Source organism: Centropristis striata, chromosome 19 (assembly GCF_030273125.1).
Source record: "Centropristis striata isolate RG_2023a ecotype Rhode Island chromosome 19, C.striata_1.0, whole genome shotgun sequence".
In the NCBI taxonomy this organism is placed as follows: Eukaryota; Metazoa; Chordata; class Actinopteri; order Perciformes; family Serranidae; genus Centropristis; species Centropristis striata.
In genome coordinates, this window is record NC_081535.1 from 28,754,183 (window position 1) to 29,042,540 (window position 288,358).

A 288,358-nucleotide genomic window follows, 5' to 3' on the forward strand; every position below is an offset into this window, starting at 1 on the left:
TGACTGACTGGTGACAGACACTCAAACTTACGCCACTACATCAAGAAGTAGGAATGTTGCCAATATCATGATATGCATTTTTTTTAACCATAAAAAATTATACAGATATTATCGTGAACGCTACAATATGGCACACCCCTAATGTAGTGGTATGATACATCTATTTCAATATATGCAGGTGGTATATGACATACACTACTGGTCAAAAGTTTTAGAACACACCAACTTTTCCAATTTTTAATTGAAAATTATGCAGTTTAATGTCTCAGTGTACTCTGAAATGAATGCACATTTGCAACATTTAAAATTCTTTATTGAGCATGATAGTGTTTTGAAAGTAAAAAAAAGATTCAAAATCACATTTTATGTTGGACTAAAGGACTAAAAAAAAGACACAAAATGACCAAAAAAAGACACAAAATGACAAAAAAAGACACAAAATGACTAAAAAAGAAACAAAATGACCAAAAAAAGACACAAAATGACTTACAAAGACATGAAAAGAATTCAAAATTGGACAAAATAGCCCAAGACTCCATAGAGGTAAGTTGTTAACCCATTACTTGTTCCCTGAAAAAGGCCTACTTGTATAATTCTGAAATGTACATTATTTTTCAGTTTTGGTTAAGCTTACCTTTTTTTATTTACCTCTGGCAGTTCACCACTTACCTTTGTACCCTTTCAAGCTGTTCATTTGACTTGAACTGCTTGAATTTCAATAAAAAACGGGAAAAATTGGGGTGTTCTAAAACTTTTGACCGGTAGTGTATATAATATTTGTTTTGTACAGCTTCTTCTGTGCCTTAAAAACCTATTTTTCTCCATCCAGGCCACCTGACAGATGACCACCTGGTGGATTTCCTGCAGCGTTGCCAGAAAGCTCTGCGGCCCAACGGCCTCATCATCATCAAGGACAATGTGTCGTATGAGGGCGTGGTCCCAGATGAGGTGGACAGCAGCGTCTGCCGCGACCTGGATATAGTTCACCGTCTGGTGGGCAGAGCTGGCCTCCGCATCGTCCACGAGGAGCAACAAATGAACTTCCCAAAGGAGATCTACCAAGTCCACACACTGGCTCTCAGATAGGACTAAGGAGTGTGAGAGGGGACAGCCTCAAATGCACAATATTACTAATGTGGAAATTATGTTTTTCTAGTGAGCAATCCATTTATTATTATCTGTTTGAAAAAATAATCTGCAGTGCCATGTGTTTGTTGCTTACTCCATGCATCGGTCTTCTGCTTTTTTTGCTCCGTCTCCCGTTCAAGAAGGAACATTTCTCGTGTCATATTGGCCAGTAGAAACCAATGCACAGTGTCTGGAAGTCATTAATCTAGACTACAAACTACAGCAACACTCTTAGCAACAGTTTTTAGTTGTGTATAGTTCTAATGATCACTCAAGATTTCTTTTTTTACCCACGTTGGAACTATGATAGTGCAGGGCAGCTTCACTGAACAGAAGACTGATGTGACTGATCACTGGACTCAGCATGTGATAACAAAGATTTTGTGGCTGTGTTTTACTAGCAGGGATGTGTTGATGAACATTTTTTGGCCCCAGAATTCTTTAATAATAATGGGCACTTCCAACACTGAGTCTGATCTCATACTGATATGATATATATTTACATAAATGTTGATTAAATGTATCTGACCAGTTGGAATAATGCTAAGTTGGTACCTGAATGTTTTGTACTCTGTATACTGTCTACTCCATCAGAACTGCATGCCACATGGTTTCTCTATTTATTTATTTTTAAGTGTAACACAGGAGTGATCCAGTAGAACCTGTTTTTACTAGAGGTGTGAATCAGCAGAGGCCCCACAATACGATTTTATCCCAATACTTGAGTCACGATATATTATTGCGATTCTAAGAATTGTGCGATATGGTGAGTATTGCAATACAATATATTGCGATTTAACTGTTTAAATGAATTTTGTGTCCACAAAATTAAATTCAATCGAGAATTTTTTTGTCCAATAAGAGAAAATTCTCAGTGTATTCATCTCAGTTCAGTCTTTTTATTTCTCCACAATGAGAGTCAAACCCACAGACTGACCAACAAAGTATTCAGTCAAACTGAACTGAACTGATATCAAACATGTTTGGACAACAACAACTGCAGCATTTTATCAAACTTTCAAAAACAACAAGCCTCACTGCTCTCAATGTTTTTGAATGAAACATAAGAAAAGGTCAACTTGCAGCATTATTTCGACAAGATATCCTGATGCACATGGTGCCTAAAGATTCCTTAGATCTTCTAGTTTCATATGATACCAGTATCTCCATTATATTCCAACAGCGAAAATACTGCTGGCTGTCAAAACGCTAAATTTCGTAACTTTGAGGCCATGAATTGATATAATATGGCCACACAAAATATCGCAATGCTGTAAAAATCACTATGCTGTATCTACTTTTCCCCACCCTCTAGTTATTACAATTGGTACATTTTACAATTATTGTCTCTCTCTGACTGCAGGTTTTTCACTCCACAAAGCCACCTTCCAGTGTGGAACAACATTTTTTAATTTCCAGCTGGTCCAGCAGATCGATTATAGATATGATCAGAATTTGAACGATTTTAGTAAATACCCATCCATTAAAAATGTTTGGGATCTGAGGACTGGCCAGGACACCTCTAGTTTTAGTTCCTATAATACTGCACACAGGATTCATCAGCATGTATTTTGATAGAAAATTGTTTGAGTAAATAGTGAGGATGAACTGCTTGTCTGTTTTATATCATTCTAAACTGAAATGTGTAAACTGTTGGTGGGACAAAAGAAGACATTTGGGTCTGGAAAACTGTGATGGTGAATTTTATTTATTTTCTGACGTTTATTTTTGACAATGAAAAGGAATCATTAGTTTCAGTCTCAAAATCACAGCACTTCTCCTCTTTCACTCACTTTGGGGGAAGAAGTGAAGTGAATGAGTAAAAAAAAGAAGGCAATAATACATTTATGTCAATTGACATTAAAATAGTAATTTCTATACATTCAAAAGTGATCCTTAAGACCCAGCAGGTGAAGATACTAGAGCAGGAAAAAAGAGCTCCTCATTATGAGCTATAAGGTAAATAAATTGTTTATATTGTATTATAACTAGAACATTTCATTGTATTAAATTTCTTGTTGCTTTGCAACAAGTACTCATGCCCCTGGATTTCTTGTTGAGACACAGTTACCTCAGGGTTTAATTCTCCTAAACAAACAGGAAACAGTGACTTTATGAGTTTTTTTATAGACTAAACTATTACATCTATTTGCTTTGTGGGGCTTCTATTTTGAAAAGCAGCCTTGTCCTGGGTTTCCTGTTAAGCTGCAGTGACCTCTCATGCCTTTATTCTACTAAACTGTGAAGATATCTTCTTAATGGGGCTTTTATTCTGAAAAGCAGCCTTGTCCTGGGTTTCCTGTTGGGCTGCAGTGACCTCTCATGCTTTTAATCTACTAAACTGTGAAGATATCTACTTTATGAGGCTTTTATTCTGAAAAGCAGCCTTGTCCTGGGTTTCCTGTTAGGCTGCAGTGACCTCATGCTTTTATTCTGTAAACTGTGAAGATATCTACTTTATGGGGCTTTTATTTTGAAGGCCTGGGTCATCATGACCTCTCCCTCATGCTGGCTGGTTGCCATGGTGATAAGTTCAGCATTACGTAAACAATTCCTTGAATTCTGATGTGTGATGTCGTGTGTGATGTCATGATGTTATAGAATGTCCTGGAATGCTTTGATCCTTTGATGTTGATCTCATGGAATCCTGTGATGTCAGAATGATGTCATCGATGTCATATATCCAGCTTACTAATGATCTGGAATCCCTTCAGATATCTGATTTATTTCTGTTCTTCCAGCCCAAACTAGAGTCTCACAAAAGTTCTGCTAGCTTAACTACCAGATCTGTGAAAACTTACCAAGGACTTCTCAAGACACAAGTCATAATCAAACACTTGCTATGGCTCAACAAGGTACATCGCAGACAGAGGAAATGTCTGGGGTTACAGTGGCAACAGTCCGCCCTCTGATTGAATCCTTTTTTGAAAGGATGACATTAGAGCAGTGTGGGAATTTGAAATTAGGCATTCCTGACGATGTGACTAAAATCATGTTGGCAGAGTTGCTTGTCGAATTAGTAACAGTCATGTCACAAGCTGTGTTGAAAGCCCTTAGACGCAGTGGTGTTGTGACGATTGAGAAGTCTGTCAAGTCTAGTATGAGCCAGACACTTTGTCAGACGTTTTCGGAGGTTCTTAGCATTAAGGACCAAGTCGACAGTGTCAGCTCAAAAGACTTCACAAGCTCTGTGGTTAAAGAGGTTGAAGGAAGCGTAAACTCTGCCCTCTCCTCCTCTATGCGCAATTCAGAGCCAGAAGAAATTCGGTACGTAATCCCACCTCGTAGACTGAATTTGATTGTGATTCACGCCTGTAAAATGTTGAGGACATTTATAGGGAAGATAAAAAACTTCTGCTCAGCGCAAGCACGTAAGCGCAAGGAGAGAAAAAGTCCAACCGCCTCCGAGAGGACAGTTGTGACGCCGTTCACAGAAAGTGATGAGCCCTCCTGCATATCGCTTCCAATCATGAGTCAGTATGACTCAGTCAGTCAGTATGACTCATCAGACTTGGAGGAGAAGACCCCATCAACATCAGCTGTGAATGAGACTTTCCAAGGAATAATCCAGAAGGAGGTGTATGAGATCCTTGACCCTCTTCTTGATGAAGTGTCGGACCAGTATGATCTGCTGCAGGCTGAACACTCAAAGGAGATTGTAAGTGTTGCCGGGGAAATCACTCAGTTAATTTCTGAAGAACTGAAAAGTTTAGAGGAGGTAACTGCAGCTGGCTCCAGTCCGGAATTGGAGGAGAAAAGCAGAGCGGAGTCAAAGAAAGGAGTAAGGAGAAAATTGAAGGCCTTTTTTGCAAAGCGGTTTGCCAAAGTGATGATATATCGCATAGTCAATCACTTGAAGGCCAAATTTCACAAGGACTACCCTTTTGAAGACAAGAATGCAGTGGAGTCACTTGTCGAAAGTGTTGAGTCTTTGTTACTAAAAGTGGATTCTGAAAAACCACTGAGTGGAAGTGAGGTGTTACAGAGGTTGGAGAATGTTTCCAGTGGCAAAGACCTGACATTTACACAGGAACTCAGCGACACCCTCTACAAACACATCAGCAGTGGCATGTTACACCTTGAGGATCCCATGGACTTGGAGACGGACATGAGAGACGAGCAACCAGAGCCATTAAGAAGAAGGCAAGCTTGGACAACAGTAGACGTTCCTGAGTCACGTACTCACATGTACGCTTACATCAGGAACAAAGTCTGGAACTTCCTGGGGCTAATGGGCTGGTGGATGAACACACAGGTCGACATGCACAGTCAAAGGGTATCTGAAAACATGATGGATCATGGCCCTACATGCTCACCTGTTAGAGTCATCACGAGTCTTGCATCAACTGAACTTGTTTGTGAGGAGGCACAGGATGAACAAGAACAGGAATGGGAAGAAGAAAGGAGAAGAAGACGGGAAGAAAGAAACATTATCTACATTAGGATTTTCATGGAGAAGCTGGTTTCACAGATTTTCAAGAAATTGAACATTATATGGCCTTTTGCAGACACAAAGGACATGATTGAGCGTCTGCTAGAAAGGACATTGGTCGAAATCGAGGGTTTAGACTTTGAAGCCACCGCAAAGACTTTAAAAAACCTTGAAAAGACCATGTTCAAGGACCTATGTAAGAAGTGGGGCGATGCAGAAAATGTTCTGGTGTCCTTAGATTCAGAAGATCCAGCCATTGATCAGTTCATTGCCTGCTGTGTCCGAGATCACCTGATGGGCGGATCCAGAAAGCGCAACGTCATTGTCAGGTTTTTTTCTGCTGTGGGCAGAGTCTTCTGCTGCAGACGTAGGGAGAGGTTTGCTGTCGTGTAAGTGAAACGTGGCATGTTTTTGACGTGGGGTTTTCGCCAGGTGCTCAGGTTTGCCCGCATTTAGTGAAGGAACAACTGATTCACTAACATGAAAAAAAATCTTAAGGTTGTAACATCTGCAGAGAAGGTATAGGGTTGGTGTTGTCAAGTGACGTGGGGTTTTCTCCTGGTGCTAAGGTTTCCCCGCTTTTGGTGAAGTAATAACTTATTCACTAAAATAATATTTAAAAAAAAAAACCTAAGGAGGCAACATCTGCAGAGAAGAAATAGGGTTGGTGGTATTAAGTGAGGTGTGGTTTTCGCCTGGTGCTCAGGTTCGCCCGCATTTGGTGAAGTAACATTCGCTCATTGAAAAAAAAATCTTTAAGTTGTAACATCATCAGAGAAGAAATAGGGTTGGTTTTCTTAAGGTTTTATGGGGTTTGTGCATTTAAAATTATTTCAGCATTTAATTTTGTTGAAAAGTAGTGATATTTGACATGTTTGTATTCAACCATTTTCCAATTGTGGGCCGATGCTTGAAAATCTTGTTTTTTCCCCATTTATATTATGTAGCTTTGTGACTATTAGGGGATGTGATGTGATGTGTGTGTCTGTGTGTGACCAGCAGGTGCTGCTCTATGTGACCTGGTACTATCTGCAAGTTGCAATGCACAGGCCTAAAAAAGAGGTCTCTCCCACCTGCAAGTGTAACGGGTGCATTCGTAGAGAGCACCAGGTCACATGGTGCAGGACCTGCTGCACACACAAACACAAACACACACTCACGCACACACACATTCCACGCCCTGAAGGTGATCAATAGCAGCACCTTCAGTCAGAGACTAAGGGCGCTTTCACACCTATCTCGTTTGGTCCGGACTTTCGGACTTTTCAGTTTGATCCGAACCTAAATTCCTGGTGTGAAAGGTGCCGCGGACCACGGTCCGGACCAAAGGAACAAAGTTTGGTCCGACCAAAAGAGGTGGTCTCGGTCCGGACCAAACGAACCAAGGTCCGAACCTTTTGCAGTGTGAACACAACTTTTTTTATAGTTCGGACCTTCGTATCAATGGCAGGAAGTGTTTTTCTTCTTCTGCTCTCGAATTATGGTAAAAAGAGTTATTTCACACTAATCAGCCGTTACAGCAAAACTCAATCAGCCGTTACAGCAGATAAAACAAAAAATATATATGACAAAATGAGCCGCGGCAGTACATGGGGAGATGAGGAGATTGGATGCCTCATTGAAATCTGGTCGGACGACTTTATAAAGAGCCAACTCGAGAAAACACACAAAAACAACGACACTTTCAATTTGTTTTCTGAGAGGATGAGAGAGCGACACACAGGTAAAAGGCGACTCGGATTCATTTTGTGTAAACACGGATGTCAGATGCCGGCCGGCCCAACAACGCAGCGTAAAAGCGAGCCGCGGAAGTCCACAGGGAGATGACGTGTCCAGTAGAATTGTCTTGTAAAGTCCGTTCTTCTTTTTGCAGTGTGAAACCAAAACCAACCGGACCAAATGTATACAATGTAACAGAACACGGACCTTGGTCCGGACCTTGGTCCGGACTTTCAGGTGTGAAAGCGCCCTAATTGCACCAATGTGTAAATCAGAGAGATACAGGAGGTCTTTTATAGCAACAGCTATAAGGTTTTATAATGCACAAAAATAACTTTACACTACAAATTACATTGTAAACCTTATAGCAGTTGGAATAGAAGATCTCTCTGATTTGCACCTCGGTACCTGACTGAAGGTGCTGCTATTGAGGAGTCAAGTGTGTGTGGGTGTGTGTGTGTGTGTGCAGCAGGTCCTGCACCATGTGACCTGGTGCTCTCTACGAATGCACCTGTTACACTTGGTGGGAGAGACCTGTTTTTTTAGGCCTGTGCACTGCAACTTGCAGAGAGCACCAGGTCACATAGTGCAGCACCTGCTGGTCACACACACACACACACACACACACACACAAACACACACCACATCCCCTGGTAGTCACAAAGCTCCATAATATAAATGGGGGAAAAAACAAGAATTTCATGCATCGGCCTACAATTGGAAAATGGTTGAATTTCTTCACTACTTTTCTTCAAAATGAAATGCTGACATCACAAAATGCATGGTTTTATAGCATAATAGATGGATAGATGATAGGTATAGCGGGACACACACACACACACACACACACACACACACACACACACACAATACAGGGCCACCTCTATCAGATCGTCATGCTTGGTTAAATCAGTTTCTGTAGTGTAGTGGTTATCACGTTCGCCTCACACGCGAAAGGTCCCCGGTTCGACCCCGGGCGGAAACTCATTACTTTGTGCGTGACCTAGAGGTAGCCGAATCAGGCTTGTAACCAGAAGGTCACCAGTTCAAATCTCAGGATTCAATCATAGACTGTATATAAATAATGGACGTAGTCACCGTGACGTCACCCATTGGTTTGTGGACTGCCCGTTGGAAGCCTCGAGTTCAGCGTTACACTCATCGCCATCTTGATTCCGATACGCGGAGCAGACCATAATTGGACTGTCGCGGAGCGCGAGTGATCTGACGACACTGACTACAGCCTCTCTACACCGGCAACCCGACTGAGAGAAGCCGCTGCTAATTCATGTTAGCATTAATTGGAGCATTAACTGGGATGTTACTTTTGGCTAGCAAAAACACAAAAACAAAATGTATCTTTCTTACCTCAGAAAACTGAGCAGCGACTCCTTGGAGTGTCTGTTAGTCCAACCAAACACTGAACAAGACATTTTTACTGAACAAAACGTTCAAATAAACTGTCATTAAGTGAAAATACAGTGTGAAAGGGTCAAAGTTATGAGACCAAACAGCTAAACGTCCGCTTTTCTATCTATATAACGTTATATATAACTTTATTGACACATTGCCGTGGATACGCATTGCTCTGCTTCTCCCCTGGTGACGGCTCGCCTTGTCAGTGACCTGTCAATCAAAGGTAGCCCCGCCCCAAATCATATGATTCTTTATCTTCTATTTTCTTCTAAATGGGGCCATTATTAGAACTATTGACATCAAATTGTCTTGAAGAAGACTTTTTACTAGCGATTGAGACCATAATAATGTCCCTGAAAATTTTTTCTGAGGTAATAAATCAAGTGAGAAGTTTTCAAATTTATCACTGAAATGAATGGGCAGATTTCTTTTGCGGCCAAACTTAGCACCCCCTACTGGAATTTTCGGTGAATTGCAGGCTTTATGCACTTCCTGGTGGCCTCCATGCTCAGGCACGGAGATTGCTGCCTGGATTCAATCAACGAATTAAGTGACCTAACCCCCTAGGCAGCTCCCCGGGTGCACCGAAATGCTGCTCCCCACTGCTCTTTGCATGGCATTTACTTGTCTGTAAAACATGGATGGGTTTTCAGTGCGTGTCACATTGGCTCCCAGGTATATGTCACATCTTCCATGGGGCCTCCGGAGCGCATCAGGCCGCCCTCCACCAGACATATTCTCGTAATTTTCCTTTTGAAAGTAGAGATTACTGTTCTGTGTAAATCCTTTGTGTGTCGTGAAAAAAGAATATTGTTTAAAAAAAAAAGGGGGAGAAGAAAAGGAATGAACATTTAAGAAGTTAAAGACACTCATAATGCACAAAAATAACTTTGCACTTATGTCTGTCTTGAAGCTGCAATCTAGATACATAGATAATTTACAGGAAAATACATTATAAACCCTATAGCAGTTGCTATAAAAGACCTCCTGTGTAGGGCGTAGTATAGGTAGGCAACGAATCGCGAGGTAGAGCTCATAATTCAGTGCTGTGTTCCGATACCCATACTTCCCGTACTTACTATACTTTTTGAGTTTGAGTGCGCAGGGTGTTCCGATTCTGATCGCGGCAAAAAGAAGTGAACCTAAAGGACCCGGATGGTGCCCTCATAAGTGTGCAATGATGTACACTTTACGCCCTCAACGGCCGCCATCTTGTCTACGTAGCGGAAGAGGCGGAACCAGTCAGAGCCGCTCAGCTCGAAAAAAAATGTTTTAATGGTGGCGGAAATTACATCACCTTCAGCTCCTGAATCCTACAAATGTAAGTTTTGTCGTACATTTTCATGTTTACATTTTACAATTGCCTCTGAATAGTTTCTTTCATGTATTGACATGTAACACTGCTCTTGTGGTTACAGTTGTTATTGTCCGATATAGTCCGGTTTAGCATGCTTCAGCTAGTTATCCGTTAGGAGCAAGCTCGAAATATAGCAAACAAGTTGCGATTTGCCTAGGTATTTATCTTGTCGATGCGTTATGTTTTTGTAAATGTTTTGATAGTAATTGCATATGCGACTTTAAATGAAAGTCAATACGTTATTGCACTTGAACAGTAGTAACGCTAGTGGTTTTGAAGACATGTCACCGCGCCAGGTGTGTTTTTGTGATCACGTTAGCACTAGCTACCCTGCGGTATGGAAACGTGAAACTTAAGTTTGGAGTTCCTTAGATGACAAACCATTTTCTTATTGCCGTCGGTCTTGTTCTTCAATATAGAGACTGATGAGGACACGGTCACGTGATATTTAGTGGTGGGAGAACCACGAACGCGGCTGGATACAAGTAAGTGCAAACGAGTGTATCCATACCTATTGATCGTCGAGCAATATATTTACCAAATGTAAATTGCTTGTTGTCTGCTCAATCTGTAGACCGATGTGTTGTACTAATACTATTGTGTTTATGTGCCTCTATAACATGTTAACCAGAGTGTTCCTAGAAGACCAGACGAATGGAGAATGAGCAACAGGTCTGCTTCGCTGATTTCTGTCTTATAATTTCAGTTTAGTTACTCATTTTTTATATGACTACAAATGTTGAAAAACTAATATGAATCCCTGGTGATATGTGGTTTGTAAGCTAAATGAATGTTAAGTATGTAAATATTAAAGTGTCACGGTTACTTGTAGATGAGAAATATTGCCAACACCGTAGCCAACTGTTACTTTGTTTCCTTGTTTCTTTCGGCTCCTGGGCGTTTGTGGGTTATGGCTGTATGTATAAAAATATATTGTCGGTGTCTGGGACTTTGTGGGTTATGGCTTTATCTATTTTATACAATCTATGGGCTGAATGTGTGAAAATCCGTTGTTGGTTTGATACAATGTTAAAAATGTTTAAGCTAATGCTAATGTACAGTTAAAAAAGAGTTACAGTTAAAAATCAGTTGAAATCAGTTACAATGGCAGTTTGGTTTTTGTGTAATACTAAGTTTATTTTCTTGGAAATATGTGAAATTGAACATTCATGTGAATGTTATGCAAATCTGCTTATAACCAGTGCTTCAATGCAGACAAATAACAGAAATAATTCATGCTTGCAGTGAAAAGGTTAAAATTGAATATGTAAAAAAAAATAATCCAGACAAACAGAGAATGAGCAACAGGTCTGCTTCGCTGATTTCTGTCTTATAATTTCAGAAACTCCAATCAGAGGATTATCCTTATATCTGTCAGCGGAGACCAAGCCAGGACCCGATACATGTGCTTCATCAATGATGATATTTACCTGCTGTATGAAATTTTAGACTCAACAATTAGACTGTGGTTTGTTACAATTGTTTTTTTAAAATCAAAGTCGGTCAAATAAGTGCTGATAATACCTTTTGATTCCTATCGCAGTTGTATTTATTTCATATGCATCATCCCTAAATCCTGTTACCTTGTTATTAAATGAATGTAACTCATACTATCAGTCGAAAATGGCTCAATAAATATGTTGAAATGAAGTTACAATGTGGATGCAATATGCAGAGGTGGAACTATATTTTGTTACCTGCCGAGATCTGCATCGTTCCTTTCTCAGACCAGGTAGGTATTAAATGTATGAACTGTCCACTCAAAACAGTCTAAAATATGAACTGGTAAAAGCATTTCACTCCTAGATATCCAGAGACAAAGTTATGGTGCATGCATTATTTGGCAAGACTCAAATCTGGCAAGACTCAAATACCTGCCGAGATCTGCATCCCCCAGTTATTTCAGTCATAGATGATAATAGTGATATAATTATAATAATAACAAAAATAATATAATATTGATATAATAATAATAATCGCAATAGCAACAATGATAATAAAATAACAATTATAATGATAAGAATAGTAATAGCAAATACAATATATTATGTGTGTGTATGTATATATATATATCTTTTCGTTCTATCTCTGTCTGTCTGTCATGTCTGACGTTTGACAAACAAACGTGAAAATAGACAACTGACGATTTATTATCACTTTTATTGTTAGAAACACCATTCCTCCATAGACGGTCCTCCTTTCGGTCCTGTTTCAAGATGGCCGCCGTTCCAGTGGGCGGCAGCAGTCAATGGCGTCTATGGCTGTATCCCAAAATCAAGGATCCTTCCTTGGTAGGCTCCTTCCTTCTGAGTCGGGTCCTTCTGAGTCAGGTCCTCCAGAGACGAGGCAAGAGTCCTTCCTTTCACTGTAATAACGCACAAATGGAACAGCCTTCAGAGTGCAGCTGTGCGTCATTGTGTAATTGAATGTCCTGCTTTAATTCAGTGCCGCAATTTCAAAATCAGTTCACAAGATGGATGTGGCTTTGACATCAGCACTCTGACACATATTTGTGAAAATGGAAGAAGATGCTTTAACCCTTAATAGGGCACTCATTGAAATACTTGCAAATTTCAACCCTAGAGAATATTGGAGGATATTACATACAGCCAGAATGTTGACTGTGGAATGTGTAAAAAAACATACAGACCCAGGGGAGGGGGGTAATATTTTGAGAAAAAAGTTTACGGAATCAACATGGCCAATATACGAGAAAAAAATGCGCGGATTTATGAGATTTAAAGTGGTGAATCTGCGAGAAAAAAGTTCCTTTTTTTCATAAATTTGCGACTTTTAGAGCAGATTTGCCACTTTAAATCTCTTAAATCTGTGACTTTTTTTTTTGTAGATTTGCCACTTTAGTAAATTTGCAACTTTTTTCTCTAAATATTATTATTAATATTATTTTCGTTCATACTTGGCCCAGGTCAAGGTCAATAAAGTTAATATTATTATATTGTTGTCATACTGATTGGTCAGATGTCATGGTGTCACTGTCTGTGACGTAGCCTGATCTTTGCTGATTAGCTGGAAGAAATCCATGTGGTTCTACGACCAAACAGAGAGACAAGGGGACCTCATTTAGATATCCACTGAAGTTACCAAATATAGTTATTCGCCTGATAAAGGGTTAAGGTTGAAGCTCCACGATTTAGCAAGTAAAAGCCACAAAGTGGATTAAATCTGAATATTTCATTGATCTTGGCTGAATTGCCGCTACTTAGTTTCATAAAAGCAGCGGCGCATAATTCACCATGGGAATGTGTTCTGTGATTTTTTATTTTACAGTACAGTAAAATAACAGTTATTTATAAATAACAATAACGGATAATAGTGGACTTTCGCTCCCTGTAAACACAATAAAGAAATGTATAACTTTCTGAAAGGCATAGCAGCGTATTAACTTTGCACATAGTATATCATCATCTGATGCATATGAATTAACAATTAATAACTTTGGCGACTGAGACAGCAATTTAATTCATTATCTTTTAGCTAAATATTCTGGCATTTGTGTATGGATATGGTTTGCATGGCTTTGAACACAAGTTTTGTAAGTTATGTGATAACCAATATTCAGTGTAAACTGAAAATACTTACATATTTAAATTCATATTGTGCCGCAGCCTTTGTTTGGTTCAGTTGGTTTTGTTTTGTTTGTTACTTGAGTCACGATATGATATTTTTGCGATTTTAAGCATTTTGCAATATGGTGAGTATTGTGATACAATATATTGCGATTTAACTGTTTACCTGCATTTTGTGTTCACAAAATTAAATTAAATCAAGAATTGTTTTGTCCAATAAGAGAAAATTCTCAGTCTGTTCATCTCACTTCAGTCTTTTTATTTCTCCACAATGAGAGTCAAACCCACAGACTGACCAACAAAGTATTCAGTCAAACTGAACTGAACTGATATCAAACATGTTGGACGACAACAACTGCAGCATTTTATCAAACTTTCACAAACAACAAGCCTCACTGCTCTCAATGGCCCTCATTTATCAAACGAGCGCAGATCTGAGCGTATATTTCGTCTTACGACAGGGTCCACGTGTGATTTATCAAACAATCTTATCTCTCCAATCACAGCGTAAAAATGATCGGCTGTTGATAAATGTGGCGGCTCGAAACAAGCATCATTTAAATGTCACGCCCTAATATATACCCGATTCAGATGACTCGCCTTCAGAGTTTACGACACTGAAGGGCGCAATACGGCCAAAAAGAGGATTTTTTTTCTCCCCCTAAAGTCAACTTTATTAGCAAAGTGCACCGTTACAAATGACAATAGGGGAAATATAGACATATTAAAGAAATACGCAGCGATGGAGGTTGATGAATTAAGTACTTATAGTTATAAACTCAAACAAGTTCACTGAATATTTTACATTTGGAGCACAGACTTAAAAGTTTTCACAGCTTTTTGGTTGAAAGAGGTAAACAATGTTTTAAATAAGTTTTAATTCAAAAAGAAGAGGAATTTCTCAGAGGCAGAAAGTGAAACGATGATGTCCAACAGCTGCAACACAACAAACTGGTTTTGTTTGGCAGCATAAAAAGTGAAAAGGAAGGAAATCAGTGGTGCTGTCAGCAGAGTAGCGGACCATTAAACTCCCGGCGAGGTTTGAGTAATTACATCGTGATATATAAAGCCTAATAATCTATATAATATCCGAATATTGCTATTATTATGATGGACATATATTATTCACCTCTTCAAAACACCACAGAGTTTGATCAGCTCCAGGCATCGATACAATAGTCTCAGATCAATTCTCCGTCTCAGACGTGTGGACTTCACGCTGACTCAAATTTGCGTACACGAGCTGAGAGCAGATGTGAGATCTGATCGTACCCTCCGCTCACGTCCAAATTGATAAATGCCGAGGCTTGTGTAGAAATTATCTTACGCCCTCTTTACGCTCACTTTCTGACGTACGCTCGTTTGATAAATGAGGGCCAATGTTTTTGAATGAAACATAAAAAAAACTCAACTTTGCAGCATTATTTTGACAAGATTTCCAGATGCACGTGGTGCCTAAAGATTCCTTAGATCTTCTAGTTCCATATGATACCAGTATCTCCAGTATATTCCTAACAGTGAACCCGCTACGGCCTCCGGAAAACAGCGAAAATACTGCTGGCTGTCAGAACGCTAAATTTCGTTAAAACTAAACGCTAAAACTTTGAGGCCATGAATAAATATAATATGGCCACACAAAATATCACGATACTATGCTGTATCTATTTTTCCCCCACCTCTAGTTATTACAATGGGTACAGAATTATTGTGTCTCTCTCTGACTGCAGGTTTTTCACTCTACAGAACCATCTTCCAGTGTGGAACAACATTTTTAATTTCCAGCTGGTCCAGCAGATTATAGATACAATCAGAATTTGAACAATTTCAGTAAATACCCATTCATTAAAAATGTTTGGGATCTGAGGACTGGCCAGGACACCTCTAGTTTTAGTTCCTGCACACTGAATACTGCACACAGGATTCATCAGCATGTATTTTTGATAGAAAATTGTTTGAGTAAATAGTGAGGATGATCTGCTTGTCTGTTTCATATCATTCTAAACTGAAATTTGTAAACTGTTGGTTGGACAAAAGAGGACATTTGGCTCTGGAAAACTGTGATGGTGAATTTTATCTATTTTCTGACATTTTATAATCAGAATTGCGGGTACATTTGAAGTTTAGACAAAGTAAGAATTTTATTTTATTTTTTTCCATAAAACCTTTTTCATTCCCATAGAGAATACTTTAAATTTAACACTTCCAGCATTTGCCTTAAACATGTAAGATTTAAAATATTTAATCTGAAAATCATCGTAGTAACAGTAAAGTCAGTCAACTCTGTTGCAGACAAATTAGGGTAAATATTTATAGTACTCAAATGTAATACATTTTAAAACCATGTCTTTCCTAAGAGAACTTTTGTCTTTACATCCACTAATTCAACTTTAAATTTTCTAAGATAAAGATTATTTTTTCAGGAGTAAAAACATTGACACATTTAATTGGAAAGTTGCCAAGACAGTTTGGATTTTCTCTAAATATAGATCCAAAAATGAATGAAATGCTTTGATATTTCATGTATAGTGAGAATGTTAGTTATGACGCAGCTTCTGGTTAATTTGTCAACAATAAAACATATTTAATTAGAATTTGTTTAAACAAAACTGTGTGAAACAGAGTTGACGGCTATGTGAACAGAGTTGACATGAATAACAGAGTTGACAAACTATGTGTGAAAGGCCAAAAACAGTAACTCTGTTATCATTAAAATTTTGACACATGTAACAGAGTTGACGATAACAGAGTTGACATTTTCCACCATTTTGTGCTTTAACTCCACATGCTAGCTTAAAATCAGATACCACATGTCTAAAACCATAATTTTATGAATTTTCAGATTCACTAGAATATCATAGTAACAGATTTGACATATAATTAATCTACTGTTGGTGTATTCTCAACATTTTGTACAAATTATTGAGACAGAAAGTTTTCCATTCCATAGTTCCCTCCAAATCTTTTCTGCAAGAGGAAGTGACATCACTGGGTGCAGGTCACATGTTTTTATTTGAATGCTGTAGGTTTTTTTTTATGTGATTTTATAACAGAGATAGCAGAGTTGACCGGATCATAGGGACAGATAAAAAATATATATTTTTAATGTTGAAATCTCATGTATTACAGAAAATAAATACTCTGTGCAACTGTAAGTATAAGTATTTATAGAATTAGCACACAAAAAAACTGCTAATTTTAATGAATTATTTTATGTTAATTCAATATGAACATGTGAATCACAAGCTGAAGACAGCCAATAATTGGTGGTAGGAATCATTAATGAATATTTTACATATAAATTGTGCCCAAAATACACAGCAAACATTATTATTGGTGAACATTCAATATATTTAGCAATATTATTCAAAACAGATCCAGTAAATACTTTTTTAGGGGGAAATAATCAAAGGTTTTTCTGGGAGCACGAAATGTACCCGCAATTCTGAAATGACCCCTAAACAAATTGTCCAATCTTTATTTTTGAGATTGAAAAGGAATCATTAGTTTCAGTCTCGGAATCACAGCACTTCTCCTGTTTCACCCACTTTGGGGAAAGAAGTGAAGAAAATGAATTTTAAAAATGACTATGAGTTTTGTTATTCAATGTTTAAGGAAGGCATCACTCAATAACACATTTATTTCAATTGACATTGAAATAGACATTTCTATACATTCAAAAGTGATCCTTACGACCCAGCAGGTGAAGATACCAGAGCAGGAAAGACATCTCCCCATATGAGCTATGACCTAAATTAATTGTTTTTATTCTATTATAACTAGAAAATTTCATTGTATTAAATTTGTCGTTTACAAGTACTCATGCCCCTGGATTTCTTGTTAAGACACAGTTACCTCAGGGTTTAATTCTCCTAAACTACCAGGATACAGTGACTTTGTGAGGTTTAGATCTACTTGCTTTGTGGGGCTTTTATTTTGAAAAGCAGCCTTTTCCTTGGTTTCCTGTTAAGCTGCAGTGACCTCTCATGCCTTTGTTCTATTACACTGTGAAGATATCTACTTTATGGGGCTTTTTTACTGAAAAGCAGCCTTGTCCTGGGTTTCCTGTTAAGCTGCAGTTACCTCTCATGCTTTTATTCTCGTAAACTGTGGAGATATCTACTTTATGGGGCTTTTATTTTGAAGGCCTGGGTCATCATGACCTCTCCCTCATGCTGGCTGGTTGCCATGGTGATAAGGTCAGCATTACGTAAACAATTCCTTGAATTCTGATGTGTGATGTCATGTGTGATGTCATGGTGTTATAGAATGTCTTGGCATGCTTTGATCCTTTGATGTTGATCTCATGGAATCCTGTGATGTCAGAATGATGTCATCGATGTCATATATCCAGCTTACCAATGATCTGGAATCCCTTCAGATATCTGATTTATTTCTGTTCTTCCAGACCAAACTAGAGTCTCACAAAAGTTCTGCTAGCTTAACTACCAGATCTGTGAAAACTTACCAAGGACTTCTCAAGACACAAGTCATAATCAAACACTTGCTATGGCTCAACAAGGTACATCGCAGACAGAGGAAATGTCTGGGGTTACAGTGGCAACAGTCCGCCCTCTGATTGAATCCTTTTTTGAAAGGATGACATTAGAACAGTGTGGGAAGTTGAAATCCGGCATTCCTGACGATGTGACTAAAATCATGTTGGCAGAGTTGCTTGTCGAATTAGTAACAGTCATGTCACAAGCTGTGTTGAAAGCCCTTAGACGCAGTGGTGTTGTGACGATTGAGAAGTCTGTCAAGTCTAGTATGAGCCAGACACTTTGTCAGACGTTTTCGGAGGTTCTTAGCATTAAGGACCAAGTCGACAGTGTCAGCTCAAAAGACTTCACAAGCTCTGTGGTTAAAGAGGTTGAAGGAAGCGTAAACTCTGCCCTCTCCTCCTCTATGCGCAATTCAGAGCCAGAAGAAATTCGGTACGTAATCCCACCTCGTAGACTGAATTTGATTGTGATTCACGCCTGTAAAATGTTGAGGACATTTATAGGTAAGATAAAAAACTTCTGCTCAGCGCAGGCACGTAAGCGCAAGGAGAGTCCAACCGCCTCCGAGAAGACAGTTGTGACGCCGTTCACAGAAAGTGATGAGCCCTCCTGCATATCGCTTCCAATCATGAGTCAGTATGACTCAGTCAGTCAGTATGACTCATCAGACTTGGAGGAGAAGACCCCATCAACATCAGCTGTGAATGAGACTTTCCAAGGAATAATCCAGAAGGAGGTGTATGAGATCCTTGACCCTCTTCTTGATGAAGTGTCGGACCAGTATGATCTGCTGCAGGCTGAACACTCAAAGGAGATTGTAAGTGTTGCCGGGGAAATCACTCAGTTAATTTCTGAAGAACTGAAAAGTTTAGAGGAGGTAACTGCAGCTGGCTCCAGTCCGGAATTGGAGGAGAAAAGCAGAGCGGAGTCAAAGAAAGGAGTAAGGAGAAAATTGAAGGCCTTTTTTGCAAAGCGGTTTGCCAAAGTGATGATATATCGCATAGTCAATCACTTGAAGGCCAAATTTCACAAGGACTACCCTTTTGAAGACAAGAATGCAGTGGAGTCACTTGTCGAAAGTGTTGAGTCTTTGTTACTAAAAGTGGATTCTGAAAAACCACTGAGTGGAAGTGAGGTGTTACAGAGGTTGGAGAATGTTTCCAGTGGCAAAGACCTGACATTTACACAGGAACTCAGCGACACCCTCTACAAACACATCAGCAGTGGCATGTTACACCTTGAGGATCCCATGGACTTGGAGACGGACATGAGAGACGAGCAACCAGAGCCAGTAAGAAGAAGGCAAGCTTGGACAACAGTGGACGTTCCTGAGTCACGTACTCACATGTACGCTTACATCAGGAACAAAGTCTGGAACTTCCTGGGGCTAATGGGCTGGTGGATGAACACACAGGTCGACATGCACAGTCAAAGGGTATCTGAAAACATGATAGATCATGGCCCTACATGCTCACCTGTTAGAGTCATCACGAGTCTTGCATCAACTGAACTTGTTTGTGAGGAGGCACAGGATGAACAAGAACAGGAATGGGAAGAAGAAAGGAGAAGAAGACGGGAAGAAAGAAACATTATCTACATTAGGATTTTCATGGAGAAGCTGGTTTCACAGATTTTCAAGAAATTGAACATTATATGGCCTTTTGCAGACACAAAGGACATGATCGAGCGTCTGCTAGAAAGGACATTGGTGGAAATCGAGGGTTTAGACTTTGAAGCCACCGCAAAGACTTTAAAAAACCTTGAAAAGACCATGTTCAAGGACCTATGTAAGAAGTGGGGCGATGCAGAAAATGTTCTGGTGTCCTTAGATTCAGAAGATCCAGCCATTGATCAGTTCATCGCCTGCTGTGTCCGAGATCATCTGATGGGCGGATCCAGAAAGCGCAACGTCTTTGTCAGGTTTTTTTCTGCTGTGGGCAGAGTCTTCTGCTGCAGACGTAGGGAGAGGTTTGCTGTCGTGTAAGTGAAACGTGGCATGTTTTTGACGTGGGGTTTTCGCCAGGTGCTCAGGTTCGCCCGCATTTAGTGAAGGAACAACTGATTCACTAACATGAAAAAAAATCTTAAGGTTGTAACATCTGCAGAGAAGGTATAGGGTTGGTGTTGTCAAGTGACGTGGGGTTTTCTCCTGGTGCTAAGGTTTCCCCGCTTTTGGTGAAGTAATAACTTATTCACTAAAATAATATTTAAAAAAAAAAACCTAAGGAGGCAACATCTGCAGAGAATAAATAGGGTTGGTGGTATTAAGTGAGGTGTGGTTTTCGCCTGGTGCTCAGGTTCGCCCGCATTTGGTGAAGTAACATTCGCTCATTGAAAAAAAAAATCTTTAAGTTGTAACATCATCAGAGAAGAAATAGGTTTGGTTTTCTTAAGGTTTTATGGGGTTTGTGCATTTAAAATTATTTCAGCATTTAATTTTGTTGAAAAGTAGTGATATTTGACATGTTTGTATTCAACCATTTTCCAATTGTGGGCCGATGCTTGAAAATCTTGTTTTTTCCCCATTTATATTATGTAGCTTTGTGACTATTAGGTGATGTGATGTGATGTGTGTGTCTGTGTGTGACCAGCAGGTGCTGCTCTATGTGACCTGGTACTATCTGCAAGTTGCAATGCACAGGCCTAAAAAAGAGGTCTCTCCCACCTGCAAGTGTAACAGGTGCATTCGTAGAGAGCACCAGGTCACATGGTGCAGGACCTGCTGCACACACAAACACAAACACACACTCACGCACACACACATTCCACGCCCTGAAGGTGATCAATAGCAGCACCTTCAGTCAGAGACTAATTGCACCAATGTGTAAATCAGAGAGATACAGGAGGTCTTTTATAGCAACAGCTATAAGGTTTTATAATGCACAAAAATAACTTTACACTACAAATTACATTGTAAACCTTATAGCAGTTGGAATAGAAGATCTCTCTGATTTGCACCTCGGTACCTGACTGAAGGTGCTGCTATTGAGGAGTCAAGTGTGTGTGGGTGTGTGTGTGTGTGTGCAGCAGGTCCTGCACCATGTGACCTGGTGCTCTCTACGAATGCACCTGTTACACTTGGTGGGAGAGACCTGTTTTTTTAGGCCTGTGCACTGCAACTTGCAGAGAGCACCAGGTCACATAGTGCAGCACCTGCTGGTCACACACACACACACACACACACACACACACACACACCACATCCCCTGGTAGTCACAAAGCTCCATAATATAAATGGGGGAAAAAACAAGAATTTCATGCATCGGCCTACAATTGGAAAATGGTTGAATTTCTTCACTTCTTTTCTTCAAAATGAAATGCTGACATCACAAAATGCATGGTTTTATAGCATAATAGATGGATAGATGATAGGTATAGCGGGACACACACACACACACACACACACACACACACACACACACACACACACAATACAGGGCCACCTCTATCAGATCGTCATGCTTGGTTAAATCAGTTTCTGTAGTGTAGTGGTTATCACGTTCGCCTCACACGCGAAAGGTCCCCGGTTCGACCCCGGGCGGAAACTCATTACTTTGTCCGTGACCTAGAGGTAGCCGAATCAGGCTTGTAACCAGAAGGTCACCAGTTCAAATCCCAGGATTCAATCATAGACTGTATATAAATAATGGACGTAGTCACCGTGACGTCACCCATTGGTTTGTGGACTGCCCGTTGGAAGCCTCGAGTTCATCGTTACACTCATCGCCATCTTGTTTCCGATACGCGGAGCAGACCATAATTGGACTGTCGCGGAGCGCGAGTGATCTGACGACACTGACTACAGCCTCTCTACACCGGCAACCCGACTGAGAGAAGCCGCTGCTAATTCATGTTAGCATTAATTGGAGCATTAACTGGGATGTTACTTTTGGCTAGCAAAAAAACAAAAACAAAATGTATCTTTCTTACCTCAGGAAACTGAACAGCGACTCCTTGGAGTGTCTGTTAGTCCAACCAAACACTGAACAAGACATTTTTACTGAACAAAACGTTCAAATAAACTGTCATTAAGTGAAAATACAGTGTGAAAGGGTCAAAGTTATGAGACCAAAAAGCTAAACGTCCGCTTTTCTATCTATATAACGTTATATATAACTTTATTGACACATTGCCGTGGATACGCATTGCTCTGCTTCTCCCCTGGTGACGGCTCGCCTTGTCAGTGACCTGTCAATCAAAGGTAGCCCCGCCCCAAATCATATGATTCTTTATCTTCTATTTTCTTCTAAATGGGGCCATTATTAGAACTATTGACATCAAATTGTCTTGAAGAAGACTTTTTACTAGCGATTGAGACCATAATAATGTCCCTGAAAATTTTTTCTGAGGTAATAAATCAAGTGAGAAGTTTTCAAATTTATCACTGAAATGAATGGGCAGATTTCTTTTGCAGCCAAACTTAGCATCCCCTTTTGGAATTTTCGGTGAATTGCAGGCTTTATGCACTTCCTGGTGGCCTCCATGCTCAGGCACGGAGATTGCTGCCTGGATTCAATCAACGAATTAAGTGACCTAACCCCCTAGGCAGCTCCCCGGGTGCACCGAAATGCTGCTCCCCACTGCTCCTTGCATGGCATTGACTTGTCTGTAAAACATGGATGGGTTTTCAGTGCGTGTCACATTGGCTCCCAGGTATATGTCACATCTTCCATGGGGCCTCCGGAGCGCATCAGGCCGCCCTCCACCAGACATATTCTCGTAATTTTCCTTTTGAAAGTAGAGATTACTGTTCTGTGTAAATCCTTTGTGTGTCGTGAAAAAAGAATATTGTTTAAAAAAAAAAGGGGGAGAAGAAAAGGAATGAACATTTAAGAAGTTAAAGACACTCATAATGCACAAAAATAACTTTGCACTTATGTCTGTCTTTAAGCTGCAATCTAGATACATAGATAATTTACAGGAAAATACATTATAAACCCTATAGCAGTTGCTATAAAAGACCTCCTGTGTAGGGCGCAGTATAGGTAGGCAACGAATCGCGAGGTAGAGCTCATAATTCAGTGCTGTGTTCCGATACCCATACTTCCCGTACTTACTATACTTTTTGAGTTTGAGTGCGCAGGGTGTTCCGATTCTGATCGCGGCAAAAAGAAGTGAACCTAAAGGACCCGGATGGTGCCCTCATAAGTGTGCAATGATGTACACTTTACGCCCTCAACGGCCGCCATCTTGTCTACGTAGCGGAAGAGGCGGAACCAGGCAGAGCCGCTCAGCTCGAAAAAAAATGTTTTAATGGTGGCGGAAATTACATCACCTTCAGCTCCTGAATCCTACAGATGTAAGTTTTGTCGTACATTTTCATGTTTACATTTTACAATTGCCTCTGAATAGTTTCTTTCATGTATTGACATAACACTGCTCTTGTGGTTACAGTTGTTATTGTCCGATATAGTCCGGTTTAGCATGCTTCAGCTAGTTATCCGTTAGGAGCTAGCTCGAAATATAGCAAACAAGTTGCGATTTGCCTAGGTATTTATCTTGTCGATGCGTTATGTTTTTGTAAATGTTTTGATAGTAATTGCATATGCGACTTTAAATGAAAGTCAATACGTTATTGCACTTGAACAGTAGTAACGCTAGTGGTCTTGAAGACATGTCACCGCGCCAGGTGTGTTTTTGTGTTCACGTTAGCACTAGCTACCCTGCGGTATGGAAACGTGAAACTTAAGTTTGGAGTTCCTTAGATGACAAACCATTTTCTTATTGCCGTCGGTCTTGTTCTTCAATATAGAGACTGATGAGGACACGGTCACGTGATATTTAGTGGTGGGAGAACCACGAACGCGGCTGGATACAAGTAAGTGCAAACGAGTGTATCCATACCTATTGATCGTCGAGCAATATATTTACCAAATGTAAATTGCTTGTTGTCTGCTCAATCTGTAGACCGATGTGTTGTACTAATACTATTGTGTTTATGTGCCTCTATAACATGTTAACCAGAGTGTTCCTAGAAGACCAGACGAATGGAGAATGAGCAACAGGTCTGCTTCGCTGATTTCTGTCTTATAATTTCAGTTTAGTTACTCATTTTTTTATATGACTACAAATGTTGAAAAACTAATATGAATCCCTGGTGATATGTGGTTTGTAAGCTAAATGAATGTTAAGTATGTAAATATTAAAGTGTCACGGTTACTTGTAGATGAGAAATATTGCCAACACCGTAGCCAACTGTTACTTTGTTTCCTTGTTTCTTTCGGCTCCTGGGCGTTTGTGGGTTATGGCTGTATGTATAAAAATATATTGTCGGTGTCTGGGACTTTGTGGGTTATGGCTTTATCTATTTTATACAATCTATGGGCTGAATGTGTGAAAATCCGTTGTTGGTTTGATACAATGTTAAAAATGTTTAAGCTAATGCTAATGTACAGTTAAAAAAGAGTTACAGTTAAAAATCAGTTGAAATCAGTTACAATGGCAGTTTGGTTTTTGTGTAATACTAAGTTTATTTTCTTGGAAATATGTGAAATTGAACATTCATGTGAATGTTATGCAAATCTGCTTAGAACCAGTGCTTCAATGCAGACAAATAACAGAAATAATTCATGCTTGCAGTGAAAAGGTTAAAATTGAATATGTAAAAAAAAATAATCCAGACAAACAGAGAATGAGCAACAGGTCTGCTTCGCTGATTTCTGTCTTATAATTTCAGAAACTCCAATCAGAGGATTATCCTTATATCTGTCAGCGGAGACCAAGCCAGGACCCGATACATGTGCTTCATCAATGATGATATTTACCTGCTGTATGAAATTTTAGACTCAACAATTAGACTGTGGTTTGTTACAATTGTTTTTTTAAAATCAAAGTCGGTCAAATAAGTGCTGATAATACCTTTTGATTCCTATCGCAGTTGTATTTATTTCATATGCATCATCCCTAAATCCTGTTACCTTGTTATTAAATGAATGTAACTCATACTATCAGTCGAAAATGGCTCAATAAATATGTTGAAATGAAGTTACAATGTGGATGCAATATGCAGAGGTGGAACTATATTTTGTTACCTGCCGAGATCTGCATCGTTCCTTTCTCAGACCAGGTAGGTATTAAATGTATGAACTGTCCACTCAAAACAGTCTAAAATATGAACTGGTAAAAGCATTTCACTCCTAGATATCCAGAGACAAAGTTATGGTGCATGCATTATTTGGCAAGACTCAAATCTGGCAAGACTCAAATACCTGCCGAGATCTGCATCCCCCAGTTATTTCAGTCATAGATGATAATAGTGATATAATTATAATAATAACAAAAATAATATAATATTGATATAATAATAATAATCGCAATAGCAACAATGATAATAAAATAACAATTATAATGATAAGAATAGTAATAGCAAATACAATATATTATGTGTGTGTATGTATATATATATATATATCTTTTCGTTCTATCTCTGTCTGTCTGTCATGTCTGACGTTTGACAAACAAACGTGAAAATAGACAACTGACGATTTATTATCACTTTTATTGTTAGAAACACCATTCCTCCATAGACGGTCCTCCTTTCGGTCCTGTTTCAAGATGGCCGCCCTGTATGGCACGCCGTTCCAGTGGGCGGCAGCAGTCAATGGCGTCTATGGCTGTATCCCAAAATCAAGGATCCTTCCTTGGTAGGCTCCTTCCTTCTGAGTCGGGTCCTTCTGAGTCGGGTCCTCCAGAGACGAGGCAAGAGTCCTTCCTTTCACTGTAATAACGCACAAATGGAACAGCCTTCAGAGTGCAGCTGTGCGTCATTGTGTAATTGAATGTCCTGCTTTAATTCAGTGCCGCAATTTCAAAATCAGTTCACAAGATGGATGTGGCTTTGACATCAGCACTCTGACACATATTTGTGAAAATGGAAGAAGATGCTTTAACCCTTAATAGGGCACTCATTGAAATACTTGCAAATTTCAACCCTAGAGAATATTGGAGGATATTACATACAGCCAGAATGTTGACTGTGGAATGTGTAAAAAAAACATACAGACCCAGGGGAGGGGGGTAATATTTTGAGAAAAAAGTTTACGGGATCAACATGGCCAATATACGAGAAAAAAATGCGCGGATTTATGAGATTTAAAGTGGTGAATCTGCGAGAAAAAAGTTCCTTTTTTTCATAAATTTGCGACTTTTAGAGCAGATTTGCCACTTTAAATCTCTTAAATCTGTGACTTTTTTTTTTTGTAGATTTGCCACTTTAGTAAATTTGCAACTTTTTTCTCTAAATATTATTATTAATATTATTTTCGTTCATACTTGGCCCAGGTCAAGGTCAATAAAGTTAATATTATTATATTGTTGTCATACTGATTGGTCAGATGTCATGGTGTCACTGTCTGTGATGTAGCCTGATCTTTGCTGATTAGCTGGAAGAAATCCATGTGGTTCTACAACCAAACAGAGAGACAAGGGGACCTCATTTAGATATCCACTGAAGTTACCAAATATAGTTATTCGCCTGATAAAGGGTTAAGGTTGAAGCTCCACGATTTAGCAAGTAAAAGCCACAAAGTGGATTAAATCTGAATATTTCATTGATCTTGGCTGAATTGCCGCTACTTAGTTTCATAAAAGCAGCGGCGCATAATTCACCATGGGAATGTGTTCTGTGATTTTTTATTTTACAGTACAGTAAAATAACAGTTATTTATAAATAACAATAACGGATAATAGTGGACTTTCGCTCCCTGTAAACACAATAAAGAAATGTATAACTTTCTGAAAGGCATAGCAGCGTATTAACTTTGCACATAGTATATCATCATCTGATGCATATGAATTAACAATTAATAACTTTGGCGACTGAGACAGCAATTTAATTCATTATCTTTTAGCTAAATATTCTGGCATTTGTGTATGGATATGGTTTGCATGACTTTGAACACAAGTTTTGTAAGTTATGTGATAACCAATATTCAGTGTAAACTGAAAATACTTACATATTTAAATTCATATTGTGCCGCAGCCTTTGTTTGGTTCAGTTGGTTTTGTTTTGTTTGTTACTTGAGTCACGATATGATATTTTTGCGATTTTAAGCATTTTGCAATATGGTGAGTATTGTGATACAATATATTGCGATTTAACTGTTTACCTGCATTTTGTGTTCACAAAATTAAATTCAATCAAGAATTGTTTTGTCCAATAAGAGAAAATTCTCAGTCTGTTCATCTCACTTCAGTCTTTTTATTTCTCCACAATGAGAGTCAAACCCACAGACTGACCAACAAAGTATTCAGTCAAACTGAACTGAACTGATATCAAACATGTATGGACGACAAAAACTGCAGCATTTTATCAAACTTTCACAAACAACAAGCCTCACTGCTCTCAATGGCCCTCATTTATCAAACGAGCGCAGATCTGAGCGTATATTTCGTCTTATGACAGGGTCCACGTGTGATTTATCAAACAATCTTATCTCTCCAATCACAGCGTAAAAATGATCGGCTGTTGATAAATGTGGCGGCTCGAAACAAGCATCATTTAAATGTCACGCCCTAATATATACCTGATTCAGATGACTCGCCTTCAGAGTTTACGACACCGAAGGGCGCAATACGGCCAAAAAGAGGATTTTTTTTCTCCCCCTAAAGTCAACTTTATTAGCAAAGTGCACCGTTACAAATGACAATAGGGGAAATATAGACATATTAAAGAAATACGCAGCGATGGAGGTTGATGAAATAAGTACTTATAGTTATAAACTCAAACAAGTTCACTGAATATTTTACATTTGGAGCACAGACTTAAAAGTTTTCACAGCTTTTTGGTTGAAAGAGGTAAACAAAGTTTTAATTCAAAAAGAAGAGGAATTTCTCAGAGGCAGAAAGTGAAACGCTGATGTCCAACAGCTTCAACACAACAAACTGGTTTTGTTTGGCAGCATAAAAAGTGAAAAGGAAGGAAATCAGTGGTGCTGTCAGCAGAGTAGCGGACCATTAAACTCCCGGCGAGGTTTGAGTAATTACATCGTGATATATAAAGCCTAATAATCTATATAATATCCGAATATTGCTATTATTATGATGGAGATATATTATTCACCTCTTCAAAACACCACAGAGTTTGATCAGCTCCAGGCATCGATACAATAGTCTCAGATCAATTCTCCGACTCAGACGTGTGGACTTCACGCTGACTCAAATTTGCGTACACGAGCTGAGAGCAGATGTGAGATCTGATCGTACCCTCCGCTCACGTCCAAATTGATAAATGCCGAGGCTTGTGTAGAAATTATCTTACGCCCTCTTTACGCTCACTTTCTGACGTACGCTCGTTTGATAAATGAGGGCCAATGTTTTTGAATGAAACATAAAAAAAACTAAACTTTGCAGCATTATTTTGACAAGATTTCCAGATGCACGTGGTGCCTAAAGATTCCTTAGATCTTCTAGTTCCATATGATACCAGTATCTCCAGTATATTCCTAACAGTGAACCCGATACGGCCTCCGGAAAACAGCGAAAATACTGCTGGCTGTCAGAACGCTAAATTTCGTAACTTTGAGGCCATGAATAAATATAATATGGCCACACAAAATATCACGATACTATGCTGTATCTATTTTTCCCCCACCTCTAGTTATTACAATGGGTACAGAATTATTGTGTCTCTCTCTGACTGCAGGTTTTTCACTCTACAGAACCACCTTCCAGTGTGGAACAACATTTTTAATTTCCAGCTGGTCCAGCAGATTATAGATACAATCAGAATTTGAACAATTTCAGTAAATACCCATTCATTAAAAATGTTTGGGATCTGAGGACTGGCCAGGACATCTCTAGTTTTAGTTCCTGCACACTGAATACTGCACACAGGATTCATCAGCATGTATTTTTGATAGAAAATTGTTTGAGTAAATAGTGAGGATGATCTGCTTGTCTGTTTCATATCATTCTAAACTGAAATTTGTAAACTGTTGGTTGGACAAAAGAGGACATTTGGCTCTGGAAAACTGTGATGGTGAATTTTATTTATTTTCTGACATTTTATAATCAGAATTGCGGGTACATTTGAAGTTTAGACAAAGTAAGAATTTTATTTTATTTTTTTCCATAAAACTTTTTTCATTCCCATAGAGAATACTTTAAATTTAACACTTCCAGCATTTGCCTTAAACATGTAAGATTTAAAATATTTAATCTGAAAATCATGGTAGTAACAGTAAAGTCAGTCAACTCTGTTGCAGACAAATTAGGGTAAATATTTATAGTACTCAAATGTAATACATTTTAAAACCATGTCTTTCCTAAGAGAACTTTTGTCTTTACATCCACTAATTCAACTTTAAATTTTCTAAGATAAAGATTCTTTTTTCAGGAGTAAAAACATTGACACATTTAATTGGAAAGTTGCCAAGACAGTTTGGATTTTCTCTAAATATAGATCCAAAAATGAATGAAATGCTTTGAAAATTCATGTATAGTGAGAATGTTAGTTATGACGCAGCTTCTGGTTAATTTGTCAACAATAAAACATATTTAATTAGAATTTGTTTAAACAAAACTGTGTGAAACAGAGTTGACGGCTATGTGAACAGAGTTGACATGAATAACAGAGTTGACAAACTATGTGTGAAAGGCCAAAAACAGTAACTCTGTTATCATTAAAATTTTGACACATGTAACAGAGTTGACGATAACAGAGTTGACATTTTCCACCATTTTGTGCTTTAACTCCACATGCTAGCTTCAAATCAGATACCACATGTCTAAAACCATAATTTTATGAATTTTCAGATTCACTAGAATATCATAGTAACAGATTTGACATATAATTAATCTACTGTTGGTGTATTCTCAACATTTTGTACAAATTATTGAGACAGAAAGTTTTCGATTCCATAGTTCCCTCCAAATCTTTTCTGCAAGAGGAAGTGACATCACTGGGTGCAGGTCACATGTTTTTATTTGAATGCTGTAGGTTTTTTTTATGTGATTTTATAACAGAGATAGCAGAGTTGACCGGATCATAGGGACAGATAAAAAATATATATTTTAATGTTGAAATCTCATGTATTACAGAAAATAAATACTCTGTGCAACTGTAAGTATAAGTATTTATAGAATTAGCACACAAAAAAACTGCTAATTTTAATGAATTATTTTATGTTAATTCAATATGAACATGTGAATCACAAGCTGAAGACAGCCAATAATTGGTGGTAGGAATCATTAATGAATATTTTACATATAAATTGTGCCCAAAATACACAGCAAACATTATTATTGGTGAACATTCAATATAATTAGCAATATTATTCAAAACAGATCCAGTAAATACTTTTTTAGGGGGAAATAATCAAAGGTTTTTCTGGGAGCACGAAATGTACCCGCAATTCTGAAATCACCCCTAAACAAATTGTCCAATCTTTATTTTTGAGATTGAAAAGGAATCATTAGTTTCAGTCTCGGAATCACAGCACTTCTCCTGTTTCACCCACTTTGGGGAAAGAAGTGAAGAAAATGAATTTTAAAAATGACTACGAGTTTTGTTATTCAATGTTTAAGGAAGGCATCACTCAATAACACATTTATTTCAATTGACATTGAAATAGACATTTCTATACATTCAAAAGTGATCCTTACGACCCAGCAGGTGAAGATACCAGAGCAGGAAAGACATCTCCCCATATGAGCTATGACCTAAATTAATTGTTTTTATTCTATTATAACTAGAAAATTTCATTGTATTAAATTTGTCGTTTACAAGTACTCATGCCCCTGGATTTCTTGTTAAGACACAGTTACCTCAGGGTTTAATTCTCCTAAACTACCAGGATACAGTGACTTTGTGAGGTTTAGATCTACTTGCTTTGTGGGGCTTTTATTTTGAAAAACAGCCTTTTCCTTGGTTTCCTGTTAAGCTGCAGTGACCTCTCATGCCTTTGTTCTACTACACTGTGAAGATATCTACTTTATGGGGCTTTTTTTCTGAAAAGCAGCCTTGTCCTGGGTTTCCTGTTAAGCTGCAGCTACCTCTCATGCTTTTATTCTCGTAAACTGTGGAGATATCTACTTTATGGGGCTTTTATTTTGAAGGCCTGGGTCATCATGACCTCTCCCTCATGCTGGCTGGTTGCCATGGTGATAAGGTCAGCATTACGTAAACAATTCCTTGAATTCTGATGTGTGATGTCATGTGTGATGTCATGGTGTTATAGAATGTCTTGGCATGCTTTGATCCTTTGATGTTGATCTCATGGAATCCTGTGATGTCAGAATGATGTCATCGATGTCATATATCCAGCTTACCAATGATCTGGAATCCCTTCAGATATCTGATTTATTTCTGTTCTTCCAGCCCAAACTAGAGTCTCACAAAAGTTCTGCTAGCTTAACTACCAGATCTGTGAAAACTTACCAAGGACTTCTCAAGACACAAGTCATAATCAAACACTTGCTATGGCTCAACAAGGTACATCGCAGACAGAGGAAATGTCTGGGGTTACAGTGGCAACAGTCCGCCCTCTGATTGAATCCTTTTTTGAAAGGATGACATTAGAACAGTGGGGGAAGTTGAAATCCGGCATTCCTGACGATGTGACTAAAATCATGTTGGCAGAGTTGCTTGTCGAATTAGTAACAGCCATGTCACAAGCTGTGTTGAAAGCCCTTAGACGCAGTGGTGTTGTGACGATTGAGAAGTCTGTCAAGTCTAGTATGAGCCAGACACTTTGTCAGACGTTTTCAGAGGTTCTTAGTATTAAGGACCAAGTCGACAGTGTCAGCTCAAAAGACTTCACAAGCTCTGTGGTTAAAGAGGTTGAAGGAAGCGTAAACTCTGCCCTCTCCTCCTCTATGCGCAATTCAGAGCCAGAAGAAATTCGGTACGTAATCCCACCTCGTAGACTGAATTTGATTGTGATTCACGCCTGTAAAATGTTGAGGACATTTATAGGGAAGATAAAAAACTTCTGCTCAGCGCAGGCACGTAAGCACAAGGAGAGAAAAAGTCCAACCGCCTCCGAGAGGACAGTTGTGACTCCGTTCACAGAAAGTGATGAGCCCTCCTGCATATCGCTTCCAATCATGAGTCAGTATGACTCAGTCAGTCAGTATGACTCATCAGACTTGGAGGAGAAGACCCCATCAACATCAGCTGTGAATGAGACTTTCCAAGGAATAATCCAGAAGGAGGTGTATGAGATCCTTGACCCTCTTCTTGATGAAGTGTCGGACCAGTATGATCTGCTGCAGGCTGAACACTCAAAGGAGATTGTAAGTGTTGCCGGGGAAATCACTCAGTTAATTTCTGAAGAACTGAAAAGTTTAGAGGAGGTAACTGCAGCTGGCTCCAGTCTGGAATTGGAGGAGAAAAGCAGAGCGGAGTCCAAGAAAGGAGTAAGGAGAAAAATGAAGGCCTTTTTTGCAAAGCGGTTTGCCAAAGTGATGATATATCGCATAGTCGATCACTTGAAGGCCAAATTTCACAAGGACTACCCTTTTGAAGACAAGAATGCAGTGGAGTCACTTGTCGAAAGTGTTGAGTCTTTGTTACTAAAAGTGGATTCTGAAAAACCACTGAGTGGAAGTGAGGTGTTACAGAGGTTGGAGAATGTTTCCAGTGGCAAAGACCTGACATTTACACAGGAACTCAGCGACACCCTCTACAAACACATCAGCAGTGGCATGTTACACCTTGAGGATCCCATGGACTTGGAGACGGACATGAGAGACGAGCAACCAGAGCCATTAAGAAGAAGGCAAGCTTGGACAACAGTGGACGTTCCTGAGTCACGTACTCACATGTACGCTTACATCAGGAACAAAGTCTGGAACTTCCTGGGGCTAATGGGCTGGTGGATGAACACACAGGTCGACATGCACAGTCAAAGGGTATCTGAAAACATGATGGATCATGGCCCTACATGCTCACCTGTTAGAGTCATCACGAGTCTTGCATCAACTGAACTTGTTTGTGAGGAGGCACAGAATGAACAAGAACAGGAATGGGAAGAAGAAAGGAGAAGAAGACGGGAAGAAAGAAACATTATCTACATTAGGATTTTCATGGAGAAGCTGGTTTCACAGATTTTCAAGAAATTGAACATTATATGGCCTTTTGCAGACACAAAGGACATGATCGAGCGTCTGCTAGAAAGGACATTGGTCGAAATCGAGGGTTTAGACTTTGAAGCCACCGCAAAGACTTTAAAAAACCTTGAAAAGACCATGTTCAAGGACCTATGTAAGAAGTGGGGCGATGCAGAAAATGTTCTGGTGTCCTTAGATTCAGAAGATCCAGCCATTGATCAGTTCGTTGCCTGCTGTGTCCGAGATCATCTGATGGGCGGATCCAGAAAGCGTAACGTCTTTGTCAGGTTTTTTTCTGCTGTGGGCAGAGTCTTCTGCTGCAGACGTAGGGAGAGGTTTGCTGTCGTGTAAGTGAAACGTGGCATGTTTTTGACGTGGGGTTTTCGCCAGGTGCTCAGGTTCACCCGCATTTAGTGAAGGAACAACTGATTCACTAACATGAAAAAAAATCTTAAGGTTGTAACATCTGCAGAGAAGGTATAGGGTTGGTGTTGTCAAGTGACGTGGGGTTTTCTCCTGGTGCTAAGGTTTCCCCGCTTTTGGTGAAGTAATAACTTATTCACTAAAATAATATTTTAAAAAAAAAACCTAAGGAGGCAACATCTGCAGAGAAGAAATAGGGTTGCTGGTATTAAGTGAGGTGTGGTTTTCGCCTGGTGCTCAGGTTCGCCCGCATTTGGCGAAGTAACATTCGCTCATTGAAAAAAAAATCTTTAAGTTGTAACATCATCAGAGAAGAAATAGGGTTGGTTTTCTTAAGGTTTTATGGGGTTTGTGCATTTAAAATTATTTCAGCATTTAATTTTGTTTGTATTCAACCATTTTCCAATTGTGGGCAGATGCATGAAATTCTTGTTTTTTCCCATTTATATTATGTAGCTTTGTGACTATTAGGGGATGTTATGTGTGTGTGTGTGTGTGTGTGTGTGTGTGTGTGTGTGTGTGTGTGACCAGCAGGTCCTGCACTATGTGACCTGGTGCTCTCTGCAAGTTGCAGTGCACAGGTCTAAAAAAGAGGTCTCTCCCACCTGCAAGTGTAACAGGTGCATTCATAGAGAGCACCAGGTCACATGGTACAGGACCTGCTACGCACACACACACACACACACACACACACACACACACATTCCACGCACTGAAGGTGAGCAATAGCAGCACCTTCAGTCAGAGACTAATTGCACCGAGGTGCAAATCAGAGAGATACAGGAGGTCTTTTATAGCAACTGCTATAAGGTTTTATAATGCACAAAAATAACTTTACACTATAAATTACATTGTAAACCTTATAGCAGTTGGTATAAAAGACCTCCTGTATCTCTCTGATTTGCACCTCGGTGCAATTAGTCTCTGACTGAAGGTGCTGCTATTGATCAACTTCATGGCATGGAATGTGTGTGTGTGTGTGTGTGCAGCAGGTCCTGCACCATGTGACCTGGTGCTCTCTACGAATGCACCTGTTACACTTGCAGGTGGGAGAGACCTCTTTTTTAGGCCTGTGCACTGCAACTTGCAGAGAGCACCAGGTCACATAGTGCAGGACCTGCTGGTCACACACACACACACACACACACACACACACACACACACACACAAACACACATCACATCCCCTAATAGTCACAAAGCTCCATAATATAAATGGTGGAAAAAACAAGAATTTCATGCATCGGCCTAAAATTTTGGAAAATGGTTGAATTTCTATCACTACATTTCTTCTAAATGATATGCTGACATCACACAATGCATGGTTTTATAGCATAATAGATGGATAGATGATAGGTAGAGCGGGAGGGGGTGGGATCAGGAATTCCCAGGTGATCGGCCAGCGTCTCTGTGCGTGGCCCCTGAACAGGAAACCTTTGAGAGGCTGGGACTCTCTCAGGATTTGGTGCACACCTCTACCAGATCGTCATGCATGGCAAAATCAGTTTCTGTAGTGTAGTGGTTATCACGTTCGCCTCACACGCGAAAGGTCCCCGGTTCGACCCCGGGCGGAAACTCATTACTTTGTGCAGTGCATGACCTAGAGGTAAGGAATCAGGCTTGTAACCAGAAGGTCACCAGTTCAAATCCCAGGATTCAATCAATGAATGAAGTGACCTAACCCCCCAGGCAGCCTGGGTGCACTGAAATGCTGCTCCTCCTTGCATGGTGTGTTGACTTGTGTGTAAAACAGGATGGGTTAAAGGCAGAGTTTGAATTTCCCCATAAAGTAATTAATTAACCTAAATGGATGGCTTTTCAGTGTTGGTGCGTGTCACATTGGCTCCCAGGTATATGTCACATCTTGCATGGAGCCGCTGGAGCGCATCAGGCCGCCCTCCACCAGAGTCATTTCTATGTTCATATAAACATATGGACCGAAACAAACAACATATTCTCGTAATTTTCCTTTTGAAAGTAGAGATTACTGTTCTGTGTAAATCCTTTGTGTGTCATGAAAAAAGAATATTGTAAAAAAAGAAGAAGAAGAAGAAAAGGAATGAACATTTAAGAAGTTAAAGACACTCACATAAATAATGCACAAAAATAACTTTGCACTTATGTCTGTCTTGAAGCTGCTATCTCGATAGATAGGTAATTTACAGGAAATTACATTATAAACCCTATAGCTAGTAATGTAATCAGAGTAGTAATCAGTGAAGCTACATGAACCATTTTCATTATTTTCTGAGCCCACTAAATGGAGCTATTGGTTTAAAGAAAAAGCCTAAGCAATGGTAATTGAATGTGCTTTCAGCGGCTGTTGATCAGAGAGCGCCATCTAGTGGGCACAGAAAATAATGACAATGGTTCATGAGGCTTCACTGGCACATCACTACCTACAGCAGTTGGTATAAATGACCTCCTGTATCTCTTTGAATTAGTCTCTGACTGAAGGTGCTGCTATTGATCACCTTCAGGGTGTGCGTGTGTGTGTGTGTGTGTGTGTGTGTGCAGCAGGTCCTGCACCATGTGACCTGGTGCTCTCTACGAATGCAACTGTTACACTTGCAGGTGGGAGAGACCTCTTTTTTAGACCTGTGCACTGCAATTCAAAGAGAGCACCAGGTCACATAGAGCAGGACCTGCTGGACACACACACACACACACACACACACACATCACACACACACACACACACAATCCCCTGGTCGTCACAAAGCTAAATGGAAAAAAAACTTCATGCATCGGCCTTCAATGGAAAATAGTTGAATTTATATCACAACTTTTCTTAAAGTGAAATGCTGACCTCACAGAATGCATGGTTTTATACCATCAGACTTCTGACGATAAACTCAGAATTCTGAATAAAGTCAGAACTAAATTTTTTTTTTCATTTGTGGCCCTAATCCTCTCTACTCTTCATTCACAGCTTTAAAAAACACTTTTTATTTATTGTTTTGTTTCACCATTACTGCTGCCTGCTGACTCCTCACCCCTCCAGCTGGTAGGAGCCACACGTGGTCTTATTTACACAGCAAGGGCATTTCAGGCTGAAACAAACTTTACCTTGTCTGTTGCAGGCCACATCATCAGGTCTGTTTGCAAGACGACAAGCAAACAACTTTTAAAATGTATGTTTTGTGACAAACAGGGCAATGCTGACCGCTTCTACTGCAGCAGTATGCACCCAAAATACACATTTCTTCTGTGATTTAAATGTATTTTTATTTATGATCCATAAATGCATCAGGATGCTGGTGTGTACAAAGTCAGAATTAATGCTTTGTCAGATGTGTTCACAAGATGACAAGCAAACATTTAAAATGCTTGTTTTTTGAAGGGAGTTCGGATCTATCACAGCAACGCTACACCGGCAGGATTTCATTTCCCTCTGAATGATCTTGTACTACATACTTGTGGAGAGTGTGTTTTATATTTTTTCAGGACCCACAAAGGCTTCCCTTTTCTTATGAGGATCTTGGGACTTCTACTGTCTATAGACATACTTATTGATGATACGGTGGCTGTGTCCCCTCTGTTTCTGCCCAAGTTGAGGGCCATAACTCCATATTTCTTGTACAGCATTAACATATTTAGGGGTGACTTTAAACCAATAAACTAATAAGGCATATGCTTAAGTGCTTAAGCTCATAGACCTCCATTTTGGGAAATAAAACTTCTAACATTTAACTGTGTAGGAGCTATTTCATTAGTTTGATTATCATATTATTATTGTTTATTTTGTACTTATTTTTGTGTACACTAGGGGCACTAAGCACCAGACCAAGCAGGTATTGGGCATTGATAAAGGTAGCTGGTGGTCTTGACAAGTAGGGCTGGGCGATATATCAATATAAAAAAATATATGTCGATATATTTTTAAATGTGATATGGAATTAGATCATATCATATATTAATATAGTTACATTTTTTGTCTTTCTTTATATATAAATGCTGCCCTTACTAGGGTTTGTCATATATGTAGTTTGTTTGTAATGTTCATTATTCTTTTCTTTTAATATATATTTTTTATTTAAATGGAAACTTTATGGAGCCTTGATTTTTGAAGTGAACGTATGTTCACTTAAATAAACAGTTTCAGTAAAATTACTTGTGACATGTCATATTTGACTTTGACTTTGACTGAACATTTGCTCTCACTTTACGGGGTATATATCGTATATCGATATTCAGCCTAAATATATCGGGATATGACATTTTGTCCATATTGCCCAGCCTTAGTGACAGGTAATGCACCAGAAGGTAAACCATTTTTTTACCAGAGCAAAGAGAGGCAGCATGAAATGTTTGTTTGCTTTGAACTGGAAATTAAATTAACCAAATTGTGAATTCTGCCTGGACAATTGACTTCTTTTAGTACATCCTAATCAAACTGTGATATAAGTGGCCTTTTGTGCAAGTTTTAAAAGTGAAAGAACTATCTTACAAATAGCCACTAAAAACTGCATGAGTACAATTAAAGAAATCAATAGAATAACTTGTGGAATCAGTACCTTTAAAGTCCTGGTTCGAGCATTGAGAGCCGCCTCCATCCTCTAGGACCCCAAACACCCCAAACACAGACTGCTCACACTTCTACCCTCAGGCCGGAGGTACAGAAGTGTTAAATGCAGGTCCACCAGACTCAAGAACTCCTTCTTTCCGATTGCCATCAGGCTCCTTAACAACGCATAGGAGATTATATTCATGGACTACCTCATATAACTGAACCCGACGGTTACATTTTCAGGTTGCACATACAGAATTGCACTGCACAGTTTTATTATGATTATTGTTGCTTTTTTATTGTCACATGCTGCCTTGAATTTTCTTGTAGATTTACTTCGTACAGGTGCATCTCAATACATTAGAATATCATAGAAAAGTCCGTTTCCAGTAGTTCAAGTCAAATAGCCCCAACCAAGTATTGAGTCATATAGATGCTTTTCAGAGGCCAACATTTCCATATTAAACATACTTTTTAAAATTGGTCTTTTGTAATATTAACATTTTTTTTTGAGACACTTAATTGTAGATCTTCATTAAATGTAAGTCATAATCATTAACATTAGAAGAAATTAAATAAAGTAAGACATGAAATGTTTCATTTTGTGTGTAATGGATCTATATAATGTGTTATTTACAATTTTTGAATTGAATTACTGACATAAATACACTTTTCAATGATATTCTATTTTTTGAGATGCACCTGTATATTGTACATCTTTTAGCTTTTACATTGGTTGGACAGCAAAGCAAGAATTTCATTGTACAGGGAAAGGTGTTTTCTACTGTTCATATGATAATACACACTTTGATTGATTTGATTGATAAATTAACTGTATTTTAGGTAGTATTTTTTCCAGTTTTTCATGTGTTTGTGAACGCCTCACGATCCCGCACAGCCGGAGAGCTGCAGTTTCAGGCCCCTCATTCTTTCGAGACAGCGCCCCCTACTATACTATACTATACTATACTATACTATAATACAGTCGTGGAAAAAAAATATTGGACCATTGTTTCCTCTCATATCTTGTTCATTTTAATGCCTGGTACAACTAAAGGTACATTTGTTTAGACAAATATAATGATAAGAACAAACATAGCTGAGTTTAAGAGTTTAATTTAAGAGTTGATATCTAGACATTTTTCATGCTTTTCTTGGTAATATACCTAAATCATTATGCCTGATCCACCTTAAGTTGGACCAAAAAAAATTAACAAGATATTAGAGGAAACAAGTCATTTTTTCCAATAAAAATATATGGATATAAATATGGATATATGGGGCTTGAAACCGCAGCTCTGTTTTCCATGTGTCCGTGAACGCCTCTCGATCACAAGGTGCAGCAGCCCAAACAAAGCGTTACGGCTGCGCAGCCAATCAGAGCCAACTCTGCGTAACGTACGCAGGACGTCATTACGTACATGGTACGTGCAGTGCAGCCAGTGTTCCCTGGTGTTGTCGTTTATTCTTCACCTTCCTTCCCATGTGTTGGCTTCACCCTGTGGGCTTAACTCGAGTTTAAAAGCGTTTTGAAGCGGAGGACTGCGGCTCAGTTTAGTTTTTTAATCGGTGAGAGTAAACCCACACACAGGACCTCTCTCTGACGTGTTGTGAGTAAACTGCTAGCTACTTTTAGCTGGTAACATAATGCAACCTTGCCTAATAGGGCTAGTAGGGTAACTAAGGTTGGTTAAATGGCGAGCTGAGTGCAGCTCTGGAGCAAAACTCTCACAGGAAAGCCATATATTTAGAGTTTAAACTGGACTTTTAGAGCTTGGTGACCTTCCCTGACAGCTGGGCGTGTGTCTTACTTCTGTCAACGGACCAGAGATGAGACAGCCTGTCAGCTACTTACTAACAGCAGAGACCTCATCCAGCAGCACACAGTTGAGTTTATGTTCCAGTGTGCACTAAGTAAGGATGACTCTGCGCTCCGTGGTGAACCTGGTGTGCTTTGGGAACCGAGCTGCCAGCCTGCTGTTCGGACACTCACGTCGCCCCCTCCATACTTCACTCTGCAACGCCTCATCGCAGCCCAAAGCGGGATTCAAACCGGAAAAAGTAGCAGTGGTCACTAAAACCACAAGATATGAGTTTGAACAGCAGCGCTATCGCTACGCAGGACTGTCTGAAGAGGACTTGAAACAGCTGGTAAGAGTGGCTTTCACTTTTCCAGCCTTCCATGTAGGGCTGGGCGATATGGACCAAAAGTCATATCCTGATATACAGTCATGGAAAAAATGATTGGACCATTGTTATCTTCAATTTATTGTTCATTAATGCCTGATACAAGTAAAGGTGCATTTATTTGGACACATATAATAATAAGAACAAAAATAGCTCATAAGAGTTTAATTTAAGAGTGGAAGTCTAGCCATTTCTCATGGTTTTCTGGATAACAACCAAAAATCATTATCAAGAAAAAAAACGTGGAAAATGGCTAAATATCAGCTCTTAGATTAAACTCTTGTGAGTTACTTTTGTCCAAACAAATTAAAGGCTTAAATCAAAATTAAAATGAACAATAAACTGAAGAAAACAAGGGTGGTCTAATAATTTTTTTCCATGACTGTATTTAGGCTGAATATCGCTATAAGATATATATCCCGATATTTTTTAACACAAAGTGAGAGCAAATGTTTCAATCAAAGCCAAATATGACATGTCACCAGTAGTTTTATTGAAACCGTTTATTTAAATGAACATAAATACTGTATAACAACAGGAGTACCTTTTTAAAAAAAATCATAGCTGCATAAAGTGCACATTTAAATAAAAAAATTAAAATAAAAAAATATCTTAAAGTACTCTATGAAATAAAATAGGCCAATCTTTTTCTGAAATAAATATATTTATATGAGAAAAAAATAACAAACATTACAAAAGACCTAAATATGATAAACCCTAGTAAGGGTAGCATTTTAAAAATTTGAATTATATCGATATATGCGATATGGTCTAATTCCATATCACATTTGAAAATATATCTATATATCTTTTATATCAATATATCACCCAGCCCTACTTCCACGCAAAGCAAACACTCAGATCTGACATGTTTGTGTGTGTGTGTGTGTGTGTGTGTGTGTGTGTGTGTGTGTTTTGCAGCTTGCTATGAAGGGCTCCAGCTACAGCGGTCTCCTGGAAAGACACAACATCCACACAAACAATGTGGATCACATTGTGAAGAGCCTGAGGTGAGCTCTCACACAGTGGTGGAATATAAATAAGTACATTTACTCAAGTACTCAACTTTGAGTTACTTGAGTATTTCCATGTAGCTTTATACTTCTACTTCACTACATTTTTTAGGCAAAAATTGTACTTTTTTCCACTACATTTAGCTGACAGCTTTAGTTACTTTCCAGGCTGAGATTAAACATGAAAAACTTGAGAAATTTAAAGAGATTAGTCTTTTTTACATAAATAATTCAACCTCATTGACAGTATATGCAGTGGTGGAATGTAGCTAAGTACATTCACTCAAGTATTGTACTTAAGTACACCTTCTAGTCACTTGAGTATTTCCATGTATCTGTAGCTTTATACTTCTACTTCACTACATTTTGAGGTCAATATTGTACTTTTACTCACATTTAGCTGACAGCTTTAGTTACTTTTCAGGTCGAGATTTGCCCCAAAAAACGTGATTCATTTAAAGAGATTAGACTTTTTTATATATAGATAATTAAACCTCAATAACAGTATATTCAGAGGTGTAAAGTAAACAAAGCAGTGTTTCCCCTACCATTATATTAGGGCCCCGCCCCCCCTTGACAAAGTTAATTTAATTTTCTATAGAGCGCCAAATCACAGCAGAAGTCATTTCAGGTTCCCTTTCCTATGGAACAGCTCTATATCTTGTCCTTTTGTTAAACAAACTAAATAGCCTTATGTTATTTATTTTATTTACACAACGGCATGTCATTTCTGTCTCTACATGGTTGGCCTGTACAACTTTCGTCTGCTCTCTGTATTGCGCGCAGCTGAGTTCGACCCCGATGCGCACACACACATGCAGTTTCCCATTAATTACCTAAACTGTGGCGGCCCACTAGAGTCTAATTTGTCGTGCTAAAGTCACATTTCAAGCTACTTCAGGCTCACGATATAAAGTTCTACTGCTCAGCAGAGTGTCTGTGACCCGCCAGTCACTCACTCCCCCACCCCCCCCACCTCTCCATCCTCCTCAGACACATGCGCGGGCATTCACACACTTACACACACACACTGAATATATATCGCGCTGGTTTACCAAGGTCCAAAAACCCTGCTGCATACGCTGTTTGGTAGCCGCAAGCTAACATTAGCTTACAATTAATGTTGCTTTAATCACAAAAAGCTTAACTGTGAATAACGATCTGAATTATTTCCTGTCGCTAAACACATGCAGCTTTCAGAATAAGAGCACAGTGTGTTAACAGAATCCACCACAGAATTGACAAGAAGACTGTCAAAATAAGATGCCTTAAATAAAACATAGAAGAACCCTTATTGTCTTTACAATAATTAATAAAATATGCAATGATTAAGATCAGTGTATATGATGGAATAGTGGCATTAGAATGTGTGAGAGGCACCAAATTTGGGCTTTTTATTGAAAAAACGAATTCTCTGGGGGGCATAAAGACTCTATGTCACTGTATCTCCCCCTAAACCTAAGGGAAATGCTGCTAGTACAATTTCCACAAGTACTGTGTTTAAGTACCACTTTGGGTTACTTGAGTATTTCAATTTTATGTTACTTTATACTTTTTCCTCCAGCTGACAGCTTTAGTTACTTTTCAAGTTGAGATTTAACATAAAAGTATATTAGGATTTAGATTAAGATTTCCTTTACTGGTCCCACAACGGGGACTTTTCAAGAGTTACAGCAGCAAAGTGCATAGCAAAAAACAAAAAATAGTAAACAGCAGTATAAACTAGAAATATAAGCAAATTAACAAGTAAAAATATAATAAAGTATTAAGAATGTGCAATATAAACAAGTAGAAATATAAAAAAGTATTAACAATCAAAACAAAAATAAGATAAAAAAAAACCCTATATATGATCACTTTAAAATTAATACTTTAAAAAAAAAAAATGAATCTCATACCAGTATATTAAAAAGTTAAAATGAGCCTCGGGGATAAATAAAGTAATTTTTAATTTTTGATTGATTTCTTGAGACAATTAAATTGCTGCTTACATATTGCATTAATTATAATAATAATCCATTAATATATTTAGAATATATAAATGACAATCTGATTGGGTCCATTCTGCATAATAAGTACTTTTACTTTTGATACTTTAAGTACATTTTGATGCTGATACTTTTGTACTTTTACTTCAGTAACTTTTGAATGCAGGACTTTTACTTGTAGTGGAGTAATTTCACAGTGTGGTATCAGTAATTACAAAAGGATCTGAAAACTGCTGTCACATAGCCACATTCCCAAGAACCAGAAGCTGACAGAGCAGGTTCTTCTTCTCCTAAAAGCTGCTTGTATAATTGTTTGTTTACAGGAGGGAAGGCATTGAAGTAAGAGTTGTGAAAAGAGGAGAATATGATGAAGCAGTAGTCCGATGGGCAGATGCCATCATCTCCGCTGGAGGTAGGAATCTTAGATCATTTGGATTTATTTTGGAATTTTCAACAGTGGGATGTTGTCTTAAATGTAAATAAAGCAGAATGTGATAGTTTGCTAATCCTTTTTGTCATACCTTCAAGTGAAAACTGTACAAAGATTTATTTTCAAACTGATAAATGTTGTAAATATACACACACATTTTATTTAATTATGATTTCTACAAACATCCAAACTTAGTTTTAGGATCGTGGTTGTATGCAGTGAATGCCATTCATTCCAGGAATGTCAATATTGTTAAATTTCTGCTTATTATCTTCTCTAATCTCTCTTGAACACCAACTTTTGTGCCCCAGGTCACGTACAGAATAGGCAGAACTTTTAACTAATTTAACCCAGGGGGCAAAAAGTCACTCAAACAAAGGTTTCAGACAAACATGCTAATAGACAATACAAGTTCTCTAACTGCAGTTTGTTTTGTTAGGTGACGGGACAATGCTACTTGTTGCCAGTAAGGTTTTAAGCAAGGACAAACCAGTTGTTGGAGTTAACACAGACCCTGAGAGGTAAAACACTGAAAGGCTTGGATTGTTACATCAGACCTGTTCAATGAGCCACCTAATAATCTCATGTCATCACTTCAAGTTGTTATTATTTCACAGTTCCACAGTTTATTACGTTTCTGTCTTTCATTTGCAGGTCAGAAGGTCACCTGTGCCTGCCTGTGCGGTACACTCGTGCCTTCCCAGAGGCACTCGAGAAACTCTGTCGTGGTGAGTTCAGGTGCGTATTTACCCACAAATAACCTGAGTGCTGTTCTAATGTTACTGTCTTCAAGTGAACACTAGACGTGTGAATCAGCAGAGACCCCATGATATGATTTTATCCTGATATTTGAGTCATGATACGATATTATTGCAATTTTAAGCTTTTTTTCCCCAATATGGTGAGTATTGAGATACAACATATTGCGATTTAACTGTTTAACTGCATTTTGGGTCCACAAAATTAAATTCAATCAAGAATTGTTTTGTCAAATAAGAGAAAATTCTCAGTCTGTTCATGTCACTTCAGTCTTTTTATTTCTCCACAATGAGAGTCAAACCCACAGACTGACCAACAAAGTATTCAGTCAAACTGAACTGAACTGATATCAAACATGTATGGACGACAACAACTGCAGCATTTTATCAAACTTTCAAAAACTTTAAGCTTCACTGCTCTCAAATTTTTTGAATGAAACATAAAAAAGCCGAACTTTGCAGCGTTATGTTGACAACTTCCTGACACGACACACATCCTGACACACAATTTAGACATTTTTTCCTGGTAATTCTAAATTTTTCTTGTGATTTTGACTTTTTTTTTTGTCATTTCTACTATTTTTCTGGTAAATTTGACTTTTTTTTTCTTGTAATTTTGACTTTTTTCTGGTAATTCTACTTTTTTTATGAAGGCAGATTTTTCTCACAGTAAAACTTGAGATTTAAAATAGGAATTAATGAAAAAAAAAATCATTCAAAAAATCCCCAAACTTTAGCAGCGTTATTTCGACAAGTTCCTGACATGATATATCCTGTTGCATATTCTAGTTTCATATGATACCAGTATCTCCAGTAATATCGATTCTTGGCGGCCATGAATCGATAAAATATTAGCACGCAAAATATTGCGATACTATGCTGTATCGATTTTTTTCCCCCCACCTTTAGTATACGGGATGATTCGCTTATTGGGAGATTGTTGGCATCAAGTGTGTGAACCATGAATGAACTCTTGTGATGTCATGTATTTCTGAGAGCAGTCCTTACAACAGATAATGACACCTTTCACCTGGATGATACTTATGCTAGTTAAGCTTATTAATCTGTGGCTCATCGGGGAATCGCAAACGATTAAGGCTAAGACGTGTCTCCCCCTCACTCTGTATCTATTAAAGAAAAAAAAAGGCTTTATAATCTGCTTTATAATGCTTTATGATTAAAAATTGGCTGAAATGGATATTTTTGATCAGTTTTACTAAACTCTGTAACCGTCCGTTAAGTAAAATAAATGAAATAAAAAATCCCGAGCAGCTGGTTTGAAATAAATCTCAGACACAGTGACCTCACAGTAACTGGATTTAAGCGATCCCACAGAGTCTGAAGACACAGACGCAGTGGGATTTTAGAAAACCATGTGACTTCTTTCCAGACAACACAGGTTTAAACTTCTCTTGAACTCCAAAGCTCATAATAACAGAGCAATGGGAAGTTGTTTACCAACTGACAGCGAAGAGGTTCACTAGATGTGGGGGAAAAAAATCAATACAGCATCAATACGATATTTTGCGTGGCAATATTATAACAATTCATGGCCGCCAAGTATTGATATTTCATGTTCCAACGGCCAGCGGGCCGGCAGTATTTTCAGTATTTTAGGAATATACTGAAGATACTGGTATCATTAGGCGTGTTTCCACCGAGTACTTTCTGAGTGTAAACCTGTATAAACCTGTTTATTGTAAAAGGTAAAAAAGTGCTTTCAGGTGTTATTAACCCATTGAAGCCTGGAAAGCAGATACGTCGTTTTGTAGTATTTGTATAAGCTCTCAAATACTTTTAGAATTTCATTTCTATCTGCTACAGAGGCTGAAAAATCTATTATTTAGTAGAAGCGTTGACACTTCTGTTGAATTTCCAGAAAAACTTCAGGTTTTAGGGGCTTATTTTAAAATCGCCCAGAGGTTTTACAGCCGTTTTAGGCGTCAATGGGTTAATACATCTTAAACTTGACCGTTCCTTTGAGAGAAATCTATAAGATTCAATTAAAGTCTTGTCACAAAGTTGCACTGCATTCACTTTAGTCTTAAGAATGATGTCGTCCCCTCACCTCTCCTCTCCTGGTCTGTGTTCAGGTGGTTGTGGCGTCAGAGGATCCGTCTGTACTTGGAGGGCACGGGAATCAATCCCACCCCTGTGGACCTGCACGAACAGCAGCTGAGCCTGGAGCAGCACAGCCAAGCTCACCGCATCACCACCAGGGACAGCCAGCAGAGTACGAGTGCACATCCTGTCCTGTGAAATTGACCTAGATTGACCATAATGGGCTGATATTGTCTCTAATTGAGTGTGCTTGTAAGAGCACACTATTAACTATCCACCAAACTTCTTCCTTTTCTTCCACGTTTTTTTTCGATCGACTACTCATACCAGAGTTTTGGTCGCACATACACCAAAAAGGTGTCAAATCGGCCGGTTCAGCCATGACAAATATGCTAAGACCTTTCTAAGTTTTCGGCAAGTGGTTTTCAAATTATTCGGCAAAACACGGCAAAAAAAATCACCCCAATGTTACCCTACAGAGCGGGTACAGTGGATGACATCATCAGTAGAATGGAGAGGGAGAGAAAAATTTGTCAAAAAATAAATTTGGAAACCTTGAGGCCGCAAATACCACCCGAAAGAATTAATTTATACATAGAGAAGGAGAAAGGGAAAGGCACCTAGTTCTGTCAAGACCTCAGGGTTTGTGGGGACAGTCCACCCATTAATTAATGTGTAATTCACTCAAGTGGACATGTATTCTTGGGCGTTTGACTTGCTCATCAATAGTTTATTGAAAGCAATGTGATTTGTAGTGTAAAACTCCAAACATACAGTATTTACCTCAAATATTAACTTTTTAAGGGTGATCCGTTTGGGCAGTTACTTTTATTAATTACTGTCCCTTTAAGTTTACAGAGGGGTCATGGCGCCTCCATGAATCAGATCGTTCCAGGTTTGAGTTTGGCCAGAGACATTTGCTGCAATCCCCATGCCTCTCATTCCTGATTTCCTGTCATCTTTCTGCTCTCAAACATTTCACCACACAGCAGCTTTTAGACATTTTTAGACATTTTTCTGTTGTTTGCAGAAACCTTCATTCAATACAAAGTTAACGGAGAGCTCAGTGTTGCCACCTCTTCAGTAAGGAAAGTTTCTAAGGAAGATTGTTGTTGTTTTCTTTAAATGTAACAATTCCAACCCTCCTCTTTTATCCGGGCTTGGGACCGGCAAAAGTGACTCACAAGGAGCACTTTGGCAGAGTTACTTAGGTTTTGTTTTCATTATTATTATTATTATTATTTTTGTTTTTGTTTTTATGGTCTACTGAGGAGCCTACAACAAGTAAAACAGGATTTTTTAAACCATAAAATTGAAAAAATGTATACACTGTATACATTTACATGTATACACAACAATGATAAGTAAAATAAATAAAATGGCGGAGCAGAAAAATACATACCTTCGCTCTCAGAGTCCCAAAACACAGAGAGCGAACACAACCTGGGAAAATAACTTCCGTCCACAATGGGAGAATCCATTTATTTAACTTTTTACCAGGGCAAAATACTAACTAAAACTTACATGTAATTGCCTCTGTGTATATCCAAATGATACAGAAAATATTTTGTCCACACATGAACATCACAATCCCTTGTAAAAATGAAATATAAAAACAGGAAGTTACCCCTTACAAATGGAAAATCAAATATTCTCAGATTACACCTTCAAAATAAAAGTTTTCCGCATTATCCTAAAAACATCAAAATAAAAGTTCATAATCTAGTGTAATAACATCTCTGCTACACAAGGACATTCAATTTCTGAGTTTTCTTCTTACCAAACTCATCTAGTTGAACACTCTCTCGACTTCAGCATTAGAGTGTGGCAAGTGTGCCTACTCAATATCAATCAATATGCAGCAATAGCTTCTGCCACGTCCAGCGCAACTCATGAAACGTTGCCTATTTCTTGCCTCAAATGTTTTGCAAAACACATTGTAGTGACTAAAAGACGCAGCTTAGTGTCAGAAAAGAAAGACACACATAAACTCAAAAGGCTCAGGATTAGTTATTGAATCCCTTGCCTTCCAGCTGTGGGGTCACAGTTTGAGCACTGAGATGGCCCTAAATCCTGCCCAACATCTTAGAAACCATCTGCTCCAATGGTCTCTGTCTCTGACATGTTGGAGGGCAGAGGACAGTGGAGGAGACAATAACCTGAATGTAAGGCAGGACTGGAGCATTTAAAGACATTTTAGCAAATATGGTGTTAGCTGACCAAACGTGCAAACCCCACAAAAACCCACACTAAACACACCAACACTTAATAACACTAACCCTATTTCTTCTCTGGCGATGTTACAACTTAAACGATTTTTTTTCATGTTAGCAAATCAGTTGTTCATTCACTAAATGCGGGTGAACCTGAGCACCTGGCGAAAACCCCACGTCACTTGATAAAACCAACCTAATTTCTTATCTGCAGATGTCACAACTTTTAAGGTTTTTTCATGTTAGTGAATAAGTTGTTCCTTCACTAAATGCGGGCAAACCTGAGCACCTGGCGAAAACCCAACCTAAAAAAACATGCCACGTTTCACTTACACGAAAGTAGCCCTGTTCCTGTGTCTGCAGCAGAAGGCTCTGCCCACAAACGAAAAGAACCTGACGATGACATTGCGCTTTCTGGATCCGCCCATCAGGTGATCTCTGACACAGCAGGCAATGTACTTATCAAAGGCTGGTTCTTCTGTAGCCAAGGAGACCAGAACATTTTCTACACAGCCCCACTTTTTACACAGGTCCTTGAACATGGTCTTTTCAAGGTCCTTGAAAGTCTTTGAGGTGGCTTCAAAGTCTACACACTCTATTTCGACCAATGTCCTTTCCAGCAGACGCTCACAGATTGCCTTTGGGTCTGCGAAATTCCAGATCGGGTTAATTTTGTTGAACACCTGTGAAATCAGCCTTTCCAAGAAAATCCTAAGGTGCTCTTTGTTTTTTTCTTCCCGTCTTTTTTTCTCTTCTTCTTCCTGTTCCTGTTCGGTCTCATCCTGGGTCTCCTCCAAAACTAGCTCAGGTGATTGTACCCTCACACTGGTGCGAAAGGGTGAGCGTGTTGGGCCACTGTGACTCTCAACAGTTGAATGTACGCTCACTCTGGTGCCAGATGGTGAGCGTGATGGGACATCTTCTGCAAGAGTTTCAGCTACTCTTTCACTGTGGCTCTTAACAGTTGAATGTACACTCACTCTGGTGCCAGATGGTGAGCGTGATGGGACATCTTCTGCCAGAGTTTCAGCTACTCTTAAACTGTGGCTCTTAACAGTTGAATGTACACTCACTCTGGTGCCAGATGGTGAGCGTGATGGGACATCTTCTGCCAGAGTTTCAGCTACTCTTTCACTGTGGCTGTCAACAGCTGAATGTCTGCTCACTCTGGTGCCAGATGATGAGCGTGATGGGACATTTTCTATGAGAGCTTCAGCAACCCTTTCACTGTGGCTGCTGACCTGAGTGTTTACCCACCAGCCCATTAGCCCCAGGAAGTTGAACACCTTGTTCCTGATGTAAGCACACATGTTAGTAGGTGACACAGGAACGTCCACTGGTTCTGGTTTCTCATCTCTTATCTCTCTCTCCAAGTCTTGGATGCCACCATCATGGTCTATCATGCCACTGCTGATATGAGAGTAGAGGGTGTCACTGAGTTCCTGTGTAAATTTCTGGTCTTCACCACTGGAAACCTTTTTGAAGCTCTGTAGCACCTCATTCCCACTCTCTGGTTTTTCAGAGTCCACTTTATGTATCAAGGAGTCAACACTAGCTATGAGTGACTGCACTGAATGCCTGTCTTCACATACGTTGTCCTTGTGATATTTGGCCTTCAAGTGCTTCACCATACGATAGATGGACACCTTGGCAAACCGCTTTGCAAAAAAGATCTTCATTTTGCTCTTTGCTCCTTTCTTTGACTCTGTTTTGATTTTCTCTTCCAATTCTGGACTGGGGTCAGCAAGAGTCATCTCCTCTAAGCTCTTAGTTTCTTTAGAAATGAGCTTAGCTATGTCTCCTGCAACACTGACAATCTCCTTTGAGTGTTCAGCTTGCAGAAGATCATACTGGTCTGCCACTTCATCAAGAAGAGGTTCAAGGATCTCGTTTACCTCCGTGCTGATTACTTCTTGGTAAGTCTCAATCACCGATTCTTGTGATGAGACCTCGTCCTCGTCGTATGATGCGCCTTCACACTGACTGAGAAATGAAATCGATATGCAAGAGGGTCCATCCATATCTGTGACCTCGATAACTTCTGTCTTCTGGGAGGCTGTTGGACTTTTTCTCTCCTTCTGCTTACGTGGTCGGACAGAGCAGAAGGCATTCATCTTACCTGCAAATGTCTTGAACATTTTGCAGGCACGAGTCACGATCAAATTCAGTCTGCGAGGTGGAATGACATACTGAATTTCTACTGGATCTGTACTGCCCAAAGTAGTGGAGAGGGCAGAGTTTACGCTCTCCAAAACCTCTTCAGCAACGGAGCTTGTCAACCGTTCTAAGCTTTTGACTGGGTTCTCAATGCAAAGAACCTCCGAAAACACCTGAGAAAGTGTCTCGCTCAGACTGGACTTGACACGCTCCTCAATCGACACTACACCACTGCCTCTAAGAGCAGTCAACAAGGCTTGTGACATAGCTGTTATTAATTCCAAGAACAGCTCTGCCAACATGATTTTGGTCGCATTGTCAGGAGAGCCGGATTGTAACATCCCCCATTGTTCCAAAGTCATCCTTTCAAAAAAGGAATCAATTGGTTGTCGGAGTGTTGCCACTGTAACCCCGGACATCTTCTCTGTTTGCGATGTTCCTTGTTTAGCCATAACAAATGTTGTATCGTTTTGAGAGATGTACGTTTTGTGTGTTGTGAAGTTCTTGGTTAGTTTTCACTGATCTGGTAGTTAAGCTAGCAGAAATTAGACTGGGCTGGAAGAACAGAATGAATCAGATGTCTGCATATATACAAGATAATTGGAACCAACATATGATATCATCATCATACATCATCAGAAGATCAAAGCATTTAAAGACATTCTAGAAGATGACATCACCAATGATGTCACACACCAAATGAATTGTTTAAAGGCCCACCCACAAACAGCAACTTTAGCTGAGCATCCGTTGCTAGGCAACTGGAAACCTATGGAGTTAGATTTGTGCCAAAAAGTTCTAACAACATTTTTTCAAATTCAAACAAAAAATATTAATCAAACCTTGTGCCCCTGTCAGCCAGCCACTATAGAAGCCTTTTTGATACTTTATATCAACTTTATATGAATTAGGACGCACTCGTTATTATTTACCGCTCGTTTTTCATTTAACCGTTCCACCTGTTATTTCCTGTCACTACCTTTCAAAATTAAAGCACCCGTTTCACACTGGACGGCACCTTTTCAAAATAAAAGCATCACAACATAAATGGAAAAGTGATATAGTGATTGGAGTATTTACTACTTTTTACTGCTATATGTGATTTACTCCACATTAACAGTCTTATCATAACATGTATTCTTATCAGTAGCAGCTCAAAACCAGATAATTTACTGTATTTTATAAAATGATTAAATTAATATTGAGCAGAATTTAGTTCAGAGTTTTGATCCGCCCCCCGCAACCTTCGTGGTATTGGTCATGTGGCCCCTTGGGAAAATTAATTGCACACCCCTGGTCTTGTCACACATTCGTCTAGTAAAGCTGTCAGAGTTATAGTTTGAGCGTAGGACCCACAGGTGTTCCACAAACACGCACCCACAGCCTCATAGACCATCATGTTAAAAAGGCGGGAACATTTCTGGAGGAAAGCAGAGGTACCAATTTCTTCTGATTGCTTTGAAAAACAATTTCTTCGTTTTTCTTCACAAAACACATATGTAGACATCCAGGAAGAACTCAGGAAGTGTAATTGGTTCAATGATAGGAGCTACGGTTGGGCCAAAAATGCTTTCTGTTCAAGGGGCACTTTTAGCTGTTTTTCTCTCTCAGTGGCGTCAAAATGTCGCAGGAGCAGCTGCGGTTGATTGCTCTGCTCTGATTGGTGGCAGCCACCTGGCCCTGGTTGCTTGGCTACCAAAGCCTTGATCTGTCACATACCTCAGCAACAGTAGAGATAATTTACTGTAAACTACTCGGCAGTGTCAATAATGTATGAGTGAGAGTCACGAGCCAGAGTCAAGCACACTCAAACTTTCTTTAGAAATTTCTAGTTGTTTTTGTTCTCTTGCTATTTTCCTACTAATTTATTAACATTTTTCAGGGACGGGAACACTCCACGATAGTTTCTCCAAGCCTTGTCTACTTCCAATCAGAAGCCTGAATGAAATCTTCATCGGAGAGTCTCTGTCTTCCAGGTACCTGTCGTCTTAGCTGATGGCAGCTCCATCTAAACCTGTGGTGTACCCATGTCTGTCTGTCTGCATGCATTCATGTTGTAATGCTCATTAATTCTAAGCCCCTCCACCATCATCCTGCACTCATCAGGGGAATTTCTATCCATCACAGGGTGAAGTTAACCTCCTTCACACCCCATGTTAAACTCTTGCTCCATAGGGCTTCCTACTATGAGATCTCTGTGGACGACGGCCCGTGGGAGAAGCAGAAGAGCTCAGGACTCAGCATTTGTACAGGAACAGGATCCAAAGCCTGGTAAATTGAACTACACACAACTTTCAACTTAACATTTCATCCTCATCCGTTCTGTTAGTGGAGGTAGAGCTTAGTTTGAAGTAGGGATCATGGTTAACTTTAGTACCTTGAGAGACTTGACCCAAAGAGTTCCAGCTAATTAAGAGAAAGACGAAGCCTAACTATGGACCCATACAGGCTGAAATGGCTCAACAATATAGAGCAACATACCATTTTTACCATTCTTGGAGCCTGACAAATTCACTGTTTGTCTGTAACTACTTCACAATAAAAGCATCCTGGTTTTCTGGAAAGGTTTGGAATGCATCATGGATAACTTTTTTTCGATGAGGTCTATTGGTTATTTTACAGTTATGGAAAGAAAGAAAGACAGAATTCAAAAGTTTTTCGTCCATCTTTTGTCCAAGCATTGGTCAACAGCTATTCACTCCTGAATAGTTTACACAGGAATTGGGGGTAGTTCAACCTGACTGGAATGAAGCTGGAATTACTAAACTTGTAGTAGAAAGTGATCCCATTTTATCCTTTATTATCCTTGGTGTTTGTTCTCTGTCAGGTCATATAACATCAACAAACTGGCTGAACAAGCTGTGGAGGAGCTTTTAAAGATTGGTACGTATGTGTGGAACTTTTGATGATAATATCAAATATACAGTAAACCAGGTCAGACTCAGCAGACCTACTGACAATTCATATTTTTCTTCAGCGAAGTCTCAAACAGGTCTCGATATCCCACTTAATCGTGACCTCATTGAAAAGGGTGAGTTGATCGTCTTTATTTCTTTATGATTATTTGTGTACATTTGTTGACACTTGACATGATGATGTTAGAGGTGTGAATCCCCAGAGTCGTCACAATACGATATTATTGAGATTTTAAGCATTTTGCAATATCGTGAGTATTCTGATACAATATATTGAGATTTAACTGTTTGGACAACTTCCTGGCATTTTTTCAAACTTTCCTCAACATTAAGCTTCACTGGTCTGAATTTTTTTTAAATAAAACATTAAAATCAAACTTTGCAGTGTTCCTGATGCACATTGTGTCTATAGATTCCTTAGATCTTCTAGTTTCATATGATCCCATTATCCCCAGTTTATTCCGAAAAATGAGCCCACTACGAACTACGAAAACAAATAGTGAAAATACTGACGACCATCTGAACGCTAAATATCGATACTTGGCGGCCATGAATTGATATAATATCACCACTCAAAATATCGTGAGACTATGCTGTATCATTTTTTTTCCTCACCTCTAACATTTTATCTTCAAACTGGTAAACTTTTCATTCATGCATTCTGTTTTTTTTATTTACTTTTTACACATTTTCCAAACTTTTTTGGAATTGTGATGCTCATTCAAAACTAGTTTGTACGCCATGTTTGTGACCACAAAAGGAATCAACAGTGTTTATAGGTGATCCAAACTGTAACTTTTCTCAACTTTAAGCTTCACTGCTCTGAATATTTTTGAATGAATCATAAAAAAAGCCGAACTTTGGAGCGTTATTTCAACAATTTCCCGACATGATATCCTGACACACGGGGCCTATAGATTCCTTAGATCTTCTAGTTTCATGTGATATCAGTATCTCCAGTAATCTCGGCCATGAATCGATGTATTATTGCCACGCAAAATATCGCAACACTATGCTGTCTCGATGTTTTCCCCTACATCTAGTGAACTTCCCTTTTAATTGCTAAACAGCTTTCCGTTGCTCTGTTATTATGAGCTTTAGAGTTCAAGAGAACTTTAAACCTGTGTTGTCTGGAAAGAAGAAAATGAAAAAAATGAGCCCGCTACGGCCTCCGAAAAAAAAAAGGGGAACATACTAATCACAATAATATTGCCACGCAAAACATCGCAACACTATGCTGTATGAATTTTTCCCAACCTCTGGTTTCTGGTTTCTGTCTCCTGTCTCTTCAGTTACTGATGCATACAACGAGTCTCTGATCTTCAGTCCGGACGACAGGCGTTTGTTCTACAGCATCAGGGAGCCCATCGTCAACAGAGTCTTCTCCAACAGTCGGCAGAGAGGCTTCGCCAACAAGTCAGTGAATGTTCCTCAGTCTCAGAAACAAAAAGCTGAATAATGCTACCTATACACCAGAAGACTTTGAAAAGATTTGGAAAGACTCCTGCAAGACTATCAGCTCACACCTGCTCACATCTAAAGACAAGTGTTGAGAGTTTTTAGTCTCACACTGAGATTCTACAAATATTGTGAATCTTGCAGGGTCACTATTTACAATACTACAACTAGATTTCCTTTAGCATTTTTTACCTACCATGCAATTTTTGTGTGTGCAGTGGTTTGTGTTGAAAAAAAAAAAAAGAATAGGAGAAGACGCCACAAAATGCCCCCTCACAAAGCTGAAAAAGGGTTTCTGTTTTTCTGACATGAAAAGTTGACTATTTTACAGTAAAAATAGATATAAGGAAGAGGGAAATGAACATTTGACAGAACAAATGAATTCATGATATACATGTATGTCCTATTTAATTATAATTTGTTTAATTGAATAATTATCCTTATCACCTCTATCAACTTTCATTTAGTAAATCATACATTAATCATCCATTATTTATTAGTTATTTATGTAGGCTATACATTTATTTATACATTTTAACTGGGTCTCCTTACTGTTCTCTTTACTAAGAAACAGCGCCCAAAATCCCGTTTGTGGCCGTAAATATATGACATCACTATATTTGTATTTGGGACTGAGCTTACTAACATTATTGTGAAGTTCCTTTTTCCTGTGGAAGTGGTTTTACTGGGCGGTCTGGAACCGGGGACCTTTCCCCCGCTCATCTATTGGTTGGTGATTGTGTTACATCACTGAGACTTGAGATAATATCAAACACATTTGATATGATCTAAACCCAAGACTAGGAAAAGACTGATATGGAACAAAGCAGATTACTACCTTAAACTTAACCATGGAGATGACGGGAGCGCTGTGACTCCAGTAAAACTCCTAGATTTACTACAGACTTTCAGTTTTTAGTCTGGGACTGGGGAAATCGTTTGGTGTAAGACCAGCATAAGAGTTTTTACGCTGTAGAAAAGCTGTGAAGCTGTTTTAAATGTTCTTCTGCTTCTGGTGTTCAGGGTTTCTGTCCGCTCTCGGTGTTGGGACGCCTGCATGGTGGTCGACGGAGGAACTTCCTTCGAGTTCAACGACGGCGCCATCGCGACAATCAGCATGAGTGAGGAGGATCAGCTCCGGACGGTCGTTCTTGAGAACTGAGGAGAATCCAGTGCACGTAAAAAACTCTACTGGTTTCTTCCAAGCCAACTGTTCAAAGGGAAGTACCACCTTTTAGAGTTCAGCAGCCTCAAGTATTGGAATATTTTTATACCTGGAATTTAAGACCTGTCACAATAATTACATCGACTTATCAAGAGCTAATCATCTCATGTCCATAAACTGTACAACTGTACATGCCTGTTTGTTTAGGTAAGAATGTTCAGCCAACATGATGCCATAGCTTTCCCTTGCATTATTATCCTGTTATATTATCATTTTATCAGTGGTGTTAAATGACAATAATATTGGTTAATGCAATGATTTCTGGGGCAATGCATAGTTCAGCACAATGTGGTTATTGTGACAGCTCTGCCTGAGAGAAAGGTATCATTGTCACTTTTGTTTGATTAAATGTGTGCATTTTTACAAATTAATTATTTCCAAATCAGATTTTTTTTTCCTTTTTTATTTTCTATTATCACCAGGATAGAACAGGTTATAACATTAATCTCTCACTTCATTAAATCAACCAAGCAGAGGAAGAGATGAGGGATCTGGGATGAATAGAATTAAAATTTATATCTATTTCAGATTACATTTTCAGAGCATTGGTTACCTACTTTTTAAAGAATGATGAAGTTTATTCTCTATTTTCTTCATTGTCAACATATCCCAATCAATCAGGGTCTCACTTCTTTCTGAGACATGCATATTTAAAAGATTTAATTTCAAGAAAAGTAGTGATGTGCCAGTGAAGCCTCATGAACCATTGTCATTTATTTTCTGAGCCCACTAGATGGTGCTCTCTGTTCAACAAAGAGCTGAAAGCATACTCTATTACCATTGCTTCAGCCTTTTTCTTTAAATTTTCTTTTAATAATGAAAATGGTTCATGAGGCTTCATTGGCACACCACTAAAGAAAAATACAACAAACTCAAATTAGAGTTAATAATCCATTTGTCAGGAACTATTTTCAGTGGCGGATTAATACACATTATATGTCAGAATAAATAAAGTGTGTGTTTATGGAAATGAAAGAACATGTGCACCAGTGTGGCTCATTGAAGTGTTTTAATAGTTTTTGGAGCTCTATGGCACAAAGGAATAACATACATTTACAGTCATGGAAAAAATATTATTAGACCACCTTTCTCCAATTAATTGTTCATTATAATGCCTGGTACAACTAAAGGTACAACTAAATAGTAGTGATGTGCCAATGAAGCCCCATGAACCGTTTTAATTGTTTCTGAGCCCACTATGGAGCTATTGGTTTAAAGAAAAAGGCTGAAGCAATGGTAACTGAGTGTGCTTTCAGCTCTTTGTTGAACAGAGAGCACCATCTAGTGGGCTCAGAAAATAATGACAATGGTTCATGAATCTTCATTGGCACATCACTACTAAATAGCTCATAAGAATTTGATTTAAGAGCTGATATTTAGCCATTTTCCATGGTTTTCTTGATAATGATTTTGGTTATTATCTAGAAAACCATGGAAAATGGCTAAATATCAGCTCTTAAATTAAACCAGTGATGTGCCAGCGAAGCTTCATGAACGACTTTCATTATTTTCTGAGCAGAACCAATAGCTCCATCTAGCAGGCTCAGAAAATAATGAAAATGGTTCATGAAGCTTCATTGGCACATCACTACATTAAACTGCTACTCATTATATTTGATATGATTATTATATTTGTCCAAACAAATATACCTTTAGTCAGTCATCAAAATGGACAAGAAGTTGAAGATAAATGGTGGTCTAATATTTTTTTCCATGACTATATCAGGCTTTAATACACACACAGTACTTATTAGTCGATGGATTGATTGTTGACAATGGAAAAAAATATAGAATATTAGACTTTCAAAAGATGAATTTGTGCTTGTGTAAAGATTTATATAAAGGTTGGAATAAAAGCACAGTGGCTGTTACAGCTCCTTTGTTGACAAAAAGATATTTTTGGAACATAGCTTTATATTTTTTTCAAGCCGTTTTCAGGCTTATAGAGGAAAGAAGTGCACTCACCATGCTCAAAGGGGCATTTTGCTTCATGCTTTAGGTCAAAAGTATGCTTTGTTTTCTAATCACACGACCTTAAATCACAGCAGCATGTGCCAGAGGCCGACAAGACACTACACAGTATAAACCTTTATCTGACATAAAGTGATGGTGATACAACAAACAATGAGAAAGAGGACACAGTTTGACCAACGTGGTGGTATAGCTGTAATGATATACAAAACTTTTGTCTCTTGTATACACTTGTAACTCCATTCTTGTAATTCCTTATCAGTAAAGTGGTGGCGCACCTTTAAACACACCTCCCTGCCTGTCTGGACTCTCAACCACGAGGTGTTTTTGTTGAGGACTCGTTTACAAAAACCTTCAGAAAATTGTAACCTGCAGCGTGCCAAAGGCCCCATGAGTGTAATGTGTCGGTGTGTTAGGATGTGTTGTGTTTTTGAACCTGATAAAGTGGTATAAAAGAAAATGCATGTGTGTGCTTATTTATTGAACTCATCAGCGTCTCTCAGTCGTCTACAGCAGATTTACAACCGATTCAGAAGTAGTTGGGACGCTGTGTAACATGTAAAAAAAAAAATCAGAATGCATCGAGTCCAGAATTACTTTTTGGGCAAAAATCATCATACTATAGTATTACTTTTATTTGATTAGGTCATTTTTTGACATCCCATAATATGGTGTTTTTCTGTCATTTCTGGTAATATTATGCTCTAATATGTATCAACAGACTATAATTGACCCATTTGGAGCATTTTTAGGCATTTTAAAAAGTGATTTTTATTTGACAAAGACCTATATACTATAGTATGACTTTTCGAAGGAGTAATTTTTGGACATCCCATAGTACGGTGTTTTTTTTCAGTATTTTTGCACAAACTATACTACCACATGTATCAACAGACTATAATTCACCATAATAAAATTTCACAATTTTTGACAAAAATCGACATGCTATAGTATGACTTTTTTTTGAGCGGGTCATTTTTGGACATGTTTTTTCACAAACTATTCTACCACATGTATCAACAAACTATAATTGACCTATGCCTTTTTTGGCATTTTAAAATGTCACAATTTTTGATAAAAATGGACACTATACAAAAATGTGTAGTATATATTCCCATATGGTCTAGCGGGTAGGATTCCTGGTTTTCACCCAGGCGGCCCGGGTTCGACTCCCGGTATGGGAACTACTCCTTTGGCAGATTAGGAATCAGGCCAGAGCATCTGTTTAAATCGAAGGACTGAAATGCCTTTGAGTATGCACCTAACCACTGAGCGCAGCAATGTGTAGCAGGGTGCCCGGGACTTTGGCCTTGATGCCCTGTGCCAAGATGGCCTTTGCGCCCCTGTCAAAGTTCCAGTATAAACACAAAGCTATTGACGCGTGTTGGGCTTATGGAATTATACAGCCATCCTAGTGGTCAAACCCGACCCACTCCCCGTCCTTCAGACATGCCCATCAACACATGGCTAATTTGAATATTCAAATGAGCAGTCAACAAATGGCTAATTTGAATATTCAAATGAGCCATGTGTTGATGCGCAGCACAGGTAAGCTAGCGGGACAAGCTGTTTTGATATGTTGTAACTGAACTATGTGGTAGTATTTGACAGGACTTAACATTTACGTTTTTATAGAAAGTATTATTGATAGGTAATTACCATTGTATTTGCCTATTTAAAGTCAGCTCTTTAACATTAAATTTTTGCTTCATGAAAACTAGCAATAGCTAGCTGGTTGGGATAGCGCTAACTTCTCCCCTACCTCAGGGACAAAGGCTCGACATTTAGCTGATGTCAATTTCACCTCAGGTTCCTTTTTATGGCAGGGAGGAGGCATGCCTCGTTCCTTACTCTTAGATGAACTCAGGCAGAAGATTCATTTTGCCATCTTTTCAAAACAGGTTCATTTGTCATTTTCCAAAAATGATATGTTCTTTGACTATGTTCTTTCCAATATATTTAATATATTGTGCACAGCACTGTGTCAGGAGAAAGTGTATCACTGATACTTCTGTGTTTAGGTCACAGTGGTGGCTATTGTCTTTCTGTAGCAGTATTTGTCTGAACCTTCTCACTTCTATGGCCAGACTTTGTACACTGTTTCAGTCTCTCTCTCTCTGTATTAATCTGAAAGGTAAAACCAGCGGAATTTAACCAAACGGCCTTTGTGCCCTTAAAAAAATGTGAACGGGAAGGCCAAATGGCCTTGCCCCTAAAATGACGAAATTCCAAGCCTGATGTGTAGTGATGTGCCAGTGAAGCCTCGATAACTATTTTCATTATTTTCTGAGCCCACTAGATGGTGCTATTGAAAAAGGCTTAAGCAATGGTGACTGAGTGTGCTTTCAGCTTTGTTGAACAGAGAGCGCCATCTAGTGGGCTCAGAAAATAATGAAAATGGTTCATGAGGCTTCACTGGCACAGTACTTTACAGTACTTTAGTAAACATACTTATTCAGATCCCACCAGTGTACATTCACTTATTAATGAATCCATTCCAAACTAAACAAAGTTTAAGTGTCATTTTATTACATGTTCAGTGTTTTACATCCATAATGCACATAAACCATCATGTAAATCTCTATTATTTTTAAATGCACAAGAAGAAAAAAAGCAAAGATAAACAAATCATGATGAATAATACTGATGCCTAGTACAAGTTCAGAATGGGTTTATGCATCTATTATTATGAACACATTTTGGTTGTTTCTTTGCAGCTATGCGTCGTCACTACAGGAAGGTTCTCGGTGCTCTGCAGAAATCTGACTTCAGAGCTGAGAGTTTCAGGTCGGGGAGCTGTATCATACATGTGGCATTAACAAGTGTAAAAGAGCACTTTCTGTAAATGAATTTAAATCGAGACATCAGCCAGATTCTGTGTTATTATCAGTATGCAACACTTTGCACCTTCCTTCTGTGTGTGTGTTTGGCTGTGTGTGTCTACAGGACGGTCTCTGCACACGAGTCACCGAAGTGAGCGTGCAGTTTCTGCTCAAAGTCTCTGTGTATTCCAGGTGGAGGCCGCCAGTCCTGAGGCGGGTAGAGGCGGCGCTGCCACTGCTGCTGCTGTTGTCTGGAGGAGAAGCTCGTCTCCTCGCAGTCCGAGTCCACCTGGATGCTGACCTGGGGCACGGGCGGGCGGGGCGATGGCGGGGGCAGGGGTGACAGGCTGGAGGTCTGGGAGAGAGCAGGTGAGTCGGGGCAGGAGATCTTCAGGTGCAGAGTGATGCTGTGGGACCAGCCAGGTTACACTTTTATTCTCCAGCTCACACACAAACACACAGCGCTGAAGATTTGAGTTACATTCACTGAAGGTGCAGCGTGTTACATGAGTTTAAAGACTGTAGAGGGCGCTGTTCACCAAGCAGAGCGACAACTGGAGCTTTCAGTTTCTCACAAGGAAGGAGAGAGAGAGAGATTTTATTTTTTATTTTTTTTTTTCTTCTTTTTTTTGCTGGGACAGTTAGATTGTATAAATTATATGTTGACTGTAATTCAATGATTGTAAATATTGCTTTCTTTTATTGTTATTAGTTTTTCTTTTCTTTTAAAATGAATAACAGAATTATAATAATTTATTGTAAATATTGCTTTCTTATCTTGTTATCTTTTTTCCTGATGCTTGCTTTGGCAATATATACATTGTTACGTCATGCCAATAAAGCCAATTGAATTGAATTGAATTGAATTGAGAGAGAGAGAGAGAAAGAGAGAGAGACAGAGAGAGAGAGAGAGAGAGATAGATAGATAGATAGATAGATAGATAGATAGATAGATAGATAGATAGATAGATAGATAGAGAGAGAGAGAGAGAGAGAGAGAGATAGCAGGTTGTACTAGGAATCGAAAAGGTTTGGAAAGAGGATATAATGTTAAAAAACAGCTAATTTTAACACTCAGATTGCTTTTTCATCCCTTCGTAAGTACTTTATGTTTAAAATAAGGCTAACTAATAATTTTCAGCGACATTGTTAATAGACTTATTTTTTTAATAAAACTGCATTTATTTGATGATAGATCGTTTTAGATATTTTTTTAGCAATGAAAAAGCCAAATATGAATTTCTCCAATATGTGGACTTTTTAAAGTGGTTGTCTAGCATAAAAGTAAACTGAATATATCTTGTTTTGGACTAATTGATCAGGCAAAACTAGTAATATGAGCTCAGTCATTTTACTAACAAACAGAATAATTAAACTGGCTTAAAGTCGAGACATTGTAACTGTTTTTTTTATATATATACTAATTTTGACTTTTTAAACTGTCTTTGAGTACCTTTTTTAAAGGGCTTCACAAATAAAATGTATTAAATTATCATTATAAATCGTCAGACGAGTGACAATAAATATTAGTTGCAGCCCGAAAACAAAAAAACAAAAAAATCTAGTATTCACAAATAATTTTTGACAAGTTAGTAGTGATTAATAAACCAATTAATGTGCTTATTATACAGGTAAACAAGATGAAAAGGGTTTGTGGGAAATGGGATATTTTCATCCCTTTATATGTACTTTATGTTTAATATAAGGCTGATTATGTTCAGCGACATTGTTAATAGACTTATCTTTTATAACACTGCAACTATTTCAATGTCAGATATTTTTTAGCAATAAAAAAGCCAAATATTAGAAAATAAATCTAGTATTCCTAAAATATATTAGAACAAAACGAATAATTTTGGTCAAGTTAGTAGTGATTAAACCAACTAATGTGCTTATTATAAAGGTAAACAAGACGAGAGTCATGCAGAAACACAACACAAGTTTAAAAGGATGAAATACAGGAAAGTCAGGAGAAGAAATGTAAAAATGTATCTTCACATTTGAGCTACTGTTCAAAAGAAACAACCAAAATCTGATCATGATGAATCCATTTGAACATAAATCTTTTTCAAATTCTGCACAGAGTAAAACGGTTTCACTGCAGAGGTGAATCATCATGGCTCTCTGTAAAAGCATCTTTAAAAAATGTGATTTAAGGGCAACATTGATGTCATTTTAGTATAAATCCACCAAAGTATTTTCCACAGTTCAAAGCTCTGACTGTCGGTCTCACTGCAGGTCTCACCGGCTCTTAATGTTTAAAAAAAAGAGGTATTTCTCTTGTGGATTACAGTAAAGAGACAGTAAATACCTCCAGGTGACTTCTACTGAGATATCTCAGTAAAACTGCAGTAAAACTGACAGTCGTACTTTTGAGTGTCAGATCAGACGAGTCGGGCTGTTACTGGAATTATAATGATGAAAAATGTGCTAAAATTTAAAACTGCAAAGACCTCTATGTTATCTTTACCACAGCATTGAAAAGAAATAATTACAGGCCTTCAATGACAAAATATTTACAATCACAGTTATATCTTTCATTCTAAGGGCTTTCTTTTCTCTCTATCCAACGATAATGATTTAATGTTTTCACAGACATTTTGTAGCATAGAAAAGTGAGTTTAATTTAATAATCTATAATTTAACGTTAGACTTAGAGCAGAGGATTTCAAAGGGACAAGAATCGGTGTGAAGTTAGTTATTGTAGTTTGGCCTGACGATTTAAAACCCTTAGAGCCTGACTCACAACACAAAAGTATGTTACATTCAGTGTAACATACTTTTTCTGAGGATATTAGTAAGTCCGATGTCCGCAAATCTGCTTTGAATTCCAAGAAAACACTTTCTCTGTAACTGCAGAACTTGCCTGAGAATCTTCACGTTTTAAACTTTTCTCCAGTATCAAAGTAATCCAGGGATATTTCTCTGTACATGCTGCAAACAGGAGCTGCTAATAGACAATTCTGCATATGTGTGATAGTGACGATTTGCAAATATAGGTTAAAAGGTCTCTGGCTGTTACTAAAAAGCAGGATTACAACAATTTAGCATTGTACTTCCATAAATCTAAAGACTGAAAAGACAGATTCAAGTTCTTGCAAATTAACATCCATAAACCATCTTATAAATCACAGGAAAAATATCCTCCCCATGAGTGCAGAACTTGTTTTCTTCCGTATCAAAGTAATTCACTGATAGTTTTCTGTACATTCATGTTTACTCTGCAAACAGGAGCTGCTAACAGACAATTCTGCATGCTTTACATGGAGACAATTTGTTAAAATTTAAACATAGTATTTGCTAAAAACATACAGCTAAAGCATTACTCACTGAATCCTTTTTACCTCTCCATATGCATCACCTTTGAAAACCCCTGATCTGTATGTATGTACAAGTGCATGAGCCCTGAATTATCTCCTGTTCAATTCAAATAAAATGCCTAGAATCACTCTCCAACATGTGTGTGTGTGTATATATATATATATATATATATATATATATATATATAAATCCAGCTGAGAGACAGTGTGTCTCTATGTGTCGGCTGAGTGAATGAGATCACTGAGGGGCACGTGAAGTTTCAGCACACAGTACCTGCGGTCTAATTCAGTCTGATCGGACGACACTGTGGAGTACGGGTTCATCTCCTGCAACAAAACACACAAAGAGAGAGAGACACAAAGAGAACAACATACACAAACATACACAGGCATGTAAACAAACACAGACACACAGAGATAAATAATAAAGATGAACAAAAACATCAGAGAAAGACATTCTTAGACTGTTAAACATGATAACAAGCAGTTAAACTTTAGATGTTGATCTGGACCTGCAGGTAACAGAATATAATAATAATAATAATAATAACAATATTAATAATAATAATAATAGACATTATCAGGGATAGCATGACTTTTTGGGGGGAATTTTGAACAGCATACTATCACTTTTTATTATGATTTTGGACAACATGCATTACTACGACATACTTTAAAATGTTTTTAAAAATGAAATTAAAAAAAGGCATAGTTTTTTCAGTTTTGGACCGCATACACCACTATGACCTTTTTTTTTTTTTTTTTTACTAAATTTGGACGACATACCATAGTATGACCTTTTTTTTTTTTTTTTTTTAATTTGGACAACATACTATAGTATGACCTTTTTTTGTTTTTTGTTTTTTTACTAAATTTGGACGACATACCATAGTATGACCTTTTTTTTAAAAATTTGGACAACATACTATAGTATGACCTTTTTTTGTTTTGTTTTTTAACTAAATTTGGACGACATACTATACTATGACCTTTTTTTGTTTTTTTTACTAAATTTGGACGACATACTATACTATGACCTTTTTTTTTTTACTAAATTTGGACGACATACTATACTATGACTTTTTTTCACTAAATTTTGACGACACATTTATACTATGACTTTTTTATGCGATTTTTGACATCATACTTTACTATGTCTTTTTTTTATGATTTTGGACGACATACTATACTTTGACTTTTTTCACTAAATTTGGACGAATAGGACCCATGGACCCATAGGACCTATTTTCATTCAGATATCTTGAGGTCAGAGGTCAAGGGACCCCTTTGAAAATGGTCATGTCATTTCTTCCCTTGCTAAAAATTTGCAGCATTACTTAGATAGCATGACATTCCAAGTGTGCTTGTAAAAGTAGCCAATGTAAGTTATCCATGGTCCAGAGCAACATCTATGAAAAGCTCTACTACCACTCTACCTGTCATTCATAAACGGCACCAAACATTTATACAACAAGAGGTGGAGGAGAGGGTGGGTGTACTCACAGTCAGAGGTTTGGTTTTGGGTGGGAGGGTTAACATGGACGGGCTCTATGGCCTCCATGGGAATCTTCACTGGAGGGGGGGCGGAGCTGGTGGGCTGAGGGACAGAGACAATCGGTCGACATGCAGGACAAACTGGGATTTTAGAGGATAAGGCTTGATATGTTCTATATTTTTGTCATGTGTGCTCTTGCTTTGTTGTCCAAAAACGATTAGCCATGGACATGTTCCTTCATTACCAAGAGCACACACACTATAGTTTACTTTGACTCAATCCCACTGCCACAAATAGTCAGAGCACCGCTCACTGTTCCTTGTTTGTCTGATAAATCTACAGTGATTAGATGCCGATTCTATGAAGCGAGTTCAACAAATAAGCCAGGTCTATTTCAGTAAGTTTGACTCCTTTTATTTGGTTCCATTGAACAACCTTGACATCGTTTCAAATGGCAACTTGTGCTGGGAACTGAGCTTAAACTGTGTTAAATTTGCACTAACTGATTCGGGGAAATTACTGAGATTTGTTTGGAGTATCAGAGCTGTACATTTATGAGCAATTTTGAAAGAGTTTGGAGTTTTAAAGGGTTAGTTCGGATTCACCACAGTCACACAACAACACAAAATAAGCTTACTGATTGATGCAGCAGTAGACCAGCAACTCATTTGTTCTAAAATTATTGTTTTTGTCAATATTTTTGTTAAAAACAACTCTCTGATGGCAAGGTAAAATATTCAACATATAGCATAAACTTAAACTGAAATTGTTTTTTGGCTATCTAAATTATGTTTAGCTGCTTCTCCAAGCTCATGGTGTGCCAATCGCCATCTACTGTACTGAAGAAAGTATCGAATACAACCACACTTCAAAACATGGCTCATTTTGGTCTTTTCATTGGGATTTCTTGACAAAAATATAGAATAGCACGAGTCTTATCCTTTACTTAGAATCATCAGTAAACATTAAGGGCACAAAGATGCTGACAGAGCTAACAACAGTGGGAGAGGCAGACAGACAAAAAGACTGTAGTAAGTGTTGTACAGTGCCTTTTCAGCAACACTGTGGGACAGAGAGGAGAAACGTTCAGTATTAGTCAGAGAAAACAAACCCAGGAGCGACACACCCACAACAGATGGAGTGACACACATTTAAATACACAGTTAATACAGAGAAAATGAAGGCACTCCCGCCAGCTTTGGCAGTTAGAGAAGCTGTATGTTTGGCAGGCAGACATGGTATCAGTGTGTGTGCTGAGTAATCTTTTTAATTTCACGTTTGTCAACATTTCCCCTCACCTCCTCGTCGCTCTCTGGCTCGGCCCCTTTCTTCTCCTTCTTCTTCTTCTTGTTGTCGTCCTCCTTCTTCTTCTTGTCTTTGTCTGGCAGGATGTCGTCCAGCCAGGCCAAGTCGTGCTGCGAGAACATCAGATCCAGCAGCTTCCTCACGACCATCAGACCCAGAATCTGCACAGTGGAAAGACTATTAATATCATATAACATTATATACGTTTAACACCACAGATGGCTGATTGGCTGGAATCAGGACCCTGAGGCAGGGAGGAGAGTCTGTGGCTTTCCACTTCTACTCTGGTCACAAACTTTCTGAGTCACGGCAGGAGGCTGCGATTCCTTTCTGACTGCAGCTGTCCTCATCAACAAGGCCGGGGACCCTCACTGACACTGATTCTTTCCCCAATATAGACACTATATGCAGTCATGGAGAAAATTATTAGACCTTTGTTTTCTTCATTTTTTTTGTTCATTTTAATGCCTGGTACAACTAAAGGTACACTTGTTTGGAAAATTATAATGATGAGAACAAAAATAGCTCACAAGAGATTAATTTAAGAGCTAATATCTAGACATTTTCCATGGTAACGAAAACCAGAATATAAAATAAATAAATAACCAAATAATAAATAAATAGCCAAAATCATCAAGAAAACCATGGAAAATGTCTAGATATCAGCTCTTAAATGAAACTATTATGAGCTATTTTTGTTCTTATCATTACGTTTGTCCAAACAAAAGTACCTTTAGTTGTACCAGGCATTACAACTGAACAAATGAACAAGAAATTGAAGAAAACAAGGTGGTCAAATCATTTTTTTATATGCACATCTTTTGGACCTTATACCTCTGTTTATTGCTCATATTCAATTAATAATTCATACTACGAACTTTTGCACATCCCCTGATTAATATTTGTGCACATCCTGCACCAACACATACAGCTTTCACATTTTTTATTATTTTGAACACAATAGTGTTTTTTCTTATTTTTAATGTTATTTTTCTATCCTGAAAAACATCTATTGCTGAGAAAGCTTTCCTGGATCTTATTACCGGATTAGTCTAAATTTCTTGCAAACTTCATCACTTTTAAATCCTGGTTAATTCAGCAACAAACCTGTGTTTGCGTAATGTTTTTAATGGTTTGTATTAATCTTTTCCCCTCTTTTTTAAATTACTGTTCTAATCACTTGTTTCATAAAAGCCCTTCAGGGACGGGTGTTGCAAATTACTATCCACTATGAGTCTATGTATATTCTGATGTCCCTATCAAATTAATCATAAATAAACAATATTTACGTTTATTGACTTTATTTATATATCAAAACCTGATTCTCATCCTCAACACTGTGGATTCTTAAAGTTTTGTCTATCACATGTCCTCTGTAGCATCTTCAACTAGCTGAACATTGCACCTCTGCAGAATCTCTCATTTAAAACTAAGATTACCGTTAAATATGATAAATTAAATAATTTATGTGATGCCTCCATGAATACCATGAACAGAAGGTACAGAGTAAGACACTCACCATTACTGGGAAGATGATGGCCAGGAAGGTGGACTTCAGGATCCAGAGGACGGCCAAACAGATGATCTGGACGAGCGTGAAGAGATGGACACGTCTCAGAGGAACGTGGCGCAGGAAGGAGAAGTCCGGCTGGTGTTTGGGCGGCATCAGGTACAGTTTGATACGCTCCCAGAACTGGAAAAGAGACAGAACATGTTGTCAGGTGAGCTCAGTCTTTACAAGTTGAATTACTTAGAGCACTAAAGCTTTTAAACTGTTTCTCTTTGTTTTGCTCTGACCAAACCACTGTCACTATTAACAGAATATCTTTAGATTTCTGGACATTTTGGCCTGTTTTGATGATCAATGACAACTTCATTTTTTCACTGTAGAAATGTCATAATTCTTTAATCACCAAATTTCAGTTATTGTGTATGTTTTAGGGAAAATAATACAGTAATCAACACATTTAAAACTTAAACATATCAAAGGGAAACTTCACAAATTTACCACTGTATTAATTCCTTTTTTTGGTTTACTTTCTTTTTAACCCTCCTGTTATGTTGCAGGTCAAATTGACCCATTTCAAAGTTTAAAAATCTAATTTTAATAAATTGTTAAAAGTTTTTTTTTTAATAAAAAGAACAAAATTAAAAAAGTAAAATAAAATTTAAAAAAATCAATGTAATGTAAAACCATTGTATTTTATATGTAGGTCTTTCCAACGTACATAAAAAAGAGTTTTAACATGCATTTTTTTAAATGAAAAAAGAGTGAAATATCCTCATTGAACCAGGATATTTGCAAGGTAAAGAACACCACTGCACTAAACATTGATTGAGATGGTTAGTAATGGAGTTATTAATGAAATATAAAGAATGTTTATTGGTATTTTTTAGTTCCTGACACTTTTGGATAATTAAACATTCACCTAGTTTTTGCTATTACTGAAAAAACGAACATAACAGGAGGGTTAAAGAAGTAAATTAACAGAAATATCAACAAATATAAACATGCTCTTCTTTCTACCTGGATGCCGCTCAGCGAGGCCACTCCCATGTAGAGGAACACTCCATACAGGACGGGCATCGGGATGTACTGAATCAGAAAAAAAAAAACAGCAGTCAAATTACAACATTATAGGGTAAGTGGACAGTGAAAGCAACTGATGAATGAAAAAAGGAAACATTATCTTGACTTTACCTTGAGAACGGGAGCGAGGAAAACTGAGAGTCCGGTCAGAACGAACACCAGGATACCCGTCAACCTCTGCTCCCTGGAAAAAGAAAGAATCATACAGTATTAAATGTATGCAGAGAAAAAGGTAAACTCACACACCTCAGGACAGAGATAATACCTGACTCCGAGGAACTGCGGCTGCTCTCCGGGCGCGCTGGACTCGCTCTCCATCTTCAGAGAGTCGATGTGTGCGATGGAGATGACGGTAGCAGCCACGTACCAGGGCAGACCCATGAAGGAGCACACGGCCATCAGGATCCCCACCCAGAACAGGTCCAGGTGGTAGCCACAGCCCTTCTGTGATTGGGCAAAAGAAAGAAAGAGGAGAAGAGTCACAATTTGAGAAAAATGCATCACAATTTTTCTGACAAACGCTCCAGTTAATTCTCATATAGTGGCCTTTCTTTGCCTCCACTCCAGAGGGCCTTATGGTGTGTGCACAGCAAACGCAAAGCAATTTTTTTTGTGTTGCACAATTACAAACAAAGTCAATGGATAGATGCAAATAGACGCAGTATTCATTTGCATGACAACATCAGCATTCTCTTGCATACTATAGTCCTGATCAATCCTGATCAATTGAGCAAAACTAGCTTACTCTATCAAACCTTGCTAGCATGAATTACTGAGTTTAATTTGATCCAAGACTTATTTAAACACAAAACACATTTAAATATTAAGATTACTGTGAAAACAAAATAAAAGCGTCCTTTTTCAAAACAGGATTTTGCACAGTACTGTATATATATCTTTGATTTTGCCCATGTATGCATGTTTTAATACATACTGGAGTATGTATAAAAACATAGCGAATCGAATAATTGATCATTAACGTTATAGATAATCGTGTTTGCAGGTTTCTTCCAAATGCCAAATCTCTCATTTTAACAGTTGTTTGCCTGTAGTCTTGCGCACAGACCTGACCAAGCATAAATCCAGACTTATTCACATCAATACCTGCAGGTGAGTGGGAATACCAATGAACAATACTCTTTCTACAGATGTGTTTCAGCTAGAAGCCATCATAAAATAAAATACTTAAAATACTGAGTGCTGGAGTATTGTTCCTTTGATTTTTTTGTCATGCACCCATTTTGTAAGGGCCTTTAGAGGGGGTTTTGTACTGATGTCCCAGGTCTGTATTTGTGGTTGACATAATCAAATTCATACACAAACAATATAACAAACTTCTACATTAATAGAATGAGATGAAATACTGCAGTTGGTTGGTGTAGAAAACTTCTGACTGCGCTTTTCACAACAAGACTTTACTCCTCGTTTGGACAGATGTATAAGCATTCATTGACTAATCAGCAATAGAAAAGTTAAAGGAAACTGCAGATTTCCAACCTGCTCATTGTCACTGCAGCATAGAAGTACATGCAGAAGAATGGTGCCCTGGCTGCTTACGTGCCAAGACACAAAGTCAGTTGTAAATCGGTAAAATTTTATATAGAAAATTGGCTAATTTAGGTCAGATTTTTAAAAAATATTCTCATTAAATTCAGAGACTCAAATGTTAAATTATATTTACTGTTAATGAGAAATAAATGACAAGGAAAGTCCTAATATGATCATATTTTAATATCGGCTTTTGTTGAATTTAAAATGGGTTTACTGTAAAAAAAAAATAAAAAAAAATAAAAAGTAAAATATAATCAAGTAAAATAAGCTTGTGATAACGACATTGGGTTTATTTACTTTCAGTTTGTTTTCCTTCCGGTTGACGATGACGGCGCTGATCTGCTGGTCCATGAAGATGAGGATGGTGACGAGGAGAGCGGGAACGAAGCTGGCCACATACCACCACCAGGGGTTCTTACCGAACGGCACCATCAACCAGCCGCGATCAGAACGCGTGGGCTGATATCACACACACGCATAGTAATAATGAAAAATAAATATATAATTCAGATGAAAAGGTGACAGCACACATCCATCTCCATCATCTAGCAGCAGATACACATGCAGAAGAGCAGCCTTATGTTATAACCACACACATATTCAAACAAACAGTGAGAAATCAAATACCTTGAACTCAGTTGGAACGATTAGTTTGGGTGTGTCTAACCCCATCAACATATCCAGACCCACAAAGGACATGATTGACATGAAGATGGCAAAATCACTGATTAGCTTCCTCAGCTAGGACAAAAGGGAAGGAGACGCAGGTGTGTGGTGTGACGGAAAAGAGAGACGTGAAAAAGTACAAGAAAAAGGTGCAAACACGAGGAGATGAAGACAGGAAAAAAGAGAAGTTATAGTCTGTAAGAGAATCATTTCATTGATGAATCCACATAAAATCAAACAGCTGTTTAGAAATGCATAAAAACTTAATCATCAGGGAAAGAACGTCTAGAAAAGAGAAATATTTAGGGAAGAGTGGACCTTGATCTGAGTGGGAACGTGCAGTTTGGGGGTGTCCAGCTCCATCAGGCAATCCAACCCACAGAAGAGCAGGATGGAGATGATGATGGCGAAATCACTGACCAGGGAGCGGAGCTGGAGCACATGCAGGAGGAGCAGAGGGGAAACATGGGAGAGGACATTCAGGGGCAGATATACGGAGGTGTGAGGGTGAAGGGAGCGTCGGAGCTGGCTGCAAAGGCCTGTCACGATAACTGTACTTATTGTAATTTAAAGACCAGTTTATGCTTCTGATATAATGATAATACAATCGGATTATAATGCAAGTACACCCTTTCAAAGAGCAATTTATTTTTAAGTGAAAACATGTTTAGGCACTGGGCCCAGGTCTTATAATATTAAAACCTGCTGCTAATAAGTAAACAAACCCGCATGGAAACACAACAAGAGATAGTCAGACATAATTATCCTGCTCATGTCCAGATATCATGCAATAAGTCCATATTGTAATTATCATTATTGAAGGACAAAGCTGGTTCACAGGTTTATGTTTTTTCCCTGCAGAACATTGTAGACATTGATAAAAAAATAAGCCAGTCAAAAAATAAAAACTTTTGCCCAAACGACCAATAGATTGCAGCTGTTTTTATGTTTTTGGACCTAAAGGTCATAATTCTGTCAACACAATAAAATTGATATTGATCCTTTTGGTCTTGCAATATTCTGTACTGTCCTCTGACAAACAAAATAAAGATTATACAGACAACGAACACACAATATGTGACAATAATCTACTTTTTTTGGCACCACCAACAGGAAATATGTTCCAGATTGTAACTTTAACCCCTAACTTCACTTTGGGTTTATGAGGTTTTGGTGGGTGGTTCTTTAGCTGTTTCCCCTTGTTTGCAGTCTTTATGCTAAGCTACGCTAACACATACTGATTTCAACTTAATGCAAAGACATGAGATTAATATCCATCATCTCATCTCACTCTACCAAATGGTAAAAGCTTTAAAGCATAGTAACTAACTGTGTAGAGTTGAGTGTGGTTTTATTATAGTAAAAACAACAAAAACGACGACTGCATGATGCTGCAAAACTTTCATTTTTAGTGGAATACACTGAACGTGAATCGTGTTGGACGTGATGTGAAAAGATTGAATATTTTTGTTTAGCTTTTTTGTTTTGTCCCCAGGTGTGAAAAAGCCTTCATCCTTTAAGTTAAACTGCTTTCATGCTTTGATAAATATTACAAATGACAAGAATCCAGCTTTTTTTACATGCAGGGTGGGAGAATGTGTAACGGTATGAAAGTCATGGTGGACAAACACTTGAGATTGTCTTACCTTTGTCGGGAAGTAGCGGCTGAACTTGAACTTCTTGAGCGAAACGGTCATGGAGTAGGTGCCGAAGAACAGGATGAAGGACATGAGGGCCAGGTCGGGGACATACTTACAGGAGTTCCCCACCAGCATACCACCGTACTTCACACACTCTTTCTTACTCAGCTGACTCCAGTCCAGGTCTGTCAAGTTAAACTACAAAAACAGGACGAGGGTGGAGGAGAAAAAGTGGACGAAAAAGGGCGAAGAGGAGTTGAAGACAAGGGATGGGGGGGTGGAGTTGGGTAGGGCCCCGAGGTCCAGGAGTGGAGAAGAAATAGACACGAAAGAGAAAAAACAAGCGATAATAGAAGAAAAGAGAATGCAGAATATAGGATCTGGAGCCACAGAGCTCTGGAATGATCGACTTCTGGGCTCATATTTAACAAACATCTCAGAATCAAACCTAGAAATGGCATTCACTATGATTCTCTGCAGGAAGTTACTCCAAAAAGAGAGCTTCAAGTTGCAGTTTTATGACATTCGGAGAGGTCCTTCTTGGGTAACTGTACTTCCGTTCAAGGTTTTGTAGTGTCTTTCCTTAAATGTTTTACTACTCCTATTCAAGAAGAGACACTAGGTCTGTAATCTGTAAGGTCTTGAAGTCTGTGTGGGATCATATTGGCCAGTTAGGAGTGATTTCCTCCCCTGAGATGTTTATGATAAATATGGGCCTGATTTCTGTGTCAGCCATTGCTCAGTAATCCCAAACAACTGGAGGTGTAACTTAGTTGCCTTAGTGCAATTTAGGCTTCATATAGATGAATAGAAAAGATTAACGTGAGCGATGTTTTCTGTCTTCTGTCACTTACCAGCAGAGTCATGTTATCATCTGCGAGTGGAGCTGAAACATTCAAGCCCAGAGCAGATGCTGGAGAGCAGAAACACAAAGAGGGAAACAGAGAAAAAACTAATGAATGATGGGTAACATGACAGGTAACATACAGGGTAGTGTTTGGTAGGAACTAACCAGAATTAAATTAAAGACTATATCAGGGGTGAAAAAGCCGTAGGACATTACTGAATGAGCCATAATATGGTCACAGCAGCAATAAATCTACGTTGATGTATGAATATGTATGTTGATAAACTATTTTGGCTGTTAAAGGAATATTTCACGAAATCTTTGGTGTATCAAATATTCCCTGCAGGCTTGAAACGTGGATCTGTTTAGTTTGCTGCTCCATTGTGGAGGTTTGAATTGAAAGCAGTTAGTACAGCCACAATTCAAGCCTACAAGGAGCGAGTGCTTTAGTTTTTTCATGGAGTATTCCATCCATAAAGTCACATTAAAAACACTGAACACCAGGGTTTCACATGTGCATACTTACTTTGTCAGACAGCATCCAAAAATGAGGCAGAAATACAAAGATACACAAATCATCACAAAGTAGAACCAAATATTTCCATCTAATCACATTGAAATGTCACATTAATTAAACACACAGAACTAATGTTTTCCTGATAATATCTTAAAAGTAAAATTTCCCAAAATGTTAAACTATTCCTTCAAGTAGAAAAGCTAACAAATGCCATATTCCAGAGGCCATTTATGAACATTTTAAGTAAGAAAACTCAGACGACAGATCGTGTTGAGAACAGAAAGACTTTGACTCACCCTGGTCCGGTGCGATGCATTCACACTTGTAGGCAGTGATGTAGTCGGGTTTGAAGCCACGGTTAATTGGGTAATACTTCCAGGTTCCTACCTGTGAAAAACAAACCACTTTTACTCAACTCAAGTTTATTTATAGAGCGCCTTCCACACCATCATGCAGAAAAGGGCTTAACGATTTTAGGAAAAGATCTAATTGCGATTTTTCTGGCAGATATTGCGATTTCGATTCGACTCATGATTTTCTTCAAATCCAGCTTCAGTGCAATATTCCCAATGTGTACAATGTGCAGTGATTCCTCTAGGATTTTTTTGTAGGGGGGGGTAAAGGGTTATTTATTTCCGGATGTTGTGCATGTGTAAATATAAATCAGGAATGTAGAGAGGATAAAAAAGACACTGGGCTGCAAAACAGACTTTAGAACCAGTGTTTCCCACAGGATTTTATGAGACAATGAGGAATTAACTAGGGAGGTCCGGGGCTCCCCGGCAGAATTTTTTTCATGAAAAAGCCTAAATTTTGTGGCCTCTTACACATTCTAATGCCACTATTCCATCATATAAACTAATCTTAATCACTGCATATTTTATTCATATTGCGGTGGATTTTGTTAACACAGCCATGTGCTCTTATTTTGAAAGATACATGTGTTTAGCGACAGAAAGTAATTCATATATTAGTAATTAATACTAACAGTGCACAGTTTAGCTTTTTTGTGATTAACACAAGTTTTTACTGACACTCCACAAGTAATATTGAAAAATGTATAAAAAACCACATGATTAAGACAAGAAAACTAAAGCAGCAAATAACGAGACACCTTAAGTAAAGGCCTGGCTAAAAAGATATGTCCGAAGATTTGCTGCTACGGGCGCCAAATGCTGACTCAAAGTCAAATTAATCACAATTAGAATTTCTTTCAAAATCATGCAGCCCTAGAATCCAAGATTACCCCAAGATTTTTGACAGAAAGTTGCTCTCTCTGGGCTTTTGTCCCAAATATTATGATCCCTGTCTTTTCCTGATTCAACTGTAGGAGGTTAAGTGATATCCATACATAATATTTAATATATATAATATTAACATTAACAAACCTATTACTGTGGCTGAGATCATCTGGGGATACAGAAATGTACAGTTGGCTGTCATCTGCATATTGTTAACTCTGAGGATAAATCAGCCATGGAAGCATCTTATCTTGTGTTAAAGTGAACGTTTGTTGCCTACCATCTTCTTGATGGCGTCAGAGATGAATATGAAGGAGATGAGGCTGGAGAAGCCCTCCTCGGTGAAGCGTGTCATGTACTTGATAATGTAGCTGGCGTCTGTGATCACCAGCAGGAAACACTGGAAACACGAGTGAAGGCCGATCCATAGACGCAGCTCCATGTAGTCGACTCCATTGCTCCTGTTGAAAGAGAAAGTGTTGGAAGTGACAAGCGCTCACACCACCTTGCACCTTGGGTCGGGTACCAATATTCGGCAAATTTAAGAGTTCAGATCGCATAACGTTGGTACTAGTACAAGCACAAATTCATGAAACTATGCTGAAAGTTCTCTACCATGTTTGTTTTCTCTGTCCTGTCCAGTGTAGGAGTGTGTAGAATAAAGAATTCAAAACATTGAATAAAGATGTTGAAGTTAAGAAGTTTGGATTTCATTACATTACAGTACATGTTTGTTATTACAGAGAGAGTAAAGTACAGAAAAAAGGTACCTTTTGTTTCCGGACTGTGACCAGTGGTGGGAAAAGTATTAAGATATTTTACTTCAGTAAAAGTACTAATACCACACTGTGAAATTACTCTACTACAAGTAAAAGTCCTGCATTCAAAGCATTCTTGAGTAAAAGTACAAAAGTATCAGCATCAAAATGTACTTAAAGTATCAAAAGTAAAAGTACTGGTTATGCAGAAGGGACCTACTCAGACTGTTATATATATTCTAAATATATTAGTGGATTATTATTATGGATCCATTTATGTAAGCAGCATTTTAATTTTCTCAAGATAGTTTTAACTACTTAATATACTGTCAGGGGATTATATTTAATTAAAAAAATGTCTAATCATTTTTAATGAATAATGTTTTTCATGTCAAATCTCGACCTGAAAGTAACTAAAGCTGTCAGCTAAATGTAGTGGAGTAAAAGGTCCAATATTAACATCTAAATGTAGTGGAGTAAAAAGTACAATACACCTCAAGTAAAGCACAAGAACCTCAAAATTGTACTTAAGTACAGTGCTTGAGTAAATGTACTTAGTTACATTCGACCATTGAATGTGACAGTAACAAACATACCTGGTGATTAACACTGTACACATCTGAGTGCTTTTGCTTACTTGCTGAATTCATAAAGTAGTTTCTCAAAGATAAGAATGGGTCCGGTTGAACTGAGGATGATGAGAGGCTGCCCACCAAAACAACAGAAGACGGTTCCTGCTAAAGCCGTGCCAAGGAAACTCTCCATCACTCCCTTTGAACAGAGAGAGAACAGAAGGACAGACCCATGAGGTGATGTCAGATTCGTCAGATATAACATAAGATTTGTTCATTGTGTTGCAGACCTGGTAATTGTCGGTAGCGTCCCCTAGCAACCCTCCAAAGGTGATGGCGTTGGTGATGCAGCCCAGGTAGATGAAGAGCACGGCAGAGATGGACTGGATATGGATGCCATCGTAGATGTCACTACAAATCCATGGGGCCTTCCGTTTGATGTCCAGCCATAGTCCGCCTCCGAGCCTGTCAGAAACAGGGTCGAGCACATTGTAATGATGACAGGACTAGGATAAAACTGTGACATATGATCAAGTCTTCTCATACCTCCCGGTGAACTTCAGCTCCTCTCCAAGCTCGTGTGGAGCTGGAAACTCTTCATCTTCTCCTCCGGCTGCCCCGCCGGCCGAGCCGTTCATCTGACCCAGCTCGTTCAGGTTCAGCACCGACTTCCTGCGGTAAACAAGGAGTCAGGGGCAGGACTTACTTAAAAAGGTATTTGTCAAGACACTGCAGCACAGCCACCATCTGAGTTTCCTTTAACTGAAAGGCTCTGAATTAATTGAGTTCCTTCTGGTACAGTTACACAGTGTTTATTGACGCGTTTCCATAAGGTACTTTTCCCTCTAGTGAGCGGCTATGGGTGTGGCTTGGGGGAGAGGATCCGCCCAAGATCCGCCCAACTTCATATGCTAGCGGCTCAGAAAGTACCTGCCTTGGGTAGGAACTTTCTGACGTGCTACTGAAGCGGCGATTTCGCACATGCGTGATTCATTTGCAGACTGGTGCAGACTAGATGCTGAGGGGTTAACATCTCCTGCTCTGACTGCAGCTGGGAGAGACTGCTGTGGGAGGACTGGGCCGATTGTGAGTGCTTTGGGACGGCGCCTGCTACCCGTTAAGAAAAGTAAGAATGAGTCTTCAAAAGTCTCCAATAACACCAGAAAAAGGAAAAAGTCGCTAGATTTGCACTAGTCGCTTTTTTGAAAAAGAGTCGCTAGAGGTGTCTGGATAGTCGCTAAGTTGGCAACACTGCTTAGTGCGTCGGTCTGTTGTCACATTTGAACTCCGTTGGTTAGCCGCTACAAAAGTACCTGTATGGAAACAGACTAACTAAGACAGACAGAACTAACGAGTGGGCGGAGCTTACACTCGTTAGTAACACTGAGCCGCTTTCCAAAAAGTACTCAGTGGAAATACACCTTATGTCTCAGGCTTTTATGGTGAAAGGTAAGAATGGAAGAAACCAAACCACTTTAAAGTGGCTAAAACTAATATTCTTTATAAAAAACAATGTATGAAAGAAAAATCACAAAAAAAAATCACAAAAAATCACATCTCTATTAACTGTGGTTAAATGTGCATGCCTCATTTCTGCCGATGGAACCTTCTTCGGGGGTTCGATGCGTATTTTTGGGTCCCATTCTCCTGGAGGGAGGACGATCACCTCATCCAGAAACTCATCCACACCTGCAATCAGGTCTTCACGGTCCCTGGCTTTATAGGCCACATCACTGAACAGCTGACAGGCAATAAAAAGAACTAAAAATCAGATTTCATTTAAGTACGAGTGTAGTTTATCATAGTGGGACAGTGCCTGCCACTTACATCGTCCACCATGAGCGTAGCGATCGCTCTGCCGATCTCATTGTAGGATTTGGTTTTGCCGTGAGGACCAAGCAAGATGAAGAGAAACCTGTCGGAACAGAAGGTGAAGAAGTGAACAAATGTAACAGACACCGAGAGACAAAAAAGGAGACATAACAGACACCCACCTGGTTGGCACAGGGACCTCGGTGAGGCCTCCCAGAGTCGTGGCCTGAGCCAAACGTACAAAGGAGACGAAGGGTTTGTCCAGAAAGTCCACCTCGCCCACCAGGACGTTGGAAGCTTCGGCATCACGAGGAATCTTCTTCATGAACTTGTTCTTCAGCTGGTAGCAGAGAGAGGAACAGAAAGAGGGAGAGCATGAGCACAAATCACATGTTTGAGGCGTGTTGCACTGCAGGTGACCTTTCCCAGCTGACTACGTGTGCCATGATCACTGTGTTGGTGGCTGGTCAGATCATGTGGTTCGTTACAGCAGCAGCCACAATCAAAGCTAGATCCTCCATAAACCTGGACAGCAATGCTTTCATTTAAATATTATTTCTTTCCTCCTAAATTTTTAGCAGGAACCTCAGTAAAACTTTTTCGGGAAACAAATATGACAAATATTTGATGGATTTGTGATGAAATCTGGTACAAATATTCAATGCCCCCAGAGGATGAATCCTAATAACTTTGGTAATCCCCTTTTTATCTTTTCATCTAGAACATTTCCTATTATCCTGTGAAATATCTCAACAGCAAGATGGATTTGGACAAACTTTGGTGCAGAAAGTTATGTTTTCCAGGAGGATGTTTCCTACTGAATGGTGATCCTGACAGTTTTGATTTAGATTAATTTGTCGCAAAAACTATTGGATGTACTGCCATGAAATTTGGTACAAATATTTATATCTTCATCCCGTTTCCCACTGGATGGGATAGTGTATTCATTGTGATGTATATCCAATCCAACATTTCTTTACATAGTGGTAAACTTAAAGCTGCTTTAAGACAAAGTAGAGTAAATAAAAGAAGAAAAAAAAGGGTCACACTCCAGTTGAACCTGGCTCAAGTTTTCCTTGAAAACAATGCAACGTCATCTAGCATTTTGCCAAACAAAAACTGTAAACACTGTTTTTACTGCCAATTTCTATACTTCCTACATCACACCTATAATGTGGGTCAAAAACTAACTTTACACCTCAACTTTTATCCATCTTTCAATTTGGTTTTCAGCCTCACAGAGCTGTCAGATTAGCTGTATGTTCTTTAACTGTTTTTACACAGGGGCATAAACACCTCCTATTCAATGTATGAAGGCAAACAACACAGCTCTTTTAGTGTCCTCCTCCTCCTCCTCCTCCTCCTCCTCCTTCTTCTCCTTCTCCTCCTCCTTCTACTCCTCCTCCTCACCAATGAAGCACGTGGCAGTGGAGTGGTGGGTGCTTAGATTAAAATCTCTTCATAATCTGTTAATGCTGCTTTCAGAGTCAATTCAACAACTGGTCCACTTTCACTCTCGCCCAACTTCTTGGGTCCTTACAGACCATAAACAAGACATTTCAATCTCTCATACTATCAACTAATTTTTAGTGAAATCCATTTTAGTTGCCACCTGCAGCTTTACTGCAGTTCTATCCTCCTTTAGCAGCATAACCTTTACATGTTATGTCTTGTAAATTTACTGTATGAGCGTGCATATTGGTCAGATCAAAGTAAGATGGAGGGGCCGTGCCAGCTTCTGTGAGCAAATTACTAAAGCAGCCTCAGGGGTCACATGCATGAGTTCATTTCTGCTTTGAAGTTCTTGTTAAGATATTTACCCCAATGACAAATTACTGCTGCTGGTTAACAACAAAAGGAAAAACAAGTGACTGAAACAGTATTGTTGCACTTTTTTGGAGGAGAGATTCAAATAATTAAGCCCAGAGAAACAACAGAAGCTTAGAAATTTGCACAAAATCACACAATCATAAGTACAAACACACATGCAGGTACACGCACAAACACTGTTTAACAGCTACCAGGCTGTGTGGATTAGAGGGATTAAGTAGTTCTGAAGACTAAAAACTCAAGGCTCAAGTTTTCTTACGACACGAAAACAAAAGCAACATGCAAAAAGCTAAACACAGACAGAAACACACAGACAGACACACACATTTAGAAACGAGAGTGTGTAACTTAGTGCCATCTGTGCATCAAACTGAAATTGTAGTTCTTCTAAACCTTTAACATCTGTGAAAATCTAAGAAAATAATGCTGTAGCAACAAAGGCCATCATTTCCTGACAATGTAATCGAAACATGTGTGAATAAATGCAACCGCAAAAGTTAAAGTTTACAGAATCGCTTTCTACACACAGAAGTCAAAGTACATTTTCAATATTTAATGCTTGCTAATTCCCAGGGTGAAAGATAAACAGAGGACTAAATTCGCTATGAATCACCAAAGAACACAAGTAAACAACATTCATTTTTCAAACAAACATGCTAACAGGATTGTTGTATAAAAAACGATTACATAAGTGATTGTGAAGATGAGGACCAACTTATGTGGAAAAATAAGCATTTTTGAAGGACTATATTCAAATTCAAGCATATTCCTAACCATATAAACAAAAATGTGAAAATTAAGCATTGTCAAAACTTTGTTTGAAGCCGGTTACTGTCAATAAAGGCCATGAAAAGATGCCCACACACTCACTACAGCGCCAAAAGTGGGTTAATCTGCTGCTAAAAATAGGCACTATTTACTCATGTTTGTCTGATAAACTACACTACACTTTCGGTGCCCAGCTGTTTTTACTGAGCCCTTTTTCAAAATGCTGAAACTGCTACTAAGGTGCGCAACATGGACAATATTTTTTATCCTGATATATGTCATTTCATATCTGGAAAACAACATATATAATGATATAGCGTGTTTTTGGTAATTCAATAAATAAAAAGGCATTTTTTTTGTATAGACCAATGTACTGTTGGTGGTTTTGTGAGTGAAGTCTGTCTGCTGGCAGAAGGTTACAACTAGCTGCTGGTCCCAGCACTGCGAGCAGTACAGTTGTCACATTATAAGAATCGTCCAGATGTTTCTCCTAATTATTTTAATTGTTTTTTGTCAGCAAATGACAGATTATTTTACACGAGTAAACTAACCCTTACTCGACCCGTATTCACTGTCGGGATAGCAACCGAAAATATCTTAAACGGCCGAAGTTAGAGTGGCTGAACATCAAGATTGGTTTTAAGATTTTTGTGTGTTATGGACAGACGTACTGCTACTTTGTTTGTTACTTTAAGTCGGCAGAAGCTCAGAGGGAAACAACTACTATTAACGACTAATGAAAACAATAAGAAAACAGGGGTGAACAGAAGAGTTCCAGGAGTAAAGCCTGATTTCCACCGGGCGCGTTACTGCAGCGTCACGTCAGCGTTGCGTACGCCGTTGCAAATAGGTAACACTCTAATCAATGAGAGCATTTCCACCGGGCGCGTAGCGTAACGTTACAGCAGCGTCCCAGCAGCGTCTCTACGCGAGCATTAGGTAGGACTTCTATTTCTCCGCGAGACGCTGCCAAATCGCGTGAATCTCAACAGAGCAGATCGCACCAGACAGGAAGTCCGACTCAGAATCAGCGTAAAACACTTCCACCCCTTTCAAAATAAAACACAATACGCAGTGCATGCAGCCTAAAACTACTTCACATCAACATTATGTTATGACCGGGGCACCAGATCAGCAATCAATCAATCAAAGGGTCTCAGAGGATCGACGACACGGACGACAAGAGACTGATTGTTGAAGTGGAACATCATACAATCATTTATGACATAACATATTGTTTTTATAAGGATAGATGGTCAGATCAACAGATCTTTCACGTCAGAGAAGCAAAGTAAGTTGGTTGTTGTTGTTGTTGTTTACTTTATACACACAGTTTATCCATAGACTGTATAAAGAGTTGAGAGTTTATCACGGGATCTTGCGGTCTCCCGTATGGTCAGGATTATCGCGTGATCTCGTTATCTCGCGTGTATACGACCGGCTCGCTAAGCTGTCGTGCTGATGCTGTAACGCGCCCGGTGGAAATCCCCAGTAACAATGTCTTGCTGTGTCGCTCGATGTCAGAACAAGAATAGTAAGAAAAACATTCTTATCGATTGCCTTCTTCAAAGGCGCCGTTTGAAGCTGGATGGAGATGTTTGGGGTTGCAAGACAATGTCTGCACACAAACTGCCAGTGACGTACACTCCAAACTGGTCTATATCCTGTGTTAACTCAATACTTGACAGGTAAAAAGTAGTAATTATCTTCTCAGGGTTCAGAAGATAATTCTTTCTCCATGTGATGTAAATATTGCTGTAACACAGTTCGGCTGCTCTTTCTTCAACATGGCGATAGAAAAACCAAATAGAAAACTATATACAATACATATCTTTTTGCAATATACGTATATACAGTCATATTATCCAGCCCTACTTGGTACAAGGTATATTTTTGTGAATCCTGGATGGGGTGGATGTAAAGTTCGTTCAAGCCGAAACCACAAACACACACACACACACACACACACACACACACTCTCTCTCTCTCACACACACACACACACACACACACACACACACACACTAGATATAGAAGGTAACAGTTACCTGGTCTGTGCTCGGTGTGTCTGAAATATCATTCATGCTTCGGCTCTGGGCATGATCTGTAAACAAACACACTTTAAATTTGTGTTTACAAACTAAAACAAAATTTGTGTCTCAGTGGGATTTTTGTTCTGTAACAGTTCAGTTAAGATGTAAATTTCAAGCCAATTAAAGGGTTATAAGAGCAACAGAGAGGGCATTCAAGTATGTCCACAAAGTGTGCCAGAACTTCACCAGGTCCAGTTGTTTCTGTGGGGGATTATATTTTAATGACTCATTTCCCTTTTTTCCCCCCTTCAAAGCAGATTTGGGAACAAATTGAACAAAGAGAGAATAAGAACATACCACACAGAGCCCCCAAAAAATCCTTTTATAATCCTTTTCACCCAGATAGATTCACAAAATAAATTAGCAGAGGTGCACACAATAGGAGCAAATCTCTCAAATAAACACACACTATTTACGACATATTGTATTCATGGTGAGTATATACACATTGTGGAAATCATGCAGCAGCGGGAAGTTAGTAGGGATCAGTTATTTTAGTTTATTAGAAATATATAGTGAAGCAGAAAGTGGTATTATTAGTCAAGAGCTGCAAATAATGACTGTGCTTTAGTGGTGGAGAACGTACTTTACTTAAGTAAAATTACAGCTACAACAATGTTAAAATGACCCTCTAAAAGTAAAGTCCTGCATTCAAAATACTACTGAAAAGTGCCATATGAAGTAAAGTTACTTTTACTGTTCCTCACAGTATATTGTGAGGATTCTTTAGATCTTGACTGCATTTCCTTCCTCATAAAACAATTTTTCTGTATACTTCTTCACTGCCTTTGTTGAGTTTTACACAAGTAAAAGTACTACAAGGATTATAGGCAAAGTGTATCAGCAGTAAAAGTGCATAAACTAGCTTGCAGCGGTGTATGAGGTAATTCAGATCATTACTATGTGAAAATACCAATATAACGATGTAAAAAAAGACTCAATTACAACTAAAAGTCCCCTATTCAAGATAGTAAAAGTACAGAAGTATTACCAACTAAAAGTACTTGAAGTATCTGCAGTAGAGAAGTACTCATTGTGCAGTAAAATCTCTGTGTGCGGCATCAGTGTTAGAGAAGCATGTTACTGAAACTTTGAGCTACTTTATATACAGTTTACTGCAGTGGTTCCCAACCTGAGGGGTCGGGGCCCTCCAAAGGGTCACCAGATAAATCTGGGGGGTCTCCACATGATTAATGAAGTTTAGAGGGTAAATCTAAAACTGGGTTCACTATTTTAGTAGCGAGTGCAAAAAAAAAACATACATATAGCGAGGTGAAGTGGACAAGGCTTGTTTCAAAATGAGAGTGAATCTTGTGTTTGCTTTCGCTGCTGTTCAGCTGGAGACAAAGAACCATTTTAAATGTGTTTACAAACAGTAAGCGACAATTTCTGCATTTAATGTCTTAACAATGTGTTGTATATTTAAAGATTGTTATATTTTGTTTATGTATAATCTGAAAACTAACTAAAAACTAAATCTATCAAATACAGTAAATGTTGTAAAATTGAGGTATAAGGTGGCATAAAATGGAGATACGTAAAGTCGAGATAAAATGAAAGATGCCTTAAAATCCCTTTTAGATCACAAGTAACAGAAGTTATCAAATAAAATCTCAAAATAAAAAAAATCTAATTATTAAGTGTTTTTGCATGAAAAATGACCAAAACGTTACGTTTATTTACGTTTATTTTGTGTAAATCAACTTATTATGATCATATCCCAGTTAATTTTGAGAACCTATTAAAGAATATTTGCCAAACAGATGACAAAATAACAATTTCTTTGTAAGTTTATATCAAAATTCCTGTAAAACAGAATTTTTCAATTTCAATTTCAACCGATTATATCACAACTTCGACCTTTGAAATGCAAAGGATTTGATTTACTGCTCTAAAATTCAGTTTCACTGGGGAATATGTCACAGTACAGAAGCTGAAGACGCTCTCGCTTCCTTTTCACTGGGAATTTAAGTAAAAAATACCTTGAGTAAATGTATTTTCAATCACTGATGTGCAGGTGAAAATAGGAGGGGTCTTGCGGTGCAGGAATGTGTGTGTGGTGTGTTTCGACTCACGCAGGCGGCTAAGGCTGCTCGACTGCCGAGAGCGTAGGTCTTCTGTGGAGCGGTGGATCCCAGAAGCTGAACTAGGACTATGACTCAGATTAACCTGAGGACTACGGTCTGACAGAGCAGCAGCAGCAGATGTGAAAGCACAGAAGAGGTGATTTTACCAGGGAAGGTGAAAAAAAGGTGGTGAGGCAGAAAACAAAGAGGAAGCATTAGGAAGCGATTAGAAGGTTAGAAAACTTTGCTGATTGTCAGTTGAGAAAGAAAACAAACGGAGCACAAACTCACTGGAAGGTGCGTTGGAGGACTTTCCTATGTCTGCCAGCGAGCGGTGGATGGGTTTCTTGGTCTGGTGACGGTGCTTCCTGAGCAGCACGAAGCTGATCTTCTCCTTCAGATCCGGAGGAATGAGACCGTCAGCTATCTGCCGATCCACAATCTCGTCTGGAGGAAAAAAAGTTTACAGCTCTATTAAATGGAGATAAACAATAAAAACCCTTTTGTGTGCATTTAAAACTATTTAACTAACTAACTAACTAATTTACTACAATTCAAACAGCTGCATTTTATTATTTATGTTGAAATCAATGTAAAAACAAACAGACACTTGAAACTTGCTTGATTTCTTTCTTTTAAAACAATAGTTGCATGTAGGAAAAGTTTTGAATTCTTCATTTTTTCCTTGTGACAAAGTTTTTTTTGGAATACGCTCAAAAAGGACAGTATGCAGACTATCTTAACACTTCTTGGTGTGCTGGTGATGTACACTCTTATCCCATAATGCAATTCAGCAAATAAAGAGGTGTGCTACAGCTAGGTCTGTCACAATAATTGCAATATAGACTTATCGTATGATATATGTACATGAACAGGATAATTGTGTCTGACTTCAATATCTCCTGTTGTGTTTTCAAGTGGGTTTGTTTACTTAATAACATCAGCAACACTTCAGCCAACACAATGTTTGACACTCACAGCAAACAGAAATAAAACATATTTTCTGCTTTGTTCTTTTATTTATTGGGTATATTTTAAGGGTTTTTTTTACATTTATAAAAGTTCATTGCTCTTTGAAATTATGTAAAAGCATTCAATTGTAAGCATTATATCAGTGGCATAAATTGGTCTTAAAATAACAATAATATTGTTCATTGCAATTATTTCTGGGATATATTGCCCAACAGAAATAGTTATCATGACAAGCCTAATTACAGCTTCAAAAATGTAAAGTGAACTGCAGATGGTTGTGATTCAGCTCCAGAAACATCTTTGAATGTATTTATTTTTTAACTTTTAACTTTTTCTATTTTCATTGAGTTGGTGGAGACCAAAAACAGAGCTAAAAGGGAGTAAATATAGGACACATTGTCATAAAAATACCAAAAATAAAATAACAAATAAATGCTGATGTTGTTCTGTGTTTGCTTGATGTTGAAATAGAAACTAAAATTACAAGTTGGGTGACAATCTGTTCATGTTTTCAGCTCATTCAGCTGTGCACAAGTGGGGCAAAAAGTCAATCAATGCTTAAAGTTTAATTGGGAGTGACAATGACACTGTGAGTTGCTATAACTGCATGCATTGCATAATTAGTTAAAGCAGTGCATTGATTTATTTGTGGAACAACAGGGTTCTGTGACATTTTGTACATAGAACATGATGTATTCTGTACAGTATGAGGAGGTGGGGCGAAGCTCGTACTTGTACATTTAATTATAGCAGAAGTGGAAGAAGTATTAAGATCTTTCACGTGAGTAAAAGTAGCATTACCACAGAATAAAATACTCCACAAGCAAAAGTCCTGAATTCAAAATGTTAATGTTATGTCATCAAAATATCATTGAAGTACCAAAAGTGAAAGTATTCAATTCAGAATAATGTATATTATAATATGTAATCATATTTATTGATGGTGTAGGCTAATTTGAATTACTTCATGTATGACTGAGTAGCTTAATCTATAATAATTTATCAATATTTATCAATGTATGATTTATTATATGAGTTACCTATTGCAAAAGTAACAAAAGTATGTCAAAATAAACATAAATTCAAATTATTTAAGGGAAAAGCAGCAAATTTTCAGCTTAGGAAGCTGCTATAATAAAATGTTTTTGCATGAAAAATTACCAAAACTAATAATGACTTGTCAGTTTATTTTGTTTAAATCGACTAATTGACTTTGTATACAAAAATCTTACTATGCATACTTTGCAAATAACTAGTGACTGATGTCTGGAAGGCAGAAATTCCATCTCCTGGTCAAATTTGTGTTTATTATTTTCCAAGCAGGATTGATTTGTTCAGTTGTGATTAATGAAAACATTAGTGGGGAATTTCTGTCACACTCACCAACGATCTGTGGCAGTGAGTAGCCCTCCAGGTCGAGCAGGATGCTCCCTGTCTGCAGACAGGTCCTGAGCTCAAACAGGCTGTGGAGGGTCAGCGTGGACACGTGAGGCTTGCTCCATCTCTCTCCTCCCTCCTCCACCTTCTCCTCAAACTTCACCCACCTACAGACAAGGGGGGAAAATGTGATTTAGCTCTGGAATTCAGTCAATGAAGCTGTGTTATTTGACCAGAATGATTGATTTGTTTGAGGTCAGGAGTGCCACCCAGCTGGATACAGTTATGTAATCTAAACTGTAGTTTTAATCACATGTAGTGTTAAAAGTCGTGTCACCATGATGTCTCCACCTCTAAATCCCATCAAAAGTGACCCCAAATCCTAAACTAATGAAAGCTCCTGACCCTGTGACGCCTGCATGTTTGTGTGTACCTTGCAGACTCTTTCCACTCTAGCTCGCCCCCCTCGTGCTGCAGCGTGTCCATCTCAGTGAACAGCGTGGGTGTCGGGGTGCTGTCATCCTCCCCCAGTATGTGGCGCAGCCGCTCCGCTGCAGGAGAAACTGCAAAACAAGGACAAAGTCAGTTTCAGAACATATATAAATCATTATGTTCTCCTCAGTATGAATTATAATAAACTTTGGTGATCCTCTGACCTTTCCTCGATCTTCACCTCCAGGTCAATAAGGTCATTTTGTCCAATAGTTTGGTTTTTGACCAAATAAACAGACCAAATAACAGCCTCAGAGGCTAACGATGATGGTGAACATGCACTGAAAAAAGAACCAACTTAATTGAATTGTTTCATTTGGTAACACCTAAATTAATTAAGTTCTTTCAAATTAATTTAATAAGTTAGATTAACACAATTGAATTTAATTGACAGAAATTAATTTGAAAGAACTTAATTCATTTAGGTGTTACCAAATGAAACAATTCAATTAAGTTGGTTCTTTTTTCAGTGTGGTAAACATTACCCAAATATAAAACACATATAAAGTATATTTTCTAAAAGCACATCTGATTTACTTTAGTTGATTTTTATTGATGTAATCAGCACATTTAAAGAGGTGTTTTTTACTTATTGTATTTAAAGAGGTGTTTTTTACTTATGTAAGTCGCTTTGGACAAAAGCATCAGCTAAATGACATGTAATGTAAAGGTGTTTAATTGAAAGACGTACTTAGTTTAAATAATTGGCTGTTCCAAAACAACACTTAATGAGATAAGCATATATTTTCCATTACTTGTGCATACTTTTATTTACTTATATTAATTTTAAAATATGCTATGAGTATCAGATGCATCTTTTTGTATTTTTGTAGCAAAACTACACGTTTTTGCATATTTGCAACATATTGTAAATACTGAAAAATATTACGCTGAAGTATACTTTCTGATGGAATTTAAAAAAACGTAACACTTTTTATGTACTTAAAGTAAGTACACTTGGGTTATACCCTTGTATACTTACAGTATTCCAAAGTACACTAAAATTATACTTCTGAAAGCTTCACTTCTTAACATTTTCTTCTGGTATCAAAAAAAAATCATACCAAAAACTATTTTAAGACATGTACATACACGTAGACAAAGAAAAAACTGAGAAATTAACAAAGACTGTATGAAAGAAGTGGACATGACGTCACCTGAAGGTTTGAGGAGTGCTGTGAAAGAATATGGCATTCTAATAAATAAATAAATATATAAATAATCTTATCTGTCTATCTTATTTTTTTTTTAGCTAGAAGAAACCATATTTGGTTGATACACTAAGGACTGCTTTCTGGTCTATTTGACTCTAAATAGGACCATGATTTACTAAATGAATATCGTGCAGTATTGAGGAAGACTTGCAACAAACGATTGAGACAATAAACTCATTATGAGAATGTTTACTGAGTTTAGAAATCAAGCGAAAAGTAGGGACATTTTCACATACACTTCTATGTAATCTGATGGAGGTTTGTTCTTGGAAATGAATCAACAAATCTGTTTTAGTGCATCCAATTATGCATTTTTCCTTACAAATCATTTTAAATTGTCAGGTGATAGCGCTTAAAAAAACTGAAAACTTCTTTCTTCAAGACTTAAACTCTTGTTAACAGTAACAACATCATCAGTATCAGTTTTATTCTTGTGTGGAATAAACACTGCTGCTTCTGGGAGCCACAAGAGGACTTTGGTCTTTTATTTTCCTACTACTCTAGTGATTTTGCCTTAATTACACAGTTTACTGTGTGGAGCAAAAACAAAATCCAGGCTTTACATGTAACAAAAGTCCTTTGTTGTCTGAAATCCCACATTACAAATTAGACAGAATGTATTTTAACTGGCCAGACGTAAGAAACATCTACCTCTAATCTAAATAATCCCCACTGCTCTTCTTTAGTGAGCAAACAAGAGAGTCAGTTCTTCTAATGACTATCTGATCAGCCAGAACCTTTTTCTAATTTCACTCTGAGTGGATCAATCCCCATTAACATCCGAGCCTGGAGGCTCTGTTCACTGTTCACACCCCACCACTATCTGTGTGAGTCTATCAGCATGAGAATGTGTGTGTCACTGGTCTCCCCACTTCCTGTTGCTCAGTTTGTAACTTTCTTGAAACCCAAAAGCCAATACACATGAACTTGTCGATCTGAATTCCGGTTTTAACCGTTTAAAGTGTCACGAGCATCATGTGACAGTGACGCTCACAATGTCAATCAACACCTCAATGGAACTATTATGTAATCTATGTTAACTATAACTATAATACAATACAATTTTCCACAAACACTTTCCATTACTATTTCAGCTCTGTCATTTCAGTTCAGGTCACAATCTGAGGTCTGTTTATGTCCCCAGTTGGTGTACTTATGTGTTTCTCCAACTCGAGCTGATCATGACCTACTATGTTTGCATCTTTAACTTCTTAGATTCCTATGCATATAACATAAAACTTAACCACAGAGCTTTTCAGTGTACTTCATGACTCCTTCTGGTTTTCCTGCTAGAATATTCTGCTCTTATAAATCTTAAAAATTGGCTGTTTAATTATAAATTCTGTCAGGCTCTACATGATCATACTTTGCTCATCAGTTTGATAAATGTTTAGAGTTAATTTGTGTTTAATGGCTGTTTAATAAATTCTGTCAGACTTTACATAATCATGCTTTGCTTTTACAGTTCGATAAATGTTTACAGTTTATATTGTGACAGCTGATAGAGGGGCAGAATGATGGTTTGGATTTGTGGTATTTCAAGACTCTAAATTAAAACTAATGTTTGTGTGTTTGCCGGCTGTGTAAATGGAAATATAACTTCATGAGGTGGTAACATTGTTCCACCATGTTCCACCATCCCCAATAGCTAAAAAAATGCTATTTATATTGCTTTAAATAACAAAAAATAGATTTTAACCACATAGATGAGAGCAGCACAGGGTACTTAACCCTTGAGTTATGAAAAAGCACTCCCTCAAATTTGATGGTTATTGCCATTTTAATACCATACAATAAAAATATCGCATTGCTTGTCAGTCATAGCAACCAGAAATGCTGTGGCAAATCATGTTATGTCTGCACCATTATACAGGGGGTTGATGGGGGTCCTTTCACAAACTACCCACACAATTCGATCTCCTATAGTTCTTTTATCATTAATGCAAATTTTAGACACACTTTGAACTTGGATTACTTCAGGGAACAAGCAGATGAAGCCGTTTTACGTTTTACTACCCAAAAAGACTTTTCCCCCCAAGACTTACATTGCAAGAGACATCTGTAAATCAGTGGATACGTTTCTTGGAGTGTCACAGTGCCCACAAGATAACTCGCTTCATTATCAGGATTTGGTTTGGTTGTGTCCCAGTTAGCCAATTTTTATCCTTTCTGCAGACACCCTGAAGACACAGATCTCTTGTTTTATAGTACGTAGCTCTTCAAAGAAGTCTTCAATTTGTTTTTTTAATTGTTGATTTGTAAATGATGGCGCAGCAGATTTTAAGCATACTGCCACGAGTGTTCCAATGTTTGCATCGGAACTTCTAATGCATTTGTTTTTACCTGTGACGTATGCCTGCTCTCCTCATAGAGTCACAATCAAGGACTTTCCAAGGGGTCTCTTGGGCAACATAGCCATTTAAAATGCAAATACTACATTAATTATATGCCAGTATAAAATATTTATACAATAAATCTATACAGAAAGTAGGTTATGTCCTTTACTAATTGATAAACTGTGTTAATTGTTACTTCTATTCCTAACAAAGCAAATACAATGATGCTGCAGTTTAACCTAATTTCCTTGAAGGCTTTTCTCCTCTTCCTTGGTGCCATCTTTACCTATTTGGGAGCCAGGTAGAGTCCAGCGGGAGGCCATAACTGAAGGAAAAGACAAGCTGGAGCCCTGCATGTTCACAGGATCCTCTGACCAGAGACAGTGAGACCCAAACGTAAAAGGAGACGGATCCTCAGGTTGGTTTGGGGCCAAGAAAGAAAAGAAGTCCTCTCGTTGAGGCTGAGTGTCCTCAGCTCTCCACCATGAGTGTGGAGAAGCAACACACTCACACTCCTTCTCACGTTCGTCCTTCCTGCTCGTTTCTCCGCTTTGCTGCTTCAACTTGTTTGAGTTTTACTCCACAGCCAGTTGTGTTATTTCAATTAGCCATGTATGATTTAGCGTGAAGTCGGTCTAAGTGGTCAGACCTGAACCATTAGATCAGTCGGAAAAAAAGGTCTTCTCTAAGCTGCGGCAGAAATCCACTGAAATCTCCAAAGCAGCAAAGAGCCAGAGGCTTTAAGAGGGTTGACACACACCACAGGGCCCTTTAGTACTCTCCTCCCAGAAGTCCATGCGCACACACACATACTCAGACAAAAACACACACAAGCAAGAAAAGCAAAGACATCCTCAACAACATAACTTCTACTCTCTTGCTCTCATGACCCTGACAGTCCTGCATCAGTGCCTCTCACTCTTCACCTGAGGCCTGGTGTACAGTGTGCATACTTGGCATGAATCCTGACCGGAATCGGCAAAAATACAAAGCATACCAAACACAAAACACTCACCGTCACCCCAAATAACACACGCACACACACACACACGCACACATGCCCACACAGCTCTGAGTTCCTCAGCTCTAATCAGCTTACAGGCTTCAGACTTCATGGCCCCCTGGGAACAGGGACCATGCTGCAAAATATTCATCACATACATGCATGCACTAGCAACTTCTACCTCAACACACATAGATCACGCCTGGTCATATGCCTCTCACTGCTGTGTGTGCAGTACATTGGGCCTTGGTTTAAAAACAAGTTTAATGTGCTTGTTTTTTTTCTACTTAAAATAGCAGTAGACAGGTTGTTTTTGCTTTGACCCAACATTGTTGAAAACCAATTTCAAACCAGAAACGGTCAACAGGACATGACATGACCCCTGCTCTATCCATTTGGCTACACTGGCGTCAATCATTGCACAACTCAAACAGGAAGAGGACAGCACTTGGGTTTTCCATAGAAATGTCATCGCTATAGAGCCTTGTTGACGGAGCAGGGAAAGACACCTATAAAAACCGAGGTAAAACAAGAAAGAACCTTGGACAGGTGTTCCCTCTGCGGAAAGAGCTTTGGGACTTGAGAGGGTTACAAACTGCAAACTAAGAATCTGCAGCCATGTTTGCAGCTGTCTGAGGCTGCACAGAAATGTTAAGTACAGTATTGGACAGATTAAGATTTTGACCTGATTATGTCACCACATTAAAGTTATAGCAATTCATCCTCATGATGAATTAATCATTAATGTCTGAAACATATTTCACAATTGTGAAGCTCATGGTTGTGCTAAAGGAAAAGTCAGAGGATTATCAAAGTCAGGAGGATTCATTGTCTGGGAATCATGAATATTTGCATAAACTTTCATGGCAATCCATCCAACTGATGTTGATATATTTCAGTTTAGGTTGTGGTGAGCCAACAAACTCCTTGAAAGCCCAAAGTAGTCGTAGTAGCTCACTGAATTTAGTTGGTATTTGGAGTATAGACGCCTGCTACAGACATTCATTACGTCCAAGAAGTACTCACAAAAACCCAAAATCAAGTCCTGTAACCAGTCAAACAAACCCGACAGTAAAGCTACTTTACCCTTAAATCAGCTCGGCTTTTGTAAATGTTATTTTATGTTATTTTCCACCATTCTACTCATTAATTTTGTTTTGTTTTTCCATTTTTAACCTTGTTTTTATACTGTGTTATGTATTTGTTGTTGTTTGTTTTGTGTTTTTTTGTTTGCATTGTGTGTTCTTTTCCTTGTAATGCCTTGCCATGTCTCTACACTGTCAATCAATATGTGCTGTGTGTGAGTCTGAGTGTGTTTGTGTGCGTGCATGACTAAATGCGTGTGTGCATGTTTGTGTACGTATACTTACAGATGTGTATGTGGGGGAGGGAGGGGTGGGTTTTGTCATTTTATTGTTTGTTTTTATTCTTATTTTTTTGTAAAGCACTTTGTGTTGCATTTTTATGTATGAAAAGCGCTATATAAATAAAGTTTGATTTGATTTGATTTGATTTGATTTGATTTGATTTGATTTGATTTGATTTGATTTGATTTGATTTGATTTAATACATTGTATTGAGTTCAGTATTGTACACAATCACATATCGGAACATGCGTCTTATACAGCCAGGTAGCGTCTGACCTGAGGGGTCGGCGTGCTCTTGGCGCTCTGCACTGCCCTCGTCATCGCCGTAATTCTCCTCTCTGTCGTGGGAATATCCGCGGTGCGAGTGTTCACGGTGTGTGTGGTGATCGTAGTGTGAGTGCCGTGTGTCACGGTCAGGGTCGCTGGCATAGGAATGATGTCTGCGCCTTTTCCGTCTGTGGGAAACTGGAACACCGATGTAGACCGGCTGGGCCTCTGAGAGAGAGAGAGACAGAGAGGGAACATGTAAGTGCTGGATCAATACAGCAACAGCTTGTGGAAAGATATGAGAGCAGAGTCCTCATTAGTAAGCAAGTGTAACAGAGATGGGAAACACACAGATACATAGGAATTTCATGCTTTGCTTTGACAAAGTGTCCATCTTATATTTATGCCAATAAATCTTTCAAAACTCAGGTTATTTTAAGTGAATTGAACAAAATTTGTCCTGAAGTTAAAGGGAATTTGGGTAATAATTTCTTACCAAGAGCTTTATAATAAGAATCAACAGCACTCTATGTCTGTACAGTAAGCTTGGCTTAAGTAAGCTCAGCACAAAGACTGGAAATTGGCAATTTCCAAATAATACCAAGCTATTCCTACAAGCCTGTCTCCAAGAAAGTTGGGACACTGGGTAAAATGTAAAAAACAGTTTGAATATCAAATATCAAGAGGCTATTTAGCAAATTATCACATTTGTTTTATTTACACTAGACAGTGTCCAAACTTTTGTGGACTCTGGGTCGTACATTTTCCTGATTACACATTCCACACTTATGCTCATGTTTTTTTAAACAACAGTCATACATTGTTTGGGTTTTACAGCCATTATGTTACTGTTTCAGCTCAAACAACAAAGCTAGAGATTAGCTGGTGAGGAAAGAGTGAATAGAGAGTGAATATTGGACTTACATCAGGCCTGCGATATGTGTAGATCAGCAATTGTTTGCTGACATGTTCAAACTTCAACTTTATAAGTTGACAATATGGTATTTTTACGATGTTCCAAATTTTCTCCAAACAAAGTGACAGCTAATCGCATCAGTGTACAACAAACCAGCCACCACATAGTTAACCCAGGGCTCTCAGGTGCTTCTGGGCCCACTTCACAGATGGTTCTCTGACTCACAGACTGTTTGTATAAGCCTGCCATCCGCCAGCTACTTCAGATAGAATTCCCCTCCCCTTTCCACTATCTATGTGTTACACTTTTCAAATTCCCTGATGCTATGTGACACAACAGCCACCATCCCAGAGCTAGCAGCCTACACGCTGAAAATGTTCTGGAGCATGTAAGAAAGCAGGCATGTTTGGTCATTTAGTTAGTTGTTGTGAAGACACACTGTAACAGATTGCTGTAAGAAAACAGCCATATTGTGACAGTAACATACTGTTTTCCATTAAAAAGGTATTATACTGTAGAAAACAATGCATTCTGGGCAATATTTGTAGGTAGCTTGTCGTTTCCCATAAAATATAAGTCTCTTCTTGTCCACATGTTTAATGGCTGTATTTTACTCACTAAGTCATTCAGTATATGGTATATTAAAATGACTAAGGTTACAGTGAAGACAGCGCTTAATTCATAGTAATTGGCTTTCAGACAGTAATATGCTCTATTTACAAAAAATGACTGCATTGTATACTGCAACAATATTTCAACTAGCTTCAGCATTATACTGTGTTTTAGTCTACTGTAAAAATCAAGGAGATACAGGATTGTACTGTAGTTCAGTATGTGGTTTTATCACAGTAACATACTGTAAAGTAAATAACAGAGGAACTGTAAAATTAACAGTAGAATGCTGGCAACCCTGCTGCCAGTATTTTACTGGTAATTTACAAGACAATTGTTTACAGTGCAAACAAAGAATATGTTTAGAAGCTTTGCTGTCTCACAGATTTTCTTGCACATCTGTGGTTTTAACGAGTCCACTGATATCCTTCAGAGCTAAGGTATAAGCAGGCTTCACATGTAGGGTGCAGATGATCAAATTATGCATGTCTTTCTTAATCAGAAGTCAAAAGTCTTTTCACATGGTCGACATAAAAGCTTTCATGTTTTCTGTGGCCACCCAAGACGACTGTGATTGGTTTAAAGCAATACAAACAACCCAGAGCATTTCTCCCTTTGTGATGGCTTCAGCCAGATCTTTTTCCAGCACTGGCACAGTGCTGAAATGAAGTGTGGAGATTATTCTGACATGTGAGGCAACTCAGTTTTTAATCCAGCCTTTCTTGCTGTTTTCTCACCTTCTTCATCATCGTAGCGCCTGTGACCTCGACTTCTCCCTCGCTGCCAGTCATGATGATCCATCCTGAAACAGACAAGAGTAAGAGGTTCACTCAGAAAATACAAACACCAGCCACGTTCTCGCTTTAATTCTTCATCTTTAAAAACATGGCATAAACCATAACACCACACATTTTAAAGTACATTGTTTGTAAAGGTGAGGGGAATCCTCCTGGCCTGACAGTGACTCGTACTGCACCATGTGAACTGCTTGGCCACATGGTAACACATGTGCTGTGGAAAACCTCAACAGATCAATGGATGACAAGAGGAAAACTCAATGGAAAACCCCAGCAGCCCTTCAGGACCAGACTGCTGCTCAAACCAAGCTGAAGACCAAAAGGAAACAGCTAGGAATTCCCAGCATTCCCTAGGCTTTTCCTAGTAATTTAGTCAAAATAATCCAATATTTTAACATTAAAACCAATGGTATGTATGATAAATGACATATTTGCACACCAAAGTACCTCTCAATCATAAAGAAAATAAAAATAAATCAAAGCACATTTGTAAATTACAGTAACACCCAGACGTATATTTATAAAAGTTATTCGTACATAGTGAACTGATCACTGAGAATTAGATTTGGGGGAGTTTTCTAGGCTGATCAATAGATGTCATTTCTGATTGCTTACTAGTCCCTGAAGCCTGATCACTGACTGTGAAGGACAGTCACATGAGTGCAGTCATGCACACACACTCACAGGCACGACCACATACACACACACACACACACACACACACACACACACACACACACACACACACACACACACACAAACAGACAGAGTAATGAGAGGCGTTTTATTTTGAACATTTTCAAAACTGTTAACTGCATTTTTTGCATGTACCACGTCTTACAGGCCCACTCTGCCCCCTCAAAATGATATTTATAAACAGCTCATTAGTGTTGCTGGCAATAACCTTTTGGGAAAAAAATGCAATTATGAAGGAGACAAGATTGGTCAGATAATTTCCCCCACCATCTATTCCAACTCATGACTAGATGGTAATGAACTGACTGTACCAAAAGTAGCCATAGATCAAATGGTGCAAGGCCAAAAAATTTTTGACAAATTAAGTTTTCTGACTGTGGGGTAAAAAGTTTGACTAACAAATCAACTTCACAGACTAATGTGCCCACTGATTCAATTGACAAAGATTCATCATTAAGCTGATGTACAACTGCATAATGTCTCAATTACGCAAAATATAAGATTACTTAAAAATGGCAATAATATTTTCATGGTCTGGTGCAGGGGTTGGCGACCTTTACTAACAAAAGAGCCATTGTTGGCGAAAAAAATAGGAAAAATGTCGGAACGGAGACAAACTTTCAATTTAATTTAATTTAGATATAACAGTCTACTTAGACTAAACTAGCCAGCCCGGCTCACAAAATACACAAGAGAGACTAGTTTAGACTACAATAAAGGGCCTTGGACATAATCATATTTAACCTTATTAATTTTTGGGATTGCTGTTTTTAAATGTTGTTGTTTTATAACAATGTATATAAGTTACACATTTCACAATTGAAGAATACAAATTGCTTTAGGCCTACACCATTGATCAGTGAAAAATGAAAAAGAAAAAACCTTTTCATTTTGAATCATTTTTTGTTTTTTTGACCAGCTCAGCTTCGATACTTTCGGGTCATTTCTTTCAGTCAGGAAGCTCCAGAAGAAAGAAAGACTATTCTACCACAGACAGAGTTTTCCTCTCGATAACCACCCAGCTGCATGAAGGAAAGTCTTATATTACTGGACAAACTCAAACAACTGTGTATTGACCATGCCCCAAGGTTACGCGTCCAGGCAACGGCACTCATCAACAAAGGGGAACAAGCAATCAGTGAGTCTAGCCCCTGGCTCAGGGTTTTGGCTGGGAAAGGGGCCAGCGTCCTCTTGTCAATAAAATGTTCAGGGATGCATACTTCCAGCAAAATGAGACAAAAATTGTCTGGTTTTGCAGTTTTTGGTGACAAACAACTCAGTGCCAACATTCACATCATTATAGGATAACGCGCCATCAATTTATATGTCGACTCTAGCAAATAAATAAATAAATACGATTATAACAAATTATTTTAACCTAATCTCAAAATCCTTTTCTTCTAATAAAATGACTACGGCCTAATCTAAAGAGTAACAGTATAGCCGTAGTATTAATTTTTATTTTTAAAATATTTTTTTATCCTTTGTGTGTATTTTATTTTATTCTACTGACTTTTGGTTATTGATTTTTTACATTTTATTGTTTTGTGTCATTTTTAGTCTTCCAACATTATATTAATTGTTGTTGATTTTTGTTTTGATTTTTTTTTTTCTAGCTGTGTTATTAGAATTATATATTATATTTGGATACTGGGTGAAATGATCTCAGACCACTGACAGTTTTTCTATCTATTGAAGACAAAATAAATAAAATTCAACTAAACGACCCGCACAAAAATATATTACATGCTGCATCTACTAAAAGTTTGCCACTTTAATCGAGTTTTATTAAGTTGGAGACTAGGAGGACAAATATGCTACTAAATCAAACTGGACCGCTTTCTATTACATGATAATATTTAGTCTCAAAAATATTTCTAACCTCAAATCATTCCCATTTCATAGTATAGCTGATTCAGTTGAGCAAAATACTAAATGTGAAGGAAAATACATTCTCATACACGACAATATCCATCAGCCAGATTAAACAGGAAGCTCCAAATCAATACCAGAACAAGCATAAAACAGACTAATGTTTATGTCTTACCTGACGTGGAAGATGAAGTTGAAGAAACCCCAAAACACGAAGTCACTGAAGAATTTTTATGATGTCAAAGTACCCTAACAAAGAACAAAATATTCCAAATAATGTAGATTTCAACAATGTTCTGTCTGTAATCTATGCAGCTGCAGTGCTCTCAGTGACCGGATAGACAATCTGATAATTTGAATATTGGGTGATGGAGTGTCACTTGTCTGTGTGTGTTTGTGTGTGTGTGTGTGTGTGTGTGTTGGGGGGTTGGATGTGTGTGAGGTAACAGTGTGCATTGTGAGATCAATTCATTCTGTGGCCCATCAATTCTAGTGGTGAAAGTAAACTCAGTACTTTTACTACAGAACTGTAATAAAGTTCATTTTTGAGAAACTTTAACTTTTTTTTAGTATTTCTGTACAGTATTTTATGCTGCTTCACAGTTCTACTCCAAGTTTCCTTACAGATTGATTACACGCACAAAGAGTTTCACAATTTAACGAATAGTATTTTCTATTATGATTTTGGTTTTTATTATGAAAATTATTATTGTGCCTGTTTTGCAGTGAAGCTCATGTTTTGTCTTGTGTTTTAAATCCAGCGCACACCTTTTCCTTTACAGTGGGGCGTTATTGCTGAGTTACTCACCAGAATACGTTGAATATAATTTCAAAAATGTTGAATATATGTTTAGTTTTCAGTAGGTTTTGTTGAAGTGCACTAACGTTAGAATATAGTTGATCTTGTTTTTTTAAATACATTTTCTATAATGTAATTAATTGTATATATGTTCATATAATATGTGGTTTATTTTAATTAGTTATCCTTTTTTCTTTTCATTATTTTTGCTTAATTTAAATCAATGAAATTTAATTATATTTAAAGTTAAAAAACATTCAGTTAAATAGTTTTTATTTAAGTAAAAAACAACAAAAAAAACATTGTTTCTAAAAGTGAATGTTAATTAATCATGACAATATGAAAATAATTGAGACTATGATTTTTGTCATTATTGGGCAGCCCTGAAGAAATGTCACAAATAGTGCAAAATACTCATCATGTTGTCCAAAGTGTTTTTATTTTATTTTTATGTTATTTTCCAACTAACTTTGATGTGTTTTTAACAACGATTGAGCTCTGTGGCACAGAGGAAGAACACTCATTACTGTTGGTTTTGGTCTTTTTATCTGATTAATTAGCACATTTTTACTGGACCATCTAAACCACTTTTTATCACATTCAATGAGGAAACAAATTCGCCCACATGCACACTATGACCACATGGTGGAGCCGTGCTATACATGGTGACATGAACCAGGCAAACACTTGACCACCAGACTTGAACTGAGGAAGCACGTGTCACCACTAGATGGCTCTGAAAACTGTTTTCCTTTCTAAGTAGATGGAGCAGTGGATGATTACTGGGGATGCTGCCCACCCAGTGAAAACCCTGCTTAGATGTTGTTAGTAATCCTCTTACTTTTTCTAGACAGCAGAATAAATTAGATGCATGAATCACTTTGTGTGATCTGCTGCACAAAGATGATCTGAGTGAAAACAATCTAAAGGAAGCTAAAGACTGAAGCAACCTGCAACATGTAGCAGGACCTATGCAGCTGGGTTTGAGATAATTAAATGTTATCTATTTATATTTTGATATGAGATAAGATATAATTGATCCCTAAGGGGGAATTCACAAGCTACAGTAGAAAGAGAAATAATAAGAGGTAAAGAAAAACAGACTATAATAGTTAACTACAGAGTGTACATATACTGGTATGAATAATTAATACAATAATAATAATAATAATAATAATAATAAATGTGCAGTATAGACTATGCAATAGGGTTTCCCACAGAATAGATCAACTTCCATTTTATTAAATATATCAATCAAGACCCACATTTTTTGATGCTTGAAATTTGTTTTTGCCACAAGGTGGTTGCATCTAATCCTTCTAGAAAACCTAGAAAGGGAAAACCCTGCGCAATATATACACACTTGGAAGAGAAGCCAATTAAATAGTTTTTTTATTAGGCCCTGTAAAAATGATAACGAAAACACAACTAATGCTTGATAAAAAAAAAAGAAATGTATTCAACAAGTTCTCACAATTTTTTTCCTTTAAGTAAATATGTGAAATCCCCTGTCAGGATTTCAATGAGCTCTGTTTAATAACAGTAAATAAAGGAACAGTCCTTCCAAAGATTGTTTTCTAATCTTTGTTGACTTCCATATCCGATAGGGAGATGTGTTTTCCTTTAAGATCTTTTAGCTCAGTTCAGTCATGTGTTTTGTTTCATCTTATCTGGAATCAAGTTGAAGAATCCAGTGCATCCAAATGCATGATGGCAGCTCCTTGGCTCCTCCAGGTGCCCTCTTTCAGTTTTCGACCATGAAAAACCTGCATACATACATAACAAATGGAACACTTAATGGATTTATGCCAGTCTAATGAACTGGGGTTTATACTGTTACCTACAGATCTGCCACTTCTTTATTTAAGAACTAACCCTTAATCTGCTGAGCGCTCTATAATAAATCACATACTTCTTGATGGGAATTATAGGCAAATACTGTATATAGGGGCTTCACTTCAATTGATAAAAATTCAACCAGTAAAAGGCAACACTGAGGAAGCTAGAAGAAACATAGCTACATGGACAGTAAACCTGTCTACTTCCACTAGCTCCTTGTTTTGGAGAGACTTCCACTGAATTTTTTTTTTTTACCCATTTCTTTATTATTCCAAACCATAAATCTAAATTAGCTTTGTCTCAGCATTCCTGCAGAAGGGAGTGTGGATACCATCCTATAAATAGTGTTTGGGCACATGGGATTACTGTTATTGCAAGGGACTTAATTATATTTTAAGAAATAACATATACCCAAAGACTATACATAGTATGGCAAGAAAATGGCTGTATCTCAGAAACTAAAATGCATGTATGGACTCATTACAAGTTAAACATCAAAGATATCCACATACAGTTATTAGACCACCCTTTTTCTTCAATTTCTTGATCATTTTAATGCCTGGTACAACTATGGGAACATTTGCTTGAACAAATATAATGATAACAATAAAACTAGCTCATAAGAGTTTAATTTAAGAGCTGATATCTAGACATTTTTTCTTGTTTTCTTGATAATGATTTTGGTTATATCAAGAAAACCATGGAAAATGGCTAGACATCAGCTATCATTATATTTGTCCAAACAAATGTACCTTTAGTTGTACTAGGCATTACAATGAACAAGAAATTGAAGAAAACAAGGGTGGTTTATTTCTTTCCATGACTGTATACAGTGTGGAAGACATAGTTCATATAGCAAACATCTAATAATAATCAAAACTCCTGACAATTGGACGTTGATAAGCGCGATTTTTTTTTAAATAAATCAAAATATTTCAAAGTTGTATTGTTAAGACAGTGGTTCCCAAAGTTTCAAGTCCATAGTATGTCTGGACCACATTTCAAGACTTTTTGGCAACAAGAAAAATGTTGTGTAACTTTTTTCCGTTAAATTAAATTACCCGTTTCCATCTTTGAGCACAAACGGTCAACTTGTAACGGAACCCAAACAAACATGGCCGCCGTAGACCTGCATAGAAAACTGTTAATGCGGTGAACGACAATATGCTGATAGTCTTCTATACAAAAGTCTTAACATAATTAAATATTTACATATACATATCCCCAATTACTAGAGTAACACAAGTATTCTGTGTGTGTGTGTGTGTGTGTGTGTGTGTGTGTGTGTGTATTTGTAATACACAGTCATGACCGTGACCATGAGCTAACGTCTTTTAACGGTTAAGCTAAGCTAAGCTAAAGTTAGCAATGAAAATCAAAACTTTATCACCGGTAAGTAGTCATCAAAACATGTCAGGCCCCGTCCCTCCGTAATCTGGTAAACAATAACATCCCCGAGAGACGACAACTCCGCCCTGAAGAGCTTTAACATCAACTTTTAACTTATAAAACAGCTTTTTCTTCTTAATTTTTTAACTAGCCTTTGTCCGTTAGCCTGACTCAGCTTGTTTTCTTGTTCGCTCCCTCGCTCCTCCATGTTTTCCGCTGCTGATGTTCTTCAACTTATTTGCGCCACCTAGTGGACGTTTAGCAGAACTGCAACATTAACTTCATTTTAAATTTTAACTCTTTTATGTTTTTTTTTTTTTAATAAACGCATAGACAATATGGGAAAAAATAACACAAGAAAAAAATATATATAATTAAATGTATAAAAAATAATATAAAAACATAAAAATATTCAAAAATATGTGACTGTTTAAATTAATCAATAATGCCCCCCAAAAATTAAGTAAAATTGTTTTCCATGAAGAAGCAGCAGGTCACTTAACACAGCTATTTGACTAGAAATTTATACAAAAAAATGGACTAAAATATACTTTGTGTGGGTTATTTCAATTTCTTTAGATTTTCAGTGATGGAATTCTATAATCCAAATGATACAGACAGCTACAAAATGTCTGAATTATTAAGTATAAATAAAAACATCAAAAGTTCTCAAATCTGTAAATCCCAAATCCGTAAATTAATAACAAAAAAACAAACATCTAAACTAATTCTAATAATAAAACTTCAAAGTTGGCATACTCCAGAGAGTAATAAAACCTTTTTTTAATTATCATGAAGGAATTTTTTTCTAAATATCCATAAAAATTCATAAAATGACTTGTGCAATAGAGGGTTAAACTGGATCAAATCAAACCATTTGATGACCGTTAACCTCCAGAGTTCAAGGTTGCGGCTCCATCATGAGCTCATTGCCTCCGACACAGCAACAGCAGCAGCATGTTGTTTTATTTCAGCAGGATTTATAATCGTCCTGAGACAGTAAAACACGTTTTATCTGCTGGGTCTGAGAGGTCAGAGGTCGAGCTCAGAACCCTGCAGAGCGTGAAGCTAAACACACAGCGAGCCAGATGTCGAGTCCAGAAGAAAAGAAGCTTCAGAATATTTACTGAACATGAGAACTGTTCTGAGGTAGAAGATTTAAATGTAATGATACTTTACACTTCTACATCTAAGAGGAAAATATGTTATATTTTACTTTTCCAGTCCTCATTGTCTGTGAAAGCAACTAATTATGACTTGTTTGTTATTAGGCAGCGTCCGACCTCTAGTGGCCATAGTTATCACAACAGGAGTAAAAGAGGAAGTAAAGACACAGAATAGATACTGTAAGATTGTATACACTTTCTGTCTCTTAAGTGGCCATGGTTACCTTTCCCGCCACTTGGAAGAATTGTGAATGTCAAGAATAATTTATGTATATTACGAGTTTTTTCTCTTTGTAAATTGCATAAATGGAAGAACCCAAAATGCTTTAACAAACATATAAAAGAACGTTTTTCAATGTCTCACCACAAGAGAACTGGTATCACAAATATCTGACATTGAATGGCAGAAAACAGGCAAATCAAATTCTGTATTACTATCCATATTGGAGATGTTAAAATGTTGCACAATTTCTAACTTTATTTAGTTATTTATTTTATTTATTTACATTTTGCAATAATGAACCTGAAACTCTGACACATTTGTTTTATTGTTTACATTCTCTTCCGTTCTGCACAGATTTTGAAATATATATTCTAAGGAACACAGGTCACTCTATCCAAATAAATCTGAAAGATGTTATTGTTTATTTTGAATAAACAATATTAATTCACTGGATTTTATCATCAAATGTTACAATCCAGTTAAGTAAATTTCATACGCACAAATCTAAATTTGCTTAATAATCCCTCTGCTTACATTTTATTTCTGTTAAATGTTATTATGGATCTAAGTTGTCTAACTGTTTACTAGTGTAACCCTAAATTGTAAAAAAAAAAAAAAAAAAAAAAAAAAAAAAAGATAAAGTTTTAATTGAGAAACCTGCAGCAGCAGAAAATTACACAATATATATAAATTAACTTCTTTCATCACAGCAAGGAAATGTTAGATTAAAGATAATGTTTCTGTTATTGAATAATTCCTGTGTGAGAATAATGACTCTTTTTTATTAATTCCAAATTTCTTTCATTTTTAACCTATTGTATGTGGGTATGTGAGAATGTTTCAGATCTTCTCCTCTCCATCAGGAGCTCTCTCACATGTTCACGCTGCTTAATGAACCATTTACATATCAGATAGATTAGACTTCATCCTTTGTTTGAAGAGGCTTCTGGATGATAATTCAGTGTGACACACACACACACACACACACACACACACTCAAAGCTTCATATCTGATGTAATATGTGGAGAGCGAGGATCGATACCTTCGGGGCAGAAGAAGATTTGACTTGGTTTTCTTCTCTTTCAGTCCCTGCTGGCGCACACACACACACACACACACACACACACACACACACACACACTGCACAAGCATGTGAAATCACACACTTTTTACAGTAATAATACAGAATATATTAGAATAATATGTGTTCCAACAGGATTTGAAGATTATTTTAAAGTTTCTCTTAATCAAAACGAGGTAATTTTGTGTTTGTCATATTTTATTCAAACCCCAGCTGTTTCTGAACCACAGCTTGATGTAACAGCTCAGTAACTTTATCATCACATCTTCATTCCTTTATAATAAGCAGGATTACAGGAACTATGTCAAACAGGATGGAGCTGTTTACAGCTCAGTATGTTCTGTCATACTGGAACCTGTATGAGTTGATTTACATTTTATTCATTTTTTATTTTGTATCTACTGATTTATTGAACTTAATAAACTTTATTTGTTGATTTATTAAAATTAAACAATATAATTATTAATGGCGACAGCAATATAATACTAATGCCAGTGCTGACTCTGTGTAATTTTTTAAATGTATTTATTGGGTAATGTCGATGTATTTTACTTTCTTGAAAAGGTAACACACTTCTTACTAAAAATATTTTAGTAATGGCAACATCATGTGTATCTATTTATGAATTTTTTCCTTGTTTTACGGGTTTTATTGTAATTTTTGCTCCTGAATTCTTTGAAAAGCAATGAAAGGCAAATAAAATAAAATAGAAAATATGTATTAATGACAAAATGATAATAATGTCGATGCTGACCCTGTTATTTATTATGTTATTTATTTATGATAATAATGCCTATGCTTAGACTATATAATGTCACTTTTTTTATTGATTTTATTGTTATTGTTGTTTTTTATTCCTGCTGTCTTTACATGGTCTTACTTTCTTTGAAAAGCAATTAAAATAATAATAATAATAATAATAATAATAATAATAATACAAATATTTATTAATGGTAATCACAATATGATAATAATCCATTGTGATTATCTGTATACTCTGTATGGTGTTACCTTCTTTGAAAAGCAATAACAAGTAAATAAATATATAATAATTATTAATATTATTAATTAATGGCAATAGCAATATGATAATAAAGCCAATGCTTACCCTCTGAATTTTTTTATATCTATTTATTTATTTTTTCAGTTTTTTTATTTATTTTTTTGTTATTATTATAATATGATAATAATGCTAATGCTTATCCTATGAAATTTAATTTATTTATTTTTATTTTTTGAATCTATTTAATTGTGTCTTTTTTATGGTGTTACCTTCCAATAAAAGCAGTAAAAGTCAAATAAATAAATAAAAAAATCCTTAATTGCAGCTGCATTATTGTAGCAGAAGCTTCCAAATCCTTTGTGATAACTGAAAACTCTGCGTCATATATAATTTAAATCTTCCCTCCTCTCTTTTCTTTTCCATCTGCTGTGAGATTTAAACCACAGCCTCCCACCGTGGCAACGTGTTCTCGTTACCCAGTTCTCACTTTTTTAATTTGAGTTTGATCTAAAAACCAGGTGTTGATGCAAGACAAGAGATAAGTGAAGAGAAAGCCAGCTGTCACTCTGCGTCCCGTCACATCGTTTCCTCTCCACTTGTTCAGACCTGCAGCTTTCTCTACCTGCTGCAGCAGCTGCGGCCGGCCAGCCGGTGCAGGTGACAAATAAATTGAATTCCTGTTCCTTTTTTCTCCTCCAGTGGATTCTAATAAGAGGGATCTGATGCGACAGACAGACGGCGAGTCGTGGAGGAGCTGAGAGATAAATACGAGCCGTGTGAAGTGCCACAGATTTCATTTTCCATCACTTTGTTGAGCCGACGAGCAGGCCGCAATCCAGCGACCTTGTGACCTTTATAGTCACTGAGCTGGTAACTCACAGACACATGCTGGTTTAAACGGACAGAGTTTGTCTGAAATGCATCAAATGTTGAAGCATAAAATCAATAAACACGACGGAAGAGCACGAGCCGATTTCCAACCTGACACGACGACTGTGGAGGAGAATTTGTGCACAACTTTATTATTTTATAAGTTATCCTCTCTACAGTTTACTCTACTGACACTAATACAAATATTTAGAAGCACATAAACACTCAATAAATGCTTTCTAACACAATATTAATGTTGTTTTAGCAAAGGAAATGATTTTATCAACAATTTAGCCTGTTAAAACAAGAAACACACTAAAAAAAGTGTAATAAATGGAGCCGTTTTAAAGTCTTTTCAGCCCAAATGCAAATAATTCCTGCAAATAAGTTGCATTAAATTAAAAAAAACTTTGAACCCAACTGTCTCTATGAGCCAATCCACACTGATCAGAAACTTTTGCAATTCTTGGTGCATGATTTTTTTTCTGCAGTTGGTTTAATTTCAAAGAAAATGTTGTTATTTATACTGTCACACAACAACAGACATGATGCTGGATATTGATCCATCTGGTCCTGCAATAAGATTGCAGAACACAATAAAGATCATAAAGACATCAAATATAAAGAGAACAGCTGGGGCGGTAGAGCCGTTCAACTTGATTGTGATGTTGAGTAATCAACAAAAGGGCAATCATACTTTGATGTGAAATAACATGTTGAGAACTGGTTCTTCACCTTGAGGAGGGCTGCAAGATCATTTCTGAGGGTTGTAAGATGTGAATACAAAACATAAAATAACATAAAAAAAATACAATGAAATGTTTGCATAAGACATGCAGAAGGAGGTTCACTTCTTCTTTTTGCAACCAGTGAAGTCGCCTTAGATAGAATGCAAGTTTAAGGCAGTTTAAGGTCTGAAAGTTGCTGTTTTTACCTTAAAACCCCTAAAAACCATCTACAAGTATTCACCATAATTCACTATATTTCATATAATATAAAGAAAACATTAAATATCGCAGGTGTTTTTAGTTGGAAATCATTCATTATCTTTTTATTCAACACTTTAGTGTGCGTGCGTGTGTGTGTGTTTGTGTGTGTGTGTTTGTGTGTGTGTGTGTGTGTGTGTGTGTGTGTGTGTGTGTGTGTGTGTGTGTGTGTGTGTTACAACCTATTTATTATCTGTTCACCTGTTGTGGCCATTAAAATGCATCACATTATATAAGCCAATATGATCAGAGCGACCCGGAGCGATCAGGACTAATCCTGCAGAGGTCCAGATCAGTTATGTTGCATTTCAGCATCACACACACATTTCCAGTAAGACAGAGACTGATCAGAGTGTGTGTGTGTTTTGGGGAAGGGGTGTGAGTGTTAGAGGAGGGAGGGAGAGAAGGACGCTAATTTTCTTGTTGACTTACATACAAACTGACTTTTTTCCCCAGCCAGTGGAGTCGCCCCCTGCTGGACAGTAGAAATAATGCAGGTTTAAGTATGTTTAAGGTCTGAAAGTTGCTGTTTTTACCACAAAAACCTTCAATACTGCCTACGATTATTCACCATAATTCACAATATTTTAAAATAAACATGTAATTAACTAACAGAATATGGGAAATCATTCAATAATACAAGTGTTTAATGTTGGAAATTATTAATTCTCTTTTTATTTAACACTTTAATGTGAGATAATCTCTTTTTACAACCCTATGTGTATATGTGTGTGTTATAAACTAAAATTTCTTATCCGTTCACCTGTTATGGACATTAAAATGCATCACATTATATAAGCCAATATCATCAGAGCGACCCGGAGCGATCAGGACTAATCCCGCAGAGGTCCAGATCAGTTATGTTGCATTTTAGCGTCACACACACAATTCCAGTAAGACGGAGACTGATCAGAGTGTGTGTCTGTGCCTGGGGTAAGGGGTGTGTGTGTGTGTGTGTGTGCGTGTGTGTGGGTGTGTGTGTGTGTGTGAGAAAGGAGAGAGGGTGTGTGTGTGTGTGTGTGTGTGTGTGTGTGTTGGGGTGCTTAACGTCAGTGGTTGTGGTGCGTCTTGGAGCGCTGGTGTCCTCCGGAGCGCACGGTGCGTAAAAACAGCTCCAAAAATGCGCTTTTCTACATTTTCACACGCGCTGCTCCTTTTTCTCCTCGAGGGGAATCAGCTTCAGTAACAGGACACGAATCTATTTATAACCAGCCAGCAAACCCGGGATCATGGACCCGCTCTACAACAGCACCGAGTTTATTAACGGCTCCGGCGGGACGAACGGCTCCGTTAACGGCTCCAGCGACGGCTTCAACCAGTTCGTGCAGCCGGTGTGGCAGATCACCCTGTGGGCCGTGGCGTACTGCAGCATCGTGGCGGTGTCCGTGGTCGGGAACGTGGTGGTGATCTGGATTATTCTGGCGCATAAACGCATGAGGACCGTCACCAACTACTTTCTGGTGAGAAACTCTGCGTTTTAACTGAATCTGAGCTTCTTTTAAACTGTTTTATGGCCTTTAATTTCATTTAAATGTGGTTTTAATTTTTTTGCCAAACCACCATGAACTCCCGTTTGAAGCGCTTTAGTGAAATGAAGATGCTCCTCCAGGTGCGTCCATCACTCTCACTACAGAGAGGACTTTAAACTGAACACATTTTTCATTTAGATGCATTTTTATTAATTTATATACATGATAAATACATTTTGAGCTTCATGTCTGGGCTAATTAAGTGGAGTAAATGAATAATTCCAAGTATCTTGACTTTCACCGATTTTTTCTTTCTTTCCACTTTGGAGAGCACATATTATAGATAATTAATTGATATGAATTGACATTTACCTGCACTAGAGAACTAAAAAAACACTGTAGATCAACTTACAGAAAATGTCAACAACTGATCATGATGCAAAAACTTTATTATAGGTCCCCAATCCAAAATTATTTTATGAATTTATTTTAATTTTCAGACCTTTTTTGTGGTTTTTACATCTCAAGATAGATTGTTCTTAATATTATCAATTTGTTTACTTCTTATGTTTGATCATTACTATATTATTTGATATAAATGTATTCATTTATGATTTTATGATTTTCTTGTTTTTGCTCCTTGTATCTACTAATTGTATTGCCTTTGTTGTTGATTTGTTCCTTATGTAAAGCATTTTATGTTGTGAAAGGTGCTCTATAAATTAAGTTTATCATTTCATGATTAATAATTTAGTCTATAAAATGTTTAAAAAGCAGTTTCCTGTTATATCTTATTTTGTTCAACACGCTGTCTGAAGATATTCTGTTTGTTATCACATAAGACAAAGAAAAATATCCAAATCTCTAATTTTTTTTTTGCTTGAAATGTGACATAAACAATAAAATAGCCGAGATTAGAATTATGTTGATTTTACTCTCTGATTTTACTGTTTAAGTAAAAAAAACTATTGATGCTGTTCCATCACAATCAGCTTTAAATGTGCATATTTAGAACAATATTATGCATTTATAAGTCATTATTTTGAGAAAGTTTCTCATTATTTAGACAAACTAGGTCATATTTTGACTGTTTGTTAATATTTTGGGGAATTAAGACTTTATTTTAGGAGCAGAAAGTCATTTTTTAAAGAAAGTTTCACATTTTAATGACATACAGGCTCTGTTTCCACTGTTTCTTCAGCAAAAAATAGACCTTAAAAATGAATTTACAGGTGTTTCATGCATCTTTTCTTGTTTGCTGTATGTGGTCGCAGGCTGCAGAAAATGTTCTATGCCTTGAAATGAAACGTGTGACTGTTGTGAGGGCAGGCTGAGCTGCAGGAGGCTGTTCAGTCAGGACGGGACACTCCGTGTGATAATAGCATTGATTATCTGCTTTAATCCACTCTCTGCCACTAAAACCCCCGGAAGTCTGCTTTAACTCGACTCACCGAATCATTAGGAATTGTTGTAATTCACTGCTGAGTAATTTTCTCTCTCTCTCTCTGTCCTGCAGGTGAACTTGGCGTTCGCTGAGGCCGCCATGTCGGCGTTCAACACAGTCATCAACTTCGCCTACGCCGTCCACAACGAGTGGTACTTCGGTTTGGTTTACTGCCGCTTCCACAACTTCTTCCCCATCGCAGCGATATTCGCCAGCATCTACTCCATGACGGCCATCGCCCTCGACAGGTGTGTGTCACTTTACTGATAGAGCCGGTTTAAAAGAGTGTAACCAGCTTATAACCATCCAACCAGAGGGTTTAAAACATTTCTTTTCTTTAAAAGAATCACCAAAAATACTCTGTATATTGTAGAAAGAAACAGGCATTATCGTCAGAGTTTGAACAGTCCAACGGTCCTTGAACGGATCATAGGATCTGAAAGTTTCTGTTATTAAAAAAGTGATCAAAACGAAGCTTAAAATGTTGATATTTGTGTCAGAATCTCTTTCTTCTACATGTGTCATTTAAAACAATAAATTGTTTGCACTTACCGAATCCTGTTAAAAACATTAAATTCTGCTCCTCAGAGACACTGTGAAGACATGATTGATTCTGCTGAGACCAACGGTCACGAGACAAATATTCACTGAGAATCTGTTTACACAGAGCAGAGAGGAGAGGACAGGATTGGCTTGAAACATGAATACTTCAATATGTGGATAAAACTGTTTTTTCCCAGCATCCCAGCACTTGTGGGCACTTGGTAAAGTGTTTATATATAAATTCCATTTTATTAATTTTTTTCCCCCAATATCCATGATACTTATATATGCCTGCATATTGCAGTGAAATACAAGGACACAGTGAGTAAAATGTAAAAAGAGCAAAATAATTGCAGTTTTCCTATTCAACGTTCTTCTTCTAACAGACTTCTTGAGCAGAATAAATTAGACCAAAAAACCCCAAAAGGGACAAACAAAAGCCTCCTGCAGACAGCCCAAGCATGGGGGTGAGTGTGGACCTGTCCTCCAAACATCCCTGAGACTGGACCTTGTTATGTGGTCCGAGGAGGGAAGAAAGATCATCCTGGTGGAACTGACTGAAGGTTGCGATGACGCCCAGGAGAGTAAAAGCTGCCAAGTACCAGGACCTGGTCCACCAGTGCAGGGATAAATGGTGTCAGGCCTGGCTGTTCCCTGCTGAAGTCGGACGCAGAGACACTCGCAGCTCTGGGAATAGCTGCAAGAGAGAGCAAGACAGCTGCTCAGCAGCAGACAGCCTCGTGTTGGCTCTGGAGTCGGAGGGAGGAGTTCATTTGGAAGGTGACTGGAGGTTCAGGGGGAGAACGTGTGAGGAAGGTTGGTCGCTATCTGATGGCGTCTTCTCCTGGCTGAAAGAGTAGATGTATCTAACAAGTGTTATTCTGCACAAAGACATGTCTGAGTTGTTCCCACGTCTAGCCACAATTGTGCTGATTCCATAGAGCTGCAGGACTGATAGATTTTCTGTAGATTTGATGAATTGCAGAGAAAAACAAGAACACACTGAATAAAATGTAAAAAGAGCAAAAAATGGCAGTTTTCCTACTATTCAACTTTCCCCTTTTAACATATTTTATGAGCAGAATAAATTAGACTGAAGGGTCTGTCGTGGCAATTTTGACAACTGCACTAAGTTAATGGGTGAGCTGGCCAAACACACAGCACTCAATACTCAAGCAAGCAAGTTTTATTAGCACATTCGTGTTCCATACACCGCACAATCCCAAATGGCTCTTTCACAGTACAACAAAGTCCCGTACACCGCTCGACTTACATCTGTTGTAGTTCCCAACATTGATTCTTCAGCAAGTCTCAATGTGATCCTATCTTCCTGCCCTATACATCACATTAGGACAGACCCCACTGGTCAACACGGTCATGGTCTTAGAAGAGTTGAGTTCAAAGAGTAAGTTCCCAGAAGGCTTTGTGTCTTGAATACCAAGTAGGTTGCCGCCTACTTCAGGTCCCACCATGCAGGAGACACCAAATTTCCTTCACAGGTCCAAATATTTGCAAACTAACAAATCTCCTAACAGCCTCAGCTGCACTGAATGTGTAGTTTTAATTAAAATGCTATTCTTTAATGTAAACCTGCAAAAGTTACAGTATAAAACAACAGATTATGCAGCAAACAGACTGAGGACATCAAGATATAACAGTCACACTGCTCTGTCAGTCAAAAAGAGATTTAAATTGATAAAAGGTGATTTAATTTACAAGCTTCTGCACTTGTATGGGGCTGTTTTTGGCACTGACACACAAAATATATAAATAAATAAATAACAAATTTCAAGATTTCCTCAGAAAATGTCAATTATTTTTTATATTTTTCATTATTCAGCTGTTCAGTAGCAAAAGCCAGAGGCAAACAGTTTGTTATTAGTGTTTCTTTGTCAGTTTTTACTGACAAAAGTTAGAAATGATCGAGAGACTCCTGTTAATAAATTTTGAGGATGTTTTTTATTGAGGAATGTAAGTCATTATGATCTGAAAATTTCTCAAAATACTGACTTACTCATCTTAAAATGATGCCTTAGTACATCAAACTATAAGGAAACATTAAAAAATAATGACTCAATATTAATGAACTAATGACATTGTTTTAAAAAAAAAAAAGACTTTGAATGTTAAAATTATATCAGTTACAGATAAAAAAATAAGGTTCTATAAAGTCTGAATCACCACCAGAGAACCAGCAAGATCTCCTGCATATTCTAACCATCTCATATTAAATCTAAGATCCATGATAAACATGTAAAATGTCACACAGCTCAGAATTCTGTCACTTTCCTCCACAGGACTGAAGTCATAATGAGAGAATCTGCCCCGAGGCTCTGTGGAGGAGCCGTTAAACTGCTGCAATATGGAGTAAACATTATTATATATAAAGGCTTTTTCACTGGTTCTCTCATGTATTGTTCTGTAGAAGGATATGAAGAAAAACAAAAAGAGTCTGCAGACACGTGAAGCTGCTCACAGTAACAACACGAACATGTTTATCATGTTTAAGTTTAGCATGTTCGGAACAAAAATCATCACTGGAAACTGGCTCTGAAATATAATGCCCCAAAGAAGTGGAATAACCTGCAGAAGCTAGTAAAATTAATCACTTTTTTTTCAATTTAAATCCCTTTTGACTGACACAGAGCAGTGTGAATGTTATATCTTGATGCCCTCAGTCTGTTTGCTGTCAAATCTGTTGTTTTATACTATAACTTTTGCTTTAAATAAAGGTTATACATTAAATATAGCAGCTAATTAGAAATAAACTCAGTGCAGCTGAGGCTGATAGGAGAGTTGTTAGTTTGCAGGTATTTGGACCCTTCAGTCTCTTTTATTCTGCTCAAAAAATGTGTTAAAAGAAGAAAGTTGAATAGGAAGAATGCTGCAATTTTTTTTACTCTTTTTACATTTTACTCACCATGTCCTTGTATTTAACTAGCCTGGCTAACACCAGACTATTCTCAAATGAGGGCTAGTCTGGCAACGAGCAATGCTTTTCTCCGTAGAGGAGGCGTGGTTTACGATCCTCCGGAGCCGTTAATTGGGCGCTTAGAATGTCTATCAAAGCGTCTGTAGGTAGCTCTTAGCCAATCAGATCAGTTATACCAGATGACGTAGTAGAGCAACAGAGATGGATGTTTGTTGTGTGTGTGTCTGTGAGAGAGTGTTGCTTGCTGCTTTGCTTCTCCAGTTCTCGCTTTCTGCAAGATTATTTATTTTCACGCTATATTCCCCCTCATGTCATTCAGCCACACACATCCACTGATTTTATGGGCAATAAACAAGCTGCTGCGGGTCTCTGGGGGCTCCGCTGTCCCCCGGCTGGTAGCGAGATCACCGGCGTTACAATAGCGGGGCTAATAGCTACCGCTAACGCCGTAACGGTAGCGTAGCGCTACCGCTATTAGCCCCGGTACCGTGACGCCGGTGATCTCGCTACGAGCCGGGGGACAGCGGAGCCGCCGAGAGACCTTTCGCCTTTCAACTTTCGCTCTAAACTATTTAAAACACCATCTACAGCTAAAGAGAGTTTCGCGTCTGCTGCAGCCATGTTGGATCAGTAAGAAAACTACAAGCTTCCGTCTGCCGGGTAGTACGCGTCATTGTCTTGCCGTCCCTCCCCGCTCTGTGATTGGATCCCTAAAACAGGGCTAAGAAACTCGCCTAGTTTCCAGACTGCCTGGAGGTTCGAAATTAAATTCGAGCGTGCAAGGCAGTCTGGGTATACCCAGGCTAGTATTTAACAGCAATATATAAGCAAAATAATTAAAAGTGCCCACAAGTGTCACGAATGTTGTAAAAAATGCTTTCTCCACATATTGTACATATTAAAGTATTGTCATGTTTCCAGCCTCTCCTGTCCTCTCCTCTCTGCTCTGTGTAAACAGAATTTAATGTTTCTAACAGGATCTGGTTATTGCAAACGCTTTATTTTAAATGACACATGTAGAATAAAGAGATTCTAACACAGATATCAACATTTTAAGCAAGTTTCTGTGACTTTTTCTTACAGAAACTTTAGTAATCTATGATCTGTTCAAGGACCGTCAGAAAGTTCTAACTTTGATGATAATGCCTGTTTTTACATTTTTTTTCTATAATAAATGCTTTTTTGGCATTTAAAAAAAGAAAAAAAGTTATTTTACTCACTTCTCATGCAGGACTCATCGTGCCGTATTTGAAAAACTTTTTGCATAAAATACAGTTAGCCTCGAATGCTTTGCTTTCTACTAGTTTCAACTGAGAAATCTTGCATAAACAGCCAATTTTCATTGAATTTGCATTTCCGAAAAAAAAGACTTTACCAATTATTTTCAGATTTAACAATGCAAAGTCAGGAAAAACACATGTTCACATGTTTTAGCATTTTTTAAGACTTTCAAAAGATTGATTTCACTAATTTTAATATAATTTGAGGCCTTTTTTTAGATCTTAAAAAGTCTTTATGAAGTCTTTTTAGGGACTTTCAACAGGAACCTTATCTGAATGTCCTTGAATGCACCAAACATGGAGCATTTAAAGTGGAACTGAAGCACTTTGACAGAGTAACGTGGGGTGAAATAAATGCTGCATATCTCACGTCAAAATTCAAATGTGAATCAGTCTGGAAGCTCTCGGGCAATTTTTGGGCCGTTATCAACATCGAGCAGACTCGCCTGGTTCTGGAAGTGAGTTAAATACCTAAAGAGAATATTTCCCCTCCCCTGTGTGTGTGTGTGTGTGTGTGTGTGTGTGTGTGTCAGATACATGGCGATCATCCACCCTCTGCAGCAGCGGCTGTCGTCCACAGAGAGCCGGGTGGTGATGGCTGTGATCTGGATGCTGGCTCTGCTGCTCGCCTTCCCTCAGTATTACTTCTCGGCCACGACGCTGCTGCCGGGACGCACCGTCTGCTTCATCGACTGGCCCGAGTACTCCGTCGTGGACTACAAGAAGATGTGAGTACCTGAAGGGGGGCAGTCAAAGTCAAAGTCAGCTTTATTGCCAATTTCTTCACATGTAGCAGACATAGGGCTGGGCGATACACCGATATAAAAAATATATTGATTTATTTTTTAATGTGATATGGAATTAGACCATATCACATATATCGATATAGGGCGTTTTCACACCTGAAGGTCCGAACCAAGGTCCATGTTCTGTTACATTGTCTACATTTGATCCTGTTGGTTTTAGTTTCACACTGCAAAAGGAATAACGGACTTTACAAGACAATTCTACTGGACACGTCATCTCCCATTTTGTTTTGGTTACGCTGCGTTGTTAGGCCGGCCGGCATGTGACGTCAGAGTTACTTCCTTAACGTGTTTACACTAAATGAATCCAGCGAACCACCTTTTACCTGTGGTGATACTTTTGCTGGTCTTTTGCTACCAGCAGCACCAGCTTAATGAGCAATACGTGAGAGTGCTTGGTGTTCACAAGATGAGCCGCCTCATCATGAAAAACTGTATCACCGTCGACAGGAGAGGAGGAGAAAACGGCTCAACCTGGCCAGTTATGGCAAAGTAAAAAAAAACTTCCTGTCATTGATACGAAGGTCCGAACTATAAAAAAAAAGTTGTTTTCACACTGCAAAGGTTCGGACCTTGGTTCGTTTGGTCCGGACCGAGACTACCTCTTTTGGTCGGACCAAACTTTGGTCCTTTGGTGCGGCACCTTTCACACCTAGAATTTAGGTTCGGATCAAACTGAAAAGTCCTAAAGTCCGTACCAAACGAGATAGGTTTGAAAGCGCCCATAGTTAATAAAAATGTCTTTCTTTATATATAAATGCTGCCCTTACTACCTTTCACTCTCCCTCCTGACCTCCGCACCATTGACTCCTTGCCACTTTTCAAATCCAGACTCAAAACTCATCTGTTCAGACTAGCATATGCCACCTAGTCACTCACTCACCATGTCAATACAGTTTGATGTTGTATTTTATTGCCACTGTTTTTTAAATTATTTTATGTTTTGTTGTACAGTGACCTTGGGTGTTCTGAAAGGCGCTTATAAATAAAATGGATTATTATTATTATTATTTTGGTTTATTTGTGATGTTCGTTCTTATATAAATATATTTATTCCATAGGCTATTTTTAAATATGCACTTTATGGAGCTTTGATTTTTTACAAAAAGATACTCCTGTTACTGTTATACAAGCTTTATGTTCACTTAAATTAACAGTTTCAATAAAACTACTTGTGAGATGTTATATTTGCTTTGACTGAACATTTGCTCTCACTTGGCTATAAAAATATCGGGATATATATCGTATATCGATATTCAGCCTAAATATATCGGTATATGACTTTTGGTCCATATCGCCCAGCACTAAGCAGACATACAAAGGAATCGAAATTATGTTTCTAACTATCCCATGATGAACACAAGACAAGACATTTCTAACACTTAAAGTAAACAGTAAAGTCCACAGCACAAAAAATAGAGACAAACTCATCCTAGCATTAAAGTAGACAAGAAATAAAGTGCACAGTCGATGAAAACATTTAAAAATAAATAAATAAGAGAAGACAGAGCAGAAGTATGAGGCCTCTGAGAACCTGAAACCAACAGAAAATAAAGGGATTAATTCAACATTTTGACAGGGCGACTCATCTCACAACAGCTTTTGACCTTTTGTTTGTATAAGGATATTAATTAGTGCAGATTTAAGTATTTAGCTGGAGTTAGGATGTGATTAGCTGAGCTTAGCTTAGCTTAAAAATGTAAAAAAAGAATGTCAAAACTCTATACTAAACTAAACTCTAAACTATAATCTACATTTCTGAATGTGCAAATGCTTTGATATCTAACTTCATATTGATCTGATGTGCCATTGTGTTGTTCCATTATGAAGATCAGTAAGGGAGCTTTTATAATGATATATTACATGTATAACAACACTAACATATCAGAATAAAGTTAACTTTGTGCTTCTGATAAAAAGTTTCAAACTTTGCATTGTTGATTTTGGCACTAAAACACAAAATAACACAAAAAATCACAAGATTTCCTCAGAAAATGTTTTTATATTTTTTTAGTATTCAGTTGTTCGGTAGCAATGGCCAGAGGCAAACAGTTGATTATTAGTGTTTCTTTGTCAGTTTTTACTGACAAAAGTTAGAAAATATCTAGAGGCTCCTGTTAATTAATGTTGAGGCTTGTTTTTTTTATTGAGGAAACTATTACGATATGAAAATTCATTAGTTATCTTAAACTGATGCCTTAGTATACCAGTATGTAAGGAAAGCACTGCAAATAAACCACAACACAACAGAAGTGTTTCCAGAGGACACTTAAAAGTGACGCACACGTCTGGACATGCTTGTGATATCATCATGTTATTTCAAGATGATAATTTCACATTATAACGTTAGCACAATCATATCGTGCTAAAGTTAACGGCTTATCGATAGCATGTTAACATTAGCCGCGATCAATATGATAGCATGCTATGTTATAACGTTATAACGTGAAATTAACATTATCTTGAAATAACTTGATAATATCACAAGCGCGTCCAGACGTGTGCATCACTTTTAAGTGTCCTCTGGAAACACTTCTGTTGTGTTGTGATCTATATGCAGCGCGTTTTATAAATGCTGCGCTCCTGTTGTCAAATTGATGAAGATGTTTTTTCATTTGCTTGTGTTTTGTGTAGTTGCATGTGTTTTCTTCAGTTGCAGCGATATGAGCTTTCAGGGCCACCGTAGATCTACATGCTGAAAATATTTCTTGAGAAATAAAAGTCGGAACTCGGCAGATGGATCAACTTTCATAAAACACAGACAGTAACTCAAAAACCTTCAAACATCAGATGTGTGTTGTTAGGTGTATTTTTTAACCTTTCAGCAGAGTCAGGCTAACAGTTTCCCTTTGTTTCCAGTCATTATGCTAAGCTAAGCTAACCCCATCCCGACTCCAGGTCTGTACTTATCTTATACGTATCTTATCTCACTCTTGTAAAGAAGAACAATCATTTTATTTCCCCCCAAATATTGTACTATTTGTCTAAAGCTGCAATAATGAGCTTGTATGCAAATATACACAGAAATTATCCATCAATAGGTTCTTAATGAATTTGGCAAAACTATGAAACTGGTGCTGATTTTAAACATGCTCCATCAGAACTTTGCACTGTTTTAGAGAGTTTTCTGGCTCTTCTGCAGGTTAATTTATTTATTTAAATGTCAAACTACTTATTTCTGCAGCTGTTATAAAAAAATATTTGATATGCACTTTTATTCCATGCTTACCATATAAATCCTGAGGCTCTGAGGTTTTATCCGCTGTCATGTCGTGATGTACAGGAGACCTGCAGCAGAGCAATAATCATTCAACATACGGAGAAACAGAGCCTGCAGCTGAATGACTCACGCTCAGGTGATGAATCCTTCTGCGAGCTTCATCCTCCAGGTTCTTCTGGAAATATCTGCACAGCTAAAAGAGGCGAAATTAACTTCTTATTATCACTGCACCTCCTCGACCTCTCTGCAAATTAAAACATCTTTAATTCAGAGCTATGGCTTTCTTTGGGCTCTGCAGAAAAAAGGAGATGATGAGAAATCACGTCCACATGTTGGTGTGTGTGTGTTCATGAGTCTTTGATCTGAAAGAAGAAAATCCCTTACAGGCATCAACAGAGTGTGAAGAATTGATACAGCACAAGCATCAAACTAAAGATTAAAAAGTCAGACATGCTGATAATTTGTCGTTAATTATGCAGGAATTTAGACACAAACTTAAAAAAAAACTTATAGATATCACCATGAAACGTCTCCAGTTTGTTATTTAGATTACGACAATATTTTTTTGTATTACAAGTTTTCTGAAATTTTAGATATGCAAATGAGGTGTGAACTCATTAAAAAAGCTCACATTTGCATATATTTCTAATACATAAATCTGTTCATGGCATAAAGTAAATTTCAAAGTTATTTGATTGTGTTGATATATTAGATAAAAAGTTTTTTTACATAAGCAAATTGAGATATCTCCTTTAATCATTTAATAAATCAGAAAATACTGTTAAAAGTCACTAAAAATCTATTTTCGTCATGTTTTTGGGAACAAAATGTTCTTTAAACATAATTGATATTGTAATTGTAATTTATTTATTTCAAGACAGGGACAGCGCACAATAAGACATTAATCTTGTACAACAAGAGAATATGCATTGTGCCAGGTTCTAGCAGATTGATGTTTTCCACCTATAGTCCCTGGGCAGGTTGATGGAACAGTACATAGAAAATTAGTATAGAAAAACAAAATGATTAAGTAAAATTACAGAACAAGACAAAGACACAATATATAAAATAGATAAATAGAAACACTGAAGCAAGATTCAAAAGGACAGGACAGGCTGCCTGCCCTAAATAAGGGTATGAATGATTGTAAAAACCTTGAGAATATAGTATGGAATAAAACTGGTCAGTTTAGTGTCTGTAAGTGGATCTGAAGTTGAGATTTATGAGAAAAATCTAATTTTGAGAAAAATGAAATGAAAGGCTGATCGCCTTTAAAGGTTTTTATAACTTCTTGATGAAAATGACAATTTGAAGACAAAATATTAAACCTAATTCATAAAGAACATGTAAAGCAGGAGAGTGGAAGCTTTCTAATGAAAGTTTATACTATGATTGTGGTTCGACACACTGCAACAGAACTTTAGGAGAAATCTATTAAATCTAGCAAAATATACATAACAGTGTTATGTAAGAAGACATGTAATGGGAGAAAAACCTCCAAATTGACCAGTGCATGAAAACACTGAAAAACATTCTTGCCTGAATGGTGTCGCCAAAAACGTTGACCTGATGTGTGAAAAATGCAGGAATTTCATAGCAGTCCATTCTGTAGCTGCTGAGATATTAACTAACTATTAATAAATGAACTAGTATCTCTATCCGTTATTCCACTTTAACTGTCTTCAATCGCTGCAGCCTGGCAGCTGAACAGACTGACTGAACAAGTCTTCCTGGGTGTTTTGAAAATAGCTAATTCATTATTTGATTTTAAAACTAAATCTCAAAGATTTTTAATCTTAATAAATGTCTGTAAAGTCACTATGAAACACAGTCACACAATGGTGGTGTTTCTTCATCTTTTCGGTTCAGTTTTCAGCAGGATTGTGGAAAAACTTCTGGTCTGAGCTGAGGCAAAGGAACAACTGTGGGAATTTTTGAGTTATTTGTCAATATAGGGGATATATATATATATATATATATATATATATATATATATATATATATATACTGTTTATACTTGGCCTATCATCTTCAAACAAAAACTGGCATGGAGTTTGAAGCCCGTACTTTAGAAGGAAGCTGACGGCAGGAAACACGCTGCTGAAATGTCCAATAGTGTAGAACACTCCCTATCTTTTCTCTTCTCTGCAGGCAAATTAACAAGTAGTATTATATCAGGAAAAATAGCGCTGAGGAGCAGAATTTCATGCTTTTGACAGGATCTGGTTAGTGCAAATGCTTCATTTTAAATGACACATGGAGAATAAAGAGATTCTGACACAAATATCAACATTTTAAGCTTCTTTTTGGTCACTTTTTCGAATGGAAACTTTATTAACCGATGATCTATTCAAAGACCGTCGGAAAGTTCAAGCTCTGACGATAATGCCTGAACAGTTTCTTTCTAAGATAAATGTTGTATTTTGGGTGATTTTTTTCAAAGAAAACATATTTTACTAACAGGATCTGGTTATTCCAAAAGATTTAATCACATGCTGGCGTGATCGGTGACTCCTGAGGGGTTAAATGGCATAAAAATAGCTTCTTTTTTATAGCCTTTACAACAATTTTTCACACTGTTACAATTGAACATGAACTTCAATTGTAACATTAGGAAGCATCCACTTTTAGTTTACTTCCTAACAACTTGAATCCCAACTTTTAAGTGCTTTATAATAGCAGCATATGAAGGTTGTTTGCTTGAAAATGTTATATAAGTAGGTGGAAAAAAAGTTTACAACTGTGCGCTCAACGCTGTGGTCAGTTTTCTGGTTTTGTTTATTAATAAATTAATAAATATTCCCTCCTCCGTGTCTTATTTCTCAGATATTACGTGTGTGTGACGGTGCTGATCTACTTCCTGCCGCTCTGCATCATGGGGTGTGCGTACACCATCGTGGGAGTCACGCTGTGGGCGAGCGAGATCCCCGGAGAACTCTCCGAACACTACAAAGAGCAGCTGATCGCCAAACGCAAGGTGACATACACACACACACACACACACACACACACACACACACATACAAAACACACACACACACACACACACACACACACACACTTAACATTTAAAATTCTTCACTGAGCATGATTGTGGTCCAGGAAGTTAAAAAAAAAACCCCATCATTTTCTAAATCAGATTTTATGTTTGTTTTTTAATGTTTTTTGTGTTGATCCAGCAAATCACACACAATCACACACAAACACACAAAACAAACAGACACACACAAACAAACACAGACACACTCACACACACACACACACACACACACAAAACAAACAGACACACACACTAACACAGACACAGAGACACACAGAGACACACAGAGACACATACACATATACATAAACATACATACACACGACTGCAGACACATACAGGTAGGTGTCTCTCTCTCTCTCTCTCTCTCTCTCTCACACACACACACACACACATACACACACACACACACACACACACACACACACACACACACACAGACAGACAGACAGACACACACTCTCTCTCTCTTTTTCTGCCTTCCCGACCTGTGCACTATCACTAAACACTATCATTTAATTTAATGTTTTTTTAATCCCCCACATAAAAAACAAAGAAAGATTATTTTCCCCGGTGGTGTGGCAGGTGGTGAAGATGATGATCGTGGTGGTGTGTACGTTTGCGCTCTGCTGGCTGCCCTACCACGTCTACTTCCTGCTGCACCAGTTCTTCCCCGACCTGTTCGAGCAGCGCTACATCCAGCAGGTGTACCTGGCCGTCATGTGGCTCGCCATGAGCTCCACCATGTACAACCCCATCATCTACTACTGCCTCAACAGCCGGTAGGAACTTCATCTTTAGGACACTTTACATCATGTGGTAATCTGTGTTCGTGTCTGTAATCCTGCCTGTTTAATCCGTCCTCCGCAGGTTCAGAGCAGGTTTCCAGCAGGTGTTTTGCTGCTGCGCTCCCACCGTCGCCAAAGAGGCGCTGGAGCTCAAATCACCACGCTACCTGCAGACACAGGTGAGCACAGGAAGTGACCAGCTCGGTCTCCTGGAAGATTACAGTCTCACAACTGGTTTATCGTAGAAAGAAACTGTCAAAACAGGCATTATCGTCAGAGTTTGACCTTTCCGAGAGTCCTTGAACAGATCACAGGTTATGAAATTACACACACGCACACACACACTGACTGACACACACACACACACACACAAAGACACTCACACAGAGATTGGGGTTAAAAAAAGTAACAAAGTACCAAAAAAACATAAAAAAGTTTTTAAAAAACATCAACACATTTTTATGACTAGTATGAGTATGAGTATTAAGGTCACTTTCAGAAAAAAAAGAATTATGAGATTTGTGTTGTAAGTATTGAATTAATTACGAAAAAAAAAGTAAAAACTATTTAATTAATTGTGAGAATAAAGTCAAAAATATCAATCAAATCAAATTTACTTTATTCATCCTCGAGGGTAGAGAGATACATACGGTGGCCCTGAAGTGCAAATCACAACGGCAAATCAGAAAACACAACAAAAAAAATCAGAAAACACAACGGCAAATCATCGTCACTGATTGGACTGGTGGTTTGTTTTCTGATTTGTCGTTGTGTTTTCTGATTTGCCGTTGTGTTTTTTGATTTGCTGTTGTGTTTTCTGATTTGTCGTAGTGATTTGCACTTCAGGGCCACCGTAAAAAGGAGTCAAAAACAGTTAAAACAGTCCAAACCTCGCTGGTATGTTGGTGTTAAATTGGTGTTCTGTGTGTTTCCAGGTGAGCATCTACCGGGCGAGCCGGATGGAGACGGTGGTGTCCATCAGCGTGCATCCTGCAGCAGCTGAGCTGAAGAGCGGCGAGCTGCCGTCCTGCAGCCCCAACAGCCACGAGAACGTCACGTCCAACGGCTCAGAGACGTTCACCAAGAGCGCCACCGGCCCGCCTCAGTGACAGACGCCACTGGGTGGAGGACGTGTGGACGTGTGGACGTGTGGACGTGTGGACGTGTCCCGCCGCCAGCTCTCACCGTCCTGACGAGGCGGTGGAGCTCGTCGTTCTGGTCAAAGTGCATCATTAGCTGTGGCGTGTTGTTCTGAGCAGCGGGACGTTTAGTGCATTAAAACCACGAGGACGCCGTCAGAGGGACGGAGAACCAGCGGTGGAAGAACTTCTTCTTTACTCGCATATCTTCATTTTATGCTCATTTTTATTTCTACTCAACATTTCAGAGGGAAATATTGTACTTTTAAACTACATTAGTAAGTTTTTACATTAAAGCATAAAATAGTAATAGAATACAAAACCTGCTACAAAATTACAAAAAAACGTCAAGTTGCAGCTCATTGTCACATTACAGTTATCTGTGAGTTAAAAGGTACAGTTCTGGATTGTGGATGTTAAGTTGTATGAAATACTTGCCAGTAGTGTAGTGGATGCAAACCTGTTATCTAACTGTCCAGCTCTGGTGTAAGAGTTCTAGACGGTTCTGATTGCAAGCTGGCAGAGTCACAAACCTACAAGGCTTTACTCCACACAACTATGTGTACACTAAAAGGTCACACACTCCACCACATAACAATCAGAAACCTACTTCACTTGGCACTGTTTTCTTTTTTGAATAAGCCAGAAAATACAATGACAGCACTTCACGCTGAAGGGTCTCGGGAGCCTGCCAGCTTGCAGAAACTTTCTATTCTACACTGAAAAAAGAACCAACTTAATTGAATTGTTTCATTTGGTAACACCTAAATGAATTAAGTTCTTTCAAATTAATTTAATAAGTTAGATTAACACAATTGATTTTAAATTAATTTGAAAGAACTTAATTCATTTAGGTGTTACCAAATGAAACAATTAAGTTGGTTCAACTATTTTCTTTTTTCAGTGTACGATCAGAACCAGCCAGAACTCTGACAGCGGAGCTCGGAAAGTAAGCTAACAGCTTTGCATCCACTACACTGCTGTAGTGTAAAACTGTGTTTCATACAACTTAAGGTCTAAAATCCTGAACTTCACTTTAGGAGTTCAAATGCTCTAACACTGATTAACAATCTTATAATGTTACAAAGAAGAATACTTCAGTATTTTTTATTTAAATACACTTTTAAAGTTTTTTGCAGTGTTTTGCTTGAGTAAAGAGTTCTGAATATTTCTTCCACAGTTGTGTGTGAACTGTTGGACACAGACTGTATAAAAGAAGTTGACCTAGTCACAGTGACACCCCCGTTGTTTTATTTTGGTCGTCACCATCCTGGCTTTTTTGGATCCAGAAGTTGGAGCTAAGTTATCAGCTAGTACTAGCTCACTAGCTTTGCTAACTGTTAATATTAATTGGGATGCTAATTTTAGAAAACATATGAAAAAAATAATATCTGACCGTGACTGCTTCAATCATTGCAAGAAAATGCAACGCTTCATGCACCGTATTTTGTACGGAGCATCTGGCGTGCAATCCAATTCTGCCCCTCACTTTGCATTTTCCTAACGGCTTTTAAATGCATAAATAAAGGTAATTTTAAAAGTAATAAAAGTAAAAATATTCTCAACTTTTCTTAACTTTCACAAAGAAAAGGCAGGCTTAACTACTTAACTACATATAAAAAACAAAGGAAACGTATGATATGAGCCACATTTAATTAAGTGAGAGACATTTAGTTACCAAATGCGGAACAACAAGACATTTTTAGATGACTAAAATGTTAAAATTAACTTTGAAGAAGTGAAAACTCACTGTAAAGGGGCAAAGTTCAAAGACAAAAACACGGACAACACCCAAAAACAAGTTCACGACTCTTTAAATCTGAACAGTGGATACATATTACTGCGGCTCTATCCTAACTGGCTGTCAGCCCTATATGACTCTAAATGGACCATAATTTGCTAAAATGACATCATGCTGTGTTGAAGAAGACTTGAAGCTAAAGATTGAGACCCTAAACTCATTATGAGAATGTTTACTGAGGTCACAACTCAAGTTAGGAGTAGTTAGAAGTAGAGGCATTTCTCTGTTGACTTCGTATAGACAGACTCTTTTTGCAGCCTGTGCAGTCGCCCCCTGCTGGCCGTTAGACATAATGCAGGTTTAAAGCGTTAGTTTGACCTCAGAGACTTTTGAGGCTACGTCCACTTCTTTTTTTACAGTCTGTTGATAACGGAAACAGTAGAAACGCGTCAGTGGAGGTCTCGCTGCTCCGTTTCATCATCGTTCGGCTCTGACACTCGACCCCGCAGCAGCATTCTCCGGCTGCTTTTGGAAAAGCGTCACCTCTGCTTTCCTTGGCAACAGTGTCACACTGAGTTGGTGGAGGCTGCTGTGTTTGGTGGAAACAGAGAGGCAGATTCAGCGCTTGTGTATGTGTGTTTGCGTGTGTGTGTCTCGCACCTGTTGGCCGGGATTAGTCCGTGTTTTGACAATGTGTTGAGCAGGAGTCGGGTCTGCAGCAGCCAGGTCACAGGCCAGCCAAATATAGAAGACGGGACAAGGACACGGACACACACAGAGGGATCAATAGAGTCGGAGAGGAGAGAGAGAGAGGACGCCTCGCTCTCCATGGCCGCACAGCACGCCACCCGTGTGCTCAGATGAGTCTGTTTACCGGACGGGGAGCAGAGCAGTGGGACGTCACTGGTGGGGAATGAAGCTATTTCAGCCTCACAGACAACAGCTGCACACACAAAGTCACATAATGCAGCTTTTACCTGTTAGAGCGCTCTGTGTGCTGTAGAGTGAGAGCGTGTGGGGCGTGCAGAGTGTGTGAGGACCAAATATTATAAATACGATCATGTCAGGACATGTTTTTTAAGGTGCCCTTAAAATGAACTCTGTGCTGTTGATTTCAAAGCATTTCAGCATCAAAGAAATGTTGTTATAAACTTTGACAAACTTGAATATAGTGTTTGAGGAAAGTAATCAAATATTCAATTATTTAACGTCCATTTATACACAAAGATTGTATCAGTGTTGCTGTGTTGTTGTTGTTTACACTGAAGATGTATTCAGTGAGTGTGAGTGTAAATTAAGACTTTTTGTATCAGCTGATGGTCAGAAACGGAAAATAAAAAATATCAAAGAACATAAACACAGAATATAACGTCATATTAAGGAAATATGGACTTTCATTTTCAATCATCGGTGTAAAAAAAGGGTAAATATTCTGCTGTTAGCAAGAAAACTAGAGCCTGACTGATAATAAATTATTATATTATATTATATTATATTATATTATATTATATTATATTATATTATATTATATTATATATTATCACAGGCATATTGGCAGTTGTCCGATATATATAAACATTTTTTACAGAATATTTAATGCAGAAAACGAGCATGTGATGACTCAGAAAATGATTTCTGCTATTTATTTCATTTGCATTTGTTCTTTATTTAAATGGTCACTGGAAACTGAACATACATTGATTAGCTGTTTCTTTTTCTTTTATTTATTATTTTTTCCCTCACTTATCACTTCTAGAATCGGTTGGCAATGTATGTATAAAGTATAATAATGTTAAATATGCTTTGAAAGAGTTGTTTGGTAAAGAAAGCAGACTCCTGAGACCTACAGAGTCATATCGGTTTCATTCCAGATCAAATTTTTGTGTATTTTTCCCATCTAAAATTGGTATCAGATTTTAAAAAATCTCACATTGGTCGTTCTCTAAAGTTAATAAACTCTGTGTTCTCTCATTATTCAGACTCAATATATAATTACTCTGCAGCTAGGAGACTTTCAATGAAAACAGTAGCAAAAGGGGGGGTTTGGTTTTACCGTGTTGTAGTGTTGCATCATGGGAGTTGTAGTCATTTCAGTCAGTTTCTCCTGTCAGGATTCCTTCAGTGTTTGTGATTCAGCAGCAGAATCCTCCTCAGAGGTCTCCCGCTCTCCAACACAACCGGAGCTGCTGATTAAAACCAGTAAAAACACTGAAAAAGGTAGTTTCATGTTAAAAATCTGAGTTTTTTAAATGCAGTTCGGTGGACTCGGGACATCCTCCTGGCCTCTTCCTAACTACCAAGATTTTTTTTTATTTTTTAAAGTAGCTTAAAATGTGGCTTGAACAGGATAAAAAGTTAATTTATGACAACTTGTTGCAGACAAACACAACAACAAATGATACACAATGTTACCTTGAATGAAACGACACATTTCTCTGTATCTTCACTGTCAAATAAAGGTGAAAATGCACCTAAAAAAATAATCTAAAAAATATATATTATATAATATTATATAATATAATATTTTTTTAACCACCACCAAGTACTCAACAAAAACATATAACCTTTTTAAAACTATAATATTGTTTTCCTGCCATTTTGATGCAGAAAAGTTCAATTTCACAGTTATGTTTAATGTTTATGAATCACCCTGAATGCATTTTCCTGCTATTTGAGCACAAACATGTTATATATAGTAAACTGGAAAAAAATCATTTAGATGGTCTTGCAGTGAAGCTCCTCATTAAACAAACTGTTGTCAATAAATGCCTCATACAAAGTGTCTTTATAACAATAATAATAATAATAAAGATATGTTCAATAATCAGCTGAAATGTGTGTTAATATAAAGGTAATATTTGTTCTTTCTTCTTATCTTTTGTAATACAAAGTGTTCTTCCATCAGTATAATAAACATAATGTTCTTCCACAACAGAGGCTGCTGCTGATTATTTACCTCAGTGCAGCTTTTGTTTACACACATTTAATTTGTCAAATTATATTAAATAAGATGAAACTCCTTCAGTCCAGTCAGCACATTCATCTCTTACAATTTATCCAGATTATGAAGGAGAGTAAACTTTTCTTTGAGTTGTTTTATTAGACCGGGGGATGAAACAAGCGTCAGAATAATCTCAGCTGTGTGGAAGATCTGTGAGATATTTCCTCTGTGTTCTCCTGATGATTTTTTTAAATTATTTTTCTATAAAGAGAAACAATGCAGCAGCACCCTACGTGTCTCTGCAGCTCCACCTGGTGGTCAAATCCTGAACTGCCGACTACTTATCTGTCCAGAATGTTGTCTTATATCTGCCACATCTGTTCATACTTTTATATACAAACCTTTTGGATTTGCAAACAAATGATATATAAGAACAATGTATCTGAAAATGAGCGTTTAAAGCCTCTTTTATAGAAATCCTCCTGATATTAACAAAACAAAATTTTAGATTTGCAACAAAACTTTTAGATTTGCATCAAAACTTTTAGATTTGCAACAAAATTTTAGATTTGAACCAAAACTTTTAGATTTGCAAATAAAACTTCTGGATTCGCAAACAAATGATATATAGAACAATATACCTGAAAATGAGAGTTTAAAGCCTATTTTATAGAAATCCTCCTGATATTAACAAAACAAAATTTTAGATTTGCATCAAAATTTTTAGATTTGCAACAAATTTTTTTTAGATTTGAACCAAAACTTTTAGATTTGCAAATAAAACTTTTGGATTTGCGAACAAATGATATATAAGAACAATATATCTGAAAATGAGAGTTTAAAGCCTCTTTTATAGAAGTCCTCCTGATATTAACAAAACAAAATTTTAGATTTGCATCAAAACTTTTAGATTTGCATCAAAACTTTTAGATTTGCATCAAAACTACTAGATTTGCAACAAAATTTTAGATTTGAACCAAAACGTTTAGATTTGCAAATAAAACTTCTGGATTCGCAAACAAATGATATATAAGAACAATATACCTGAAAATGAGAGTTCAAGGCCTCTTTTATATAAATACTCCTGATGATATTGAACAAAACAAAATTCTAGATTTGCAACAAAACTTTTCCTTTTTTCACCAGACTTTGACCCTCAGAAGTCAGAAGATAAAAAAGTGCAGATAAACAGGTCAAACTCTACAAACTTGAACATGTCAAACACACACACGAGATGTAAAAACAGGGGAACTCTGTGTGGAAAACATATGATAACTCATAACACAATAAGAACAATACATCTGCAAATGAGAGCATTAAAAGCCTCTTTTGAGAATACTAAAGTGCTCACAGTGAGTCTGTGTTTCAGAGTGAAACACAGAGAGGCGAGCAGTCTCCATACTGTGATCTGTACAGTGAGTTCAGTATGTCATCGGACCTTATAGACGCAGATTATAAACATTGATGTAATCAGAAATGTATCACCAGAGGAAGGAGAAACACATGGATCCAGTTAATGAGACGTAATGTGGACCAACTGTTGTTACATCCAGAACTATGAATTCACAGAGCAGCAGAACAATCTGTACATCTCACTGTACAAACACTGTGAAGACACTCTTCTATAGTAAAAGTATCAATGTACTTAAGTAGTAGAAGTTCAGTGTGCAGTAAAATGTTCCCCGTCAGTGTTTTTCTATTAAATGAGATTTTTTTTGCTGCTTTTTTGTGCATGTTGGATTTTACTGCTACAGATGTTTAAGGTTGAACTCATTTTAAAGACATACTCTGCAGGAAACGTAGCTTATTGTTATTGTTATAGTTTGTTATAAGTTATTGATTAGTGAAGTTATTTTTAAGCGGAGACTGGTGGCTTTGGAGAGAACGAGAACTTTGGGAAAAAGAGTTGCAAACTAAGTTTTTAGATTTGCAACAAAACTTTTGGATTTGCAACAAAACTTTTGGTTTTTATATCTATCTATGGTAAACACAACTAAACAAACTCTGCCCTGCTCTTCCGCTCGACAAAAGTTACAACAAACCCAGATTTACTAACATTTTTGAGCAATTTTCCATTTTTGTAGCTTTATTTTGAAAGGCTGAGTTATTACGTCGTGAAAACCAGCAGTATGAAGTTTTATTTGAGATTTTAGTGGCTGTGCAGAGATGTCCGAATTCATGCAATCGCTGCATTTGGGCCATGCAGGTAACTAGTTCTAGCTCTGACTAGTTTTTTTGCACTTTTAATGGATTATCGTAGCCTGGCTAACACCAGACCAAATCTCATTGGAGATTAGGTCTGGACACCTTCAATGCATTTCTCCGTAGAGGAGGTGTGGTTTACGATCCTCCGGAGCCGTTTATTGGACGCTTAGAATGTCTATCAAAGCGTCTGTAGGTAGCTCTTAGCCAATCAGATCAGTTATACCAGATGACGTAGTAGAGCAACAGAGATGGATGTTTGTTGTGTGTGTGTCTGTGAGAGAGTGTTGCTGCTGCTTTGCTTCTCCAGTTCTCGCTTTCTGCAAGATTATTTATTTTCACGCTTTATTCCCCCTCATGTCATTCAGCCACACACATCCACTGATTTTATGGGCAACAAACAAGCTGCTGCGGGTCTCTGGGGGCTCCGCTGTCCCCCGATTCGGAGCGAGATCACCGGCGGTGACCGGCGGTCTCACCGGCTCGGCGCAACGAGCCGCAGAAACCGCCCGTGCGGCGCTAATAGTCCCGCTACCGGTGATCTGGCTACCAGCCGGGGGACAGCGGAGCTGCCGAGAGACCTTTCGCCTTTCAACTTTCGCTCTAAACTATTTAAAACACCATCTACGGCTAAAGAGAGTTTCGCGTCTGCAGCAGCCATGTTGGATCCGGAAAGCTTCCAAGTGCCGAGTAGTACGCGTCATCGTCTCACCGTCCCTCCCCGCTCTGTGATTGGATCCCTAAAACAGGGCTAGCGAAATCGCCTAGTTGCCAGACTGGCTGGAGGTTCGAAATCAAATTCGAGCGCGCAAGGTAGTCTGGGTATACCCAGGCTAGGATTATCGTGCAAAGTGACTTAACCCTCAGGGCAGGTTGAGCACATTTTACGTGCTTTTCATTCTTCATTTGTTAATAGTCTCGGCTGTGTTTGTGCATTTCGCATGAATTTTGACAAGATTGTGTATTTTTAGTTGCTGTGTACAAACAATAGTTACTCTTTAGGTTGAGCCATTGAAACCCATTCAAAATGCAATTTTTGATCTCACTTACGTTAAAGCATAATACAATCAAATCAAAATTACTTTATTTATCCCCGAGGGGAAATTCAGTTAGTCTGGTAGAATCTCTGGAAGAATACATGCATTTTATAAAATTTTGGTGTCAATCTGGGCGTTGGCCTTGGAATTTATTATTTTTACTACTTTCCACCAGATTGCGTCATTTTTACCATATTCAGCATATATTTAAACAGCTGTGGTTGCAGCCAGGTCTATAAAAATGGTGGCATCATGATAGAAACCTGGCATATAAAGGGTTAAAATATTCAAAAATCAATTAGTGTTTGATATCAATTATTAGGTCAGATCTAGGGGGAAAAATCAGTACAATGAAAGTAGAATATCATAATGTATAATTTTTTATAGGGCACATTTTATTTGCTAAGCAGTACAAATCAAAGACATTTGAGATAATAAAAGCTGAAATTGACCAACTGAGAATTATGATGCTACATCATTCTTTTTTTTTTTTTTTTTTTTTTACTCGTCATGAACAACTTTGGCTCAACAAAACTCCAGATTCTCTCTCGTTTTGGGACGAGCTTTGTCTGCTCGGCATGTCACCTCGCTATTTTTGTAGCTTTATGTTGAAAGGCTGGTGCCCAGAAACGTCCCAACACAGCGAAGTGAAAAGAGAAAACACAAAGTAGCATAGGAAGAATTTCACATCAAACTGGTCCTAAATTCAGTATTTAAATAAATGCACATATATTTCTGCACATTCTCCATTTATCGACAGAGTTCAAACTATCGACAGACAAACTACACTAACTACTGCAATAATAAAACAGTAATTAGAAGGCAGCTGGTCCTGACTGGGCCCCTTTCTGCAGCAGGACTGAGGTTGAACTGGACTAAAGTGTTTTTAGAGGAGTCACCCAGAGACCCACCGCGGTTTCTTTATGCCCCGAGTCTGTTTTTCTTCCTCTGGTGAACTTTAGTGCAGACAGCTGTTAATATCACACTAACCTCCTGCTGAACTTATAGGCAGTAACTGTAGTTATTGATCTCTGTGTGTCACGTTTATCAGTAAACACGAAGTACAGCTGAGGCTGATGGGTCCTTAGTTCGATTTGCAAACTTTTAGGTTTTCTACCCAAAACTTTTAGATTTGAAACAAAACTTTTAGACTTTTAGGGTTGCAAACTTACAAGTTTTATTTGCCAACAAAAGTTTTGAATTTGCAAACAAAATGATTTTGATTTGCAAACAAAACTTTACTAATTTCTGCAGTTTTGTTGGCTGCAAAAGCTGCACGACCCTTTTGTGAATTCAACTGTCAGACGTTCAGATGAGGACGGGGCTGCAGCGAAAGTATTTTAGTATCTTAAAACAAACAATAACGGTAATGGACATGTTTGTTGTAAAATTACTATTGGTAACACTTTACAATAACCATCATTTATAAAGGGTAAACAGATAGTTTATTAATGTTTAATCATCATTTATAAACCGTATATAGGCCATTTAGAATGGTAAATACATATTTTATTAATGTTTAACTAACTAAATAATTTATAAATGACAAATAGATGGTTTATTAATGTAAGTTTATAGTTACTTTACCATTAACAAACAATTACATTATAATTAATAGTTTATTAATTGTTTTAGTTGCACTCATTATAGCATTTTTCACACCATATTAAGTATGTTAATGATTTTGAAATAATTCATATACCTTTAAGAAATTGCTTGAAAACATTTAAAGATTAAACATGTATAGCACTTTGTAAATGGTTAATAATTGCTTAATAAACCTTCTATAAACATCATTTAGTTGGTTATTGTAAAGTGTTACCTTACTATTTTCTTCAGTGGAGTCCAATGGCTTTAGAAAGAATCAGAAAAACGTTTAAATCTGCAAACAAAACTTTTGAGGAAACTTTTTTGTTTTTTTTAACAGCAAAAGTATTTTAGCATCTTAAAGCGATATCAGTAAAAGTATTTTTACCTTGCTATCAAACAGCCTTTAACGGCGAGGAACCAGAGCTGTTGTCTCTGTACTTTTAAAGCCACCAGACTCCATTGACAAAAACAGCAGTTTTACCTTGCAGAACATGCAAACGTGTTCCGTTTGTTTGTGTTACTGTGTGACTTTTGGACCTGAACTCATTTTTAAAAACCTGGAAAAGAAGACGCAGCACTTTAAAAATGTTAAATATTATTTTCGTAAAAGTATTTAAGTATTTTTACAGTGTGGTATTAGTATCTGAATGTTCAATACCAAAAAAAAAAAATAGACATGTTTTTTTTTTTTAACAGGATTTTAAACATTTATTACCTCCACGTCTCTTTTCAGTCATTCACATTTTATAACACAGGAGGCATCGGACACCAAACAGGATCATTCTCGCCATTTCAAGAAATACATTCACACGTTTACAGAAGACAGTAGTATTATACAAATAGAAATGCATCTGCCCTGCTCGACTCACAGGAGTGCTTGATTCTTCCACTCTTGTGATCCTGAGTGAAATACAAAGGACCCGGAGGTAAGTTTGACAAAGTGTTCCCTCCTCCACTACGAAGGCACATTGGTAGTAAAATACAGTACTTTTCTGCCTGCAACTTCCCTTGTGATGCAGAAAGATTTGTTTAAAAAGGAGCTAAAAAAAATAGCCAGCACAGTCATGCTCCTCTCCGACCGATGAAGTGATAAAAGTGTGAGATGTTTCACATCATCAGAGCTAATAAACACAGTGGAAATACTGCGGGAGTTTCTGGAAGTTTCTTTGTACAAAAAGGAAGTGTTGAAGTGACAGAAAAGCTTCATGTTTTCTGTTTTAAAGAGACAAATCAGTCTCGACCGCAGCAGCAACACACACACACATGCAGAGTGAGCGAGTGTTGGAGTCTGAGGGCGTCATAAACTTTACAGGATAGTAAAATATCATCGTTCACTTTCTCATAGAAATATGCTGAGCAGAGCACCATGTGGTCAGTGTTTCAGTTCAAGATGCTGGATCAACACCAGCAGTGTGTGTGTGTGTGTGTGTGTGTGTGTGTGTGTCAGTCCATATCATCTTGTAGCAGTGCGTCTGTCTCTCCGGGTGAAGTGCTCTTGTTTCTGTCTGATGTGCTGCCGCCTTCACATCTACTTCTCTGTGCGAGGAGGAAATAAAGAGGGAGAGTTAGGAAACGTTCAGTGAAGCAGCTGAATATCACAGGTCAGTTCACAAAGAATGGAATGCGGCCGATGAAAGCACCGTGAACTGTGCATCGCTTGCAACTTCGTAGCATCTTTAGGTAGCAACATTATCAGGTTTCCAAAAACTTTTACATTTGCAAACAAAACTCATAGATTTGCAAACAACATTTTGGGATTTGAAACAAAACTTTTGGATTTGCAAACAAAACTTTTAAGATTTGCAATAACACTTTTAAATTTGCAAACAAAATTTGGGGATTTGAAACAAAACTTTTAGATTTGCAAACAAAACTTTTAGATTTGTAAACAAAAAAATTGGATTTTCAAACAAAACTTTTGAGTTTGCAACAAAACTTTTAGATTTGCATACAAAATTTTGTGATTTGCAAACAAAATTTTGTGATATTGCAAACAGTTTTTGGATTTAACAAGAAAACAAAAAACTTGTTTCATTTAAAAGCAAAACTTTGGATTTGCACATAAAACTTGTAAAAAGAACATCCTTGTGCACAATCCTTTTGTGAATTCACCCGTCAGACTTTAAACCAACAAAAACACAGCTGAGCAGTTTATAACTCACAGAAAACCTCTTTATTTCTTACCTGTTTTCCTTTCCCATTGAAAAACTCCCTTTTAAGAAAACACTTCTATCCTGATTTTATATACTTTTCACCAAATAAATGTGCATTTGTTTGTGTTACATGATAATTATATATATATAAACCATATATTCTTCCTGTAAGAGCTTGTTGAATTCTATTAAATCTGGAGTGTAGCACAACGTTATTGACCTGTGACCTTCCAATATACATGGAAATATCTTTCAGAGTCTCAAAGATTAAAAAAAAAAATCATAACATTCTTATTCATTCATCAAGTCTACAACATGACGTAAACTGGTGTGAAAATAACAAATTAAAGCTGCTTATTATGTCGTAAAAACAGCATCAAACACATTTTCATGTCTCGTCGTGTCGGCCACAGAGGAGTGAACATCTTTAATGTCTCGTCTGCATTATGAATATACATTATTTATTAATATGCAGCACAACATCTGATCGTGGGAGCTGGAAACAGAACATTTAAACGTGTGCAGCTCTCCGTGTGTGTGACCCACCTGAGTTATTTATGACACATTTCTCCTTTGTTTCATGGTCATGGTCATTTATCCGCTCTTTGTCGTCAGCCTAAAAGACGACCACATTGTCTCACACATCAACCAATAAAAAAATATTAATTATTACAGGTAGCTGTTGGGTTGACTCGAATTGTTATGTCGTGAAAACCGTCAGCGTGACATTTGATTTGAGCATTTAGTGGCTGTGCAGAGATCTGAGGGTTCATGCAAAGCTTCTTCTGTGGTTTAATCGCTGCAGTGTGACATGCAGCTCACTGAGACGACGTGTGATTGGTCAGTTCACTCTTTTTAAGGAAATCGTGCACAATTAAAGGTGAGGGCGTTCACTGTGTTTGCCCTTTGAATGGATTCATCATCATGCAAAAGAAAGTTAATGTGACAGAAATAAGAAGATAGGAAAGATCAGATTTGATGTCATCAGTTTTAAGCATATTTCAGCTTTTATAAACTGAGAACTGATTCATAATGATAATAAAGTTCCAAACAGCAGAACAAAAGATGTCTAGTTTAATATCAAAGAAAATACAAATATTCCCATTTTAGAATCTGACATCTGGGAATTTTATCATGGGTGGAAGGGCAAAAGCTATAAAAAAATAAAAAATAAAAATGAATACAAAATTATGCCATTAAATGTACCAAAGTTAAATATACATTTTTATCTTTTTTTATATTTATTTATTTATTTTTCCTTGTCTCTATTTCTGAAAATGTATTTATTTACAATTTTCTTTATTCATTTAATTAATAATCCTTATGCATTATCTGTTATTGGGTTGTCATTAAAAGTGTGTCATAAATAAATATATATATTTTTTAAATAAATACATATATTAAAACATGGGTAAAAAATAAATACAAGCAATAAATGCAAAAGTAAATAAATACATTAAAATGAATGAAACAAAAAAAATAAATTTGGAGAGAATATTAAACAAATAGAGGAATAGAAATAAAAAAAATTATTAATAAAGAATTAGCTTTCAGTACTGTTCTTGGTACATTTAATGGCATATTAATTCAGTTATTTATTTTTATTTGGCAGTTTAAGTTTTTTTTTTTAAAATAGCTGCCAAATATGTATCATTCTCTATAATCTGAGGGACACCAAGAATACATATTAAATTTAAATAAAAACAAAGAAATAAATTAAGATGTAATATACTGTGCAATTATAAGTAATTGGATGTTTTTTAATCTACTGGACACGAACTGAAAGCTGGAAATCTGATGTTTCTAAAATCAATTCTAATTTACAAGAAATTAAGCAAATATTCTTACTGCACTGATTGGTCTCAGAGAAAAACATTCAAATCAACTCTTAAAACGTATAAAATTAAGCTGAAAACGAAGGTAACAAATCAACCGAGGATCATTTGGATCGGGATGATTGAGATCAGAACGTTAACGAGGTTCTACAGACCACAGGGTTCTCGAATCCACCAGAAGGTATTGTCAGGTTTGTACGAGACCTCTGCAAACAAAAAACACCAAAAACTTTCAATCCTGAGGGTTTAATCTCACTCCGAGGCTGAAAATACAGTCGTAAACTTTAACGAACTGCTTTATGGCCTTATAAAAACATCAGGCGTCGCGTTTCACAACACTCACTGATGACAGGACGGACTGTACTTTCATTTTCTGAAGGAACAGTTTGACATTATGATATTTTTCTCCCGGCTTCAAATTCATCGAGAGTGGTATCGATCGAACGCTCAGCAAGAAACTGTTCCTTTAAAATCAGTTTCAGATTAAAATTTAATTTTCCCTGTGAAATGTTTAGATGTCTTCTTATCTTTTCTGTGTGTTAAAAACCATCCGTGTGCATCTGAAAGTCCAGAGGTTCAGTTAGGAAAGAGGTCAAACTTTTCCAAGGACACAACGAGTGCCAGGCTGACACAACATGAGGCCTCGCTGACCTGATGAGCTGTAACTGTGTGTGTGTGTGTGTGTGTGTGTGTGTGTGTGTGTGTGTGTTCTTGTACTTCCTACATAGTGAGGACCAGAACACGTTTTTAACCAACAGAGTGAGGACGTTTTTGCAAAGTGAGGACATTTTGGCCGGTCCTCACTTCTTTAAAGGCTTTTTTGAGATTTCAGATTTTGTTTTAAGGGTTAAAGGTTACATGATAATGAGAATTAACTGAAACTCTATTGTGTGGTTACAAAACTAACTAAAATTATAGTGAAAATGTCCTTCATTTTCGTCTTTGTCAACTTTTTTCATACATAATGTAGATGGATAAGGCAAAGGAAGTAAAGGCAAAATTTACTGTGACCTCTTTTAATCTCCCACCCAACAAATACCCCATTATAACAAACTAAAACTAATAAAAACTAAACTAAAACATTTCAAAAAAATAAATACTAAACTAAAAATAGCAAACTCACTCTAAAAACTCATTAAAACTAACTTAATTTGAAAACAAAAAATCACAACAAAATTAAAACTAAAACTAATGAAAAATCCAAAACTATTATAACCTTGCAAGGGAATTCACTATTACAATGAGGGCCCTCACAAAGATAGAAGTACAAGAATCTGTGTGTGTGTGTGTGTGTGTGTGTGTGTGTGTGTTTGTGTGTAGGGGTCAGACAGGTGAGGCGAGGAGGTCACACAATTAGTTTTACTCTCTTTTCCTTTATCCGGTCGGCCAAAGGTGGTTAAAATTGTTCAGGAAGATAACGTGTGTGTGTTGGAGAGTTATATAAAAACATGAGAGCAGAGGAGCAGGAGACAAGGTTTAAAATCTATTCTAGACCTCTTCAGAAGTTTTATTGTTTACTACGTCACTAGAGCACCAAATGTGGATTCATCCGCCACAGAAAATAGTAATAATAGTTAAAAAGAACTAAAACTATATACTTGTGAGCAGCTTTTAAAGATTTTGGGAGTTTTAAGAGACAGACTAACACTTGGTTAGCATAAATCGATTTAAATTATTTTTAAAAAAGTTATAATAGGGTGCAGCATCATGTAGGTTATACCCCATTGTCTCTTTAAACTAATTTCAGGTTATAAGTGTCACAAATGGCAGGAAAAAAAACATGATTACATGTCAATTAAAGGGGGAAAAAGCTGACAAACAGACGAAAACACCTTCTGTCTGTTGTTGTGTAAATGGATCAATTATCAGCGATTATTAACTGGAAGGTTTGCATTTAGTTACACTACCGCTCAAAAGTTTTGGGTCACTTAGAAATGTCCTAATTTTTGAATGAAAAGCAAACTTTGAAAGGACATTTCTGTTCTTTTACAACTTTTTGGCCATTATTCTTATCGGATATTATGTTTTTATTTATACCTAATTTATCCACTAATTCAAAATGTTTTAGTTTGCATTAAACAACGTGATTAGGGCAAAAGTGAGTATTTAAACTGCGTTATGCTTTAATAGCTTTGCTGTCTGAGCAGAAAATTATTCAACACGAGCTCTTTAAGAAAAAGGTATAACAACTATGAATATATTGGAGATAAATAATCAAATTTTCGCTCTTCTTTGTCTCTCCTGCTCCGTCTTCCATCTGTTTTTAGAGAGAACATTAGTAACTGTGCGCCATGCTGCATGCAGTTAATAATAGTTACACTGTCGCCTGCAGCGTTCTGTGCACTGTGGCGGCCTTACCTTCAGCTTGTGATGCATCACGGCGGCGATGACGATGGTGAGCAGGCCGAGGGCGATGAAGCCGTACTGCATGAACTCCATGACGGCCGGGAGGACCACCAGGTTGGTGTGGAACGTGTCGAGGATGGGGCCGTCGATGTAACCGCTCTGAGGAGGAAATGATGCAAATATTAAAATAAAAGATTGTGAGGAAATGCAGGATAATGCATCACTTTTCACAATAAAGGTTAACCATCTGAACCCCACAAACCAGCGGTGGGTTTCAACTGCAAGTTGTCATGAAAGTAAATAAAAACATTTTTAAAAAAGCCAAAATTAGAGCGTTTTTCACAGCCAAAAACTGTAAAAAAATAAATAAATAAATAAAAAACTGTCAGATTTTCATGCATGTTTTGGCCCGCTCCCTGCTCCAACATGCTGATTAGGACCTGATCACATAAACATCAAGGATTTCAACACACAGTCAGCCGACATCAGTCAAAGCAACGTTGCAGTAAAAACACCATTGAGCTGTAAAGATAAGATAAGAAAAGCTTACTTTACACATAATGTTAAGATATTAATTTGACCTTTGAAGTGTCTGATTTGATCACTTTTGCAACGGGAGTCAGTGGGTTTGAAAGGCATGTTTTTTTCTGCCTCTTACACCATTTATCACTGCCAGAAAATATAAAAAACAGACAGTCATGGGATTTCCAAATTTCAGACACGACGAACGCCTGAAGACTTAGTTTGATAATGGGACATTTTCTTCATAATCACTTTATTCTGCACGTATCATTTAGTCATTTATTGTACCACCAAAAACCTTACTAACCAAAAAATTAACAGTTCTCTATAATAAAATCATGTTAAAAACATTAAATTCTGCTCCTCAGAGACACTGTGAAGACATGATTGATTCTGCTGAGACCAACGGTCACGTGACAAATATTCACTGAAAATCTGTTTACACAGAGCAGAGAGGAGAGGACAGGAGAGGCTGTTTACACAGAGCAGAGAGGAGAGGACAGGAGAGGCTGTTTACACAGAACAGAGAGGAGAGGACAAGAGAGGCTGGAAACGTAACAATACTTCAGTACAATATGTGGACAAAACTTTTTACCCCCAATATTTTTGACACTTTTGGGCACTTGGAAAAATGTTGATATATAGAATCCATTTTTTCCAATTTTTGTAAAATAAATTATTAAACTTGTCTTTTTTTCCCTGATTTCTGTCATTCTCACTGTGTTATTCTACACAAAGACATGTTTGAGTTGTTCCCACTTTTAGCCATGATTGTGCTGATTCCACAGAGCTGCAGGTATTATAGATGTATATAGATTTTATAGATTGCAGTGCAACACAAGGACAGTGAGGAAATCGTAAAATGAGCCAAAAAATGCCCTGGTATTATCACAAGTTTTAATTTATTCTACTGGATGTATTTGTCCTAATTTTAACAGCATTAATGGGGACAAAACAAGTGAAAAAATATTTTTAAAAATACTTTAAAATAATTGCCTCACATATTTCAAATATATAGCTGTGGATGAGAGAATTGTATATCTACAAATAAATTGATATATACAGTTAATTTACTCAAGTACAATTTGGATTTATTTTACCTGAGTAATTCTATTTTATGTTACTTACTTTAAAATAAATAAGTCAACTAAAGTTTGACTTTGAAAAATAACTAAACAAATAAAAAGGAACTAAATAAATACATACATATATAAACTATCAGGGACATTTACTATGAGTACTGAGAATAAGTAAAAAAAGAACCAACAAAATTAAAACAATCAGATTTAAATTCTCCCATCAGTGCCTTACCTCCTCAAACCAGATCATCGGCATCACCACCTCAGAAATCTTGCCAGTTTCTCTACAAGGACAACAACAAGGAGACTTCCTCAGTGACAACAGAAGCAGGAAGCGTCCACACGCATGTCATGTTGAACGACAAATAGGCACAAACACAATACGTTGATGTCATGGCGGCCCTCAGGGAACGGCTTCCTTACGTTATTCCTGCCACTCTCTTGATGTAGAGGTTCAGCTGCAGACGGATGGACACGTTCAGAGGGACGCCCGTCAGCTGGAAGACACGCACACAGACACAGGGTTAAATCTCACATGGGGAATAAGGAAAGCCCTCAACGTTCGCTTTCTAAGAACTCCTATGTCGCCCAACTGGCACAGAGAGGTTCCCATGCAACCAAACATAGTAAACAAAAGAAGGAAATCCTCAAGTGTTACGTGATGGGCTGTTTCAGGGACCATCTTTTGAAGTTTTAAAGAGTTAATTATCAAATACTTCAGCCAAGGAGTGCCACCCAAACTGCAATGACCTGCAAAGGATCGTTTTTTATGTTCTGTGCACAAGAGAATTTGGTATGCATTCATGTGTATCTAAAATCTGCAGAAATGCATTTAAATTCAGTTTAGTTCATCACATCTATTTGTCATTTACAACATTAATCACACAGGTGAAGTGTTGCATTGGAGCAGATGAAGGTACGAGCTGATTTACATCTTTAATCCCTGTGCAGGTCGACACAAACACCAATAGGACTGATGTAATTATTACAAACGCAGGTTCAAAATGCATTAATACTAAAATGACTCATAGATCTGAATATGCATGCAGTAGTACGAGTAGATATGGGCTGATATACATCATTTCATATAGAAAATGAAATATATCGAATCCAATTTTTTTATAGGACGATTTTAGCAAACATAAGGTTTCCAAAGTGCTGCACAAAAAGATAAACACAATAAATAGATAACACAAAAAAAGATGAAGTAGACAATCGAACAATATAGAAACAATAAAATACAATAAAATAAAATGAAATACAATAAAATAAATGAAATGCACTGCCTGCACAAAATAAAATATACATGTATACACATAAAAGCAACACTCTACATGGAGTCAAAAGCCAAAGAGAAGAGGTGGGTTTTAAGAAGAGATTTAAAATGAGACAGTGAGATGTAATTTGTATGTCAAATTATTGCATATTTTCTGGTAATACAAACTGCATGATGATAATGGATTCTGACATTGTTGCAGCTGATTTTTCTTATGTTTCTGATATTTTCTGGAGTCCAGACGGAGACCAAAATATTTGTTTCTGCAACAGACGGCTTACATTTGAATTCTTGTGTTGTACGTCAGCTGTTCTCAATGCTGTATAATAATAATAATATAATCCTTTGAACAATAAAAACACTTTTTGTACGAATGTTAGCTCTCTTGCAGCCCTTCTTATATCACAGTGTTTCCTCATCATCTCACCCTTCAGCTACACAGAAACTGGCCTTTCATGTTTGGTAACATCTGCCCAGTGAGAGACGGAAATTAACTGTGTACTCCTTGAATGGCAGGAAATTAAATGTCCTCGGGCACCGGACAACATTTTCTACAGTTCAAAAAACTTGGTTTCAAGTTTACATCCCGGCAGAAGGTTCATCAGTTCAACAGAAACAACACTAAAATTATTCTGATCTTCAAAGTTGGCATTTCATTTGGATGGACATCAACTACTAATGTTGGTTTCTATAGCGGAAGACACCAAAATGGCTGCACAATAAAACGGTTTCCGAGTTAACAGTGATGCCAGCTTTGCAATTTTCTCACAAGATTTAGCAACTTTTACAGTTTCCTCTGGTGACTTTGTTTGAGAGAAGCGGCGCCTGGAGACACACCTAGACTCATTGCTCTCTGTATTTCTTGGGAATATCTAATGGGAATATTTATTGTCTTTTTCTTGCTTTATGAAACTGTCATGCATCTGAAGCTTTGGAAAAACCTGAAAGCTAGACGAAACCAACAAAGACCGGACAAACATTATGGTTCCTATCTTAACTGTCATTGCTAGTTTTAGACCGGCGCTGGCGTCATTCACACCAAGCGTCCATGTTCTCTGACCACCCATGGGTGTGCTGGTCTTAAAACGAGATGTGGTCAGGCGTTGCGGAAAATGATTGCAACAACAAAAACCTGAGCTACGTTCCAAATCTCATAACATTCCTTTCTACTTTAGTTCGTACTCCAACTGCTCTTACAAAATATGTACTGTTGCTAGTAGTATATATATATATAATCAGGACATACTGCTTCATAATAACATTGCTCATATATGCTGTGGCGAGTAAAACATGTTGGCCTGCATACTGAAAATTGCAACGGGATATAGCAAGACATCCTGGTATTTTTGCATACTCCTGCTATTCCCTGCACCAGCACTTTCCCTTCTTTCCAGTTAAACAGGTTATTTGCTCATATGCATTTAAAGAAAGGCAGAAACCCGCTTTCTTCTCCAGTTTTACGAATCTGCTAATTAAATTACACTTTTAAAGGAATGGGAGACTAAATACAACACCGTGTGCCCCAGATTATGCTCTATATGACTAAAAAAAGTGAAGTTGGACACGCCCTACATGCACTTACACCATGCACTTTAGACCGGGTGCTGTAGATAGTTTAGAGTGCTGGCTTGCAATCTACAAATTGCTACTGGATGTAGCAGGACATCCTGGTACTTTTGCATGCAACAACACTAAAATTATTCTGATCTGTAAAGTTGGCAGGTTTTTTCATTTGGATTGACATCAACTACTAATGTTTTTTTATAGCGGAAGACACCAAAATGGCTGCACAATAAACCGGTTTCCGAGTTGACAGTGATACCAGCTTTGCAGTTTTCTCACAAGATTTAGCAACTTTTACAGTTTCCTCTGGTGACTTTGTTTGAGAGAAGCGGCGCCTGGAGACACACCTAGACTCATTGCTCTCTGTATTTCTTGGGAATATCTAATGGGAATATTCATTGTCTTATTTATTGTCGTCATCTGAAGCTTTGGAAATACCTGAGAGCTAGACGAAACCAACAAAGACCGGACAAACGTTATGGTTCCTATCTTAACTGTCATTGCTAGTTTTAGACCGGCGCTGGCGTCATTCACACCAAGCGTCCACGTTGTCTGACCACCCATGGGTGTGCTGGTCTTAAAACGAGATGTGGTCAGGCGTTGCGGAAAATGATTGCAACAACAAAAACCTGAGCTGCGTTCCAAATCTCATACTTTTTACTTTAGTTCGTACTCCAGCTGCTCTTACAAAGTACGTACTGTTGCATGCAGTATGTATATAATCAGAACATACTGCTTCATCATAACATGGCTCATATTTGCTGTAGCGAGTAAAACATGCTGGCCTGCATACTGAAAATTGCAACTGGATATAGCAAGACATCCTGGTATTTTTGCATACTGTGTTTTATTATGTATTGGGACATACTACATATTTTTTTGACATACTTAATAGTATGATATTGGTCTTAAATCTGAGAGACTTAAAGTTAAGTGAAACGTGCAATAATTGGCACTTGTATCGCTCAAATATACACGAAAAAACATCCTGCTAAGTTAAAAAAAAAAGTAGATAAAACCACAGAAATTACCAATTTAATATCGTAATTTAACCTAGCTAGCTCGACAGAGCGCCGCCATTTTGGAGTGACGTCAATACCTACGTCACGGGGTTGGTTGGTTCTCTCGGCGCGGTTCAATCCACAGGTATTACCAGCTACACTACACTACACCTACGTCCCTAATTAATTTAAGAACAGAACCACAATAGATGAAGATGAAGTAGAAAGGCTGAGTGAACATCTTAACCCCATTGCCGATGCTTTTGAGCTAATACGGCTGAGACTGGAGCGGTGGTCCGGAGGTGTTGTGCCGTATTAAGCACCCCTGCCGTGAAAAGCACCCCCTCGTCATGGGGAGTTTACTTAGGAGTTTATATTCAATGATAAGTAGACCAAGAAAAAAAACAACACACTGACACTTCAATATACATATATATACATATATATATATATATATATATATATATATATATATATATATATATATATATATATATATATATACACTCACACAAACACATACTTAGGAGTTTATATTATATATATTTACAAATATTATGGAAGACAACACAGTAAGCAGGCTATTAATTAATGACATCAATAACCATTTACCCGATTTTTGTTATCTGTGACTGTGATTGTGGGAAAGTATGACTATTGTTGAATCCATGAGCGCATTTAAACATGAATCATTAACACAAAACTGGACGCTAAACAGAACGTGACATGGAATGAGAATATAATTTTTGTCATTGTGTGTACGTTGTCATTTGTAGTAAATTAAACATGAGCATTTAGTCCTTTTTGACATTTACTCGTGAATAAGAGATCTGTGGGTAATATATGTCCGTTTGGTAGTAGTTTATAGCGTCCTCTCCACATGCGCGACGAGGGGGTGCTTTTCACGGCAGGGGTGCTTAATACGGCACAACACCGGGAGGAGGACGTGCTGTCCCTTAAGGATGTCCCAGCAGGTAACTAGGTCAAGCTAACTAACGTCAGTAATCGCCGGTGGTTTAACGTAAAATATAATAAATAAACCCTATAGTGAGACAGGAATATGATGGAGAGGATGCGAACAACGTTTCCATTTTCAGTATCAGACAAAAACGTTTTAGTTTATGTCGCTCCACGCTAACGGTAATAGCTAATTACTAGCTAACATTAGAGTTAGCTAACAACGACATCAAATGGCCGACTAGGTTGCAATAACACGTTTTCTTGTGGACGAAAGAGTGTGATGCAAAACATGTCTGAAAAGTCCGGGGTGACAATATGATGACACATGATGCATTGTTTGGCTTGTTTGTTTAACTTGTATCGGCCAGCACGTTATGAGGAGGGGAGGGGGCAGGAGCATTTGTAGTAACAGCACCAGCTAACCTTAGGTACAGAGCCCCATATACAGGGACTGTCACCCTATAAATTAACCTTATATTAGCTTGTTGCACAACTACAAACAACTATTTCATTAATGTAATAATTTGAGACAGCATGACTAGCAGTTCTGGAGTTGATGTATGAATGGTAATACTAAATCTAACCAATACATATTTTTTATCAGTCTCTTTAGGTTGACTGCATCCAGGCAGTTAACCCTTTGGACCAGGGGGCATTTGGGGAAGAAGAACAGGATCCTGATTCCAGCCTGTGTCGTCCACTCCATCAGAGCTGTTTCCCCACCTAGTATATCATGGGTTTGAGTATGCTTATGAGGATTTATGAATGTTGCATGAAATTGATTGCCATTAAATATGATTTACTGTAATATTTTTTGCACTTTGTTGTCATTTTATGTATTACAATAACCATGCATAACAACTGTCCAATGTTTCCTCCATTTTGTTACAGTAGTGGGTACGGTAATTGTTGTTTTAGTTCAACCAGTGCTGGTTGAATCATTAAAATTACCTTTATTTGGTGTGTTGTCATCATATGATAAATGTGTGCTTCTGAGGGATGTTGAACATAATGATATTAATGTCACATTCTTTTAGAAGCCAGGGTATTATTCTTCTGTGACTATCAAAAGTATCAATATGCAGTTACTTCTAACATCTATGGACAATCATGCACCTTACTATATTAGCAAGTCACCTGACTTCACTTATGTACAGTGTATAACATATTAACATCATTGTGTACTGTATACAGCACATAGTGTAGCATAGTTATGGTTATATCCCTATATCTATTTAATTATTTTTCAAAACATTTTGCATTTGCATTAAGTACTGTATAATTTTTTATTAATGGTTTGTATTCTGCTCTTCACTTTGTTATTTTACTAGGTGATGTAAAAGTTGCTAGTAATGGTTATAGAAACCGATTATGATAGAATCTCAAATACAAAAGCTGGACTAGGCCCAAATACTGAAAATTCGCCATGTTGATTAATATGATATACTTGGTATACTGGCGCTACTATTGGTTCATGTTGTTGAGCTGTCAGAGTCCGAGCCAATCAGAGGCAGAATAGGGCGGGTCTTAACGGAACACGGGGTTCAAGGGTCAAAGGAACTCGTGATCTAAGGTCAGCCTCAAGTGGGTTTTTTTAGCTGGCGACTGGCAATATTTCTGTTGAGTAACATGTTTTTCCAAAAGTAAATGATTGTGCATTATGTTGGTTCCTGTTGGCAAAGCTTTTTATTTTTATTTTTTAAATCTGCCCTTACACACGGAGACGCATTTGAAGCAGTTAATCCAAGTAAAGATACAGCGCATGCTAAACTGCACGCGTCACAAGAATATAGCCTGCAAGATGTGGTGAGAGAGGTCGCGGAATGTAGGATAACCTGACTGACTGACGTGGAGTCACGGTAAGAAATAATACGTAAAACTAATCATTTCTTTGGAGGTTTGCATCAGCTGTGACTAAGGAATTAAATTGTGTTGATGTGGAATTATTTGGGTTTTAAGACAGGTTTTTTTTTTTTCCTTATTGTGGTCACTTTTTAATTTTTGACAGTCATTTCAGACCAATCCCGAGCTGCAGATATGTTCATGTTTAGGCTCAGAGTTGTGAGGGTATTTATGAGGGCTGCTGTTTGAGGTTAAAGGTGTGTTTAATAAGAGGCTCACAGAGGGACAGAGTCGAAGAGCTACGTTTCAATGATTGTGTTTGTGTATACGGTTTGTTTTGGAGTATGGATATAGTTGATGACTTAATACCTGCCGATTTAACTTTACCTGTCTCCCTGCCTGTCTGTTACTGCGGTGGATTGATGCCGCTGTACTGTCAGTGTTGAGCTCCGCTTATAACGGCGGTGAAATTAAAAACACTCCAGCGTCGGTAGTTAGCATTTTCTGGAGGAAGATTTCATAGAGCAGAAGAGTTTTGGCAAGCTAGTGGTCTCCTCGGCCTTAACTTTGTAAAACTCATTTTAGACCCCGGAACAATACAGTAGTGTCCTCCCTTATGTCCTCTCGTCTCCTTTGGCTCACCACTCTCCCTCTTCCCTCTGTTGTCTCTCCTGTTATCTCTCTCTGTGTGATGCGAACCGCGAAGCCAACCAACCCCATGACGTCACAGGATATCCTACCGCAAGATGGCGGCGCCCTTGCCACGAAATTTAAAACAGCACTCCGTTTTTCTTTTGTGTTTATATTTTTCACGTTGTATAAATATTGATAAGAATAGGACCCAATCTAGTAAATAATGGTAACTTGGTTGACTGCTTCATTTCCACTTTAATTTAACCCATTTGCCACTTGTGACTCACTTTGCGTCTAGATTATGTCCCGTTTAACTCGAAAAGTGAAATTGGACACGCTCCTAACTGCACTTACACCATGCACTTTAGACCATGTAGTACAGATGGTTTAAATAGAGCCCAAAGTTTCCACTAACTAGCACAGATTTTTTGGTATTTGACAAACAACAAACAGACCCACTGGTTAACAAACACTGGGGCTCAGACGCAGTCCAGCATCAGTCGTCACAGCTCAAACAACGTTAATAAATGTCTCATTAGTTCAACAGTCAGTTTATAAACCACTTGAGTCCTTCTTACTTCATGTCCAATAGATGTTTCTGCCACCTATGCTTCCTTATGACACCACTGACCTGCACTCATATAAATCATTCCACATTTAGTTTTGTTTTGAGCAAGCTGGAAACAATAAATCACTGTTTAGTTTTCTGACAACGCCCCGAAACTAAGCCTTTTATAAATCTGACAGGACTAAAAAATTGCCTCAGTCAGGCTGTAACGCTGGCACAGTTGCCTCACATTGAGGGAGTCATTTTGTAAAAGCTGTGTGCAGTTTGTGTGACAGCCTGTCATGAGAAGAGAAGAACATTTTGGACTGGAAAATGATATCTGAAGTAGAAAAATGTTAATGCAAACATGCATACGATGATCATCTTTCACTCCTTTTTCTTTACTTTGAGGGATTTTAGCTCAGCAGATTTTAAAGCTGTGCTCTTGACATGTGGCTCTGATAAAACGTTCATATGAGCTGCAGTTAGCAGACAGGACAAACTGTAAGAAGCCAGCTGGTGGAAATAACTGAAAGTGCTGACACATGACAGACATGCTTGGCTTTGCTTTATGGTACAACTTGTTCCGTTCTATACTCTAAAGCCTCTCGTCTCTTCTGAAATGAAACAATAGAAAAATCTTTGGTTGAAGACCTCTGTAACTTCAGCTGCAGCCACTGTGCTCACATGTGACAGTTAAATCACTTTCAGACATCGAATAGTTGCTGCTGTGTGATATCTGGTCAGGGACAGTAAACAAACACGTTATTAGTCAGCAAAACCTGCTTTTACCTTTGCTTTATGACTAATGATTCCCTCTATTTTAACCTTCTGGTGGTGAAGTCATGCTGTCAACACCATGAAAGGTATAAAAGGCAACTTTTCTGCAATAACCCTCCTGTTATGTTGTGGGTCAAATTAACCCATTTCAAAGTTTTTGAAAGCCATGTAGAACCATTGTATTTTATATGCAAGTCTTTCCAATGTATATAAAAAAAAGTTTCAACATGCATTTTATTATGAAAAACAAGTGAATTATCCTCATTGAACCTCATTGACCTGTAAGAGGTAAAGAACACCATGGCACTAAATATTGATTGAGATGTTTAGTGATGGAGTTATTCATGAAATATAAACAATGTTTATTGGGACTGTAGTTTTTGACACATTTGAATAACTAAACTAGCCCTAGGTCAAATTGACCCACAAACATTACTGCTGTTCCTGAGAAACGGACATAACAGGAGGTTTAAAATGTTATTAAATATTGTGCTTTTAAAGCTTTAGGGGATATAATAGTAAATGGTAAAATGCTGTGATTTTCAGATTATAATTTAAATTGAAAAATATGTAAATTAAATGTGCTTTGAAACGCACAGTGTGTCATTTTCTGCCACTAATGCAGTCTCTCAATCGAAACACTAATAAAGTCAGCGTCTCCTGGTTAGGATTCCTTCAGTGGGCCAAATTATCCTCAGAGATAATGTAGAGTAAATAATGTGGTGAGAGTTAAGCTAGTATCTCTTTATGAGGGTCTCTAGAGGTACTATGTAGCTATTTGTATGACAAAGTGTGATTAAATAATGTAACCCTGAGTGATCTATATGATGTTATATGTATAATCAATATGCTGCAGAGATTTAACTGAAAGGTGGAGAAGTACTGGAAGAGAGGAGAAGTACAATAAGGCCTAGATAAGAATGTTAAGTTTGTGCCAGAAAAACACCTGTGATCTTTCGCCAGAGATGTTGTTTTAAGTGCTGGTAAGAATAAGAGAGAAGCAAGAATAAGAATAAGAAGCAAGGTTACCCAGCTGGGCAAGAAGCAGCATTTACAAGGGCTAAATACAGTAGCATACTCTGAGTGAGAAATGAAAAATAGAAAAGGCTCTGTGTATAGCAGACAGATGAGTAAGAAGTAAGAATATGGAAAAACTCTGTGGGAACTAACGGATCATTTTAAATCATAGTAAATAAAGCATAGAAAGGCCCTATGAGAACCAATGCGGGATTTTAAATCATGGCAATAGTTTCAACCCCTAAACATATTGATGTCTCTCTGCCAGGGGATGAGGTAATGCCACCTGCACCTAGGGGGGGCGGATATTTATATATAAATAAATAGAAATAAATAGGTTAAAGAAGGAAAAATACACAATAGTACAGTAAGAAGGTATAAAATAACCCAAAATAGTGAAATAAGGAGGGGTAAGAGAATATATGGCCAAAGATCGAATGAGTAGTGAGAGTGAAGAGGAAAATTAACCCCTGAACATATTACTACTGAGGGAGACATTGAAACCCATGGTATCAGAACTCATTTGTTGTTGGAACGGTCATAAATTGACGTATACGGCATAGAGCACTGGCAGACAGAACAGAAGATCTGTCAAAAGTTGTGACACCTCACTCGAATTCTTAATTTAACCCAAACCAAAAAGGAATTTCCTGCAGTGTCGTGGGAAGGAATAATACGTAGAATCTGGGCCCCACCCTAGCCACAATATTAGAGAGTTTGTGCCAAAATCCCCTAATTAAAGGCACCCTCCCGTTGCGCCCGTGGCTGGGCATTCCTGACGATTTAACCATCGCAGGAGTATACAGGAAAGTTTGAATACATAGTGAAAACCCGAGCCAAGGACAGGACTGAGAATTTGCTTTACAACTCCCCTAATGGTGGAAAAAAAGTTGGGATAACTGTTAGCAAAATAATAGTTCATATCAGAACCAGAGAAGAGGGACAGCCGGAACTTACTAGGCAGGATACGGGAGCTAAACAAGAGATCATGGGCGCTAAAATGATAAAAAGCGGAGGATTGTTAACCCCAGTAGAACTAGTAATAAGACAACACCCGGATTATGCCAAACAGATCCAAAAGTGCATGAAGAGGTGGAACAGACGTACAAATGGCAGACTGTGCTGGCCCACTAACGGGACGTTCGAAGCAGCATGCTGTAGAGAGGTGGAGGCCAACATCAAGCACTTTAAGGCCAAAGACACAAGTAACAGCAGAGAAGGGAAACGGGCCAGAGAAAGAGAGGTGCTCAGCTGGTTCAGAGAAACAGCCAGACAACATGTGATGGACGTCAAACAGATGCCAGCCATGATGGATAAAGAGGAGACGGAACAACAGACCACGCCTGCAGCACAAGGGGATATGACTCAGCCTCCACCATATGCGCCCCCTACAGTTCAGCCCATGATCCCACCTGTAGCTCACACCACTGCTCAGCCTCCTACAGCGCCCCCTGCTGGCCCATCCGGGACAGGACAATATCCACTAAGGGCACAGGGAGATACCACTGAAGGACGACTGATGGAAACATTTACAATTAACTGGAACACACAACCAAATGAAGAAGTATCTGGAGAAGAGGATAAAAAGAGCATGACCTCCAGTGACATTGTCCGAGATAAGGTGAGAAGATCTGGCAACAAGGTACACCACACTGAAGCTGAGCCTGACACAGTGTGCTCCAGTGATGACTCTTCTGACACAGAAAGCAGCAGCTCAGAGGGAAGAAGAAATAAAAGAGAGTATCAGGCAAGCAAACAACAACATCAAGATTACAGAACCTGTTGGACAGACTTGCTGTGTCAAAAAGCTCCTGTGCACATAGCTTGTGAAAACATATACATTGGACCACAAGGAGCGGCGGCAGCCGTTAACCTGAATGTGTGTGGGCGTGACTTAAGAGACTGGTTTGCTGTGCCTAACTCTGCCCCACATGTTACACTCATGACAACCAAAGGCTATGAGTCACACGATCTGGGACCAATGGTGAAGGCAGCGCAGCAAATACAGGAATGGAAATTCACAACTGACACACATGTGCAGACATCCCTTAATGGACAGTTCATGAAGATATCTGTGCGCACCTATGAAGAAGTACAACCTGTTCAGGTGCTGCTCAGTGAAAGGCCGCCTACTCAAATGCCACTTTCAGAAAAACATAATGAACTGTTAGGTAACATACCATCCGGGTTGTGGTCAAAACATAAAACAGATGTAGGATTAGTAAAATCTGCACAACCAGTAAAAATAAAAATAAAACAGGATGTTACCCTACCGTACAGGAAACAATATCCTCTGAAACCACATCAAGTAACAGGGATAGAAACAACAATCAAGGGCCTGGTAGCAGCAGGTGTGTTAAAACCAACCAAAAGTCCCTGTAACACTCCTATCTTTCCTATAAAGAAACCAAGCTCAGATGACTACAGACTGGTGCATGATCTACGCGCCATCAATGCAGTAGTGGGTGCAGAGATACCTATAGTACCAGATCCACACACATTACTTTCAAATATCCCTCATGACGCCTGCTGGTACACAGTCATTGATCTATGCTCAGCATTTTTCAGCGTGCCATTACATCCCGCATCACAGTTTCTGTTTGCATTCACATTCAAAGGACAACAATACACATACACACGCCTCCCACAGGGATATGTCGAGAGCCCATCGATTTTTAACAAAGTATTGTCAGATGATTTACAACACGTAAATGTCACTAGCATCGTTTTGCAGTATGTTGATGACTTGTTAGTTTGTAGCACATCTCAGGCGCAGTGTGAGCATGACTCAGTCCTGGTCCTGCAGGCTTTAGCAAAGGGGGGACAAAAAGTAAGTAAAGACAAATTACAATTTTGTCAGCCACAGGTTGAATATCTAGGCAGGCAACTGTGTGGCAGCAAGCGTGCTATTGCACCCTCTCAGATCGAAGCAGTGACAAAAGCCCCTAAACCACAAACGGTGGGGCAAATGCTCTCCTTTCTGGGGATGGCGGGGTTCAGCCGCCTGTGGATCTGCGACTACGCTATTAAAACAGCCCCGTTAAGAGGTTTGATACGAGCCGCGGGTCAGACGGACGGCTCAGCTACGCTACAGTGGCACCCTGAGGCAGAGGGAGCTTTTGAAGCCCTCAAAGCAGACATGCGAACAGCGCCAGCACTAGGTAATCCTAACTATGCTAATGTGTTCCTTTTATATGTTGCAGAAACAGCAGGTTATGCGTGTGCGGTTCTGATGCAGGACACTCCCAGTGGTAAGCAACCATTAGCATATTATAGCACCAAGCTGGATAACATTGAAACAGGTCTTCCTCCATGTTATCAGGGATTGGCAGCGGCAGCTTTTGCCTTTCAGAAAGCGTCAAGCATCACAATGGGACACCCGACTATTTTGTATACATCACATCAATTACATGCACTAATCACAAGTCCCAGATTTGTTTTGACACAGGCTCGACGGACAGGCTATGAGGTAATCCTTGCTGCCCCAGAGCTTACAGTACAAAGATGCACCACAATCAATCCTGCCACCCGGATGGTGACTCCTGTAGACGGGACACCACATGACTGTCTCCAGACAACAAATGAGTTCATGAAACCACGTAAAGATCTAGATAATCAACCAATAACTGCTGAAATAACTCTGTTTGTGGATGGTTCCTGTTTTAGAGATGCAGCAGGAAACCACGCTGGTTACGCCATAATACAGTTGCAGTCTGACGGCTCTTTCTATGAGGTACAAGCCACTAAACTTAACCAGCCTTGTTCAGCGCAGCTCGCAGAAATCAAGGCTTTGACTGCAGCATGTCACTTGGCAGCGGGTAAGACCCTAAATGTATATACAGACTCACAATACGCCTATGGCGTGTGCCATGTTTATGGCGTCACGTGGAAGCAAAGAGGTTTTTTAAGGGCAGATGGCTCTCCAGTAACTCATGGGGAAGCTATTTCAGCTCTGCTAGAGGCCATACACCTCCCTAAAGCACTTGCTATTATCAAATGCCCGGCCCACCAAAAAACTGACTCCCTGATAGCCAAAGGCAACAATTTAGCAGATGAAGCAGCTAAACGTGTAGCTACGCCCACATACATGGGACCACTTTTAATGGCAGAGAATCTGGAACCTATAACAAACATAACATCTCTTAAAGAAGCACAGGAAAGAGCCGGTCCGTGGTCACATCAAATATGGATCAAAAGAGGCGCAATTAAAATCCAAAATAATCCAGACCCACATAAAAATGGCCTCTGGCTCAGTGCGCAGGGACAATTTGTCCTCCCACCGGCATTGGTACCAATTGCCATTCAGGAAGCGCATGGTCAAGACCATGTCGCTAGGGGGGAGATATTGAGACGACTGCAAGCAGTCTGGTGGTCACCAATGTTGGCACACAGAGTTGATAGATGGATAAATGCATGCACGGTATGTAACACGAATAATGTCAGGAGAGCGTTCACGACACCGTTAGCACATGTTCCGGTGCCTGAAGGGCCATTTCACCATCTGCAAATGGATTACATAGATATGATAGACAGAAAGAATGGTTACAGGTACATTCTTGTGGTTGTGGACAGGTTTACCAAGTGGGTGGAAGCAGTTCCAACAAAAGGTCCAGATGCGAGGTCAGCAGCTAAGTTTCTGTGTAAAGAAGTTTTTCCACGGTTTGGAATACCAGATGTAATGAGCTCTGACAATGGTCCGCATTTTACAGCTAATGTGATGAAAATTGCCATGAAAATGCTAGGAATTAAGCAGAAATATGGCTGTGTGTATCACCCTCAGTCACAGGGACAAGTAGAACGAGCTAATGGAGTTTTGAAGAACAAAATCACAAAAATTATGGCTGACAGTGACCATAAGCTAAGCTGGGTGGAGGCATTGCCACTTGCTTTGATGAGCATGAGAACACAGTGTAACAGACTAACCCACCTAACACTGCATGAAGCACTAACAGGGAGACCGATGCCGGTCCCCTTTTACAGAGGACCCTATGAGGGGCCTCCGCTTGAACAATATCAACATGAATTCACCTATTATCTGAAACATCTAACGCAAATATACAAGGCTATCTTCCAACAGGTCAAAACTGTAATAGAGGCTAAGGCCACACAGTTCCCACCACTTCCCTCAGCAGGCGTGGCTCCCAGGTGACCCTTCTGAGCAATGGATGTCTCGGAGGCACGACCCGTCTCCTGCGCAGGGACCGAGCATGCTGCAGGTGCTGTTGGAACAACCCGCACCACCAAAACCAGGGCCAGGGAATCAACAGGTGAGACCATCCAAGTCTACTGCCAAAACTCCCCGGCACATGCAGCAGCCAGTGGCCCAGAAGTCTCTACAGCGCCAGTGGGAGGAGCAGATGATGATTGGAGAAGGATGGCCGGCGACTGAGGATATTGACGAATCCTCCTCATCGGACGAGGAGGAGAAGGAGGCCAACTACGTCCTACTGCAGCCAGGGGGAGGAGCAGAGGCATTGGCAAAAATGACCATGGCGGCATTCTCCAGGTACCTGAAGGGCCGTACCCCTGAAGAGGTTGCCAACCTCCGGAAGGAAAGGGCCAGAATCAAGGCCCGGATCAACTGGGCAGCAAAGCGTGACCGCCTCGAAGCGGCTGCAGCACAGAAGAGAGTGTGGGCTAGCACCAGGAAGACGCTGGAGAGAGCATGGGCTGTTGAAAGAGAGGCAATGAAACAGGAGTGGGCCAGCGAGCGGGAGAGATTGCTGGCCAGATGGAGGCACGAGATGGAAATCCGGGTTGACAAACAAAACCTGGTGAGGCGCCTCCTACGTGAGCTGGAAATCTACAGACGCCACACTCGGGAACTCTCCCCTAATGCGCCATGTCGTGTGGCACTAACTCGGGCATTGGCTGATATGATCGCCGACGAAGACAACCTGCCCACTCACCGCAGCCCAGCACCCTCTCCTCGAAGCCCATCACCCTCATATTCACCCACCACTCCTATCCGCTTACCAAGCCCTGATGAGGGACCCGGGGTCCCTATCCTCTACATCTGAGGCCTTCCTGGACCTGAGGAACGCTGAGAACCCCATCACCAGGCATCACATGTAACCTCTCCCTGGTGGTGGCATTCCACTGTGCGTCTGGCACATGGAGCAAAAGATCTTCATCTCAGCAGATTTAATTTCTTTTTACCATGGTATAATCATGTTTACTTTATATGACTCAAAATGTGTGATGTATTGTAGCTCCCTTTTGGAGATTTCATAGTAAAGGTTTAATTGTCACACTACATTTGATAAAGTTAGTCAAACACTAGTAAAGGTTTAATTGTCACACTACATTTGATAAAGTTAGTCAAACACTAGTAAAGGTTTAATTGTCACACTACATTTGATAAAGTTAGTCAAACACTGGTAAAGGTTTTGATTGTCACATTACATTTATCTACTGTATCACCGCACTAAGATTTGTGTGAATATATACTGGACCAGTGTGCTGGAATTATATATCCTGTGTGACCTCATATATATATACTACTGTAACGCTAAAACGCTTGGGAAACGAGTTTAAGGCTTGCACCTAGTCCTTGTGAGAGCTGGCATAACTCCCACTTAAGCTGTAAAAATGGATCCTTGTCAATAGTGATAAAGTGAACCTAGTAGGGTGGCTACGGCCATCTTTAGACGGCGACATTACTGAGATGTGACTAATTAAGTCACATAGGGGGGATAATGTAGAGTAAATAATGTGGTGAGAGTTAAGCTAGTATCTCTTTATGAGGGTCTCTAGAGGTACTATGTAGCTATTTGTATGACAAAGTGTGATTAAATAATGTAACCCTGAGTGATCTATATGATGTTATATGTATAATCAATATGCTGCAGAGATTTAACTGAAAGGTGGAGAAGTACTGGAAGAGAGGAGAAGTACAATAAGGCCTAGATAAGAATGTTAAGTTTGTGCCAGAAAAACACCTGTGATCTTTCGCCAGAGATGTTGTTTTAAGTGCTGGTAAGAATAAGAGAGAAGCAAGAATAAGAATAAGAAGCAAGGTTACCCAGCTGGGCAAGAAGCAGCATTTACAAGGGCTAAATACAGTAGCATACTCTGAGTGAGAAATGAAAAATAGAAAAGGCTCTGTGTATAGCAGACAGATGAGTAAGAAGTAAGAATATGGAAAAACTCTGTGGGAACTAACGGATCATTTTAAATCATAGTAAATAAAGCATAGAAAGGCCCTATGAGAACCAATGCAGGATTTTAAATCATGGCAATAGTTTCAACCCCTAAACATATTGATGTCTCTCTGCCAGGGGATGAGGTAATGCCACCTGCACCTAGGGGGGGCGGATTTGGAGCAGCCCCTAGGAGGAGAAATCTAAAGAATTAACAAATTTTATTGGAGGAAAGGTCATAATAAATATTAATGATGGGATGGACAGATGTGTGTGATTTCTCTATAATAACTCATGTAAGTGTCATTCGAGTTAGAGAGCTCATGGACTGCACCTTGTGTGTATCATATTTGTTCTCTCCACTTTTTATCGATAATAAAGTGTGTCACAAGATCTTGGACTCCTGCTTGAAGATTTTTGAGACTTGTTAGAGAGTTTTTTGGAGCTGTTTTCCAACGGGGCTTTTGATTTATTGTTAAAGATAAGAGAAGTAATTTTTTCCAATTGGACTCCTTTAAAAACTAATTTATGAGCTATTTGACCTACAACTTGGACCAATAAATTACACAACAGTCTCCTCCTTTCCAATACAAACAGATCCGCTAATTAAATCTGTTAAGTCAGGCACAGGACGTCCTGGAGGGGCTGCAAGCCTCAATTTGCTCCTCTCGTTTCTCTGATAACTATAACCAGATTGTCTGATGACAAATATCTCTCATTTGGTTAAAGCTGCATCATAAAAATGTGACTTAAAACTGGATGAAAAGTTTTATTTATGACAAATTGTGGCAGAGGACAGGCTAACACCTGTGACACACAAGTGTCTCCACTGACAGGTGACCAGATGAAACGTTACCTTGATTAAAATGACAGATTTTAGCTGCAGCTCACGTTTGATCAGCTTGTTTCTCTGATACCTTCAGATTCAGACGTCTGAGAACTGAAATAAAAAGTTAAAAACCACCAAGATCTCTTCTCCTCTAAAGTGAACTGTTTTTTGTGGTTTAAAAAAACTCTGATATATAATTGCAAGATTAAATTCTTTGTATTTTTCACGGCTTCAGAAATTTGGATGTCGGGCAGCGACACATTAGGAATGTGTATTTGTATTTCTTGCTTTTATCAAAATGAAAATATAACCTAAGTGTTAAAAAAACCCCACCAAGATCTAAAAAATGTATCATCATAAAGAAAAAGTCTAAATTTATGACAGCTTTGGGCTGATAACTTGGTGGGGATATGAAGCTTCTCACAGGATTGATTAAAATGACAGATTTCCCTGGTTTAAATAGTAATGTTAAATGGTAAAATAATGTGGAAAATTAGGTCGGCTGAGTCATTGATTTCCTTAAGTCTCTTCTTAAAACATACTTTTATCGGAGAGCCTTTCCTGATTCTAACTGAACTTGACCTTCCCTTAACTGTCTTTTAATTGCACACATTGATGTCATTTTCTGAAAAATGCTCTAAAATTAAAGATTTCTATTATTGTTATAAGTTTCTTATAGGTCACTTTAAATCACCCTACTTTGGCAGGCATGACCAAACTCTTGTGTAAAGCGCCGTGTGGCTGCAGGTAGGCCCGTCACAACTTTTTGTGCATTTTTATGTTTAAAGTAATGCTGCAAATGTTTGAAAGGCAGCACGAATTGCCAAAAAACCCCAACTATATTTCCCAAGCAGCCATTCCAGCTGTTTATACGTTATCTTAATAATATAATACATAATGATTATCTCATTACAATGTTTTGTTAACAGAGCCTGAAAGTCTACTTTATTTGTTTTGGTTGTAGCTTATTTATTTATGTTTTATTTTCCAGGATATTTTAATATTTCTTTTCCATATTTCAATTACAATGTTGAATATTCTCCAGATTTAAAAATGCATTGCTGTGGAAAAGTATTTACTTATTATGCTCTAATATCGTCATAAAACTAAAACAACATCGATACAACAATACTATCATTTATCGTGATAGTTTCTGGGAAAATACATTTTCCAAAAAAATGTGTTATTGTGACAGGCCTAGCTGCCGGTTTTTGACCTGATTTGACTAATGAACACTTTGAACTGAGATCAGGTGATTAAATGACTCCTGTTAGATAATATAACTGCAGTCACAGTCAGAGTTTGGACATGTCTGCACTTATTTAGACATATAAAGGACTGGGCATGACATCTTCATACTACGGATTCTTTATGACTCCAAGAAATAGCTTCATAAAATCCCACGCCAAGTGATTTCCCTTAATTATTAACATGATATCAATGCAGACTTCCTGGATTCGTAGCCTGCTCTCCTTGGAACCAGGTTATACGAGCTTCGATCTGCACGGCGTCAAACCGTTTTGTTATCGAACCTGATTTTTTTATTGGAGCCATAGAACTTTTTCTAACGACCCTTAATTCACAAACAACTGCAATTACGGAGAAATAGCCCAATTTCCAATTAGCTTATCATAACGCAGGTTACAGCCAAAAGCTCTGCAGGTGAGTTTACACAGAGTTGTGTAAGGAGCTGAATCACAGCAGTGTTACATCAGTGACACGACTGTAATGTAAGTATCATCAGTGACCTTTTACTGTTATTGCACAGCAGTAAAGTCAGATATCATCGAGTTCATTCAGGTACTTCTCAGGGACAGTTCACCACTGTAATCAGCAGGAGGTCAAAATCAACAAATATGATGATAATTATAATCACCTTGACTTACATGACTGCATGATGATAACCAGCTTTGGTACAAAGAATCTAGAGTGACTTCCTCTAAACTGGCCAGTTTATTTCTTGCTGAACTCTCAACACAGATAGATAAAATACATAATAATTTATTGGTATACACACACAAGATGATACTGGTTTAATATTAAACTAAAAAACCAAGAGCTGTGTTATGATATCTTGACGGGATAGGGGTGAAATAATGTTTCAGAGTTATCGATGGAAAAACTGACGAGTCTCTCTTTTACAGACATGCCCACTTTATGCTGATAACATGCAGTTTCGGGCAGTAAAATGTGTTGTTCTGTCCTTCTGCATGTGACCATTTGTGCATCCTGGGGTCCCTAAACAGTCTGTGAGCTGCATAAATCGGGTCTGAGACTTGAGAATTCAATGAGCCCAATTTTATTCAATCTCTATATCTTGTCGGGAAATCACAAAGGAAAAACAGGCATGCCCACTTTATGCCCGTTAATTCCATTTAGTATAAATGTGTTTAAACAGTCTGTGAGCTGCATAAATTGGGAGACAACAAGACAAAACTCTATGTGGGACCCCTGTCTGCTTTTCTCTTTTGAATATAATACTTTATTAAAACTATTTGGACTGTTTTAGATGTAACATGCCCACTTTATGCACTTTATCAGATGCTGTTTGGGGCAGAAACATCTGCCCTGTGTTTCTCCTGCAGTAAAATGTGTTATTTTGTCCTCTTGTATGTGAGTATTTGTGCATCCTGGGGTCCCTAAACAGTCTGTGAGCTGTGAAACTTGAGCTCAGTGTATAAAATTATCTTCTATGGCCTCTAGAATAATCATAGCCTCATGAAACTTTACAAGCACAAACTAGAGAGCTAGAGCATTCAGCAGATGGATGATGAATTTAACCCTCCTGTTATGTTGTGGGTCAAATTAACCCATTTCCCATATATATTTTAAAAAATATATATTTTTCAAAGCCATGTAGAACCATTGTATTTTATATGTAGGTCTTTCCAATGTATATAAAAACAGGTTAACATGCATTTATTATGAAAAACAAGTGAATTATCCTCATTGATCTGTAAGAGGTAAAGAACACCATGGCACTCAATATTGATTGGTATGGTTAGTGATGGAGTTATTAATGAAATATAAACAATGCTTATTGGAACTTTTTAGTTTTTGACACATTTGGATAATTAAAGTAGCCCCAGGTCAAATGGACCCACAAACATTACTGCTGTCTTAATGTGGGATTCTGTAGGCCCCCCCGAGAATAGGTATGGACTTTATATACTTCCATCAAAATGTTTTAGGCCCTTATACACTCTCTCGGCATTTCAACAGGTGCATTTACACACAGTTGGAAGTTATAAAAAACAGATGTGACTCTTCACCTACTGTCTACCTGAGACTCTTCTGTCTACAAGAAGATAACAACTTGCACTCAATGATGCAGAAAACATTTCAAGTGTGTGATATGTAATCAGTCCACCTCTGATGAATGCAGGTCTCAGGGACAACAGCCGCACTAAAACAGTCTGATGTAACGCAATGACATACCACTGAAAAAGTTTGGAAAAAGGTCTAACTTGTGTTTACAGAAATCATGTCCCTGCAGCCACGGCTGGGGAGCCATGAAGCAATTCTAAGTACAGTTAATCCTCCAAACCTCACAACCAACATCTGCGATATAACACAGTTATCAGATGTGACAGGAGCAAAAAACGCCCTGAAATGGTTTGTTGAGGTTGTTGTTATGAATTGTTTCATTATGAATAATAAAGATATGTGTCTGAAGTTATGCAATAGATGAGATAGATAGAAATATTTGTTTATTGGGCTTTTTGCCGCACTAAATGTTAGCTTAAATGGAACTGATCAGCCTGAGAGAGCTGCATCTGCAAATTATTTTCATGCAATTTATTTGATTGAAGTCTGTGTGTGTGTGTGTGTGTGTGTGTGTGTGTGTGTGTGTGTGTGTGTGCTCACAGGGTGGATGTCTATGAAGAGACCGTGCTCTTCCTCGGTTGGATCCAGGCCGCTCACGTAGTCCCGCAGCACCGGATCGGCGTTAAAGAAGTGAGGATGAGAGATGAAGACTGGAGAGTCTGAAGCACAAGAAACAAAATGGTTAAGTTATTATGCAGGACCACAAATCTCTTCACAGCTAAAAGGGAAAAAATGTTAAAATGAAGCACGATCATCAAGGTTCTGCATGAAGGGGTTAACTCACGTTTGGCCAAATCTCAGGTGTCTAAACCAGAAATTAAAGTTTCGCTACATAAAATTAGATTCACATTTTTAGACTTTTATCTTTGCTCGTGAATTACTACATTATTTAACTTCTTCAGGCTCCTAAAAAGTAAGTAACGTAGCAAGTAAAACCAAAAACATTTAGTATATTTTATACCTTCCTCACCAAACAAAGGTTGAGAACCACTGGACGAAAGACTTCAGATGTCAGACTGACGAGTAAATGCATAAAGAATAGATAGTAGCCGCAAACAAGTCCATATATATGTTAGAGCTGTGAATCCCCAGAGGCCCCATGGTATGATTTTATCCTGATACTTGAGTCACGATACGATATTATTGAGATTTTAAGCATTTTGTGATATGGTGAGTATTTTGATACAATATATTGTGATTTAACTGTTTAACTGCATTTTGTGTCCACAAAATTAAATTAAATCAAGAATTGTTTTGTCTAATAGTAGAAAATTCTCAGTCTATTCATCTCACTTCAGTCTTTTTATTTCTCCACAATGAGAGTCAAACCCACAGACTGACCAACAAAGTATTCAGTCAAACTGAACTGAACTGATATCAAACATGTATGGACGACAACAACTGCAGCATTTTATTAAACTTTCACAAACAACAAGCTTCACTGCTCTCAATGTTTTTAAATGAAACATAGAAGAAGCCGAACTTTGCAGCGTTATTTCGACAACTCCCAGACACGATATCCTGACCGACATGGTGCCTATAGATTTCTTAGATCTAGTTTCATATGATACCAGTATCTCCAGTATATTCACAAAAGTGAGCCCACTACGGCCTCCGGAAAGAAAAAAAAAAAAACGGTGAAAATACTGACAGCCCACAGTGCTAAATACCAATACGGTCATGAAACGATATAATATTGCCACGCAAAAACACTGCGATACTACACTTTATCGATTTTTCCCCCACCTCATATATATGTGGTAACATATAAATGCATTAGTTGTAAGTGATGAAGCCCTGAATATAATCCCCAGAGGACACATGCAAGAGGTCTGCACACTTGATTAAATGAATTGCAACAGAGTCAGGGATACCTTTCTCCCTGTGAGGGAATTATTATTTATCTTTGGTTTGTGCAGATTTAGCAGCTGATTTAGCGATTGTTTTGTGAATTCGCCACAGAGTGAATATTTATTCCACTTTTTTCAGTTCAGTTCAGTTCAGCTTTTATTTCGAACATGTGCGAGTAACACAACAAAGTAAACACAAAAACAAATACATCCAATGACAATAATCAAAAAAAATAAAAAAATAGCAATAGTCAAAACAAAAGCTGTAATGTGAACGCAACATGTCCGAAAAGGAGTAGGATGAAGCATATGCTTATTTAAACACTTTGAGTGTCTTAAGCAAAGCAGAGTCTACCTCATGTCCATTTTCTAATCTTTACTGTGACATCAGGTGCCACAGAGTATAAAAATAACAAAACTATGTGACCTGAAGTGTCTGTGTTCACTCACCGTGCCTGCAGCTGCTGACGTTCAGCAGCCCCGACTGTCTGCAGGGACAGAAACCTTCATTTGGAGCGTAATCTGTCCCGTTGGCAAACAGAGTTTTTGGTGCTACATATCGATAGAGAGGGATACCCTTCAGCTGTCCATCACGCTGGTAAACGAGCTCCATAGATCTGAAATAAAAACACAGGAAAAAGGTTTTTTTTTTTAATAAGTTTGCAAAGAGAATAAAGAGAGAAAGAAGTGAGAGAGTTTTTACCGGCAGGCGTCGGGGCTGTAGAAAGGTAACGTGCTCTCTCTGGTCATGAAGGGAGGCCACATCTGTCCAGCTGTCCCGTTGATCATGTTACACTGAGGAGTCGCCCAGTTGTTGAGCTGTCGGCAGAGAGGAGGACAGTGAGCTGGGAGAGAAAAACATCCTGGATGATTAATAACAAAACCTGCAGGAGTCGCCTCACCTTCGTCAGGCCGTTCCACGAGTCCACCTTGTGCACCTTCCTGATGTCGGTCTGTCCGGTGTAGATGGTGAACAGGCCGGTGTTGGAGTTGTTGAACTAAGAGATAAAATGAATCTGTATGAGTTTATTAATCTCTAACTGAATAAATAATACAAGCTCAGTGCAACATAACATCTTAAAAGTGCTGAAAGATGAGCAGAGATGAAGAAATCGTCACGCTTCAGAGAGAATTAGGTGATCGTTTCGCAATTTTGCTTGGCGGGTGACTAAGGAACAATTTTCTGATTACCGGATAAAGTCCCCCATGTAAGCCAATCAGATACTGGCAAGCACAAAATGTACCAAATACCACGAGCATCATTTCATTGGCAATAGAATTGAAATGATCTGTCCCCTTAACCATTTTAGAGTTGCAAAATCCTCCCTCATAGTCCCCCCTTTTCCACCAAACCACTCAACTGTTCCACCAGTTTTTGAGAGAAACCATTGTAATCACAAGGTTGTTGCATAACGACAGTAAACCGAAGCACCGAGAGGCAGATTGCGTTCATGAACTAAACCTCCTGGAGTTTATTCCATTATCTCACCAGCACCACAAGTACCATGAGACCCTTCTTCTCTCAGTGCTTATTTTGTTTTGAAGCTCAGTAAAAAGTGATTAAAAGTAAATGTGAAGTCAAACTCTCCGGACGAATTCACTCCAGCTGCTGATAACACTCAGATCTTTGCATCACTAGCACAGCGCTGTCTGTCTCAAGTTCTCATTCACAAAAAATGTTGCATTATTGACATTAAAGCAAAAATACGCCCTTTAACCCTTTGGAGTTTTTGGCTATTCTGTCAGCTTTTGACTCCTTTTCATTCTGCCTGTATATACCACTTAAAGAAATGTTTAACATGCCATGTTGGGTTTATATTTTCAGCAAAACCTCACCGACAGTCATGGAAAAAATTATTAGACCATTGTATTCTTTAATTTCTTGTTCATTTTAATGCCTGGTACAACTAAAGGTATATTTGTTTGGACAAATATAATGATAACAACAAAACTAGTAAAAAAAAAGTTTAATTTAAGAGCTAAAATCGAGACATTTTTTCATGGTTTTCTTGATAATGATTTTGGTTATTATCCAGAAAACCAAGGAAAATGTCTAGATATCAGCTTTAAAATTAAACTCTTATCAGCTTTTTTGTTGTTATTATATTTGTCCAAACAAATATACCTTTAGTTGTACCAGGCATGAAACTGAAGAAAACGAGGGTGGTCTAATCATTTTTTCCATGACTAAATATCATAATTTTTTTCACTTTGGCTTACTGGACCAACATTTTAAACACACAAAAAAAAATAATTTCATTGGCTACAAATCTAACATCTAAAGAGGTAAAATGAGGAGAACATCTTATTCTATACATTTATACTCGTGGAGTTTGAAAGCAGGACTTTAGAGGGAAACTCGCTCACGTCATCGAGAAGTCGTCTCAGGCACTTCCGTTGTCTCCAGAGGATTCAAATGTTTTGCATTGCACGCAATTTTTCCGTTATCCATTGTTAATTTGCCTGAAGCGGTTTTGCACCATTGTGGACAATAACGTTGTATTCTTTTATCCAAGGCCTCCAATTTTACAGCTGGTAAACGGTCACAAGAGGTCGATAAACTCTGCAGCGAAACGTTTTCACTGACACTGCTGCAGACAGGATTTCCCTCTCTGCATGCACATGAGGACAACGTTGTTTTGTAACAGCAGGACGCTAAAGTTGCATCTAAATTGATGCCTAATGGTAAATGCTGTGTGTATATTTTTGATTTTTCACAAATAAAATTAACCTTTGCTCAAAATTGGGTACTTTTTGCATGCATGATCACAGTTTAAGTCCTCTTTATGTTGTTGTTTTTGTCAGTAAGAACACTAAGCCTTTAAAACTCTGGAGTCAGCGAAAGTGCTGGTGCATGACTTGTTGCTGACGTCCTGCTGTAAAACCTTCAGCAGCCTGTTTCCCTCAGCTTCCCTCTAAAGTTCTGGCTTCAAACAACTTGGACGCCCGGATGTGCGAGGACACTGACGTGTCTGTCGCCGCTTTGCAATCTGTCGCAAATGAGGCCAGTTTGTGTTTGATGATGATTGGCCATGTAAAACCGGAGATAAGGTCAAATATATTTAGTATAAACATATACAGGTGCATCTCAATAAATGAGAATATAATAGAAAAAGTTTATTTATGTCAGTAATTAAATTAAAAAAGTGGAAATAACACTTTATATAGATCCATTACACACAGAATGAACCATTTCATGTCTACATTTATTTAATTTCTTCTAATTATAATGATTATGGCTTACATTTAATGAAGACCTAAAATTCAGTGTCTCAAAAAACATTTAATATTACAAAAGATCAATTTTAAAAAGTATGTTTAATATGTAAATGTTGGCCTCTGAAAAGTATGTCATCTATATGACTCAATAGTTGGTTGGGGCTGTTTGACTTGAACTAATGGAAATTACTTTTCCATCATATTCTAATTAATTGAGATGAACCTGTAGAACTAGAAGATTAAGATTAATTACTTTTATTAATCCCACAATGGGGAAATTCAACCTCTGCATTTAACCCATCCTTTTTTACACACAAGTGAACACACCATGCAAGGAGCAGTGGGCAATGCCCGGGGAGCTGTGCAGGGGTTATGTGCCTTGCTCAAGGGCACTCCAGTCCTTGACCTGTCAGTACTGGGATTCGAACCGGCAACTCTCCAGTTACAAGCCCGATTCCTAACCTCTAGGCTACGGACTCCTGTTCTCCTTTTTTTACCTCTTAGATTTGTAAAAAAAACAACCATAATTTTCAAAGTTAGAAAATAATGACCAGGTCATATAAACAAGGTTGTGCTGAAAAACATGAAAGACATGATTTTTTTTTAAGTATTCAAAAATGGACAAACTAGAAGAAAACTCCACAGGGTTGTTGACGTGGACGGAGCCATAAAACTGGACTTAATAAACCATTTTAAACACACTTACTTCAGCAAAGAGCCCAAACTTCCCCGTCATGGGCAGCATGCCGGGGAAGTGTTTATTGAGGAACTCGACCAGTTGGCTGTCGTAACCCCACATCAACTCCTCCACCCTTTTGGTCAGGAAGGGCCCCTCGTTGAAATTCTTGAAGGAGGCGCTGATCATTAAACGCACCAGGTAGGGCAGCTTCTCCATCATGATGGCGGCGCCCTGACAACACACATCAGATGGGAGTGAAGACACCGACGGGAAGGACTGTGAGCAGATTTACTGCAGAGAGAAGTAGTAATGGTGTCTCACCAGCACCAGCATGTTGGGGATGGTGACCACGTCGGACTCGTTCCCTGAAGACATGGTGGGCTCAAAGAAGTACTGTCTGTACTCCCTGTAGGACACCGTGCCGTTGGAGTGGAAGGTGATGTTGTCTTTCTGGATTTTTTTTCTGAAAAAAGGAAAGAGAAATATTAAAAATGACACTTTTGACTCCCTCACTTTTATAGTTTTCTCCTCAGACTGTCCAGAAGATCTGAGGTCATAAAAATGTTGATACTCTCATCTGAGCTGCCTTCAGTTATCACCCTATGCCCGTAATAATTAGCTTCACCAGCAGCAACAAGTGGTGCAGCAGCAAGTTTTGTGGGATTCCAGATTTGTCTTTTTCCCCAAAAAATATTATACATTTTTAAATCTCTGGGGGTGATTTTACTTGTTTTTTGTGGCGATTTTTGAAAATTGGCACAGTACTGATATATTTAGTGACATAATATGTACATAGATAGGACAAGAAAAACATAACTATAATATAAAAATAATAATAATAAAAAATAATTGAAAAACCCCCCACAAAAAACAGCAGGCAACCAGACAAAAATGTGTAAAAAAAAAAAGAATAAAATTTAAATTTTTTTTATTTTTATAAATAACTGACTTTTTACGACACCATTTATTTCTATAATTTGGTTATGAACCATAACATCTAGAAAAAATGAATACAATTATTGTTTTGTCTGGTGAGTGTGATGGAGGATTTTGAATCTGGCAAAGATTGAAGTTAAATCTAATTTTGTTCAAAATCTTTAATTGATTTTATTCTGGTTTTACTGAGTCGAAAATTTTTAGTTACATGTGTTTCGCACTTTGTCTCTGTCTGTTTGTGTAATGTACAATATAAAAAAAGCTGCGTTGCTAGAAATCGACCTTTGGTCAAACATAAGATACATAAGGCAGCTTGGAGCTCTTTGTAGTAAAAAACTCAATGCACCAAATGATGCATTGAATGACTAAGTTGTATCTTTCAAAGAAAGAGCTTTACTGCTGGTATCTTATGTTAAAATAGAGGAAAAAAAAACACTTTTAAATCACCGTTTTTTTTTAAACAACTCAGAATTAGCCATTATTCTAATTTTTTATAATTCTAATAATTTTATATTATTATAAATATATATATATATATATATATATATATATATATATATATATATACACACACACATCACTATGTTCTGTATTTTCTTGTGTATATAATGTCACTGAATTTTTTTTATTTAATTAGATGGAATTTTTAAAAAATGGGAACAAATTTAAGGATGTTTGGTGTAAATACAACATAATGCATTAAATTAATATTTAAAAAATAATAATTAAACATTTTGAAAATTACATTAAATTAGAGTCGCTTTCATAACCACATTAAAGAAAAACAAATCAAATTTCCTGTGGTGCTGAAAGCATTAAATGAATATTGGACAATGGTAAAAGAATCTAAAGATGACTTTAGGGACAGAGGCCTTTACATAACACTGCTTTTTATTGTTTCACTGCCATTATTTGTATTATTATTGTTTGTTTGTGTGTTTACTTGATTGTGCGTCCTCACACTGACACCAGAGCTACGCCCTTCAGGTCACTGTCGACTTTGGACACAGAATACTACTGATGTGATAACGTGACAGGACAGGATAAGAGGGTGAAGGTAGATAAGATGATAAAAGGAAGAAGGAAGAAACTGTTTCACTCACTGCAGCCCAGGTGATAGAGCTGCTTAACAAAAATACTTTAAGCACTAAACAACATGTGTATGGTTTTTAATCCTTTTGGCTACAACAAAGATATTGGTATCATAAGAAGATGCCCACTTAACGTAAATCTTCTGCAGTTAGTGGCAGCAACTTTGTGGTTTTCCTCATTCAGTAAAAATGTGTTATTTTGCCCTGTTGTATGTGAATCTTTGTGCATCCCAAACAGTCTGTGAGCTGCATAAAACGGGTCTGACTGGAAAGCTGAGACTCTTGTGGATTCAATGAGCCCAGTTTTCTTCATATTATAATTTACTGGCACACACACACGGAGATACTGGTTTAATATTAAACTAAAAAAACAAGAGAATCCATTGTTTCCATCTGTGTTATGATATCTTAAAATGTGTTAAAATAATTTGTTATTCTGTCTTTGTTGTCTGTCTCTGTGCGTGACGCAGGTCACTATCAAAGGTCACTATCAAATGCATGCGTAGTTCACTGTGTGTGTGCCCTCTCTCTATGCATTTATATATTAATCATGCAATATGATTTTGATACAGTGATTATGTTTGTGTGTTAATATTTGTTTAGAAACTGTGATTACTTTAAATACATATATTCCATTTGCTTAAACTGATTAAGATTCTATAATCTGTGTCTTCAAATTATATATATCTGTAAGACATAACTAGGCAGAATGTTTGTCTTAACAAGTTTTGATAGCGGGTCAGGACACAGTGTGCCGGGCAGAGAAGACTGCTGCCTGGTGACATGACCGGTCTCTATATTGATTAAAACTGACGAATCAGCGGATCCAGGAGGCGGCACTTCCTGGAAGAAATCTATCTTCATGTCTGAGAAAACAATTGTGAGGATAAAATAATGGGTTCGAGGGAGAGGGAGGGGGGGTCTGTGTGTGTCAGGGACATGGAGAGTGAACCCAGAGATCTCTGTATCTGTACATTTCTTAACATATTGTAATAAAATTTTGTAAAACTGAGAACTTGGACGTCTCCTGCTCATCATTCCCCATCAAACGATCTGCGCAGAGAAATAGGTGAGGATTTTTGGTTGGTGTCAGATAATTCAATTTTAAATGTTTCCTCAAGCATTTCTCTAACACGAGACAGGGGTGAAATAATGTTTAAGTTATCGATGGATAAACTGACGAGTCTCTTTTACAGACATGCCCACTTTACCTGATAACATGCAGTTTCGGGCAGTAAAATGTGTTATTTTGTCCTACTGTATGTGAATCTTTGTGCATGCTGGCATCCCAAAACAGTCTCTGAGCTGCATAAATGGGGTCTGACTGGAAAGCTGAGACTCTTGTGGATTCAGTGAGCCCAATGTTCTTCATATGTGATGATGTTAGTGAGTTGTAAAGTAAACTTGAGCTCAGTGTATAAAATGAGCTGCTGTGACCTCTAGGATAATCAAAGCATCATGAAACTTTACAACCACAAACTAGAGACCTAGAGCATCCAGAGGATGGATGGCTCACACACTAGATTCACAATAAGGAGGTTTCTCAGCAGGCACAAGTGCTCAACATACAATCGCACAAAAAAATGCAGAAATCAACAAAATGTGAAATGCTTTTGAAACCAAATCACAGCATGGATTTTTCTCTGCTGGTATAAAATGGTCTCTTGGTGTCTGAATGTGCCATTCTGGAGGGATATTTGACTGTTTATAGAAATTCTAACATGTCAAGAAAAATATATAAAATATATCTTTAAGAGTGCCAGATTCAATGACTCTTCGGGACAGGATGTGCAGCCTTTGTTCCTTTACATTAACCCATTGACGCCGGGAAAGCATTTCTACCATTAAAACCGTGAGCGCTGTTGCGTCACTCTACCATTAAGGCCGGGACAGCGGATATGTAGTATTTGTATTTTTTTCCACCTATTTTCGGTCTCTTGGCCAATGAAATTCATCAGAATCATGATCAGAATACATGCGGGAGTGTCGCAATGCAACATCGGACTTTTCCAGAACTTTAAATCATGGAGGAAGACGACTATAGCGGAGGAGCTCAGCAGTAAGTGACGGAAGAGATCTGATGAAAACAGTGCCGATGATTTAATTGCTGATCCGACTTTGAGCCCTCGGAACCAACCGACCGGCATTTATGGATGAGGAATATGTTTTTAGACGACATATTTTTACCGAAGAACAGACAGATTTGTGGCCATCTGGAGATAATAATAATATTATTAATAATATATTCATATTAATAATAATAATAGGCTAATTGATTGTGATGATGATATAAGAAATCATGACTGTTTATGTCTTATATTAATGTATGCGTCGTTGAGTACCCTGAAAAGTGCAATATATAAAATGTATTATTATTATTTATTATTATTATTATTATGATAATTATTTTATTTTTTATTAGAGTAGGCTAATGAGAACTATCTCTTGTTCTTCCAGTGGTCATATCATGTTTGCATCTTGCTAATGGGCATGTATTAGTATTATGCATAGGATTTTTTATTCAGTCAAATGTAACATTTGCTGAGTTTGTTGATTTTTTAAAAAACTTTATTGACGGTTTGGACAAATAAATTCAACTTCGTATGAAAGCCACAGGTATAAGCTCTCAAATACTTTTTGAATTTCATTTTTATCTGCTACAGAGGCTGAAAAATCTATTATTTAGTAGGTGTTGAATTTCCAGGAAAACTTCAGGTTTTAGGGGGTCATTTGAACATCGCCCATAGGTTTTCCAGGCATTTTTTTCCCAGGCGCTTTAGGCCTTAATGGGTTAAAAGGTTACTCTCAGTTACAGAGTACAGGAACCCACATCTGGCATTACATAAAACTACGCCAGTGTATGCATGCTGTAATGTTTTATAGGGGGTTCAACACCCTTGTCTCCCTCCTCACTGTACATATGGAAAAGTTATGTAACAATGTTTGGGTTTCTTCCCACTATGAGACCGGAGAAGTCCAATTTCATGCACACAGACTGACCTACATATTGTGCGTAGGGGTACATAGTGTTCCACAAAAATGGGTCAACGTAACATAAAGACAACAGCTGTACTCAATTTAAACAGCAGCTTATAGACAATGTGGCAACGTTTGTATGGGGTGCAACACAAAACAAGGACAGATTGTACTTGCTGGATTAAAATGTCTTGAATAACAGTGAGAATGCTTTTGCAGCAGATTGACAGTGTGCAGGACAAAGTGTGCTGATAAACAAATGCAATACAGCAAAAAAAAACAAACATGTGGTTTATGGTTCATTGTATACCTGTACACGTAAGGTCCTTTCTGCTCCACTATGGGCTTCTCCCCCGCCAGCATCTCTTTGGGGTTGAGGACGTTGAAGAAGTAGACGGACATGTAGAAGGGCACCGGGACGTCCTTCCACATGGTGTAGGACATTTCATTCTTCGGGTCGATCACAGTGTTCTGACATGACGGGGACAGAAAAGACAAAAAGTCATAAAAAAGATTCGAAAGATGGTTTTCATCATCAATTTATCTCGAAATTATTTTCTCAATTCTTTCTTTTGTCATTTAATGCTAGAAAATAGCAACAATTTTGAATTTTCGTCTTTAAATTACCTGTTTTGTCAATTTAACCAACCAGAAAAAGAAGGTGTTCAGTTTACTTTTATAACTGTTAAACACGTATGTATTTTTTTGCCACTAGGTGTCTCTCAATAAAAACAATAACAAGAACACAGAGTTTGGTGATGTTTTGAAGTAGTGTGGGATCATGGGAGTCATTCTCCCAGTTAGGATTCCTTCAGTGTTCATCGTTCAACAGGTTTTTAATGGTCGCAGAATTTTTCAGACCTGCTGATTAAAAATGGTAAAAACACTGAATAAAGCAGCTTCTCGTTAAAAATCACCGTTTCTTCAATGAGGTTTGGTGCACACAGGACGTCTTGGAGTCGAGCTGCTGCTAACGTTTGCTCAGCTTGTTTCTCTGATCATTTAAGATCCTGTTGTCTGATGACTTAAATCATTAATCTGGGCAAAAACCACCAACCTGAAGAGTTGATCATGTAAATGTAACTTGAAACTGGCTAAAGAGTAAATTTGAACAGCTTCTAAAAAACAACAGTGCTAATAACTGCACATAGAGAATATGACGCCACTGACAGGCGACAAAAGGAAACACACAGTTATCTTAATTAAAATAACAGATTTCACTTGTTTGAAAATTGTTTGACACATTTGGGATAATACACAACTCAACTTAGTAAACGTCTTTTTTTAGACATTTTAATGGGGTAAAAGTTGCATATTGTACCTTTAAAAAAGTGGAAACCGGCTAATATTTTTATTTTAAAAAATCTACATGAACAGATGCAAAAAATAATGTTTACATTCACAAATAATTGCAGCAGTAGAGTTTCTGGCTACCCCCAAGTATGTTAAAGCTGTGTTACTTTAAGTTGAGTGAAAACAGGAAGATCTGAGGTTAGATAATGTAGGACAAGTACACGAGACTACCCACATATACTGCACACACGTCAGGAGGTGGAAGAACTCAGACTTAAGTACAAGTACAAATAAAGCTACCATAATCAAAAAATATTACAAGTTAAAGTCCTGAATTCATATGTTACTTAAGTAAAAGTACAGAAGTATTATCAGCAAAGTGCAGTTAAAATATCAAAGGTAAAAAAAAAACCTCATTATGCAGGATTACTCTTTCAGTGTTTTATCTTCTCAACTTATCAGTATTATCACATACAGCACCTATCAATCCATTGCACTGTTGTCTGTTCATATCATGTCTTGTCTTGTATGTCCTTTCTGTCAACCACATCCATGCATGACTGGCTGTAAAAAAAATCCAATTGTGTTTACACAACATGGCAATAAATTGAACCTTATTAACTTATAAATAGATGAGTATTTTATTATTGTACTTTCTACTTTTTTTTCTTTGTGTACAGGTACGGAAATGCACCTTTTTCCTCAATATTTTACTTATTTTTATTGTACTTTTGTATTACATCTACTATTATTTTTACTTTTAATAATATTTCACTTTTAAAATATATTATAGCATAGCAAATAGAACATTATAGGTTATAGGTATGGAAAACACCATATTTAAGAAAATGTACATGTATTTTACCTCCTATTTTGAAGAAGTAGTTGAGAAAAATGAACTTGGTGCATGCACAGACACTGTACTTTATTTTCTAAGATATTATTTTCTAATCTTGAATTTTCCTCCTTCACAACAGCTGTTTAAGCACCTCTGGAGCATGCCAACTTACATTTACCTGCTAGTATTGCTCACAATAACTGCTTGAATAGACAAAAACAGAAGTGCATGTACAATGTTAGTCATTAGCTGTTCGTATGCATGCACACACATGTTATCATGTATTGTTTTCCTCACGGGACAGTCTGAAGCCATGTGAGACCTTCAGCTGTGCTGCAGGTTAAACTATCTTAGTGCTAAGCGTGCTAAACATCGGTGCCAGCAAGGTGCTTACCTTTACCACTTGGTCGTCGATGATTATCGGTCCCACAAAAGTGAGCACTGTCCCGAAGAATACCGTGAGGACACCTGCGACAATGAACCCGATAGCGACTTTGGCTTTATTTACTGCCATGGTTAGTTACTGACAGCTGACAGCCCGGTGTTTGTAGCTTGTTATTGTTCTGAAAGCTGCACGACTAACAGCTAAATACGGCAAGCTAACTGTGAAAAAGACTACAACAATTTTTTATTATCTCAACGTTTACGCTGTCGTTTATGTCAGTTATAGTCTGAAGTCCGGCCGGCTTTTTAATCTTTCTGATCATTGTAGTAAGTCTGCTGCTGTTGTTGCCCTATTTATAGTCTGCTACGCCTCCGCCGCGCACAGCATTCTGGGAGATGTTGTTCCCGCGAGTTATCTGCTCAAAAACCCAGATATTCACCTATTACATCACAGTTTGGAAGATGATGTTTTAACTCTAGCAATAGTATCAATACAAGGATGTAAAAATACTCAATTACAAGTCAAATTCATGCATTCAAAATACCTAAACTATATCTCAGATATATATATATATATATATAGTACTTTTACTGCACTTCTTCTATTTGATACTAAACAGCCTTACAATATGTATAATGATACTATCTACACACCAGTATGTTAGTATTTACATCTGCGTTCACATCCACAAACTACATGTATTTGCTATTGATAAAAACAAAACAATAATCCATAATACGATAACTTTACTTTTGATGTTTTAAGTACATTTTGCTGGTAATACTGTGATATTTTTACCTAAGAATACTTTTGAATGCAGGTCTTGTAATACTATATATTTCAATGGTGGAATGTAACTAAGTACATTTACTCAAGAACTGCACTTAAGTACAGTTAGTACTCCATTTCACTAATATTAAAGGCTAATATTGGACTTTTAACTACACTATATTGATCTGACACTTCACCTGACAAGTCTGCATCAGAATCAGCAAGACTTTATTGATCCTCAAGGGAGAATTGTTTTTGTTACAGTAAAATAAAGATTTTTTGAAAAGTGCACTAAACTAAATACACAACAATATAAAATACAAAGTTCTTAAAAAGCACTTTTCTTTTGATACTTTTATATTACTAACATTTTGAATTCAGGACTTTAACTTGAAGCTGAGGATTTTTTTTTTGCAGCATTTCTAATTTTACTTGAGTCAAGGATCTGAGTCCTTCTTCCACCACTGCCTCAACAGAAGTAAAACAAATGTCAGCAAAATTAGTAACAGTAGTAAAAAAAAAAAAATACTAATAGTGAATGCCCAAAATTTGCAGTTGCACTTACAATGGGCTCAGTGGGCTGCAGTTACTTAAAAGTTAGGTGGAAATGTTATTGTACAACTTGAAGAAGTTTTTGCCTTTTACGAAAATGTGTATAACAATATCAAACATGAGGATACACGACACATAGGTACAGTAGAAATATATATTTTTTTTAAGTAATAAACTGGGAAACTACAAAATAAGCAACACATTCAGCCTTCTTGTGGCATTTGGTGAGAAAACTTGCTGTGCACATTTTTGTCTTTAGTGCCTTGAAGCCACCAGCTGAGCCACCTATACAAGTCTTAAACTACTGGTCATAAATTCACACAGTAAAGTCAGACTGCATGTGCAAAAGAGTGGCACAGTCCAACACTAAATGCCCCACATGTCTGTGAAGGTGCAGCAGTCAGTGTGATATCTGCAGAGAATGATAAAGAAACTGCAGAACACGTTTTATCTCTACTGTGAGATGCATATGATAAACATGCAAATCCTCAGTGAGGTCTGTTTGTATGCTAAAGGCCCTTATTAACAGCAACAATGAGAGTGACACACATTCACTCATGGGCTGTACTTTATCCCTCTACACATCTCAGAGGCAACTATTCTGTTTTTACTTCATGCATTTATCTGACAGCTCAACTTACTTTACAAATTGAAGAATTTTACCCAAAACACATATGAAGAACATGTAAAATATGATGTTTTATTATAAATTAAACCCAAGTATTATTAAAAAAAACAGCTGAAACAATCGGTGGGTTGACAGAAATTTGATTGGCAACCATTTCAATTATTGTAATTGTATGCAAGCAAAAACATTTTAATAGAATTTGATTCAATAATGTTGAGTACTTTGACTTGTAATATTTTCAGCACAGTAATTTTACTTGCAATAGTGTTTTTACAGTGTGGTACTAGTAACTTTACCTCAGTAAATGATCGGAATACTTTCTCCAACACAGGTTATGAATAAAAAACAAAACTGAAATGAAACAGGAAATAAGAAGAAAGTATTCCACATACCTTTATGACCTGGTCTTTCATCACTGCAGGTCCGACAATGAGAAAAACTGCTCCGAGGACCGCCGTCAGAGTCCCCGCCACTATAAAGCCAATAGCTACTCTGGCTTTATTGATGGCCATGGCTGCCTGAAACAATCAGTGGTTATAATGAGAAAATGTTACTTCCAGTTTCCTCTGCAGAGCTGAAATATGAAAGTATTATTTTAGAGATGAACAGGGATGGATGCAGAGGAGACAGGCTGCGCTGGCTCTGTTTATACTCTACAGGCCCCGCCCCTCCTCTCCTCATCCTGAGGGGTGTGTGTGTGTGTGTGTGTGTGTGTGTGTGTGCATCCTGCTTCCAAAATTCATTGAAATTCATGCAGTCACAGTTTTGCCCAGCCCTCTGCACTTTTAGAGGCGTGTGTGTGTGTGTGTGTGTGTGTGTGTGTGTGTGTGTGTGTGTATGTGTGTGTGTGTGTGTATGTGTGTGTGTGTGTGTGTGGCTGTGTGTGTACACATCCTGTTTCCAAAAATTATCTAAATTCATAGTCACATTCTAGTCAGATGACTTCATTGTCACTTCGTCTAGTTTCACAAGTTTCACTGGATTAAAACTCTAGAGTCAAGATGTCTTTATCTGGTGAATCTGGATTAAAAAAAAGGATTATTAAAGTATAAATAAAACACATCAGCATGCATAATAGCAGTATACTGAGTTTTCCAGACATTAGACTAACATTGTGCTTTTCAAAATTCTCGAACACGTTTTACAGACAATTTAAATTATTTTATGAAGACAAAAAATAAAAGTGTTTTCTTTTCTTGAGTACCCTCTCAGGAATTAAACACAAAAAAAAGAAAAAAAAAAGTTGTTAGGGAATAAAACTTTCAAAATAAGTTGGGTTTTTTCAGATGATTAAATAACCTTGCACCTCAATACTGCTTTTTGCCCTGATTTTAGGATGTAGAACATATTTGTTTGAAATACTTCTGACACTTGTAGTTCTGTTACATCAGGATAAAATGTAACCAGAATTTCCTGTGGGACAAATAAAGTATCTGTCTATCTACATAAGAATAGACTGTCAAAGACTGTCTTTGTCATCTTTGTTGTTTACTAATGACAACGCATCTACTAACTAACCAATAACAAAGAACAATCAATCAATCAGCATTAACAAGTTCCCACCTAAACCCTGGAGGAAGCCAGCTGTCACACTCATCAGGAATAGTATCATTACTGATTTGTGTCAAACTACTAATTGGAACTGGAGCCTAATCTTGAACCAGTTCTTTGAGTTTCGACATCCAAAGAACCAGCTGTCAGCCTGGAAAACTGGCTCCAGAGCAGCACCCACTATTGGTGATCCCAAACCACCAGACCAACAAAAACGTGCATCATTCTTTTTTTTTATTTGTTTAACTGCAGTGCGATCGGAACCAGGTAGTCAGTTAGGGGGCTAGTGTTCCCAAAAAGGCTAAAAACTAATGTGTGTATTTCAGGAACAGACTTAACATCTGCTCTGTCAGAACTTGAGTGAGTGGTTGCCTCTGTGTTGGCAGACTAGCCTTCTGTCCAGAAGGCTTCTTCTATTCCAGAAGAATAGCTTCTGTCCCGTATTCTCCATTCATTCTGCAGCATGAGAGATTTTAATCTGAGCTTTGGTGCATTAAATATATATTGACCAGGAGCTCTCCACTTCTTCTCCTCCTCCGTCATCCAACCACATCAAAACAGCATCATATCAGCCGTCCATAGCAATCAAGACGAACAGAACAAATGTGTTGTACCAGTCGTGTTTGGATCAAGGTTATAATATTTTTGGATTTTTCATTAGTTTTAGTTTTAATTTCGTTGTGAATTTTTGTTTTCAAATTCAGTTAGTTGTAGTTCGTTTTTAGAGTGAGTTTTCTAGTTTTAGTTTAGTTTTTAGTTTTTGAAAATGCTTAGTTTTAGTTTAGTTTTTATTAGTTTTAGAGTTAGTTTTAGTTTTTTTGTAATGGGCTATACGTTGGGTGCCAGATTCAAAGTGGTCATAATAAATTTTGCGTTTATTTCCTTTGGTTTATCCATATCAGCGCCAATAAGGTTATTAACTCTTACAGTTCTGGGTGTTTAGAATTTTGGTTGGAGTGTAGACATCCCAGTCTCAGTAAACATATTTACCATGTGTTGCATGTTCAAATAGAAACACTGAATTATGAATGAAAAAAGTTGACAAAAACGAATACTAAGGACATTTTCACTAAAATTTTAGTTAGTTTTGTAACCACGCAATACAGTTTCAGTTAGTGTTTTAAAAACTCTAGTTTTTATTTTTATTTCAGTTAACGAAAATGTTTTTTTCAATTCTAGTTTTCGTTATTTCGTTAGTTTTCGTTAACTATAATAACCCTGTTTTGGATACCAACGTAGGCTCGCAAAGCCAGGAGATACATTTGTAGAGAGACAGTGCTGTCAGCGAATGTTATAATTATATTTGTAGTTGTCTCTAGTGTTTCTGGGAGAGTGGAGACGTGTAGAGACGTGTAGAGACGTACACAGTGACGTAACCAGGTGGCTCTCTAGCTTGTGGAAAAGCAGACAGGTTCTGAAAAGGTTCGCAAGTTGAACCGACTGCCCCCGTTATGTATGCTCTACCGATGGGCGTTTGGAAGAAACTTGCCAACTCGATTATCTATAATGTTAACGATCAATAATCGATTAATTGCTGCATGCATACATGGGCAAAATAAAAGATATATATACAGTATTGTGCAAAAGCCTGTTTTGATAATGGACACTTTTATTTTAAAAGGACGGAAAAAGACTTGATCCTGTCAATCTAAAAAAACGAACTCAACTGAGATTAAACTGTAAAGATAACGTCAATGAGTTCAATGTTTTAGCCCCCGAAGAGGCATGAGGTTAGTTTTCACAGTAATCTTCATATTTAATATGTGTTTAAATACGTTTTTGGATCAAATTAAACCCAGTAATTCATGCTAGCAAGGTTTGATACGGTAAGCTAGTTTTGCTAAAATTAATTCTCTTGTATTTCTGTGTGTTTTATAATTGTTATTGCAGCTTCCAGTTTGCAAACTGTAGCTTTATCCAACTTAATTCTCAGCTCATTGGCTTATTGACGTACGGCCGCAGAACTGAACACTCAGCCGTGTTTCAGTTCAGTGATACTGGTACGCAGTCAGAGATAAAATTTAAATTTAAAAAAATACCATGCGATTGACCAAATTCTTAACGGCCATTAATCGATCATCAATAAACTATTCCCATCTCTAGTTATTATTATTTATTAGTAGTTGGCTCTAGTGTTTCTGGGAGAGAAGAGACATATAGAAACATATACAGTGACGTAGTGACGTGGCTCTGTAGCCACAGGTTCTCAGAAGGTTCACAAGTTGAACCGACTGCCCCCATTATCTCTGCTAATCCACCAGACTCCACTAATAAAAACAGTAAATTTACTTCACAGAACACAGGAGTTGCTGGTCTACTGCTGCCTCGATCTGTTAGTTTGTTTGTGAAAGATCTGGTCTTGGTGTTTGTTGGTCTCAGTTTAGGTGGTCTTGACTACAACGGTGTTAGGAGGACTGGGGGATGTGGAGGTCCTTGTCTGGCCTCTTAGAGAACAAAAACTCAAAGGATGAAGTTTCCAAGAGTTGACCTCCTTCCTGCTTGTTGGCCTAGAGACACCGAAACCACCGACACAATCAGAAGTCTTTGTTCAAGGAGACAGACTGTGTTTGAATCCAGAACGTTTGACAGTTAAACTGCTACAATCACAGGCACCTGCCAAGACAATTGATTTGTCATGAGAGTCTGTCAGCATTTTTGTAATCAAAACATTTCCAGCTATTGTCTTCATCAGGAACATCCATGATAACCCTGCACACCAGCAGGCTTTAATTCAAATGTAACATTGTAATTAATTACACTGATGAAGCCTGTTTGTCGGAACACGTGCCTTCCACTATCAAGTGTTTTTTCCTCACAAATAATTTTTCTGATCTTTCCAAAACATTTCAGATGTCCTCTGACTGCTCAGATCCTTGCCAGGAGGTGAAGTCATGCCAACATGCTACTGTGACAAAACACTGCACCTTAAAAAATGAAAATAAAAAACATTCTGACAATCCATTAAATTGAGACATTCCTCTCAAAACCACAAATGTCAATCTGCTGTTGGCGCAAAAGGAAAAGTCAGAAGATCAACGAATAAATGTCTGGAAAACATGAAAGTCTCAGTAACACTTCAAAGCCACGTCTAATATAGGTTGAAATAGGACTTCGGAGGAAGTGGCGGGCCAAGCAAATGGCCGACGGAGGGAAGTGGTAGCTTCACGTGGCGCCTACGCAGCATGAGGTGATCCTGTATCACGTTGTCCTGATCGTTGCTAATTGGATGCTGCGTAATCAAGAACTCCGAGCGTCATTCCAAACATTTTCCTGTTGATTACAGCACTTAAAGACGTCTCTGTGGCGCCGGGGAATAAAACATTAAAACCCCTAACCACTGATGATGTTTAAAGCCTCACATATTCACTTTATTCATGGATTTGGTGAATTTGGGCGATGAAGAGGTCCTCTCTTACTCAGCGTACACATGATCTCTCCATGCACATTACAGGGACATAAGGCCACAGAGCAGGAGCCCACCGCAGACCCTCATCTGACTGCTCTGTGAAATCTCCCATCCGCAGATCAGTGGAAGACGTAAAAGCGAGAATTGTGCCCCTGCCTTATTACACACTGAGCTGAGGTCTTCCTCACATGTCTTCCTTCCTAAATGCTGATACGGGATTAATAAAAAGGAAGTCTTAACAAAAAAGGCCCTGAGCTTCCCCTTGTTCAGGGCATCATGTGTTTACCATCTGATATGTATGGATATATATATATATATATATATATATATATATATATATACATATATATTTATCACTGGTTTAAAGAAAGTTTTAACATCCTGATTCACTCATTATTAACCAGGTAAAGCTGTCTTCTGAACATTTATAATAACAAACACAGATTTCGTAATTTTCTGTCATTTCTCTGAACACAAAAACTGATTTTCTCCACATCACACACATATATGACAACAAACACTTTCCCACAGTTAACACGCTGTTAACTAGTTACCATCTATTACTATAAATATCTGAAGGGAGATGAATAGTTTGATTGTTCAGATGAGTGATTCATAACTTTTTTTGACATGTGAGATCCTAAAATGAAGCAATATCTGCTTGTGATTCCTCATCACAGGTTAGGATCAGAGTTTAAAGTAGTTCAAAGAAAAAGAAAAAAATATATATTTTTAGAGGCCTGAAGTGATGAAAGAATTCAGTATTTTTGCAAAAACTGACTGTTTCCTTCCTCCCTATCTACATCCTACAAAAATGGAATGAGATGTTATTGTTTTTTGCTCCCACAACTTATTTCTGAAAAAAAAAAAAGCTTGTTTTGACATGGTTCTGTGTGCCAAAGCAAGTCATCCAGAACTCTTAATTAATTAAAAAAAAATTCCTGCATGATTACCAGTATGTTCCCAAAATGCCTCCATCCAATTTTGTGATCTGGAATTTGCCTCAAGTTTGTTATAAAATTGATCTTTTACGGCAGATTTTGAACAGACTGTATGGTCACAGGAAGCATTTTTTTTTACTAAAATATGTTATCATAGGATACAAGTTACAATATTTCCCTCTAAAATATAGTGGAGTAGAAGTATAAAGTACCAGAAAAACTCAAGGAAAGTACCTAAAAAGTATTTTTTATAAGTACAGTTGCTTGAGTAAAGTCACTTAGTTAATTTTCTACCACTGTTGGGTGATCCCTCAAGTTTTCATCTAGCGCCACCATCAGGGCAACACTTGGTGTTGCCTCTAATTCTGGTCAGAAAAAAGGAGATTTTCAGTCTAAAAGGTATCACCAACAAAGTTCCAACCAAGTTAATTACTAATTACAATTACTTTTTGCATTACAAATAGTATGTTTAAATATGAAAATAAGGCATTATCTAATTCTAACTTTTGGTGAATTTGGGAAAAATCTACAAACACAAATAGACAAAATTGAGTTAAACAACTTAATGTGTATTTTATCAGTATCAGTGGAGGAAAAAAGTGATTTTGCCTGTAGTGTTAAATAACGGGTAATTTAAATTTTTTACTTCTGTTTATTTTAAGTTCTAAAGTTGAATAAGGGCAACTAAAAGTCTCGATAATATCATTCTTAAAGTTCAGTTCTGTATTTGGGACTCAGTGTGCAGACAGGCACAATGTGCACATTGTTTCAAACGCTGTGATTTTACTGAAAGTATCAAATTGGTCCATAATCAGTTTGACACGGATCCCAAATTCAACTGAGAACTTGTTTCCAACTCCACAGAGAAACAGAACTCCAGATTTTTTGACTGGTATCTGAGAGAGGCAGCTGATTTGTTGGTGGTTACTTTGTTGGCATTCAGATTCTCTCACATGAAATGCAAACTAAACCCTTCAAAGGTTTTCAAACACAAACCACAGTTTCATTTTTAGGGAGCTGGTTCCTCAGAACTATTGACCAACTCTTTAATAATAATAAATCATTTAAAATTGGTTTCTTTTTGTATGATTTAAGTTATTTAACAATCTGAGATTGATCGAGATCGATATATATATATATATATATATATATATATATATATATATATATATATATTATAAACAAATAAATACATGTGGAAATGTAAGAAATAAATGTGGAAATAAATGAAATAAAAGTAATAAAAAATAATTATTCAAAAAAAGGTAAACATATTGATTTTTATTGCACTTCTTTATATATTTATTAAAATTAGTTTCTACATTTATTCATTTATTTATGTATTTATTTCTACTCTACTACTATTTTTTTGTCCTTCATATGTATGATCATAAAAAAACGCAAACATAATACAGAGAATTGTATTAAAAGTTCCAAAAAATAACAGGAAAACTCATCTTAAAATGTTAAATTAATTCAAATATCTGTTTTTATCCAAACTTCCTGCAGTTATTGCATTTACTATTTGTGTTAATTGTTTAACAGTTAATTAGTGCTTCTTCACTGTTATTTTTATATATTGACTATGATATGACATATCCATAAAATATGTCACTCAGTCAGGGGTCTAGTTTATGCAATGATAGAGAAGAAATCCCTTAAGGAAATGAGTGGGAACCTCCAGTCAAATATGATCCAGTTTGGCCACATAATTTTGTTTTCATCACATTAAAACCAGCTGTGAGTCTCTTTAGACCTTCCATCTAAAAAAAACTCTCTGCAGTGACTAATCAGCTCCAGTGTAGTGATGAAAACATATGAGTTGTGTGTACACATAAAGGACTCACAGTCTCTGCTGGTCCATTCCTGGTGTTACCAGGCATGGAGAAGTCTGTCTTCTTCAGCATGGTTGTAATATTGGTTCTGTTCCTCCTGTCAGAGGTGGAGGAAGTAAAACCATTAAAACCACAGACCTCAAAATCCTGCATTAAACCTCTCTTTAGTAAAAGTGTTGACTGTGCAGTAAAATGTTCCCTGTCAGTGTTTTGTGCGGAGCCCCTAAAGGGACATGGTGAAAAAAACAAAAAACTTTGGTTTCTTTTCTCGTGAGCACGAGATATTTTCTGGTGAATACGAGATACTTTTCTCGAGAAAAATACTTTCACCAGAAAGTATCTCGTGCTCACGAGAAAAGTATCTTGTGCTCACCAGAAAATGTCTCGTGAGCAGGAGAAATGTTTCTTGTGCTCACGAGAAACCAAAGTTTTTCTTTATTTTCACCATGTCCCTTTAGGGGCTCCGTAGTTTGTTTTCATATCTGATGTTTTAATATTAATGCTGCATTAATATGTATTTTGCATACTATTGCTCAAGACTGTGCTGTCATCACTGGTGACCATGCAATATTTACCAACATGTAACTCCAAGTCACTGAATTACTACAACAAACCGTATGAACTTTAGTGAACTTTTCAGGCTGCTGATGCTCTGCACTATTGTGGTATTGCTGATATATAGTAGTTTTACAACAGTAATTTGACTGGACAAGAGGCTTTCTTAGCACCACAAAGATGAACATATACAACAACATATAGCATTTGATTAGTTTGATGACATTACTTGTGATCAAAAAAATAGTCAAAAAATTGCTAACACCAAAACCAAAAAAGACAACACAACACAAGAGATAGCAAACTGGCTAATATTAGCCTACTTACTGGTGTTACAGCTATACATCCTGCTCAGTTTCTGTCCGCACTCAGCAGCAGTTTCTCTTTTTCTGTGAAACTCTAATAATTGTTTGGATTTATATAGCACTTTTAAAAAATACTCAAAGTCGCCTTAAATATAATGCATGAACAGGTAAAAGACAGAAACTAGTCTGATATTTACTCTTGCCTGTAGAGGCTGCTGAACCGGTTCAGGTTCTACACGCCGGTGTTATGGTTTAACTGGTGACCATGTTAACTGGCAACTTTCAGCCAAACACAACTGTGGTCTAAAACACACATTTAACCTTTTTATGCAGGCAATTATGTAATAAAATACCTAAACTGTGATGGCCACACCTGCAGCCACACAGTAAAACGGTGGTAACTCTTTGTTTCTTTCACACTAAGTTCCCTTTTCATCTTTCAATATATTTACACATAAATTACTGGACACATTTTGAGTTCATATAACATACACTTTATTTGAGTTATCTATTTGGGTGCACACATTTAGTTAACTTTTCTGTATTTTCCTTAAGTTATCTGGTCATTGCACTAATTCAGTTTTCCTTGAGTTACCAGTTCCTTTGGGTTGCTGCTGAGGCTTTGATCTGGCTGGCAAAAGTGAAACTCAGCTGAATGCATTCTATTTTAATAGTGATGGCCAATTGGGCTAAACCATGTTCTTCCTGCAGTTTGGGGGGAGAGATAGTTTTGTTTAGTTTATTTCTTTTGATAGTAGTGTATTTTCCTTCTTCTAGTTATTATTTTGATTTCTTAGTTTGATATGGTTGCATTAGACTGGTATGTGTTATTGTAGTTTGTTTGTAGCACATTGTTTTTAAAATTCTCTATTGTCTGACCTACCTTGTGTGTGAACATGGGCAGATCAGCCACTATATATATATATACGCCCCAATTGTGTCTTCACGTTAATGTTAATTTTTATGTTTAAACCCTACCTTAGTTTAGTTCAGTTTTGTTGGTTTTGGGCCCAGAGTATTTATTTGATGATTTTGTAACTATTTTTTATTATTTTGGAAGATTAAAAAGAATATTTTTTGGCATGAATCCACCTATGTCTTTCCCCATCTATCTGCTCGTCCCTCACATAAACACAGAGAGCAGCTATGTCACAAAGCAAACCGGCTGAAAGTCACCAGTTAACAGGGTCACCAGTATAATCGTAACACCGGTGCTAACTGAGCTAACCGGCCGTTAAAATTACAGTTAGCAACAAGTAGCTGTCAGGAAACTGACCGTGAGTTGAGGCAGAGCCGTCGGAGGACCTCCGAGGTAAAGCCAGAAAATAGTTTCTCCTTAAAATATGATCAAGTTTCAACAAAATCACCGACATAACTGCTGGTTTGTTAGCTAGCTTCGTATGTAACTTTAGCATATAATCAATTCGGTCCCAACCGTTACGGTACTATTTGTGTTCGCGGAGGCAAATCAATTATTAAATCAAACAGTATACTGACTGTAGACTGTATAAAATAGCTATTAACTAATAAATGACGCTTGAAGAACTGTTGTAGAAAAGCAACATAACATGATAGACCGTCCTTAATATCATCGCGGCTGTTTCTGATAATCATCGATGACCGAATCACAGCCTTGATCATTAATGTACGATAAAAAATCAATCCGCCTGCCCTGATACTGCTTTATTATCCATTTAATGTCTTATCTTATTCTTTGTAAATATGCGTGAAGTCTGTAATTAAATGCACAAATTGGGGCTGACACAGTTACAATTTTGTTCTGCTTGCATAATGACAATAACGTTATTGATCATTAATCTATTGGAAAGTTTAATCTCAATCAAAATCCTTCTCTCCGCTCATGAGACAAGAAAATTAAAAAACAGAAATCACTGTAAAGATGTGGAGATTCAGAGTTCAAATTACTTTTTACGAGCGTGAAACTGAGAGGAAAGAAGTATAAATCCCATTGTAAAAAGACTAATTATAATATGTACATATATATTAAACAATAGCTGGTAAAAATCAAATCAAAGATGGTCCTGAACAATAATAAGTCTGGCTTCGTTAAAAACACATTTATTCATGAGAATAAAAATAAATAAAATAAAGAACAGGCAATGAATTGTAAATGTGCCATCTGCCCACTAGATGTCAGGAGTTCTCTTAATTAAATTATAATAACTGTTGAATGAGCTGCTGTAACACACGTGGTGAAAAAAATTATCAGATAATTTACTTAAAAATCTAACAAATGTGTATTTAAATAAGGTATGTGGTAACTTTTTACAGTATGAGAGTGAACAAATATATAATCTTGACAGGTGTTTCTAATCTGAATTGCAGTTAAATATTTCTGTTCTAAAGTATCTAAAAACTCTGTTAATAAACATGTAGTGATATTTAAAAAACTTAAATTAAAATAGGCTGAACACAAAAACTGATTTTCTCCACATCACACACATATATGACAACAAACACTTTCCCACAGTTAACACGCTGTTAACTAGTTACCATCTATTACTATAAATATCTGAAGGGAGATGAATAGTTTGATTGTTCAGATGAGTGATTCATAACTTTTTTTGACATGTGAGATCCTAAAATGAAGCAATATCTGCTTGTGATTCCTCATCATAGGTTAGGATCAGAGTTTAAAGTAGTTCAAAGAAAAAGAAAAAAATATGTATTTTTAGAGGCCTGAAGTGGTGAAAAAACGGACTGTTTCCTTCCTACCTATCTACATCCTACAAAAATGGAGTGGGATGTTATTATTTTTTGCTCCCACAACTTATTTCTGCTAAAAAAAAAAGCTTGTTTTGACATGGTTCTGTGTGCCAATGCAAGTCATCCAGAACTCTTAATTAATTTTAAAAAAAAATTCCTGCATGATTACCAGTATGTTCCCAAAATGCCTCCTTCCAATTTTGTGATCTGGAATTTGCCTCAAGTTTGTTATAAAATTGATCTTTTACAGCAGATTTTTAACAGACTGTATGGTCACAGGAAGCAAGCATTTCATGCTTGAGTCAAAAACTCTAACTATCATTAAAAAGAAACAAATTTAGATTTTTTATTTTTTTTTTACTAAAATATGTTATCATAGGTAACAAGTTACAATATTTCCCTCTAAAATATAGTGGAGTAGAAGTATAAAGTACCAGAAAAACTCAAGGAAAGTACCTAAAAACTCTTTTTTATAAGTACAGTTGCTTGAGTAAAGTCACTTAGTTAATTTTCTACCACTGTTGGGTGATCCCTCAAGTTTTCATCTAGCGCCACCATCAGGGCAACTTATGTTGCCCTGATGGTGCCCTTTTCAACTGCTGAAAAGTTTTCTTGTAAAAAAAAAAAATTAAGAACCTTAACCCAGAATTTTGCATTGAAATGAATGGGACGGCCGACAAAAAATGAGCGAAAAAGAACAATAATTGGAGATTTTTAAATGTCTACTTCTCCGGCATAATTTCACCTAGAGACTCCATTTATTAAGAAAATTCAGAAAAACGTTGCAAATATTTTTTTTCTCAAGTGCATGCATTATGTTTTCATACATGTCCATCCACCTATTCACTGTCCTTTTGTTACCACAACCCCAGAGAGTACAGGTTGTCTAAAATGAGTGATGTCAGACAGCTAAAGTACTCATTAAATCCTCACACAACTTGTTCCTCAGAGGATGATGGTGTTTGTGTCCCTCCTCTGAGACGAGGGAGTGTCCTGCGTTACACAAAGTGCAGCAACCTGTGCGCCCATTCATCAGTGAGTCACAGGCTGCAGGAGACAGCAGCCACTCCTCCGTCTCCAACCCAACCGACTGGACTGTTTACTATCTATTTATTTATTTATCACTTCTGATTTCATGTCAGTCAGTGGATGAACACTGGATGCTCCTCACGCAGCGTTGGGACAAATAAACAGGGACAGCTTTCAGGACAAACACACACTCACACATGGAGATAGAAAGCATTGTGGCTAACAGCGCTCTGATCAGAGCCAGAGAAGGTAAGACTGCTGCCTTTATACACTCTTTGTGTCCTAAATGTTTGTTATTTTATCTTAAAAGTAGCAGGAGATGAGAAATAAGAGGTCAGATGGTGACAGATGCTCATTATTTACCATTTATATATTTAAATTTTCACTTTAAGACTGTTTTAATACATGGTTTTAGATTTAAAAAATAGTTTTTAGGCTTAATTTGCAGCCTTTTATTCAACACTTTATGATATAATCTTTGTTTGGATCACAGGACTCTCTATCCATAGTATAATAAACTAATTATAATAATACAAGTAATATGTGTGGCGCTATTACTCATAACAGTGTTCTACGATAAAAGGAAATAAAGCTAGAAATAACACAGTTTTAATGAGAATGAGGACAAAATACAGGACGAGCACAGATGCACAGATTTTCAAAAGTTTTCAGAGAGGGAAAAGTTTTAAGAAGAGATTTAAACTTGTTTTAATAGATAAAAGCATCTGCAGCTTTTTGTAGATTTGCATTTAATAAAAATAAGATCAGAAGAGATTATTTAGAGCTGGAAAAAGTAAGACTGAACCTTATTTTTTACTTGATTATCTAAACAAAATATTGTAACTGAAATCTTCCTGATATTCCAGATATATGCTTAACAGACCACATATTTATACTGTTTTTTGTTTTTTTTGTCAGACTCACTCAGGAGTGTTAAACTTATTTCAGTTCTTGGAGCACATTCAGCATAACAAGCTCTCAGGTGGACCATCCAACTCTTGCGTAATAATCTATAAATAACAACCTCCAAAACTTCCCCTTTCCCTTTCGTGACAAGTTCAAGTACATTCTGAAAATAACTACAGTGAATTAACAATTAACAGAAGATAAACAGCCTGAGATCTAAAAATAAATGTACGTCTCATTGTTGTCATGACGTTCAACTGGCGTAGGAACAAAACGTTTAGTCGCATGTCTTTTTGAACTGAACATTTTTTTTATGATTAGAAAAACTTAGAGAGTTTCTTTTATTTGTTTAGTATGTTTTTTCTTGATTTCTGGCTTCATAAAAATCATTTAGAGCTTGTTTTTTTCCTACTGTCTGTAAAGTGTCTTTGAGAATTTTGAAAATTGTTTTATAGAAATCTTTATATTACTATTACTTTATATTACTATTAATGCTGCCATCAGCACATCAACTAAAGTTGAAGCTGTTGAGAAAGCAGGTTTAGTTATTACTAATTATTAATGATTCCTCTGCAGTTTTCTCACTGTTACTCATTTCTTCATTGGGCCGGATTTGACCATTTGGCGGGCCGCATGTTTGACACCCTTGACACACTTAATATAAGAGGTATTTTAACTAGTTTTCACTGATTTGTTTTGAAAAGCAATAACTTTCCATATCCTTTTAACACCATATTTTCTTCTTTATTCATCAAATGTCTCATTAACACCACTTTTCCACCAAACGAGTTCAGGTTCTTGAACCGATTCTGTTCAGGATTTTTAGGTGCTTTCTCCTGAGCTTTGGACGATCCACAACACGAGGCGAATCACTCTGTTAATACAGATATTTAGCCTGGCTAACGCCAGACTAGCCCATCTCTACTTTGAGACTAAAAATGCTCATTTCTGCTTCTGCAACGTTTTTCTGCAGCATGTTCTGACTCTGGCTGCTCACAGTCTACCGGCAGTGTCATTCAGTCACACACATCCACTGATTTTATGGTCAATAGACGAGCTGCTGGGGGTCTCTGGGCGGCTCCGCTGTCCCCCGGCTCGTAGCGAGATCACCAGCAGTGAGCGGTAGCAGGGCTAGTTGGTAGATCAGGCTTTTGCCAAATCCTGTTGGAAGCAAGGCTAAAACATCAACTTTTTTGGTGGTGAAACAAGAGTGTAAAGTCAAATGTTGTCCTTCTTTTAAAATAAACTTTGGCTCTAAACTATTTAAAACGCCGTCTACAGCTAAAGAGACTTTCGCGTCTGCTGCAGCCATGTTGGATCCCTAAGAAAACTATAAAACTCCAAGCTTCCATCTGCCGAGTAGTACGCGTCATCGTCTTGCCGTCCCTCCCCGTTCTGTGATTGGATCTCTAAAACAGGGCTAAGAAACGGCCCTGGTTGCCAGACCGCCTGCAGGTTCGAAATGAAATCGAGAGTGCAAGGCAGTATGGGTATACCCAGGCTAACAGATATTAGTTTTTAATTAAAAAAATAAGCAATTATTACTGATAAGAAGACACAAAAAACTATAATGTGCAAGACTGTAAACTGTAAAATCTGACCTACTTCAGTTCCAGGCTGTCCTCATTAAACATTTGTAACACTTACTACTAGAAGTGATGCACTGGAGTTAGTTGGTTTAAGGTTTTGTTCAAAGACAAAGCAACATAAATGTAGCACAAAGGTCAACTGTTTGAGTCCGGCTGTTGGAGGTTTCAGACTTTTTTTAAGCCTTACACCCTGCTCGTTTTCTCCCCTTTAGCAAGAGATTTTGGTGCCTGAACCTGAACTGTTTTACAGGTGGTAACCATAGGGGAAAAACAATGCATCACATGTTAAAAACAACCCAATTCACATGTCACATTCTGCAGGATATGATATGAATCCCATGCAGAGGTTCTCGTATTCCACTTCATGAGAATGTTGTCGGGTCAAACTCAAGGTCAAGAGGAAAAAAACTGTTTTTAGCTTCCAGCTGGGAACAGACTTTTCAGGTTCTCAACCAATTTATTTTTGGTAGAAATGCTTTGAAGGGTTCAAAAATGAACTACTTGAACCTGAACGACAACCGGACATGTTGGTGGAAGAGAGACTCTGATGAGATCTGCTAAACAAGTTGGTATGTTTCAGGCTCCTTAGTCCAAATAAGTTATGTAATAAGTGTTTTTTTTTTTTTTGCTTATTTAAAGATGTTTTATTTTCAGTCATGCATCATTGCTCCTCTGTCTAATTAGCAATTGATCAGTAAGGAAGAACAGATGATATATGGTAAATGTCTGCACTGTCCTCACTCTGCAAACTTGATATTTGTCAAATAACACAGAGAACTTACAAAGTGATTTTTTTAACCTGTAACACTACTTCCATCATGTACAGTGTATATATTGAAGGTTTTCTTTACATATGTACAACTGGAAAAAAAGCCTCGCCAAGCAGAAATGTGTCATTAGAACGAGAACTGAATACAAAAATGTAATCAAAGGGAACATTTTTGGATCCATCGACTGGATGTGTTATAATGTCCTGTTGTTAATGTGAATATAAAGCTCTGTAAAGCATATATTTATACTTATTTGTGGATATTAGTCTTCTGTTGTCAGTGTTCAGTTTGTTTCACCTGCTGTGTTATTATCTCACTGTGTTACTATGACTGAAGACCTTGTGACTGAAACTTTTTAACCCTCCTGTTATGTTTAGTTTTTCAGGAATAGCAATAACTCAGGGCATGTTTAATTATCCAAAAGTGTCAGAAACTAAATAATCACAATAATCACATTGTTTATATTTCATTAATAACCATTAAGCTCTGACAGATCATGGTTCAGTGAGGATAATTCACTCGTTTTCCATAAATAAATGCACATTAAAACTTTTTTTTATGTATATTGGAAAGACCTACATATAAAATACAATGGTTTTACATGACAATGACTTTTTAAATTTTCTTCTTATGAAAACATTTTTTTTTTAGATTTTAAAACATTTTAAAATGGGTCAATTTGACACGCAACATAACAGGAAGGTTAATGAAGTAGCCTCTAGAAGAAAGGCTTTTTAGGCTATATTTCCTTTCTCATTTATTGTTTTTTTTTTACTGTTTGTTTAATTGTTTCTACTCTTAAGTGAATCAGTTTTTTACTTATTTAGTTTATTGTTTGTTTGTTGTGTTTTCTGTCTGTTTTGGAGCCCCTTAAAATGCTAAATCTTAAGGTTTTAATCCTGAGATGATAAATGTCTCATCAGATTACCTGCAGAATTCTTTGTGATATTATTGTTTTGCTTGGGTGACGTGGTGACGCCGACTTCCCTAAACATCACGCCGTGAAGGAATAAAATGATGAAACTGATGACAGATTGCAGGAGCGCTGATTGCTGCACTGATACCTTTCTTTTTTCAACACTTTTTCTAATCAATCTATGCCAAAAAATGGCCTCATTTGTCCTCAACAACTGAACATTTCTTGGCTCAAACATCCTCAGTGAAAATATCTGATTAAAAAGCTTCTAGAACACGAAAAATACATAATTTCTCATTAAAATAAAGCTTGAAATTCTCCCTGAGAGTAACATCAACTTAAACTTGATAACAGATGTGTTGTGAGTAGGGTTGTCACGATACTAAAATTTTCAACTCGATACGGATACTCAGGAAAATATTAAATACTCGATACCATTTTCGAAGAAAAATGGAACATGTAAAAATTAACAGAACCACAGGTTAAATATTTATAATAAAAAGCAGTTGTGCAAAAAGAAACTGCAACTATGGTACCAAGCTTCAGGTCTGAGGTAGTGCAAAAAAGAAATAAATACAATAAACAATAACAATTAGAACAATATCTTGAGGTTGTACGCTGTGCACAATATTAGGCAAGAGCATACCTTGGGTTTAGCTGCTTAATAAGCTGTTGGAACCCAGGTTTCTCCACGGTGTAAATAGGAACCTGATCCATACATATGTACTCTGCCACAGCTCTGTTTATTTTCATAGCTTCTGGGGACTTGGCATCATATTTTGGCGGTATCGATACTTTTGAAAATGAGTATTGTTCACAGAGATAAAAAGTTGTTACTTATACTTCTGGTGGCAAGCAAGAAAGCAGTCTCAAGAAGGTGGTTAAAACAAGACCCACCTACAATAGGAGAATGGCTAGATGTGGTCCATGATATATATACAATGGAAAAGTTATCCTACTCCCTCAAAATCCAGACTGACAAATTTTCTATTTTATTTTTTGTTTTTGTCTTGTTGTAATTATCTATGTGTATGCATGTCCCTTTTTCTTTATTTATTTTCTTTCAGAGAATTAAAGTGAAACTCCCTCTTATGTTCGAACTGTTCATAATGTTAATACATAAAAATGTTAAAAAATTGGGCCTGGGAAGAAAACTGATGTTGATGTATATTTATAGCCTGGCTAACACCAGGCACATCTCATTTGAGATTTGGGTCTGGAGGTTCGAAATTAAATTCGAGCGCGCAAGGCAGTCTGGATATACCCAGGCTAGTATATTTATGGATACAGAATGAAAATCCTGATGGTTATCTTTTCTATGATTTAGTTTTCTTTTCCTGTCTTTGCTTTTCCTATGTATCAGGAACCTGTGCATACAAGAGAAATTATGTTTTGTTTTTTTAAGAAGGGAAAATATCCTATGTTGTATGTAACCTGTTGGCCTCAATAAAGATTAAAAAAAAAGAAAATGAATATTGTATCCGGATACAACTTTTAGTATCGATACTTTTTTGAGTATCGATACTTTTGACAACCCTAGTTGTGAGTAAAAGGAGGTGTAATGTTCCAGTTGACAGCATGTCCATTTAACTGTGAAAGTAAGTTGCAGAGTAATGTGGTCCCACAGGCTCTGCAGCTATAAATAGTTCATTCACTGTAGTGCAGCGTACTATTGTCTGAAACCTGATGGGCCGGGCACGCATGTACACCTGCACGCTTATGAGACGTGTCACTGTGATCTGCAGGTGGAGGCAGTAAAGGCCGCAGCTACAAGTGGAAGGATTTGCTGCGCTTCCCCCACATCAGCCAGTGTGTGGACCTGGCCATGAGAATAGGTGTGTGTGTGCATGTGAGGCAATACATGTCATTGTTTGTTTGGGGCGTGATGTAACATCCTGTGTCATGTCTCCGTCAGAGAGGGATTACTACAGTCTGTGTGTGAAGCAGCCCATCGGGAAGAAACTGTTTCAGCTCTTCTGTCGGAGTCGAGCCGACCTGCAGAACTACATCTCCCTGCAGGACGCTCTGGTACTCTTTAAACTACACATCTATCCTGCTGGAAATACACACACATTTCACATGAATGCATGCTTGCAGTGTGCGAACTGTGTCACACTATACAGTTAGAACACACACTGAATACTGAATTACATGATTCAATTCAATTCAATTCAATTCAATTGGCTTCATTGGCATGACGTAACAATGTATATATTGCCAAAGCAAGCATCAGAAAAAAAGATAACAAGATAAGGAAAGCAATATTTACAATAGATTATTATAATTCTGTTATTCATTTTAAAAGAAAAGAAAAACTAATAACAATAAAAGAAAGCAATATTTACAATCATTGAATTGAAAACAGGACATGCAGAGCATCAAATGCTGAAGGAGAAAGGCCAGAAATTGTGCAGGTTTTGGTGATAAAGTCTGAGTTTTCAGACAGTGGGCATGCACCGTCATATTCATTTATGGAAAAATATTGTATGCAACATCAGGACACTGGACATGTGGAACAAAAAATTGCTTCACAGTAAAAACTAGTTAAATTATAACACTAAAAAGACGTATAATAGACATAAGCAGTGGTGTAATGTAACAAAGTACATTTACTTGAGTGGCGTACTTAAGTACAATTTTGATGTACTTTTACTGTAACTGTATACTTCTATTCCACTACGTTTAGCTGACAGCTTTAGTTGCTTTACAGGTTGAGATTTAACACAAAAAAATGATCAATTTAAAGTGATTAGACTTTCTTTTTTTTAATTAAACCTTATAACAATATATTAAGTAGTTAAAATAAGACCTATCTTTACACAATTAAAATGCTCCTTACATAAATGCATCAATAATAATAATTCAATAATATATTTAGAATATATAAAACAATCTGCATAATTTGTACTTATTATTTTTTGATACTTTAAGTACATTTTCTGATTTTTGTACTTCTACTGAAGTAAGTTTTGAATGCAGGACTTTTAGATTTTAGTGAATCTTCACCAGTTGATTATTTAAATCAAGATAATTGTTTTTAGTATTACAGGTTTGGCAGAAATGTTTTGTTTCAATTTGCAGTGGAGGTTTTATCTACAGTATATGCTTATGTGCATATATTTCCAGAACAGAAAGGTGAATATAACAAGATGGTAAAACCAGGCTCAAAATTCTTGTTTCATCTTGTTGACATATTAGAGTCAGATGTTTTTCACAGAGGGGATTCTGTATATCTCTTTACATCACTCCATAAATCACAAAACACTCAACAGACATTAAAAGAATACATTTTATTTTATGTATAAATCACATGATTAATGATATGAACAGAGCGCTGTGTAAAAACCTTCAGAATGTAGATAGGAAAGAAACTAAAAAGTTTATTGTCTGTAAGAGCTGCTGAAGGGAAGAAAAATACTCACTTTGACACTTTATGTATTGTAAAATTTCTTACATTTTGACCCACACTACAGGTGGCAAAAAGTAGATTACTTTCATTAGGACTAATATATTTTGGATTACAAGTTTTCCTAAATGTTATGTTTAAATATTCAAATGAGGCTTTAACTAATACTATTTTTTTGGTAAATGTAGGAAAAATTTACATACGGAGAAAGATCAAATGTAGGAAAATAAACACACTTTATGTGGAATTGGATGTTTTCTTTCCCCGAGTGTGAGAGGCGACTTGATATGGAAGCAAAAATCACGTGAATCTAAAATTAGGCCAGCTGAATCTGTTTCAAGCATTCCTCCATAACTCATTCGAATTTACTACGAAACAGACAGTGAGGAAGTTGGCACTGGATGGCTGCAGGAGGAACGATAACAAGACAGAAAACAGGTTTTCTTTTCTATCAGCACTCTGAAAAAGCCTCATAGGAGCCAAATATTTATAAGAGTTATTCATTTTAGTGGAAAAATGCCATTATTGTCACTTTTAAGGACAGATAAGACTATATAAGACGGAGTACTAGGGCCACATTTAGAAAAAAGTAATTAATTATGAGACTAAAGTCGTAAAAATTGAATTAATTATGACAATAAAGTCGTAAATATTGAATTAATTATGACAATAAAGTCGTAAATATTAAATTAATTATGACAATAAAGTCGTAAATATTAAATTAATTATGACAATAAAGTCGTAAATATTAAATTAATTACTTTATTCTTGTAATGAATAAAAAAATGATTTTATTCTTGTAAATTAATTGAATATAGTTACGACTTTATTCTCATAATTTATTAAATATTTTTTACTTTATTCTCGTAATTAATTAAATGTTTACGACTTTATTCTCGTAATTAATTTAATATTTTCAACTTTAATCTCCTAAATGAATTAAATATTTACGACTTCATTCTCGTAATGAATTAAAGATATTCGACTTTATTCTTATAATTAATTAAATATTTTCAACTTTATTCTTGTAATTAAATATTTTTTACTTTATTCTCATAATTAATATATTTGCTACTTTAACCTTATCATTAAATATTTTCGACTTTATTCACGTAATTAAATATTTTGACTTAATTCTTGTAATCATTAAATATTTTGGACTTTATTCTCATAATCAATTGAATATTTGACTTTATTCCCGTAATGAATTCAATATTTTTTACTTTCATCTCGTAATTAATTCAATATTTACGACTTTAATCTCATAATTAAATTTTTTCTCTTTTCTTAATGTGGCCCTAATACTCCTTTGGACGGTTGAGAATATCTTTTAGCTGAAGTTGTGGGTGTTTAGAATTAAGAAATGCTGCTTCTTACTGTTAAAAACTGACCGGAAACCTTCTTCTTCTTCTTCTGCTCCTTTAGGATGCTTTTGAGATGAAGGCGGACGAGGAGCGGAGAGATTTCGGCATCGGCATCATCCAGAGATTCCTCATGCGCCAGGTCCGACAGCTGCACAGAAAACACACGTCTTTGTCTTCTTTAAAAGATAAATCACTTCTAGAGCGACCCAGAAACCCTCCTGACTCTTAACTGCTGCAAACAATCACTTCTTTTTAGCGTTTTTAAACATCTTTATGCATGTCTTCAGTCCATCCAGTGTGTGCCGGTGGTGCTGAAGCACGAGCAGATCTGCAGCCAGAGTCTGGAGCTGGATCCCTGCATGGACGTCTTCCACGACTGCAGGGAGTGAGTCCTATAACCTGCTCCTTTAGGACACATGTGTGCTTATTAACCCTCTGGGACCACTCGGGACATTTTCAGCCACATTTGTCATTTTTCACTTTTGTTTTGGCAGTCATTTTGGCTGTGATACTGCAAATGACATGATTTTTGGAAGAAGTTTTTGGTAATGCTTTATAATAAGGTCCTTAATAACCATTAATTAACAAGTAATAAGGCATTGTTCTCGCTTTAGATCCAGTAGTTGCAAAAAGCATAGTTAACTTATAGTTAACTTATATTTGATGAACAATAAAGTATATTTTAATATCAATAAGCAAACAAAGTAAGATTAATAAAGGCATGGCTAAGACATAATGGGTGGGTCATGGGTGTTTGTAATGCCATTATAAACACACAATAATGTTAATAAGCATCTTGTAAGGACTTACAAGGGCCTTATTACTTGTTAATTAATGGTTATTACAAGGACCTTAATATAAAGCATTACCAAGTTTTTTTTTAAAATATAATTTGAAATTAAAATAAAAAAAATTCTAATGGGTCAATAATACACTTTGTACAAATGTACTACCCTTTCAGGCCCTTTGGGCTGAAAAATGTCCACCTCCAAAAAAAAATGCTATAAAAACTTTTCAGATTAATATTTTTTTCAATCTCATAAACTTCCACCCTGCTCAAAACTACGAAACATACAAATATTTTGAGGATTTTAACCCTTTAAAAGCCAGTTTGATTAGATGATGTCACTGTTTTTAAAAGAAAAAACACAGAAAAGTTGAGTTATTTTCCATATAATAAATATTTTTTGGGCTGGGATATTTGTTTTTATAACAGCCTTAGATATGTCAAAAATATGCCACAAAATTTTTAGGCATTTTTAGTTTTTGTTTAAAATGTAAAAACCCCTTTACGGCCACTTGATGGCTGTAAAGTTTTTATCGTGTTTTTCAGCCCAAAGGGCCTGAAAGGGTAGTAAATTAAAGTGGGCCCAAAGGGTTAATACAGCAAACAAACACTATTAACTTCTCTGTTTCATGCACTAGAGATCTACATAAATACCTGTGTGAGGAGCCGTTCATCCAGTACCAGGAGAGCATGTTCTTTGATCGTTTCCTGCAGTGGAAGATGCTGGAGAGGTCAGTGTGTGTTCAGGTTGTGAAACAAGGAAATAAAAGACAATGTGTGACATATCAGAGCTGGTTGGGCAGCTGGTTTATCTTCTCTCTCTTGACTCTGTGCCATCTGTTTCATTTAAGACCTGTGTTTTAACTTTTTAATGGATCCATTCAGAATGATTTTCTTTCTCTCTTCAGCCAGCAGATCACCAAGCAGACGTTCAGACAGTACAGACTTCTGGGGAAAGGAGGGTTTGGAGAGGTAAGACTGCAGTCACATCACTTTTTATTTTTCTGTCATTAATATGACTTTAAGAGCTGGTTCATTCAAATGAAAATAGATCTAGATATTCTAATTTGAGGCGGTCTTCACCCAGAAAGAGTCCTTAGAAGAAGAAGAAGATTACTTTATTAATCCCACAATGGTGAAATTCAACCTCTGCATTTAACCCATCATTTTTTACACACAAGTGAACACACCATTCAAGGAGCAGTGGGCAGCACATTACTGTGCCCGGGGAGCTGTGCAGGGGGGTTAGGTGCCTTGCTCAAGGGCACTTCAGTCCTAGACCTGTCAGTACCGGGATTTGAACCGGCGACTCTCCAGTTACAAGCCCGATTCCTAACCTCTATTACGACTTATTTTTATTTTCATTGTTCGGCTGCAACCTCTAGAAGTCTAAAGTAAGGTAGTAATTATTAGTGATGTGCCAGTGAAGCCTCATGAACCATTTTCATTATTTTCTGAGTCCACTAGATGGAGCTATTGGTTTAAAGAAAAAGGCTAAAGCTATGGTAATTGAGTGTGTTTTCAGCTCTTTGTTGAACAGAGAGCTCCATCTAGTGGACTCAGAAAATAATGAAAATGGTTCATGAAGCTTCATTTGCACATCACTAGTAATTATGAAGAGGATGGTAGGGAGTCAGGTGACGGATTATAAAGACAAACACAGTAGGTCTTTCTGCAGGTGCTCAGTATTACAGGACATGCTCTCTAAACAGTTGCAGTGTGGTTAAGTTTAGCTAGCAAAACTACTTGGTTAGGTTTAGGAAAAGATCAGGGTTTGGGTCAAACTAAGCACTTTAATCCTGGATGTTATCTCAGGGGGTGTATTAGGTTGTGTGATAAACTGGTTGTTTTGTTTAACTGCAAGACTCCTTCAAGAGGCCGCTGTTTGTCCTGCATGAAACCAGAAGTAATGAGTTTTGAGTTTCTTGTTTTGTACGTACATTAAACTTTGTAAAATATTTAACTTAGGCATGTACATTAGAGGTGTGAATCAGCCTATTGATTTTATCCCGATATTTGAGTCATGATACAATATTATTGTGATTTTAAGCATTGTGGGATATGGTGAGTATTGAGATACAGTATATTGTGATTTAACTGTTTAACTGCATTTTGGGTCCACAAAATTAAATTCAATCAAGAATTGTTTTGTCCAATAGTAGAAAATTCTCAGTGTATTCATCTCACTTCAGTCTTTTTATTTCTCCACAATGAGAGTCAAACCCACAGACTGACCAACAAAGTATTCAGTCAAACTGAACTGAACTGATATCAAACATGTATGGACAACAACAACTGCAGCATTTTATCAAACTTTCACAAACAACAATCTTCACTGCTCTCAATGTTTCTGAATGAAAATTTTTTTTTAAAAAGCCGGACTTTGCATTGTTATTTCCACAACTTCCTGACACGACATCCTGATGCACATGGTGCCATTAGAGACAAAAACGGCAAAAATACTGACGGCCCGTCAGAACACTAAATATCGATACTTGGCGGCCATGAAACAATATAATATCGCAATGCAAAATATTGCGATACTATGCTGTATGGTTTTTCCCCCTCTTCCCCCTCCACCTCTAATGTATGTTATGTAAGTTAATTTACGTACATAACTAAAGTTACGATATGAAGGTGAAACCTTCCACCTCGTTTCCACTGCATGGTACGACACGAAGAAAAGTTATGGATTTTATCTGGTGCCAGGCCACTGTTTTTTTTTTTTTTTTTAAACTGTAATGTTTATTAGGTTTTTTTTTCCATGTACACAAGAGACATACACAACAAAAGAAAAAACACTTAACATTAATAAAACAGTATCAACATTCATGGCTGCGGGTATCCATATTCTACAAAATCAGATTCATACAGTTTACAGTTCACATGTCTTTCGTTATGTCATACAACACCCATTTTTTCCACTTTGAAATAGAAACATCTTCCTTCAGTCGAAGTATATTTCTCTTACAATCCCTAGCCATTGTTCTATGGTAGGAGATTCAGTCTTGTACCAGTTCCTTGTTATTGTCTTCTTGGTCGCAATCAGCAGTATCTTGACTATATAACTATCGTTACCAGTTACACTTTCAGTTACATTTCCAAGGTACATAATTTTACTTTCATTTGGTATTTCATACCCCAATATATCTTTAATTATGGCACCGACATCATCCCAAAAGGAGCGCAGCCTGGGGCACAACCAGAAAATATGTGCATGGTTAGCTTCTTTGCTCCCACATGCCCACCAACATAGTTGTTCTGTAGCACTTTGTCTAGGCCACTGTTTTTTTTTTTCACCCTGCCCAGATTTTTTAAAAATGGAAGCCCCCAAAACTACAGCTGCGTATAACTGCCAATGTTCCTCCGTGTGTTGCCAATGATAGGAGCCAGCAAGGTCCCTTCTGCAGTTGGAAACAGAATAGAGAAAAGGATCTGGTACCAAAACTGACTTGAGTTAGGTCGTGTAGAGCCGATACCATGCAGTGAAAACACGGCATTTGTTCATTGCGTTACTGCCTCCCCTGTTTTTTGTTTCCTGTCATCTCTCCACTAACAGAGTCTGTTACATCCCAATGCAGTCTAGGGATAGAGAAAAGCCATAAGCCGGTATAATCAGGTGTAAATTCTCAAAGAGCCACAGAAAACAAGAAAAAAAAAAAGTACACCATCGCAAAAAAAATAAATCAACTGAGGCAACAACCAACCCATATGTATAAACCAAAAAGAGCAACGATTCTCAATCTACAGATCAAACGCCAAAGAAAATGCAAACATACAAAAATAAATAAATCACCCTGAAAAATAACAACACTAAAAAGGCTATTCAACCAATGAAATATACATCAGATATTAGTACTGCTGAGAAATTCAGAGGTCTAAAATACAATAACACACAGCCTGTTTTTTTTTTTTTTTTTTACTTGGTTGAACCGTTTCTTTAATAATGTATCTTTGGTTTTATATTATAATCACATGTCGACTTTTTCTGGTTCTGTAATGGTAATGAAATCTCAGTAAGCCTTAAACTGTCCAGTTTCATTCTGCAAATGTTTTAAACAGATGTTAATATAAATGAGGTCACCATGGTGCCGGAAACATTGTGTGAATGAATGAATGCAGGTCACCTCTGACTCTTAACAAAACAAATCCAAAGATTTATTTCGTCTCTCTCCTGCCAACATCTGACAAACAGCTAAAAATAACCCTGAAGAGAATTCCCCCAAATCTGCTTAATGAGTCAGTCATGTGAAATGCTTATATAACAATAATTACCTGCAGGAGTCTCAAGTGACGACACTCTGGTGTCTTATAAATAACTCAGAGTTACAGAGTGAGCAGGTGGAGGCTGACAGTCATTTATCAATCAGCGCCCGAACAACAGCCTCCGGTTCTAAAGAGTAAAGCAGGTGCAGACGTTCCTTAAACCTGTATTCTCTCGAACGGCCAGCAGGGGGCGACTCCACCAGCTGCAGGAGGAGTCTGACTGAACAGACGTCTATGAGAAAATTACCCTATTTCTGATTTGATTTGTACCTCAGTAAACATTATGATAATGAGTTTATGGTCTCAGTCAATAGTTTAAAGTCTTCTTCAACCCAACATGATGTTTATTTAGTAGATTATGCTCCATTTAGAGTCAAATAGACCAGAAAGCAAGGGAGGGTTTAAGGCTGTTGTTAAAAGACAAAAACCAAAGTAGCATCCCAATTACTATCAAAGTTAATGTGAATTATTATTAGTAGTATTATTATGCTAATAGGATAGCTAGCTCATGCTGCCTTTAACTAGTAACAGTTAACAGATGATTGATGCTAGAACAAGTTTAGTTAGCGTCATTTTTAATATGAATGAAATGTGGCGCTCTTTGACTCACACCGCTGGTTGGTGTCGATAGACGATTCACAGCTGCTCTCCTCAGGAAAGAAACAGTGAAAAAGTTTATTTCAAGCATTGCACAGATCGTTTGTTTAACTTTCAAGCATTGGACAGATTGATTGTTTGTTTAACTTCCTAGTTACTTTTATGGTAACCAAAAGTTAACCATAATAAACTCTCCGACAACATCACAAACACGTCCTGGCTCCTTCTGCGTGGACGATAATTTAATTCGAGACCGAGATCAACGTGGCGGCTCGTTTGGAAAATTTTCTCATATATTACAAAAGTAGTTCAACAAAGTGTGATTCTGCAGACAATTGAGGTGAAAAATAAGCCGTGCATCTGTCTTCATTTTATATCGGTAACCCATCCGTGACTGTACTCACAAAAACTCACCTATTCAGAATGGCTCTTAATCCAAATAATTCAATCACTACAGGAGTTTGCATAAAATAGCCGAGACCTCAAGTTTATGCAAATGACGAGCAGCACCCAACATGACGTCACGTTTCTGTGATCAGAATCAGAATAAGAAATACTTTATTGATCCTCGGGGGGGACATTACTTTTGTTACAGTTGCTGCTGTATAAGAGATAGAAATAAGCTAAACTAAACTAAGCTAAACTAACCCTAACCCTAAGTATGTAAATAAAAATAGAAATAAAATAAGAAGTGGGCTAAACTAAATATACAGAGGTAACAGAGGTACATGTTTGTACAAAAAGCAATAAAGTAGAAATATCACATTATAAACATACATTTGAAGTAAAATAGAGATATTTCCAAATATGTATATAACCAAGCCCCCAGGAAAAACGCCAGACTTTGAATCCAATTTAGCAAGGTGGCAAGAAAGTGGAAATCCCAATTTCCGGGTCATCACATGACGCCATTAGGGCCAAAAAGACTTACACTGGGAAAGATGCATCTATATATCAGCAGATCATTGTTTTGCAATGTCACCACAGCAACACAATGACTCGTTTTACTGTCAGAGTTTGATCTGATAACATTTGTTTTCATAAGAATAAATTATTTAATCATCATTCCAGTTAGCGGAGCGCTGAACAGGAAGTCCTCGGTGCCCAGTAGATGCTGAAGATCTGGGAATCTTTTTTTATACACGGAAGTCAAACGGTTTTGGCTTAATGCCCTCACGTAGCAGCTTTCATAGGAATGAACAGAGCCCTGCCTCCAACTCTGTATCAGTTATCTTGCATTCTGCAGGTGCCGTGGACATGGATATATGACGTGGTCATGGCTGCTGTCATTTTTAAAAAACATAACAATCAGTGTTTTTGATTTGTGACAAGAATCTTGAAGACAAATGTGCCACACAAGGGATGGGAATAATTAATCGATGATCGATTAATGGTTGTTAGGAATTTGGTCAACACATGGAATTTTTAATTGATCCATGTGTTTATTAATTTTAATTTTATCTCTAACTGCGTATCAGTACTAACTAAACTGAAACACGGCTGATTGTTCAGTTCTGCAGCCGTACGTCAATAAGCCAATGAGCTGAGAATTAAGTTGGATAAAGCTACAGTTTGCAAACTGGAAGTTGCAATAACATTTATGAAACACCCAGAAATACAAGAGTATTCATTTGAACAAAACTATCTTACTGTATCAAACCTTGCTAGCATGAATTACTGAGTTTAACTTGATCCAAAACTTATTTAAACACAAAACACATTTAAATAGGAAGATTACTGTAAAAAGAAACACTAACTTCATGCCTCTTTGGGGACTAAAACATAAAACATTAAACTCCTTGATGTTATCTTTACAGTTTAATCTCAGTCTTAGTTTTACAATCGACAGGATCAAGTCTCTTTTCGTCCTCTCAAAATAAAAGCGTCTGTTATCAAAACAAGCTTTTGCACAGTCCTGTATATATATATATTTTTTGCGCATGTATGCATGCAGCAATGAACTGATCTTTAACGTTACAGTCGAGTTGGCAGGTTTCTTCCAAACGCCCATCCCTACTCCACACTGTGTTTTGTGCAGGTGTGGGCGTGTCAGACTCGAGCCACAGGGATGATGTACGCCTGCAAGAAGCTGGAGAAGACTCACGTGAAGAAGAGGAAAGGAGAGGGCATGGCTCTGAACGAGAAGGAGATCCTGGAGGGGCTCGACAGCCGCTTCGTGGTGAGAAGATCACAGCTGCTCTCTCTCTGGTTAACCTATCAGTCATTAAGATATTCTATAATAAAACACCAAAAGCATCTTATTAACAACTGTTGTCCCTGCAGACATTAAAACACATCAGTGAGTCACACTGCTGAGGCGCACACACACACACACACACACACACACACACACACACACACAGACACACACACACACACAGAGACAGACACACACACACACACACACACACAGAGACAGACAGACAGACACACACACACACACACACACACACTCATACACACACTTTATACAATATAAACACACAAGTTTACTTTGACTTAATCCCACACACACTGTCCTGCTGACACAAGAGCACAGAGTGTGGATAATACTTTAAGCTCCATTATTTATCAATATTAAAGCATTAGAAAAACATTTAATAAGTGGTTTATAACTCTCTTTATCCTTGTTGAACGTGTTTTTAATGAATTTGTCAACAACTAACTCTTCCTGGGTACTATAAGATAATAATAAATGATAATCTAGTAGAACACAAACGTAATAATATATCAAATATATTATCATCATTATTATAATTGATTAGCCTGGGTATACCCAGACTGCCTTGCGCGCTCGAATTTGATTTCGAACCTCCAGACGGTCTGGAAACGAGGCGATTATCTTAGCCCTGTTTTAGGGATCCAATCACAGAGCGGGGACGGACGGTGAGACGATGACGCGTACTACTCGGCACTTGGAAGCTTTCCGGATCCAACATGGCTGCTGCGGACGCGAAACTCTCTTTAGCTGTAGATGGTGTTTTAAATAGTTTAGAGCGAAAGTTGAAAGGCGAAAGGTCTCTCGGCAGCTCCGCTGTCCCCCGGCTCGTAGCGAGATCACCGGTAGCGGGGCTATTAGCGCCGCACGGGCGGTTTCTGCGGCTCGTTGCGCCGAGCCGGTGAGACCGCCGGTCACCGCCGGTGATCTCGCTCCGAATCGGGGGACAGCGGAGCCCCCAGAGACCCGCAGCAGCTTGTTTATTGCCCATAAAATCAGTGGATGTGTGTGGCTGAATGACATGAGGGGGAATAAAGCGTGAAAATAAATAATTTTGCAGAAAGGGAGAACTGGAGAAGCAAAGCAGCAAACAACACTCTCTCACAGACACACACACAACAAACATCCATCTCTGTTGCTCTACTACGTCATCTGGTATAACTGATCTGATTGGCTAAGAGCTACCTACAGACGCTTTGATAGACATTCTAAGCGTCCAATAAACGGCTCCGGAGGATCGTAAACCACACCTCCTCTACGGAGAAATACATTGTAGGTGTCCAGACCTAATCTCCAATGAGATTTGGTCTGGTGTTAGCCAGGCTAATAATTGATGGCAAATACTGTACATTAATAAACTCTGCAAAGCCATTTAAGGTAGGTCCATAAATCAATATGGCTATGTCATAAATAAATATGCATGTGAAATTAATACCTAAATAAAACAAATTAGACAATAAATATGTAAGTGTAAATAGAAATATATGAATGAGCTAGCATAGTTGAATTAATAAATAAAATAATTACTTTTCTCTACTGAATTTATTTTAAGGGGACTTTTATTTCTTAAGTCCACATTTATGTTGCTCTCTACACATTTTTATTTGTTATATAAGACAGAGAAAGAAAACATAATAAATAAATAATAGATAAATAAATGTGAAATAATTTTGGCATAAATTAAATAAAAGTCCCTTGGAATATGTAAATGTAGAATTATTAAATAAGTCCACTGACATAAATTAAGATAAATTAGTCATTTAAAATATATATATTTTAAATAAAAAATATATTTATATATTTATTGAACTGTGTCGACTGATTTATATATTTAATTTGCATTTATTTATATATTTATCGCCTCATTTGTTTTTTTGATAGGCATACTTAATTATTTGCTTATGTATTTGCTTATTTATTTAATATTATTAAATATTATTATTCCATAACAAATTTTAGGAAAATACTGAGACTGTTTTTTTTTTTTAAACTCAATTTTAAATATGTATTTGTGTTTTTAAAGGTTTTACATCTACAGCCAGCCTTCTACTTTTTTTTTTTTTTTCTACGTTTTTTTATCTGATCTGCACTTTAACATGCTTGTTGTTGTGTTCAGGTGAACCTGGCGTACGCGTACGAGACGAAGCACGCTCTCTGTATGGTTCTGACCATGATGAGCGGTGGGGACTTGAGGTTCCACATTAATAACATCGGTGCTCCGGGCCTGGACCGAGACAGAACCAGGTTCTACGCTGCAGAGGTCTGCTGCGGTTTAATTCACCTCCACCAGAAGTCCATTTTATATCGGTCAGTCTGCTTCACACACACAAGTACTCAGATCCTTCACTTTCATAAAAATACCACACTGCAAAAAAAAATCTGTTATAAGTAAAAGTCCTGCAGTCAGGGTGTCAAATAAAAAAAATGTTCATGCAGTTTTTTGGGGGCAAACAGCTTTAATTTGCACCTGATTATTTCTGAAACTGCCTGCACTGAAAATGTTGCTTAATTAAAAGTATATAAGTATAATCATCGAAATGTACTTAAAGTATTAAAAGCATAAAAATGTATGCAATAAAAAATAAAGTATTTATTACATCATTAGATTATACTCATGCATTTATGTAAAATCAGGATTTTACTGTTGTAGTTGGTTGAGGTAGGGCTCATTTTGAATTGAATAATTATTATTAATGATTATATAATTATTATTTTTTCCATTAATCAATTGTTTGGCTTATAAAAAATACTATAATAATAAATGGCGTCATTATTACCCAAAACTCACACTGACACCTTCACTGTGTTCAAGTAATAGTCCAAACTAGGACTGCCAGGATATTAGATCTTTATAATGATATTATCATCACGTCAATAGAAGTTTTTTGGAGAAAGAAAATAACGCTCAGTCAGTGAAATGCATCTATAAATTAGCTTATTGTGCATTTTGTCTATTTGGGAGTGTCGGAGGTGGAACCCGAAAAAAACAGAAATTATTATAGAGGCGCTGGATAATTTTACATATATATTATAAAGAAGGATATTACCATATGTGTATTATTAACATATCAAAATGTCATCATGTTTGTCGTCTACACAGATAAATCACAACACTCCTCAATCTAATTATAATTACAATTTAAAACACATTACAATTATTAGAGTTATTAAAAGGAACATTTGTGAAGTGAAAGATGACTGTGTCTATTAGTCGATTATTTTAAACTGTTCAGCTGTATTCATAAAAATTGTTGGGTAATTTATAATAATGGTCAGAGTCAGAGTAGAACTATAAAGTGGCATAAAAACAAAGATGAAGTACCTTATGCCGAACTTGAAGAAATGTATTTAATTACATTGCAGCAAATCTGTTCTGAACGAACTGATAAATCCTGTTTTATCTTCCAGAGATCTGAAACCAGAAAACATTCTGCTGGACGACAACGGTACGTACACACACACTAAATACACCTACAGCAACTAATAATAATAATAATAATAATAATAATAATAATAATAATAATCCTGTTCTTTAGTGATCCGAGTGCAGTCTAATTATTATTATTATTAATAATAATAATAATAATAATAATAATAATACTATTCTGTTTGTTTTAGTGATCAGAGTGCAGTAAAAACATCTACAGCAACTAAAATTATTATTAATAATAATGAATAATAATCCTGTTTGTTTTAGTGATCTGAGTGTAGTAAACACTTCTACAGGAACTACATTTATTAATAATAAAAACAATTAACCTGTTTGTTTTAGTGATGAGAGTGCAGAAAACACTTCTACAGCAATTAAAATTATTATTATTATTATCATTATCAACAGTAAAAAATAATAATCCTGTTTAAGTGATCAGAGTACAGTAAAAACATTAACATCAACTAAAATGAATAATAAAAATAATAATAATAATTCTTAATGATGAGTCTATTTATGTACCTAGAAGTGGATCACACATTCCACTGTGTGCAGACAGAATATGATGAAATGTGTGACAGATCCTCTGAGTTATTTTTAGCTGGAAACGATGTGAACGATTTGAATGATGAGAATGATAAGAGTTCAAGTCGAGCCAGACGGTCGTGTTGTCTTGGGTTCAAACATAGGCGGGACCAGGAAGTGAAGGCCTCTGGGAATCAGGTGTGGTGTCTATTTTAAGACGCTCTGCACCTGTTCCTCCATTCTTGGCAGCGTACCTGGACGCTATGAACCGTCTTATTTGTTTCCACATACTTTCATAATGGATGAATTGAGGGTTGGAGTGTGACTTGTCAGTGTGATCGTTTCAAGAAGCAGTAATAAGCTCCTGAGGGAGGGAGGAGGAGTGTACTCAGCAAAAGGGAAAGTCCGCTGAGCAGCTAATAACGTCACTGATCTGTCTGTAATTGTTCCTCAAGGACACATCCGCATCTCTGACCTGGGCCTGGCTGTGAGGCTGTCTGAGGACGGAGTGGTGCGGGGGAGAGTGGGGACGATGGGATACATGGGTACGTATGTTACTCACAGGGTTTATGTCCGGAGAAATTGAAAAAAACATTTTCGTTAACTGAAATAAAAATAAAGTTTTTAAAAAAACGATAACTAACTGAAACTGTATTGCATGGTTACAAAACTAACTAAAATTATAGTGGAAATGTCCTTAGTTTTCGTTTTTGTCAACTTTTTTCATTCATAATTCAGTGTTTCTATTTGAACATGCAACACATGGTAAATATGTTTACTGAGACTGGGATGTTTACACTAGAACCAAAATTCAAAACCGTTAATAACCTTATTGGGGCTGAGATGGATAAACCAAAGGAAATAAAGGCAAAATTTATTATGACCACTTTGAATCTGGCACCCAACACATACCCATTACAAAAAAACTAACACTAACACTAAAACTAATAAAAACTAAACTAAAACTAAGCATTTTCAAAAAATAAAAACTAAACTAAAACTAGAAAACTCACTCTAAAAACGAACTAAAACTAACTGAATTTGAAAACAAAAATTCACAACGAAATTAAAACTAAAACTATGAAAAATCCAAAACTATTATAACCTTGACAGAGAGTCTGTTGTTTCAGCTCACATTAACTCCACAAAGAGTTATTCTGCTTGCAGCTCTGTGAGCCTGCAGAGAAAACAAAAGATGCACAGCACCAATTCACAAAAAGTTTGTGCAAAATCAAATAAAAACAGAACGTTGTCAAAAACATTATAATTCACTGAGCTGGTTCATTCCCAAACAGCACACATTATAAACAAAGCAATAAACAATCTACTTTCTGGAAACATTCAGGAACATTCCCCAATTTTACAGAAATGGGGAATATAATCTGAGGGGTGAGTTCAACTTTTAACATCCGCGGGCACGAACAACATTAAAAAGTTTTGATCTTTCAGTTTGTGGAGTGAGGCTGTAGAACAGACAGTGTGGAGCTCAAGCAATGTCCAAGTATGATCCAGTGTAAATGTGGTACAAACACATGGTTTTCACGAGGTACAGGGAGGAAAAAGGGCTTTAATGATCAGGTGTTATTGATTATTTATGTATGTATTTGTTTATTTAATCTATTTATTTTCTTTTTTTTTGTAAATATGTATATTTGGGAAGAAAGAGTGTTAATTGAGTAGTGGAGAAGGGGTAGGTGTAAATAAGCATTTGCTTCATCCTACTCCTTTTCGGACATGTTGAGTTCACATTATTACTTTTATTTTGACTTTTGTTATTGTTGTTTTGATTATTCTCATTGGTTTTGTTTATTTTTCAGTTTACTTTGTTGTGTTACTTGCACATGTTCGAAATAAAAAAGCTGAACTAAACTTAAACTAAAAATGTCCCAAATTAAATGCATAATATGGATTGGATATTTTCTCTTTTCCGGACCGTTCTCTGTAAAGCCAGAGATGGTTGTTAGATCAGCAGTTTGTGCCACATCACTCAATCATCTTTCTTCCTCATTCTGATGCTCGCTTTGAACTTCAGCAGCTCGTCTTCACCATGTCTACATGACTAAATGCATTGAACTGCTGCAATGTGATTGGCTGATGCATTTACAAGCAGCTGAACAGGTGTACCTAATAAAGTTGCTTACAAAATTATTATTTTTTTATGTTTTAGAAAACGTCTCAGCTATTTTGGAATTGTGGTTGAGACAAAAAAAACAGTCAAATGTCTTTTTTACTACTGTTCTTGATTAATCCATTAGTTATTTGGTTTATAAAATATCTACAGTCATGGAAAAAATTATTAGATCATCGTTATCTTCAATTTTTTGTTTATTTTAATGCCTGGTACAACTAAAGGTACATTTGTACATGTACAATACATATATATATATATATATATATATATATATATATATATGGAAAAACAACAAAGAACCCTAATAAACAAACACACGAAGGGCTTAAAACTTTAGTAAATTAAAATTATAATAACCTCAAAAATAAATAACCTTAAATTAACCTTAAAAAATAAATTACTAAAAAAAAAGGACCTAAACTTCTTCAAAAAAAAAGTTAAGAAAGAAAAAAATAATAAAAATTACCTAAAAATCGTATATAGATACATGTATTCCTGTTTCATAGAGCGTATGTAAATCTAATATTTTCAACTGGTTTACAGCAGCAGTCTGGGAGAACCCAAAAGGTCGAGGTCTGAAAAATAAAATAAATAAAACATTGTTAAAGAAGTTTTAGAGAGATTTCTTCACACAAAAAAATCATTGATTTTCTCAGAATAAATCTGTGGTGTTTGGATGGATTAAAACCTCCATAAATCACATTTAGATTCTGCAGACAGCGCCTGTATCTACGTGTGTTACTGCACACGTCTTGTCTCAAGCTGCAGCTGCAGATGTTCACTGATCTGCTCCTCCTCTCAGCTCCTGAAGTGATCGGAAACAAACACTACGGGATGAGTGCTGACTGGTGGGGCCTCGGCTGCCTCATCTACGAGATGACGGCCGGGCAGCCGCCGCTCCGAGCCCGAGGAGAACACCCCAAACCCCCCGAGATGGAGAGGAGGATCCAGACGCAACAGCCGGAATACGACGACAAGTTCAGCAAGAACGTGAAGGACATCTGCTCCTTGGTGAGTCCAGAAAACTGCTGAATCAGGCTTAAATTAAAAGTCCATCTTTAGAGAAACTGACAGGTTGTTCTTCTTCTCCGTCCTGCAGCTGATGGCCAAAGACCCAGAACGGCGTCTGGGCAGCGGCAGCTCCGGGGGAGGAGAAGTTCAGGCTCATCGTTTCTTCAAAAAAATAAACTTCAGGATGCTGGAGGCCGGACTCGTCGAGCCGCCGTTCAAACCTGATGCAAGTTGTACTACTAAAAATGCTTTAGAGCAGGGCTCTATAACTAATCTGTTTCATTTAGATTGTTTTTGTCTTCGTTTCCACATATATTATTTACCTTTTATCTTCAAAGGAAATTCTAAATTAAAAAGACAGTTTGCAGAATCAAACCATTAAATTATAGCCATTTGGATTAAATGTTTAGGAATAATTGGTCAACACTTTTTATAGTTTTAAATGTATTTCCTTATTATTTTACAGATTTTCTTTTTATGACACTCCTATAAATATTTTTTTTAAATATTTTTTAAAATGATAAAAATGTAAGGACCTAAACTTCTTCTAAAAAATAGAAATGAGAGACCCCAAAACCTTTGTCATAAAAAATATTTTTTATGTAAGAAAATTAGAATTTGTAAAGAGTAAAAGATTTTTTACTTAATGTCCTAAAAATATATATAAAACAAAAAAACCTTAGTAAATGAAAACATAAAAGGGCTAAAAACTTACAAATGAATGCAAATCATAATAACCTCAAAATAACCTCATATTAACCTTAAAAATAAATGAAAAAACGTAAGGATCTAAACTTTTTTTTTTTAAATATGGAAATTAACGAAGTTAAGAAAGACAGAAAAAATGCTTTAGACCAGGGGGAGTCAACCTGCACCTCCGGAGCCACATGTGGCTCTTCAGGCCATTTATAGTGGCTCCCTATGACTGTGACCAAAGAATTATAAGGAATAATAACTTTACATTTTACGTCTTTACGTCATTTCTTTACATTTTAATTTTAATCTATCATTGTTGTATGCCCAAATCAATTTGTATTCTTCACCTGTAAAAATGTGGTTTATAAACACCAGTAAAACTTTTTTTTAAAACATTTTAGTCAACTAAAATGTGCATCATAGCTTATGAAAGTCTACAGTCCGGCACCTTAACCTCTAAATTTTGCCAACTTCAAGTCTAGTTTTGAGTTTCCCTCACCAGGCTAGCTTTCCTGAGATATTTCTCAGGAGTCTAGCCTTTATTTTGCACTTGTGTCCTCACTGCATTCTGACAAAACTATTTTAATAACTGCTCATTGGGACCTATTAGTAATGTTGGTATGCTAATCTAGACTTAAATTAAGCTCAGTACTGGAGTAAATGTACTTATTACCAGCACTAAACAAGAAGCTAGAAGTAGTGCATAGTGTTGTTGTGCTCACAGCAGTTGTCCCCCTGCAGCCCAGACAGGTGTACTGCAGCGACGTGCAGGACATCGAGGAGTTTTCTTCAGTGAAGGGGGTCACTCTGGACCGCATAGACGGGAACTTCTACTCCAAGTTTAATACGGGCAGCAACCCCATCACCTGGCAGAACGAGGTGAGTTCACAGAAGCATTAGCTTGTGTCCAGACTCCAGCGTCAGGCTGACCTCAGCGTCTCTCCTCCTCTGCAGTTGATCGACACGGGATGTTTCAAGGAGCTGAATGTTTTCGGTCCTATGGGAACTCGATCTGCAGACCTGGACTGGGCCCAGGCCCCCGGGAGCCCCAAACGCAGCCTGATGAAACGGATCTTCCGCCGACACGTAAGAAAACACACAGCAGGGGTGAAAAGGGTTCACAATGAAATTTTTTTTTCTTTTTCTTTTTTTCTTTTTCTTTCCTTTTCTTTTTATTTTTTTGTCTTTATATTTCCATATTTATTATGTACTTTTTAACTTTTATATATTGATCTTTACAGTTTCAAATTTATTTCCTAATTATTTTGCAGATTTTCTTTTTATGACACTCCTATGAATGTTTTTTCTTTAACTTATATTTATTTATTTTCATATATATATTTTTACTATTATTATTTTTAAATAAAGAAATTAATAAAAATGTAAGGGACGTAAACTTCCTCTAAAAAATATACAAATTATGAGAGATCCCAAAACCTATAAAATTAAAATTAAAAAATATAAAAAAGAATTGCAAATAAAATTAAAAAACTTGTACAAATAAACAAAAATCATAAGTTAATGTCCTTAAAAAATTCAAAAATATTTTTTGTAAATTAACTGATAAAAATGTAAGGAACTAAACTTTTTCTAAAAAATATAGAAATGAACAAACCCTAAACCTTCATAATAAAAAAAATAATATTTTATTTTGTAAGAAAATTAGATTTTTTTTTTAAAGAGTAAAACATTGCTTTACCTAATGTCCTAAAACATTTATTTATATATATATATATATATATATATATATATATTAAAAAATGACAAAGAACCTTAATAAATAAAAACATAAAGAGCTAAAAAAAAAACTGTTACGAAAAAAATAAAATCATAGTAACCTCAAAAATAAATAAATATCCATAAATAAAAAGGTAAGGACCTAAACTTTCAAAAAAATATATCGAAATAAATGAAAAAAAAAATCTTTAAACATAAATACTTAAAAAAAAAAAAAGGAATTAATGACACCCCAACACCTTTAAAATAAAATAATAATAAATAGAAACAAAGGAAATGATAACCATGTATATGTAAAGGTTATAAAAGTTTTTTTGAGGATGACTTTCCCTGCTGATTTTTTACTTAATGTCCTAAAAATATAAAAATAATATATAACAAAATAAGACAAAAAAAACTCAGTTTTACAGTTTTACAAATAAATGAAAATCATAATTCCCTCAAAAACAAATAACCTTAAAAATAAATAAAAACGTAAGGATGTAAAACTTTCAAGAAAAATACTAAAATGACAAAAAAAGTTTATTAGAAATGACATTTAAACCTTATATACATTTATTTGCTGTCCTGTGAGCATTGCGTTTCTCTAAAAACCTGTTTTCAGCTTTGTGACGACGACTTTTCCAACTGATCCGAGAGGGATTTTAAACAGTTTATTTAGCTGAAGAAGGAGGAGAATTTCCCCAACACATAAAGAACACTTCACCCTTCAGTTTATCACAAACATTCAACATCTGACCACAACGCTGTCAGAGAAACATCGTGCAGTAAAAACACAATATTAACCTCTGAGATGAAGAAGAGAAGTATTAAGTTGCAGAAAATAGAAATACTAAAGTAAAGAAACCTTAAAAGCCCACTTGAGTTCAGTAGTTGAGTAAATGTTGATAGTTAGATCTCGTTCCACCTCTGGAGAATGTTTCCTCACAGTTTTTCCTCCCACAGCACGCTTCAGACGCATCAGACGAGAGCAGACAGAACTTGATATCCAGTGAGAACTACATGAAGTCTGGACTGGTGAGCACGACGCTGTGAGGACGCTCAGCTCACAGACTGCTTTAAAGACACTCACAACAAACAAACAAACAAACACTGGAGCAGCAAACAACAAACAGAGCTCTGATATGCTCCTCACTGTAAATCTAAACATTACGTGTTTATTTCTGTACATAATGTTCTTCTTTCTCTCACTGATGCACCAACTATGGAACTGTTTCTTATTCATCTTCTTCTCAGGTAAAAACTAAATGTGTATAATGCCAGAAACATTTTTTAAATTTAATAACATCAGTAACTTTTTGTGAAGTACTTGAATTTGTATACAAGTAGCACAGCAAACAGCGTGAAGCTACTTTTTTACATTAAAGGGAAACTTTTATACTTTTATTTTACAATTTGGACCCAGGTTGAAAAATGCAGTTTGAAATTTTACTTCAAAACTAATTTCACCAGTAGCACTTTTTTTTTTTAGCTGAAATGGCTGAATAAACTTTTAAAAAATGTATTCAGATTAAATGGATAAACAGGAAAAGCAAATATCTGTCTGTTTTTTGGCATGAAATACTGCACGCTGTCACCTCTTTGAGGCCCTCAAAAGAATTTCCAATGAAACAATACAAGAGGATAAAAAAGGAAAAAAACACAAAAAGTGCTGATTGTGATGATTTTGGTTGTGAATGAGCAGAAAGAATTAGTAAACTAAACAATTAGTTATTTTTGACAGAAAAGTATTTACTTTTGGTGATTAATCCCAATTTCTTTTTAACAAAAAAGCCCAAAATGTAAAATTTTTAATATTGTTGTCTGGTTCCAAATGTAAATATTTGAAAATGTACTTTATTGTATAAAATACAAAATGAAACAACTTTGAGTTTTGGATTATTGGTGATAAAAAAAAAACATTCAGAGACATCTGGTTGAACTAGTGGATATTTTTCAATATTTTCTGACTGATTTTTGTTGTTGCCTTCTTGTTTTTTCTGGAGCAAGATGTGACCAAGTTTGGATGAGAAAGTGGAGCTGATTCATGTTAACTGTGATATTAACTGGATCGAATAGCAGCTTACATCAAAAAGTATTTACCAGAAAAGAAAATGAACATTCCACTCCTCAGAGACTCTTTTAGTGCAAATGAACAAGGTGTTTTAGGCAAATGCTAAAATTAACTTTGATGGAGTGAGAACACACTGAAACGACTCGGACAACTCCCAAAAACAAGTTCACCGCTATTTAAATCTACACAGTCCCATACATATGCATTGCTACACTGGGATAGCAACTTGTGAATCACATGGTAGCCCAAAGTTTCAATCTATTTGACCCTAAATTGGATCATAATTTACTAAATGAAAGTTATGTTGTACTGAAGAAGACTTGAAACTAATAGTTGAGACCATAAACTCATTATGAGATGTTTACTGAGGTCACAAATCAAGTCAGAAGTAGGTGAATTTTCTCATAGACTTTGATACAATCTGACTTCTTTCTGCAGCCAGTGGAGTCGCCCCCTGATGGACATTAGAAAGAATGCAGGCAGCTTCACTTTCTAGACCTGCAGGCTACATCCAACTCTTTTATACTGTCTGTTTCCACAGCAGCTACAAAGCAGCAATAGTGTTTGTTTCAGCCACAGTTGATGACAGAAAGAAGCGTTAACTGTGGTGATAACAGTGGCACAACTTGTGCAAGTAACATGAATAAACAGAAATGTGATCCCTCGGTTAAAATGTGGGACGGACAGCAATATAAAAAAAGAAGTTTCGCGATGCACACATGCTGAAGTGGCCAAAATGTGTCCTGCAACATTTGAGGTGAAGCTTTTTTTTAGGTTAGGTTGCAGGAAATGTTTGACTCTAAATGGTCTAAACGATTATTTACTAAATGAACATCATGTTGCATTAAAGAAGACTTGGAACTAACGATTGAGACCATAAAAACATGTTCACCGAGGTCACAAATCAAGAGAGAAGGCTCATTTTCTCATAGACTTCTATACCAAGTTAGAAAGAATACAACTGTTGCATCAGCTTCACCTCTCAGACTCAGAAGTCGATGCTTCTTTGCCTCGAATACACGATAAACTTCTTAGAAATCAAGAATTCATGAATGAGTTCAGCTTTGTCCAATGTAGCAATTTTTTATTAATTAACCCAGAGTATAAAACAGTAAATAACTGACACACATTGTAAAACAAATAAAATTAGCAAAAAGGGACCAAACACACTGAAGGCTGCAGAATCAGCTGATGTGATGCGGAGAGATCTCTACAGCAGAACGACACCTTCAGAACACACAGATGTTAAAGCAGAGCACCAAAATAAGTTGAGTGGAATGTCTGCCGACGATGATGTTGAGCCGTCTGTGGAAACCATTTCAGGGCTGATTCATTAGCTTTTAACTTGCAAAAGTAAAATCGCAAGAGTGTGAGTGAGCAGCAGCAGCAGCAGCAGCAGCAGCAGCAGCTCTGAGCTGCAGCCTGTGGTGCTTTGTTATTCCCCGTCTGAAGGTGTTTAGACTGTGTGTGCGTACTGAGCTGGAGCAGCGTTCATCCCTCCCACGGCGGGCTGCGGCGTCCGTCCACGTCCGTCTCCACGTGGTACAGCATGTCGGCCAGCGTGTGCTCCGTCACCGCTCCCCAGCCCATGTCGCTCATCTGAGGAAAAAACAGAGGAAGGATCAAACAACAGCCACTTTCCCCCCGGAGGCCGTAGCAGGATCACTTTAAGGAATCTATAGGCACCATGTGAGTCAGGATATCGTGTCAGGATTTGGGGAAATAACGCTGCAAAGTTCGGCTTTTTTATGTTTCACTCAAAGAAACTGAGAGCAGTGAAGCTTGTTGTTTGTGAAAGTTTGATAAAATGCTGCAGTTGTTGTCGTCCATACATGTTTGATATCAGTTCAGTTCAGTTTGACTGAATACTTTGTTGGTCAGTCTGTGGGTTTGACTCTCATTGTGGAGAAATAAAAATACTGAAGTGAGATGAAGAGACTGAGAATTTTCTCTTATTTGACAAAACAATTCTTGATTGAATTTAATTTTGTGGACACAAAATGCACTTTAGAGTGGGGAGATTTTCTATTTTCATATTGTCCAATCGTCAGGGGTTACAGCACAGCATGGACAAATTTGGACAAACTTTTTTTAGAGAACATAAAACGTACAAAACGATGCTTAGGGAGATTTTGAAATGGTGTCATCTAGAGATGTGAATCCCCAGAAGACCTACGATACGATTTTATCCTGATACTTAAGTCACAATACGATATTATTGCAATTTTAAGCATTTTGCGATATGGTGAGTATTGTGATACAATATATTGCGATTTAACTGTTTAACGGCATTTTGTGTCCACAAAATTAAATTCAGTCAAGAATTGTTTTGTCAAATAAGAGAAAATTCTCAGTTCTGAATTGGGAGGAAGCCTTGTATGTAAAGAGGAGACCTGTGGGATCCCAGAGAGCCTGTTTTCATTGATATAGCATGACGTCAGAGGTCAAAAAACATCAAAAAATGGCCTAACTTGGCAGCATTATTTAAATTTCAACTTCCCAAAATGATATCCTGACACACATGGTGCCTATAGATTCCTTAGATCTTCTTCTAGTTTCATGTGATACAAGTATCTCCAGTATATTCCTAAAAGTCAGCCTGCTACGGCCTCTCGCAAAACAACAAAAGTACGGGCTGTTGGATCGCTAAATATTGATACTTGAATCGATATAATAATATAAGCAAAATATTGCGATACTATACTGTATCAGTTTCCCCCCACCTCTACTGTTATATACACAGGTGCATCTCAATAAATTAGAATATTATAGAAAAGTTTATTTATGTCAGTTATTCAATTCAAAAAGTGGAAATAACACATTATATATATACCTTGGTCGGGCTATATTCAACATTATTATCTCATCTTTAATATCATATCAATAACATTTAGCTCCTGTTAGAGCGGAGATGTGGGGTGTCAGGTTCAGGGAAAAAGTGACGACAAACTGGTTCATAATGAAGGATTTAAAACTGTGGCTCCGGCAGAAACGTCTCTTAATGCAAAATAGATTATTTTCGTAATGATAGTAAGTTAAAAATCGCCTGGTATCGCTGATATATGATCCAAACACCAATCAGCATGATGATGTTTATAATGTCACTGAGGATGAGATTGTTCAGAGAAACGCTCACCGGCTGGAACTTGACTTCCTTCGGAGGATGTTTGAAATGTGGACCAAAGTTAACGGACACCTGGAAGAGGAGAGGGGGAGAGAGAGAGAGAGAGAGTTGTGAGAAGTGAAGCTGATGCAGCAGTTTCTAACGGTATAGAAGTCTATGAGAGAGTGACCTACTTCTGACTTGAGGTGTAGCAAAACATTCTCATTGTGAGTTTATGGTCTTAATCTTTAGTTTCAAGTCTTCTTCAATACAACATGATGTTCATTTAGTAAATTATTAGCCGAAGAGTCTTTTCACAGTGTGTTTGAATTTCAAAGTTAATTTCAACATTTAAGTCGCCTGGAAATGTCTTGTTCAGTTGCACTTAAAGACTCTCTGAGGAGTCAAATGTTCTTTTTCTTTCCTTGTCAATATTTTTTTTATGTAAGCTGCTATTTTCTCCAGTTAATATATCACAGTTAACATGAATAAGCTCCACTCTCTCGTTCAATATTAGTCACATCTTGCTCCAGAAAAACCAAGATGCCAACGACCAAAATCCCAAACTAAAGGCTTCAGAGTTTAAGTTCAGCACTCAAAAACACTAAGAGAGCAGAGTAATATTGTGTGCGTACTGACCGTGCAGCTCTTGTAGAGTGAGATGGCCGGGAAGTACATCCCTTCAAACAGGTTTTCAAAGGCTACACCTTGGCTCACTCCGTTTTTATAGAAAATCATCTGAAAAAGGAGAATCCAAGAGTTAGAGGCAGCAGACAGCAGCAGGTCTTCTCACTGGTTTTTATTTCTAGAAGAGGTTTCTCACCTTGCTGGGGCTCGTCGACTTCAGGCTCTTCTCGGCTTTGTCCACGTAGTCCTTCTCCTCAAAGTACAGGTAGCTCTTAAACTTAATTAGCGCCTGAGAGAGAAAGAGCAGAGTTAAGACGTCAGATTAACCCTCAGGGCAGGTTGATCGCATTTTAATCGATTTTCATTCTTCATTTGTTAATATTTTTGGCTGTGTTCATGCATTTGGCATGAATTTTGGCAAGATTGTGTATTTTTCTTTGATGTTGTTATTTCCAGCTCGGCTCCTGCAGTAAGGCTAAAATACACTGTGTACAAACAATAGTTACTCTTTAGGTTGAGCCATTGAAACTCATTTAAAATGCAATTTTTGATCTCACCTACATTAAAGCATAATACATGCATTTTATTCAATCTTGGTGTCAATCTGGGCTTTGGCCTTGGAAGTGATCATTTTTACTACTTTCCACCAGATTGCATCATTTTGACCATATTCAGCATATAGAGAAAAAACATGCGATTTATACACACAATCCATACAGACAAGCATGAACTGCTTCAAATAAATAAAAAAATGGATCAACTTGAATCACATCAAAGATGCAGCCATCTAAAGAGACATGACAAACTCATGACAAAAAAAGATTTTTACATGACTGTGATTGCAGCCTGGTAGTGATGTGCCAGTGAAGCTTCATGAACCATTGTCATTATTAGATAAAGCTCTCTGTTCAACAAAGAGCTGAAAGCACACCCAACTACCATAGCTTCAGCCTTTTTCTTTAAATAAATAGCACCATCTAGTGGACTCAGAAAATAATCACAATGGTTCATGAAGCTTCATTGGGACGACAGCCAGGTCCATAAAAATGGTGGCATCACGACAGAAACCTGGCATATAAAGGGTTTATAATACTCAAGTGCTTGATATCAATAATAAGGTGAGATGTTTGTGGAGAAAATCAGTACAATGAAAGTAGAATGTCATAATGTATAATTTTTTTTATAGCTTGCTTTTTAGGAAGTGTATTTGACACTGCACAAAAAATAATAATGCCACAAAATCAGTGTAGCTGCTAACCATTGACAAGTTCCAGATTGCAATAATTCAACTTTTTTTTACTTTGCATGTAGTATAAAATAATTTCATAATTTCATATTTTCTGGGGGGTTTTTCATCTAAAAACATGGTGGTATTATGACAAAAACATGGCATTTAAAGGGTTAAAATATTTAAAAATCAATTAGTGTTTGATATCAATTATTAGGTCAGATGCATTGTACTGATTATTTTTCAATCAGTACAATTAAAGTAGAATATCATAATGTATAATTATTTTTTTTTTAAAGATAATTTTTTTGGCATTTTTACTTTTATTGAAAGTGAAGAGACAGAGGGGAGGACATGCGGCAAAGGGACCTCAGGCTGGATTTGAACCCGGGTCCGCCGCAGGAAGGACTCAGCCTTAATGGTACACGCTCTACCAGTGTGAGCCACCGGGACGCCCCTAATGTATAATATTTTTATAGCTTGCTTTTAAAGAGCAAATTTCATGCGCTAAGCAGTAAGTGTGCATAACATTTGAAGCAGCCCTGAGTGTTAACGCCGTGTGTTCAGTCGGCTCTCTGCTCTCTCTGTGTCTCAGCCGTCACCTTGTCCTTGTACGTGTCGGGCAGAGCCTTGGCGGTCTCCGTGTTGTCGGGCAGCTCGATGAAGAAGCCCAGCGTGTCTCCCTGACCGTACGCCGAGGAGTAATGCTTCCCTATCGACTGGTGGAACCGCGTGCCCTTCTTGCTGCGCCACGAGTAGCTGAACTTGTCGTAACCCAGAGGAGCCTGCAGGTTACCTGAGACGAAAAAAGGGAAAAAATGTACATTTGTAACAACCAATGGTTGACCAAAGTGTCGTACGTTTAAGCAACATAAATAAAGCAATAAAGAAATGGCAAAGAATAAAAACAAATTAAAAATAAATAAAAGCAAAGTCACAATTAATTAATAACAAGTGTCTTATTTTCAGGTAGCAGCTATGCTAGCTTCATTACAAAAACACAGAATATTATTTAAAACCCGAGTGAAAACTGATTTTTCTCTTCTCGAATTCTGTTATAATGCTGATCATTCCTAAATAAAGATGCATGCATTTATCAGCTGAACATCTGTATCTGCAAATAAGAATAAATTAATAGACCGATTATTTCTATATAAACTTCGTCGGTTGCAAAAAGAAAAAGAGTACCGCCAAAAAGAACACTGTGAAAAGAAAATGCAAATAAAACGCAAAAAGACGTCTTTCTCAGGACTTTTTAATATTGTTTCATATTCTGTATGAAAAACACAAAAGGGGAAATATATTCTAATTTATATTTCTAATCATTTTACATCTACATTTAATTTGTGTTTCACAACAAAAACAATATCTTTTGGACTTTTTTAAGACCTAAATACTTATTCCCATTGAGGAGCTAAAAAAAGTATTTTTCATTTCAAAGGAGGTTACATAAAAAGGTTATTTCATAGCCCTATTCATGTTTCTCATTGTGTTTACATTTATATTAATTTCTGCTTCATGAAAAGAATGGTTTTATTATCCTATGTATAGAAATATTCTTCTCATTGAGTAAGTAGTTGTATCGAAACTAATCAGGCTTCTGAAACAGTTACTTTTCTAAAAACAAGAATCTTTTTCATGTGAAAGAAAGTTAAATTAAAAGTTGTTTCTTACACTTGTATGGTTTCATTTGTGCTCAGTTAAAGATAATGTAAAGAAGGCTGAATGACTTTAAAATACTTGGCACGCCCTGGCACAAAACTTGGAATAAATAAAAACAGAAAATATGACAACAAAAGAAAGCACTCTGCATTAATATCAGCTATTGAGTGCAATATTTTTAGGGGCATTTAGTTATTTTAACCCATTGAAGCCTGGAAAGCGTTTACGTCGTTTTGTAGTATTTGTATAAGCTCTCAAATACTTTTGGAATTGCATTTCTATCTGCTACAGAGGCTGAAAAATCTATTATTTAGTAGAATCGTTGACACTTCTGATGAATTTCCAGAAAAACTTCAGGTTTTAGGGGCTTATTTTAAAATCGGCAAGAGGTTTTACAGGCGTTTTAGGCCTCAGTGGGTTAAAGATAATGTAAAGAAGGCTGAATGACTTTAAAATACTTGGCACCCTCTGGCACAAAACTTGGAATAAATAAAAACAGAAAATATGACAACAAAAGAAAGCACTCTGCATTAATATCAGCTATTGAGTGCAATATTTTTGGGGGCATTTAGTTATTTTAAACACTGTTATTGGCCGAGGAGTTCACAGTTGGAGCATCCCTGCATGTAAAGAGGTTTGAGAGAGATTGAAGCTGACTGACCGAGTGGCTGAGACCAGCCGAGTCTGGCCGCCGTGTCCGGAGGCATCTCCTCCACCGTCACCTCGAAGTACCAGGAGCCTTTACGGATCCCGTGAGAGGCTCTCACCATGGAGTAGCCCTTCTCTCCGGTCACAGTCAGACGGTCGTCAGAGATCTTCAGCTGCGGAGCTGCAACGTGAGCAATATATTCGTTTTTTTATTTTATTTTTTTCGATTATTTTTTGGCATTTTTACTGCTTTATTAGAAAGTGACAGATAGAAAGGGGGAGACAGAGGGGAAGACATGCAGCAAAGGGACCTCAGGCCGGATTTGAACCCGGGTCCGCTGCGGCAAGCACACGGCCTTCATGGTAAGCGCTCTACCAGTGTGAGCCACCGGGACGCCCCGAATATATTAGTTTATATAAATCATACGAACGTGTTTTGAGCCGTGACTTCTCCTACCTCTGTCGTGCAGAGCCAGCAGCACACGCTCGTACAGACACGCCCGGTACAGATCTCCGGGGATGGGTTTGCCGGCCCAGCAGTCCAGCTCCAGCTTCTCCGGGTCCGGAGCGTGAGGGTCCGGTTCCGCCAGGATGTATCGGTAGCCGTCTTTATTAAAGGGGTGCTCCAGAGGGTAACCGTGAGGAGGCAGCCGCTGTGCCGAGAACAGAGGGTCGCTGCCAGGATGGACGGAGGGAGAGGGAGAGGAGTTTGTTTAGTATCTTTAAGATAAGATATTACTTTGTAAGTGCCAAAACTGGGACATTTTCAGTGTTACAGCAGCAAAAATAAAAAGAAGCTTTCATTAAATGACAATAAATAGTAAACAAGCAATATTAACCATATGTAATTAGGGATGTCACGATTACCCGTTGTCACGATTAATCGCAGCGTTAACGTTACGGTTCCTAAATACTGTCAATTTCCGGGAAAGATTATGCTGGAGCCATGTTGGTACATCAGCGCAACTCGCCCGGAACGAAAATAAAGTTACACGACGACCACGTGTCACCACTTGTGTTGCTTTGTTTTTGGTCCATGCAGCTGCAGACGGAGGTGACAGTAGGTAAAGCATGGAAGGGGACAAGCTATTACCTCCGAAAAAACGTGTAAAATCATACGTGTGGGAATGTTTTGGCCTCCCAAAAAATGACCAAGGTGTCATTGTTGAAGACGATCTGCCCAGGTGGAAAACATGCCACAAAAAAGTTGCCGTTAAAACAGGCAATACATCAAACATGATTCAACACCTGCAGGATAACCAGCCGGTGTTGTACGACAACTTGTAAATTGGTAACTTGGTTACGACAACTTGGTAAATAGTAACTGGGTAAGTCATGTCAATGTTTACCAACATAACAATGAACTGGTAGAAAATACTTTCCGTGTCAGTTGCCTTTCATTATGTGCGACACTGATTGGGTATACGGAGCAATGGGACAAGTTAAGCTGCAGGTAAAGCTGAACATGTCTCATAGTCGTGAGTGAGTCGTTAAACAGTTTCAGTGTCACTGTGCAATGTATGTATAAGAAATAAGAAAAAGTAATGTAATCTTTTAAAGGTCCTCAGTCAGTGAACATTTATTATTACCTCAGTCTGTTTTTGCATTGAGCAAAAGCAGTAAAAGCACTATGGGATGTCCCTTTCATATATTACTCATTTATTTGTGGCAATGTAATTTAAAAATAAGATTAAAAGGACCAAAATAATAGATACATATTTTTATCTGGCCACATAAAATGAGACAAACAAATTATTAAAATGATTTTAATAGCTTAAACATTTAGTACATATGACATTCCCCCTGGGATTATTATCATTTCTCTTGTACTTTTTGGTTACTTTACATTGTTGCTATATTATTTTGTTATGACAGCATCCAAAGACAGAAATAAATAAAAAAATAAGACCTATAAGAAGTGTTTATGTGATTAAACTTATTCATAGTAGTGTGAAATTAACAAATGCAAAAATAATCATGATAATCGTAACATTGTGATTATTTCTCTGACAATAATCGTACCGAGAAAATCTGTAATCCTGACATCCCTATATGAAACATACAAGTATTAACAATTTAAACAAGAAGAATTATAGAATTAGTAAAAATATAGATATAAAATATAGTCTCAACAGTTGAAATTGCACCATTACACAGAGAAGAGTATTAATATTGCACCGTTTGTGTACATTATAGTGCAGTTATTGTCGGTCTCTGCAAGTATCTTTGTTAATTTAAAACAGGGGTCTTGCTTAAACCGCCTTCATCTCTGTGTGTGATGCTGCCTCCCCAGCAGACTGCAGCATAAAACAACACACTACCACCACAGACTGATAAAACATCTGCAGCATCGCACTACACATGTCCAGAGATCTGAGCTTCAAGAAGAAAAAGAGGCAGCTCCGCCCCTTTTTGTAGAGAGCGTCTGTGTTTAGGGACCAGTCCAACTGGAACGGCCCAGTGATGTGATTTTATCCCGATACTTGAGTCACGATAAGATTATTGCGATTTTAACCCATAAGAACCCAGACCCAGTTATCCTTAAAGGAAAGTTATGGGGGATATACCACCATTTCTGATGTGTTTTCAAAAACACTATCCCTAAATGTCAAAGATCTGTGATGTGACATAAACATTACATTGGGCGCTTATAGTACTTGTGTTTATAATATTTATGTTTATAATATTTAGCATTTTAAAATTTAAAAAAACTAGACACAAATGTGCCTTTTTCTCTGCATCTCCACAACATCTATCAAAATTGTGACATTATTAGTTCTGTTTAACAACAAATTATTTTTTCGATTTGTTTTTAAGTAGCATAACAATAATAAATCGATAATAAATAAATACAAATAACCATGTGTCTTTTTGTTTATCAAAATTGTGACTTTAATTTGTTCAGGAAATATGGTCAAAACAAGTTAAATGCAATACTGGACTTAACGGATTAGAATTGTTAAATGGGTTTAAACTTAGCCTAGTAACAATAAATAGAAGATTTAACGTGTTTGTTACACGGGTGTCACCATGGGTTCTTATGGGTTAAGTATTTCGCGTAATGGTGATTATTGCTATACATTATATTGAGCTTTATGGTGAATGGATGGATGGATGGGTGTTTTTCTGTGTATTGACAGACAGTTGCCGTACCTTCTGGTCCTCTTGGTGGCTCCTGCAGCTGTGCCCTCCTGCTGCTGCTGCTGTTTACGTTTGGCCCCTCTTCCTTTTCCGGGGCCGGGGGCCAGAGCACCTACAAACACGAGACAGATTTACACTCCTGAGCATCAATAAATACACACACACATACGCACAAACAGACTCGCACACATAAAGTGAAAGCAGGTTATTAGGCGTTTGGTGTACACGGGGAAACAGCAGGCACAAAGAGGCAGGAATTAGTTTGCGTGGCATTTTTTCCAAACACTATCAGCCTCCTACACACATTGATGTCTCGTTAAACACTTCAGATTCTCCACTTCTTCCTCCCATAACAACACCAGTTAGATAGTCAAATTGAACATTGTGTGAAGTAAGTACGCTCCATGAAGAAAAATAAAAAAGTGTTTCCTTCATACAGAAAAATAATTATTAGCTGGTAGCTTGTTACCAACAACTTTAAAAGTAAAGACAGTAAAATTATACCTATAATTCTAATTTTTAAAAGGCTATTGGCTCTAATTATAGGGTCTCCTTTTCAACTTTGTGTAAAACAATACTGAGTCAGCAAGTTCAGATATTAACACATGAAATTATTACACATAAAATAGTAGTTTCATGAACATCCATGGCTGTCTTCAGTTATTGGAGTATAGACTGATTTACTGTTTGTCTGCACATATTAAGTATCCCATTTAAACAATGCATTAAAGTGGACAACAGTTTTTTAATTGGTCCAGTATTGAGCAGGGCATCTACATTTTATGTGCAATATATAATACTGTATAATAATATTAAATGTTCTTCTAAACATTTGTTTGAAAGCAGCCCTCTGAGTCCTTTGCAATGTCATAGTTGGTGCAAAATCAGTGCACAACTGACATAAGAAAGGTCTGTTTTCATTTCAGATCAAAAATATATCTTATCGGCTGCCATATCAGTATTCCCGGAAATTTTACCTTCAATAAAGCATCAGATCAGCGTCAGACTCAAAAATCCTGATTTCAAAGTTCCCCTTTAACACCACAATAAGTTATTTTTAAAATACACAATGATGCTTTTCCAATGTACAAACAGCTACCCAGTGAAGTCTCAGAACTAATTTTGCACTTTTAGCTTTAAAATCAGCACAATTAATGAGTTGTAGCTTTGGTCTGACAACAGAAATAACAAACGGAGGCAAAGGAAGAATGAGGACGAGGCTAATTAGCATTGGAGGAAAGCCAAATCAAAAAATAACACTCTGCTCTCGCGTGTTTTGTACGGAGAGCCAGAGGGTCATTTCAGTGAGATTTTTAGTTTCAGAGCCCAGCAGCAGCAGACAGAGACGAGGAAGGTTTGTTCACCAATCAGAACGGGGCAAAGCTTTTGGGAGGGAGGAGCAGCAGAGGGGAGGGAGGAGCACCAAACAGATGCAGAGAGCAGACAGAGGAGGGGAGGAGGGAGAGGGGGACAACTGGACGTGGATGAAGTTGCCCACAAGATGCTGATTGAGGAACCTCAGGGCCAACTTCTATCCAGAGGGTAACACACACAAAAACACACTGATCAGCCCCAGATGCCAAAACACTACATATTCACCTGAGAAAGAAGATCCACCTGGAACACAATGCACAAAATCACTGTTTTAACATGCTCCAAGTCTCAGCTTCAGGGAGTTTTAATGGTCCCTGATGTGAAACGTGACCTTTGCTGATACAGGATTGTACAACTTCACTTTTAAATGTGTAGTTTTTCCAGTTTAGATTTTGTTTTATATGCTCACCATTCAGCCCACCAGCAGTGGGAGCAGCAGTGGTCTGTTTCTGTGTGTCATACGAAGGTCCAATGTTTCCCAGGTCCTACAGAAACAGGGAAATACACTTCAGATTAGGGATGGGCGTTTGGAAGAAACCTGCCAACTCTTTCATCTATACCATTAACGATCAACTAATCCATCAATCACAATGTTTTATACAAACTCCATTATATTTATAAAAAAAAATGCCTACATGGGCAACATAAAAGATATATACAGTACTATGCAAAAGCCTGTTTTAATAACGGACTTTTATTTTGAAAGGACTTAAAGAGACTTGATCCTGTCTATGTAAAACTAACTCACGAGAGATTAAACTGTGAAGATAACGTCAAGGAGTACAATGATTTATGTTTAAGCCCCTGAAAAGGCATGATGTTAGTTTTCACAGTATTCTTGCATATTTAAGTGTGTTTTGTGTTTAGATAAGTTTTAATTAAATTAAACCTAGTATTTCATGCTAGCAAGGTTTGATAAAGTCAGCTAGTTTAGCTCAAATTAATACTCTGTTTCAGTGTGTTTTATAATTGTTATTTCATATTTCAGTTTGCAAACTGTAGCTTTATCCAACTTAATTCTCAGCTCATTGGCTTATTGACATACGGCCGCAGAACTAAATGCTCGACGTGTTTCAGTTCAGTGATACTGATACACAGTCGTAGATAAAATTAAAATAAAGAAATACACAGATTGATTAAAGATTCCATGTGATTGACCAAATTGTTAACGACCATAAATTGATCATCGATTAATTATTCCCCTCCCTACTTCAGATATAAACAGACATTAGTCTGTGTTTGACACACTGAACAACAGCTGAGAGGTGAACAGAGTAAATACCTGATCCAACAGGCCAAACTTGGGGTACTCCTCCTCTGGGTCTTTACTGCCGGGGTCGGGGTGCTCCTTCACCAGGAACACGTCTCGCTCTTTACTCTGAAAAATGAAGACAAGAATCATTACTATATAATAATAATCTGCAGAAGAAAGCAACAAATGTGGCTTGATGAAAGCCATTTTATGTGTTGTAATGTGTTTTGTTTGTTCTTGGTTTGTTGCTCTTATTCTGGATCCTGAGTCTGGATAGAAAAATATTTTTTTATTATTATAATAACAAAGTACCTGTGCTCAGGTGCTGTATTCAAGTACAAATTTGAGGTACTTTACCTGAGCATTTATTCTATTGTATGCTATTGATACTTCAACTTCTACTACAGTTCTTAGAGAAACATGGTGACATTTATTTCATAACTTCATAACAAAATATAGTAAACTAATTATTTATGGAACATTTTAATAGTTTAAGCCACCCTGCAGTATATATATGCTCTAAAATGTCTGAAGCCATTCTGTTGCATAATGAGGACTTTTAACTTTTGGTACTTCATGTACATTTTGATTCCAATATTTTCGTACTTTTACCTGAGTAAATTTTGAATGCAGGACAGAACATTTCTATACTGTGGTATTGGTACTTTTACGGAGCATAAATGGAATATAGTATTATTAATCATGTTTTCATTAGTGTATAACTAATAGCATCTGAAACTAAAAATAGTTACTTTAGAGCCAGCCCTTAGGGAGCAGATCCTTTTCTTTGGAGTTCATGTTTCAGCACCACATCTCTACAAAAGACCAGAACAGACAGACCAAAACCTGGTTCTGCAGAGGGCCTTTCATGCTTTACATTAGGCCTACCTGAATCCCACCATTGTTGTTGTCTACAATTAGAAAGGGCAGAGGGATTCGCTTGGTTTCAATCAGCAACCTCACTGCAAGATGCCACAAAATCCTACACAATGCACCTTCAAGTAAAAGATACAAGTACTTCTTTCACCACTAGTAATACTGCTACATTATTTTATTCCACATGAGGATTTCCTGCATTAAGTGGTGCAAAAATGGGGCAGGGTTGCAAAAAAGAGCAGCTAAAACCCATCTTTCATTCCCTGTGACTGTCTCAATATATCGACCACTATTGATATGAAGGATTCAAGTAGTGATGTGCCAATGAAGCTTCACAAAGCATTTTCATTATTCCACTAGATGTTGCTATTGGTTTAAAGAAAAAGCCTAAGCAATGGTAATTGAGTGCAACACAGAGCTCCATCTAGTGGACTCAGAAAATAATGAAAATGGTTCATGAAGCTTCACTGGCACCTCACTAGATTCAACGCAGCATCTTCTAATTTGTTATCTGAGTGTGTTTCTAAAATGTTCCCCGCAACCTTACCATCGTCTTCACAATGTTGTTGGGCCAGGTGAGCTTCCCGGGCCTCTGACGAGTCGTCATGCACTCCCAGTACTTGTCAATGAACGGTATGATGTCCTGCAGAGAGACATGAAAAACAGACAAATAATCCTCTAAGTGATAGTAGTAGTGTTTACAACTACAACAGGAGATTCCCCCCCACACTCTTAACTAGTTGTCTTATTTTTTAGAAGTTAATAGTTCCATAATTTAAAAAAAAAAAAGACACTTGCTGTGCCTAAAGCATAACGAAGAAATTAAAATAATATAATAAGTAAGTAACTTTATTTTTAAGCACATTTCAGGAGCAGAACTTGTGACACCACGTTTAGCTCACCTTGTCTTTGGAGAACATCGTCTTTGGATGCTCATCTTGTGTTCTGGAGCGCCATGTGAGGTTTGCCAGCGCTGTGAGACACATCTCCTTCAGGTCTAAAACAGAAAAAGAAATACGGGTTAGTGAATGATTAAAAATGTTGAGTGCAAGTATACCAAAGCTTAAATCACATGTTTTTTATTTCAGGTAGTTTGGAACATAAAGAACACCTACTTGCTTGTTTTCTGAGGAAGTACGTGTTGCCGCTGTGATGGCACACGTTGCAGTGAAACACATAATTGGTCATGAAAGGAAGACAGGTCCTGCAGAGGAGAAAAGATTGTTTCATTAAAACTGTCAGTGCAGTTTAGTCACATAACTGCTGATATTACAAGTAACTGCACACATACGCGGTGTCTATGCCAAACGTGTCTGCAGTGAACCACTTCATACACAAGGCACACTGCAGCTCCACCTCCCCCAGCTGCCTCCCGCTCTCCTCGTCTCCAGATCCAGTCAGAGCATCAGCAGCCTCAGAGCCCTCGCCAGCCGTTTCCTGGGAGACACATAGTCTGACTTTAAAAACAGCAAGTGTATCAGAATTTACAGCAAAGCCACAGTCAGCATGTACACATGTAATAAAAGAAAACACACAGAGTAAAAACAGGGTTCCTACACCTTTTTCAATGTCATATTCTAGCTCTTTCCAAGTTTTTCCAGGCCCTTAAAGCTGTGGTTAATTACACTTCCTTAGTGTACATGTTTAGTACAATCTGATACAACTGTTCTGCCGTAAAGCTTAATTTTAGGATGAGACAGAGTGAAATGTGAAAGCAATTAGAGCTCTCTCTGACTTATTTATTTAACTAAAAAGTGACCTGCTAGGTCAGATGCTGATTTATTATACAATGATCATTTCAAACACTATTCAAAATACAAGCTGGAGTTTTCAATGATTTTCAGCACCCGTACGAACCCTATAAGAACAGAATATTAATATCTAACAACATTACCATTCCCTCTTTGCCGTTCGATGATTCAGTGTCCATGCTGGTAGGAAGTTCCCCAAATGCAGCATCCCTGAAAGTCAACCAAAACATAATCAGATATTTACCCATATATATATTATTTATATAAATGTGGTAAATTCATATCCACTGGTAAAAAGTATTCTTTACTATGTTATAGCCAAAAAATGTCAAGTTGTTTTATGTACATCTCTATATTTTTAAAATCACACCTTTTCAGTTTATTTGCTTATCAAAAAAAAGCACATAAGGAGGACATATCTCATGTGCTCAACAAGTACTTTTCATTTTGGTACTTAGTTTGAATACATTTTTCTACTAATGCTTTTTTACTTTTACCTTAGGTACAATTATAATTCAGGACTCTTGCTTGCAGCTGAATGTTTCTACACTGTTGTAATGGTGTTTTAAGTACAGGATATTCTAGGGCTGCACAATTAATCGAATTTTAAGAACGAGTCGAAGCAGCACAGTCCTCCTGCAGCAGTCTCTCTCAGCTGCAGAGGAGGGGATGTTAACCCATTAGCGTCCAGTCTGCTAATTGCTAAGAGGCTAACAGTTAGCTCTGTAGCAGTACAGTGTGTATGTGCTGCTGCTGCAGGAGGTGTTCACTAAGTGATCTCTGTTTGTGTACAACAAGCACTGGACACTCTGTGCACACACTAAAAATGTTCCTATTGTTTGTTTAAAAAGTAGTGCTATAAAAATACAAATGTTTTCCCTAACATGATGAATAATGGTGATTAATAATCGTGATTACAATGTTGATCAAAAATAATCGTGATTATCATTTTGGCTATAGTCCTGCATCCCTGGGATATTCATTTTTCTTCCACCATAATCTTCTATGTCTTTTTTTTCCGCTAAAACTGACATTTTTCAAAGGGAGTCTGGCGTAAGGGGTTATTACACTTTTATCAATACATCTTTAAAAGTGCAATTATAATTCAGGAGTTTTGCTTGTAGCCGAATATTTCTACACTGTTGTACAGCTTATTTTAAGTTCACGACAAGAGTTTTTCTTCCACCTTTTTCTTCCAAATATCTTGTGTTTCTAAAATGAAGGTTTCTTTAAACGGAGTCTGGTGTACAGAGTTTTTAAACATGAATGATACCACAGAGGGACATGTGGATACAGAAAAAGCGTTAAACGTTACTCAGCAGACGGTATAAGTCTGTCAGCAGACAGGGTAACTTTAAACTGTGATGTGTTCTGAGATATGTTGATGTTTTTATGTACAAAGAGCAGCTAGCTGAGCTGTAGCGGTTCATATGCTGACAGACTGGGCAGCGCTAACGGTAGCTAGCCGGTCCGCTAACAGCGTTTAAGGCAAAACAAGAGTGTAAAAGCAGTTTATATTTTCACAGATAATCAGAATTGTCGCCTTCACATTTGTACCGATAAAAAACATCTTGCATGAAGGCTACGTACCCGTCTCCGGTCTCCGGTTCGGTTGTAGCAGCGCTGCCCGCCTCTCCTTCAGACGCCATGTTTGAAATCAATGAAAACAAAAAGAAAGAAGCAGCTTCCGGTTCGCTGCCGGTTCAGCTCAGCAGCGCCGCCGCAGGTCAACGTGTGAACTGCACCTGACCGCCCCCTAAAATTCACAAACAAAACAATTTGTAAAGCTGCTCTAACCTCTCCTGTTCAATTCGTTAGACATTATCTTACATTTTTAAATATTCCAACATATTTAAAAACATTATTATAAACCTATTTATTCGCCTCGGCGTTTTGTCCCAGCTAGGCAAGAATACTTGGCTTTTTTAAAATTATTCTTTTATTTCCTTTTTAACACTAACTCTGTTTTTAGATTGAGTTTTTATTATATATATTACTATTTTATTGTTTAATTGTTTCAGTATTATTTTATTGTTTTCATTGTTTTTATCCATTACTATATTTGTGTATGGCTTATATTGTTTTTTAATAACTGTACAGCACTTTGGTCAAAATAGGTTGTTTTAAAATGTGCTCTATAAATAAACTTTGACTTGACTTGACTATTTTTCTTCCTTAGAAATCTATTGTGCACTTGCACACTTTTCCTAATACCATATCTCCAGCAATCCTTTTGTATCCTTTTATACCAGCAACTTGATCTACAAATCAGATTTTTCTTCTTTTTTATGTCTAGAGGGTGCATTCAGAGTTTGGTAAAACGGCTTAGCCTTTTTTGCACCTTGGGCATGAATTACCTGCAAAATATCATTACCTGGAGGAATTCCCTTCTTAAAGGACTTTTACGAACTCCCTAAAGGAAAATGTTGCTGTGTATTTTGTTGGTTTGGCCTGTATATATTTCTTATTTTATTATTTTATTTGTGGACATGTTTGTTTTGTGCTTATGCTGCCTTCTTTATCAGGACTCCCTGAAAGACATTTTATATCCTATTGGGACCTTCCTGGCTAAATAATGATACAAAAAAAAAAAAAAAAAACGAATTCACCATGCAGCTAAATATCTTTATCAGGGTCAGAGTTAGAATCAGGCTAATTACCAAACAATTGATATCTTTGTGCATAACAACAAATAATTACAAAAATTAAAGCACCTACTGCAAAAGTCAACAAATGTAAATATAGAGCAGGAAAAAATATAGTGAAAAATACTATAAGAATATGAACAGTGTATATGTTTCCAAAGTGAAAGAGCTCTACAGTTTTGTGCAGGAATATCCAAACATATCAATCCAAAAATGTGCATGCACGCAGTGTATACATGAATAATAGTCCAAAAGATGTGTTATTGTAACACATAGGCTTCACATACAGTAGTATAACTATATAAAATATCAACAAAAACAGGCATATTGCACAGATTAAGTTTGAAAATGTTCATATTGATAGCTGCATTTTGTATTTTGTAAGAATTTTTGACCACAAGTGTTGTTGTCTGACATTTTTTGCACTTTTTTAAATGTTTTGTCAGTATTTGAGTTTAAAATAAAGCTTCTGAAAGAACAAATGTGTCTCAGCAAATGAGGAAAACTGTAATATGAGCAAACAAATCAAACTGGAATTCATATCAGTATAATAACTTTATTTTAACCCATAAGAACCCATGGTGACACCCATGTAACAAACACTTTAAATCCTCTAGAATCTCCCATATTCAGCTTTATGCTTCACATTAACTCATTAAATCCCTAAGCGACGTATACTCAAAACCCTGGTGTGGTGGTCATGTGACTTTGACAAGAATGTGGCTGTGACTGGAAACAGAAATGTGAAAAAGTAGCTAATTTTAAAAAGCTTATTTTTTGTGACAAGGCTAACTTTAAACCCATTTAACAATTCGAATCTGTTAATAGGGTGTCCTGTATTGCATTTGACTTGTTCTGACCATATTTCTTGCACAAATTAAAGTCACAATTTTTATGTTATTTTTATGTTATGGAGATGCAAAATAAAAAGGTAAATTTGTGTCTCTGTACGCAGAAAATGTGTCTATTTTTTTTTCTATTTTAAAATAAGAAATATCTTTGACATTTAGGGGTAGAATTTTTTTTTTTAAAACATCAGAAATGTGTTCGATGTGGTTCACTTATAGAACACATCCTTTAAGGATAACTGGGTCTGGGTTCTTATGGGTTAAACATGGATGTGAGAAATGGTGAATGATCTTATTACATTATAATGGAAGAGTCGTGTTTTTGCTCCAGGATGAGACATGATGAACATTTATTCGAATTTACTACAATGTGACAGTTTTTCCTATTTGTGGTTATATTTCGCTGTATCGTGGAAACTTTGCCTGCTGCTCCCAGCTGAGTGAAGACGAGCTGGAGATGAGGTTTGTGCTCTGGTTGGAGCTGATTACAGTGTTTGTGTGGAAGCTGGGAGCTGTGGGTTTGTAGTGAGACTCACTGGTCGTTTCCTCTCTGGTGATGGATGTGTGGTCGGAGGCTTCTGGATGAAACCTGATCGTGTGGAATGAAAATCAACCTCAGACTGTGAATTCATCAGGTTTCCTCTCTGAGATTTGGAAACAACAGGAGGAAATCTACACTTGCGCATTAGTGAATGTAAACGATGGAATGTCAGTCTAAGAAAAAAAGTCTGGCAGCAAAAGTTGCCAAAGACTTACTGTCAACTCACAGAAGAAAACTGTAGTTTTTTGGTGTCTTTATTTATTTAAGTGTCTTTATTTCAACAAATATATATCTGTAGAATAACTAAAAAAATTTTGCTAATATGATGTTAAGTTTTACTTTTTAAAAGATGTTTTATTCTTTTTTAAGATTTTTTTTTCTTTTTTTTAACATTAAATTTAAAGTTTTACTGAAAAATAAACAGAAAGACCATTAAGCAATTGAATAATACTGTAAAAAAAAAATAAAAATAAAAAAAACAACGAAAAAACTGTCTACTGTCAAACAACTATGAATTATTTTACTGATGATTTCTTTAATATCCGTAGTATATATATTATTCAATAAATATCTGTAATTCAAATAAATAAATATATGTATATATGATAAATAATTCAAAGTTTTACTGTAAGAAACAGCAATCAAAATATATATACAGCAATATGATGTGTATTTGTTTTGTATTTTTTCAAATTATTCACTGTAATTTAACATTCAAGATCATTAAGCCATTGAATAATACTGTAAAAAAAGAAAATTGTAAAAAACCAACAGTAAAAAAAGCCTGGCAGCAGAAGTTGCCAAACACTGTTTACTGTTAAATAACAACAAAACAACCATAAATTATTTTACAGATAATTTCTTTAGAAATATGGATGATATAAAGTAAATAACTGTAATATATATATATATATATATATATATATATATATATATATATATATATATATATATATATATTTGTAGAACCAATCAAGTTGTTGTTGTTTGTTTTTACTTTAATATGAATGTTATTGTTTGGTCATCTTTGCTGTCAGATTTTTTTTACTGATTTTTTAAATATAAGTTTTACTGTAAAAATGCAGAAAGTTGCCTTAATTTTAAATTCAGCCATATGATGTGTAATTTTTTTTTTTTTTTACATATAATTCACTGTAATTTCAACAATCAAGACCATTAACCAATTGATTAATACTGTAAAAAAAACAACAACAAAAAAACAACAAAAAAAAAACACATTAGTATCCCATTATATTAATTTACAGATTTCAACATTAATTTTATGGTTAATATTTGGAATAAAAGTAATTTTAAAATATTTTAATGAGGAAAAAGCAACAAAAACCCTGTCAAAATAATGCAGTAAATTTCTGTATTTTAAAAAAATTTAAATACAGTGCACCAAATCTGCTTGAAAAAGTTTCTAAGTTTAGACAACTGGTGATTTACCGTCAGTCTGGTCCTGATTCTGGTGTTTAAATGTGCAAATGTCTTCTTTACTTTTCAGCCTCAACATTTCCATCAGAGTAAAGAGAGAAATAAAAGTCTTTGTGCTGAGGTGAGACCACCCCGTGCACGCCCTGATGCTCAGACGGCTCTCAGGAGGTTTGTGGGCCGTTCAGGAACCAGTAAAGACACAAAGTAAAACTAAAGTGTGCCAGCAGACGACACAAAGCAGCAGAGGAATGCTGAGTGCGCCCCTGGGTGCTGCAATAAACGCTGCAGGCTCTTTGTTCGGGAGATAATAGTTGTGTTTTCTCCTCCTCTTTCCTCCTGCAGCAGAGACACATCTGTGACGCTCAAGTTATCACCTCATCTAACTTTGTTTATTTATTTAAATCATGATTTTTTTTTGTCATTTCTTGTTTAATTGTTAGACTTGAGCTGTTTATTGTGCAATCTGACTCTCCTGCTCTCCATTTAAATGTAATGATTAAAAAAAAAACTAAATCCTATTTCTTTTTTTCCCTATTTTTGTATTCTGCACATTTAAAAATATATATATATATTGCAGGACTCATCATGAATATATCATATTCTTTATACTTGCAGCAAATTTATGTTTTATAGTGATTTATAATTATAAAACAGGGTCAGAGGTCATTTTTTATTCTGAATTCTGTACATTTCTTTTTTATATAATTTACTGCAGGACCTAATAGAAATGTTAATTTGTTTACATTTCATGTTCTTCATACTTTACAGTGAATAACTATTAATAATAAAATTTAAATAAAAACTAGGTACATTATAGTTCTGTATTCGGCACATTTAAAAAATATTGTTTATCTCATTTTTAGAATATTTTTCAATCAATTATTGATGCAATCCATGTCTTATGCAACTGATGATAAATGGTTCTCAGGCTTATAATCAAGTAAAGTTTTTTGCACTTTTTACATTTTCCTCTTTGTGTCCTGTCCTTGTATTTCTCTGCAATATAAAAAAATCTCTATAAATATAAGTCCTGCAGCTCTATGGAATAAGCATAATCATGGATAGAAGTGGGAACAACTCAAACATGTCTTTGTGCAGAATAACAGTTAGAATGACAGAAATCAGAAAACAAACATTTAATTTCTCTGATCATTGTTTTTTACAAAAAATTGGAATAAAACAGAATTTATTTATAAACACTTTTCCAAGTGCTAATAAGTGTCGCGAATATTGGAAAAAATAATTGTATTTCCACATATTATACATATTGAAGTTTTGTCACGTTTCCAGCCTCTCCTCTCTGCTCTGTGTAAAAAGCCTCTCCTGTCCTCTCCTCTCTGCTCTGTGTAAAAAGCCTCTCCTGTCCTCTCCTCTCTGCTCTGTGTAAACGGATGTCCAGTGAATATTTGTCATGTGACCGTTGGTCTCAGCAGAATCAATCATGTCTTCACAGTGTCTCTGAGGAGCAGAATTTAATGTTTTTAACAGGATCTGGTTAGTGCAAACACTTTATTTTAAATGACACATGGAGAATAAAGAGATTCTGACACGAATATCAACATTTTAACAAAAGTTTTGGTCACTTTTTATAACAGAAACTGTTGTACCATATGATCTGTTCAAGGACTGTTGGAAAGGTCCAACTCTGAGGATAATGCCTGTTTTTACAGTCTCTCTCTATGATAAATGCTGTATTTCTGGTGTTTAATTATAGAAAACATACTTTTTCCTTTTTTTGGCATAACAGTAATATTGCAAACTGTCTCTCGTCCTGTCTGCACCAGTATATATTTTCTGTCTTCATCATGTCTTCCTCCCTGTCCTCTCCCCTCTGGTCTGTGTCCCCGTCCTGCTGAGGGTCAGCGAGGGTCAAACCTAACAGAGACATCTGCTAATTGTCCTGCAGGTCCGTCCCCTCGTGTCCTCTGAATACCAGCAGCTCTGTAGGAGTCTGTAGCTGGGAGCACGCTGGCAGCTGCCGGCTTCAGGAGTCCCCTCCACAGGATCCTGGACCCCCCCCACCCCCAGACCTGGACCCCCACAGACCTGGACCCTCCTTTACTGCATGAGGAACGGTCTCTCTGGGTTTTAGACAGCTATGAGCAATAATGTGGATTTAAAGACGGGACTGTTAATCTGATTGTAAAGTTAATGAAGCAACTGGAGGCAGATAAATCTGTGGAGAGCAACAATTAAACACATTTAAAGAGACAGTGATGGAACTAAATGCGTCCACTCAAACTCTATTTAACTACAGTTTAGGAGTATTTTACTTGAGTATTTCCATTTTCTGCTACTTTATATTTCTACTTTGCTACATTTTAGAGGGAAAACTTGTCATTTTACTCCACTATATTACTTTAAAAGCTGTATTTATTGGTTACTTTAGAGATTATGATGTGATGGTTTTGAAGCTTTTTGACTGAAAATCTAACCTAGTCTCCAAGATAAAATGTTGGGATTTTAATTTTCCTGCAAACCACAGATACGTTGAATCTCAACAATTTCGAGCCGCTGCAGCCTTTTCTTGTTCCCGCCCTGCAGAAAAAAATTCAAACAAGGAAGAAAAATTTAAGTAAGTAAGAATCAGTAGAAATATGATGGTGTCCCACTCTGTCTGACAGTATAATGAATTTGTCCTGTATTAGATTGTTCCAGATCTTTATTGATGCCAGATGCTTTTCATGGCTTCACTTTCCCGACTAATGGAAATATTCAATAAGTCTTCGTAATATAAAAAAAAGTTCTGTGTGGGGATCATAAAATTTTTTATTAAAATATTAAGTTTAATATTATATATTATATAATATTAAGTACAAAATAAATATGTGGCAAATTATTATTATTATTACAATTTCCATTAGTTAATTGATTAAATATTAATTGTTGTCTTCATGCACTCCAAAAATACCAATAAAATAAAATAAAATTGAATAAAAACAAAAAATAAAATAGCAAAAAAAAGGCAATTCATCTATAAGAACTAGAATTTTTTGCATGATGGACAATTAATCATCAAAATAAGTTGATTCATTTCCTTTCAACTAATAAATTATAATCATTTATATGTTGACTTAATTAACTCCTAATTACTTTGGTTAAATTTTGGTTCTGATACATCAAACAGAATTTAATATTTTGTGTTACACTGCAGAGCTTCATGAATGCCTAAAATATAAATATAATGCTGCACGTAATGACTGTTTTAGTTATACAATAAGAAAAGGAAAATTCCTTTATATATACAAACAGCTTTACAGAAAAAAACAGTTCAAAAAACAAACAATTAAACTACAAATACAAACAACAGACAAAATTCTGAATAAATTCTGAACAAAAAATAAATTAGGTTAAATATATTTTATAAATAAATGACTTATTATTATTGTTATTATTATTATTATCATCATCATCATCATCATCATTGGCTATATAATCTGTCAATTTTGTTTTTATTTTTTATTCATTAAGCAGTTTTCGTCTTCATGCATTTCAAACCCGATTATCATTCTAAATAACCTTTAAAAACATTTTTTTTAATTTTCTCATGCAAAAAATCTGAGAATATTTTTTCTTGATGAACGAATTTAAAAAAAACGAGTTGATTCCTTTTCTTTAGATTAGACGGCTGATTTTTTCAGCGTTAAGTAGACTAAATAAAAGGCTGAAATAATAATTGATCAGTAATAATTAACAGCGGTAAAAAGCCTCTCAGCGGTCTGTATGTGTCTCCTGCAGGTCCTCAGTGCTCAGGTGTCCCGCGGCTCTCATAAACGTGTCGTGGCTTCTCATTAAACCTTGGCCCTTTGTGGGGACTCTGTGTTTAACAGGACACACTGAAACACTTTCTCTTTGATGAGTCCATCAATTAGCATCACAATGCGCGTTCACGTGTCCGAGTGCAAATAACAACAAGCTCCGGCACAATCAGGAACACGGACACGGAGAAAGGAGGCACATTTTAACCAGATGCCCTGCAATAAATAACGGGCCCGGGCCCCCCAGCTGAGGGCCCGCATTTACATCTTCAAGTGCCCGCAAGGGGGTCCATGGGGGCCCCACGGGGCCGGAGCGTGTCTGCGCAGGAAAGACGCACAATAACGTTTAGGAAACTTTGTGAAAGAAATGTAAATGTGAGAGCGGCGTGTGCTCCGGCTGCAGGGTATATAAAGCTCCGGAGCAGATCAGGGTCCACACACCGAGACCTGATCCGCGTCCACACACCGAGTCCTGATCCGCCCACAGAGCGCTGACATGCAGCCACCAGCAGCCAAAGTCCCGCTCAGCCACCGGACCCCCTTCTCCGTGGAGGACATCCTGGACCCCACAAAGTTCACCAGGAGAAACTTCTGCGTTCAGGAGGCATCAGGTAATAAAAACTCTCTCAGGCCTCCAAAACTCTTAATTTATCTCATATCGGAGCTTTTTTCTCCCATTCCTGTGCAGTGAAACCACGTGTCTCCAGATGTGTTGGTGTTGAATGTTTGAGATAAACTGAAGGATTAACTGTTCTTTATGTGTTGAGAAAATCCTCCTCCTCCTTCAGCTAAATAAACTGTTTTAAAACCCTCTAAAATCAGCTGGAAAAGTCCTCGTCACAAGGCTGAAAACAGGTTTTTCTGACTTATTTGAGAAAGGCTGTGTTTTTCTCACAGGAGGGAATTATTATTAAAGATTAATAAGTAATTTGATTTCTTTTTTATGAAGTTAAGGTTTTTCTTAGGTCATTCTGTTTTTTTATTTAATGTAGCCTATTTTTAACGTTTTTGTTTTTGTTTTTTTTTAGATATTTGTGCTTTTTTGTATTTAAATTTATTTTAAAAAGCTTGAAAAAAGCTTTGAGAGACATGGTTCTTACTGGACAGCATATTAATTGATATAAAATTTTAGGGTAATTTTATTTATTTATTTTTATTCTATTTTCTTATTCTTTATTTACATAAGCTGTTGAAGTATTTTTATTAATTTGTAATTATTTTAGAATAAGTGGAGGTCCTTACATTTTTATTGTTTAAGGTTTTTTAGGTAATGAATTTACTTTCATATTTTTTAAGATTTTATTTAGATCACAATGTTTTTATTTTTTCTTAATTTTTAGACCTTCATATTTTATTTATTAAGGTGTTTTGTCACCTTTTAATTTGTTATGTATCTTTTTTAGAAAGATTTAATAAAAAAAATACATTGTACTTGTATTTTCATGAAAACAGCTATTTTTCTGACGTTTTAAAGACACAATTATGGATTTATAGCTGAAAAATTGACTCATAAATTGATTTAATTGTGAATTTCTGCTCGTTTTTAGGAGTTTCTCCTCCCAGGAATGACCCCAGAGAGCAGCAGCATCCTGCAGCAGGTGGAGGCTGCAGCCCAGAGCAGGAGCAGGAGCAAGAGGAGGAGCAAGAGGAGGAGCAGGAGGAGGAACAGGTGGAGGAGGCTCTGTGTCCGGGGAAGCGTCAGAGGTCGAAGTCTAAAAGCCGGCGGATCCGCACGGCGTTCAGCCTGCAGCAGCTGCAGGTGCTGGAGCTCAGCTTCCACAGGAGCCACTACCTGTCGGTGGTGGAGCGCCACAGCATCGCCTCGGCCCTGCGCCTCTCCGAGACCCAGGTCAAGATCTGGTTCCAGAACCGCCGCACCAAGTGGAAGAAGGAGCGTGTGCAGGGTCAGGAGGAGCAGCAGCAGCACCCCGGGGTCTCCTCTCCCCACCACCTCCTCCCCTACAGGCCGCTGTGCTGCCCGCAGCGCGCTCACATCCAGATGTTCCCACAGCTGCAGCTGCTGCACCACTACTACACCTGATGACAGGAGGAGCACCAAACAGACTCACAGCAGCAAATATGGCACTAATATTAATATTCAGGACAGCTTAAAGTGCCAAACTGGACAAATATTTTAATGTAATTATGCTATAACTTATTTTCATAAACATTTTTATTGAAGTTGTTTCTTGTTTCTTAAAATATATTGGCTTATTGATTCATTCTGAGCCAGAAATGATACATTTGACTGATTTTTAAGTTAAAATAACTTGTTGCAACAAAGAATTCTGTGCACAAATCTCCATATCTCTATATTAATATTCAGGAGAGTTTATAGTGTCAAACAGGACTGAGTTTACAAATATTTTTTAATGTAATTATGTCATAACTTATTTTCATAAAAAAATGTATTGAAGTTGCTTTTGTTTGCTTCTTGTTTCTTCTTAATATAACAACTTATTGACCCTCACAGAGCCAGAAAAGAAACATTTGACTGTTTTTAAATCAAAATAACTTGTTGAAACATGTACAATTGTGAGCATAAATCTCTAAAGAAATTCCAGGGGGAAAGTTTTGGGAAAATATGGTGCCAATATTAATATTCAGGAAAGCTTCAAGTGCCAAACAGGACTGAGTTTACAAATATTTTTATATTTGGAATAAATATATAACACTTTTACTTTTGATACTTTAAGTACATTTTCTGATATTTTTGTACTTTTACTTCAGTATGTTTTGAATGCAGGACTTGTAGTGGAGTAATTTCACAGTGTGGTATTAGTACTTTTACTGCAGTTAAGTAATCTGATTACTTCTTACACCACTGCTTGTTGCTGGTTTTCACCTGAAATCTGAACAGGAGCAGATTTCTGCTAAAAGAGTTGAAAATAAAACTCCTTGACCCCCCCGTCCTCTCTTCTACTGGCGTCAGATCAGTTTAACTCTCAGCGTGTGTGTGTGTGTGTGTGTGTGTGTGTGTTGTGTGTGTGTGTGTGTGTGTGTGTGTGTGTCTATGGTGTCAACAGATGGTCTGGAGGAGTAAACTCCAGCTCTTTCTTGGCCAACTTAAACTCATTTTGTACTAAAAGTATTTTGAAGACACAAAAAATCACCACCTCTGCTCTACACACACACACACACACACACACACACACACTGAGCACATCTGTATGTGATTTAGCACATACTCTTATCCTCAGATGGCAGGGGGCTCTGAACAAGGTGAACGAGACAAATCAGCAAAGTTTTTAGTTTCAATCAATCATAAACAAAGATAAAACAAACCATAAACATAAAAGGGAAAATGTTGATTCAGCACTGATGATTTTGTCCCAGGTGCTACAGATTTCAGGATTTCTTCATTTGATGATTAAAATGCAGGAAACAGATTTTTAAGAAGATTAAACATGGTGTTATCATCTGAAAACACTTCCATCAACCAGCGATCAGAAACAGATGGAGGCGAAGGAAAAACAAACCACACGACTGGACAGAACGGGCTATTGTTACACACACACACACACACACACACACACACACACACACACACACACACACAGGAAAATGACTCAACCTCTAATGAAAACAAATTCATTATTTTCCATCAAGTCAGCAAGTTTTAAAACGACTAAAATGGTCGATAAGTGATGCAAAAGAGACACTTTTCTTTTGTCTTTTTCTGCAAGAAATAACTAAAATAAACGTAAAAGTTCAATGTAACTAATTACATTTACATTTAAGTATTATACTTAAGTACAATTCAAAGTAACTTGAGATTTTTCATTTTATTTAACTTTATACTTAATACTCCACTACATCTCAGAGGTACAGCAAATGTATTTATACAATGTTTTTAGATCATTTTAATTTTAAATTAAAGGTTTATAAATATAAATATATATATATAATTTATTTATTTTTAAAAGCATTTTTTAGGTGATCTAGGATTTTTTTAAAGGTTTTTAGACCTTTACGTTTTTATTTATTTTATTTTATTAAAGGACTTTAGGCCTTTTTTCATTTATTTATTCATTCATTCATTCATTTATTTATTTATTTTTAAAGGTCATATCTTTTTTATTTAAAAAAAAAGGTTTATATGTTTTATTTATTCATTATTTTTTAACCTTTAATTTCTTTTTAAAATATATTTTAGAAAGATTTTTAGGACATTAAGTTAAAAAGCTGGAAAAGTCCTCATCACAAAGCTGAAATCAGCTGTTCTTCTGATTATTGAGGGATCCAAGGTTCTGACAGGACAACCAAGCTACAAACACATTTTACAGAATATGATGCATCGCTGCAGATTAAACTCAACAACAGGATATAAAGGAGTTAAAACTTTAAATATCTACAGCAGTAAAATGCAGTAAATCATCTATGTGCAGCCTCACTAACCACTGACATGACTCGGACTCTTTTGTTCTGAAGTCAATAACAATGACTTTGGGTTTAGAAATGTTCAGTGTCAGAAAGTGATCACGGAAGCGCCACCGACCACGAGACCATGTGCTGAGTCATGAAGCAGAATAACAACAGCTGCTCCAGTTATACAGAGCGGTGGAAGAAGTATTCAGCTGGTTTGGGTAATAAAAGAGCTGCAGCTCAAACAATACAAAATAAAAAATATGCATCAGATCGTTTATCAGCAGTTCATCATCACATCAGTTTGAGCCAGTAGGGCCTGCTCCTGCTGGTAGGTGCAGCAGGTTGTTATCAGCTCTTCCAATGGGCTTCTATTAACATGTGTTGTTGGTGGCGCCCTCTAGTGGCTGGAGAAATGATGAACGACGGCAAGGTGGAAGTTATGGGGTGTGAAAGTAAAGGGGGAAGTAAACATCAGAATATAAAGCGTGAAAAGTTGCTCTTTTGTTGGACCGATCAAACAAACCAGGACTTTCACTCAGGAGATCTGGGTTCATGTCCCATATGAAAACAAAAGTAAACACTCTTATTTGAAGTAACATCACTTAACTTCATTGTGTCACGTTTTTACAGAACAAATACAACTTTTGATATTAAGGCTGCCTGTAACTGCGCCATTTTTGGCATTTAAGTGCATTTATTTTTTTATTTGTCTTTTAGAACGCCTAACCAGAAACTTTTTAGCCGAAACCTTGAAAAGAGGTTTTGTAGCCTAAACTGACCCAAACTTTCTGAGCCTTAACGTAACAAAACAGGTTTAGGTTACAAAACTACTTCTCTAAGCTTGCTTGGATGGATGGATGGATGGATGGATGGATGGATGGATGGATGGATGGATGGATGGATGGATGGATGGATGGATGGATGGATGGATGGATGGATGGATGGATGGATGGATGGATGGATGGATGGATGGATGGATGGATGGATGGATGGATGGATGGATGGATGGATGGATGGATGGATGGATGGATGGATGGATGGATGGATGGATGGATGGATGGATGGATGGATGGATGGATGGATGGATAGATAGATAGATAGATAGATAGATAGATAGATAGATAGATAGATAGATAGATAGATAGATAGATAGATAGATAGATAGATAGATAGATAGATAGATAGATAGATAGATAGATAGATAGATAGATAGATAGATAGATAGATAGATAGATAGATAGATAGATAGATAGAGAGGAACTTTATTAATCCCTTGAGAAGCTTCCCTCAGGAAATTGGCAAATTAGGGCTAAAAGGTTCCTGGTCAGGAGTTATGACATGCATGTTAATGCCAAAAGTGAAGACAGCACCTAGTTACTTTGTGTAAGTCATGTCAGTTCAAATAACATTTGTTTCCTTTTGTTTTCACATGGCACATGAAGGTCGGTCTACTGGGAGAAAGTCCTGGTTTGTTTGACCCGTCTACCTATAGAGAAACTTTTTGTAGTTTATACCACGTTCCCTTACTTCTCCCTTACAACCTAACAACACATGTTAATATAGCAGCTGTTTGAATGATCTGATAACAACCTGCTGCACCTACTAGGAGGTGGAGCAGGCCTCTACTCGCCCATACTGATGGAATGATAACTGCTAAGAAAGCCCACTCAGTAGTCTGATAACAACTAAATTGGCTAAAAAATTACACTCAAAAACATTTTCTCAATACACTTAACTATTTATAGGAAAGTGATCATTCAGGGAAAATGACACAGACAAAAATTTGGATAAAATTGGAGATTTTTCCAAAGTGAAACCAGCTTGATTTTAGGCTTTTGTGTCAATTTTGTGTCATCTTACAGACATTTCAAGAATTTTATATGATTGAAGAATAATAAAGAATAAGCTGTGAGTCCATGTAAGGCACAATAGTTCAGAAATGAACCCCAAATTCCCCATGCAACCAGAAGTGTAAAGAAGTATAAAAAGATACTCAAGTAAAATACAAGGACCTCACCTTTGTATATACTTGTTCTGTAGTATCATATATATAATGAGCAGCATGTTTAATGTCTTAATTACGGTCAGAGGACCTTGAGCAGAGATGACGAGGCAGAACAGAATGTCCCTCTGTTGACTTTATATCATGACTCAGTTTGTTCGTCCAGATGCAGAAACGGTTCACATCTGGAACCAGTTCTTCCCGTCACTGACCAAGACCGCAATCGAGAAAATGTTGTGCAATACCATTTTCTTCTTCTACATATTACTTTATAACATATCTGAAGACAGTTAGGCCCACATCTTTGAAACATTTGATGCATGTTTTACAGATTCCCTCTGAGAGTTTTAGTCCTGGGAAATGCTTTCAAGGCTTCAGATCGTCTGAGGCAGCAGCTGATATCTTGCAGACAGACTATAGAGGATTTAAATGTTTTGTCTCCAGACTGAACATCAGACGAGTCGGAGCCGCCACAATCACCTGACAGGTTTTACTTTTATGCAACAATCTGGACAGATGTGAAGATGACAATCTGTCTTAAAGCTGCATGGATCAATATTCAGATATGAGCAATCAAAGGTTTCACTCGCAGGGAATTTTATTGCCTCTCTCAGCTCTTTGTTTTGGTTTTCCAGCTTTGTTTCCAGCAGCAGGAAGCTGTTTTCAGCACTAAACTATACCTGCTTAGCTGCAAACTGCATTTCGCAGTGTGTTTGCCAATAACTGCTTTAATGAAACCTATTATGCTTTTTCTTATTTGTTTTATATATATCATTTTACAATTTTTATGTTCATATTAAATGTGTCCAAAGTGTCCGAACATATAACAATATCTTCCTACGTTTGTACTTTAGGACAGAAAAAGTGATATTTACCATAAATAACAGGAAGTAGGTAGTTCTTGGAATTGATTTAAAAGATGTTTGCTTGCTGTTAATTAATCATTCCATGTCCATCGGAAACATAAACCTCAGACCAACTTTCCTGAAAGCTCAGTTTTGTCCCATTTTACTTATCTGCTCCTTCCACATAACTGCAGTGTTTACACACTGCTACATGTAGCCAACTGTAACATCAGGGGAACCTGTGTTCTTGGTTTGAGGATGTCAATAACTTCTCCTCAGTGTTGGGTCACCTTCCTGTTGGAACATGTTTGTTTGTGTTACTTGCTTTTATTGGTGAATTTTCCTGGTAAGTGCTGCTAAACTCAAAGTGATTCCTTCAGCCGCAGTTACTGACAGTACAGAGATGCAGAGAAAACATGTGGAAGACCCGGAAGCGCTGACTAATTAGAGAAAACTTCTTTGGGAGGAAGGGCTTGTAGCACCCTCTAATGTAATAATTTACTGATAATGTAATAATGCCTTAAAATGTAATAAAATGTGCACTCAATTGAAAATGTAATAAAATCCAGTAATGTAATAACTTCACCAATAATGTAATAAAATAAATTAACATGTCAAAAGCATCATCAACTATTGACTGTATAATGGAAAATCCGACATAAACATATTACAGATATTACCAGCAGATAGTGTTGCAGAAATTATGTCACGTCAATAAAACAGGATTTAAATCTTTAATTTGAGAAACAACATACAACTTCAGAAACCCTGCATAAACAGCAAAATGAGTTTGAAAAATAACCATGTCAGTTGTCATCAAGTGTTTATTTAATCTTTATTTATACAAGTAAATCTCATAATATACTATAAGTATGACACAAGTATGCCAGCTGACCACTATGTCACCTGACATAGAGTAAGATGTCAATTTGACATGAAAGTGATATAACAACCAAATATCAGTCAGGATATTTTATTACATTATTGGTGAAGTTATTACATCACTGGGTTTTATTACATTTTTGATCAAGTTAAGTGCAAATTTATTGCATTATTACATTATCAGGAAATGAATACATTATAGGGTGCTACAGGACTTGAGGTTGTTGTTTTGTTTTTTTTTACATTAAAGCACGTAAACGTGTTCTAGTAGAAACCCAAAATACAAGTATGAACCTGAATTAGCACAATATGCTCCTTTTAAGAAGGTAGTAAGTCTCTTAAATGCACCACTTCACCATAACAACTTCTGGAGGTGACAGTGCTTCATTCTGCTGGTTCTGCTGCCTCCAAATGCAACAAACAACTAAATGAATGCAGCTTTAAACATCACAAGCTACTGGTCCTAAAGAGTAAATGAGGCTGCAGCAGCCAAACCCCCCAGTGCACTGACTTGCTTTGAAATGAAACTTGTTGTCACGCTTTAATCTACAAAAAAATGCATCAGATCGTTTATCAGCAGTTATCATCCCATCACTACCAGCGAGTAGGGCCTGCTCCTGCTGCTAGGTGCAGCAGGTTGTTATCAGCTCTTCCGATGAGCTTCTAGTATCTTAATGTGAGTTGTTGTTGGTGCCCTCTAGGGGCAGTCCTCGTAACTGCGTCATTTTCAGCATTTAACCCTTTATCAGACAAAGAATTATATTTGGTAACTAAAAGCTGCAAATTTAGTAGATTAAAGTGGCATATCTACAAGAAAAAAAGTCGCAGATTTACGAGGAAAAAGTCTAAATCTCTAGCCTGGGTATACCCAGACTGCCTTGCGCGCTCGAATTTAATTTCGAACCTCCAGGCAGTCTGGCAACCAGGAAGGAATCTTAGCCCTGTTTTAGGGATCCAATCACAGAGCGGGGAGGGACGGTGAGACGATGACGCGTACTACTCGGCACTTGGAAGCTTTCCGGATCCAACATGGCTGCTGCAGACGCGAAACTCTCTTTAGCTGAAGACGGTGTTTTAAATAGTTTAGAGCTAAAGTTGAAAGTCGAAAGGTCTCTCGGCGGCTCCGCTAAGATCACCGCCGTTATGGTAGCGGGGCTATTAGAGTCGCTAGCGGCTATTAGCGCCGTTAGCGGCTAATAGCTAATAGCCGCTAATAGCCGCAAACGGCTAATAGCCCCGCTACCGCGGACAGCGGAGCCGCCGAGAGGCCCGCAGCAGCTTGATTATTGCCCATAAAATCAGTGGATGTGTGTGGCTGAATGACATGAGGGGGAATAAAGCGTGAAAATAAATAATCTTGCAGAAAGCGAGAACTGGAGAAGCAAAGCAGCAAACAACACTCTCTCACAGACACACACACAACAAACATCCATTTCTGTTGCTCTACTACGTCATCTGGTATAACTGATCTGATTGGCTAAGAGCTACCTACAGACGCTTTGATAGACATTCTAAGCGTCCAATAAACGGCTCCGGAGGATCGTAAACCACACCTCCTCTACGGAGAAATAAACAGCAGGTGTCCAGACCTAATCTCCAATGAGATTTGGTCTGGTGTTAGCCAGGCTACTAAATCTCATAAATCTGCGCATTTTTTTCTCGTAGATTTGCCACTTTAATCTCGTAAACTTTTTTCTCAAAGTATTATTTTCATATGTTTTTTTTTACACATTCTGGCAGTATGTAATATCCTCCAATATTCTCTAGGTTTGGAATTTGCAAGTATTTCAATGAGTACCCTATTAAGGGTTAAAGTGGTGAATCTAGGAGAAAAAAGTTGCCTTTTTCCCACTTTTTTCTCGTAAATCTGCAACTTTTTTCGCACAGATTTGCCACTTTAAATCTCTTAAATCTGCAACTTTTTTTCTTGTAGATTTGCCACTTTAACCTAGTAAATTTGCAACTTTTTTCTCGAAATATTACCTGAAGTTACCAAATATAGTTCTTTGCCTGATAAAGGGTTAAGTGCATTTATTTAACCTTTTAAACTGTCTTTTAGAACGCCTAACCAGGAATCTTTAGTCCTAACCTCAGAGCCGAGGTTTTGTGTCCTAAATCTCAACCAAAACTGAAAGTGAAATGAAACCGAATAGGTTTAGGTTACAAAACTACTTCTCTAAAGTTAGGGCTAGCACATATGTCCCATTTAAACAGTCTCTTATGCATTGCTAGAAGGTAGTAAGTCTCTTAAATGCACCACATTGACCATAACAACTTCTGGATGTGACAGTTCTGCATTCTGCTGGTTCTGCTGCCTCCAAATGCAACCAACAACTAAATGAATGCAGCTTTAAACATCACAAGCTACTGGTCTTACAGAGTAAATGAGGCTGCAGCAGCCAAACTCCTGAGTGCACTGACTTGCCTTTAAATTGAACTTCTTGTCTCGCTTTAATCTACCAAAAGTTTGTGCAACTTGCAAGAAAATAACAACCTCTGCTGATGTTCTGTGCCCACATTGTTTACAACCTCATATTCATTCTTTAGAGTGCAGCAGGAGGCAAGCAGAGATCCTGAAGAAAGTTTATCAGTTCAGAAGAAGCGTTAGCTCGTTTTAAATGTATTCTGTTGTTTAATACATTTTCATCTACTACACTTTGGTTGGGTCATTCTCTAGTCTTTTTGTTATACTTTGAAGAACTGCAAACTGGAGTAAAATGTTTAATTCTCTTTCTTTCCTCCCTCCCTCGCAGGAATGTCACATGTGGCAGATGCTCCTCCCCTCTACTCAGAGATGGGTGAGGGGAAAAGGGGGTGAAGGGCCATGAGGGAGAGATGTGACTGAAGAATATGTAGGAGAGGAGGAGGAGGAGGAGGAGGAGAAGGAGGAGGGAGGTGTGCTGCTCTGCTGCTGCGGGAGAGAAAATCCACTCCAGACAGATACATTTCCTCCTCTCCAGCTCGACCAGGAGGCTGCTTTAAAACTTGCAGCCCACAACGCTTTCTTCCTCTCTGCACGCCGACTCTGCATCAGAGAAGAGGAAGCTCTCCAGACCTCCACCAGCTCATCCTTTTGTTCTCTGCAGACGCTGTCCCTTTCATGTCTTCTTAGGGACCTCGAGAGAATCTGTGCATCTGCTGGTCAGATGTGTCTAGAGCGTTTATAAGTTGAGATTCAGGGATTTTTTCTTGGAGTACGTGTTGGAGAGATGAGGGCTGAGGTGCTGCTCGTCCTGGTGGGCTTGAGCCTCTGCTGCGCTCTGGTGAGTGCTGGAGAAGATGTGGAGGAGAAGAAACTCTCCAGAGATCAGATTCAGGTGAGAGAACCACGAGATCTGGAGGAGCACGGAGGACAGAAGGAGGACGGGGCTGCTGAAATGTCAGACGAACCTGCTGAGGTGGTGGAACAGGAGAAGCCCAAGCCGAAGAAGAAGAAAACACCTGAGGAAATTGAGGCAGGTAAGAAGGAGCACAAAGTCTTCTGCTTGGATGTCAATCTGTGGTTGAATTTAAGCATCTTAAAGTATAAATATGCAGGTTTTTGTTGACCTCTGTGGCCTCTGCTCTGTTGCGCGCCTGCAGCCGCAGCGTGCAGCCAACACTCTGAGGATACACAGACAGGAAAGGCTGCAATCAATCTCTGAGGCAGGAAAACATTTGGTTTGAACTCTGTTATCTCGTGCTCTGTCTCCAGCTTTCTCTCTCCGATGATTAGCTGACTTCCACACGCTCACTAAAACCTCCAGTGGATTGCATTTCAGAGCCAGAGCAGCAGAAGATTTGGGGGTTTTGTTTTGGTGAAAATACCTCAGTGATTCAGAGATGACGGGGCAGAAACTTCCAGTTGGTGGTCTGACATTTTCTTGGCAGGCTGACTGAAGCGCTGCTAACATGACCTGCTTTCTCTGCCAGGAACATCAGGTCGTGTTCACAACTCTTAAAAACTTTTAGTGGCTCGTTTTGTCCGGCACAATGATCAGAGAACGAGCTTTTACAGCGAGAGCGGCGTCTGCTCCTCAGTCATGTCTCAGAGGAAGACACACACACAAATGTGAAAAACACAAAGTCTGAGCAACAGCAGAAATATTTCCACTACGATTTTCCAGAAGTGAGCAGACAGGATTTACGAGGCGGCCCACTTTCAGGAGCATTGATGCAAAATGGGACTGATGCACTGAATGTTAACTTTCCGCTGCATGAGGCAAAACCACAAGCCTTAGCAGCCAGCTACGTTACATAAAAGCCATAATTAACTAAACCTGAAACCCAAAAAACTATTTTTCATTTCTTTCAAGCTTTGTTTATCTAGAGAAGGCTTCGCTGAGCATGCAACATCTGTATCAGCCAAGATTTTAACATTTCTGCAGCATATCAATTCACATTGCTGTTATCTTTTGTTTACTTTGATAAAAAAATGTTGTATGTATGCCCAGAATATTTGTTGTTGGGCTCCTACCCCCCAAAACCTAAAAGTTCCCATTAAGTACAGACCACATGACCACAACCTTAAAATCCATCCAATAGTCTCCAGTTGTCCCAAATGTGTTTACATTAGTTTGTTCTGAGTGGATTAAACACAGAATTAGTTGGGAATCTTAAAGCTGCATTAGAGAAGTTTTTGCTGAAATGTATCATTATAAAGTAAATGTTGATTGCACAATGTAATGGTAATAAAATAAAGACACCATCAGCATTTGGATTGGTTCCCTGCAGGCCTGTCTGCCACGGGGTCGGAAAATGAAGGCTCCATTTACAGCACAAAGCAAGTTGTTATGAGTTGTGCCAATACTCATGAAGGCTATTAAATAATAACAGAGAGGCTCCAAAGTCTGAACCATGGATGTATAAAGAGAACTAGATACAGTGATGGAGGCGGAGCTCTGTTCATTCAAATGAAAACAGCTCAGTGGTGCATGAAGCCAAAAAAGCTGGACTTACATGCATAAAAATACCTGCATCTTCTGCATCTATTGGGCTCATAAAGTGCACCACAAACTTCTGCTGTTCAAACCGGCTACTTTGGGTTTAGCGATCCGTTAACTTTAATGGGAATACAATGATTTAATAGTGCTGCTATTCCCAAATTTCCAATTGTTGTTGGACCGAATGAAACACATTCTGATAGTGAAATGAGCCATTTTGCAGGGGTTAGGACATTACAGTTTCACTCCTTTCATTAATTTCTTTCACAATAAAAGTTTATTAAAAGACACTTTGCCAAGAAGCAACTCAATCACCTGGTAGGTCTAGTAAATAGTATAAAGAGCCACAAAGTCCACATAAAGGAGGACTTTCACCCAGGAACCACTGTTTGTGTCCATGTGAGACTAAACATCACCATTAACACGTTTTTTAAAAACTCATCTGTTGGTTTGTTGCTAGTTATGTGACAATAAACCCACAGAGTATGGTATTTTCCTAAAAAAAGTAATTCCAATATGTGTTGTTCAGAAAGTCATATGGACACAACCTATTCTGTCATTTAGGTAAGAGGGCATGTTGTATGTGTACTTATTACGTTTATTTATGTTTTCTCTATCTGTCAGTCTGTCCATTCACCAACCACTATATATACTGTATTTCAAAAAGTACTGGGATGATTTTATGGAATTTGGTTCATAAATTACATTTTGACTCAGAAACGACTTCAAAACAGGACCATGGTTTCCTAACAAGTTTGCCATTAAAATGTAGTGAACCCGGGACTTTTGGGACTTAGAGGGGTCCAGGGCCCACTCACACACACATCATTTGGCAAATAAACCATTTCCATTTGCCATAAAACTATTAACTTTTAGGTCTGATCCGAACCCTGGACCTGCAGCGTGTTGTGTAATGTTGTTTCTGTGTGCAGTCACAGAAATAAAGGTGACTGACAGTAATGAGGAGTGGCTGAGTAATGGGCTGGCAGTGAGGGGTTGTTGTGTTTAAGAAACATCAGGAAACAAGCCGCCTTCTGTGTCTGATGATGGTGACATAACGATGGTGAATTAAAAGTTCCTCTCTGAAACCACCTATTTCATACTTAAGAGGTTTCTCATCAGGCAGTTGAGGAGGTGTAATGAAACCATGAGCTGATTGAAGGTTCTCAGAGCGCCTCCGTCCATCTGCTAGTGCGTCTCTTCACCTCAATGTTTTTGTCTTAATGTCTGGGAAAGTAAAGGCACGCACAACACAAAAATATAACTTAAAGCTGGAGTGTGAGACTTTGACGTGTGCTGTCAGCACAACATCCAATCAAATTCGACCCACATTACTTTGATCCGACAGCATCCATCCAATCAAATTGCAAGACAACCAATGAAGAAGAACGGTCAAAGAATGGCGCCAGTTGGTAAAAATGATACCAAAGACAGTTTCATTTGGGTCTAAAAACTATGAAATGGTCAACAAAAAATGAATTGTAGTATGAAAAACATGCAAAGGATACACACGGAGAGGCGAAAACTTCCAACTTCGTCCAAAATTTGAAGGACTCCAAACTCAAACTGTAGAACTTGGGACTTGACTTGAGACTTGCCTGTTCAATTAAACTGTCATTAAGGGAAAATACAGTGTGAAAGGATCAAAGTTATGAGACCAAACCGGTAAATTGTTCTGCTTCTCTTCTGATGATGGCTCGCCTTGTTAGTGACCTGTGACCTGTAGAGCCATGCCCCAAATCATATGTCTCTTTATCTTCTATTTTCTTCTAAATGGGGCCATTATTTGAACTATTAACATCAAATTGTCTTGAAGATTTTTTAGTAGTGATTGAGACCATAGTTTTGTTGGTAATAAATCAAGTGAGAAGTTTTCTCATTTTACATTGAAATTAATGGACAGAAATATTTGTACAGCCAAACTTAGCACCCCCTGCTGGAATTTTCGGTAGAATGCAGCTTAAGGCACTTCCTGGTTTGCCTCCCTGCTCAGACCTGGAGGTTGCCGCCTGGTTGGAAGCAGTGTTTGTGTAATTAGTCTCTCAACCAGAGGAGGGAGACAAAAGCTCCACACTGCAAGTTTCAAATGTTCTAATTTTCATTTGTTAAACTGTTTTGTGAGTTGCAGCCCCTTAATAAATGTTGACACTGTACGTGATGCGTTGAATCTCAAAATTATGTTGAATGTAAAAGAGATTACATCTTTGCATCACATGGAATTTAACTGTGGTTTCAGTGTCTACTAGTTACATGCATAGTTGCTTTTCAAATCAAATGTCTATGTTTACAGGAAACAGTTAACTTTACACAATAAAACCACTTGGTTCAGGGTTCCACACTTTACTACCAGACCCAGTTACAGAGGTTGACTCCAGTTAACAACACTGACTCTTGGTGTGATACGGGACATGAACACTGGTCTCCTGGGTCAAGTCTGGGGTTCCTTCGACCCATCAACCTCCACTCCTGCACACCCTAAAACAGGGGCCTTAAACTGACCCTAAAAGGGCCTTTGTGGCTGCTGGTTTTTGTTCCAAACAAGCAGAAGCACACCTGGTACAACTCGTTCAATCACCTGAACTTTCTTCACTCATTTGGTGCACCAGGTGGAACAAAAACCTGCAGCCACACCAGCAAGTTCATGGATCAGTTTGACACCCCTGTGCTAAACGGAGTTGCAGTCTTTATACTACATCTGCAACTAGTATTTCTAGTTTACATTGGAGTCTATGGACAATGCCCTTGCCCTTGGGACTAATAAAGGAACATCTTATCTTATCTGGTATCAATCTTCTTGCTAGGAAAGAAAACTAACAAACAAGCGTCCTTCCCAAAATGTCCAACAACAAATTATTTTAATGAGAAAAAATCTGTTTAATTCCACTGACCTCATGACCTTTCTCTCTCTCTCTCTCTGCCATCAGATCAAACTGTCTCCTCTTATGTAACTATTCCGTCATGTAGTCTGGACAGTTTTGACTGTCAAAGGGGGACATTATTAGACCTTGGCAATGCTCTCCACTCTGAACACTTTGTTTTTTGGTCTGAGACCAAAACAAACCAATGAACTGACTGAATTCTCCTTCAGAACCAGGTCCTGCTGCTTTTATATGTTATGGTCGCCTGTTTGAGTTGTTTTATAGATACAGTGTAAATTCTTATAAACAGACAAGAAGAAATAAAGAGAAATATTTGACTGTAAAAGTTCATACAAGCCTCCAATAAAATGTCTAAAGAAGCTGCTTTATGGCCATGTATACAGACATTGTATTCTGGTTTAAATAACTGTTTTGACTCTTTGTCTCTCTGCAGCCCGAGCAAAGAAAGCAGCGGAGAAAGAAGCCAAAGCAAAGAAGCAGAAAGCTCCCAAACCCACCAAAAAGCCAAAAGCCCCAAAACCGACAAAGAAACCCAAAGCACCAAAACCCACGAAGAAGCCGAAGGCGCCCAAAGCCACCAAGAAACCAAAGGTGACGACCACGGTGCAGCCGGACGTCGGACAACCGTCTGTGGACGAGGAAGAGGAGCGGCTGCTCATGGAGCTGGGCTGGGACACACGTATGCACACAGAAAACTCAAGAGAATCTAACATTTAATGTTGATATAGATGGAAATGTTGAGTTTTAACTCTTTACTTGATCTTCACAGTGATCAAACCCGTGACCCCGATGGCCCCAATGGCCCGTGCATGGACGGAGCCAGTCGAGCCAGACCTGGGTGAGACTTTCATGGGTCCCTGAAGAGATTTTAGAGCTCGCTACCAAAATAAAGTTGTAGTCATAAATGTTAGAAAGGAGCCAAGACTTTATCACATAAAAATCCAGACCAAGTGTCTCCCTAATGCAAGCAAATATTCCTAATTTACTCCCAATTCAGTGTAATGGTTTAAAGTCACTTTTACATTTAGTGCTGTAAAAAAGAGTATATTATAGTTTATAAATGTATGAGGATCAAACATGCACCCAAGTGCATGTTTATTTCCATTAAAGTTTCAAATCAGGAACCAGACTAATGACACAAAAGGCGTGTTTCCACTGAGTACTTTCTGAGTACTTTTTGGTAAGTGCTTGAGTGTTTTGGCTCCGCCCACCATTTAGTTCCACTCAGCCTCTGTTCCCATACAGGTACTTTTGTAGCAGCTAACCAACGGAGTTAATGTGACAACAGACCGACGCGGCAAGCAGTGTTGCCAAGTCAGCGACTTTGTTGCTATATTTAGCGAATATTCAGACTCTCTAGAGACTCTTTTTCAAAAAAGCGACTAGCGACAAATCTAGCAAATTTTTCTGGTGTTATTGGAGACTTTTGGAGACTCGTTCCTACTCTTCTTAACAAGTAGCAGGCGCCGTCCCAAAGCACTCACAAGCGGCCCAGTCCTCCTGCAGCAGTCTCTCCCAGCTGCAGTCAGAGCAGGAGATGTTAACCCCTCAGCGTCCAGTCTGCAAATGAATCACGCATGCGAAATTTTGTCAGCAAATTGTTTTGCTCTAATAAACTGCTCATTCGTTCAAGTATCAGTATTGAGAACTGAGAGTGGTCCAATATAACATATAGTATTAATGTATTTATACATATTTTTTTCAAATTTACTCAATTGTGAGTAAAACGCATTCTGCAAAAATCTACTCTCAGAAGTAAATTTTTTTTTGTTTGGGAAAAATGACTCAAAGGCCCACAATTACCAGAGTAAAAGTACATATATTTTAATAGCAAATTTTACCCTTTAGTATTACTGCTTTTACTAACATCTGACTAATTGTAACACCTCTACAAAAAATGTAAAATAGTCCAATTTAAACTCCTAACCTCTGATTTACAGCTTTTCAGTTTGGAAATATATTTTTTACGTATTTAATCAGCAGATTCTTAAAAACTGAATGCATGCTCCCACTGCATGATTGCATGACGCCTGTGTTTCAACCTTGCAGCTGAAGCTCTAAAACTAAAACCTCTTTATGTTTTTCTTCATCAACTTGTACTGTCCTCCCTCAGAGCCAAAAGTTTTATGGAGCTTTTTATGAGCAGCTGTGAAAACGGATGTAGTGACTCAATCAAAGCAGGAAAAGGCTGCACTCCATGAATTACTATTATCAAGTTATTTTCAACAAGTGAATAAAAGGGCAGACTGCTGGGGAAATAATAAAGAATACAAATAAAACTACTTATTTCCTGCAGATTAATGACAACAGATTTCTGTGCTGATGTGAAGCTTATTCATTTTATTAATGCCAGACTTTTTGCAGAAAAATATTATGATAGTAATAAAATAATGCAATGCTGTTGTCTTCACAGATAGATACAATAAGAAAGCAGCAACAACCACTGAGGTCATCATGTATATACCAGGTAACAACTGTCATTAAATATGTGTTTTTAATGGTTTTATTTGACTTTTTTTGTGTGTTTGTGGGAGATAAAAGTTGCAGAAAAATGCAAAAATTCACATAATGACATTTCAATATTGGGTTAATTTAAAGAGTTCAAGAGAAAAATAATGTTATATCCAATAATATACAGTAATTATCATCAATAATATTAATGTACTATTATCCATGTTGATTGTCATTTCTTTTTTTTTGGAAGTACAGTTTTTTTCTGTTAATTTATAATTTTCTTCCTTCTGGTATTGTTTTTGCACTTTACTGGGTAACAACTGAACTTTATTTCAGTTTTTTTTCTTTGTTGGTGTGCAACCTGTCTATAAAGTTTCTTGGGTGGAAGTTAAAAGTCTGTAATCACATATTTGTTTCTTTATTTCAGAGGAAACCACGGCCATCCCGTATGTCGGTCCCTGGTATGAAGAGTACGATTACGCTGACTGTACGTTCATCATTTATAAAACTTTACAACAATAACTGAATGAACTGCAGGTATAAATCATGGCAGTGAGCTGAGTTATTTTCTGTGTTTGATTCTCTCGTTTCAGTGGCTGCTAAGAAACAAGAAGAGGAGGAGGAGAGAGCACGAAAAGAAAAGGCAGAAAAAGGTTTTTCATTAAATTTTATCCTGCAAATCGTTTAATCTGATGCTGAAAATAGTCCCCTCAGTCCCCTGGTAATATTAATTAATTTAGTGTCTCAAAACAATACACACTTAGTCTGTATGTTTGAAATACGAAGTAATTACTTTTTTTAAATATTAGGTTGAAAAATATTTGTATCACTATTTTGAAAATACTGAATATTATTTTGAAAATACTAAGTCATGTGTCATTACTGTGGGATATTAAGTTATTATTTAACCTAGTATTTTAAAATAACAATTTTTTTAATACTAGGTCATTAAAAATATATTATATATTATTATATTATTATTATTTTTAAATACTGAAAAATTGAAAATACTAAATTATATAAATATTTTTAAATACTAAATATTTGTTTTAATTTTGATTACATTTTTTCCCATTATTTTTTAATACTGAGTAATTGTTTCAAAAACTTTATTTTTTATATTTTTTTCAAATACTGAATATTAATTTTTAAAATACTAAATCATTATTTTAAAAATTCAAATCACTATTTTTTTAAATAAGTTATTATTAAAAAAATAAATACAATTTTATTTTTTAAATAGTAAATAATTGTTTTGAAAAAAATACTGAATAATCATTTTTAAAAACCTAAATCTTTATTTTTAAAATACTAAAAAATTAAGTTTGAAGCCGTTTCAAAATCGTTATTTTAGGATACTAAATTATTATTTTGAGAAAGCTTGTGTCATTATTGTGAAAAAATAGGTTATTTTTTAAATACTAAATCATTATATTTCCTATACTAAGTTATTATTTTGTGATATTAAGTAATTATTTTCATCACTTTGGCAGATTGTGCTCCCACAGACTTGTTATCAATGCCACTGATAATAAAAGCAGCGCTGGATGAGTCAGAGGAGGAAGAATGTGGATTGTTGCATAAACTCAAGAGAGCAGCTGCCTGATGTTACGATCATATCAAAGATCAGTCAGACTCTTAAAGTCTGACACAACTTTTTGGTATTTCCTGTCAAATCAAATGAAAACTTCTGAATATCTGCGTTGAAATCCAGACTGCCTTTAGATTTAAAGTAACCCACATTCAGACAGGAAACACATGAGGAATGCATGAGTGGAGCTGTCGAGCTGAAGGTGAACTGTACGAGCACATATGGAAATATTTTGTTGGTTTTGTGTGTCTGGCTGGAGAGCCGCTCCATGTGAAAACATGTGTTGACACATATTGTTTTCTCATCACGCCGAGAAGCCGAGCGGCTGAGGAAGAAGTGGGAGGAGGAGGAAGAGGAGAGGCTGAAGCAGATCTCTGTTCCCACAGAGCCAAAGAGTAAGTATTACATGTGTATATAAGTACAGTTCCTCAAGCACTCTACTGCAGTAGTTCTCAACCTTTTTGAGTCGCGACCCCCAATTTAACATGCATGTTGCTAAAAAAAGACACAAAATGACTAAAAAAAATACACAAAATGACCAAAAAAGACACAAAATGACCAAAAAAGACACAAATTACCAAAAAAAAGACACAAAATGACCAAAAAAAGAGACAAAATGACCAAAAAAAGACACAAAATGACCAAAAAAAGGCACAAATTGACCACAACATGATAAAAAAAAAGACACAAATGACCAAAAAAGAGACAAAATGACCCGAAAAAAGACACAAAATGACAAAAAAAAAGACACAAAATGACCAAAAAAGGCACAAATTGACCACAAAATTATAAAAAAAGACACAAAATGACACAAAAAGACACAAAAAAGACACAAAATGACAAAAAAGGCACAAATTGACCACAAACTGATAGAAAAAGACACAAATGACCAAAACAGACACAAAATGACCAAAAAAAAAAGACACAAATGACCAAAACAGACACAAAATGACCAAAAAAAAAAGACACAAAATGACAAACAAGACTAAACCACATGAACACATGAACATTTTAACACAGTGGAGACAGAGCTGACTTCCAAAATGATTTGGCGACCCCCAGAAATCATCTCGCGACCCCAATTGGGGTCGGGACCCCAAGGTTGAGAATAGCTGCTCTACTGCACAGTACTGAGGTGTACTTTACTTTACTTTCCATTTTCTGCTACTTTATACTTCTACTTCACTACATTTTAGAGACAAATATTGTACTTTTTACTCTACTAACAGTATTTAAGTATTTTAAAATGAGCCCTATCTTGACAAAAATGAAAATGCAGCTTACATAAATGCATCAATTATAATGATAATTTAATTATATATATATATATATATATATATATATATATATATATATATGAAACATTTTTATAAACTTCACAGATTAATATTTTTTCTCCTTTTTTCCTGCATAAACCTCTTACACAACTTCTGGCCTGCTCAAAACTATGAAGCGTTTAAACATTTTTGGCATTTAACCCTTTAAATGCCACGGTGTCACTGGTGTTGTTTATGGGGAAAAAATCACAAATAATTTTTGGCTGGGGCATTTGTTTTTATCACAGTCTTGGATATGTCAAAGATTAAGAACAAAATTGATTGTCTTGCATTTTTAGTTTTTGTGTAATGTCAGATTTAAAATGTGTTACCCTTTAAAGGCTTAGGTGGTAAATGGTTAAAAGACATAGGTATTTTAAAAAAACAGAGCATCTCAGTGAAAGCATGCCATACATACAGCAGCCTGGGAAAAAAATGTTTTTGAACATAAAAGCATGTAAACATACTCTAATAGAAACCAAAAATTATGGTTTAATGACCATAATATGTCCTCTTTGTCTTTAACAACATGTTTTACTGCGTCTGCATTAAAAAGAAAAACTGCGTCTGACAGACTCGTTAAGCTGCTGGGCTGAGAATGAAGCTAATGAGTGTTTTGAATGTTTCTGGAACATTAAACAGAGCCTGTGTTGTGTTTTCCCTCTCAGAGTGTCCTCCTCTGGGCCTGGAGTCCCACCGCGTGGAGGACGACCAGCTGCTGGCTTCCTCTCAGGCCGGCCACGGCTTCACGGCTCAGAGGGGCCGCCTCAACATGCAGGTAGACAGAGAACCTACTGTGAAACAAGCTCTTGTTGTCTGTTTACATGTTTGGATTATATGAAGTAGGGGTGGGCGATATGGCCCTAAAATAATATCACAATATTTCAGGCTATTTTTGCGATAACGATTATTCTTCACGATATTACGAAATACTTAAAAAGATATTGGAAATATGATTTTTTTTTTGTCTGTATAAAAAAATAAAAATCTAAAATGTAGTGTGAAGTGCAAATCTCAAGAGTTGCCAAGTACAAAAAAATGTACTCTTGACTCTTGAGTATGAGCAAATAATAAAAAATAACCATTTAGATTTCGGGGGCATATTTGAATGACATTTTGTCAAGGACAATAAAGGTTCTTGTATGTTTTATTTAAGGCATCTTATTTTGACAGTCTTTTTGTAAGTTCTGTGGTGGATTCTGTTAACACACCGTGCTCTTATTTTGAAAGCTGCATGTGTTTAGCGACAGGGAGTAAGTAGCTTTTTGTGATTAAAACAACTTTAATTGTTAGCCTTACGCCACTACATCAAGAAGTAGGAATGTTGCCAATATCATGATATGCATTTTTTTTTAACCATAAAAAAAATATACCGATATTATTGTGAACGATACAATATGGCACACCCCTAATATGAAGCCTGTATTTGCGTGCAGGGCTCTGATAACGAGGACGACCTGTACGGCGGAGGCTGGTGTGCCGACCCAGAGGACAGGACGCACTGGTTTGAGGTGGACGCACGCAGAGAGGTGGAGTTCACCGGCGTCATCACTCAGGGGAGAAACTCAGAGCAGCTGTGAGTGCAGTGTTGGGACTGAACCCCTAAGAACGTTTTCTTCAAATTATCGCCAAAAACAAACCACTTATCGTAGAAAGAAACTATAAAAAACAGGCATTGTCATCGGAGTTTGAACTTTCCGGCAGACCTTGAACGGTCATAGATTACAAAAGTTTCTGTTATAAAAATGACCAAAACAAAGCTTAAAATTTTTATATCTGTGTCAGAATCTCTTTATTCTCCATGTGCCATTTAAAATAAAGCGTTTGCACTAACCAGATCCTGTTAAAAACATTAAATTCTGCTCCTCAGAGACACTGTGAAGACATGATTGATTCTGCTGAGACCAACGGTCACGTGACAAATATTCACTGAGAATCTGTTTACACAGAGCAGAGAGGAGAGGACAGGAGAGTCTGTTTACACAGAGCAAAGAGGAGAGGACAGGACAGGACAGGCTGTTTACACAGAGCAGAGAGGAGAGGACACGAGAGGCTGTTTACACAGAGCAGAGAGGAGAGGACAGGAGAGGCTGTTTACACAGAGCAGAGAGGAGAGGACAGGAGAGGATGTTTACACAGAGCCGAGATAAGAGGGCAGGAAAGGCTGGAAACATGACAACACTTCAATATGTAGAATATGTGAAGAAAACTGTTTCTCTTTCATATTCATGACACTTGTGGGCACTTAGAAAAGTGCTGATATACAAATTCCATTTTATTCCAATTTCTAAAGATTATTTATCAGAGAAATTCAACTTTTTTATTTTATTTCTGTCATTCTAACTGTGCTATTCTTCACAAAGACATGTTTGAGTTGTTCCCATTTGATTCCATACAGCTGTAGATGTTATACCAATGTTATATACAGTTTGTTATAGGTTGTAGTGTTTCTTTGGCAGTTTTTTTTTTAAATATAATTTGAAATACCTGGATATGCAGCATGTGCAGGAGCAGAAGGTCAACATAAACACCTGGGTGGTGAAAACGACCTGATAAAGGGGCCTGGCATGCAATTGTGGTTATGCGTGCAATATATAATTATAAAGCTCCCTTTGTGCTCTTCATATTGGAATAACCCATCAGCACATCAGATCAATAAAAGTTCTGATATAAGAGAAGTTGCAGAGGCATTCAGGATTCGCCCTATGGCAGCGTTAGAGGTCAAAGGTCAGATTCTGTTGTCCTCAGTGTCATGAAAATGTGACTGGTAGATAGACTATAGTCTAAGCTTTAAAAAATATATGACATCATGATATTCTGTGCAGAATATAATTGTGTAAAATGGCTAAATTGATGGAAAAAATGATAATGGAGAGATGAAAAAAGGCATATTTTGGGGGTTTGTCTCACAGATGAATACAGTCTCTGATTCTGTAAATGATGTTTGCATAAATTCTGATCATCTCGTTTTCCCCGCAGGGAGGATTTCATGTCCTCGTATTTTGTGGCATTCAGTAACGACAGCCGTGATTGGACAACACTTGATGACGGCTATGCTGAATGGGTGAGGAGAAGTTAAACCACACAAATAAAAGCATAAAATGAATAGATAGTAATGCTCCTCTTCTGCTGTGTTTGCCCATTATCCTGCAGCTGTTCTACGGGAACGTGGATAAGGACACGCCAGTGATGAGTCAGTTTGCGACGCCTGTGGTGGCGCGCTACATCCGCATCCTGCCTCAGAGCTGGAACGGCAGCTTGTGTCTGAGAGCCGAGGTGCTCGCCTGCCAGCTGCCCAGTGAGTAAAAACACACAGCAACACCACTGAGCTGAAGAGCTGGAGGCAGGAGGAAACGTGAAACTCTGTTTAAAACTTGCAGTTTTACAGGTTTTCGTGACCTCGTGAGTCACTTTCTCATTCCTAACAGGAATATGTCATCCTGCACTGGAAGAAAAAACACGACTTCCTGCCAACCTTTTACTTAAGATGATTTCGTCCAACAGTTTCACAAGTTGAACTTCATAACCTCAGTGTAACAGAGTGTATTACGTAACTGAAACACAGGAGGAAAGTTACAACATTTACCAGTGGTGGAAAGTAACTTAGCACATTTACACATTTACTCAAGTACTGTACTTAAGTACTTCTTGGAAATTCCAGAGAAGTTGGTACGCTATGTAAACGTGAAAAAGAAAAATGCATCAAATTCTAAATTTATATCAACAAAAGTACAGTCATGAAAAAGATTATCAGACCATTGATTTCTTCAATTTCTTGTTCATTTTAATGTCTGTTACAACTAAAGGTACATTTATTTGGACAGATATAATGATAAGAACAAATAGCTGATAAGAATTTAATTTAAGAGCTGATATCTAGACATTTTCCATAGTTTTATTGATAATGAGTTTGGTTATTTTCAGGAAAACCATGGAAAATGTCTAGATATCAGCTCTTAAATTAAACTCTAATGAGCTATTTTTGTTGTTATCATTGTATCCAAACAAATGTACCTTTAGTTGTACCAGGAATTAAAATTAACAAGAAATTAGAGAAAACAAGGGTGGACTAATAATTTCCCATGACTGTAGATTTTATTGGTTTGAACATTAATCTCTAAAAAGCCACCTGGACAGGTAAGTGTAGGGCTAGAGAAAGGGTTAATTAGACCAAAACTTTAACTAATTCTGAGCTCAAGCTGAAAATTTCTTCTGAAAACAGAAAAGCTGTGAGGCCAAAACACCTTCATTTGAAATGTAAAATATTCTAGATTCTGCAGCTCTGCTTGTTTAGCATGTGGCTAAAACACAACTGAAACTACATCAGTTAAAATCCTAGCCCTAAATATACTATCTTTACAGTTTTTATAGAGGACAAAGTAGTAATATTTTTTTTACATTAAAGGAAACTTTTTAGGAATCTGGGTTTTACTTTACTAATGTGTTATTATACTCCACTAAAGAAACTGTAATTTACTTTGTAGACTTAGATTTAATGTAAAAATAATCAACTAATAAATCATGATGCATTATTATGGACTAAGCCACTCAGCAGTATATGTTCCTATACCAGCTGTAATATTAAACCAACAGCACAAAAATGTCTCAATATTTATATAATATTGGTGAGATATGCCTGATAAGTACTTTTACTTTTGTTAGTTTTAGTATGTTTTGGTGCAAATACTTTCACTCTGGTAAAATCTGAATGCAGGACTTCCACTGTGGTGTGGTTACTTTTACTTAATTAAAGTAAAGAGATTAAGATAAAGATTTTTAAAGAGATTAAGATTAAGATTTTTATTTCAATAAATGTCTGTCAAGTCACTATCTATTGCTAAATTGAGTATATGCTTAGATGTTACGATGACCGAACAAACAATTAAAAAAAGTGATAAAACTTCAAACACACACCTGCAGTTACCGTTTATCACCACAGGTGTCGCCAGAGAGCACAAGACAGAGATCTTCGAGGTTCTTCAGAATACTTCTTATGCCACTTATCTTTATATCCCATAACAAGCAGATTTACACCAGAAAGTTACACAACATTAACTGCAGCATCTTCTCTAGTTTACTCTCAGCATGTTGTTTGTTTCAGGCAGCTACCGCAGCGAGAACGAGGTCAACCCGTCAGATGACCTCGACTTCAGACACCATAACTACAAGGAGATGAGACAGGTCTGTTTTAAAGTCTAATCAATAACAAAATAAAGGTTTTGTCTCATTGTAATTCTTCAAAATCACATATTTGTTTCTCTTACAGATGATGAAGGTGATAAACGAAGAGTGTCCCAACATCACCAGGATCTACAACATCGGTAAAAGCTCTCAGGGTCTGAAGATGTACGCCATGGAGATCTCGGACAACCCCGGAGAGCACGAGACCGGTACGACACAAAGTATATACTGAGAGTGTTAATGTGACAAAGTTCAGTCAGATACACACAGGATTCATGATGTTGTTTAAAAATAACTCGTGCTGTTCTCGCTGTCTCCAGGTGAGCCTGAGTTTCGGTACAGCGCTGGTCTCCATGGTAACGAGGCTCTGGGTCGAGAGCTTCTCCTGCTGCTGATGCAGTTTCTGTGCAAAGAGTACAACGACGAGAACCCCAGAGTGCGCCGCCTGGTGGACGGAGTGAGGATACATCTGGTGCCTTCACTCAACCCCGACGCCTACGAGCTGGCCTTCGAGATGGTGCGATGGAGCATAAAAATATTGAGCAATAACTGTAAATGTTTGTGCAACTAAAGCAGCTTAAAGTGCGGAGAATATGGGTTAAAATTGTTGAATCATCTTTCAGTGGTGGACTCAGGCTGTCTGAGGGACGGAGGAGAAATAAAGGGGCTCCAACTGCATGAAGAACGTTTTTTAACAGGCAGACTGTATATTTTTTTCTCCATCCAAATTTTTGTTCCTCCCTTAATTAGGTGCTATAGTCCCCCATGGACAATATTATCTATACCAAATGAGGCGCTTTTGTCCCTCTTAACTTTTTCTTTATACCAAATTAGGCCCTATGTTTTCTCTCTCTTTTTTCTATCCCTAATTAAGCATGATATCCCCTTACAAACTGCTTTCCACTCTAAATTAGATGCTAAAGTTCCTTAATAACTTTTGTTGCAACCCTTTGTTGTTGTCCCTCATAAAACTTTTTTCCATTCATAATTAGCACTTATGTTACTCCATAAATGTTTTTCCACACCAAGTTATCATAAACTTTTTGTTTTATCCCAATCGAGGCCCAGTGTTTTGTCAGAAATGTCAGAAATGTATTTTCCCATCCAAAATTAGGCCTTATGATGCAACATTTTTTTTTAAATCCATCCCAGAATTAGGCCTATAGTCCCCTATGAACTTCTTTTTTATCCCAAAAAAGGCACTATAGCAGCGGTCGGCAACCTTTACTAACAAAAGAGCCATTGTTGGCCATAAAAAGAGAAAAAATGTCTGAATGGAGCCACAAACCTTATTTTCTGCCTTACAATGAAGATTAATTAGCCTACCAGCATCACTAATAGGTCATAATGAGCATTTCTTAATATGATTTTGGCAGAATGCAGTAACTCAAACTAGACAAAGTTGGTAAAATTTAGAATTTAAGGCGTCGGGCCGTAGACTTTGTAACTTATGCTGCACATTTTAGTTGACTAAAATGTTAAAAATGCTGTATATAAGCAGCACATTTTTACAACTAAAGGATACAAATTGCTTTGGGCCTACACCAATGATAAATGAACATTAAAATGTAAAGAAATAACTGTTTAATTTCATATAATTTTGTTGTCACAGCTATAGGGAGCATGGCCTGAAGAGCCACATGTGGCTCCAGAGCCTCTGGTTGCCTAACCCTGCACTATAGTCCCCAATGGACTTTTTTTCCATCCAAATGTAGGACTGATGTTCCCTTCTTCCATCCTTAATTAGGCCAATGTTCAAATTTGTCTTTGACTTTTTGTGATATTGTGCTAACGATGTCCAAGAACAGACAAAGAAACAAACAATCATGTCTGAATCATGACCTCATTGGCTGACGCAGTCCTAACACAGTCCTTGTTCTCGTCCTTGTTCTCGTCCTCCAGGGTTCGGAGATGGGGAACTGGGCTCTGGGCCACTGGACCGAAGAAGGTTACGACATCTTCCAGAACTTCCCGGACCTGAACAGCATCCTGTGGGGCGCCGAGGACCGAGGCTGGGTCCCTCGCATTGTGCCCAACCACCACATCCCCATGCCAGAAAACTTCCTCAACGGCTCTGTGAGTTTGTTTTTAAAGCCGCCAAGAGTCCATTCACCACTTTGATCCAACATAGTGTGCCGATCCTCAAACATTATCTGCTTTTTGTTCTCGCAGCTCGCAACTGAAACAAGATCCATCATTTCCTGGATGGAGCGCACACCGTTTGTGCTGGGAGCTAATCTGCAAGGAGGAGAAAAACTGGTGGCATACCCTTTCGATATGCAGCGTCCGCCAGTATCTGTAAGCAAATTGTACAACAAGTCACCAATAAACACGTAGATTACCTCATCAGCCATTTAATAACCCAATAATAACCCCTATGATGTTGTTAAAGTTGACCGACAGCCGGCGTTGGAGAGGAAACTCCGACATGAATGAGGAGACGTGGGCTCGCATCCAGCGGCAGAACGAGGGATCTCTGAGGGAGACGGCAGACGACGCCATGTTCCGGTGGTTGGCGATGTCGTACGCCCACAGCCATCTGACCATGACGGAGACCTACAGAGGCTCCTGCCACGGGGATGACATCACTGCTGGGCAGGGCATTGTCAACAGAGCCAGCTGGAAACCGGTGGTGGGCAGTAAGTGTTCACACAGAGGGAAACAAAGACAGAGTATCCCTGCTCGTTGATTTGTTCTGTTGGGTCCCCAGGCCAATAGTCCTGTACACTTCAGGATGTCTATACACTACATAACCTCAAAGTCAGTTAAGAATCAGATGTACCCAAAAATGACCATGGAGGAAAAAGCAGGCAAGCAACACAGGTTCATCAGCCCCCATGGTACAGCACTCATTTGAACCATGGATTAGATGGTTTTAGATCAGGGGTTAGGGCCTGAATAAGTCAGGTACCACTACCTCCTAGTGCTTGAATGCTACACAGAATGGGCCTTGTCAAGCACTGCTCATACCTGGGATAAATAGATAAAAGCCATCTGCATGACACCAGGTGTAAGTAAACTGATACTTCATCAAACTGTCCTCTTCCTCAGGTATGAATGACTTCAGCTACCTGCACACCAACTGCTTTGAGCTTTCCATCTTCTTGGGCTGCGACAAGTTTCCCCATGAGAGTGAGCTGCCGCTGGAGTGGGAAAACAACCGCGAAGCTCTGCTGTCCTTCATCGAACAAGTAAGAACCGGACTTCAATCCCACTCACAATCATGCCCCCTGCAGACTTGAGAGAGGGCATGGATGCCATAGCAGGTTTTTAGTTCTTTTCTTCACAAGGAAAGTGGTATGGTTGGTCTAAAACAATGTTGGGTGGTTGGATTCCAGTGGTTGCTGCATCCCAACATCTTGAATACTTTTACTGCCAGGATGTTTTCTTCCCTGTTGGTTGTCCAGCCATTAGGGATAACACTGTATTGCAAAATCTTGCATGTTTGGAGCAAACTGAGCATACAGGTGACCATTAGAGAGTTGGACCACATTGCATTAGGTATTAAATAAGTTGTGGTTTTGTTTTTTCCCAAATGTGAGAACTTGTCACCTTTGAAACGCACTATTAGAGGACGAGGCAGGGCTCCATTTACTTCTATGAAAGTTGTTGCTTGAAGCCCATACAGTTTGCCATCTATATATGAAATTACACATCAATTCTATAGCTCTTCTGCATCAATGGGGCCCATGGATTGCCAGTCTAACTTCAATGGGCATAAAATTATGCTATCATGCAGCTCTTTTAGACTTGACAAATTAAATACAAATATTCCACTGATTTACAGAAGTTTCCCAATTAAAGTCAATGGGGAAAAAATCTTTCTGTGCCCCTTGCTTCATGTGACGGACCCAGAAATTCCTGAGGACTTGTGCCATAAGGGTTGGAGGACTCTCTCCTGTAGAGATTTGATCTGTTGAGCCTTTTAACTCCCAGATCTGTCCTGATTTGCATTTGAATGTCTCACTAATACATGAAACAATGGACTGAAACCAATGCAAGGATTTATCCAATATATCCATTGGATTTTGTCATTTTTTTACAAACAAAAACTTCAAGCCATGAGAATAATTTAAAAGATGCTACAATCACAAAAAAATCTACTCATAGTGGCTTTAAACTCTTGTCTATTGCTGTTTGTCCTATTAAAACTGATTTAAATGATACTGTGGTTGGAAGTGGCTCCATTTAGTTAAAATATGTTGTCCTTGCAGGTAAATCGAGGGATAAAAGGCGTAGTGAGAGACGTGGAGGGAAACCCGATTGGTAACGCCACCGTCTCTGTGGAGGGAATACGCCACGACGTCAGAACTGGTAAGTTCGGTACAACAACAAGGACACTTTGCATGATATCAGATAACTGTAATGATTTAACTTCAGCTCCTAACGGTTAACCTTCACTCACTCCAGCTGTCGGTGGAGATTACTGGCGCCTGTTGAATCCCGGCGAGTACAGGGTGATGGCCAAAGCGGACGGCTTCACGCCTCAGACCCGCCTATGCATGGTCGGCTACGACTCCGGCGCCACGTCCTGCAGCTTCACTTTGGCCAAATCCAACTGGGACCGCATCAAGCAGATCATGGCGCTGAACGGGAAGCGGCCGATCCGACTGGTCCCCAAGGTGACCGTGGTGAAGACGACAGCTGCCACCAGCCCCGCGCCCACCACCATCGACAGCCACGCCGCCGCTCAGAACGTAGAGCGGCTCCGGCGGCTCCGGATCATGCGTTTACGGCGGCTGCGTCAGCAACGGTTACGAGCCGGTCAAGGCTTCATTCCCACTAGAACAACAACAACAACAACAACAACAACAACTACAACCACAACGACAACGACAACAACAGCGCCTACAACAAGAAAAACAGAGAAAACGACCTCCTGGTACGACTCCTGGTTTCCGGTGGACAGTTGGATGACGGAGAACCCATTCGATAGCGTCGGTTTCGACTCGGTGCCCACACAGGACTATCCCTTCGAATTCACGATCGATTGATTTCCACACACATCCATGTAAAACCTACTAACCACTTCAGTTTGCTGCAACATCACAGCTTTAAAATAAAACACACAACACAACGACGGTTGTTCAGTATTTAGGTTTCACTTTTCGGGCAGTGAATGTGACTTTGAGGGAATAAGATAAATGTGTTGTTGGTTTTTTGGGGAAAATTCTTGGCAGAGAATTGATCTGGAATAGAAAGCTTCTGCTGAGCAGAGACGATGCAGCACCAGTTTGATAAATAAACAAAGAATAAACAGCACGTCACGACACAAACAGGATATGATTCGGTGCCTCCTCCATTAGAAATGTATGCATATCTATATGTTTCTTTAATGGCTTTACGGTGTGATTGCTGGCCTCAGTTAAACTGATTTAATGTACTGCTGAATGCATTTGATTAAAATGAAGTTATTTTCTAAATAACCGGAGTCTGTGTCTCACTCTGTGGTTCAGAATAGGTCAGTAACAGGACTTAAAGATCTTAATATGAACAGAAAAAGAGGCAAATGAGGAAAAAGAAAGTCTGATCTAACTTGTTTACTCTTCTGTGTTTATGACTTAAGAACATATGAGAAAAGGTTTTGGAATTTTTCTACGTTTCTTAAATTTTTATAATGTGTGAAACAGGTGGAAAAAAGTTTCTCCTGTTGAAAAAAACCATTTTATTTGCAGGATGATTTTTTTTGTCATGGCTAACGGCAGATTAGATTAAAAGTAGTTTTCTAGCCGGATGAAAGACAGAACTAATGATTCATAACTAATATCTGCACCTTTTGTTCAGAGTAAATGGAGTAACTACAACTTTTTGTCTTAATTATATCATGCAGTGGCCTCTTGTGGCCACAGTGAATATTACGACAAGCACTTGGTTGATGAAACTGTGGCAGGTTGACAAAATGTATTCAGATAGCAGAAACTGCAAGTTACCTTCTGAATAAACACTGAAATGTAAACAGAGCCAAACATGAAATGAGTCCAAAGACAGTTTCATTAAAGCTAGCGGTTCAGACTGTATCATATATCGTATCAGGTGCAGCAGACAGAAGACAGCAGATATGTTTCTGTTCGCTCATCTGCAGGAAGTGAAATCAGATTCTCACCGCAACAATCGCCAAAATCTCACACCTGGTTTTGTAAACAAGCTACTCCTTAAGTTCAGTTTTCAGGTGCAGGAACAAAGTTAACATACATACCACTGGTACCAACCCTGCTGTGATATCTTGTAAGAATGGGAGGTAAATAACTCTCAGAAATTGAAAATAGATTCTTTGGGTACTCACAAGTATCTTCTTTACAGACAAATACATATTATTACACTGTCTTACAGAAGGGGAAAAAGGGGTTTATTTAGTTAAAATAACACAAATTGTAAGTACAATGTATTTTAAAGCATTACTTTTATATTTATATCAATAACCACTAAAATAAATGAATGGATGTTAAAAAAGTAAATAGCCCATGATAAAGTAATTTAGTCTCAGAAAACAGTCTAATTTATTCAGAAAAAAAGTAATTTTTTATTTTTCCATGAAAGCTTTTACTAAGAAAGTGGCCATTAATGCAGGAAAAAACAGCATTGTTTTTGCCATTATAACTTTTTTTAACTCCTGAGATAAGCATCTTATTTATTTGGAATTTATTTCTTAACACATTCGTCATTAATCTAAAAAAAAAAAAGTAGATTTTCTTTCTCAACCAAGGTACCAGTAGGTGCAGTAGATTCTCAGAAAACCAACAAGACCCAGCATTCGTGATATGCACGCTCTCAAGGCTGTGCAATTCTACTCGTACCTTGTTTACCATGTAGCAATAAAAAATATACTAAAAACCTGGATTAATCTGGTTAGTCACATTGGACTGCTATTATTTTGAACACTACTGTATGCGATGGTATGCATGATGACCGATTCAAAACATGGATTTCTAAAGGATTAACTGACTACAACCCATTTGTCCACAAGGGAGCCTTCCAAACTCAACTGGGTCAAATATCTGACGTGAATTTTGTTGAAAAAATATTGTGTTTTTTTATTACACCAGCTCAAAAAAGATACCGTGGAACTGGAGATGCCTGCTGGAGGTGTGGTACAGAAGGAGCTAATCATTTCCAAGTTTTCTAGAATTGTCAAATTATTCAAGGGTATTGGGTTGAGATTCATCATCATGTGCAGAATGTGTTCTCAATTGTTTTCCCCTATTTATTTGAAACTGTGTATCTCAGTAACATAATACTAGACGGCTTTAGCAATGGAGACAAGAAACTGCTTTATATTCTTTTAGCAGCAAGCAAAAAGGACATTACCAGAAGATGGCTCAAGCCTGAGCAACCAAGAAATGAGGACTGGATCAACATTATACAAGAAATCTACAAAATGGAATAAGTGACTTTTCAACTAAAATTGCAAATGGACTCATTTTAGAGGTATTGGGTACTAACCTGCAAGATAAATAGATACAAACTGTCCTTTATACCTACCTCCATTAAATTATTAAATAGTGCAAGATAGAGTGTGTATGAGTGAGAGATTCATAAAGGGATTGTGCAATAAAAATGGTGGTATAGGGAAGTGCAATAGAATAATCAGTGTAATAGAATTAATGATGTTGTATGGGTATATGTGCAATAGGAAGAGTGTGTGCAATAGTGCAAATGAAGAGTGTGTGTGTTCTGTGCTGATATGAATTTATTTGATATGTGAACAGATTTCCTTTTGTGCGTTTGTGTTTTGTGATGTGCTATATGACACTCTTGTGTCCAAAACAAATTTCAGGGAGACAATAAAGCAACCAACTTATTCAGAAAAAAATTGTAGCCTCTTTTTTATTACTTTTTCCTTGAAAACTTTGAGATAGTTATGCAATTCATAAACAAAGAATAGAAGAAAAAAATATATGTAAATGCATTACACTTATAAATCCACTAGAACTTTGACACAAACTCAAAGTTTGAGAAGAAATAATTTTATTTTCATAAAGTTTTCATAACAGAAGTATTAGAATTGACATAATACAGATACTGTATTCCTGTACGGACATTAGGTTATGTTTGGATTTAACTAAATCCAACTTCACGTAAGTCAGCTTTCACAGACTGTGTCGTCTGTGGCTCATAAAGCCCCAACAGCTCGTTTCATCCTTTCAGTTTATATTCGTCTCGTCCAGGTGACTCTGGAGACAGAAGCGTCCTCTGGGACGTCTCTGCAGGTAATAAAATAAAGAGACTCCTGCAGCTGCAGCTGCAGCTACGCTTTGCCTTTCCTGCTCTTGTTCCTCCCTCCGCTGTATCGGAAACTCTTCAGTGGGTTCTTCCCCGGGATGTTCTTCTGCAACAGACACAACCAGTTATGTCATTCAAAGTTGAGTTTTTGTTTTATTATGCATATTACATTTTATTCTTTGTAATAAAAAACATCAACACAGATAGGAAACTCTGGTCAAAAGAAGACTTTAAAGACGGGAGTTCAACCAGTGATAGATAGATACTGTGCTATTATTATTGATTAATCCAATGATTAGATTCTCAATCATACAAATAATCCTTTGAGCTAGAATAAGTCAGAAAATAGTTTCCAGGGCCTGTGGTGACTTCTTTCAATGTCTGACAGTCCAAAACCCACACAAATTCAGTTTATCATCATATATTTAGTGGTGTTTTTAGGTGGAAAACTGGTGGGGCAACAACTACTTTGGACAGATGCACAACCAGAAAATTACACAATTTTAAATCTACCATGACGTTTAATTTCATCAGAGTTCGTGCAGCTTTTCCAAAGTCATTTTTTAGGTGCCCAAACCAAAAACTCTAGAGGCCAACTACGGCAAAAAAAAGTTTAAAGAATAAATGTATACCTACAGCAATCAATGTATACTAATACTACAATACTGCTTTTTTTTACCAGCTGTTTATATTAACATATAAAAAAACACCAGAAGAGAACAAAAGAATAGCGAAACCCTCTTAAAATAAATGTAAATGTCACTTTTTTCAGGTTTTTTTAGAAAAAAAAAAAAAAACTGGTGGCCAGACAGGTGATTTAGGAAAAAAAGATAATCATTTTTGTAAAAAAAATGACTTAGGCCATTATTTTAGCATGGTGACAATATGACGATTGGGATCATTTCATTTCAATTAAACGCTAGATTACATTGAAAATCAAGCATTTCTTAAGGAATATATTCAAATTCAAGCATTTTCTGACGTTGAAAACATGAAATTTCTTAAGCATTTTCCAAACTTCCAGACTTTGTGAGAGCCCCGTTTCACATTTCCCTCACACCGTTTAACACCAGTGTGATAATCCAACTGAGCACATACCTGATCTCAACTTCCTGTTCTCCTGAAACTTCCTTCAAATTCCCATTTCAACCGCTCTTTATCCTGCTGATTTCAGAGGAGCTTGAGATCCTGGAGGCCTGGTCCTGACCAGGTATCATCCAACGAAAAATCCTCTTCTCTAACAAGCTATTTCCTCTTGGAGAAAGAGCCTCCCTATGGCAACTCTGCCTTTACTTTTCCTTTTATTGGCATTTTAATTGCACATTTTAAGGTGACAGTAAAAGCCAGAGAGAAGGGTATGACGTGCAATCGGAATCGAGGACACTGCAGTTATGTGGCAAATACTCAGCTACCTGTGCTCAAAGTAAAGGTTAATGCACTGCAGATGGGTTCATTATTGATTATCATTGGTTTTATTTGTATCTTTTATACAGAACTTTTGTGGTCCCCATAGGTAATTTTACCTGTTCTAAAACTCGCATTACCTGTGGTGTACCACAAGGTTTGATTTTAGGTCCGATTTTATTTTCAATTCATATGCTCCCTCTAGGACACATTATCCAGCGCGATAATGTGTCCTTCCTTTGCTACGCAGACGACACACAGATATACCTCCCCCTAAGAACATCTGATCCTGGAAGCCGAGCTGCTGTGTTTGACTGTCTTAAAGATATCAACCGTTGGATGGCCCTAATCTTCCTTCACCTCAATTAACTCCAAATCTGAAATCATACTGTTCAGTCCTCCTCACGCCATTAGTCACTTCCAAAATCATCTCGGCCCACTATTCGCCAACATAAAGTCCTCTGTAACTCCCTCCTCACCGGTCTCTCCCAGAAATCCCTTTCTCACCTCCAACTGGTTCAGAAGGCAGCAGCTCGGCTTCTTACCGTTTTTAACAGACGACATCACATCACCCTGATTTAAGCTTCTTTGCACTGGCTCCCTCTTCGTTTCAGGATTGATTTTTAAGATTTTATTGATCACTTTTGAAGCTCTTTTAGGTCTGGCTCCTAGCTATTTAAGAGAATTATTAAATCCATATGAGCCGACCGCGTCCGTAGATTCTCGGGTGGCGCCCTTCTGACAGTTCCAAAGTCTAAATTGAAAACCAACCAAACTTTCTCCACCAGAGCGCCCCGACTTTGGAACGGGCTGCCCGAGGAGATAGGGCGCTCAGAGTCAGTAACTTCTTTTAAATCACTTCTTAAATCCCTTTTATAGACTTGCTTTAATGTAATGCTTTCTATCTTAACACCCCTTTTTACTTCTTCACCTTTTACTTTTTTTACTCCTTTTACCTTTTATTGTCTGTGTATCTGAGAACATCTTGTGGTTGTTCCTGCTCTCTCTTTTATTGTTTTTCTGTGTAATTAACTCTCTCTCTGTTGAAACACTTTTTAAACTGCTGTTTTTAAAAGGGTGTTTTAAATCCCCCTGCAGGGTGAACCTTTAACTTTCTAACACTTATAATATCTACAAGAGGTTCAAACTCTCATGCTTTTATCTGTGAGCTCATCAGAGCTTTTGTCTCTCTGTCAGTATTTTAACAGATCGTTTGAAACGTTTTACCTTGAAGCTGCTCTTGACGACTCCCGCTGCTTTTGGTTTTTCCCTCCTCTTCCTGCGCTTCGACAGCAGACTCACTGCACCTTTCAGAGTCTCAGGAACTGCACGAAACCAGTGGAAACCATGAGTTACAAATAGTAACTAAATAAATTTACTTACATCAGGGTTCAGACAGCTTTGTGAGCGTAAAGTATAACCACTTTTCAAGCACTTTGAAGCAAAAATGTCCAAACTCTCTAAGCCTTTATGATCGAAACTGTTGCCCTAATGCAGTTTTGATTGGAAAAGAGTCTCACTGAGGTACTCCGGGACGTTCTTCAGGTGTGGTTTGATGACAGCGGGGTGCAGGTCTTTGTCGTGTCGCAGCAGCTGCAGGTCTCTGGGGTTGTCTTCAAAATACGTCTGAGTGACAGAGGAAACATAATCAGATAACAGAATAGTAACAGTTCGTTCTCAGGAAAAAAGCCAACAAAAATAGATAAAACTTTTCGAGAATGCGCATAAAAGTTTTGACGCTCACTTGATGGTCACGTGGTTTTTGTCTTTTTCTAGAAATTGTTAATGCTCTTAACAGGAGATGGAAACATCTTGTCTGAATAAATTCTGAAGTAGGGAACATTTAACTCTCATGACTGATCAGCTTCCTCTGACATGAAAAAACAATTACAAGTTGCCGAGTTGAATCTAATTCCTGAAGAATTCTCTCCAATTTCTCTCTTTATGTTGTTTTCTCTCTTCTTCTTTTGTTTACTGACAGATTAGTCTACAGCGACACTTTACACTGCCATCTGCTCACCAAAGTACGTTATAATAATAACTTTATTTTTATAGCACCTTTTAAAAACAGCAGCTTACAAAGTGCTCCGACAGAGAGACAGAGTTAATTACACAGAGAATGATGCCATAAGACTAAAACCAATTCTTAAATCAAAAGGAAAACAATAAAAGAGAGGGCAGGAACAATCACAAGACGTTCTCAGATACACAGAAAATAAAAGGTAAGAGGTAGAAGTAAAAAGGAGTGGTTAGATATAAAGCTTCACATAAAAGCAAGTTTACAAAAGTGGGTTTTTGTGCAGCTTCGTTTAGTCGCTCTCAACCAGCTCATGGAAAAGTCACAAATTTGTAATTTGTTTAATGCAACATTTCAATTCGCTTCACCTTTACTGGAAACAGCTACTGTCCACACACTCTTCCTCCTCTTTCTCTCTCTGTAATCTTCACTCACCTTGAGTTTCTCCGAGTTGAGCAGCTCCTGTTTGATCTCCTTCAGTCGAGCCTCCTTCACCGCCTGCTTTGTCACTGAACGCATCGCATCCTGCGCACACACACACACACACTCAATGAAGGTTCATCACTCCCACTTTTATATTTTTCTTAATCTTCACTTTTCTTATGAACAAAAGCAAAAGGTAAAAGAAAAAAGTGTTTCTCCCTATAGTGTAATAATTTCCTGACAATGTAACAATGCCTGAAAATATAATAAAATTTGCACTCAACTCGGTTGAAAATTAAATAAAATAATAAAATATTATATTATATTATATTATAACAATATTATAAAAATAATAATGTAATAACTTCACGAATGATGTAATAAAATATCCTGGCTGAGGCTTCTGAGCAGCACTGGAGAGCCCAGGTAACTCTTCCCTAAACGGACCTCTTCACAGATTTCCAACAAATCACTACCTCATGAAAACAACCACAAAACAACAAAACAACTTCCTGAAAATGTAAGAAATTCCCAATTATGTAATAAGGTATTACATTATCTGTAAAAATGTTACTACAACATCAGTCAGGACATTTTATTACATTATTGGGTTTCAGTACATTTTCGATCGAGGTAAGTGCTAATTTCATTACATTTTCAGGCTTTATTACAACATCAGGAAATTATTACATTAAAGGGTGCTACACTCCTGCTTGGTTTTGTTTTGATATGCTGATACTCACCCTGCACCTGTACCTGAACCCTTCAATCTCTTCCATCTTAAACTGGTATGGTTTCAGAACAGAATCTGCATGATCTGCAAACACACACAATACAGCGTTTACTTTTTAATACATTACATCAGCGATTAGCAACCGGCAGCCCGCAGAATCATTTCAGGCCTCTCAGGATTTCACGATTGCATGTTTTTCTGCATGAACCTGAATGCACCGTGTGAAATTGAAACCTGACCAAAGTTTCTTACAGTACAGTAGTACAGCTGCAATGCCTCGCTATCTTTAGATATTTCCTAAACACTAAATGGGAATAATGTAATAAATATAAACAACCCAATAAATACATAAATAATTAAATCAAGTTCTCATGTGTATCTTTTTTTTTTTGCAAAAAAGAATTTTTGCAAATAAACTACAGATTTTTTTACCGTGCAGGGGGCCTGGTTAATAGCCTAATAAATTCAGAAAGCTGTAAGGAAAAATGCATTCTGGTATTCATATTTACAATTTTACCAGTTTTTAACCATCACTTCTCAGTGAACTGTCTAAGAGCATTTTCTAGTTAAGTATCTAGTTATCATTCTGGATTTCCCATGTTTTTAGGAGTCTGTTGACACTGATATACAGTCATGGAAAACATTATTAGACCACCCTTTTTCTTCAGTTTCTTGTTCATTTTAATGCCTGGTACAACTAAAGGTACATTTGTTTGGACAAATATATTAATAACAACAAAAATAGTTCATGAGAGTTGAATTTAAGAGCTGATATCTAGCCATGGAAAATGTCTAGATATTAGGTTTTAAACTAAACTCTTATCAGCTATTTTTGTTGTTATCATTATGATAACAACATAAGGATAATGTAGTTGATGACCCTGCAGAAGAATTTTTATAAACACAGACTCAAACAATATTTAACTGACTTAAATGTCACTAAAACAGTTTCCCCTGAACTTTCTGGATAACTCTGCATTAAGGCATTTCGTGGCCGTCTTTGTGTAAGTTAAATTTCTTTTTTCACCCTCTGATGTTTGAATTCTGCATCAGTGGCATCACAAACTCGTCATGTGACAGACTTGATCTTAAGTTACCTCCTGTGAGCGCCTCCTCCACCTCTGACAGCAGCTCGAGCTCAGTGTTGGAGATGAAAGACAGAGCCGTGCCGGGGTTGTCTGCTCTCGCCGTTCTACAAACAAACAAACAGGATTTTTAATTCTCACATATAAATGACTTCTTACTGCTACGATAATAAGCAAACAGAGCTTTCACGGATGAAAGATCCTGATCTGAAACTCGACTCACCTTCCCACTCGGTGAATGTACGACTCCACAGTTGTGGGGAAATCAAAGTTGATGACGTTGGCGACGTTTTGGAAGTCCACACCTCTGGAGACTCCGTATTCTTTGTCCTTCGTCCTGGAAAAAAAAAAACTTTCTTGAAAACTTTTCTGATTCAGAAATTCCTCCAAAATGTCAACAAAAATGTATAGATTCCATTAAAATCTGTCTATTTGATCACTTTATTTAATATCTGATGAAAGGACTCTTAAAGGTCTTTAAAATATGAAATGTTCTCTGCAGGTTTCATTGAATTTGCAGCTGCAATCTGTGTCTGCAAAACAGATTAATTCAAGTTCAGAACTAAAGACCTCTTGGGGGCCAAAGTTCTCTAAAAGTAATCTCAACAACTTGCAGACTTGTTGCTGTATTAACTTACTTTGCTCCTCTCTCTGTGTTCTTCTTCTTCTTCCCTTTTCCTGCGGTGGCCGCCTGTGGAGCCGCAGTGGGATCGGCCAAACTCTGTTCGTCTGTGGCAATGATGTAGTCGTAGAAGCCCTGGTTGAACTGAGTGATGATGTGACACCTGCACACAAACAACACACACAACACACACAGGATTGGACCTGTTAGATTTTCACTGTCAGGGATCACATGGTCTTTAACAAATAGTTTTTCAGGATATTATTCTTTTAATTCCTTTATAAGAGTGAAAAGCAAAAACAGCAACAAATGTTTGACAGTCTTGAATTACGTAACGCTTTCTAGTTTGTGTAGTATTTTTTTCAGAATGACCATTTTGCTCTCTTTTTGTTTGAAATAAACTTCATAAGTAAAAAAAATAAGGAAAAATAAATGGCTGAAAATAAATAAAATATATAAAAATAAATAAGATATATATTATTAAATGTACCAAAAAAACAGTAATTTATGTGTAGAATAATATATTTACATACTTAATGTATATTTAAAGAAAATTATTTAAAAATACAGAAAAAAATAATAAATCAATATTTTTTTATTATATTGCATTTATTGTTGTATTCCTCTTTATAACTCTCCATTTATTTCCTTATTCTTTTACAGATTTATTATTTTTATTGCACCCTTTTTTTTCTAAAATTCTTCAATGTATAAAAAATAAAATATGTAAGGAATTGTTCGAAAAAATATAGAAATTAATGAAATATCTCAAAACCTTTAAAAAAAAATAATACAATGAAATAACCTGAAATCTTGAGAAAATGAGAACCACGCATCTCGAAAAACTCAGGAAAACAGCTGTTTTCAGCTTTGTGACAAGGACTTTTCCATCTGATCCAAGAGGATTTTTAAGAGTTTATTTAGCCGAAGTGGAAGGAGAATTTTCTCACCACATAAAGAAACTCTTTATCCTTCAGTTTATCACAAACACATGTGGAGATACATGGTTTTCACGCGACAGGAAGTACAAAATAAAAGCCTGCTCTCTCTCCTCTCACCTGGACTGGACGGGCAGCTCCGAGTTGAGCACGCAGGCGGGAATGCCGAACTGTTCCAGGAACAGTTTGAGTCTGTAGCAGCGCTCTACTGCGCCCACAAACAGCAGCGTCTTCCCCTGGACCAGACGCAGCTTCAGCAGCGTGTACACCAGCAGGAACTTGTCCTCCTCCACACATTTGATGCTGTACTGCTGCAGCTGGCTGCTGTCCGGCAGCTGAGAGCCCTGCAGCTTCAGCACCACCTGAGAGGACACAGAGCAGCTTTTAAAGACACGGAGCAGATTTTCTTTTGAAGCAGATACTCAGATAACGTTTGCAATTAAGTGAATGTGAAAATGAGATTACAGGGTTGTGCAGCAGCAGCTCCTTTAAGGCCTGAACGTCCTCGGTGAGAGTTGCAGACATCAGAAACGACTGGTAGATCTTCGGCAAATGACTGAAAAGACAGCAAGAGAACAAGTTTATTTTAAAGAAAATACATGCTTGTGATGTTTACAATAAGTGGAAATGTTGCAAATGCGTCATGGACTGAAGGTCGAGACATGAAAGGATAAGCCAGGTAATATTTTATATTGGTTTTCTTTGTTACGAAACTGGAAAAGGGGCCCAAAACAACAATGGTCTGTGTTTTGGTCCTGATCTCATAGGATTTCTTGACATTAACAAAAACAGATTATTGCCTCTCAACCCCACAACCTGCCAGCAGTTTTGATGGGGATGTTTTCTATAAAAAATGATGTAATAAAGTCAAGTTTATATTTATCCCGAGTCAGCAATTTGTGCTGCAGCAAGCATAAAAACACA

The 288,358-nt window shown here is 37.5% G+C and overlaps 10 protein-coding genes, 2 long non-coding RNA genes and 4 other non-coding genes across 24 annotated transcripts in view; 12 read left to right on the forward strand and 4 right to left on the reverse strand.

Annotated features, from left to right (window-relative positions):
• Positions 1–1,669, forward strand: part of ntmt1 (N-terminal Xaa-Pro-Lys N-methyltransferase 1) — an 8,882-nt gene extending 7,213 nt beyond the window's left edge. Inside the window, exon 4 of the mRNA XM_059357294.1 lies at positions 830–1,669. Within this exon, the coding sequence (XP_059213277.1) occupies positions 830–1,086 (257 nt within the window). The 3' untranslated portion in view covers positions 1,087–1,669. The remainder of the gene's footprint in view (positions 1–829) is intronic.
• A 6,522-nt stretch (positions 1,670–8,191) lies between these two features.
• On the forward strand, positions 8,192–8,264 carry trnav-cac (transfer RNA valine (anticodon CAC)). The gene has a single exon. It is a non-coding gene; the product is annotated as a tRNA-Val (tRNA).
• A 2,162-nt stretch (positions 8,265–10,426) lies between these two features.
• LOC131992800 (uncharacterized) lies at positions 10,427–11,668 on the forward strand. Its single transcript, XR_009396249.1, has 2 exons — positions 10,427–10,724; positions 11,395–11,668. It is a non-coding gene; the product is annotated as an uncharacterized LOC131992800 (long non-coding RNA).
• A 9,944-nt stretch (positions 11,669–21,612) lies between these two features.
• On the forward strand, positions 21,613–21,685 carry trnav-cac (transfer RNA valine (anticodon CAC)). The gene has a single exon. It is a non-coding gene; the product is annotated as a tRNA-Val (tRNA).
• A 2,160-nt stretch (positions 21,686–23,845) lies between these two features.
• LOC131992803 (uncharacterized) lies at positions 23,846–25,088 on the forward strand. The gene is made up of 2 exons (XR_009396250.1): positions 23,846–24,143; positions 24,815–25,088. It is a non-coding gene; the product is annotated as an uncharacterized LOC131992803 (long non-coding RNA).
• Positions 25,089–35,115: 10,027 nt separating this feature from the next.
• trnav-cac (transfer RNA valine (anticodon CAC)) lies at positions 35,116–35,188 on the forward strand. Its single transcript has one exon. It is a non-coding gene; the product is annotated as a tRNA-Val (tRNA).
• Positions 35,189–39,552: 4,364 nt separating this feature from the next.
• On the forward strand, positions 39,553–56,972 carry nadk2 (NAD kinase 2, mitochondrial). Of its 4 annotated transcripts, none has more exons than XM_059357981.1 (12): positions 39,553–40,272; positions 41,230–41,318; positions 43,633–43,721; positions 44,179–44,260; positions 44,394–44,477; positions 46,591–46,730; positions 52,811–52,904; positions 53,056–53,199; positions 53,756–53,811; positions 53,906–53,959; positions 55,136–55,259; positions 56,325–56,972. In XM_059357981.1, the coding sequence occupies exons 1-12, from the start codon at positions 40,042–40,044 to the stop codon at positions 56,461–56,463; spliced, it is 1,326 nt and encodes a 441-aa protein (XP_059213964.1). In that variant the 5' UTR covers positions 39,553–40,041; the 3' UTR covers positions 56,464–56,972. The 4 variants fall into 4 exon arrangements, with proteins under 4 accessions (XP_059213964.1, XP_059213963.1, XP_059213966.1 ...); XM_059357980.1 differs by having other exon boundaries at positions 53,056–53,197; positions 53,736–53,811; XM_059357983.1 differs by having other exon boundaries at positions 53,104–53,199.
• Positions 56,973–59,609: 2,637 nt separating this feature from the next.
• Positions 59,610–59,681, forward strand: trnae-uuc (transfer RNA glutamic acid (anticodon UUC)). The gene has a single exon. It is a non-coding gene; the product is annotated as a tRNA-Glu (tRNA).
• A 5,140-nt stretch (positions 59,682–64,821) lies between these two features.
• slc4a5b (solute carrier family 4 member 5b) lies at positions 64,822–93,317 on the reverse strand. Its single transcript, XM_059357850.1, has 25 exons — positions 93,068–93,317; positions 89,173–89,302; positions 88,746–88,906; positions 86,682–86,837; positions 86,400–86,507; positions 84,280–84,335; positions 79,816–79,973; positions 79,649–79,736; positions 79,408–79,562; positions 78,368–78,493; positions 78,112–78,286; positions 77,887–78,020; positions 76,772–76,952; positions 75,547–75,637; positions 74,741–74,799; positions 73,893–74,084; positions 72,565–72,678; positions 71,878–72,039; positions 70,295–70,473; positions 70,141–70,213; positions 69,967–70,035; positions 68,959–69,132; positions 67,433–67,600; positions 66,143–66,236; positions 64,822–64,966 (listed from the first exon to the last, which is right to left on the reverse strand). Coding segments are annotated over exons 1-25 (3,075 nt in total). The 5' UTR covers positions 93,138–93,317; the 3' UTR covers positions 64,822–64,964.
• A 17,488-nt stretch (positions 93,318–110,805) lies between these two features.
• LOC131992590 (substance-P receptor-like) lies at positions 110,806–126,322 on the forward strand. Its single transcript, XM_059358209.1, has 7 exons — positions 110,806–111,128; positions 112,654–112,829; positions 117,870–118,064; positions 124,189–124,339; positions 124,988–125,184; positions 125,273–125,369; positions 126,126–126,322. Exons 1-7 carry the CDS (start codon positions 110,898–110,900, stop codon positions 126,297–126,299), a joined length of 1,221 nt encoding a protein of 406 aa, XP_059214192.1. The 5' UTR covers positions 110,806–110,897; the 3' UTR covers positions 126,300–126,322.
• Positions 126,323–136,864: 10,542 nt separating this feature from the next.
• On the reverse strand, positions 136,865–189,946 carry scarb1 (scavenger receptor class B, member 1). Of its 5 annotated transcripts, XM_059358020.1 has the most exons (15): positions 188,526–189,108; positions 187,656–187,740; positions 180,303–180,428; positions 175,754–175,914; positions 170,762–170,903; positions 170,468–170,671; positions 167,445–167,540; positions 167,246–167,361; positions 166,993–167,159; positions 165,233–165,351; positions 144,199–144,272; positions 144,008–144,059; positions 142,187–142,333; positions 138,540–138,609; positions 136,865–137,376 (listed from the first exon to the last, which is right to left on the reverse strand). In XM_059358020.1, the coding sequence occupies exons 2-15, from the start codon at positions 187,713–187,715 to the stop codon at positions 137,369–137,371; spliced, it is 1,542 nt and encodes a 513-aa protein (XP_059214003.1). In that variant the 5' UTR covers positions 187,716–187,740; positions 188,526–189,108; the 3' UTR covers positions 136,865–137,368. The 5 variants fall into 5 exon arrangements, with proteins under 5 accessions (XP_059214003.1, XP_059214002.1, XP_059214001.1 ...); XM_059358019.1 differs by lacking the exons at positions 138,540–138,609; positions 188,526–189,108 and adding an exon at positions 189,780–189,946; XM_059358018.1 differs by lacking the exon at positions 138,540–138,609.
• A 1,988-nt stretch (positions 189,947–191,934) lies between these two features.
• grk5 (G protein-coupled receptor kinase 5) lies at positions 191,935–220,591 on the forward strand. Its single transcript, XM_059357277.1, has 16 exons — positions 191,935–192,508; positions 198,186–198,275; positions 198,356–198,468; positions 201,272–201,349; positions 201,498–201,595; positions 202,636–202,732; positions 202,910–202,969; positions 208,899–209,039; positions 211,195–211,385; positions 212,487–212,524; positions 213,489–213,578; positions 215,967–216,175; positions 216,264–216,401; positions 217,613–217,750; positions 217,826–217,957; positions 219,554–220,591. Exons 1-16 carry the CDS (start codon positions 192,457–192,459, stop codon positions 219,641–219,643), a joined length of 1,755 nt encoding a protein of 584 aa, XP_059213260.1. The 5' UTR covers positions 191,935–192,456; the 3' UTR covers positions 219,644–220,591.
• A 1,209-nt stretch (positions 220,592–221,800) lies between these two features.
• On the reverse strand, positions 221,801–237,994 carry ash2l (ash2 like, histone lysine methyltransferase complex subunit). Of its 2 annotated transcripts, XM_059358734.1 has the most exons (17): positions 237,914–237,994; positions 236,467–236,533; positions 235,864–236,009; positions 235,688–235,776; positions 235,475–235,569; positions 235,120–235,215; positions 233,727–233,822; positions 232,854–232,929; positions 232,670–232,687; positions 231,083–231,182; positions 228,387–228,604; positions 227,943–228,110; positions 226,222–226,415; positions 224,588–224,680; positions 224,404–224,502; positions 223,798–223,857; positions 221,801–222,260 (listed from the first exon to the last, which is right to left on the reverse strand). In XM_059358734.1, exons 1-17 carry the CDS (start codon positions 237,970–237,972, stop codon positions 222,153–222,155), a joined length of 1,782 nt encoding a protein of 593 aa, XP_059214717.1. In that variant the 5' UTR covers positions 237,973–237,994; the 3' UTR covers positions 221,801–222,152. The 2 variants fall into 2 exon arrangements, with proteins under 2 accessions (XP_059214717.1, XP_059214718.1); XM_059358735.1 differs by lacking the exon at positions 232,670–232,687.
• A 7,219-nt stretch (positions 237,995–245,213) lies between these two features.
• pnx (posterior neuron-specific homeobox) lies at positions 245,214–248,096 on the forward strand. The gene is made up of 2 exons (XM_059358409.1): positions 245,214–246,163; positions 247,100–248,096. The coding sequence occupies exons 1-2, from the start codon at positions 246,049–246,051 to the stop codon at positions 247,591–247,593; spliced, it is 609 nt and encodes a 202-aa protein (XP_059214392.1). The 5' UTR covers positions 245,214–246,048; the 3' UTR covers positions 247,594–248,096.
• An 8,439-nt stretch (positions 248,097–256,535) lies between these two features.
• Positions 256,536–277,840, forward strand: aebp1a (AE binding protein 1a). Its single transcript, XM_059358659.1, has 20 exons — positions 256,536–257,108; positions 261,884–262,129; positions 262,220–262,288; positions 263,864–263,917; positions 264,332–264,391; positions 264,498–264,557; positions 265,813–265,890; positions 267,480–267,589; positions 268,248–268,387; positions 269,791–269,875; positions 269,965–270,109; positions 271,913–271,992; positions 272,078–272,201; positions 272,313–272,509; positions 273,895–274,068; positions 274,165–274,290; positions 274,385–274,631; positions 275,044–275,183; positions 276,207–276,306; positions 276,403–277,840. Exons 1-20 carry the CDS (start codon positions 256,859–256,861, stop codon positions 276,984–276,986), a joined length of 3,069 nt encoding a protein of 1,022 aa, XP_059214642.1. The 5' UTR covers positions 256,536–256,858; the 3' UTR covers positions 276,987–277,840.
• Positions 277,841–279,934: 2,094 nt separating this feature from the next.
• ddx56 (DEAD (Asp-Glu-Ala-Asp) box helicase 56) overlaps positions 279,935–288,358 on the reverse strand; it is a 15,532-nt gene continuing 7,108 nt past the window's right edge. Inside the window, exons 5-14 of the mRNA XM_059357348.1 lie at positions 287,900–287,990; positions 287,555–287,796; positions 286,513–286,659; positions 286,098–286,211; positions 285,887–285,981; positions 284,800–284,873; positions 284,069–284,158; positions 283,137–283,242; positions 282,844–282,941; positions 279,935–280,318 (exon numbers count right to left, since the gene is read on the reverse strand). Coding sequence (XP_059213331.1) covers positions 280,238–280,318; positions 282,844–282,941; positions 283,137–283,242; positions 284,069–284,158; positions 284,800–284,873; positions 285,887–285,981; positions 286,098–286,211; positions 286,513–286,659; positions 287,555–287,796; positions 287,900–287,990 — 1,138 coding nt within the window. The 3' untranslated portion in view covers positions 279,935–280,237. The remainder of the gene's footprint in view (positions 280,319–282,843; positions 282,942–283,136; positions 283,243–284,068; positions 284,159–284,799; positions 284,874–285,886; positions 285,982–286,097; positions 286,212–286,512; positions 286,660–287,554; positions 287,797–287,899; positions 287,991–288,358) is intronic.

What these genes read in the sequence shown, in the direction of transcription:
- nadk2 (XM_059357980.1), top strand. Translation starts at nt 40,042, where the DNA reads ATGACTCTGCGCTCCGTGGTGAACCTGGTGTGCTTTGGGAACCGAGCT. An exon ending in CACCAGGGACAGCCAGCAGA is followed by an intron (nt 46,731 to 52,810) that starts GTACGAGTGCAC and finishes AACATTTTTCAG; the next exon opens with GGACGGGAACACTCCACGAT. An exon ending in TCGTGACCTCATTGAAAAGG is followed by an intron (nt 53,960 to 55,135) that starts GTGAGTTGATCG and finishes CTGTCTCTTCAG; the next exon opens with TTACTGATGCATACAACGAG.
- slc4a5b (XM_059357850.1), bottom strand. Translation starts at nt 93,137, where the DNA reads ATGCAGGGCTCCAGCTTGTCTTTTCCTTCAGTTATGGCCTCCCGCTGG. An exon ending in GAGGTCCCTGTGCCAACCAG is followed by an intron (nt 79,737 to 79,815) that starts GTGGGTGTCTGT and finishes CTGTTCCGACAG; the next exon opens with GTTTCTCTTCATCTTGCTTG. An exon ending in GGAAGGAAAACAAACTGAAA is followed by an intron (nt 70,474 to 71,877) that starts GTAAATAAACCC and finishes GCCCAATCACAG; the next exon opens with AAGGGCTGTGGCTACCACCT.
- LOC131992590 (XM_059358209.1), top strand. Translation starts at nt 110,898, where the DNA reads ATGGACCCGCTCTACAACAGCACCGAGTTTATTAACGGCTCCGGCGGG. An exon ending in CCGTCACCAACTACTTTCTG is followed by an intron (nt 111,129 to 112,653) that starts GTGAGAAACTCT and finishes TCTGTCCTGCAG; the next exon opens with GTGAACTTGGCGTTCGCTGA. An exon ending in TACTACTGCCTCAACAGCCG is followed by an intron (nt 125,185 to 125,272) that starts GTAGGAACTTCA and finishes CGTCCTCCGCAG; the next exon opens with GTTCAGAGCAGGTTTCCAGC.
- scarb1 (XM_059358019.1), bottom strand. Translation starts at nt 187,715, where the DNA reads ATGCTGAAGAAGACAGACTTCTCCATGCCTGGTAACACCAGGAATGGA. An exon ending in GGAATGGACCAGCAGAGACT is followed by an intron (nt 180,429 to 187,655) that starts GTGAGTCCTTTA and finishes TGATTGTTTCAG; the next exon opens with GCAGCCATGGCCATCAATAA. An exon ending in CGATGATCTGGTTTGAGGAG is followed by an intron (nt 142,334 to 144,007) that starts GTAAGGCACTGA and finishes TTTCCTCCTCAG; the next exon opens with AGCGGTTACATCGACGGCCC.
- grk5 (XM_059357277.1), top strand. Translation starts at nt 192,457, where the DNA reads ATGGAGATAGAAAGCATTGTGGCTAACAGCGCTCTGATCAGAGCCAGA. An exon ending in GGCTCGACAGCCGCTTCGTG is followed by an intron (nt 209,040 to 211,194) that starts GTGAGAAGATCA and finishes TGTTGTGTTCAG; the next exon opens with GTGAACCTGGCGTACGCGTA. An exon ending in CATTCTGCTGGACGACAACG is followed by an intron (nt 212,525 to 213,488) that starts GTACGTACACAC and finishes TTGTTCCTCAAG; the next exon opens with GACACATCCGCATCTCTGAC.
- ash2l (XM_059358734.1), bottom strand. Translation starts at nt 237,972, where the DNA reads ATGGCGTCTGAAGGAGAGGCGGGCAGCGCTGCTACAACCGAACCGGAG. An exon ending in GCTGGCTCTGCACGACAGAG is followed by an intron (nt 228,111 to 228,386) that starts GTAGGAGAAGTC and finishes CTCACGTTGCAG; the next exon opens with CTCCGCAGCTGAAGATCTCT. An exon ending in CGGCTGGTCTCAGCCACTCG is followed by an intron (nt 226,416 to 227,942) that starts GTCAGTCAGCTT and finishes TTTTCGTCTCAG; the next exon opens with GTAACCTGCAGGCTCCTCTG.
- pnx (XM_059358409.1), top strand. Translation starts at nt 246,049, where the DNA reads ATGCAGCCACCAGCAGCCAAAGTCCCGCTCAGCCACCGGACCCCCTTC. An exon ending in CTGCGTTCAGGAGGCATCAG is followed by an intron (nt 246,164 to 247,099) that starts GTAATAAAAACT and finishes GCTCGTTTTTAG; the next exon opens with GAGTTTCTCCTCCCAGGAAT.
- aebp1a (XM_059358659.1), top strand. Translation starts at nt 256,859, where the DNA reads ATGAGGGCTGAGGTGCTGCTCGTCCTGGTGGGCTTGAGCCTCTGCTGC. An exon ending in GGAGCTGGGCTGGGACACAC is followed by an intron (nt 262,130 to 262,219) that starts GTATGCACACAG and finishes TGATCTTCACAG; the next exon opens with TGATCAAACCCGTGACCCCG. An exon ending in CCCCGGAGAGCACGAGACCG is followed by an intron (nt 272,202 to 272,312) that starts GTACGACACAAA and finishes CGCTGTCTCCAG; the next exon opens with GTGAGCCTGAGTTTCGGTAC.